General features: G+C 37.6%; 3 protein-coding genes and 1 pseudogene across 11 annotated transcripts in view; 2 read left to right on the top strand and 2 right to left on the bottom strand.

Annotated features, from left to right (window-relative positions):
• UBE2K (ubiquitin conjugating enzyme E2 K) overlaps nucleotides 1–7,794 on the top strand; it is a 65,928-nt gene extending 58,134 nt beyond the window's left edge. For 4 of the 6 annotated variants that reach the window (XM_044913003.1, XM_021701601.1, XM_044913001.1 and 1 more), the window contains 2 exons: nucleotides 2,884–3,012; nucleotides 3,339–7,794. In XM_044913003.1, the coding sequence (XP_044768938.1) occupies nucleotides 2,884–3,012; nucleotides 3,339–3,413 (204 nt within the window). In that variant the 3' untranslated portion in view covers nucleotides 3,414–7,794. The remainder of the gene's footprint in view (nucleotides 1–2,883; nucleotides 3,013–3,338) is intronic. The other 2 variants (XM_044912999.1, XM_044913000.1) reach the window with 2 other exon arrangements.
• A 29,092-nt stretch (nucleotides 7,795–36,886) lies between these two features.
• On the bottom strand, nucleotides 36,887–169,906 carry PDS5A (PDS5 cohesin associated factor A). Of its 3 annotated transcripts, none has more exons than XM_021701588.1 (33): nucleotides 169,667–169,748; nucleotides 168,850–169,027; nucleotides 126,217–126,420; nucleotides 125,034–125,120; nucleotides 124,450–124,547; nucleotides 119,674–119,800; nucleotides 117,707–117,787; nucleotides 115,783–115,923; nucleotides 112,699–112,814; nucleotides 110,249–110,343; nucleotides 109,201–109,346; nucleotides 106,712–106,863; nucleotides 105,060–105,173; nucleotides 102,441–102,522; nucleotides 101,054–101,102; nucleotides 100,680–100,819; nucleotides 93,198–93,313; nucleotides 84,701–84,806; nucleotides 82,769–82,929; nucleotides 78,898–79,021; nucleotides 77,920–78,078; nucleotides 75,413–75,481; nucleotides 74,125–74,261; nucleotides 71,241–71,364; nucleotides 70,749–70,953; nucleotides 70,115–70,229; nucleotides 58,684–58,816; nucleotides 57,991–58,110; nucleotides 56,167–56,229; nucleotides 55,290–55,435; nucleotides 53,776–53,884; nucleotides 49,896–50,248; nucleotides 36,887–40,280 (listed from the first exon to the last, which is right to left on the bottom strand). In XM_021701588.1, the coding sequence occupies exons 2-33, from the start codon at nucleotides 168,985–168,987 to the stop codon at nucleotides 40,277–40,279; spliced, it is 4,014 nt and encodes a 1,337-aa protein (XP_021557263.1). In that variant the 5' UTR covers nucleotides 168,988–169,027; nucleotides 169,667–169,748; the 3' UTR covers nucleotides 36,887–40,276. The 3 variants fall into 3 exon arrangements, with proteins under 3 accessions (XP_021557263.1, XP_021557264.1, XP_044768933.1); XM_021701589.2 differs by lacking the exon at nucleotides 169,667–169,748 and adding an exon at nucleotides 169,883–169,906 and having other exon boundaries at nucleotides 37,622–40,280; XM_044912998.1 differs by lacking the exons at nucleotides 36,887–40,280; nucleotides 169,667–169,748 and adding an exon at nucleotides 169,883–169,906 and having other exon boundaries at nucleotides 49,892–50,248.
• LOC110590758 lies at nucleotides 139,809–141,132 on the bottom strand (annotated as a pseudogene). Its single transcript, XR_002480972.2, has one exon. The product of XR_002480972.2 is annotated as a 60S ribosomal protein L4-like (transcript).
• LOC123324080 (formin-like protein 5) lies at nucleotides 169,512–170,651 on the top strand. Its single transcript, XM_044913105.1, has one exon. It carries the CDS (start codon nucleotides 169,512–169,514, stop codon nucleotides 170,649–170,651), a length of 1,140 nt encoding a protein of 379 aa, XP_044769040.1.
• The last annotated feature ends 87,593 nt before the right edge of the window (nucleotides 170,652–258,244 follow it).

Below are 258,244 nucleotides of genomic sequence, written 5' to 3'. Positions count from 1 at the left end.
GCCGACCTAGAATTTTTTTTCTTCTCTTGACTTCTGAGATACTACTCTCTTCTCATCTTGGTAGTTGTAGTTGTTCCTTCATAGGTTCCTACAATTATTTCTCTTCTTCCTCCTTTTAAACAGAGTTCCTTGGTTTAGACATTGTTTCTTTTATTTTCCATTACATATGGTCACTTGGATGATCGTATCCACACTGATACCACCTGTAAATTGAGAAAATGTTTAGGCTTGACCTCTCCCTGAGCCCAAGAGCCTATTCAGAACTGGATAGTTCTACGGGTGCCTGGGTGACTCAGTTGTTAAGCATGTGCCTTCGGCTCAGGTCATGATCCCAGGGTGCTAGGATCGAGCCCCACATGGGGCTCCCTGCTTGGCGAGAAGCCTGCTTCTCCCTCTCCCACTCCCCCTGCTTGTGTTCCTGCTCTCACTCTCTCTGTCAAATAAATAAATAAAAATCTTTAAAAAAAAAAAAAAAGAACTGGATAGTTCTTTATGAATGTTTCATGGATACCTCAGCACATTCCCATACTGAACATAGAATCTTAAATCCTATGAACTTGTCCATCCTTATATGATACCTTCATCAGCTTAAATATCCAAGCCACAGACTTGGAATTCTCTATGCCTCCTTTTCTCTTGGTGATTCCATTCCCAGTATCTCTGTCATACTTCTCTGATTTGCCTTAGTTCACATTTTAAAAAACTCAGGCACCTGGGTGGCTCAGTCGGTTAGGTGTCTCCCTTTGGCTTAGGTCATGATCTCAGGGTCCTGGGTTCGAGTCCCACAATGGGCTCTCTGCTCAGCGGGGAGTCTGCTTCTCCCTGTCACTCCGCCTCTGTACTCTCCCTCTCAAATAAATCTAAAAAAAAAAAAAAAAAAATTCTCAATTCAACTACTCTGATAGCTGTCCCTTCCTTGACCTCTTCCTCATCCCATCTTCTGCATTGATAACTGAACTTTTTAAAGTACAAATCTTACTTTACTTTACTACTAAAAAACCTATTAGAAGCTCTGCTATCGGGGGTGCCTGGGTGGCTCAGTCGTTAAGCGTTCTGCCTTCAGCTCAGGTTATGATCCTAGGGTCCTGGGATCGAGCCCCGCATCAGACTCCCTGCTCGGCGGGAAGCCTGCTTCTCCTTCTCCCACCCCCTCTGCTTGTGTTCCCTCTCCCGCTGTGTCTCTCTCTGTCAAATAAATAAATAAAATCTTTTTTTTTTTAAAAAAAAAAGGAAGCTCTGCTATCACCTACTTGGTAAATCCAGATTCTTTAGTTTATAGTCTTTCCATGATTTGAATTGTCTACAAACCCAGCTTCGTCTCCTAAATTTTTACTGTTTCTTGGACTCCTGCTTTTTCAAGATGTTCATTTCTGCCGGTCATTTCACTCAATCTGCCATGTTTCCTCTGCCTGGTTCCTCTTAGTAAACCTATTCCTTTCCCTTGAAAAGCTGTTCACTCCTTATTTTATGTATATCTTTGTTAATACATTCTACTGTTGTTTGTTTCAGAGTGCTTAGAATTAGGGTTTTACATGCTGTATGTATGTACTGTTGATTTGCTTTTGGTAGTCAGAAGCATGGCTTGAATCTCAGCTTTGATTTCCTGTGACGTTCTGAGCCTCAAAGGCTGAAGTTGGACTTACAGCTTTCCTCTAGCTCCTCAAAGAGTCCAGTAATTTGACTTACTTCCTCGTTAGGAATTAACAAGGTAGAAATTAGATTTATCATTTTAATATATAATAGAAGCTGATCAGTCTTAAAATATTCAGTACATGTAAAATACTTTTAAAAGAAATATTAAAGTGAATTGAACACTTATTTTAAATTTATACTTCATTTGTTAAGTAATATTGGTTCCAGAGTATTTAAGAATGAATTTATTACCTCTTTCTAATGAGAATGGGAAGTCTTACCTTTTAAAAGTACTATGAGTTCATAAACATCTCAAAAGATGCTGTAAGTTAAGACTGCATATTGAGGGATGCCTGGGTGGCTCAGTCGATTAAGTGTCTACCTTCGGCTCAGGTCATGATCCCAGCGTCCCGGGATCGAGCCCTGTTTCGGGCTCCCTGCTTGGTGAGCCTGCTTCTCCCTCTCCCTGCAGCTCTCCCTACTTGTGCGCTCTCTCTCTGACAAAAAAATAAATAAAATCTTTAAAAAAAAAAAAAAAAAAAAAGACTGCATGTTGAGTCAGTGGAGCATGTGACTCTTGATCTCAGGGTTGTAAGTTTGAGCCCCATGATGGGTGTAGAGATTACTTAAAAATCTTTTTTTTTCCTTTAAGTAGGCTCCATGCCCAACATGGGGCCTGAACTCAAAACACCGAGAACAAGAGTTGCATGCTCTACCAACTGAGCGAGCCAGGTGCCCCCCAAATAAAATCTTTTGAAAAAAGGCTTTGCACATGGTATTTTCTTAAATCATTGTATACGAATATACCGTTCTAGCAAAGCAGCAAAGTCTAGTTGTATTTTTTTCTGAGCTGTGGTTAATACAAAAGTCCGTCACATTTGTTAGTTAATGTCCATACAATTTTAGAAGCAAACAATTCTGTTTGGTTGTATAATGTTTGACACTTTGCAGTGTTCAGAAACATGTCTGTACCTCACTTCAATTAGTATTAGTTTTCTGTTACTTATATCTATTGAAATTGGAGATTAAAGTTGATAAATATAATTGGTCTTTTTTTTTTGGTAAACACTTGTGAATCACAGCTTCAGGTCGGACCTTTTTTCTTGAGTGACCTAGTATGCAGCAGAAAGTTGAATCAATTACATTTTAAATGTAAATTACTTTTACTTAGAAAAAGCCAGTTCTTAGGTAATTAAATATTGAATACTGTGACTGTATTGTCATGTCATTCAATTTGTTTCTTCATTATAGTACAAACAAAATCCTGAAATGTTCAAACAGACAGCTCGACTTTGGGCACATGTGTATGCTGGAGCACCAGTTTCTAGTCCAGAATACACCAAAAAAATAGAAAACCTATGTGCTATGGGCTTTGATAGGGTAAGTACCAAAGGCTTGCTTATTTTGATATATTGGTTGAGTTATATTATTGCTGCAGATCCTTGGCTGACAAAAGTGGCTCAAAGATACTCTAAATCTAGTTTTTATAAACTTTCTTATGTTATTACAATCAGTGATTCTTTTCTTTTCCTTTTGCTAATTCCCCCCAGTCATTGGTTTAGAAGCTTTTTATGCACTACAAATACAAGGCAACTTAAAAAAACAAGAAAACAAGGTGTGCTTTCGCAATATAAAGATAGTGCGTGATTCAGTATTTTAAAAATATTTTGAGATTTGATTTTTTTGTCCCCTTTTCTTCTCTACAGAATGCGGTAATAGTGGCCTTGTCTTCAAAATCATGGGATGTAGAGACTGCAACAGAATTGCTTCTGAGTAACTGAGGCATAGAAAAAGAGCTGCTGATATAAGTCAAGCTTGCCCCTTCTTGAGGAGCATCAACATCTGTTATTTTTAGGATTCTGCATAGATTTCTTTTAAACTGGCATTCTTGCCTAATGATGTTATCTAGGCAACATTGGAGACTGAAAAAAATCCCTGCTCTGTAAATAAAGCTAATTAAACGTCTGTGTAAATTTAAAAAGGGGAAATACTTTAATTTTTTTTCTTAATAGTGTAAAAATTCTTTGAGCTAAGCTAAAACTATGGAAAAAACATGCTACTTTAGTGTTTAGCAGTGTACCAAGACTAGCAAGAGTTTGCTTCAGGATTTTGTTGAATAATTAAGATAATATTTTGAGTGTGTCAGGGCCATTCAAATTGTTGGTGTTGCATCACAGCTACCTTAACTGTTTTTAACATGGATCCTCTGTGCCTGTGAATTTACTTGCATGCTTGTACTTGACTTCTTAGGATGGGTAGCTGAAAAGACCACCATTTTAAGCATTTGAGAATTCTTAAATATGAGATTTATCCAGAATTGAAGATGGTGACCTATTCAGAGCCTTTTTGTCCTTGTCAACAGACTGGGACACCATATCTATTTTTCCCCCTCTTGCCACACACAGCTAATATTCTAATAGTAAATTTCTCTATATTTGGTGGAGAAAAATGCCGAGGGGCAGTATCCCTTGCTCCATTTTTAGGTCGTCCATTTGGAATGTTTTGTTACAGTTCTTCACTCTTAAAACTTTCCTATGTGAGTAATAATGTAAAAATGGAGCTGCCAATTTTGTTCCTCTTGCAAAAACAGTAAATACTTAATGTTGTAGTATTCCCAAGATTTAATGAAGGAACCCAACTTAGTTTTTCAGTGAATTTGACATCTATTTTTAAACTGATGAAATTTTCTTTGCGAACTTGCAAGGATGCAATCAACTGTTGGCAGTTTTTTAGCCTAATTTTGGCTTTATAGAGATTGCTTTATCAGGTACTTTACAAGTCACTCTTGCTTGCATTTGCCCCTGTTGACACATGAAAGCTGTGTGGTGTTTTACTGTACATACTTCAGATACACTTAGGAATAGAAGTGTGTTATAAATCTAGCTTTCTTTATGATGTTTCTGATGAGAATTGAAAACTTTACCTTTTCTTGTACATAGTCAGACTTTCTATTCGTATTAAAGTTACATTTCATTCTAAGTTCAAAAGTTTGAAAATTATTAGTTTTGCAAGCTCAAACACTAATGTGACCATTTTATGAAGGCTGAAATGGATTTATGCAGGCAGTTCTATACATAGAAACAATTCTTATTAAATTTTCAGGACCAATGCAAATAACAATGTAATGGAATGAGAATGAATTAAAGTAAGGCTGTATATTGAAAGTCATATTATAAAAGGTTTGCTTTCTTCAAGTGTTATTTATCCTAAATTATAATCATTAAGTGTTTGGAAAATAGTTTTGAACCATAAATTCAGCATAATTTCATTTGACTTCTCAATAATCTTAGAAGCAATAAAAGAACCATTATTAAATATATTGTAATGTTAAAGATGTGAAGGTTCTTCCAAAAACTTGTAAGGCTTTCCTAATTAATAGTAAGCTCTTGTAGTTGATATTATTGCATACTAAACACAAGTTGCTATGTTTTTTCCCCCTATATGTTTGCTTAAGCATAAATTTCTTTATACAATCACCTCCTTTAATTGTTATAGTTTAGTTACTTTCTAAAGATGCCAAAGGAAACAAGATTTTTCTTTATTTATTTTAAATAGCTAAAACCTTGTACTTTTCTTTATATTTTGAAGTAAGGTTGGGATTGTGTGAAATGTGGACAGTTTTGTTCCACCGTTGGTTAGAATTAATTTTTTTTTTTAGTGGAGGGTTGGCTTGGTAATATTTGGATTATTTTCAGTATCAAACACATCTACCCAATTTACTATTTGCCTGTATTATCAGGGTATATTTAATTGTCCTGTGGTTAGACAAAAGAGAGAATGAACTCAGAGGTTACTAAGGTCAAACATTACATACTTAGCTCTTGGAGGCAGCTGTACCTTTATACCTTGCCTTTGATTTTTAAGCACATAACCCCATAGGTAATCTCATCCAACTGTAATTCAATATCCTCAGTGCCCAGGAAATTGAAGAGTACAATATTTGGTAAAAGAGGTTTTCCATAATGCATTTTTCATTTCAAAAATATATTTACCTCATTTACATTAAATGTGATAATCCCTCTTTCCTTTCTGGTGCATTTCCCACTGTCCTTCTGTTTCTTGTTTTTCACTTCTCTACAGATAAATGTAGTTTTCCCAAACATAAAAATTAAGGCAATTGCTTTTTTTCCTCTGGTCTTACGGGTTTGGGAAACGGACACTAAAACTGCAGGTCTAGAGAAAAGGTACCCTGGTGGAAATTATTTTTATAATTCTCAATTTTGTGTGATTCATCAGTTGTAAAAGCCTCAAAAATTATGGTTAAATATATATATATATTTAATACATATATATATATATTTTAAATATCTCATTTAGGGCAGGCAGATTTGCTAGAGGTTGCTGATATTCCAGTAGGTTTTTATTATAATTGGGTCTATTTCCTGGGTATGTGCCCAACTTTTAAAAGGACAAATACTTAGCTGTATAGTAGTATTTCACTACAGATTACTGAATGAATGAATAGCAGTTTGTCCCCCAAGTAAGTATACAGTAGGTAGTATATCAATATTTGAGAACTTTGTACTAAATTAGATTCTCTGCGTTGGCTCCCTCAAATATTTGGAATTGTGACTGTGGTTTACTTAAACACGTAATACATTCAAGTATATATATGTTTGGATTCTGGGTATTTTGCTTTTGAGGAGAGTAATCTATGAAAGACTGACTTCTTTTTTCTTTTTGGAAGTATTTCACATTTGTGATTGTTGGTGGCGCTTAAAACTATGCAAAAATAATTTTTTAAAGTATAAGAAAGAATTGGCAGTTAAAGTGGATGGATATTGCTTATTTATGCGCTGCAGAATGCAGCATATTGTGTTACTGCTTAGGCTGTTTATTAAGTTTATCGATGTGAAAAGCAGATCTTGGCTATAAGTGTATGCCTGATTTGAGCTTTTAAAACTCTGCAGTTAGGGTATGATAATGTTTCCACAGTACTTGTAGCAACACAGGAAATAAAGCATTTTTGTTGTTGTTTTAAATTTAAGATGGATTCGGGCAGGGAAGGGTTGGAGCCAGGTATATAGTTCCTTGTACATAGATGGAAACAATGTTTGGATATGATAAAGGAAGCTGTCTGTTTACAGTTAACTTTATTTCATGGACTTTTACAAAATGATGTTGTATTAATCACTTTTTCTAGTTCAAGAAATTTCAATTCCAGGGTACAAACCATTGGTTTAAAAAACTTGCATTTCCATTCCTTTAGTACCAGTTTAAAATAAATGCTTAAGATCAGCTGTTTGCTATCACTGGGGAAGAAGGCAACTTGAAGTATTTACTGATAAATAACCTTTTTCCCAAATGTTACTTTTCTGCAGTGTCTATCATATAATGTCACATGTTCTGTTTGCACTGTTGCAATATGGATCAAAAATCTTGTGGCATAGGGATAGGGGAATGTTAGTCTCTCCCTTGTCCTGTTTGTTCTGTTACTGCTTTATTGGACTGATCTACCCTCATAAGCCTGTGATCATCACCTAAATGTAAGTTGTGAATGTGTCACCTTTTGCTTGGTTATTTCAACCACGCTGCTATATATATAATCAGGTGTGGCACAGTTTATCAGTTTGGTTCTAGGGGGTGAGTGAATACAAATCATTGCACTGTGCTGTTAAACGATCCTTGTGTGCTTGCTGTTACCTACTTTTTACAGGCATCATAATAAAAGCTAGACTATTTCTTTGGGGGGAAAGAGACTTATTTAATGTAATTTAAAGACTTTTCCAATAGAAAATGAAATACTATTGAAAATAATCTATTTTTTAGCTTTCAGCAATTGATGGTGCTTTGTTGTGGTGTCTGCTGGAAGTCTACTGCCATTATAGGGATTCTCATTAACCTCACTGAGAAAGAACCTTGCTTGTTAGCTTCTCTAGATCTCTATTCTAAACAATCTGTTAGTGATGATAAATTCTGTAGGAGGGTCTATTCTGAGCCATTAACTTCCTGTAAGGGGAAAATGGGAGGGTTACCAGAAAGACCATTGAAGCAGGGTGGGCTATGGGTGGAGGGTTGGGTATTTGTCTTGAGAATTAAAAACTACGAAACACTTTTGTACACAACTGATTTTTTAAAAAATAAACACATTTTTAAAGATGTTGAATTTTTTTTCCCCCCCTTACTAGGAATTCTTAAAAATAAATGCATGCATGTTTTCCCCTGAAAATGGTTTATATCTTCTTTCTGGGTACTCATCTAGGCAGGCGGTTAAACTTCCACATTACTTTGAGCAAGAAAAAGAAGCAAGTAGGTCTGTCTCCTAGACAAGGTTCATAGTAATGAGCATATGATGATAAATGGGATAAATTATATTAGATCTTTGAATTTTAAAATGTGTCGAAACTTTTAATTAAAGTTATTTATTTGAAAATAGAACATTATTTGGCTAGGTCCTAATCCAAAATTTAGAGTAATCCAGAGTGAATTGGTACTGAAGGTAATGTTTATTCTGTTTTCATCTGTGCACACAAATAGTTCTGGAAAGGAGGGTGCTTGTTCCCATGGAAAAGACTCTTGAATTGTTTCAGAAAGTCCTGGGTTACTATCCTTGGATTATCCCCTGCCTCTAATACTGATAACTAAAAGAGGCTATATTGGTTAGGGTTTGTACTAGTTTTTTTACATGGCAAAACTGATTGTTACTTTATGTCTCTAGGGCATTCATAACCAGCTTTCAGCAGACCTATGACTTTTCTGTAGCCTGGAGATGGAATTGCTCCTGACTGGAATACCAGTATGAAGTGCTCTTTTCATGGAGCAAGCTGGATCTTTACATATTAAATCAAGAATAACAGATGGACTTCAAGTGAGCTCTCATACCAACCCCTAGCAAAGGATGGTCAGATTTTTAGGGTAGTAAACACTTGGTATAAGTTTTGTTTCAGTCATCAAAGAATTAAAGATTTTCAGTGAAATAACATGAATTCTCTAATATCTCTTAGGAGTATGTCCTACAGTAATATACTATCCATGCATTCATGTTGTAATGTTCATTTTACCCCATTTTAGTAAAAAGACATTAAAGCACAACTGTATTCTAATCTCCCTATTGTAAAGTACCTTTTAATAAGATACAGAACCAAAATCAAAAAGGCCAAGCTGTTTAAATACTCAGTGTACAATATTTATAGAGCCTTTTATTAATACAGGTAAAATAAGACAAATACTAGAAAACTTGGACATTGGAGAAACCCAAAGTATATTTTATTTCTTACGGAGTTAATATACCTAATACTCTGTTTCTCATTTATGGCGTAAAAGCTTTGCTGCATGTACAGATTATGCCTAACTTGATTTAAGGGCAACTAGTAGTGCCTTTTCTTCACTCACACAACTCACATACAGCTTTTTAATTATTGTATTTATTCCTCAGTTCATTTTTAATACGCGAAGTACATATATTCCTTTTTGTGCACATTATTATTTGCATTATATTGTTAGATGAATGACCTTGTGTCCTGAGCAATATTGAGGAACAAGAGTAATGGCATTGACATTGCACTGGTATCTTCTAACCATATTTATAGAATTCTATAATTTTAAGGGAAAAGGGGAAGCTTCCAGGCTTGCTCTTTTTTTTTAATATAGAAAACTAAATGACTTGGATACCTAGAGTTACAGGGTTTTTGTTGTAGAAACCCCACCATATTGTTAATTTATATGTGCCTACTAAACTTGGTAGCGTTTTAAGACATTTTAATGCTATTCTTGTTTTCCTTAAAACTAGGAAATATGAAGGGATCATTTGCAAGCATGAAAAGGAAAACCAGTTCAGGTGGGAGTAAGGTCTTCAAGGAAAGTGTACCCAAACCAGTCAAATCAATGGTATGAATTGAACAGAATGTTTTGGTAAACTAGCTTCAACTGTATTTAAGGTTCCATGACTTCTGTTGAAGTTGCTTTACATGCACCAAACATACTATTTTCTGTTTTTGTAATAATAGAATAAATAGCAGTGTTCTTGGTTTATGGAGCCCATAGAAGATGATCTTTTAAACCACAAAATCTAATTGGCCCTAAAGACCATTTTATTCCATTTGTTTTAATATTTTTATTGTAATATTTTATTCCACTACAGATACTTCAGTTCGTAATTGAATAATGTCACACTTCTGTTTCTATGAGAGAGGTGTAGCTCATTTCACGTTAACCTAAGATGTCATGACCTTAAGGTAAAATCAAAAGGCAAAATTTTTATAAAGGAACAAATGTGGGGCACCTAGCTGGTTCAGTAGGTAGAGTATGTGACTCTTGATCTTGGGGTTGTGAGTTCAAGCCCCACATTGGACATAGAGTTTACTTAGGAAAAAAAAAAAAAAAAACGAATTCAGGATGATAGTCTGCTGAGGTGATTATTAGCATGGTTGATTTTCCTTTAAAAAATATGTTTTCCAAATGATAAACATGCATTTTTAACAACGAGAAGTAGTGAAGAGTTCATAATGGGAAATCTATAATCCTCTTCCTACCTGTAGTACTAATCCATTGAGAAAGTAGCTTTTAAATGTTTCTGGTTTTCCTTTTTAGGTTACCTAACACCTATATTAATTACATTTCTATTCTATCAATTATACATAGTATCTCTTCACTTCCTATTTTTGTCCCTAATCTTCATTTAGTACAGATAGTCCCTGACTTTCAGTGGTTTAATTTAGTTTTTTTGTTGTTGTTGTTACTTTATGATGGTGCAAAAGCAATTTGCATTCTTTAGAAACCATACTTAAAATTTTGAATTACTATCTTTTTCTGGCTTAGTAGTTTGCAGTATGATAGTTTCTTGTGATGCTGGGCAGTAGGAGTGAGCTGCAGCTCCCGGTTAGCCACGTGATACGAGGTTAAATAATGATAGAACGATTCTGTACACATACAGCCATCCTGTTTTTCACTTTCAATACAGTATTCAATAAATTACATGATACATTCAGGACTTTATTACAAAATAGGCTTTGTGTTAGATGATTTTACCCAACTGTATGCTAATGTGTTTTGAGCACGTTTAAAATAGGCCTAACTGGGGCACCTGGAGGGTGGCTCAGTTGATTAAGCATCTGCCTTCAACTCAAGTTGTGATCTTGGGGTTCTGGGATCAAGCCCCGCCTCAGGCTCCCTGCTCAGTGGGGAGTCTGCTTCTCCCTCTCCCTCTGCCCCTGCTTGTGTTCCCTCTCTCGCTGTGTCTCTGTCAAAGAAATAAATCTTTTAAAAAAAAAGATCAGTACAGGGAGAAGAAAATCTGAAAATACAACTACCTTCAAAGACAAGATAAGTTCTTGCGTCCATGAGGAAAGTACAGAATACTTTATAAAATAGATTTTGTAAATTACTACAACAAAATTTAATTAAAACATTTGAAGTTTAAGAAGTACAACAAAGGGGCGCCTGGGTGGCTTAGTCTCTTAAACATCCAACTCTTGATTTCAGCTCAGCTCGTGGTCTCAGGGTCATGAGATCAAGCCCCTTATCAGGCCTCTCTGCCTTTCCCTCTGCCCCTCCCCTGGCTCTCATGCATGCTCTCTCTCTCTCTCTAATAAATTTTTTAAAAAAGAAAATAGGTAAAATAAAAATTTTAAAATACAAAATGTTTAAAATTACAGGATCACTTCAGAAGGTCCAACATCTAATAGGAACTTTTTTTTTTTTTAAGATTTTTTGTTTATTTATTTGACAGCGCACAAGCAGGGGCAGCAGCAGGCAGAGGGAGAGAGAGAAGCAGGCTCCCTGCTGAGCAGGGAGCCCGATGCAGGGCTCGATCCCAGGACCCTGGGATCATGACCCAAGCCGAAGGCATTTGCCCCAGGCTCCCCTAATAGGAACTTGTTTAAAAAAGATTCTTTATTTTAGAGAGAGATAGTACGAGCTGGGGAAGAGGAAGAGATAATCTGACTCTGCACAGAGCCCGACACAGGGCTCAATCTCACGACCCTGAGATCATGACCTGAGCTAAAATCGAAGAGTTGGTTGCTTAACTGACTGAGCCCCCCAGGCACCCCTAATAGGAACTTAAAGAAAATGGAATGAGGCAAAGTATTAAAATAATCAGGGACATTTCAGGACACTGTATTGTGAGGGAACCTATTGAGCACCCAACACAGTGGGAAAAGACCCACAGCGAGGCATGTTTTGTTTCAGAACATTAGGAAAATGGGAAAGAGGCCCCTTTAATGAAGGGGGGGATAAGAATGTCCTCAAGTGGAATTTTTTTTTTTTTTTTAAGATTTTGTTTATTTATTTGAGAGAATGAGAGCATGAGAGGGAAGAGGGTCAGAGGGAGAAGCAGACCCCCTGCTGAGCAGTGAGCCGATGTGGGACTCGATCCCGGGACTCCAGGATCATGACCTGAGCCGAAGGCAGTCGCTTAACCAACTGCCACCCAGGCGCCCCTCAAGTGGAATTCTTAATCTCAGGGAAAAAACTGAGGGTTGCTGGAGTGGTGGGGGGTGGGAGGTATGGCGTGGCTGGGTGATAGACATTGGGGAGGGTATGTACTATGATGAGCGCTGTGAATTGTTTAAGACTGATGAGCCACAGACCTTTACCTCTGAAACAAATACATTATATGTTTAAAAAAAAAAGTAGGAAGGGAAAAATGAAGGGGAAATCAGAGTGGGAGACGAACCATGAGAGACTATGGACTCTCAGAAACAAACTGAGGGTTCTAGAGGGGAGGGGAGTGGGGGGATGGGTTAGCCTGGTGATGGGTATTAAAAAGGGCACGTATTGAATGGAGCACTGGGTGTTATGCGCAAACAATGAATCGTGGAACACTACATCAAAAACTAATGATGTGTGGTGATTAACATAACAATAAAATAAAATTTAAAAAGAATGTCCTCAAGTTTCTCAACAGTGATATGGGAAGCTAGGACAATGAAGCAGTGATTGAGAAGTTTTGAGTGAAAAATTATTTCTAAATTCTGTTCCCAGGTGAGGTGTCAGTGTAGGCTAAAGATAGTTTTGGGCACCTGGGTGGCTCAGGTGGTTAAGCAACTGCCTTTAGCTCAGGTCATGATCCTGGAGTCCCGGGATCAAGTCCCACATCGGGCTCCCTGCTCAGCGGGGAGTCTGCTTCTCCCTCTGGCCCTCCCCCTCTTGTGCTCTCTCTCTCAAATAAAATCTTAAAAAAAAAAAAAAGATAGTTTCATATATTCAAGTCTCAAAACATTTTTGTCTTTTATTGTCTTTTTCTTGGGAAGCACCTGAATGATGCACTCACCAAAATGGAGGAATAAGCCGTGCAAAAGAGACATGAGATACAATATAGGAGCTGGTTGTTTCTGGAATGAGTGAAGAGAAATCCAGAATGCCAGTTGTGAAGCAGGCTTGAACAGCCATTCCAATACATAGAGGACCCACCAGAAGGATGAAATAGTCTGGAGAAGATCAACAAAATGAAAGGAACTGATAGATTATCTAATATATTTTACCATACGTGAAATTACATTGGAATTAATTAGAGTGCAAGGAAAAAATTGACAATAGTAGGTGTACAGAAAGCTAATAAAAAAAAAAGATGTGGGGCGCTGCGGTGGCTCAGTCGGTTAAGCGGCTGACTCTTGATTTCGGCTCAGATCATGATCTCAGTGTCCTGGGATTGGGCCCCAAGTTGAGCTCAGTGCTCAGCGGGGAGTCTGCTTCAGAATTCTCCCTCTCCCTCTGCTGCTGCCCTTGATTGCTCACGCGCTCTCGCTCCCTTTCTAAAATAAATCTTAAAAAAGAAAAAAGATGTAATTGTTCTAGGAAAACAACGATGTAAAAAAAGAAGCATTCAAAGCATGGTCATTTAGCAATCAATAACCATATAGTCATAATGTAAACTATTTTACCAGACTTGCCAAATACTAAAACATGAAGAATGGAAGGGGGATGGATGATCTAAGAGAGCTAAGAACTTGTCTACCTTTAAAGTATGTTTTAAATCAATGAATAAAAATATAGTCATGTAAGCATATTATTTTGAAAATGTTTGCCTTTAAATGAAATTATATGCTGTGTGTGTCAAGATATGCTGTCTATGTGTGTTTTTAACAGACTTGGTGACATGTAATTCCCATACCATATCATTTGCCCATTTAAAATGTACAGTTCAGGGGTCCCTGGGTGGCTCGGTTGGGCATCTGCCTTTGGCTCAGGTCATGATCCCGGGGTCCTCAGATTGAGCCCTGTGTCGGCTCCCTGCTCCATGGGGGGGGGCCTGCTTCCCCCTCTCCTGCCTGCTGCTCCCCCTGCTTGTGCACTCTCTCTGTGTCAAATAAATGAATCTTTAAAAAAAATAAAATATAAAAAAATATATATACACAGTTCAAGGATGCCTGGGTGGCTCGGTCCGTTAAGCTTCTGCCTTTGGCTCAGGCCATGATCCCTGGTGTCCTGGGATTGAGGACTGCATTGAGCAGGGAGCCTGCTTCTCCCTCTCCCTCTGCCACTCCCCCTGCTTGTTGTCTCTTGCTCTCTCTCTGTCAAATAAATAAAATCTTTAAAATGTACAGTTCAGTGGCTTTTAGTATATTCACAGAGTTGTGCATCTGTTAGCTCGATTTTAGTCATTTTCATTACTCCAAAACTGCAGCCTTTACTAGTAGTTATTTAAAAATAATCCTTTAGTAATAGCTGACTTAAAATCTATATGTACTACTTTGATAAAATGAAAAATGCCATATTGAATCACTTTGTATGCATTTCAGATTATTTCCTTAATTAAGGACAATCTGCAGGAGCACCTGGTTGGCTCAGTGAGGCATGTGACTCTTCATCTCGGGGTTATGCGTTTGATCCCCATATTGGGTGTAAAGATTACCTAAAAAATAAAAAAGGGACTCCTGGGTGGCACAGTTGGTTGAAGATCAGACTCTTGGTTTCAGATCAAGTTGTGATCTCAGGGTCATGAGATTGAGCCTCGTGTCAGGCTCCACACTCAACAGAGAGTCGGCTTGGGACACTCTCCCTCCCTCTGCCCCTCCTTCCCCATGCTCACTTGTGCTCTCTCTCTCACTGAAATAAATCTTTAAATAAAAATAAATTTTAAAAAGGACAATCTGTAGGGGTTTGCTTTATTGCTAAAATACTTTCCTACGATGTACTAATTAATATTACCACTAACATACATGAAAGGGTCACCCCACTCTTTCTGAAATGTAAGTATTCATTTAAAAAATACTGCTGTTGGGCTCTCTGCTCAGCAGGGAGCCTGCTTTTCCCTCTCCCTCTGCCTGCCTCTGTCAAATAAAATCTTTAAAAAAAATACTGCGAGGGTGCCTGGGTGGCTCAGTTGGTGAAGCGACTGCCTTCGGCTCAGGTCATGATCCCGGAGTCCCGGGATCGAGTCCCACATCAGGCTCCCTGCTCGGCGGGGAGTCTGCTTCTCCCTCTAACCCTACCCCCTCTTGCGCTCTCTCTCTCACTCTCTCTCTCTCTAATAAATAAAAAAAAATAAAATACTGCGAAGGTGCAAGTAATGTGGGTTTGTTTTTTAAGATATAATGTGATTGGTTGTCATTTCAAGGGTTAATTTGCATTGGTATTCCTCTCTGTTCAGGTCCCTTGTTCACTTGAATTTTGCAGTCTTAAGTGTTTCTTAAGAAATTAGAATAATCTTAGCTTTTTTTTAAAGATTTTATTTTTATCTATTTGACAGAGAGGGACACAGCGAGAGAGGGAACACAAGCAGGGGGAGTGGGAGAGGGAGAAGCAGGCTTCCTGTGGAGCAGGGAGCCCGATGCGGGGCTCGATGTGGGGCTCGATGTGGGGCTCTATCCCAGGACGCCGGGATCACGACCTGAGCCGAAGGCAGACACTTAACGACTGAGCCACCCAGGCACCCCTTAGCATTGTTTTTCAAAGCAGAATGTGAATTAATACTGGGTTTTTACTTTATATCAGATGGCCTTTTATTTAACTTTTTAAAGATTTTATTTATTTGTCAGAGAGCACAAGCAGGGGGAGTGGCAGGCAGAGGGAGAAACAGCCTCCCTGTTGAGCAAGGAGCCTGATGTAGGACTCAATCCCAGGATCCTGGATCATGACCTGAGCCGAAGGCAGATGCTTAATAACTGAGCCACCCAGGCGTCCCCAGGTGGCATTTTAGATATTATGTATTATCTCACTTAATACTTCAAAACAAATAGAGTACTTTTTTTTTTTTTTTAAGATTTTATTTATTTATTAGAGAGAGAATGAGAGACAGCATGAGAGGGAGGAGGGTCAGAGGGAGAAGCAGACTCCCTGCCGAGCAGGGACCCCGATGCGGGACTCGATCCGGGGACTCAAGGATCATGACCTGAGCCGAAGGCAGTCGTTTAACCAACTGAGCCACCCAGGCGCCCCCAAATAGAGTACTTTTTAAATTCTATTTATTTTACACTGAAGAAAAAGGATGAGCAGCTGACCAGGACTCAATGAACAGTAACCCAACTAAATCAGATATCAAACTTAGACCTATGTTCCTATTTTATCATCCTGTTAAGAGACACCTTAGATGGGGCACCTGGGTGGCTCAGTTGTTAAGTGTTTGCCTTCAGCTCAGGTCATGATCCCAGGGTCCTGGGATCCAGCCCCACATCAGGCTCCCTGCTCAGCAGGAAGCCTGCTTCTCCCTCTCCCACTCACCCTGCTTGTGTTTCCCCTCTCTCGCTGTGTCTCTCTCTCAAATAAATGAATAAAATCTTAAAAAAAAAATGACACCTTATTTTCAAAACTACATTAAATATCTGATTTCTCTTTTTAGCATTTCAGTGCTGACTTCTGATTAAAGCTAAAATGGATTGGCATATTTATCCTTCATTTCTAAAAGATCACATTTAAAGGAGTACAAGGGGGGTGCCTGGGTGGCTCAGTCGGTTAAGTCGTCTGCCTTCAGCTCAGGTCATGATGCCAGAGTCCTGGGATCAAGCCCCACGTCAGGCTCTCTGCTCAGCAGGAAGTCTGTTTCTCCCTCTTATCCTCTCCCTCTCTCTCTATCAAATAAATAAAGTCTTTAAAAAAAATAAAGGAATACAAGGTAATTATACATATAAGCTGACAACAATGAAGAAAATAGGATAGACTCAACAGTGGATAAAGCAAAATCCTGCAAAGTATTATCCAGTGGGTGTGAAGTAATGCTACATATGGTAAAAGCCACAGCTTAGCTAGAATGCAGAGAGCTTTGAATGGTGGAAAAGGATAGGCCTTGAAGAACCTAGGTATTGTGTGAAGATATAAGTTGGATAAGAAGCTTAAAATGGGAATTAAATGAAAATGAGGATATATAACTCTTAATCCCCACCCTGCATGATTATCTTTTTTATTTTTTTAAGATTTTATTTATTTGTCTCAGAGACTACAAGCACAAGCAGGGCGATCGGCAGGCAGAGGGAAAAGCAGGCTCCCCACTGAGCAAGGAACCCGACATGGGACTTGATCTCAGGACCCTGGGATCATGACCCGAGCTGAATGCAGACACTTAACTGAGCCACCCAAGCGTCCCAATTATCTTTTTTTTTTTTAGTTTAAACTTTAGTTAACAGATTCTTTTTTTTTAAAAAAAAGATTTTATTTATTTGAGACGAAGCACAGAGAGAGAATAAGAGAGAAGCAGACTCGCTCCTGAGCAGAGAGCCTGATGTGGGGTTTAATCCCAAGACCCCAAGATCATGACCTGAGCTGAAGGCAGACAATCAACTGTCTGAACCACCCAGGTGCCCCCTGAACAATTATCTTAAAGGAAAACCCTGACAGTCAATAACTATAGTAACAGTACTCTTAATCGTCTTTCAGTGCCTCACTACCAGCCATATGCAGAAAACTAAGATAAAGATTAGAGAAAAGTCTTCAACATGAAAGAGAAACCAATGTGAAAAAGAAAAAAGAAATCAACCTGGAAGAAATAACATAGGGAACAGAACAGTAGTTAAAACAATTCTAGTTAAGAATTCATTGCACCCATCCAAAAAGAGCAGGATGCTATGAAAAAGGAACTTAGAATAACAAAGAGCTCTTAAAAATTTTAATGCTTACATAGTTAAAGAGAAAAAAGTAAATTTGATTTTTCCCCAGTTTTAAGGGCCACCAAAGCATTCCTTGTAATACTGGTAAGACCACCACCATCTGTCACCCACTTTATCACAACAAACTGCCTAAGAAACTGATCCCAATAAGGAAGGTATAATCATAACTGATTACCCAACCTCTAAAACTTTTCAAGGTTTAATCCCATCTTGCTTTTCGTCTTGGTTTACCCCATTCACTCAGTTCAAGACTTTTTTTTTTAAGATTTTATTTATTTATCTGACAGAGAGAGGGAACATAAGCAGTGGGAGTGGGAGAGGGAGGAGCAGGCTCCCCACTGAGCAAGGAGCCTAATGTGGGGCTTGATCCCAGAACCCTGGATCATGACCTGAGCCAAAGGCAGATGCTTAACCAGCTGAGCCACCCAGGCATCCTCAGTTCAAGACTCTTAAAGTTATTTGATGACACCTAGACTTTATACCCTATAAAGCTATTGCCTGATCTGATCCAATCTTATTAACTGGCCCTCTCCACTTCCTTCCACCATGCCCTAATTCATAGAATTCTCAGGAGCAAAATTGAATCTTGAATACTTCCTGAAACCCTGTTTTCTCTGGAGTCTCCTCAATTGGTGGTTATACTTTAAAAAAAAAAAAATTTTTTTTATTTTTTTTTAAGTAGGCTGTACACCCAACATGGAACTTGAACTCATCACCCCAGATCAAGAGTTGTGTGCTCAAAAAAAAAAAAAAAAAAGAATTGCGTGCTCTACTGACTGAGCCAGCCAGGCACCATCTGGACCTAGGATATTCTTTTTTGGAAGATTTTTAGGTACAAATTTGATGTCTTTAGTGGATATAGAACAATTCAGATTGTCTCTTCTTGAGTGAGTTTTGTTGTTTTCAAGGAAGGAAGTGGTCCATTTCATCAAAGATGTTGAATTTATGGGTATAGAGATTTCTGTAGTATTCCCTTATTGTTCTTTTAATGTCTGTGGAATTTCTAGTGATATCTCCTGTTTCGTTGCTGATATTGGTAATTTCTATCTTCTCCATTTTTTTCTTAGTCATTTGGGCTAGAGCTTTATCAATCTTATTGCTTTATGAAACCAGCTTTAGGTTTCATTTATTTTTTTGGTTTTTTTATTTTCACTTTCATTACTCTCCCTTTAATCTTTATTATTTACTTCTGTTTGTTTTGGGTTTAGTTTGCTTATTTTTCTTAAGGTGGAGGCTTAAGTTACTGATTTTAGATCTTTTTTTTTTCTTTTTTTTTAAAGATTTTATTTATTTATTCATGACAGACAGAGAGAGAGAGAGAGAGGCAGAGGGAGAAGCAGGCTCCCAAGGAGCAAGGAGCCCAATGCGGGACTCGATCCCAGGACCCTGAGATCATGACCTGAGCCGAAGGCAGACGCTTAACCATCTGAGCCACCCAGGCGCCCTCTTTTTTTTCTTAATATAAACATTTAGTGCTGTAAGTTTTTCTCTAAGCACTGCTTTAGATGTAGCTCACAAATTTTACTGTGTTGTATTTTCATTTCCTTTCAGACTAAATTGTTTTTTTAAGTTCTCTTGAGACTTCCTCTTTGATCTAAGGACTAGATAGTTTATTGTTTAATTCCAAATATTTGGGAATTTTCTAAATATTTCTGTTGATTTCCAATTTAGTTCTGTTATAGTCTGAGAACATATATTTTCGGATTTTTGTTGCTTAAATTTGTTAAGATTTGCCGTATGGCCCAGAACATGGTCCATGTTGGGAAGTTGTATTGAAGTTCAGTTATTTTAGGTGCTTGTACATTTAGGATTATCCTTTGTTGGAGAATTGACATCTGTCATTTTCTAATATCCCTCTTTGTCTCTGATAGTATTCTTAGTTCTTAAGTCTTTTTATCTGAGATTAATTAAATACTCCAGCTTTCTTTTGGCTAGTGTTTGCATGATATAGCTCTCTCTATCCTTTTACTTTTATTTATTTATTTATTTTTAAAGATTTTATTTATTTGACAGAGAGAGACACAGTGAGAGAGGAAGCACAAGCAGGGGGAGTGGGAGAGGGAGAAGCAGACTTCCCACGGAGCAGGGAGCCTGATGGGGGGCTCGATCCCAGGACCCAGGGATCATGACCTGAGCTGAAGGCAGATGCTTCACCAACTGAGCCACCCAGGCGCCCCTATCCTTTTACTTTTAACATGTCTATCTCTTTATATTTAAAGTGGATTTCTTATAATTAGCATATATAGAGTTGGATCTTGCTTTTTAATCCACTCTAACAATCTATTTTTTAGTTTTTTACAGTAATCTCTACACTCACTGTGGCACTTGAACCCACAACTCCAGAATCAAGAGTTCATACTCCCCTGACTGAGCCAGCCAGGCGCTGCCACCCCCCACCCTTTTTTAAAGATTTTATTTACAATCTCTGTCTTTTAATTTGTATGTTTAGACCATTTATATCTAAAGCGATCATTGATATGGTTGATTTAAAATTCCCAGTAGCTGTTTTTAATTTCACAACCCAAATTCCTGAAGGTGAGGCATGTATACTTGTTATTCACCTTCCTCTTTACCCAACTTAGTTTCCATGGGCCATCATCATAATTATCTCTTGTCCCTTGCTTCCTTGCAAAATCTCATGTGTCTGCCTACTCAACTCCTATAACTTCACAGCAGAAATAACTGGAGAAAAACACACACAGTTAAGCTGAATGTTCTCACTGTGAGCTGGTCACCGCTATTTTCAAGCATGCTTTTAGCACTTAGCTTCAATCTTTTATCTCCCCAATCATTTCAATCTTCTATTCTCTGAGGTGACTGTTGTACAACTTACTTGCCTCCAATCTCCATCAGCTACTTCTAATTCTTCATAGCTAATGAACTAATTTTTTATATTACTGAGAGATAGAAGCAAGGAGCACTGCATCTTTTCATCATCAAATGTATCTGCCCACCTGCTTATATACTTACAAACTCATAATATACATATGTACTTGCAAACTCTTAATATCTCCATGTTAAAGAGAAAAAGGAAAGCTTTATAGGCTCCATACCCCATCTGGTCCAGGATTTGAACTCATGTAGGCCATCTCCATGCGTTTAACCACTGTGCAGGACATTTCAAACTTAGGTTTAAAAAAACCAAAATCTGGGGTGCCTGGGTGACTCAGTCGTTAAACATCTGCCTTCAGCTCGGGTCATGATCCCAGGGTCCTGGGATCGAGCCCCACATTAGGCTCCCTGCTCAGCGGGAGCACTCACCCTGCTTGTGTTCCCTCTCTCGCTGTGTCTCTCTCTGTCAAATAAATAAAAAATCTTAAAAATAAATAAATAAATAAAATCTTTCTTTAAAAAATCTTTTTTCCCTCTACCTCCATCCAAATCTGCTGCTTCCTCCATCTTTCCTTAGGCATTTGAAAGGTACCATTATTTATCCAGTTACTCAAGCCAGCCCCCTCCACCCCAGTCACCCTTCACTCTTTTCTCTGCCTTATGGCCTATATTCATTAGCAACTCTTACTATGTCAGCCTTTAAGTATGCAGCTGACCTTTGAACAGCACAGCTTTGAACTGTATGAGTCCACTCTGTGGATTTTTTTTTTCCAAAGACTACAAGGGCTGTAAATATATATTTTTAAATTTTTTTCAAAGATTTTATTTATTTATTAGAGAGCACAAGCAGGGGGAGGAGGGGCAGAGGGAGACGGAGAAGCAAACTCCCCACTGAACAGAGAGCCCCATGTGGGATTTATCACCAGGGGCTAATCATGAAGGTGTGGGTAAGAGTGCAGGGACACCTCCAGGAAGAGTGCAGAAGCACAGGGCTGAGTAGTGCTTCTCAAACTCTCAATTTTTTTTTTTAAGACTTTATTTATTTATTTGTCAGAGAGAGGGAGGGAGGGAGAGAGCACAAGCAAGGAGAGTGGCAGGCAGAGGGAGAAGCAGGCTCCCTGCTGAGCAAGGAGCTTGATGCAGGACTGGATCCCAGGACCCTGGGATTATGACCTGAGCTGAAGGGAGATGCTTAACCAACTGAGCCACCCTTAACCAACTAAGTGCCAAGTCCCTGAATATATTTTACGATTTTCTAAACATTATTTTTTCTATGTTACAGGAATACAGGTTATAATACATATAACATACAAAATATGTGTTAGTCAACTGTTTATGTCATCTGTAAGGCTTCTGGTCAGCAGTAGGCTATTAGAAGTTAAGCTGCGGAAGTCAAAAATTATCTGTGAATTTTCAACTGCCCAGGGGTTTGGTGCCTCTAACCTCCACATCGTTCAAGCATCAACTGTATTCTGATTCTGATTTCCACTTACCGCTATCACTACCTCCCTAACAAGCCACTATCACATTTGCTTTGACTATTAAACATCCTCCCTCCTTCCACTCTTGAGCTTCTATAGTCCATCTGCCACATAGCAGCCAGAATGTTTTTTTTTTTAAGTGGTACTTCCAGCTCAAAATGACTTCTAACTAAATTTAGAATAAAATCCATGTTCCTTATCATGGCCACAATACTCTATGTTACCTTACTACCTGTCCTGCTCCTAACCATTCCTCCAGCTTTATCCTTTTCTTCTCTCCCTTGCTCACCCTCCATTAGATGTACTAGCCTCATGGTATTTGTCAAACACACCAGGCTTCTTAAAACCTCAGGTCCTTTGAATAGCCTGTTCTATCTGACTGGAATGCTCTTCTCCCAGATCCTCACGTATCTTGCTCAATCATTTAATTCATGTTATCGTTCAAATGTCAGACCTTTCCTGACCATCCTAATTAAAAACTTCTGCCTCCATTCACCTGGCCCTCTACTTGTTCATTTTTTTTATGACACTTACTATTAACCTACTTTTTAAAATTTTGTCCAACATGAGGATTGAGATTTGTTTCAATCATTACTTTATCTGCAATGCCCAGAACATTGCCTGGAACATAAAAAAATATAGTAAGTCAGTCATCAGTAAATATTTGTTGAGCAAATGAATGAATAGAAGGGTAATTAATAAAGTAGATGTCTCAGTGGGGGTAAAAAAGGCAGAAAATAGAAGCAAGAATATGAGGAATGTACTGGATCAACTCAGAACATTCAGCAACCGATCCTGGTAAGAGAACAAACTCTATCAAAAGAGATTTTTTTAGGGGCGCCTGGGTGGCTCAGTCATTAAGCGTCTGCCTTCGGCTCAGGTCGTGATCCCGGGGTCCTGGGATCGAGCCCCGCATCGGGCTCCCTGCTCGGCGGGAAGCCTGCTTCTTCCTCTCCCACTCCCCCTGCTTGTGTTCCCTCTCGCTGTGTCTCTCTCTCTGTTGAATAAATAAAGAAAATCTTTAAAAAAAAAAAAAAAAAAAAAAAAAAAAAAAAAAAAAGAGATTTTTTTAAATGTGGTATTATATTACCAAATAAATAGTACAAGAACATCTCAGAGCTGAAGGACACAAATTTCCTGATTGAAAGATTCACCAGCTCAGTGCTATCAATGGAAAAAGACAAGGATCTTTGTAAAATTTTAGAGCACTGGGCAGGAGCAAAGATCCTAAATGTCCTTGAAAGAAGAGAGCAAGAATCAATAGCATTAGATTTCTTAAAAACTCATTGTATTCTGGAAGACAGTGTAACAGTATTTAAATGCTGATAAAAAATTTTTTTCCATTTAAATTTTTATCAGTTCTTTATTAGGATGGAATAAAACCTTTTGTTTTTACAAGAAAAGATTCAGAAATACTATTTATACACACCATTGTAAGAAATTGCTTGTAGATATTCTGCTGTAGGAAAATGGAGTATATCAAGAAATAAAGATACTTTGAGTCAAAGAAATGGTATCTAATCCAGAGGAGCAATATACGAAGAACCCATTAACAAAGCACAAAGCCCGCAGCTTTATTGGAGCAGGACAGGGGCTTTGGGTGGAAGGACTCTTAGAAAAGAGGATTTGGGGGCGCCTGGGTGGCTCAGTTGGTTAGGCGACTGCCTTCGGCTCAGGTCATGATCCTGGAGTCCCTGGATCGAGTCCCGCATCGGGCTCCCTGCTCAGCGGGGAGTCTGCTTCTCCCTCTGACCCTCCCCCCTCTCATGTGCTCTCTCTCTCAGTCTCTCTCTCTCTCAAATAAATAATAAATAAAATCTTTAAAGAGCAAAGATCCTAAAAAAAAAGAAAAGAGGATTTGGTAAAATACTTGATATGGAAACAGATTGCCTTATTGCATAACCTCATTTATTCTTACCAGGTGAGTGGGGCCCTTGCAGTTGTACAGTTCATGTCCTACGTGGATGAAGCAACTGGAAATGCACAAGAGAAAGACCATTGTAAACTTTAGAACAAGATCCTATAATAATAGGAATAGCTAACTTTTTTTTACACTGTATACTAAGTGCCAGTAATTGTTCTGAGTACTTTTACATGCAGTAACTCATTTCATTTGATTTTACAATTGTGTAGATCCTGTCCTCATTTTACAGATGAGGAAATGGGCAGAAAGATTAAATAATTTGCTCAAAGTTAACACAGCTAGAAAGTGCCATATCCAGAGTTTGAACTCCAGTATGGCTGCAGAGCTGGTACTCCTGACTAATATTCTGTATGTCCTCTCAAGAGGAGAAGTATAATTAAAATGCATATCTAGCTCTTTATGAGCCAAACACTTGCAAGGCAATAAATACTTGATAATCAGCTTAACCAAATGTAGTGATAAATTTGTATTGCAAGTTGGGGGGGAACTCTAAAAACGCCAGATTTTCATCTTTTAGAGCACATTGTAGTTATATGCAGAATTTATATAGTAAGAAACAGTATTCAAAGCATATTATTTAAAAATATGACAACTCCTGGGGCTCCTGGGTGGCTCAGTAGGTTAAGCGTTCCTGACTCTTGATTTCGGCTCAGGTCATAATCTCAGGGTTGTGAGATTGAGCCCCAAATTGGGCCTACTTAAGATCCTCTCTCTCCCTCTGCCCCTCCCCCACCCACACATGCAAGCATTCTCTCTCAATAAATAAAAATAAAATAAAATAAAAATATGGCAACTCAGTGAAGAAACAGTTAAGAGAACTTGTCTCTCAAGAGTAGGCCAGAGACTGGAAAAGGCTGGGCAGAAGAGATATTTTCATTATAAGCCTATTCTTTCTTTAACCACCACTTTATTCTTTGCATAAAAATCAAAGTGTTTTTTTTTTAAGATTTTATTTACTTATTTGAGAGAGAGAGAGAGAGAGAGAGCACAAGAGGGGGGAGCGGGAGAGGGAGAAGCAGACTCCCCGCTGAGCAGGTAGCCCGATGCGGGACTCGATCCTGGGACTACAGAATCATGACCTGAGCCGAAGGCAGTCGCTTAACCAACTGAGCCACCCAGGCGCCCCCAAATCAAAGTTTTTTTTAAAGATTTTTATTTATTTGTCAGAGAGAGCACAAGCTGGGGGAGTGGCAGGTGCCCCGCTGAGCAAGGAGCCAGAAGCGGGACTCAATCCCAGGACCCTGGGACCATGACCTGAGCAGAAGGCAGACACTTAACTGACTGAGCCACCTAGATGTCTCCAAAATAAAAGTTTATATTAGAAGGTCTTTCATTTTCTCCCTATAGTAATTTTTCTCTAGTACACATTGTGCTTCCTGCCTCTTTATGTTTAAAATTACTGTTGCTTCTTTTGCATATGATTCTCTTCTATTTCAATAAATTGAAATCTTATCCTTCAAATGTACCCTCAAATGCTGCCACCTCCATGAACCTTCCCAAATCTCTTATGGAACTTTTTAAGTTCCACTGCATATGTACATTCTACCTTATATTCTTGCTGTTTTTTTCCCCTGGTTGATTGTAAACTCCTTAAACAATCTTGGTGCTCAATAAATGTCACATGTGCACTGAAAAAATATCAAAAGCAGGGGAAATGGGACTAAGAAGGGCCCTATCAGCAACATTAATGGCATCAGAATGATGGAGCAGATGAGAGCTAGTCATTGCATATTGGCAATAGTTTCAGCATTTTGTTAGTTTTCTTCCAGTATCTGAGCAGTTTTGACAAACTGATGGAATTAACAATCAGCTTAGAAGTTAGAGAATGGTGAGCTAAAATAGAGAAGTTTGGCTATTAAAAAGGGAACTAAAATAATTACCAAGTATTGTCAGGTGAGGGTTTGCTTTCTAAGGCGAGAAAAACTTGTGCCTGTGCACATTTTGTGACAAAAGGAGAAAAGTCACTGGGGAGAGAGAAATTAAAGATGCTGGGAAGATGGAAAATGATCTCTTGATGAGAAAAGGATACAGAACAATATGGATTCTATAATCAAGAAGTATATAAAGGGGTGCCTGACTGTCTCAGTTCATGGAGCATGTGACTCTTGATCTTAGGATTGTTGAGTTTGAGCCCCACATTGGGTGTAGAGATTACTTAAAATCTTTAGGGGCGCCTAGGTGGCTCAGTCGTTAAGCATCCTAAGATTCTGGGATCAAGCTCTGCATCGGCAGGGAGCCTACTTCTCCCTCTCCCTCTGCTGCTCCCCCTGCTTGTGCTCTCTGGTTCTCTCTCAAATAAATAAAGATCTTTAAAAAATAAGTAAAATCTTTTTTTTTTTAAAGATTTTATTTATTCATTTGATAGAGATACAGAGAGAGAGGGAACACAAGCGGGGGAACGGGAGAGGGAGAAGGCTTCCTGCTGAACAGGGAGCCGGATGCGGGACTCGATCCCAGCACCCTGGGATCGTGACCTGAGCCGAAGGCAGACGCTTAACGACTGAGCCACCCAGGCGCCCCAATAAATAAAATCTTTAAAAAATATATACTATATATATTAAGTTATATATATATATATAAATTGATATAAAATGCTGTTTGATGTGTTGTAACTATTTTGAAGGAATTCTTGTCTGAAGTATAGATGGCTACAAATATACCCTGTCAGTAGGAGGAACCATAGAGATCTTTGAGGAAGATCTCATTTTGCTGGTGAGAAATTCAAGCTGAATTGTGATTTGCCTAAGGTCGTTTACACATTGTTAATGAATCATGTAGCTGGGATTTGTAGTTTCCAAATCTATATTCTCCCTATTTCCTTACCCAGTCTGAAATACCTGTCTCCCTCCTGATGAAATCCTATTTAACTAAATGTCAGTTTTCTGAAACGTTTTTACGTTTCTTTAAACTCCCTCTCAGGCACAGTAAATTTTTTCTAGACTCTATTTTTTTGTGTAAACTTTTATTATAGCACACATCACACTGCATTAACACAATTTATTTTCATGTCAGTCATTTCCACTTTAAGGGTTGGAATCATGTCTTCTTTACTTTTATCCCTAGCGCAAGACTGGCAGAGAACTGGTGCTCAGCCATGTCTTCAGATTGGAATTCTTGTTATGAATCATTTTGATCTGTGGAAATTGTCCCACGGATGCTATTTATAAACCATGCCAAAGATATCCAGGCAATTTATGCTTGTGGACAAAATTTTGAAGCATAAGGCATCTAAATAGCAAACAGAAATGTGAGGTGTCTCAAGCCCCCAAGGACTTGGATAATTCTAGTGATCAGAATTTTAGGCCTCTGTGAAAAGCAAGTGAAGGGCTATTCTCAGAAATGAGTTGGAAAAAAAGGAAAGTGAAATTGAGTGTAACAAAGCTCTGTTTATAAGGGTTGTATATTGTATTTTTCTTTTAAGGGTCTATTCCTACTTTTCCTTCTCCCCATATTTCTTATCTGTACCTTTACAAGTACCAAAAAAGACTTGCGGCAAGTTTTAAGAGCAAGTAAAATAATTGTATTAGGTCCAAGGAAAAGAAGACTATGCAAGCACAAAATTATTATACATCCTAAGTGCTTGTGTCCTCTTAAAGGGACCAAATCAAATACCATTAGTACTGTGTCCTGGCCTAAGTCTAAGTTTAACTCTTCTTTAAATATTTGATAGGTTTCACCTATGAATCTTTCTGGTCCTGGATTTTGTTTGGAAGTTTTTGATTACTGATTCAATTTCATTGCTGGTAATCAGTCTGGTCAAATTTTCTACTTCTTGGTTAAGTTTTGGTAGGTTATGTGTTTCTAGGAATTTATTCATTGCTTCTAGGTTGTCCAGTTTGTTGGCATATAATTTTTTTTTTAAAGATTTTATTTATTTATTTGAGAGAGAGAATGAGATAGAGAGAGAGAGCATGAGAGGGGTGAGGGTCAGAGGGAGAAGCAGACTCCCCGCCGAGCAGGGAGTCTACTTTTCCCCTTCCCCTCTGCTTGTGCTCTCTCTCAAATAAATAAAATCTTAAAAAAATAATATTCTCTTATAATCATTTGTATTTCTGTAGAGTTGGTTATTTTTCCTCTTTCATTTCTGATTTTGTTTGAGTCCTCTCTCTCTCTTTTTGTTGTTGTTACTGTTGTGTGTTTCTGTTTTTATGAGTCTGGCTAAGAGTTAATCACTTTTGTTGATTTTTTTTTTAAGATTTATTTATTTTAGAGAGTATGAGTGGGGGAGGGGTGGAGGGAGAGGGAGAGAAGTATACTTTCTACTGGTTTGGGGTTTTGTTTATTCTTTTCTAGCTCCTTTAGGTGTAAGGTTAGGTTACTTATTTAATTTTTTGCTTGTTTTTTGGGTTTTTTTTTGCTTCTTAAGGTAGGCCTGTAATGCTATAAATTTCCTTCCCTCTTAGAACAGCTCTTGCTGCATCCCAAGGATTTTGGACTGTTTCATTTTCATTTGTCTCCATATGTATTTTTTAATTTCCTCTTTGATTTCTTGGTTGACCCATTCATTGTTTACTAGCATGTTATTTAACCTCCATGTCTGTGTTTTTTCCAGATTTTTTTCTTGTGATAGATTTCTAGTTTCATAGCTTTATGGACAGAAAAGACGCATGGTATGACTTCAGTCTTTTTTAATTTGTTGAGACTTCTTTTGTGGCCCCACGTGTGATCTGTTCTGGAGAATGTTTCACGTATACTTGAAAAGAATGTGTATTGTGGGGTGCCTGGGTAGCTCAGGTGGTTAGGTGTCTGTTTTCAGCTCAGGTCATGATCCCAGAGTCCCAGGATCGAGTCCCACATCAGGCTCTCTGCTCAGCGGGGAGTCTGCTTCATCCTCTGACCCTCCCCCATCTCATGCTTTCTCTCACTCTCTCTCTCAAATAAATATATTTTTTAAAAAAAGAATGTGTACTGTGCTGCCAATGTGTCTATCAAAGCCACTGTTTCCTTGTTGATTATCTGTTTGGATGATATATCCATTGATGTAAGTGGGGTGTTAAAGCCCCCTACTATTATTGTATTACTATTGATAACTTTTTTATGTTTGTTATTAGCCACTTTATGTATTTGGGTATATAAATACTTATAATTGCTATATCTTCTTGTATTGTTCTTATGATTATATAGTGTTCTTCCTGTCTCTTGTTCTTTTCACTTCCGTTTGCATGATAAATGCTTTTCCATCCCCTCGATTTCAACCTGCATGTGTCTTTAGGTCTGGGATGAGTCACACTCAACCAACTAAGTCACCCAGGTGCCCCAAGTGTCTTGTTCTTTTATCCATTCCATCACCCTATGTCTTTTGATTGGAGCATTTAGTCCATTTACATTCAAAGTAATTATTGATAGATATGTATTTATTGCCATTTTGTTATTTGTTTTATGGTTGTTTTTGTAGTGTTTGTACCGTTCTCTTGCTCTCTCATGGCTTGCTGGCTTTCTTTAATGATATAGTTGGATTCCTTTCTTTTTATTTTTGCATATCTATTATTCATTTTTTATTTGTGGCTACCAATAGGTTTATATATAATACCTTATGCATCTAGCAGTCTGTATTAAGTTGATGGTTGCTTAAGTTTGAACCCATTCTAAAAGCACTAAATTTGTACTCCTCTTCCTTCCACCATGTTTTAGGTAAAATTGTCATGCTTTATATCCTATTATTTTGTGAACCTCTTGACTGATTTTTATAGAGATAGTTAATTTTATTGCTTTTGTGCTTCCTACTTTTCTTTCTCCTGCTTTGTTTCTTTTCCACTCAAAGAGTCCCCTTTAACATTTCCTGTAGGCCTGGTTTAGTGGTGATGAATACCTTTAACTTTTGTTTGTGTGGAACTTTTTTTTAAGTTTTTTTTTTTTTTTAATTTTTAAGTAATCTCCATACCCAACATGGGGCTTGCACTTACAACCCTGAGATCAAGAGTCACATACTACCAATTTAGCCAGCCAGGTGCCTCTGGGAAGCCCTTTATATCTCCTTTTATTTATTTTTATTTTTTTAAACACTTTATCTATTCAGTAGAGTCAGAGAGAGAGAGAGAGAGGCAGAGGGAGAAACAGGCTCCCAAGGAGCAGGGAGCCCGATGCGGGACCTGATCCCAGAACCCCGGGACCACTACCCAAGCCAAAGGCAGACGCCCAACCATCTGAGCCACCCAGGCACCCCTCTCCTTTTGTTTTGAATGATACCTTTGCTGGATTGAGTATTCTTGGTTGCATGTTGTTTTCTTTCAGCACCTCGAATATATCATGCCACTATTCTCTGGCCTGCAAAGTTTATGCTGAAAAATCAGCTGATAGCCTTACGGGGTTTCCCTTGTATGTATCTGTTTTCTTTTTTTCTTGCAGCTTTTAAAATTCTCTATCACTGCTTTATGTCATTTCAGTTCCTATGTATCTTGGTGTGGACCTCCTTGGGTTGATTTTGTTGGGGCTCTGTGTGCCTTCTGGATCCATATTTCTGTTTCCTTCATTTGGGAAGTTTTCAGCTATTATTTATTCCTTCAAGTAAATTTTCTGCACCCCTCTTCTCTCTCTCCTTCTTCTGGGATCCCTATAATGTGCATGTTATTATGCTTGATGGTGTTGCTGAATTTCCTGAATACATTTTCATTTTTTATTATTATTTTTTCTCTCTCCTATTTAACTCGATTGCTTTCCGTTATTCTGTCCTCCAGGTTGTTGATCTGTTCTTCTGCTTCCTGTAGTCTATTTATCCCCTCTGGTGTATTTTTGATGATTCTTTTTTTTTTTTAATTTCAGAGATAGAGAGCGTGCATAAGCATGAGTGGGGGGAGGGAGAGAGGGAGAAGAAGACTCCCTCTTGAGCAGAGAACCCCATGTGGGGCTTGATCCCAGGACCCTGGGATCATGACCTGAGCCAAAGGCAGATGCTTAACTGAATAAATCCCCCCTTTTTATTTTACATTTTTCTTTTCTTTCTTTCTTTTTTTAAAAGTAATTTCTATACCCAGGAGGGGGGATCAAACTCACGACCCTGAGATCAAGAGTCATATGCTCTACCAACTGAGCCAGACAGGTGCCCTCTAGGGTATTTTAAATTTTAGTTATTGAGTTCTTCATCTCTGATTTTTTTTTCATGTTTTCTCTTTGTTGATGATCTCACTGAGGTCCTCCACTTTTTTTTTTTTCCCTGTACAGTGAGTATCTTTATGAGCATTTCTTTAAATTATTTGTTAGGTATATTACTTATCTCCATTTCATTTAGCTCTTGCTGTGATTTTGTCCTGTTCTTTCATTTGGGACATATTCCTCTGCCTCCTCACTTTGTCTAACTCTTTGTTTCTGTGTGTTTGGAAAGTCAGATACATCTCCTGCTCTTGAAACTAGTGGCCTTATGAAGAGAGATCCTCTAGTGCCCTGCAGTGCATTGTCTCTTGTTCACCAGAATCTGGTGCTTCAAGGATGTCTCCTATGTGTGTTGCATGCATCCTACTATTGGGGCTGCACTGCATTTGCCTTAAGCCAGATTGTCTGCAATGTCTCTCTTGGCTTATTGTGGGCAGGGTTTGGTCCCTCTGTTGTTAGTGACTTGAGTTGAATCAGATCAGGCAGTTTCCAGAGCTGCAGTAGCACTAAACTGCAGGGAACTCTTCCTCTGTTGTCCCTTGAGAAGCTTTTGTTGGTGGGTGGCGCACGCAGTCACAGAACAGATGTTTGCTCCCAGCCCACTGCTGTGGCCACAGTATGACTGGTATGGGTGATTATCTTCCCCTCTCCCCGGGAAGAGAGTCACTTTGGAGTGGTCTTGGTCTCTGTTGGGGCTGCTTGCACATTGCCAGGCTTGTGGGACCACTTTGGATGGATAACTGCCAACGGCACATTGGGGGAGAAGATTGGCAGGAGAATGTGGGGGCGGGACATATGGTGTCTGCAGGGTACACATCCACAGGAGAGCATGGGTTGGGATGTGCTGTTAACAAGCTAGGTGGAGAGTGTTCATGCTGTGCTGGTTCCTATGGTGTCCATGTATCTAGGCTGGGGGGTGTGAGAGGGAAATGGCACCTGCCAGCTATGTTGTTCTTGGAGAAATCTCCCAAAGATCCCTGTTCCTCCAGCACTTGCTATGAGATTAGTAGATAAATCTTCCCGTATACCTCAGGCATTTCTCAAACTGCTGCTGCTTTGCTGTATCTCAGTGGGGCTGTTTGTTGTGCTGTCTCTTCAAGGATGAGGACTCAGTTTCCTTTCACTTTCCTGTTTCTCCCAGAGCCAAACCCAGTGATTTTAAAGTTCCAGGTGTTAAGCCCCACTGATTGTAAGAACTTGAAGTTAGGCCCCTCTGTTTTTCAAAGCCAAATGTTATAGAGATTCATCTTCCAAGTGTGGGTTTCTTGTGCATGGCGTGCCTGATGTGGTGGGGTCTTCTCCACTCCACTCTCCATGTTCTTGGAGTCCTCCCTCCCACAGACAGGCCTGTGGGTCCATTTGCTCCTGACTCTGTCTCCAGCACCCCCATTCTCTTTGGTGTGGCCTCTTATCTACATTTAGCTGTGTAGAATGTGTTCTGTCAGTCTTCAGGTCATTTTCTGGGTTATTTACACTGATGTGGGTGTTATCTAGGTGTATCTGTGGGATGAGGTGAGCTTAGGATCCTCATACTCTGCCTTCTTCCCTGAAGTTCTCTCACAATTTCTGTTTATTGAGCCTTAAGTTCTTCAAATTTATTAATAGGATTGTCAAAATCTTTTTATATTGTTCAAAAAAGACCATACCCAGATTTGTCATCTACCCTCACTCATAGTTAAGCAAAGAACCCTATTTATTTTAATTTTGAAAAGTATTGCATGAATCAAGAGATCAACAAATTATAGGAAAAGTCTGAAGCATAAGTTTACATGTGTCAGAATTTCATAAAAGTCTCGTGTCACAATATATTCCAGAGATTGCAATATTGTTAGTGTTTTTGCTTTTCAGGATTGATTCTAGCAATTCTAATAGAGAACAATTCAAACACAAAAACTCCAAGTTGTTATAGAGAATGACGAGGCTGATATAACCGAGGTACAGTTTCTTTATTTGATTATTTTGAATCTAGGAGCTTCTGTCTTCTGCCTAGAAGGTGAAGAAAGCTGTAAAGAGGGTGATTACTGCTAATCCGCAAAGTCATTTTCTTGAACCCATCAGAGAAGTAAAGTAACCAGATGGCCTGAAATTTAAACAAAGGTGCCTCAGACACAAGGGGTTTTCATCTACACATGGGTGCTTTCACGTGTCATTCATCAACATTCACAGGGATCGTTGGGCACAGGTGGAGGCCAGAGACAAGCCTTTCTTGGTGGTGCAGGCCTGGGAAGGTGAGCACCTGCTGCTGTGTCAAAGTAACCAAGCCCTGCCTGGACTCTTTCCCTGTGTAACAAAACTCATAGTTGCTGGGAAAGGAAAGTGACTCTTCACCTCTGAGTATAGGTGTAGATCAGATAAGGTTGGGGAAAGAAAAAGATCCCTGTCCCATGGGGAAGGAGCAGAAAACCATCCTGGAACCAGACTTTTAGAGGCTCCTACTGCTGGGAGAGGTCAGAATCACAGAGGAAGCCCCATCTCTTGGAATGTTTTTTACCAGGGGATCCGTTTTCTGGCGAGGCCTCTCTTCCTGGATTGCAGCTGGCCATCTTCTCTCACAGCCTTTCCTCCGTGTGCACAGCTGGAGAGAGTACACAAGTGAGTTCTCTGATGTCTCATAAGGACAGGAACTCCTAAGAGAAGGAACTGATCAGTCACTGTGAATATGGTGGCCTCTTGTTTACACATAGTGTCTTGTATCTTTGGTTAATAAAGTCAGTTGTGGCCATGACCACAGTGGAGAAAATGGTTTCCAGACCTGCCTAACTGAGAACCAGATTGACTCCAGCAAGTAACCCTGTGAGGAGTGGAACTCACTGATGAGAAGGGTGCTTTTTTTTCTTTTTTTAAGATTTTATTTATTTATTTGACAGGGACACAGTGAGAGAGGGAACACAAGCAGGGGGAGTGGGGGAGGGAGAAGCAGGCTTCCTGCTGAGCAGGGAGCCTAATGGGGGGCTCAATCCCAGGACCCTGGGATTGTGACCTGAGTCAAAGGCAGACACTTAACGACTGAGCCACCCAGGTGCCCCGAGAAGGGTGCTTTGCCTGCAAATTCAGTTATTGTTAATAATGGTGCTTTTGACATGATGTGGATTTGACAGTCCGGTTACTTAAGTGGATGCTGCATTGTTTTGCATAGTTAAAGATTTTTTTGAAGAGGTCTCATTTATCAATTTTTTTTTTCTTTTTCTTTTAAGTAATCTCTATTCCCAACGTGGGGCTTGAACTTAAGACCCGGAGATCAAGAGTCGCATGTTCTACGAACTGAGCCAGCCAGGTGTCCCATGTCTCATTTATCTTAAACTTTATTGAGGTATAACTTACCATAAAATATAATTCAGTGGTTTTTAGTAAATTTATTGAGTTGTGCGACAATCACTGCAATCCAGTTTTAGAACATTTCCATCACTCTGGTAAGATCCCATGAGCCCATTTGCAGTTAATCCCTGCTCTTAGCCCTGGCCAACCACTATTCTACTTTATATCTGTATAGATTTTGCTTCTCTGGATATTTTATATACATAGAAGCATAGTAATTTTTTGTGTCTGGCTTTTTTCACTTAGCATAATGTTTCTGGGATTTATCTATGTTGTAGCATGATTAGTATTTCCCTCCTTTTTATTGCTTAGGATTCCATTGTATATACACATCACCACCTCATTGCTGTCTCATTGCTGCCGTGAAGTACTGAACCCAAGCTTTCCAGGGTTCCTGCCTGAATTCACTGAGCAAATGTCTTCTTTGCATCTTGGCAACCCATACTCTCAATGATTCAGCTTTCCTAGGGGCAGAGATTCTAGTTGCAATGCCAGCCCTTTCTGAGCCTCTTTGCTCAACTGTTATTGTTGAAAAATATTGATCACAAGCAGGGATATTAAAATGGACATGAACTCAGGCAGAAATCTTTCTAATCTGTTCCTTCCCACATTCAGAATCTTATTCTCCCCAAAGCCAAATAGCAATGAAGGCCATGTTTGCACAATGGCTTTCTTCTTGTCTCTACTAAGTATTACGGCATATTCATAACTCCTTCATCCTTCCATAGGAATTGTAATATTTAGGTAGTTCTCACCCTCAAAACACAATGCCAAAATTATCAGTAAGATAGAAATGCATTAGTGAAGATCAGGTCTTTGGGCAACAAACACTTTGCTATTTATGTTGCTATTGTCACAAAAAAGGTGGAACCAGCAGGAGATTGGAGATGATGTAATATTTGGTTTATAAAATATTTGTGAAAGTTTCCCTCTGAATCAGCTTTGGAGACTGAGATCTGCTTGACTGTCATGGCATGGTGGATGCCTTGTGATCAATAGAAGATCCTAGTTGTGCGAATGTGTGGAGAGAGAGAAGAGCAATGGGATCTGTCTAGTTTTGATCCCAGTGAGCTCTGACTTCTAAAAAGAGGCAGGCCCTTCTGTTCATAATTCTAAGATTCCATGGGCAGACCAAGCTGGGCCTGTTCTACATAGGACATTTAAAAGAACCTCTGTAAAATGGTTACAAGTTAGATGGCTTTAGGGGTACCAGCCTTCTGCCTTTCAGTTCTTAGCCTGAGGTAGGTTGCAAAGGGGCAGGTTCCTCTTGTGTTCTGAAGCTGGCCTATCTCTGGAAGGTACACTCCATTATAAGTTAGGTGAAACCAGATGGCAAAACCGCCAAACCTTTTAGAGGAAAATGGTCTCAGGCACTTCTTTGGGTTGAGGATGTATGGCCATCAGGGTGAGTCTCTTCTAAAAACGCTGAGAACAAAACTAAAAGAGGTGCTTCAAGGGGGGACACTGCCTGGGTCTCCACCAGAATTTGCTTTTTGGAGAAGCACGGTAAGGTGCTGCGGTTACAGAGAGTTTGTCCAAAGAAGCCACAGGAATTGTCAGCACACCCAAATTTGTGCTTGGGAAGGGAGTGCACTGAGAACAGCAGGTGAGCAAGGTTTCGGGGCTGGGACCTGGTCTTGCAGTTTACAGAGGGAGTAATGCTTCACACATGGGAAGTGCCCAGTGTTTGTACTGCTCAACTAGCAGGCTTCTTTCTGGTCCTTCCCCTGCTAGAGTTTGCCCTTCCTTATGGTCACCTTTGCCCAGGGGGTCCTCAACCTGAAGAGCCACCTCCTGCATCAGATCCAGCTCATTGTGAGGCAGAGGCTTGCTCAGCCCAGTCCTTTTTTAGGAACCTGCATCTCCTCTCAGAGTTGCATTTCTTTATATAGAAAAGGTAGGTTTTGTTTCTACAGCATCTATCGGGGCTCTGAAGTCCAGACAAAGATAACCTGAAACAGTCATAGCTGTCTGTGTTGTACCATTTGCTTTATATTGCTAGTCCTTCTAAGGCCCCAAACTAGTGTTTTCACTGTCAGCCCCTGGCATTGTGCCTAGTCTGTACAGATTAAATAAATAAATACCTGTAATGAGGAAAATCGCTCGCTACTCCTTACCCTTCAGTTTTTACTGGCTTCCATAGACTTGGACCTTGCTCCTTACATGGATTAATGACCTCTAATTGAATTACTTTCCAAGCTTCTCGCAGAATTTGATACAGTGCTATTTCCTAAAAGGAATGGATTTTATTCAGAATGGTCTTTACTAGAGAACAGGAGTAACTAGAGAACGAAGGGAAGGAAAGTGCCTTTAGTTGGCAATCAAGATCGAAAAATGTTATTTGAGAAATACCCCAAAATGGAAATCCTGATTACCAAGCCTGACACAGATTCCTTAGAAATGGGACCCACGTGTTCTTGTTGGCCTTTCATCTTTTTAAATTTATTTGAGAGAGAGAGAAGAGAGAGAGAGGGAGTGCGCACAAGCAGAGGGAGCGGGAGCAGGGTCCCCACTGAGCAGAGCCCGATGTGGGGCTCAATCCCAGGACCCCAAGATCATGACCTGAGCTGAAGTCAGATGCTTAACTGACTAAGCCACCCAGGCATCCCCATTGGCCTTTCAAGTAAGACACAAAATGAAGTAAAGAAGGTTTATTACTCTTATGGAAGTGAAAAATTAGAGCTCTGGTTTACAGGCTGAGGAGGTATGTGATTATGCACATTCATTTCCATTGTTCTACACTGTTGCTGGCTTACGGGACCAACTTTTACTTCTTGTGAGCATGCCATCATTATTATTGAGGCAGGCTGCAAAGCTTGTCGTCAGACTGTTAGAGACTTGCTGGTCTCCAGTGGTTTCTATGAACAGTTTATCCATGTGAATAGTGAAGGCAGAAAAGTCTTGACAATACAAATATCAAGGTGTTGAATGATAATCCCATTGAGGGTAAAATACAGAACCAGGCAGGATAGCTAGCTTTATTTCTCATTCTGCTCATTTCTTATTCCGGATAACATGCAATTTACTTGCTTTCATCAGTTTTTAAACTAAATGTGCATGTCCAAAATTTGCAATAAATAGATGCATCATAGTATAAATGAAAGGCCACTTTTAGTTCTTGGGTTAAAAAGCAACTTCTAAAGTTTCCCAAATGTCTATCAGAATTTATCATCTATTATGTTCTCCCTGTCACTGTAGGTCAGATCAGAGTACATAGCCAGGAAATTTGAAGGTTTGATTTTTTCATTTATGATTACATTTGATTTCTTATAAGGACATGCAGACTCCAGAATCCAAACAGAAAATATGCAAATATGTTATCAGCTTGTGACATACATGAATATTCAGGGTTCCACACTACTATATAATGCTGCATTTCTTGGTTTTATTTGAAACAATGCATATTTTTAGCATTTTATGGTAGGATTTTACACTCATTTACACAAATTACAAGGTTCTGCTTCAAGTCTTTAAAAAATTTTTTTAAAAATTCAGCCCATGTGCAGCACAAGAATATGCAAAACTACTTTACATTATACACACTTTTTATCAAAGGAGATACAAAATTCTGGCTTGTAGTTTTAGACAAATACAAGAAGCTTCAAACTAGACACAAAGGGTTAACATTAATTCTCAAATATAAGTCTGCACTTTGTGTTGTATTTCTCTGAGATGTGAATATCAAATTCCTAAGGGATTTAACTTTTTCCTTTTTGCAAAGGAAAACTGACAAATGTCCCTTAAGTCCCTCCCCATCATCTCAATCTTTTTATCCTCCTACTCTCCCTTCCCTTAGTGCTAGATGCTTGCATCATATTATGAAACCAGGGGGGCCATTTACATACACCTGCGGACCAGATCCTTTTAGCTAAACTCCACTCCTGCAAAAAATCGACGCAGCCACAAACAGATGCAAATGGTTCTGCTACATTGTTATAAATATGACTTAACACTAGGTAATCTAGTCAGCTGTGATGCTGAGTAATCAAAAGGAGTTGAAAAAGATCCCTACTAGTGTGCTTTTTATTGGTGACAGATCGGTGGCCTTAAGAATCAAGTTGTCTGATGCTAAGAGCACTTTAAAAGCTTTCTAAATATACATGTCCACTGTTTGCTTGAGGAACTTCTCTGATGCTTATGCATAGATACTCTTTTTCAGCATGTTGGAGGCAGTATTTTATACTTCTAAAGGGTAATGAAGAGGCAATAAGAAGAGTGAGGGCTTTTCCTGCCCTTTTAAAAGGTATTGTTTTCTATCACTTGTATCCACTGTTCCCTAACCATCACCCGATACCTAAATGTGTGTACATGCATATTTGAAAGAATTACCCATCTTTCACTGAGTCAATACACAGCCAACTCTTGATTATCTATAAGTGACATTTACTACTAGCAAATTTCACATTTCACATTAATCATTCTTTTTTGACATAGCTCACATTCGCTGTTTTACATCCCTTGCAGACTACAGCCTCTCAAGACCAACTTCTAATGCAAGTGTCATTTGTGTTTTCTGACCCTCACTAGGAATGTGCAAGGCAACTGAGTGAGCACATTCAGTTAGGGCTTCGGGAAAGAGCCTCAAGTACAGAATGGGAGCAGCTACAACTCTGAGCATAAAGAAGGACAAATTTCAAGTTCCTCCTGAAATAGCTCTTGCAATATACTTGGTTTCATTAAGTTTGTGATTTAAATTGTGACTGCAAAACTCAAAACCTGAGGCATAGCCACTATTTTATATAGATAATGGAGAGTTGGTTGTAATTATGTTGTTTCTTTATGACTTTATTAGCCCTTTCACATAAAAAGAAACTCACAAGAAAACATAATATGATAAAGAGATTAAAAAAGACTACCATATGACATCTAAAAGCATTTATTTTATGCAAAAAACTTAAATATGATTATGTGTACACAGAGTGCACACATTACCTATGCTGAACAATGCCAAGAAACAATATATTGATGCAACAGTTGTTTTCTAAAATAAACATAAAAACTGAGCCCAGACAGGCAGACAAAAGCAAATACTTATTTCCCAACAGCACAATGCTGAAGATTGATAGCAATCCTAAACACCTCCAACTTCCTTACAAAGCTGCCGAAGTCCAACTATTTAAAAAAATTGACTTTTTCTTTACATCAATAATAAAAATCTGGTGACAAACATTATAAAACCAAATGCTGGGCAGTCTTTACTCCTTTAAAATTCCAAATATTCCAACATAATCACAGGAGTAAAAACCATTTTAAAGTGATATGCTTTATGAAACAAACAACAATATGTACATTTATTGCAAATTATATTAAGCTAAAATGGAGGGGAAATCAAAATATGAAGTGATATGAAATCAATAATAATTTTATTTTCTCACTCTGATAAAAATCAGAAAGCAACATTTATAAAATTGCCACCACATCACTTTTCATAGCAGGGAACTGAAATCTGTACATCTCATTTTTGCAGAAAAGTAGGCAGGCAGAAAGAATTATACATAAAAGTTTCCAAAAGGAAAAACAAAGAAATATTTAATCTGATCTCTTCTAAAAAATTAATTCAGTAGACTTTTATTTATTTTTTTCTGTGTAACATGGGAATTCCTGGCTCTAAAATTGATGAATTTTCAGTGTCAGTGTAAGGACATCCTGTTACTTTCTTTAAAATAAAAACTGCAGCATGGAAATTAATGGTGTATTATGCCTTTGAACTCCAGATATGCAGGAACTGGAACCAAGTGTTAAGCAATTTGCTTAATTATTGACTTTTCGTAAGAAAAGTCTAGGGGGGAGGGTAGAATAGAGTTGCTTTTAGCTTCTCTCTCAAGAGTTTCTGCTGTACATTTCCATCAAAGGACTTGTGGTCATGTAAAAGGAAGTAATAGTTTCTTTCAGTTTTCAAGGCAGAAAGTGTGTTCTGAAGTTAACTTCATTTTCTGTTCAGGGACATTTGAATCCAAGTTTTTGCAGAAGCTGGAGCCTGCTTCTGTTTGGCTTTCATTTTCTCCCTTTGCAAATGAGTTTTCTTTTTACCTTGGGGAGGGAAGTAGAAGAAAGAAAAGTTAGAAAAGACGTAAACACACCATACCAGAATTATTTCATTTCTATAGTTATTATCTAAAAATCTCAAAATTATTTTCCCATTTTTCACCTGAGACCTTGTTTTAAGGAATCTTTCTCTAAACTATATAAATACACACAGACAAAAAAAGAAATACAAATCTTGCGCCCCAAATATAACTTGTAACTCAGAAACTCTGGGAACCAGTTATCTGTGTTTTAACAAGCCCTCCATGTGATTTTTTTTTTTTTAAAGGTTTTATTTATTTGACAGAGAGAGACATAGTGAGAGAGGGAACACAAGCAGGGGGAGTGGGAGAGGGAGAAGCAGGCTTCCCACGGAGCAGGGAGCCCGATGTGGGGCTCGATCCCAGGACTCTGGGATCATGACCTGAGCCGAAGGCAGACGCTTAACGACTGAGCCACCCAGGCGCCCCGATTTTTTTAATTTTTTAATTTATTTTTTAAAGATTTTATTTATTTATTTGAGACAGAGAGAATGAGAGACAGAGAGCATGAGAGGGAGGAGGGTCAGAGGGAGAAGCAGACTCCCTGCCGAGCAGGGAGCCCGATGCGGGACTCGATCCAGGGACTCCAGGATCATGACCTGAGCCGAAGGCAGTCGCTTAACCAACTGAGCCACCCAGGCGCCCGCCGATTTTTTTTTTTTTAAAAGATTTTATTTATTTGAGAGAGAGAGCATATGAGAGGGGGAGGGCCAGAGGGAGAAGCAGACTCCCCGCTGAGCAGGGAGCCCAATGTGGGACTCGATCCTGGGACTCCAGGATCATGACCTGAGCCGAAGGCAATCGCTTAACCAACTGAGCCACCCAGGCGCCCCCTCCATGTGATTTTGAAGCATATACAAGTTTGCAAGCCAGTGGCTTGGACCAAGTTATAATGCATAGTTTCTTCTACAAATAAAAAGGTATTGGAAAAAAAGAATAATGGAGGGAATATACAAGTTATATTAATTGTATTTTCTGAAAATTATCAAGGACACTACTCCCAATCCATTGATGTTATTAGTATGATGGTAGTAAGTTCATAACTTCTATAAGCCATATTTGAGACTTAGACATAAGATAAATATTTTCTCTTTTTGCTTAATGTAATATACATCACTGTTTTTAAACTATTATTCATTATATACTCACTCTTCAAGTATGGAAATGGCTATAAGATATTGATACAATTTATAAAAAATTGAAATAACATGTCTACCTTGAACATAAAAAAACTAACCAATGAAGTAGTTTTTATTTTCAACCATTAGGTGCTGCTACCCAATGGCAGATTTGCTTACAATAATAAAACAATAAAAGCTACTCATTTGAAATAACTGTAATTTGTCATTAGTATTACTTCAAAATAGTATTACCAAAAAAAGTTACTGGGCATTTATTTATAAGCAGCAAAAGAAGTTCTGGCTTCCAAACTGGGTAAACACATACATCTTATTTTTTTTCAAATATTTTATTTTATTTGAGATAGAGCATGGAGACCGATGTGGGGCTCGATCCCAGGACCCTGGGACCATGATCTGAAGCAAAGTCAGACACTCAACCAACAGCCACCCAGGGGCCCCAAACACCTACATTTTAGTATCCAAAAAAAAACCCAAACCCAAAAAACAAAAAAAAACCAAGGAGGAAAATTTAGCTTAATTCTGTTAAAGAGGTTAGAGGAATCAAATCCCCACTGGTCCCATTTCCCTAGTAAAGAGAGAGAGTCTGATTTTTGGAAGCATGAGCATGGGGGATATGGTCTCTCTTCTCTCACCTAACTCCTCTTTGGGAGGAGGAAGAACCCATCTAATTTTAATAGGTGAGGGGCGAGGGGTGGGAGGAACTAATAAGCATGCTGGGCTTGTCCTCTCCTGGATTTGTTTTCTTTTGCCTCCAAAAGGGGCATTTAGGTCAGCCTGTGGTGGTTCAATTTAGAGGCAAGGCATTAGTAGCCACCTGGCCTGTCAATTTCCACATCTTGCATCAGCCATATCAGTATTAAAACTGGGTCTCCTTCGCAACAATTCCAAACTTGGGAGAAAGATAAGGGAGTTGTTTACTTGTATTCCACTACATGTACATTTTATTAAGATGACAATGCTTAGGGCGCCTGGGTGGCTCAGTTGGTTAAGCGACTGCCTTTGGCTCAGGTCGTGATCCTGGAGTCCTGGGATCGAGTCCCACATCGGGCTCCCTGCTCAGCAGGGAGTCTGCTTCTCCCTCTGACCCTCCCCCCTCCCATGCTCGCTCTATCTCATTCTCTCTCTCAAATAAATAAATAAAATCTTTAAAAAAAAAAAGATGACAATGCTTAAAAAACAAGCTAAGTGATTAAGATTCTTACGGAGACTTAATTTGTTATAATATATAAAAAAGATTTAATAATGTGATATCGAAGAATCCCCTAGAAGCTGCCTGCTTCAACTTCAGGAAGCTTCCCTTTACCAGCTCTGAGTCCTCAGTATCTTCCTGGCTGCTCTCACAGACTTTTAAATGATCCAGATCACTGGAAGAATTTCATGGACTTGATTCCATGTCCCAAAGTGAACTGTCATCACATCCAAGCACCTGGTTTCTAAGAAATGTCATACTATTTTGATAAAAATTCACCTGTTACTGAAAAAGTATTCATATCAAAGTAATACATGGTTGCATAATAAATGAGGATACATACTTAGGGATTACTATGATTTTAAGATGTGAACCCAGGCAGTGACAGGAAACTTTCTCAATATACAAATTAGTACAGGAAGTAGGAAATTCTTCGCTTAAAAAAAAAAAAAATTCCAAGAGTCTTGAACACTTCCACACTAAGCATGCTAAGCAAAACATATTCATCCAAAGATGGGAAAACTGTAGTCTGTTTTCCTATAGGTAATTTCTTTATATTTAGTTTCCCCAGAAGTCCCAAATTTAAGGACTGTTTCTCCCCTGGTGTTTCCTGGTAGTCTCTTCCTTGTGGAAGCATTTAGCCTTAAAAGTGTAAGCAAAACATACCGAAGAATCAGCAGACCTATAAAAATACATTTTCAATGCAAAATGTTTGGAATTGTTTGCCATCTCAAAAAAGCAAAGGAAAAACAAGTAAACTAAATAATTGAAATGATGATCTACCCTTTACCCAAAACTCAGAAAGCCAACATTAATTGTCCAGTTGTCAGATACTGTTTCCTGACCATAATACACAAATGGCTAATTATTATAAATGTATAGGGTAAATTCCAGGAATTTTCTCAAAAGAAGTAACAATTTCAAATATAGCCCAAAATACAGACAGGAACATTTACTGGAATAAACGTGCGTGCGCGCGCACACACATACACAACACACACACAAATAGCTGAGGGAATAATACATTTACTAGAAAAATCCAAGGGGATCTAAAAATTTTATAGTTAAATTTACAAGTTAAAATGCTCAGCATCAACTCTCAGATTAAGAAGTAAAATCTAGGGGCGCCTGGGTGGCTCAGTCGTTAAGGGTCTGCCTTCGGCTCGGGTCATGATTCCAGGGTCCTGGGATCGAGCCCTGAATCAGGCTCCACAGGAAGCTTCTCCCTTTCCCACTCCCCCTGCTGTGTTCCTGCTCTCGCTGTGTCTCTCTCTGTCAAATAAATAAATACAATCTTAAAAAAAAAAAAAGGTAAAATCTATGCCAGTAAATTTTTATACATATTATCTATGTTTTGGATAAAGTATCCATCCTTGAATTAGTAAATAGATTCTACAAGCAGGAATCATGCTAAAAGTTATTTACCTAATGCTCTCAGTAAGAGGACCTAGTAAGAGGAATTCTAGAGGGTTAGCACCTGCCACACATTATAAGTGCTGATTGTAGCATTAGAATAGCTCTAGAGGCTACCATTTATCAAGAGTCCTACCTAATAGTGCTGAAGGATTAAACAAGGTAGCAGAGACTGTGGTTGGCATATACTAGGGTCCCCAAAATGGTTTTCATTAATAAAATATAATCACACAATGATCACAATACAAATACCAAACAATAAGATTGGGCGAGTTTTCTAGAGATGGTACTAGCACAACGTGTAGACTGGCGATCAAATGGCATACGTGGAGTGAAGAAGATTAGGGTAATGTCATGGGTAGAGGGTCTTTTCGGATGTTACTGTGGAAACCTGTGACCAGAGCAGGAACGGATCATCTGGCAAGTGAGAAATTAAGCAAGTGAAAGGTATGAAGAATAATGCAAGGTTAAGGAAGAGACTGAAGTGGCATCTGAAGTTAGAGAGCAGGGCCATAGAGAAGCACTAGGGTACTTAATTATCAAAGTCTTGCATTCCAGCTTCAAGTCCAGGGGCAAACTACTTTAGTGCAGCAATTCAGATCTCACTCCACAATGCAAGGCCTCTAGGCGAGGCTTTGGAGGCTATGAGTCTCCAGGGCAATAAGCAAGCTGACCATCACCCTGGGGTCATCCTTCTCACAGATTTAGTGTTTGATGGCTCTCATGTTTGGCAATCCTATTTCTTCTTTTAGTAATTAGCTGGCTGAAATTTTAATGACAACCTTAACAGGATGATTCAAGGTGTTGGATTAGCTCTATATTGAGAACTGTAATCATGTGGCTTTAATCTCTATGTGATCCTCACCAGGTCTCAGGAAAATATAGGTGGGATATCAAATCAATCACAGGTAATACCTGTAGTTAATGGAAGTATGCTTATTTTTATTTATTTTTAAGTAAACTCTATGCCCAACATGGGGCTTGAACTCACGACCCCGAGATCAAGAGTGGCATGCTCTACCAACTGAGCCAGCCAGGTGCCCCAATGAGAAGTAGGTTTAGAATCTTGTAGGAAGGTGGAAGCTACAGTCCCACTATGAAATAAAAATAAAGCCGGTAACTTCAGGATTTTGACCATTTAACATTTCTCCTTAAGTTGAAATAGTTAAAATATCAGCAAAATCACAAATAAGGAACTTTTGGTGTGTCTATTACATCGTTTGGTAGTAACTACACATTATCTTTTACATCATTACACAATATCTTTTACATCTTAAGAGGAAAAACAAATAGAGTTCTGAATGTTCACAGTTTAAAAATGTTTCAGGGGCGCCTGGGTGGCTCAGACGGTTAAGCGTCTGCCTTCGGCTCAGGTCATGATCTCAGGGTCCTGGGATCGAGCCCCGCATCGGGCTCCCTGCTCAGTGGGGAGCCTGCTTCTCCCTCTGTCTCTACCTGCTGCTTCCTCTGCTTGTGCTCTCTCTCTCAAAAATAAATTAAAAAAATTAAAAGGGCGCCTGGGGGGCTCAATCGTTAAGCGTCTGCCTTCGGCTCAGGTCATGATCCCAGGGTCCTGGGATCGAGTCCCACATCGGGCTCCCTGCTCGGCGGGAAGCCTGCTTCTCCCTCTCCCACACCCCCTGCTTGTGTTCCTGCTCTTGCTATCTCTCTGTCAAATAAATAAATAAATAAAAATCTTTAAAAAAAAAATGTTTCAAAATACTGCATAAATTACAGGAGGAACCACCACACTGAGGTGCTTACTAAAGGATTCTCCTGGATTCCAAGTCTTGCTCTGCATGGCACTGGCCAGGTGCCTGGAGACACTCTGTTCAAGTCTCCTTACCTCTAACATAGGGTTGTACTTAATTCATGTTGACTTTTGGCAAGACAAATATATGTTTAACAACCTTTCCCTATTATTACTATTATTTCTATTAATAAATATGCCAAGCCACCCCAAATATTATTCTACCTAATTTTCATCAGTCTGACAATGTTCTTGGCATGAGGTGCCTCTTTTACTTCAAGTGTGCCACCTTCAAGAATCTCTGATCTATTGCTTGGTTTATTCCTCTCTGACGCTAACATGCAGGGGCTTTTGTTTGCATGTACTGTGAAAGAGGTTAAAAAGAGGACTACAGTTGGTCTGTTTGGCTTAACCTGTGGTTATCTTGAACAGATGTTTCTTTGCTTTTTTTTTAGATTTTATTTTTATTGTTTTTTTCCTAAGATTTTATTTTTATTTGAGAGAGAGACAGAGAGAGAGAAAAAGGCAGAGGGAAAGGGGGAAGCAGACTCCCCACTGAGCAGGGAGCCCGATGAGGGCTCGATCCAGGGTCAGATGCTTAACTGGCTGAGCCACCCAGGTGCCCCAACCTGTGGTTATTTTAAATAAAATAGCTTTAGGGGCGCCTGGCTGGCTCAGATGGAAGAGCATGCGACTCTTGATCTCAGGGTCTTGAGTTCGAGCCCCACAATGGCTGCAGAGATTACTTAAATAAACTTAAATATAACTAACTAAATAAACGAGCTTTTTACATAAGAGTTATAAAAATCAACAATGCAAATGTACTCCATTATGGAAACTATTACACATATGAACTACATTAGCTATTTAAGATATACAAGAAAATAAAAAATACAAGTATTTTCAAAGTACTCTCTGTTATACCAGTTTTGTGCGCATGTGTAGTGCCTTAGAATTAAGACTTAATTTTAGGGGCGCCTGGGTGGCTCAGTTGTTAAGTCGTCTGCCTTTGGCTCAGGTCTTGATCCCAGGGTCCTGGGATCGAGCCCTGCATCGGGCTCCTGCTCAACGGGAAGCCTGCTCCTCCCTCTCCTGCTCCCCCTGCTTGTGTTCCCTCTCTCGCTGTCTCTCTGTCAAATAAATAAATATTAAAAAAAAAAACCAGACTAATTTTACCTTAAAATACAATATAGCATGGCAGTTACAAACTCTGGAGGACACTGCTTGGGTTTAATCCTGGCCCCACTATATAAGCAGAGACCAAAAGCTACATGGGGCCCCTATACCTGGGTTTCCTCCTCTTTGTAAGCTGGGAATAATGGTAGAACTTACCACAAAGAGGTGTTTTGAGGATTTAATAGGTTAACAAAGAGCTTAAAATTGAGCCTGGCTCATAATCAGTACTATATTAGTGTTAGAGATCATTATTCCTATGTAGCACTTTTTTTGTTGTAGTAAAATTTGTATGACCTAACATTTACCATTTTAACCATTTTTAAGTACATGGTAGCATTAAGTACATTCACAATGTTGTACAATCAAGGCCATCCATTTCTAGAATGTTTTCATCTTCCCCAAATGAAACTCTGTACACCCACTAAACACTAAAGCCTACTCCCTCTTCGTCCTGGTAACCACCATTCCACTTTTGGTCTATACGAACGTAATGGCTCTAGGTGCCTCATCTAAATGGAATCATACGGTATTTGTCCTTTGGGGTATGGCTCATTTCAATTAGCATAATGTCCTTAAGGTCCATCCATGTTGTAGCATGTGTCGGAATTTCATTCTGTTTTATGCAGTAATTACCAAAAAAGTCCTATACTTTTACTGTTATCAACTAATGCGAAAGTTTTCTGGTTTCTTCTGGAGGTGACAAGCTAGGGAAATAAACTCTTTGAGGGCAAGAACCTTTTTACTTTGGATACATTTGTATTGCCAACACCCAGCATGATGCCTAGCACTCTTATCAGTTGAGTATTTGTTAAAAGAACGAACGACAAGTACTAGCAGCAATACTGGTGTGCCTATAAGGCATTCAACTCTATGCAAGAGGGGATCATGAGCAGTACAGTCTGTGGAGTAAGTGAGCTTTCACTCAACAGTTCCTCAGGATTCCAAGCTTAAGTCATAATGCTAGAATGTAAAGGCAGAGTTGTAGATTAGGTTTAGGAAAAGATAAAAGGAAGCTTGGGAGAGAGTTTCAGAATGTACTTCTATATTTTGTTAAATTAGTAGCAGACAGTTCAATCACAAGTTTCTGAAACATGTGTGCAAAATATTTGATCTATTCTACACAGTTAACACAGTACAGAGTTGTCAAGAACATCTAATTTAACCACCTAGTTTCACTGAGAATATAAAACCATCACAGAACTCTGTTTTGGCTAACACACTGCCCCCCGTGACCTAACAGCCAGCATACTTGAGACTTCTAAGGTGTTTTTCACTCAAGACATTTTTAGATTTTCAAGAAGGCTCAATGCTATTCTTAACCAGTCTCTGGCACCGAAGCCGCTTCTGTTGGTTTGATGGTGTTGGGGCACATGGTGCAGCAAAAGCAGAGCAGGGGGCTTTACCAGGCGCTAATCAGAGACAAGGTCTGGTGGCTCAAGTGGCCTGTGTGTGATGATCAGTACTAATGGAACACCTAGAATAGAATTTTAGAAACCCTTCAGAAAATTCTGGCCACCTCGAAGGAAAGTGTTCAACTTTTGTGTAACTGAAAAGTGTATTAAGGGGTAGAGACTCTAGAATTCAAAACAATGGCTATAACAATGACTGAGCATTTATTCTGTGAAAGGCACTTGGTTAAGTGCTTTATATTTATTGATCCATTTAATTCTTAGGACAGTCCTTTGAAGAAGGTATTATTATGCTGTCTTACTGAAGACAAAGAGGGGGCTGAGGTTAAATATGATCTAGATCTAGATCTGAGGAGAAAAATAATGAATTTGCCCCAATAGCTTTCATTATTACACTTACTACACATAAAACTAGAAGTGAGTAGGAGAAACACCCATTACTTAGATCAGGTTTGGGCCTGAATCTGCTCCCATGAGATGTCACGTAAAAGGTAGCTTGAGACACTTAAAATATAAGAAGATTTAACATGAATGGTAATTTTAAAAATGTACTTGTTAACACAAGGCAACACTATACTTTATAAAAATACTGAAGCACGATGGTAGGATCATCCTGAGATGATCAAAACCGTCTCTTTCCTACAAGGAATTCAGATGCTTACAGTCTAATTCAAGGGGAGATGAGTTAGGTACAGACATACAAAGAAAAAAGAAGGGGGTAGGGCTAAATTCTAACTGTAGGCCAGGTCTCAAAGGAGCCAACTTCTAGATCTCCAGCTGGAACACCACCATTACAGGGTAGAGAAGCTGAAGTCCCAGCCCAAGAATGATCAAAGATGAGCAGCTCTGAGGTAGTTTCACTGGAGAGTGGGGGGAAGAGGTAAGTTGTTGGCTTATATTAAAATTAACTCAAACAAGAGGAATTCAAGAGCAGGATATACCTGTTTGTGTGTCATGACTTGAGACACCCTGCCCCTTTTAAAGATTTTATTTATTTACTGACAGAGAGCAAGAGCGCACAAGCAGGGGGAGCAGCAGAGGGAGAGGGAGAAGCAGGCTCCCCACTGAGCAGGGAGCCCGATGCAGGGCTCGATCCCAGGACCCTGGGATCATGATCTGAGCTGAAGGCAGATTCTTAACTGACTGAGCCACCCAGGCACCCCATTCTGAGACCTTTTTACCCAAAAGGTAGCCCTTTAAATTAAGTAAAGCCCATGTAACCATGTGAAGGATACCAAGCAAAATTTAATATTGTCCTTGCTAGTAAGCAGAAATACAAAACATGATATCCCAATTAAAAATTAACCAAAAGAAACAAGATCACTCTTCAAATTGGCATCCTGGAGGTTATGAGATCAAAACAAATGCCATTATAACCTACTCAGGAAAACCAAGGGCAGTTTTCAGTCCCAAATGCCTAGGTGTTTGGGGGTGACCGGCACATACTAAGAATAAAACAAAATGTCTAAGTTCACAGTCCAGAAAGAAAGGTGTCCATTACCTTTGTAAGTCAATCTGTCTTTCTGCTGGTGCTGCCTTTTTGGCTCCATCTTGCAGTTTGGGCGCTTTGGCGTTACCTGCTTCCAGACCCCCAGGGCTTTCCTGACTGACCGCAGCTCTCTTTCTTCCCTTGCCCAGAGGTTTGTTTATGTCATCAGTTTTGGTTGCATTGCCCTGAGATTCAGACTTGGGTCGGCGCCCTCTCCTGGGTTTTGAAGGGGCAGGTGGTCCTGATTCGTCTACTTTCTCATCTGTTTTTTGTTGGATGTTCTCTGCACCAGCTGCTGCTACACTTCTTTTCTTTCCTCGGTCACTGCTGATGTTGCCCTGGGTAGTCTGATCAGAATTGATCTCCTAAAAGAGCACAAAACAATTCTATAAACATAAATTCCTTATATATCAATGATCTGTACTGGAAAGAAGCATTTTGAAAGTATTTTCGAGGAGCTGGAATTCCAAGTCTTCTAATGAACTCCTTGAGGGTAAGGACCTGAGAGCAGGGCCTGCCATGGGGCTTGGCATATATAATCTATGCCATAAATGCTTATTAAAATGCACAGGTGGTATAAATAGAGAAAATCTACTCAGTTTTGCTTTCACACTCATTCTAAATGAAAAGGTCCTTTTAATCGATGGTATGCTCTAAATTTATCACTTTTTAAAAAAGGGGAGCATGCTTGCATAATTGAATATGCTCTTTATCTATGATGCTCCTTTGACTATAATAATTTCTGTAATTCTATGACATAAGGTTCTTCAATTTCTCACTCCCTTCATACATTCTAATTTTTGTCACTTTTTGCTGCAATCATTAACCTTCTACTTTTTTTCTGAACATTTTTTTCTTTTAGTTTACCAAATATATGTGTTAAGTCACCTAAAATGTTCAAATAAAATCCCATTTTAATATACCATATAATGGACTTTAATAGTTTTTAGAGTCGAAAGTGACCTTATACAGAGGATATTTAGGAGTCATAATTTTAACTGATAAAATTTGAATTGATTAAAGGAAGACAAAGGAGCACTATCATTGTCCAAAAAATCAGTTAATCTTTTCAATTAACTAATTTTCATTTCCCCCAGAAAATCTTTTCAGAATGACTGGGTAAAAAATATTTATAAATCTTTCATGATTCAAGAAAATTTACTTAAATGAAAACTCATGAAAATAGTAATTTAAGTGAAAAAATTCACAAATCAGTGTTCCACCTTGCTGGGTAGCAATGTCAAGTGTTCCACTTTTTCAAGGAAGCAATATGGAAATATCTAAAATCTGCAATACATTTTACTCTTTGACTCAGCAATCCCACTACTAGAAAGTAAGCCCATAGAAATAAAAAATCACCAGTAAATGTTTGATGCACATTTAAGTTTTTAATGCAACATTGTTTGTAGTGGCAAAAAAGGGGAAGGGAAATATTTATGTATATACACAGGTGAAAATGTAAGACAAGAAAAAAATTAATACAGATTACTTTTTTTTTTTAAGGTTTTATTTATTTGACAGAGAGAGACACAGCAAGAGCAGGAACACAAGCAGGGGGAGTGGGAGAGGGAGAAGCAGGCTTCCCGCTAAGCAGGGAGCCTGATGCGGGGCTCGATCCCAGGACCCTGGGATCACGACCTGAACAAAAGGCAGACGCTTAACGACTGAGCCACTCTGGCGCCCCGATACAGATTACTTTTTAAAAGGAACAAAGGCTGCAATAAAAATCATGCTCATGACTGTATTTACACACTTATGAATATTATGTACATGTGCACATGTTTAAAGAACTCATTAAAAGACAAATGAAAGAGGAAACCCATTGGTCAGCCACAGGTATGAAGAAAAAGAAGCCTCCTTCAGGCCAACACTGGTAACATTGCCTGCCTGAATCCATGGGCTATGTCTTGCTTCTTTTAACCACCTCCCTTACTCATCCTTCATATTACAGTTTGATTTCCCTCACAGAGTAAATAACAGGAGAGAATGTCCTGATTTTTTTTTTTTTAAGAGATGGGGAGGGGCAGTAGAAAAGGGAGAGAGAGAATCTTAAGCAGGTTCCACACCCAGCACAGAGCTTGATGTGGGGCTCAACAGCACAACCCCAAGATCCTGAGCTGAGCTGAAATCAAGTTGGACACTTAACTGACTGAGCCACTCAGGCGCCCCAAGAATGTCCTGATCTGTAAACACCCATATCTGATTTGCTGGATAATTTTTATACACATAATCAACTGGTTTACGCATTAATCTCTTTGAAAAATTTGTCAGCAAGAAACATTCTCTTCGATCTTTATCTTCTTTTAGTATACCAACAAGATAGTTTTTTGAGCCTAGCAGACTTTGGAAAGAAATGACGACAACTTATGGGAGACCTGACTGGGAAGTGATTAAGTTTTGTCAAAATACAACCCCTGTGTGTTCAAGGCTATAGCGAATTTGTTAAAACATTCTTAGGAGGGGCGCCTGGGTGGCTCAGTCGGTTTAAGCGTCTGCCTTTGGCTCAGGTCATGATCCCAGGGTCCCTGCTCACTGGGGAGCCTGCTTCTCCCTCTGCCCCTCACCCTGCTCGTGCTTGCTCTTTCTCTCAAATAAATGAACGGAATCTTTAAGGGGAAAAAAAAAAAAATTCTTAAAAAAATTTCTTTGGAAGTGTGAAAAAGTTAAAATAAGGGTTTGGAACACTATTATAGATTAATCATAAAGTAACATTTTGGCTTCTCAAAAATTACAATTTAAATATCACATTTATCTTTCCTATTATTAAAGTATAATTGACATATAACATCAATTTATATCTTACACAGAATTTTATATCACAGGCTAGAAAAGTTATAGATAGTTGTTTGTGCCAGAAAAAACTTTTTATCCCTGTACCAGCTCTTCCTACACATTTAAGTACGTTTAAACGAATGTCTGTGGCAATATGCATTTTTGTATGTAAGTCTGTTTACGTCAAAATGTTTAATTCTATACAAGAACCCTACAATATTCAAGTCTATTGGTTTCCGAATTTCAAGAGTTTTGACAGTGAGAGGCTCCCTGTTACCTGAATCTACTGACATACTGAACTTCAGATAACAAACAGCAAGAGGATGAATAGTAAGAGACTGATCTAAAAATGTATCACCATCTATTCAGTTTGAATTCAGATAATGAGTTTGCATAGTTCAGCTATTGTGGAATAACTGTATAGTCTTGTATTTTATGTATCCGAGGGTGATTCCTAAAACATTTGATGAATACTATAAATATATGGTGGGCAATACAAAGATAAATATGTTGAGAATATGATTCTGTAGGAAAAGAAGTAATAGTTATTTCCATACCATTGCTACTGAGGTAAGTTACCGGTCTCATTCTATAGTTTAATGAAGCTCAGGGACACACAGCCAATGAGTGGCAGAGCCAGGATTCAGACTCAGGTCTGATTCTTACCAGTGTTTCTCTCCTGCCACAAAATTGTTAAAATTGGGTGCCATAATTATAAGGTCAACAATAAAGAATGTAGCCGTTAAACAGAAACTCAAATACATTTTAAAAGGTTAACTCATAAATTTAACTTTTAAAAAATATAACCAAAAAAACAGTGTATGTATCTCTTATAGGAGTCAATAAACTTGAAAGTAAGATCTCAAAAACTCTCAATTCCTAGTCTTTCAAGTTTTGGGAGTAGTAGTGTGGGAGAAGGACACTACTAAAGGTGGCTACATCAACTCTTGAAATGGGTGGATGTAGGCAGTGGAAGCATGGTAAGTATAGTGAGAGGTGGTACACACAAATGTAGAGTATGTAGTATATATTAACTTGTCAAGTGGGGGTTTCTTAACATCTACCATGAAACTGTAATAATCTCCGGGAGAATTCCATTTGTTAAATTTTAAAAATTTACCTTATTCTTTACTGGGTCAATATTCTTTACAGGTGTGACAGAAATAATCCTCACAGGGTTCTCTTCATTTTCACTAACTCCAGTTTCTACTGCCTCTGAACTCTGTTCCCTGTTGAAGAAAAATAAACCGAAGCTTCTTTATTTCACCACATGGACAGATAGCCTACCCTTTCACTAACCAATAAGGAAACAGAAGCTTACGCTAGTTTCGAAGCCCAGCCAACTGAAGCAACATTAGCAAGATTCAGATCTTCTGTGGTTATAAGACCACTGCTGTATTATATCATGTTACTCATTCCCTTTAACCTTACTAATGTAAGACACAAATGACTGCCTAAAACCGCCAGACAGAAAGATTAGCTGTCTAGAAACAAAATCATACAACTATTTTAAGACTTTCTCTTAGGGGTAGGAAACCCTAACACAAAGTAAAAATACAGTGATAGATGTATTATAGATAGTGTATAGTACAGTTGTCTCTAGTCTGTGTGTGTTTTTTTTAAGATTTTAAGTAATCTCTACGCCCAACATGGAACTCAAACTCAAAACCCCGAGGATCAAGAGTCGCATGCTCCTCTGACTGAGCCAGCCAGGTGCCCCTCCAGTCTGTGTTCTTAATGCTCTGCAAGGGAGGGGGCTGGAAGAAGAGGCCACAGGGGAGATGTTTGAGACTCACCATTTCTGTAAACCACAGATGTTCCATGTTAATTTATTTTATATTTTGGGGTTCTACTGCTAAGAATGTGTTTAAAACAACATAAATTGAGTTTATACTTAAAATTTCATGAGTAAGAATAAAATCTTTAAAAGCTTCAAATTCTAGTGTTGATAAGAGTAGGGTTAGGTGGAAATTTTTATGCAGTGGCTAACATGGTAAAGACATGTTAAAATAAACATGGAATATTCTTATAAGTAGAAATGTTATAATAATGTCATCTTAACTCATGCTATACTAATTTGAGTTAAACATTAAAAAGCACATAAATTCGATTTAAGAGTTCTATATTCATAGTTTTCCTAAGTGTTCATTTTTCTTATATAAACATTTCCATGAAAATTAGTTATAATATATTAGATATTTTAAAATTTGGGGCGCCTGGGTGGCTCAGTCGGTTAAGCGTCTGCCTTCGGCTCAGGTCATGATTCTGGGGATCGAGTCCCGCATCGGGTTCCCAGCTCAGTGTGGAGTCTGCTTCTTCCTCTACCCTTCCCCCCTTGAGATCTCTCTCTCACACTTGTCTCTCTCTCTCTCTCAAATAAAATCTTAAGAAAAAAAAAAAACTCTTAAATTTGTTCCATTTTAGTTTTTTACATACTTAGAATGTTATATGGGTTCAAAATGTAATTGTGCACTCTTAATTTCCATCATTAATTTTACTAAAACTCAGTGCTATTATTTTATGCCAAAATGTTTCCTAAAGTCTATGTTTGTGATCTAGTGCTTTAGGTAAAAATTAAAAGATGAACCAAGTAGTGAATGACAGTAACAAAAACAAATGGAGAAAAAAAATTGCCTTGATCGATTTCCGGTTGAAGGGTTCAGCTCTGAATTTACATTAATATTGCTTCCAGTCTCAGCTCCAGTGCTTCTAACATACGGTTTCCTTCCCGTTGCTGATAAAGGCTTGTTTACTGCACCTAGTACTCCAGCAGGTTTTGGCTAAAAATTACATATGCATATTATTTTATACCTTACTGTAAGGAATTCACATAAATTTAGACACATGTAAAAGATACTGTTTAGCCTAAGCCAAGGAATTGTTACTTTAGAAAGTTAAATTCTAAACTTATTAGAAATGATAATTTTGCACAATTGGGTTTGTCTGAATACAATTACAAGTCACAAGTTATTACCTCTACTTAAAAATAACTAGGCAGTATTTATTTCTTATTGGTCAATCAAAATAAAAAGTGCCCCTGAAACACACAGCAAAAATATATAAGATATAATAAAATGTCTTATAAACTATTAAATGTATATAATAGTTTAGACACTGTTTTTAACAAAAATTAAATTTCTTTTGCTCTTTTAGCTGTCATGTTACTTTTATGGAATATAAGTTATCTAGCTCATTAATACTTTAAAATTATTTCTTTTTTAAAATCTTCATATCTAAATTTATTATACCATTTTTCAAGAAAATCTGCTTTGTGTATTATGAGTAACTTGAAGCCTACTAGTACTGATGAGAACACATGGTCGTAATTCAAGAGTTGCTTATGGTAGAAAAAAGCCTGAGTGAACAAATGCTTTAGATGCTACAATCCACAATATGGTCCTTAAGAATCAGGAACTATAAAATCCATGGGGCTTTTAAAAGTTATTTCTAAGTACATCAGAAGTAATGTACACATGAGATAAAGATTTCCAAATTATCTAGTACACAATACCTTTCCTGTTAACAGAAGTACTCTAGTCTCTTCTGAAATATAACTTTTGTCATTACAGAAATCCTACAAAACAAACAAACAAACAAACAAGTGAACATGTGTATTTTTATTGTCCAAATACGACTTTGCAGGCACTGTGCCTTATGATAACAATTACATTTGGGCCAGCATACATATTAATTCCTCAAATAAAGCATATTTAATGAACTATGTCATTAAGTCTAGCTTTAACTCAATGGCACATAAGACTTGGCAAATATCAGAGTTCAATTACTTAAATCACATTTTAAATAAAACACATTCCTATTTTTTTCATATAATTCAGGGCAAATAGTCTCCAGATTATTCTCTATTGTAAAATTTACTTCATCTGGGATCCCAAATCATCCAAAATGGTACAGTACATATATTAAGCACTTAATATTCACTAAAATAACTTCACACTTGATCTCAAGAAAATTACCCTCATTGAAAAAAAAAATTGTCAGTTTAATTAAAAATATTGTTTCTTAGAACCGTAAAAAGACTGTCCAAATCAAATTTACATTTGGCATGTAAATACACTGCCAAAATATAATTGAGTTATAATGTTCTTTGGCGGCAGTGATGTTTACTAGTTAATAAATGAATTAAACCTAATGTGGACATTGATGGTACCTTCTTGAAAGTTTTATCTATATGAAACTTAAGAATCCTTTGATGCTTCTGTTAAATACCCGGGAATAGCACACATATAAACCACAATGGTGTCACATAACTAAAGTGATTCACTATGACCAAGAAGTTTATTAATTTTTTAAGTGATCTCACTTACGTTCTTCTGTAAAATACTCTAAGGGAGGATTACCCTGAATATTCTGAAGCATATCTTAAGGTTTGAAAATGTATAAAAACTTTTAAATGATGTATTTTTTCCAATTAAAAATACTTAGTACTCTGGGGGCACCTGGCTGGCTCAGTTGGTAGAGCATGTGACTCTTGACCCCAGAGTCCTGAGTTCAAGCCCCACGCTGGGTGTGGAGCCTACTTAATTAAAAAAAAAAAATTAGGATTCTGTTTTCGAAACAAAGCACAGGAGGGTTAAACTTCCAAATACTTCCTTAAAGCAGTAAATAAGTAGAAAACTTTTTTCTAAAAAAAGTTTTTAAATTCTGATTAGTTGGAAAAACAAAGAGCTTTAGTTAGCTGGAAAATTTACTTAGATGGAAAACTTAATTTGCTGATAGCACAACAAATGATGTATTATTACTACCATTTACTGAATGCTTATGTGACAAACTCTTATAAAATTATAGACAAGTATTAATAATTGTTCATAGGTATTATCACCTGCATTTTAGAGAGACAGAAATTGAGGCTTAGAAGAGTTAACTGTCTAAAGTCCCTGAACTTAGAAGCTGCTGATTAGAATACATCATTCGCCGAGACCCAATTCTGTTAATTCTAACATTTTATTTCATTTATATTTATATTTACACTGTACCAAACATTTTATTTCTTGCCTGATAAAATACAGTGTTTTAATAAAGTGAGATTTAAGCAATTTAAGAAATCTGAAAACTCCTCTTAAATACTAGAAATATCCAGAAGGAATAGCTCATGCAAGAATATCACCATAAAGCTTGATTTGCATTCTCCTACTCTGTAAGGTGAGAATGATATTTGTTCAGGGCTTTGGAAGACAATCTCCCATTCCTTGATATAAATACAAAGAGCTATTTCTTACTCTGTAGTCAAGACAATCCACTATTTGCCACTAGGGTTGATGGTAACTGAAATTTAGGTTAGTTTAGTGTGGTGGAACAATGAAGAGGAAAAAATTACCTTTTCAGGTTGTGTAAAAAATTTCAGTGGAAGGACTGGATCCTTCGGTGAATCTGCATTGCACAAAGCACTTTTACTATTTATAACACACAGAGCCACATCACATACTGTATAAAGTTTCTAGGGAGGAAAGAGAGAAAGATCATATATAACTTTCAGTAGCACAAAATAACCTCAAGTACCAATTCTACCCAATGTATAAAATGAAATGAAAAGAGGGATATGTGGATATTATTTATTCCTTGAACATTTCACATTTGTGTTTGCATTTCTTCTTATGTAGCCTCCTGGTAAAAACAACAAACAAACAAAATAACCCTTTACCTAATTAACATGAATGCCGAGTATGCATTAAAGACAAATAAACCAAACCAAATCAAGGGAAACATACAAAAAGGAGTATCTACTTGTCTGTGACTTATTAAAGATTTGTAAGACAGCAGAGTAGTAAATTTTATTAGTTCTTATCCCCCTGCTCTGTAGAAATTTTAATGTCCTTTTCAGGGTAATAAACATTCCTCCAATAATAGAATTCAATTATAATAAAATACAATAAAACTGACCATAAATATGTATTTTTATGAACATTCTGTAATCTAATTTATTATATAATAGGAAAAACAAGTAGGACAAGGACTGTAATATTTTTTCCTGTAATTATCTTAATATACGCTGGCCTAACACATATCTTACTTCATTTGTCTTGGATTCATCTGGAGACTGGGCATCTTTTGTTAACTTGATGTTCTCTGCCATCTTCTTCATAAAGGCATGGCTATTGTTTTCATTCTTTGTCATTAAAACTTCAAGCATGAACCATAGGCACCTAAATGATAAACATATTCGCCTATTAAAAGAGACTAAAAGTAGGTGCTTTGCTTAATGGATTAGACATCTTATTGGGAAGGTCTGTTGTCTGGATATAACAAAGTAAGAGTGAAATATAAACTAAACCATAAAATATTAAAAATGAAAACATAGCTTAATACAAGGAAGTCTGACAGTTTCATGAGGCATGTAAAGATTCATTCTGTAGGTATTCAAGAGACATTTAGATGATTTGACATGTATCACTGCCCAGCAATGATGAGGAAACCAGCAGGCAGCAGTCTTTCTTCTTTTGACTATTTGCAAACTATGCAGGTCTAGTATTTGCATGGAATTCTGCTGTGACATGACTCCAAATCGCATGTGCACAGTAACCGGTCATTCAGCTAAGCAGTCACAACTCAAACTATTTTTGCTTTTCCACTTATACTGTATACTCATTTAATACATAAAGTATCTGAAGGGAATACCTGAATTTCTAAAGTAAAAGTGAATCCCAAATCAGGATGAACATCAGAATCCTTGAGGAACCTAAATCAACAAATCTAGGGTAAGGCCTGTTTGTAGTAAGTTCTCAGGATGATTCTCAGGCAGCCATGGGACTTACTGATTTACTGCATCAATAGGGGAAGAAATAATTTGATGATAATGTATGCGTACTTCTTTGCCTATATTCTATGTAAATGTTTTGAGGGACTACTGTAAGGGGGAAATTTAGCACTAGGTTAATGGAGTTCATTTTTAGTAGACCTGTTTTATTTTATTTTATTTTTTTTAATTATTTATTTATTTATTTATTTATTAGAGAGTGAGCAGGAGAGAAACAGCATGAGAGGGGAGAGGGTCAGAGGGAGAAGCAGGCTCCCCGCTGAGCCGGGAGCCCGATGTGGGACTCGATCCCAGGACCCTGGGATCATGACCTGAGCTGAAGGCAGTCGCTTAACCAACTGAGCCACCCAGGCGCCCAGTAGACCTGTTTTAAAAGAACTATTAAAGTGAGTCCTTCAGGCTGAAATAAAAGGACACCAGACTGTAACTTAAAACCATAAGAAGAAATAAAGAACACTAGCAAATAGTAAAGGGTAACCACATAATATAAAAGCCAGCATTACTGTACTTTCAATTTTAACTATTTTTACATAAAGACTTTAAAGGCAAATGCGTAATAATTACATCTATGTAAATGGAAATAATGTAAAAAGATATAATTTCTATCACAATATCAATACTAAAGGGAGAGGGGTAGAGTTGTATAGGACAAAGTGTTTGTATACTATTGAAACTAAGCTGCTATTATTTAGTCTAGGTTGTTACGAGTATTAGTTGTAATCTCTAAGAAAATAACTAAAAATACACAGAAAAGGGAATCAAAAAGGTTCACTACAAAAAACAAGTAAATACAAAAAATGAAGGAAATTAAGTAACAACATATATAAGACAGAGAAAACAAATAGCTATATGGCAGAAATAACTCTTCACTGGTAATTACTTCAAATGAAAATAGATTAAAAGCCCCCAATTAAAAGGCACAGATCAGAATGGGAAAAGAGGACAGGAAAAAAAAAAAAGATCCACCTATGTCTGTCTACAAGAGATTCACTTTGGTGTAAAACCACAAAGCATCTTAAAGTAAAAGGATAAAAAAATATACAAATATTTCATGCAAATGATAACCAAAAGAGAGCTGGTAGCTATTTTATGATCAGACAAAATAGATTTAAGGTAAAAAAAAGATTGTAAGAGACCCAGAAGTACTACACTGATACAAGGTTCAGTTCAGCAAGAAGATACTATTATCATAAAGCCATACAAACCTAACAGAGCCCCAAAAGTACATGAAGCAAAAATTGACAGAATTGAAGAGAAATAGAGGATTCTGCAGTAATAATCAGACATTTGAATACCTTATTTTCTTTTTATTTTTTTAAAGATGTAGGTATTTATTTCAGAGAGAGAAAGACAGAAAGCGTGAGAGTAAGCACAAATGGGGGGAGGGGCAGAGGGAGAGATCTTCAAGCAGACTCCCCGCTGAGCGTGGAGCCTGATGCAGGGATTGATTCCACAACCCTGAGATGATGACCTGGGCCAAAACCAAGAGTTGGACGCTTAACCAACTAAGCCACCCAGGCACCCCTTCAATACCTTATTTTCAGTAATGGATAGAAAAGCCAGACAGAAGATCAGTAAGAAACCGAGAACTTGGTCTGATTCAAGATGGTGATGTAGTAAGACCCCAAGCTCACCTTCTCTCAGGAATATGCCATATCTACAGCTACATATGGAACCAATTTCCTCTTAAAAAACCTAAACGCTGACTGAGTGATGACTACACATTAGGCAAACAAGAAAAAAAAACACATCAAAGTGGGTAGGAGAGGCTGGGACACAATCTCACCATGAACCCCACCCCAGGTGCTGTGACCCACAACTGGGAGGAAACTCAAAATACCTGGAGCTTTTTCCTGAGGAGTGAAAGGTTCAAACCCCACATTGGTCACCCCAACTTCTAAGACAGGAACTTCAGAGATGAATCCCCGAAATGTCCCACAGTGGGACCCACAAGTCTAGCAATCTGAGAAATGCCTCTTAAAGGGTTTGTGTGCTGGAACTGACCTGCCCCAGGGCCCAGCTCAGAAGCAGCTTAAATTTAGTGAAAAACGTTAACCTGCTTAAAGCCTTCACCTGAGGGGCAGGCATCTAATTCAACTTACACATCTAGGAGCCTGCTGGAACACTCTCCAGGGATGGAGACTGGGGAGTGCCATCTTTGCATTCTCCCTTTGCTGTGCTCCAGAGGATGAGTAGCTCCCAGAAGGGAACCTTTACACATGTCTGGTGCCCTGATTTTTGTGGGTGCTGCCCAGAGGGACATCTCTTGAACACCTGGCTCTGGAGAACAGAGGAGCTTGTGTTTCTGGTCACATGGGAATGTAATGATCACCTAGAAAGGAATTCAGAACCCTTCCTGGTGCCCCAGTTTTTGTGACTGCCGCCAAGGGACACTTCTACATCACCTGACACTCATGGCCAGTGGGGCGTATGTTCCTGGATCCCAAAGGACTGTAACTAATGCACAAAGAATGCCTAAAGAGCTACCAGCTACCACCCCTCCCGGGCACAGCAAGAGGCAATCGACCCAGGACCCTGGTTTTTCTGTCAAGTAGGCCTATTAGCTAATCATCATAACTGTGGCCTGAGGTGCAGGTTTCTAATTAAAACAATCATCTAGAGGCTGACTGAAATCCTTCCCAGAGACCTCGGAGAACAGGTGCTGTCTTCATGCTCACCCTCTGCCATGCTCCGAGTGCCAGTTCTCCTGGAAGGGAGCTTTGAGTCCAGTGCCTGATGCTCAGGGGGCACCCCTTAATCACCTGGCTGTGGTGGCTGGAGGGGCTTGCATTCCAGGGTCCCAAGGGACTGTGGTAATCGGAGGGACAGTTGTTGGCAGGCTACCACCCTCAGGGCACTGCACAAACAGCGGACTGAGGCATCCCTTCAGTTTTTCCTGTCAATAGGCCACTTCATCCTGGAGCTTTGGACTAAGGGCAGGACTTAGCTTTGACACGCATTTAGTGGCCTGTGGTGCTTCCTCAAGGAACAAAGGCCATAGATGCCACCTGGTGCTCTCAGTCTTTCTCCAGCTTGTTCGTGTCTCCCAGAAAGGAACTCATATACTCATTTGGAACCCCAGTTTTTGTGAATGCCACCTAGCAGACATCCCTCAGGATACCTGGCTCTGGTGGTCAGTGAGGCTTCTGCTCCTGGCCCCTGAGGATTGTATATATCTGCATACTTTTAAAAGCAGCTGCCTGAAGGTTTGGTTTCCAGTCAGTCTGAATTTAGGTGCAGAGATCCTCCATTAGAGGACACTGACAGCTCTTGGCACATCCTTAACTACTGGGAGCTATTAAAAATATAACAGGTTGCTTGGATAAACTCAAAGTTTTGAGAGATGACCAAGAGCTGGGTAATGCTGAATGAAAAGGTTCAACTCCTCCCCAAGGTCACCTTCAAGACTAGAAAAGATGGGTGTTTCATCTCCTGTACAGAAACCAATTCAGAGGGTCAAGCAAAAGGAAGAAACAGAAGAATATGTTACAAATGAAAGAATAATATAACACCTCATAAAAAAGCCTTAATGAAAGGAAGGTAAGTAAATTTATTAAGAGTTCAAAGTAATGGTCATAAAATGCTCACCAAACTGGGGAGGAGACTGGATGAACAGAGTGAGAACTTCAACAGGGATGAAATTTAACAAAGTACCAAACAGAAATCACAAAGCTGAAGAATAATGGAACTGAAAATTTCAACACAATAAAGGGGTTCAAAAGCAGACTAGATATGAAACAGAAAATAAGGATCAGTCAGCCTCAATAAAAGCAGCAAAAAGAAAAATAATGAAATAAAAAGTGAAAATAGCTTCAGGAAATTAAAGGATATCAAATGGACTAATATTTGAATTGTAGAGCTTCCAGAAGAGGAAAAAAGAAAAGAGGCAGAAATCTTATTTGAAGAAATATGGCTGAAAACTTCCTGAACATAGGGACGGAAACAGACACCAGATCCAGGAAGCCCAGAGAGATCCAAAAATACGAACCCAAAGAGACCTACACCAAGACACATTACAATTAAAACGTCAAAAGTCAAAGACAGGAAGTGAGTATTATAAGCAACAAGAGAAAAAAAAAGTTACATATAAGGGAATCCCCATAAGACTATCTAACAGATTGTTCAGCACAAACTTTGCAGGCCAAGAGGGAGTGGCACAATATATTCAAAATGCTGGGGAAAAAAACAAAAAACAAAAAAAACCAAGAATATTTTACCTGCCAAGATTATCTTTCAGAATGGAAGGAGAGAGAAAGAGTTTTTCAGAAAAGTAAAAGCTAAAGGAGTTCATCACCACTAAAATGGTTGTCAAAGAGATGTCAAAGGGACTTCTTTAAGCAGAAAAGAAAGGGCCCTAATTAGTAAAAACAACACATGTGAAATAGTATCACTGGAAAGGTAAATATATAATATGGTGAAGGTAGTGAATTACTTATAAAGCTAGTATGAAGGTTAAAAGACAAAAATAGTAAAAATAACTATGATTCAATAATTAGTTAAGGGATATACAAGATAAAAAGATTCAAAATATAACATCAAAAACATAAAATGTGGGGAGCAGAGTTAAAACGCTGAGATTTAGGGGCACCTGGGTGGCTCAGTCCAGTTAAGTGTCTGCCTTCGGCTCAGGTCATGATCCCCAAGTCCCAGGATGAAGCCCCATATTGGGCTCCCTGCTCAGCGGGGAGTCTGCTTCTCCCTCCCCCTGCTCCTTCTCTCGTCCACTCTCAAATAAATAACATCTTTAAAAAAATAAAATAAGGGGCGCCTGGGTGGCTCAGTCGTTAAGCGTCTGCCTTCGGCTCAGGTCACGATCCCAGGGTCCTGGGATCGAGCCCCACATCGGGCTCCCTGCTCGGCGGGAAGCCTGCTTCTCCCTCTCCCACTCCCCCTGCTTGTGTTCCCTCTCTCGCTGTGTCTCTCTCTGTCTAATAAATAAATAAAATCTTTAAAAAAAATTAAAAAAAAATAAAAATAAAATAAAAAATAGCATGTCATAATTTTTAAAAAAAATGTTGAGATTTAGGGGTGCCTGGGTGGCACAGTCGTTAAATGTCTGCCTTCGGCTCAGGTCATGATACCAGGGATCTAGGATCGAGCCCCACATTGGGCTCCCTGCTCTGTGGGAAGCCTGCTTTCCCTCTCCCACGCCCCCTGCTTGTGTTCCCAAAAAAGTTGAGATTTAGAATGGGATCAAACTTAAGTTATCGACTTAAAACAGACTGCTATAAGTTGTTATATGATATGTAAGCATCATGGTTATCATGAAATAAAAACCTATATTAAATACTCAAAAGATAAAGAGGAAGGAATATAAGCATACCACTAAAGAAAGTCATTAAACCACATAAAAAGTAAGCAAGAGAAGAAAGGAACAGGGAAGAACTACAAAAACAGCCACAAAACAATTAACAAAATGGCAAGCACATACCTATTAATAATTACCTTGAATGTAAATGGATTAAATTCTCTAATCAAAAAACACAGAATGGCTGGATGGATTTAAAAAAACAAGACTCATCTATATGCTGCCTACAAGAGACACACCCAGTGAAAGTGAAGAGATGGAAAAAGATATTACATGCAAGTGGAAACCAAAATAAAGCTTTAGTAGATACACTTGTATCAAAATACACTTTTTTTTAAAAAAAAGACTTTATTTGAGAGAAAGAATGAGAGAGAGTGAGAGAGCATGAGTGGGGGAGCATCAGAGGGAGAATCAGACTCCCCACTAAGCAGGGAGCCTGATGAGGGACTCGATCCTGGGACTCCAGGATCATGACGTGAGCTGAAGGCAGTTGCTTAACCAACTGAGCCACCCAGGTGCCCAGATAAAATACATTTTAAAACAACGACTGTAATAATACACAAAAAAGATGTTACATAATAAGAAAGGGGTCAACAAAGTAGTAGATACAACCTTTGTAAATATTTATGCACTCAACATAGGAGCACCTAAATATATAAAGCAAATATTAACAGACCTAAAAGGAGAAATACAATAGTATTTATATAATTATTATAATTTACGATATATGGGGACTCTAATACCCCAATTAGTTCAATGAACAAATCATCCACAGAAAAACTAAGAAGAAAACATTGGTCTTAAACGACATATTAGACCACATGGACTTAACAGATATTTACAGAACACTCCATACAAAAACAACAAATACACATTTTTCTTAAGTGCACATGGAACATTTTCCAAGACAGATCATATGTTAGGCCATAAAACAAGTCTTAATATATTTAAGACTGAAATAACATCAAGCATCTTTTCTGACTATAATGGTATGAAATCAGAAATTACACAAAGAACAATGAAAAATTAGCAAGTATGTAGAAATTCAACAACATGCTACTGAACAATCAATGGGTTAAAGGATAAATCAAAAGAGAAATAAAGGATATATCTAGAGACAAACAAAAATGGAAATGTAACATACCAAAATTTATGGGATATAGCAAAAGCATCAAACATGGTAAGTTCTAACAGTGAAGGTCATAGTGATAAATGCCTATCATCTCCGGAAACAAAGTAATTTTACACCACACAGAACTAGGAGAAAAAAGGAATAAATGAAGCCCAAAGTTAGCAGAAGTTAGGAAATAAAATTTAGAGCAGAAATAAGTGAAATAGACTAAAATGGCAATAGGAAAAAATACTGATGAGACTAAGAGCTGTTTTTTTGAAAAGATAAAACTGACAAACCTTTAGCTACTAGAATGACCAAGAAAAAAGGACTCAAAAATCAGAAATGAAAGAGGTTATGACTAATACCACAGAAATACAAAGGATCATAACAGAATGCTATGAAAAATTATATGCTAACAAACTGAACAACTGAGAAGAAAGGAATAAATTCCTAGAAATATACAACCTACCAAGATTAGATCACAGAGAAATAGAAAATCTGAAAGACCAATTACTAGTAAGGAGATTGAATTAATAACTGAAAACCACCCAACAAACAAAAGTCTAGGACCATATGGCTTCCCTGGTGAATTCTACCAACATTCAAGGAAGAATTAATACTGATTCTTCTCAAATTCATCCAGAAAAGAGGAGACTTCCAAAATCATTTTACAAGGCCAGCACTACCCTGATACCAAAACCAGACAAGGATGCCACAAAAAAGAAAAACTACAGGCCAATATCTCTGATGAACATAGATGCAAAAATCCTCAAAAGAATGTTAGCGAACTGAGTTCAACAATACATTAATGAAAGGATCATATACCATGACTGAGTGGAATTTATTCCAGGGAGGGAAGCATGGTTCAGCATCCACAAATGAATCAATGTGGTATACCACATTAATAAAATGAAGGATGAAAATCATGATCATCTCAACAGATGCAGAAAAAGTAAATGACAAAATTCAACATCCATTTACGATAAAAACTCTCAATGAAGTGGGTATAGAGGGAACATACAAGACAAGGATGTCCACTCTTCACCACTTTTTTTTTTTTTTTTTAAAGATTTTATTTATTTGACAGAGAGAGACACAGCGAGAGAGGAACACAAGCAGGGGGAGTGGGAGAGGGAGAAGCAGGCTTCCCGCCGAGCAGGGAGCCCGATGCGGGGCCCGATCCCAGGGCCCTGGGATCATGACCTGAGCCGAAGGCAGACGCCCAACGACTGAGCCATCCAGGCACCCCAACTCTTCACCACTTTTATTCAACAAAGTATTGGAAGTCCTAGCCAGAACAATTAGGCAAGAAAAAGAAATAAAAGACATCCAAACTGGAAAGGAAGAAGTAAAACTGTCACTAGTTGCAGATGAGATATTATACACAAAAAATCCGAAAGACTCCATCAAAAAACTGTTAGAATAAACAAATCCAATACAGTGGCAGAGTACAAAATCAATACACAAAAATCTGTTGTATATTTTACACTAATAATTATCAGAAAGAGAAATTATTAAAACATTCCCATTTATAAGTGCATCAAAAAGAAGAACACCTAGGGATATACTTAGCCAAGGAGGTGAAAGATTTATATATCAAAAACCATAAGACATTAATGAAAGATATTGAAAACTCACAAATAAATAGAAAGATACTCCATGTTCATGGACTGGAAGAATACTGTTAAAAGGTCCATACTATTTCAAAGCAACCTACAGATTCAATGCAATCCTTATCAATGGCATTTTCATAGAACTAGAAGAAATAATTCTAAAATTTATATGAAACCATGAAAGACTTTGAATACCAAAGCAAATAGTGACACAATAAGTTAATAATTACCACAAAGTTAAAAATCAGTTTGAAAAACATATTATTTAACACTTCAAATTACATGCTAATTAAAATTGTTTAAAGATCCTAAAAAATGTTGCATGCTAGACAGAACAAAAAAACATGTGCCAGTGATTTCAATTCTAACTCCAATTACTTCCTGTACGTCAGTACTCTTCTTCCCACATCATAGTTAACTCTCTTAAGTCTAATCCTTCTTCCACATCACTGCTTTGCAACTGAAATATGCTAAAACGTCCTTTAACATAGACCTTGTGTTTTATTTTACGGAAGTGCTTTCTGGGAAACGCCAAACTAAAAGTTTTTGAAGAAAAAAAATTGTAAATACAAATGTAAACATTTACAAGATAAACAAAAATAAGAATTGGAAGACATTTTGGGAATTAATTATTTTATCTCTTGCATTTTATGGGTAAGGCAATTGAGGGCCAGAGAAGTAAAGTTTTTCATTATGCAGCTGGGACTAGAACCTAATTATGTGGCTTCTTAAAGTATAGATCAACTAAAAGCCCTAAAAAAATTTTTTTTTAAATGTAGACTTATTTGCAAGCATTTGAAATAGAAAGGAAAGACAGTATTACTGGAATGATGTATTGGAAGCAACAACAATGAAATGACAAGCCTTCAAAATATAAGGAGCTCAACAGCTCAATGCTTAATGGTAATGTTGGACAAGATATATCTCTTCCAATTACGATACTGACATATTTTCAGTGATGAAAGCTGTAGGAGGTAGAGATAAATGTTGATTGCAATCTTAAATTAGATCAGGAACAAGGTTTAATGTCACATATACAAAAATCGTAATACCTTTATTTATTTATTTTTTTTTTAAAGATTTTATTTATTTATTTGAGAGAGAGAGCAAGCGAGCAAGGGCACAGAGGGAGAGTGAGAGCAAGAAACAGACTCGCCGCTGAGCAGGGAGCCTGATGTGGGGTTCGATCCCAGGACGGATCACAACCTGAGCCAAAGGCAGAAGTTTAACCAACTTAGCCACCCAGGCGCCCTCATGATAATTTTAAATACAAGTTGAAGGTACCAATTTAAGACTGCAAAGCAAAATCATAATAACAGGACAGAAAGTAAATACTGCTTTAAAGTTTCTTGGAGGTCAGAGGCAAGGCAATCAATGTGGTTGCCATTGGCCATTGGGCGTAACTGTCCCACCTCGTCTCCCTCAGTGCAACCCATCGGCTCTAAAGCAAATCTGAGTAATGAAGAAAACCTGAAATTGTTTGGGGAATGCAACAATCCAAATGACTATGGGCACAATTATAAAGACTGATCCTGTTACAGGAATGGTTATGAATTTGACCGACCTCAGAGAGTACATGGAGGAGGCAGTTATGAGTGCCCTTGATCATAAGAATCTGGATCTGGATGTGTCACACTTTGCAGATGTTGTAAGCACAACAGAAAATATAGCTGTATGTATCTGGGAAAACCTCCAGAAATTTCTTTCTCTGGGAGTTCTTTTATAAAGTAAAAGTATATGAAACTGACAATACTGTTGTCGTCTATAAAGGAAAATTGCTTTTAGGGGTTAATACTGCAGAAAGATTAATTTCTTTCAAAGGTCTTTATACCCTTGGACTATTAAGAAGTCATCACATAATTGTTACACCTCCACACTGTGTTCTGGAGTGCCTGATTTATTGAAATCATTGTGTAAGACCTACTGTGAATTCAAATCTATTTTAAAACCAAACTTGTAAAAAACATCCTGTGTACCATTTAGAGTCTTTTATCTGTAGATTAAAAATCAGTTCATTTTCAGTAAAATGTTGTGTAGAATTTAAAAGCAAAATAAATCAATTTTTTCCCATTAAAAAAAAAAAGTTTCCTGGAGGTCATCTGTAGACAAACCTAGGCTGCTTCTCACTCTTTCACCCTGTATCATACACAAGAAGTACCAGTTATTCAGCAAGTGTTTTTTAATTGCTTACTTGCCTGTCTTTCCACTAGATACAAATCTCTCTGTGACTGGTGTAACAAGCCTAATTTTGTACTACCATAATCCTGCCACAGAATATTTCACGTGTACATGCATATTTTTAAGGCATCTTTTGAGTATGAAAGTAAAGTTTAGTTTCAAGAAGAGAAATTTTTACTACATGGCTTTCTAAATTATCGAACTAAAGTAACTGAAACCCATCTTAATACAAATACTCAAAATAAGATAAAAACGAAAACAACCAAACCAACCTGTTTCAAAAACTCAGTTAATTGCAAACAGGAAACAAAAGAATCAAAAAGAACTTGACAGATGGGAAAAATTTTGTAAGATGAAATTTATAATAAAGGCACAAAGAAGTTTTTATTCTAATGGGAATAGTAACAGGAAAAAATTTATCATCTTTTCAGTAAGTAAAAAATTTTAAAAATCTTGAAAATCAACATGACTTACTCTTTAATATCACGAAGCTGATCAACATCTTGTGATCTTGTAAAATCTGGATCATGGGCTAGTAGGTGAATCATATATGGAACTACATATTCAGGCAACAGTGATAATAATTTCTCTAAAGTGAAAACATTATTATTAACAATAGTAATAATAGCTTTTATAAAATCCCTCTCTAGTTTTGCATTCTAACCACTTCAGTTTCCATATTTTTTCTCAGTTATTTTAAAATTACAGGCAACATGCTATCTAGATGATAGTGAAATACATTTCAATGTTGAAAGCTACTAAAGCCAAAAGAATAATTTGAGATTATACAGTGAGTCTTTGGTAGAGCTGGGAAAATAATTCTTTACTCTCTGACATATGAGCAGTGTGTTTAAATCAAGTCACACTGCTGATCCCATAAGAAAAATACAATTCCTCCAAACAGTTTTATACATTATAAATAGCACTTAGAAACCAGGATTTTAGATGTTAAGTATATCCTAACTATAGCAACAGAACTCTATAAAAATTAAAAATTGTAGTGTTTTTATAAATATACTACAATGGAAATATAGGAAATAAAACCCCCCTATAAATTGATACACTCACAAGATACATTTGCACACTTGGAGCTTTCAAAATTACTTACCAGTAGCCATGGGGTTCTGTTTAATGTATTCCCTGCGTATACTGATATTTTTTAGTAAACACTGTCGTGCATGTGCTCTTCTCTCCTTCACAGGATCTTTGGCACACAAGGCAAAGATCGCCATATACTCCAATGGGAGTAGTAACTTCACGAGAGCCTTATGCAACTTCTGAGCAAATATCTGCCTTACTTGGTAGCACTCATCCTACAGCAGCAGAAAACCAAAAATACTTAAATGTTAGTACTTTTAAAACCATGACAAAATAACCCAGTTAAGAAAAAAACTGGGAAACATTTACTAAAGAGCAGTTTGTCCCAAAAGTCTTCATTTTAAAAAAACGATTATATTGGGGAATAAATAACAATACTTAAACGATATTTAGTTAGAATAGTTACAATACCAATTCCTTTTGTGCACACAGTAAATGGATCTGTATTCACAGAAAGTAAATGTATTTAACTTTGATTGACAAAAATAAGAGGATTACTTACATTAATAACGAGTGCACAGAGCTGAAACTGTTCTGGGGTTATAATTTCATGGTAACAAGGTTCCTGAGCAAGCTTCATTATGGCACTACCAGCAGCTAATCGCAAGCGAGACATATCAGATTTACTATAAACAAACAAAAAAAGAAATAAACATTTCCTATAACCATTATCATTCATAACAATGCTTTGATCCCTTTTTGGGTGTTAAGGTCTTTAGCATAATTTATGCTTAAAATAACATCATGTACAAATCTGGGAAAGCTACTGAGTCCTTGAACTCAACACAGGGGAAAAAGGCTCAAATCATTGTGACTAATGATAAATTTATCTGCCTTCATTTTTAGTTATGTTCTAGTGTAGGTCCTCTACCACAGCCAAGCAGCTCTACTTATGATCACAACTACGGTAACTGCAATGCCAAGAAGAACCATTTACATCAGGAATGGTATTCCTCATTTTAAGAGGAATACACATTCGTTGTAAAAAACTTGATTAAATCACCTATCATATTAAATGTTTCCTACAGTTTTTAAATGCATGTACATACATACACACATGTAATAAAAATCTAGCCTAAGCCTACGACTGATGAAATGGAGGGGCTAGCAATGGGGAGCTGATTTATACCACAGAAGGGGATGTATCAGACAAATATCTAAGAGGAAAGGATATGGAAATGAGAGCCAGTGTCTATCTGGGCACCTACTCTCTGGGGCAGACTTCCTTTTGTAGCCAAAAAACCCCCCCAGGAGGTCCAGTCCTTCCACCCCCGCCCAATAGTTTTTTACTCCCTAACTGGTAAAATGGGACAATGAATGAGATGAAAGGACAGTGAGTGTTATTTCAACTTCTATGTTAAACACAGCATGGTTATGACATTTTAAAGACTTCAGGAAACGTGGAAAGCTGGCTGAGTCCATCATTAGCATACAAGAGGAGACAACATGGCGCTCCTGGACTACAGGATTATCAGAGTGAACACTGGTATTTTTTTTTTTTAAAGATTTTATTTATTTATTTGACAGAGAGAGACACAGTGAGAGCAGGATCACAAGCAGGGGGAGTGGGAGAGGGAGAAACAGGCTTCCTGCAGAGCAGGGAGCCCGATGCGGGGCTCGATCCCAGGACCCTGGGATCATGACCTGAGCCAAAGGCAGACGCTTAACAACTGAGCCATCCAGGTGCCCCAAACACTGGTATTCTTGAGGGAACTTCAAATGGCTTCTGAGACAAATGATTCAGGAATTAAAAAAAAAAAATAGCTACCATCTGGGTGCTTAAGCCTGTGCTAGGCTGTGCAAACACTATCTAATTTTCACTCTGTAAGTGAGCAAATTGAGGCTTAGAAAAGTGATTTGTAGAAGTTCACACACTTGGTAAATGGAGTGGAGAGTTGTAGAAGTTTCTGATTCTAGAGCTCAAGCTAAACCATGGCATATATAATACCTAATTAAGATTTGCCTAATATTTCATGACATGTGTGTTCCACAATTAACCATTCCCTTATTTTCTGTGATTAAAAATGCTGCAAAGAACATGTTTGTATGTATGTTTTTGTATGATTCTTTTATTATTTCATGAGTGTAAAAATAGAGTCAAAAGGGTAACATTTATAAGGATCTAGACACAAAATGCCAAACTGTCCTGCCAAGACTGTGCCAGTTTATATTAATAGGAGTAATGAGGGGACCCATTTCCCTGAACCCATGAAACAGTGATTACTTTAAAAAATATTTTTGCTGATTTGATAGTCAAGCGGTATCACTAAGTTTAAACTGTATTTATTGTATTTAGTGATGTTAAACATTTTTAAAAAGGTAAACTGATAATTCATAGTCTTCATCTCTATTGAGGATTCCGCCTATTTATCACGGCTTTATAAGAGCTCATTATTAAGCCTTTGCCACAGTTTCCCCAAATGTAAAACTTATTATCCCTAACTCAGCTCTAATCTTCTAATCTGTTCCTACAATACCCTTGGCTTATTCTATGATAAAGACAATTTTCCATGGTTTTCTTCAGTTTATCAAAGCATTCAGCATCTTTACCGTAATTTGCTCATTTCCTAATCTCCTCCATTAAAATGCACATTCCTTGGAAGGAGAGATTTTATACCTTTAAAAAAAAGCACAGCAGTACCTAGGATGACAGTACTCAATAAATAATGAATGCATAAATGAATAGTTAAATTTGTCCTGTAGTAACACATTTTAAAGTAGGAATGCATCACAAGGAGAATTCTGTAGTTTTATCTGTTGGTATTCCTGGACCCTAGTAAATCAAGAATTTGAAACAAACAAGGGTCATGAAAAATTTGCTTTTATTTTCATCTTAAAATGAACAGAAAGAAATGGTGATTTCACAACACAGTGAAAATGTGCAGAAATGGAAACAATTTGGTTTTTTGCATTCACAGAACCTTGTTTTAATCTTCTGCAAACCACCAGGAGGGCTGTGACTTTTCCTCCTTTGAACCCCTCCACTGAAGCTTGTATTCTTTTCGTGGTATCCAGTCACCCACCTTGTCCAATCACTATACTACAGGGTAAAAGGTAGGAACTGAATCTTATCTGTTTTTGCTGCAATGCTTTTCATGGTGTTTTGCAAAGTGTAGTATTTCAACAGATATTTGCTTAAGTGAACCAAAAATGTTGAAGCCAACTGTAACATATAGTGATTATGACTAAACATTCACTGGAAAAAGTTTGGTCTTTAGAAAAGAAACATTCCATCATTGAGTTGAAAACCCCAAGTGAGTACATTAGATCTGATCCCAAAGCATATGGTGCAATTACAACATGCAATATTAATTAGGTAAATAATTCCTACGTAAGTTCTACCAATATTTTGAGCTGTAAAAACTGGAAAGGAAGAAAGATCTCACCTGATCCTCTTTTGCTCTGTCAGGTCACCCTCACTAACCAACATCGCTGATAATAATCGAAGAGTTGAATTGGCAGATTTAGACTGGTTGTTTTTCATACCCAACAGCCACCTTACCAGAAGTTTAATTGCCTGTACCTATAAAATATTAACATGCTAAAAAAAAAGGAACTTAAAATTCCAATTAAAGGGAAGATTAATTTATGTCAATTAGATTAGTGAGGTTGCTTAACTGCTGGTGGACATGTTTTATTAAACAAGTCTGTAGGATAGTAACAATAACAGTAAGAATATTTATTGTTTAATCGATAATAGGCACTTTTCCCAGAGCTGTACATGTATTAACTTATTTGATGTTCCAAACAAGCCTACAAGGGAGGTGTTTTTATTTCCAATAGATAAGGCAGCAGAGACACATTACTATGCTAGATAACTTGCTCAAAGTCTGGCTCCTGAACCCAGGCTTTTTGCAGTTGCCCAAAATTTTCAAATTATTTGAAAATATATCGTTTAAAAATAACTATTTAAACTATACCTATTACAGTGATTAAAATGAGCTATTTAGATAGACTTTAATATTTTTATAGTACTGCAAAAACTACTTTGAAGAAACCACTAAGTTTGATTCTGTCTGACTATCCTGATTAAAAAAACTAGGAGATTCCATAATTATTTGTGGTCATAATTTCTTGGAGGTTTATACTCAAAAGATTGCTACTCAATACATGTGAAAGAACTAGCTAAAGGATCTAGGTGTTATTTACGATATTTATTGACAATCTGGAAAAAAGAATTGATGGAACAGACTAGGAAGCTATACAAGGTGAAACAGATTATCAAGGAAGATGGTAACAAAACAAGTCTTGTCTTCAACCCCAATACTACCACTTTAAAAATTAGTTTTACTGAGAGACATTTTGTACCTATCAAAAGTTACCAATTCGATGACAGCTATCTGTTTTTGCCAAGTTAATATTCATATTTTTGTAGAGAGTGGTAGTTAGGCTAGACCTGAGATGCTTCTGAGCATCGACATCCTACAAACAATTTCTGTGTAAAACAGCCTCACTGAAATTATTTTAGCAGGCATGAAGTTCTACAGAAGATGCTGACATATCTATATATAAATAACTCAATGAGGACTATAATTTCTTTGAGAGAAACAACTTTTGATTTAAAAATAAAGTACCTCATTTAAAAATACTATTAGCTGTCAGATTAAAGAAAAAGGGTGTCTATGAATGTTCATTATTTCAACACAAAAGTTATCAAGGCCTACACAAATTTACCTTTGCTAGTACTTCAGGGGAAACCTCTTCATCTGGAGACCATAATTTTCCATTCTTCTCACCTGTTGACTATAGACAATTGAATATATTTAACTCTTAGAAAGATTTTTTAAAGTTTCCTTCATTAAGTTTTTCATGCTGAACAATGCAGTGCTCTAGGAAACCTATAGGAAAGTCACCAGAGCTTGAAAAAGAACAAAGCTGGAGGACTTGAACTTCTTGATTTCAAAACTTACTACAAATTTATAGTAATCAAGACAAAATGGATGGCACTGACATGTATAGGCATATAGACCAATGGAATGAAATAGAGAACCCAGAAAACCCTCACATATATGGTCAACTGATTTTTAACAAGGTTGCTAAGGCCAATTACTTCAAACAAATGGTGCTGGAAAAACTAGATATCCACAAGCAAAAAAAAGATGAACTGTTACCTTACATCATATACAAAAATTAACTCAAAAAAAATAAATCAAAGATCTTAATTTAAGAGCTAAAACTATTAAAACTCTTAAAAGAAGATACAGGGGAATATCTTCATCATCTTTGATTTGGCAAATATCTGACAAGGGTTTAATACTCAGTATATATAAAGAATTCTTACAACTCAGCAACAATAAACACCCCAATTAAAAGTGTGCAAAGGACTTTGAATGTCCAAGAAGATACACAAATGGCCAAAAGCATATGGGAAAAAAAAAAAAACCCTTCACACTGTTAGTCATTAGAGAAACACAAACCAAAACCACAAGATACTACTTCACATCCACTAGAATGGCCATTGTCAAAAACACAGAAAAGAGGAAGCATTGGCAAAGATGTGACAAAAACTGGAAGGCTTGTGCATTGATGTTAGGAATGCAAAAATGGTACAGCCACTGTGGAAAACAGTGGGGTGGTCCCTCAAAAAGTACAACATAGAATGACCATGTGACCTAGCAATTCCACTCCGAGGTACAGATCGAAAAGATTTGAAAACAGAGTCACAAATGTCCACATCAGCATTATTCACAAAAGTTAAAAGGTGGGAAAAAACACAACTGTCCATTAACAGATGAATAAAAAAAATGTAGGCTACAGATACAACATTATTCTGGCATTAACTGAATTAACTTCTGATACATAACACAAATGAACTTTGAAGTCATTATGCTAAGTGAAATATGCCAGGAACAAAAGGACAAATATTGTATGATAAGAGGTATCTAGAAGAGGCAAATGCAAAGTCAGAACAAAGTACAACAGAGGTGTTACCAAAGGCTGTGGGAAGGAAGCAGTGGGAGTTATTGGTTAATGAATGCAGAGTTTCTGAGATTAAAATGTTCTGAAAATCGTGGTGACAGTTACACAAAAAATGTGGGTACATATTTTAGGTGGTACTTTGGGTCATTTTGGAGAGTTGTTTGGCTTTCCTGGGTATTTCCTATGTATACAGGAGGCATACATGGTATAAAACCTCTTTTTATTTTTTAAAAAACCAAATCAAACAAAAACACCCACCCAACAACAAAAACAAGAATGTTGGTGTATGTAAGTGACAGACACTTAAAAATGGCAAAAATGCCATTTATATTAGGCATATTTTACCACACAAACAGCAACAAAAAAGAGCCATTGTGAACTACAATCTAGTCAATCTAAGAGGGGTCTTAAATTTCACATTTGTTGCCATTCATATCTATCAGTAGTGCAAAGAACAGCCTGAATGTGTTGAGTGGGAAATGACACTTTGGCCATGCTCTTCCATTCTTGTCTATTACATCCAAATGGGGGAAGGGAAAGAGGATGGAATGCACTGGCAAATGTCTTTCTTTTTAAGTTTAGGTATCGAAGGTTCCAAAGACTATTGGATCATGTGGAAGGAATAGGTAAGCTGGATAAATTAGCACTTCACTGAAAGTCATCCACAATGATCCAGCAGGTAAAACAGATTTGTCTTCATTCAACAACTTTTTAATTTAGATCTACTTGGTAAAGTAGTGATTCTTAATCAGAGGTGTGTTTCAGGAATCACCTGGCGTGCCTTTTCAAGCTATATATTCCCAGGCTCCAGCCCAGAGTTAATAAATTAGCATGTATGCACATACACGTGTGTGTACCCACCCCACACACTTCAATAACTAAAATGTGCATCTAGTGCCAAAAATGCAATGTAATTATATTTCAAAACACTAGTTAAATACAAATCCACTCATATTTTTAACAACATCTGATAAAATTCTAGCACTCCAGTAAATTGTCCTTCAAATGTTAGGATAATAGCATTTGACTTATATTTTTTACTTCATGATTCATCCATCTCATGTTCTCATTTTTTCTTTCTTAAATGTTAAGTTCTGGTAATAGCTACATAAAGTCAGGATGTCATTTGGAAATTTAAGTAAATAAGGAGGGAAAACACAATAATTTAAAAGGAAAATTAAACAGAGAAGCAGAAATGTTTCTGTGATAAAGATGTAAATAGTTTTAGTCTTATTCTAAATTTAATTAAATTAGAAACTTACCCTGTCATTCATTAGCAGATCTTTCACAATAAAATTTGCTACTACAGATTTCATTGGGGAAGCAAATTGATCTGGTGCTAACATAGAAATGTGGCCCAATGAAACTAATGGAGTTATAAGTTGTTCTGGTACATCAGCATTCAGACTCCTACTGAGTGGCTATAAAAATAAAACAGTCAAAATTACCAGTTTTGTTTTATAAATATCTAGACATTCTATGGAAACAGTAAATGTTCCTGACCCTCCTGAGTTTGTTGTGCCCAAACAAAGCTGTGCTAATATGATCAAAAATAGCTTCAGCCATATTAGATACTCAATTTTTATTTCAACTACTGAAATTCAGTAAGATTGAAAGAATCCAGGGAAAAAAAAAAAAAAGCACACATAAAAGGCAGAAGTAAAAACAAGAACATTTCTGCATCATCAAATCAGCATTATTTTCAAGCCATCTACAATAATAGGCTTGTTATGTTGGTGGACTTCTTACCCTATGGGGACATTTTAAAGACCATGGACCATAAATAAGTGTTCACTGGGTTCTGCTGATACTATATCCAATTTATAATAATAGGAGTACCTTTCCAACAGTGGAAATCAGGTCAAGGATCACACATAAGAAAAGGCAAACAGGACTAATTTTCAGGTAGGGTTTTCAGGTACTTTAAACTGGGTAGTTCAAAGTTACTTTCTGAGGATACATACCACAGAGCCAATAAAGCTAAAACTAAGTAAAATGTTCTAACACAAACACACAAAATATTCTTCTGTATGTAGGATTTGAACATATAATGTGAACTAAAGGCTATGAATACAGTGCTAAAAAAAAGAGAGCCCCTGCTCCCATAGAATTTATATACGAGGGTGAGACTAAAAAATAGCCAAAAAAAAATCTACCTTCTATCTTCATCAAACCACACAGCATAAAAATAAAAATCAACATAAACGCATCCATAAACGCATCCTATATATTATATATACCTCAAAAATCTGTGCAAGCTGGACTTCTTTATTTGTGAATATGGCATGTATACAGTGAACAGCCTGTTTTGCTTGGTGTGGAGTACCTCTCTTTGCTTTCTGATGTAAAATGGGAATTAAGGTCCTGTAAAAAATAATATCATAGTTTAAAAAAAAGCCCATATACCACAAGTAGTTCTTTTGGTTGTCTCCTCTACCTACTTTCCCATAACTGTTTGGATGTATGCTGGTAGAGAAGCCTCTCATTATTTTTTTTAAGTTTATTTAAGTAATCTCTACACCCAATGTGGGGCTCGAACTCTCATGACGCTGATATCAAGAGTTCGCGTGCCGCACCGACTGAGCCAGCTGGGCACCCCGAGGAGACTCCCTTAAAAATTACCTCATCTATAGAAAGATTTAAAGCTCTTTATCTGTCCTCAACTATAATCCAAGAAATACAATGTCTCAAGAAAAACTACTTCTGGGGGCACCTGGGTGGCTCAGTCGTTAAGCATCTGCCTTCGGCTCAGGTCATGATCCCAGGGTCCTGGGATCGAGCCCTGCATTGGGCTCCGGGCTTGGCAGAGAACCTGCTTCTCCCTCTCCCACTCCCCCTGCTTGTGTTCCCTCTCTCGCGGTCTCTCTCTGTCACATAAATAAATAAAGAAAGAAAGAAAAAAGAAAAAAAGGAAAAGGCTACTTCGGGAGACAATTTCTGTTTTAAAGCCACCTCATGAATATGGAGAAATAAACAAGCCACCCTTAATTTATAATCTAAAACTTGGCCTTTTGCTACTTTTTTTCCATGACTGCTTTAAAATAACTGAAGGGGATTGTGAAAGGGAAATGGAAAATTAGGAATATGTACTTAGAAGATAGATATAAGAGTATGGCATGGGGCAAGTTTTATTAAAAAGTTGAGATGATACCAGTGAAACAAAGTATGCAAGGATACAGACATATATTGGTAGAGGAGTAATAAAAGCATCTAACGATTATTGAGTACTTGTGCCAAGCACCTTTCTAAGTGTTTTTACATGGATTAAGTCAATTAATCCTCACAGTCACACAAAGAGGACTGTTATATTAAACAGATAAGAAAACTAAAGGACAAAAATATTATTTATTTAAGCTTCTTAAGCTGACAGAGCTAGTATTTGGTGAGGTTGGGATGTGAAGATATGTTCCAAGATCCCTGCACTTAACCTCCAAATTGACACTGAAGATCAAAGTAAAACAATCTTTCCTTAGGACAATATGTACTTTATTGTCCTACATTACAGTCTTAAGCATTAAATGTTGATGATATGGGAAACACTGTACGAAGAAAACAGCATGTGTGTATCAACCTATAAAAGAACAGGTATATACATCAAGTAGATAAAATACTCTTAAAAATTACGAAGTGTTGATAGTGACTCTTTTTCTCCTTTAAATGTCCTAAAGTTTCAGCTTTTTACAATGAACATACACATATTTTTTTTAATCAGAAGAAAATCTATTTAAGCAAAAAAATTTAAGGAAAAATAGCTGTCATTCATTTACTGCAGTAGTCCTATTTTATAGATTATAAAGTAAGTTGTGTCAAATACAATGGTGAAAAAGGGTCCTCTCATGAAAACAGGAGGCTAGACATTAAGAGCAAGTACCCCAGATTCCAGGTCATGCATCTCAACCAAAAAACTGGAACATATGCTAGTCAGCATAAAGTGGATTTGACATTTCTGAGTATGCCACATTTCTTTGTACGCAGGTTTAAAATGGTAAGCTAGGGATTTCTATGCCCAAGCAGCCTCCTTAACTGAGCACTCTTTCTCTCACAAACTCATTTACCAGTAACAGTTCTTTTTTTTTTTTTTTTAAGATTTTATTTATTTATTTGAGAGAGAGAATGAGAGACAGAGAGCACGAGAGGGAAGAGGGTCAGAGGGAGAAGCAGACCCCCCGCTGAGCAGGGAGCCCGATGCAGGACTCGATCCCGGGACTCCAGGATCATGACCTGAGCCGAAGGCAGTCGCTTAACCAACTGAACCACCCAGGCGCCCTACCAGTAACAGTTCTTATAAATAACACAAGTAACAAGGGAGACGCAGCATTGATCAAATTGTTGTTAAACATATTATTAATTCTTCTCAGTCTAATGAAATGACAACACATAAATCAACTTTAACCTTTTTCCTTGTTATTCCAGTGTGCTATAATCTAATGATGCCATCAAGGTTATTGTTGAGGCCTGCACTGTTGTGCTTCTCTGCTTTTCAATGATTCTCTCCTTCCTTCCTAATTAGTCTTTTTTTTTTTAAGATTAAAAAAATTTTTTTTTTTAATGAGAGAGAGAGCACAAGCAGGGGGAGTGGCAGGGAGAGGGAGAGGGAGAAGCAGGCTTCCCGCTGAGCAGGGAGCCCGATGTGGGGCTCGATCCCAGGACCCCGGGGATCATGACCTGAGCCGAAGGCAGACGCTTAACCGACTGAGCCACCCAGGCATCCTTTTCTAATTAGTCTTAAGAGGTTTTGGGGTGCCTGGGTTGCTCAGTCGGTTAAATGTCTGCTTTTGGCTCAGGGATGGAGCCCTGAGCTGGGCTCTCTGCTCAGCAAAAGCCTGCTTCTCCCTCTCCCTGCTGCTCTGCCTACTTGTGCTCTGTGTCAAATAAATAAATAAAATCTTAAAAAAAAAAAAAAAAAGAATAAGAGGTTTTATTCCTTGTGTCCAAAAATTAACAATTCCATCTATCCCCATTTTTCCACTGCTTCATTTTGGATAGAATTCCTTTAAGAATAAATCCTTTACCTTAAAAAAGGTTCTCCTACCTTGAAAAACTCACCAGAAACTTTATCCTACTGTGTCAATGGTTTTTTTTCAATGTACAAATATAAAGATTATTCTCTCTCGACTATAAACTCCTTGAGAACAGGGACTGACTGTAGTAATTCTTTATTATTAGCCAGTACATGAGAATGAAGAGAATGTACAATAAACATTGACTTATTTCTCAAATTAAACTATTAGCTCACAAATTTAATAAAAACTAGGAGTCAGGAGTTCTCTTATCCTATTATTACCCGGTAAGGAAAAACTGGTTTGATTTGGATATATCTAAAACTATTTGCATATACCCTGAACATGTGATTCAACAGCTATCAGCAACGTGTTTTTCTTCCAAAAGACATCTCCCACATCTTTTGTCTAAATATAAACTCTCAGCACAAATTTGATCCTAAGGCAACCTCTTTAAGATGCCAAAGTAAAAATATCAACATGTATTTCATTCTTATGGTGAAAGGGGAAAGGTAATCTTGAGAGAGAGATCAAAATTATCAAAGCACCACTGCCAACAACCAACCAACTAATAAGATACGCTATTAAGCACACTACTTGATTATCCCATTCTTTGGTGAGACATGAATGTGGCAGCTATTGAATTTAAACCAGCTGAGAAAAAAAAAATGAACATACTTAGATAACGAAGATATATTAACCATAAATTTGAAATTCTGTGAAAACTCTTGATTATTAATATTAATATTTAAAATCTTGTTATAAACAAAGTTTCAGTTTGTTCTTTTAATGGTGGAGGAGAATGAGGCAGAGTAAAGATAAAACAAAGGATACAGAAAAGTAGCTTTTTTTTCCTTTTTTTTTAAGTAGGCTCCACGCCCCACATGGGACTTGAACTCATGACCCTGAGATCAAGAGCTGGATGCTCTACAGACTGAGTCACCCAGTTGCCCCCAGACAAGTAGCTTCTAAGTAAAAATTCTCTTTCCTCACTCCTATCTTCCTCCATGAAAGGGAAAATGGACTGTATGGCTCCCACACTTAAAAAACTTTTGTGTTAAAACAACAACAAAAACCACTTTGTGTTTACCATGAGAAAAAATATACTCACGATCGTATCTGGGGTAGGTCTGTTTCTATTTTGTGGCCTGTATTTCTAAAAATTTGTATAGCAGCTTCTGCTACCTTGTCATCTTCCATTCTGAGGCACTGTAACAGGGACTCATATGTCTCTGCAGAGTGGAACGAGGTAGGATGTGTGAAAGACAGAACCTGGAGGAATAGATACAGCTTTAGAAGTATAGACAATGGTTTTAATCCATTAAAAGATAATTATATTTTCTACTAAATACAATTCAAAATATTGGGCTGCATATGCTAGCTATACAGAATGAAGATTTTATTTCATAGCCTCCTTTGCAATTTGTTGCATTTAATCAGACATTAGCAGAAATATCGTGCATTAGATTCCTTAAGAGAGTTGATTTATAGCCCTTGCCCTATTTTCTTCTTCACCTCTTAGTCTATCCTGATACTGGGAATGCAGAAAACGTGGCTCCTTTTTTATGGACTGTGATATTGTGAAGTGAACTAAATGTTAACACAGCCTTATTTCGCTGGCAAAAAGATACTCTATAAGGGATATTTTAAGTGGAATCCATCACAAAAAGTGCACTGGGTGTAGCTATAAACAAGCCATAACTGTGAACTTTTATCATGATTACAAACATAAATAATTATTCCCTTACTTATGCCTACATAAGTCCCAGTCTATCCCAAAGGAATGTACAGCAAGTTAGACATAACATGTCTACAAAGTTTACTTTCTATGAAGTGGGAACAATTTAGTTAGCATAATATCAGTAATAAGGGCTAAGTGGAGAAGTGAGGGGCAGGGGATGGAGTATGTAGTCTTCATTAACTTATTCAATAAGCATTTATTTACTGGGTTATAAAGTAAAGAGATTGTCTCATTTGGTTAGGTTCTTGTTGATATTTAGATAATACATTGACATGTTAAATAAGTTGATAATATAAAACCTTATTAAGTTTTACTTACAGAAAAAAGGAGAATCAAATTTGAAAAACTGAAAAAACCTATTTAAAATGTTTATCTTAAGGATGATTTCACTCTTAAAACTACTTAAAAATATAACCTCATTATTAAAAATATAATTAGAATCTTTCTTACGAAGCATATCAATTATTTCCATGAAATTATATTTAAGACCATTCTAGTACAATCCCATCACTGTTTTCTTTCTCACGTCCACTGCATTGATTTGTCTCTTCTCCCTTAGTTTATATATTGTAATGATCTAAACATTTTTTGCCTTCAATTTCCTCTCCTCTTTACTCCATCTGATGAAAGCTCTGTCAAGTGCTGTTATCATATTAAAAGCCAGAATGAAAGACCCCGATAATACCTTTCTGCTCCAACAGCATTCCACAATCTAAAACCAATTTTGTCTCCCATTATTCCCCAAAGCAGTCCTTTTCTCTGGTTAGGCTAGACTCCAACAATTCCTAAAATATGCCAAGAATTATCTTCTTTGATGATGCTGTGTTTCCCCTAGATTAAGTCATATCTTATCCATAAAGTCTTGTCTAACCTGGCTCTTAACTAATTGCTCTATTCTCTGAATTCTTTGGCATAAGAATATAAATATGATTAGCAATTGTTTAAAAATTCCCTGATCAGACAGATGCTATTATTATGTAATTCCTGTGAGCAATCCTACTGCTCCAGATGAAAGGTAAGACTAGATCATTTAGAACATACTGGTACAAGCACATATTATTAAATACAGGCGTGCAAATGATGAAACCGCAAACCCCCAAAACATTATTATTTTATAATGTAAAACAATTACATTATTGTAATGTAAAAACACACATTATTTTTATAAACTGTGATTTCTACCACAAATGTTTAATCTTTCAAATACTTTCCAGTGAAATAAAGTCCAACTCTTGCATATCCTTATGGGAGTTCAAATTAAAACTGTGGAAATGCATGGAGACAAAATTATCTCAAAAGTACCTTAAGAAGTTCAAGTCCTGAACGAATAGCTGTATCTGGACTTACACCCTCCTCTTCATCATCTGCTGTCCCCTCTATTGATTTATTCATCAGTTTTACCAGTGCACTATTAAAACGAGAAAATCTCAATTAGTAACCTTACTAGATTAGTAACTGTATCCTAATTGCACTGTGGCAGAACACATACAGAATCTAAACATCAGATACAAATATGTTCATGGAGAAAAAACTTTTTTTAAACTTTGCTCCTTATTTGAAAGCTGAGATATTTTTTAGTTTATCTCCCTATACCACCGACCAAACTCCATGTGTAACTCTACTGAAAAACAACAAAACTAAAATTAAACGACACATACTGGAAATATAATTTACTATTGATTTCTATGTATAAAGATATCATTTACAATCTTAGGAAAAACAAGAGGGCAGCTGCTAAATGGACAAAGGGCAATTCACTCAAAGCAAAAAGCTAATAGTTAACAAAAACATGGACAAAGATGTTTAAATTAATCCCTGATAATTAATTTACTGAATCAGTAATTACATTCCTAGAAATTCATAGCAAAGCAGTTCATCAAAAGCATGTTATATTCATAAATAGATTCATCAATTAAAAACCCGCTTAATTACAAAAATACAGATTCTAAGGGACACATGCACCCTGATGTTTATAAGCAGCCTTATCAACAAGAGCCAAACTGTGGAGAGAGCCCAAATGTCCATTGACTGATGAACGGATAAAGAAGAGGTGGTACATATATACAATAGAATATTACTCAGCCATCAAAAAGAATGAAATCTTGCCATTTGTAATGATGTGGACAGAACTAGAGTGTATTATAAGTGAAATAAATCAGTCAGAGAATGACAAATACCGTGATTTCACTCATATATAGAATTTAAGAAACAAAACAAACATATGGGAAAGGAAAAGAAAGAAAGAAAAGAAAAAGAGAGAGGGAAACAAACCGTAAGAGACTCTTAACAATAAAGAACAAACTGAGGGCTGATGAGGGAGGGGGATGGGGGATGGGCTAGATAGGTGATGGGTATTAAGGAGGGCACTTACTGTGATGAACACCAGATGCTGTATATGAATCACTAAATTCTACTTCTGAAACCAATACTGTACTGTATGTTAACTAGAATTTAAATATTTAAAAAACCATTTAATTGTCCAACATTATGGAATTAATTTTTCAAACATACCTAACCACCACAAAATGGAGTATTACTTGGTCAATAAAAATCAGTCTATGTAGCAAGATGATACTATTTTAAGTAAAAACAGATGTGATTTTTGGTTTTGAGACTGCTTCCTCATCAGTAAACTGAAGATAATACTACCTTATTTTGAGGGACATTAAATTATTACAGCAAATGGCCTAGTATATAGCAAATATTTAACAAATGAAAGCTAATGATAAATTTTAGGTGAAAATTTTTCCTTTGGAAAAATATGCATATTTTAAATTATTAAAAAAATTTTAAGTACAAAATATATAAGATGCACATATGCATCTTCTATATAATTTAAACCACTTTTAGTACTTTTCTTTCTAACAACACAATAATTTAAAAACCTTAGTATCTTTAATTGATTTAAAAAAACAACTTTTTTTTTTTGAGAAAACAAATTAGGGGTGTGTGTAAACAGTAGCCTGAAATATAATTTATATATCATATAATTCACATATTTAAAATGTGTAATTCAATGGTTTTTAGTGTAGATTCACAGGGCTGTAAAACCATTACCACAATCTAATTTTAGATTTCTCCCCATCCCCAAAAAGACCCCTTTCCAAGTCACTGCTATTCACTTGCACCTCCTCTAGCCCTAGTAATCTATTAATCTACTTTCTCCTGTTATAGATTTCCCTATTCTGAATATTTCATATAAATAAAATCATACAATACATGGCCTTCTGTGACTCCTTTCACTTAGCAAACTGTTCTTAAGGTTCATCCATGTTGTAGTATGCATCAGTATTTCATTCACTTTAATCCTGAATAACCTTCCAGTATATAAGACAATTTATCCATTCATCAACTGACAGACATTTGGGTTGTTTCTACTTTTTTGGCTATTATGAATAATGTTGCTATAAACATTCATATACAGGTATGGACATATATTTTCATTTCTCTTGGACATGTATTTAGGAGTGGAATTGTGGGTTGCTATAGTAACTCTCTCTGTTTTAACTTTTTGAGGAACTGCCAAACTGTTTTCCAAAGCAGCTCCATCATTTTACATTCCCACTGGCAATACAGGAGGGTAACAATTTTTTTGCGTCTTCTCCAACTCATCTGTCTTTTTGATTATAGCCATACATGTGCGCGACACACACACACACACACACACACTAACATTCCCATCTCCTCACAAAAAATTGCCTTATGTCCCCTGTGTCGTCAATCTCCTTTTTCCATGCTGGCAATCACTGATCTGGTTTCTGTCACTACAATTTTACCATTTCTAGAATTTCATATATTTTGTGTCTGACATTTTTTAAGTGACATAATTCTTTTGAGATTCCTCCATGTTGTTGAGTAGAATCAGTAGTTTATTCCTTTCTACTGCTGAAAAGTATATATTGTATGGATATATCACAGTATGATTACCCAATTATCAATAGATGGACGTTAGGGTATTTCTAGCTTAAAGATATAAATAAAGCTGCTATAAGCAATTAAATATACATCTTTATGGCAATTTATGTTTTTTTTTTTTCTTGTAGGCAATATGTAGTATTGGGATTCCTGAGTTGTATGGTAATATTATATGTCTACTTAATGTTATAACAAACTGTCTCCTACAGCATCAACACTTGGTATGGACAGAATCTTTAATTTTAGCCAAATGATTGTGCAGTGGTATTTCTCATTGTAATGTGAATTTATATTTCCCTAATGAGTAATAATGTTCATTGTCTTTTCCTGTGCTTATTTTCTATTTGCATATCTTACTTGGTAAAGTCTGTTCAAATCTTCTGTTCATTTTTATACTTTGTCTTACTGAGTAGTAACAATACTTTTTATATTCTGGATATAATCTTTTATCAGGTATATGCTTTGCAAGTCTTTTCTCCCAGTCTGTAGCTTGACTTTTCTTTCTCATAATGGTGTCTTGCAAAAAGGAAAAATTATTTAATTTTCTTTCATTGTTTGTGCTTTTTATGTCCCATTTAAGATATTTTGCTCACCCCATATTTTGTTTTAGAAGTTTCAGCTCTGACATTATATATTTTTTAAAAAGTTATTTTCAATTTGAGAAAAATATTCTGAATTAAGCTTTCTATTAGGAGGAAATCCTATAAAATGATACATTAATTTAACAAGATTATAAATGTGTTTGAAAAAATTTATAAATGTATCTAATTATTTGCAAGAGGTCATCCATACATTTACTTAATAAGTATTTAATGACTACCTATTATGTACGAAGTCTTAAGGTCTGTCCTGAAAGTATAGTGCAAAACAAGACAGACATAATCTTTTTCATTTATAATGTGGGTACATCACCATTATGAGTCGAGCTATAAGAAAAAGACCCAAGTCTTGAAACCAGGATTGTAGTCCTTCCTCTTATAAAAGTACTTTCATTTCTAAATGAGAGAAATAATACATACACCATATACTTCACAGGGGTATCATGCAGCAAAAGATTATTACCAATTCAAGTACATGTTGAAAACTGCTTGGGAAGTCTTCTATGTGTCTCTTTCTCTTCCATGCTGTGTAACAATGGATACAAATCTTCACCATTCTATCTCAGGTCTAAATCCTTCCACTGAGCAGACTACCTACTTTACTTTTAACCTAATAGAGAATAATGGAGGCCTTGAGTGAAAACTAATGTTCTATACCCTACCTTCTAACTTGCTCTCATTTGTATCTATTATTTTTTCATGTCATAGGGGAAGATTTCCTTCTTTCTATTCCTCTTCTTTAGGGATGTTGCACTATCTTAATTCTATTCCCCTTCTCCCATCTTCAACCTCTCTTCTTTTCTATTAGTACCCCTCAAAGGTATTTCAATATTCAAAATTCCTTCATTAAAAACAACAGAAGACCCTTCTTCAAGTTTACTCTCTTCCCATCATCTCATTTTTCTCCTTTACTTTTTATAGCTAAACTGTCCACAGTGGCTGTCCCACATCTCAATTTATCTCCTAAAGCAGAGTTTCAAAGTGTGACAAGGTATTTATCCCCTTTGATTTTCTCATACCCAAAGGTTGCTGAGTGGAACCTACTGGGATCCTGTTGAGCTAGGCCAGTCACCTCTGGGCTTGGGCAGTCTTCTCTGCTCAAATATTATAATTTTCTCTGTGTATCATGATGTGTATTTGAGAAGGACTATCCTAAGCTCTTCTCAATAGTTGGGTCATGTGGGTTTGCCCTTGCTATCCCAAAGAAACTATTCTGGCCATTGTGATGTTTCTCCCTTTTCTAAGTCCAATGGATGCTTTTTACTATCCATTTTCCTTCTGGGTAGCATCTGACCCCCCACTTTTTAGTCCCTCTTTTCTGTTATCACTCTTTCCCGATTTTCCTTCCACTTTTGACCATGTCTCCCTAAAAAAATTTTTTTAACTGAAGAATTGTCATATGATATTATGTTAGTTTCAGGTATAGAGCATAGTGATTTGGTATTTATAAACATTATGAAATGGTCACCACAATAAGTCTAGTTACTATCTGTCACCATACCACATTGTTAGAATTTTTAAGAATTCAATGAATTCCTTATCTTCTGGCAGCCTCTTAATTTTCCTTAGGATTCAGTCCTCACCCTTTTCTTTTTAAATTTTACCCTCTCCCCGAGGTTTCAACCATTATTATAATCATTACTTCACTTTCGACCACTATCTAAAGACAAGTAACTAACTGAAACATGCATATGTGTATTTGTATAAACACAAGTCTGGAGAAAATATACTAAAGAAAAATTGGTTATATTTAGGATGATTTTCTACTATCCTCATTCCTTTCTTCCAAAATCCTTCATTATGGTTAAAGTACATGCAATTTTCTAACTACTTCTTGATTCCTTCTGCCTTTGTTTTGTCTTTTTTTTTTTTTTTAAAGATTTTATTTATTTATTTGACAGAGACAGAGATAGCGAGAGCAGAACACAAGCAGGGGGAGTGGGAGAGGGACAAACAGGCTTCCTGCCAGGCAGGGTGCCTGATGTGGGACTCGATCCCAGGACCCTGGGACCATGACCCAAGCCGAAGGCAGACGCTTAACGACTGAGCCACCCAGGCGCCCTGTTTTGTCTATCTTTTCTTCCTAGAATAGCTACTAACAATTCCAGTTGTTATTGTAATGTATTCTTTTTTTTTTTTTTTAAAGATTTTATTTATTTATTTGAGAGAGAGAATGAGAGACAGAGAGCATGAGAGGGAGGAGGGTCAGAGGGAGAAGCAGACTCCCTGCCGAGCAGGGAGCCCGATGCGGGACTCGATCCCGGGACTCCAGGATCATGACCTGAGCCGAAGGCAGCCGCTTAACCAACTGAGCCACCCAGGCGCCCTGTAATGTATTATTCTTATTTTAAACATAAGGACATTAAAGCTCAGAGCAGCTTAAATAATTTACCCCAGGACACAGGGCTAGTGGCCTGGGCTGCTCTCCCCCTGCAGTCTTCACCTGGCCACCCTCCATAATTCCTACTCATCTTCCATTACCCATTTATGTGTGATCTATTTCAGAGCCTTCCCTAACAACAAATCCATCCCACACAATTTGGGTTATATAACGAACCTTCTCCAGTTACCCAATGTATTTTACAAACTGCTCCATTAAATGTATGTTACATGAATAAACCCTCTATGTGTAATTTAATAGTCCATGAAGAGGTGATTATACAGAAAGAATATTATATGACATACATATTTCTCATTAAAATTAATAAATTGGAATTTTGCATATAATTAGTCTCTCAGAAACCCTAACCATAGGTTCATTTCTCTGAGCCTTAACACCTATGATGTTACTGAAAAAATTGAGTTTTTGGTCTTTTAGACTGGAGATCAACCACTAGCTTATATAATTTACTAAAGTAATGAAACCCTATGAAGCTTCATGGAAACAAACAGCAAATGCCATTATATGTCTCTTTCAAAGTCAATATGCAAAGGCAAGAGTACTACTACATGTACTATATCCTTGATTTACCTCATTAGAATTAAATGGCATAGAGCAAAGGACACTGACATCAAAAATAATAAATCTGGTGGGAATATAAATGATATGGCCACTGTGGAAAACAGTATGGAGGTTCCTCAAAAAATTAAATATAGAAACACCATATGATCCAATAATTAAACTACTGCATATTTACCCAAAGAAAATGAAAACACTAATTTGAAAAGATATATGCACCCCTTTGTTTACTGCAGCATTATTTATAACAGTCAAGACATAGAAACAACCTAAGTGTCCACTGATAGATGAATGGATAAAGAAGATGCAGTACACACATACACACGAATATTATGCAGCCATAAAAAGGGATGAACTCTTGTCATTTGCAACAACATGACGGACCTACAGGGTATTACGCTAAGTGAAATAAGTCGGACTGAGAAAGACAAATGCCATATGATTTACTCATATGTGGAATCTAAAAAAAATGAATAAACAAACAAAAAGCAGAATCAGACCTATAGATACAGAGAACTGATGGTTGCCAGAGGGAAGAGGGATGGAGGGATAGGCAAAATGAATGAAGAGGAGTGGGAGATACTGGCTTCTAGTTATGGAATAAGTCATGGGAATAAAAGGTACAGCATAGGGAATATAGTTCATGATATTGTAATATCACTGTATGGTGACACATGGGAGCTATATTTGTGGTGAGCCACAGCATTAGAGATGTTGAATCACTATGTTGTATACCTGAAATTAATGTAACATTGTGTGTGAAGTATACACAAATAAAAAGAATTAAAAATTACTGCCATCCTTTGGAAAAATCAATCAATCAATCTATGGTTTTTGCCATTACCCAGCTGTGAACAAACCATTTACTCTTTGAAAACCTTAGTTTTCTTATTTGCAAATAAGGAAATTAAAGAAAAAGGAATTCTTAGTCAAAAAGGAAAAAGACAAACATCGCTGTTATTAGCTGAATTGCATACCCCAAATTCATATGTTGAAGTCTAACCAGTACGTGATGCGACTGTACTTGAAATGAGGGCCTTAAAGGAGATAATTAAGGTAAAATGAGGTGAAATGTGTGGGACATTATCCAATATGACTATTGTCCTTATATGAAGAGAAGATTAGGACACAGATAATGTGAGACCTTGTGAAGAGACAGCGAGAAGGAGGCCGTCTGCAAGTCAAGTAGAGAGGCTTCGGAAGAAATCAAACTTGCTGACACCTCTATCTTGGACTTCTAGCCTCCAAAACTGTGAGAAAATTAATTTCTGTTGTTTAAGTCACCCAGTCTGTGGTATTTTGTTATGGCAGCCCTAGAAAATCAATACAACTGGCATTTCAATACAACCAAAGCAGTAGTTCACATATGGTGAAGTAACTAGCTAGAACCAGCTCTCCTAATCCAAGGCTGTTTAAAAAGAGAACCAATAAAACCAAACCAAAACGAGAGAGAGAACCAGTAAGTGCTATGTAATAACCCAATATGAAAAGGAAGACATATAGCTTATCTACTATACCAGGCTACTTAGTTTTATGTGTTCTGATTCTCACAATCATCCAACAGGGAGATATGACACATATACTGAAGTTAAAAATAAAATGAAAAACTCAGATAAATTACTGGGCTTCTTTCAAAGCCACAAAACTGGTACGTAGTAGACACAGGTTGTGAAACCAGATTAGTCTAAGGGCAACTTGTGCTCTTTTCAAAATACTATTCTGTTTTCACATATCTCAAGTAAACAGTGATATATACTAAAGGAATGTTGTGTGGCCATCAAAATGGTTAAGATAACTCAAAAACTGATTGATAGCCTATAGATGTAAAATTTTCTTCTTTCTCCATTCTTAATATTCTTTTTTTTTTTTAAAGATTTTATTTATTTATTTGAGAGAGAGAGAATGAGAGAGAGAGAACACCTGAGAGGAGATAGGGTCAGAGGATGAAGCAGACTCCTGCCGAGCAGGAAGCCCGAGGCGGGACTCGATCCAGGGACTCCAGGATCATGACCTGAGCCCAAGGCAGTCGCTTAACCAACTGAGCCACCCAGGCACCCTCCATTCTTAATATTCTTAATTTCTTTAATGAGCACATATAGGCTAAAGATAAAACACAAGAGCCCTTAAAAAAATAAAAAGCACTGAAGTAAGCCAAAGACTAGAAAACAAGCAGGCCCTTCTTTCAACTTCAATGATACATCCTTCTGCCATTAAAAAGGTATACAGGGAACCTTTTTAGGTTTTCTTAGGGACCCAGAATTTAAACTTACAGCACTGTTGTTTCAGATTATATTCTATTTTTCAGTGAATATATTTCCTAGCTTACCTTATGGCTTCTGAATCAATGTGCACAGGTGCAATTCTTTCCAACAGAAATTTGACCATCTCTAGAAAAGGATTCGTTGGCTGCTTAGGATTTGCAAGTTTTCGAGCTATTTCTCTCTACAGAAAGGAAAGATTTTACCGTAAGTATGATTTACTTTCATATTTTTCAAAATAAAAATAATTATACGTATCAAAAGCATTTAAAGATTCAAAACCAGCAGAATCTGCTTTAGACCTGACTAAATTTCTGCTTTAGATCCTGACTAAAATTGTATACTCATTAAGTAATCAAAACAAAATCTGGACTGTGGGGAACAGAAAGGGGATGACACAGTATAATTTATGCCTTCTGTCTCGTATTTCTCCCATGAAGTTATTAGTAAACAATCTTTTTTAATGCTCTACTTCCAAAAAGTTAAAAATTTAAACTTTCATGGGTATGTCTTAGTTTATTTCAAAATTTATTTCAAACTAATAACATAATGTTTATTAGTTTATTTCATAATAATGTCATAATATTTTGTTTTATTTCAGTTAGTGATTTGTTTTTTTAAAGAGGGGAAGATTCGTAAGTATGTAATTATAAAGTTTTTTTTAGTTCTGGAAGAACATAGCTGATTTCAAACACAGTTGTACTACATCAAATATCTCCTACAAGGAAAACACATTATTGATGGAATTTCTAAAGAACATATTAGGACTTAATGATTATAGAACCTAATTCTCCCAAAGAAAAGGTTAAATTTACAAAATGCTGGGCATTAGGGAAAGAAGTTTAATAACAATGCTTTTAATTGAATATCTGTGATGAGTAAATGTAAATCTTGGCTGATAAGATAAAGCACATTAAAAGTGCTTTCCAAAGTATAAAGCAATAACAAATAAGAGTCATTTTATGTACTCTTTCCATAAAAAAAAGAAAAAAAAATTATATGTTCAGAGGGACAAGGGAAAAAGGAAAAAATTTCTACTGTAGTTTCAGTGACATCCTGACACATATTAATTATAAAACCAATATTAAATTAGATACCATCCATGTCTGTTAATAGAGTGTAAGTCTCAGGAAAACTTCTTAGTCATTAAGAGATGCCTGATTTATTTTGCAAGCTGTAATTAACTGAGCAAAATTTTTAGCATTTGAGAAAATAAAAGTATTTTAGTCAGTGCTCAGTCCTTACATACTTTGCTCTAACCAATAGATATACATTTTAAATCTGAATTTAAGTATGTTACTGTCTTTTGAAATCAAATCTATTTTGTGCAGGTCTCCCCAAAAGGGGATTTTTCTATCCCTAGTATAAAATTTAGTTGCTTTAACCTAAGATAAAGTCAGTGATCATTTATTAACAAATAAATCTATTGGAAAATTGCTAGACAAACTATACAGTCAGTACTTTGGAACAGATTACTAAAAGAGGAAAAACTAGGCATTAGGAGAGACAGTTACAGTAGAAAAAAATAAAGGAAATGTTAAAGGGAAAAAAATTCAAAATTATCTAATCAGTAATAACAATATAAAATACACCTATGTACATAAACAATAACACTAGACACAATGAACTTTTATTTTAAAGTAGGCTCCATGCCCATCGTGGAGCCCAACATGGGGCTTGAACTCATGACCCTGAGATCAAGACCTGAACTGAGATCAAGAGTCAGATGCTTATGCAATTGAACCACCCAGGCGCCCAACACAATTAACTTTTAAAACCTGACGTTTTTGTATTCCAATATAACCTTACATTTAGGTAATCCCTCGTAACAATATTTTATGTATGCAATATCTAGGTACTCTCTCATAACAACTACATGTGATAAGATTCTTAAGTGATACTGGGGATTAGCAGCAAGCCAAATTAGTTTGTGACAACAAAAACCAACTAATTAGTTTGTAGCAACAAGTCAACAGTTTCCTTATTTTTTTACACAAGAAAAAAAAAATACCCACACATACTTCCAATGCATAAACAAGAAATTTTATAACTGAAAAGTAGGTGACAAAGCTTCAAACAGAAGTAATCATTTGTAATCCTTTTAGGAAACGACAGCAGAAAGAAAAAAGAAAATTCTTTCTGCATCCCTGACAGTATTTCCAAAATTTCTCATCAACTATGGTAACACTGTAGATTCATACTACTACTGATATTTACTAATTACATAAATTGTTTAGTATATTAAGCACCCTTATGGAGTATCAAGGAAATAAAGAAATAGTCCCTATTTTTTTTTTTAAAGATTTTATTTGAGGGGCACCTGGGTGGCTCTTTGTTAAGCATCTGCCTTCGGCTCAGGTCATGATCCCAGGGTTCTGGGATTGAGCCCTGCATCAGGCTGCCTGCTCTGCGGGAAGCCTGCTTCTCCCTCTCCCTCTCCACTCCCCCCTACGTGGGGTCCCCCCTCTCTCGCTGTGTCTGTCAAATAAATAAAATCTAAAAAAAAAAGATTTTATTTGAGAACGCATGCGTGTGAGAACAAGTGGGGGGAGGGGCAGGGAGATAAGCAGACTCCCCACTGAGCAAGGAGCTAAAGGTAGGGCTCTATCCCAGGACTCTGAGATTATGACCTGAGCCGAAGCTTAACCGGCTGAGCCACCCAGGTGCCCCAATCCCTATTTTAACATGCTTATAATTTATTAATTTTGTTATTACAAAAATAAATAGCTTAAAAATTCTGCATCTATATATCCTTTGCTCTTCATACATTTTTTCCTTTCTCATTTTGACAATAAAAACATTTGTTAAAAAAAATAGTATTCTTTCACATACAGTGTTCCCTCTCATATACTTCTGTTGTTTTCCTAATCAAAATGTCTCCTAAGAGGATTTAACATTATCAATATTTTTTGTAGCTGGAAACAGTAAACTAGATAAAACAATTTCTCACAAGAAGCAGTTTCTAAAGGTTTAACTTTCATGTTACAGTGATCTGTTGTTTTTGGTTCGTGTGTGTGTGTGTGTGGTGGGTTTCCCCCACCAATAAGCAATTCTCTGGACACCAGGAGGATGTTACAATTCAGCTCAATTCTGACACTGTCTACCCCGAGGTAGCATCAGTTCCCACAGGTTAAGAGTTCAGTCTTAAGAGACTGTTTCCCCCCAAACCTCCAGACATCAGTTGTAAGCCCAGGTTGTTACCTATACTCCTGACCAACCGCCTGTAAATCTAGATTCCCACGACCCCCTCCTTCCTTGGGTCTGATGAACTTGCTAGAGCAACTCACAGAATTCAGAGCAAAATTTACTTACCAGATTACTGGTTTATTATAAAAGGATACAGATCTAAGAACAGCCAGATGGAAGAGATACATAGGGCAAGGTATGTGGCAAGGACAGGGAACTCCCATTCCCTCTGTGAGCCTGCCCCCTCACCCCAAATCTCCACATGTCCACCGACCCGGAAGCCTCTCTGAATCTTGTCTTTTTTAAGTCTTTAATGGAGGCTTCATTACATGGGTTTGATGATCAAATCATTGGCAACTGGTGACTGAACTCAATTTCCAGCCCCTCTCCCCTTCTCTGATGTCAGAGGGTAGGACTGACAGTTCCAATCCACTAATCATGTGACTGGCTACACAGGGAACCACTCCCCACCCTTAGCTGAGCTCCCAAAGGCACCTCATTAACATAACAAAAGACACCGTTGCAGCTCTCAGCACTTAGGATGAGTTTTAGTCCTGTGCCAGAAATGGGGGACAAAGACCCAATATATATTTCTTACTATAAATCACATCACATCTTGTATCATTCTCACTGAACCATAGAAAGGTTAAATGAAAAGAAAACAGGAAACACTTGATGACTGTTACTAAATAGCATAACATAAGTTAGCATCTCTCTCCCCTTTCGTTCTTTTCTTCCCTACCTCCTCCAGGAACTATACCTATGCTAATATATATGAACCAGCCTTAAATTTCAGACTTCTAAACACAACTGCTGCGAGGCCACACATCGTTATCTTCTCCTACCCTTCAAACATCTTCTCTGATAACCAATCACTCAAACTAGAAATACAGGAGTCATTTTTGATGTAGTGGTCTAATCCATACTCATCCTTTAAGATTCGATTCAGGAATCCCTTATTCTAGAATAAGCTATTCCCATTTCCACCCCTGCCTGGGACGGCTACTGTTCCTTTGTGTTACCAAAGTGCATGATTCTATCAGAATACTTACCACCCTGTATTCTCTATTGAGATATTTGCCTGCCTCTGTCATCTAAACTGCAACCCCAGTGAGAGACCATGTATAATACATTTACTAAATTACGCAGTGAACTATAACGGTGTAGACTTGATCAAGGGACAACCCAAAGTTTGGCCTTCAGAAGATACAATGCATATTCAGATAATCTTGTAGGGAAGGGTTTTTTAAGGTGTGGTCCATGGACGACTTGTATCATAATCACTTTGAGACTGTTAAAAAGATGGAGATTAAGGATCCCTCTCTACTTATTTTAAAAATTCCTAGTGTTTGTCATAAATATGTAACACCATAAGAATTACTTTTCATTCACATCTTATAGGGCAGTGCAAGGGGTCTTGTATTAGGTCATATATAAAATTTCATCTTATCTTATTCTAACATATTATGAGGTTGATAATATTTATAGATGAAGAAAAGGAAGCTCAGAAATATTGAGTAACTAACAGTCACAATGGCAATAAATGGTCTAGCTGAAATTCAAACCTAGGACACTCTCAAATGCTCAATTAATAAGCTTCCTTTCCAGGAATTTAGGTCATAGGGAGGTGTTAGAGCAAAAAATAGCAAGCAGAGCTCATGCTATGGCAAATATGTGATCCTTCTCTAGGACCAAGGTGTGGAAACTCAAAACCTGAAGTCCAAAGGAAAAGCAAATCTATTCGGCACATATCATAACAGACTGCTCATCCTCTCTTACTATAGCATCATGTATATATGTATTAATCCACAGTATGTGTCTATTGTAATTCCTTGCTCAAAGTATTTGATCTCCATTCCGACAAATTCTGGTACTGAGTAATGCTCACCTCTTGAGAAGAAGTGACTGTCATTTAGAAAAAAAGGAAGTGGTAGTATATACACATTAGCAGGGGACAGAGAGGGACTCTCAGAGAAAGAATGAAAGCTACATAGAGGGACAGAAACTAAATTTTATGTTTGTATACTTCTTTATTCTTTTCTTCAACTTCAGAATGAAACTGTCAGGAAAAGAGGAATGTGATACTAGAGGGTATATATAACTAGTACCAGCAGTCCTTGCGGAGAAAGACAAAATGATATAGATATTCTGGAAAACAGCAAAAACTCTTCTAACAGTGGTCATTTTCCAGAGTGTTTAAAGGGTATTATAAATCCTATTTTATACTCAAGAATACACAGATATGTTAAATAATGTGCTCAGAATACACAATGTTAATGTAAAAGCCAGAAATTACTGTGAAACTTCCACCAAATAAACTAAAAAACATGAATAGCAGAAATTTTTTCTTCTAGAAAAGAATTCTATTAGCTATTCTGTGGACCATTACTTAAAATATCTTCAGAATAACTTCCCCCCCCCCCAAAAAAAGTATCATTACCATGCTCTTTCCAGTGCAACTGTGGTCCTCATCTCTACTTTCTTGGTTGCTAAAATCAGGAGTGCTGATTGGCTGCACTGCATGGCTGTGGTATTCATCCTGAGATATTTTGGTTACAAACATCTGTTTTGCATATACTTTTTGGATTTGGAAACTCTTAGATATTTATGGTCTGACAAATATTAGGAATTCATGTTATTGCCATTTTCCCAAACTCACGCTCAATTTCTGTTTTCTCAGACCAAAAACACCACTTGATTGTTCTTTCTCAAGGTCATTTGTTGAGCAGTACTCAGTTTGTACTGGATCTTCCTACAAACAATGGAATATATACAAAAAACACTACTGAGGACCTATGAGATCTAGACTCTACCTGCAGCTCAGCCACTATCACCAGCTATAAAATACTGGACGAGAAACCTTAAAATCCAATGTCTTTATTTGTAAAATGAAGTGGTTAAAACAACTCTTTTTTTTTAAAGATTTTATTTATTTGAGAGAGCGAGAGCGAGTGAGCAAGCACACGCATGTAAGCCAGGGGAGGCACAGAGGGAGGGGGGGGGGGGGAGAGAGAGAGAGAGAAAGAGAAAGAGAATCCCAAGGGGACTCTGTACTGAGCGCTGAGCCCGACATGGGGCTCCATCTCATGACTCTGAGATCATGACCTGGGCCGAAATCAAGAGTTGGACGTTTAACTGACTGAGCCAGACAAGTGCCCCTACACCAACTATTTCTAAGGTCTTCTCAAAATATTTCATTCTATGACCCAATTATATTAGTAGAGACCCTGTAGGACACAGTACTCTGGAACTAGAATCCTAAATGCCAAAGACATAAATGCAACCTTTAACTGTTTTCAGCAAACCACCCAGCACTTGGCATATCCTCATCCCTAGACCCAAGAGAAGAGTCCACTGTTCTCTTCCCTAAATTAGCTTCCCCTCTTCTCTTCCTAATCCTTTTTTTTTAAATCCACTTAGAGACCTAATATCCCTAGAATGAGTAAAAAAAATACCTATTCCATGCTCTCAGACGACTTCGTATATACATCTATTATAGTCCTCACCCCTTTAACACACAAATAATTATTGCACTCTAATTCTTTTTAGAACAAAGTTAGACATAAATATCTGAAATAATTTTCCTTTCTCTTATTCAGCTCTGTAAGCCTGGTCACAAACATAATGGTTGTAACATACGTAATACCATAGAAATACAATTTATTTAAATCCTAAAGGTCAGTGCTGGGCCAGGTATTAGGATATATATACACAGATACACACACAAAATCTTCTAACAATCCTATGAGTTTTTTAATGTTTATAGATGAGAAAAATGAGGCTACAAAATATTGAAGAAAAAGGTCACACTGGTAGTAAATGGTATAGCTGAAATTCAAACACAAAACTCTCATAAAATGCTGTATAAATGAATGGATGAAGTTTTCCTTCCTGATATTTTCAATGAATACTGGTTTTCTATAAAATAAAGAATCCAGGAATAGAATGAAGACAAAAGCCTAAATAGGAATTACCTTATCTATAAATGCATATATGGCAATGTAACTGTTGCTAATTTATTGACAAGGGTTATTTCCATGCTAATACATGAGTGAAGAAAATGCATACACACATAAGCATTTAGAAAATTCTATTTACTTAACAAACGTCTACTAAATACAAAGCATACTGTTTTGCTCAATTCCTAGGACCAAACTCCCTGGCTTAGTTCTCTAGTGTTTTTCCTGGAATTTGGTTAAACAGTGGTAAGAGAGCTAAGCTGACCACAGATATACTCCTGGGTAATTTAGAGTTCACAATATTGTTAAATTAACACAAATAATTTATGTAAAGCAGACTTTAATGAAATATAAATTTCAACAAGCGAAGCTAAAAGAACACATGTAGAAGTATAATTTACTAACCACACAAACATCTGCCTGTTTGCATGAACAGGTTGGGCTGATTAATAACTCCAGCTGAGACCGCAATTTCTCATCATCACCGAGAACCTGGTTAAATTTCTTCACAAAATCTTGTGCTTTCCCAGGGTCAGGCAAATTCTCTATAAAATTGAAAGAGAATCAGTATTATAAAATAAAAACTACTATACTAAACTAAAAGCAAGTGGTCTTAAAAATTATGCTGAGCTATCAAAAAACAATCAGCCTAACTGGTTCTTAGAAATAAAATTAAGAGGATTATTTTCTCTTACTTAGTATTAAATTGATAGTCCCATTATGTAAATTGTCTGTTTTGATGTTTATTATATACATATGGAGTGAATAAACAAACTCACTTGCTATGGTCATCAGTTTTCCAAACATGGCAGAACAGTTAGCCTCTGACTGAAATTTAAAACAAAAACAGAAGTCATATTTGCTACCAAATTTCTGTAAGAAAATCCAATTACACATTTTTAAAGAAAAAAACAAAACAAAACAAAACAAAAAACACCACACACTAAAAAAAAACAACAAAAAAACAAAACAAAACAAACCAAAAAACACCACACACTAGCCACCAGAAAATCTACGCCCCAAGTTGGTAACAAAGAATTGTGGAGTAGCAACAACTACTAAGTTAGGACAAACAGAAGGAAAGGTGATGTCAAAAAGAGGTTTTTAAAAATTAAAAAGGAGTAACATAACTTCCATAGGGAAAACATCTTGCCAGAAGACTGAACTGAAGATAACTGAAACAATTATGGTCATCAAAACTACTGTGAAGCGATACATCAAAGAAAATTAACTAAAAATGTGACGAGTAGAAAAAAATTTCTTCCTGAAGAGTTCTATTAACTATTTTGTGGCCTATTACTTAAATAACCTCAGAATACCACCTGCCTCCCAAAAAGTAATTCTGTATAGTCCAGCACAATAAAGTTATTACCTTATTACTAAATTTGTACGAAATTTGAATAATTTGGATCAGAAATTGGTAAACTATGGTCCTATAGACCATCTGTTATTGTTCAAGTTTTGCGGAAACACAGTTACATTTGTTCACTTACATATTGTCTATGACTGCTTTTGCAATTTTATAAAGGCAGAGTTGAGGAGTTCACCAGACTTTATGGCTGGTAAAGCCCAAGTTTTTACAATCTGATCATTTACAAAAAATTTTGCCAACCCTTGCTTTAGCATCAATAGACCCTTGAAGGGTCTCTGTCTATAATTTCCTAGTTAAGAACACTTATTCTAGTAGCAAACACACTTAGAAGTATATTAAGAAATTATTCAAGTTTCTTTCCCCCCCCATCTTCCAGAAGACACTGGGCAAAATTTTTTTGTTAATTTGACTTTGCCATATTTATAGAACTGGTACCTAAATTTGATAGTGACTACACTGAAGGACCCAAAATCATGGAGTAAAAAAAAATCATGATTTCTCATAAAATTTTATCTGATGTTTAATTCTAATTATTTGAAAACTGATGAACCATGTATAAATTCTTAGTATCTGAAATGATAAACTAGAAATTACCATTTCTTTGTTCATACTAGAAAATAAGATTTTGTTATATTCATTTACAGTTAAAATTTAGCTTGGAAAACTAGAGAAATTATGTGTAACCGACATTTGGAAAACACTTGAAAGTTTTTACTTGCTTCATTATATGTAATTACAGAAAAACTGAATAATGACCATAACAAACTATTAATTTAAACAAATCATGAACCTACTGTAGGTTGCTTGTGCAAATCCAATAGTTCTCGTACATGACTTCTAAGCATGTTCTGACACTTCCACATTTCATTGAGAGCTCTGTTAAGTTATAAATATGAAAAAAATATGTAATATAACAATCTGGTAATTATTCAACTTTACTACTTTTCTTGTTGCATGGGATAGATACACTATGCTTCTACATCTACCTAAAATTTTAAGCACCAGCACTTATTTATAGGATTAAGACAGGTTAGCTTAAAATAGTATATAAAAAACTTCTTATGAGAGAAAATATTTGAGAAGTTTAGAAGGATGAATAGGATCTTTCTAGGTAAATGGGGACTGAAAGACATTTTTTTTTAAAAAGATTTTATTTGAGAGAGAGAGAGAGAAAGAAAGCTTGAGCATGAGCTGGGGGGAGGGGCAGAGAGGGAGAAGTAGACTCCCTGCTGGGCGGGGAGCCAAATGTGGGGCTTGAACCCAGGACCCTGAGATCATGACCTGAGCCAAGGGGAGACGCTTAACGGACTGAGCCACCCAGGCGCCTGGGGACTGAAAGACATTCTAAGCAGGGGAAACTAGAATGTTCCGGTACCAAAAAAAAAAGATAAAATGTCATCAAAATGCCTGGGATAGGTAACTTAAACGTTTTTTTACAGATTTGGAGCACAGAGTGTGAATGGAGTAGCATCAGGAAGCTGGAACATACTGCAGAAAAGGATCAGATCATAAAGGCATTTTCATGGCAGGCTAAGAGGTATTCATGAAGGGCCGTAGAAATAACCTTAGAAATGATGTAGATTCAAGACACCAAATTTAACTTGAGTGTGTTTATTATTCTACACTTCTTTCTCTCCATGAAAGCAGATTTTCTTCTCTCACAAACCCAGTCCATAATTCCAGGTGCCCAGAGGGATCTCTGAGACATTAGTCTACGTTGGAGTATTATTTGCCAATATTTTGAAATATAAAGAGACCAAAACCTTAGGCTAGGGATTTACTACGTAGGGTGAGCATTAGGAATTACCTGAAAATTAAAAAAAAAAAATGATGGCTAATGCCTCCTAATATAATACACTAAGGATACAACGTTACCTCTGTAGAATTTCTGCTGAAAATGCATAATCCCAATCTAATGAGGAAACACTGGATGAACCCCAATTGAGGAAATATTCTACAAAATTGGACTGGACCATGCAATACTCTTCCCCAACCATCAAAGTTGTAAGAGACAAAGACTGAGGAATGGCTCCAAATTAAGAAACTAGAGACATATGACAATGTAATATACAATCTATAATCCCAGAAAAGAAAAAAAAACCCATAAAGCACATTATTGGAACAACTGAGGAAACTTAAATACACATTAGACAATAATATTGTATCAATGTTAAATCTCTTGATTTTGATAACAGTACTCTGGTCATATAAGAGAATATCCTTGTTCTTAGGGAATATACACTGAAATATTTAGGGGTAAAGGGATCTAATGTCTGCAAATTACTCTCAAATGGTTCAGAAGAAAATATTTATGTAGGGATAAAGAAAAAGTATATGCAAATGGCAAAGTGATAAAGCAAATGATGAATCTAGGTAAAATGCTTTGTACTATTTCCGCAACTTCTCTGTAAGTTTGAAATTATATGGAAGTTAAAAAACAAATACATAAAATATAATATACACACAATATAGTAATACACACACACACACAAGCTGAGGTTCTTTTCAGAAGAATCAAAATTCTTAGTGACGAGACGTGTTTACTTTTTTTTTTTTTAAGATTTTATTTATTTATTTGACAGAGAGATAGAAGAGCACAAGCAGAGGGAATGGCAGAGGGAGAGGGAGAAGCAGACCTCCCGCTGAGCAGGGAGCCCGATGCGGGACTCAATCCCAGGACTCTGGGATCATGACCCGAGCCGAAGGCAGACGCTTAACCATCTGAGCCACCCAGGCGCCCACGTGTTTACTTTTTTAAAAAGCTTTATTACAGTGGAGTGACCACACATCCTAGTTGGCCTGGGACAGTTAAAGTTTATGCCAATTGCCTAATCAAAAATATTAATAGTGCCTTTCTGTTTCAAAAATAACCCGGTTCGAACAACCAATCACATGGTCATTCTACACAGAGTGATCTCAATATACTTTCCTGATTAAGAAGCAGTATTTAGTTCTTAGGATTAGTATTGTAAAGCTCCAATAGTGTAATTTAGATCCCTGTGAACAGGTAGACAAAAGTAATTTTGACATGGGGATTTCTTTGAATCCCTGAAACTGTATTATTGACTCAGTTGCCAAATATGTCTATGCATATAGGATTATTTTTTGCTTTTAATTTATCTAAACTTACAAATTTTTCTGTATAAACATTTATCTTTCTTTCTTCCTTGAGAGAGCATGTGTGAGTGCGGGGGGGGAAGAGGGGGACAAAGGGAGAGAATCTTAATCAAGCTCCATGCCCAGCCTGTGGCAAAATCTGAACCAAAATCAGGAGTCAGACCCTACTGACTGAGCCACCCAGGCGCCCCTGAGGTTTTTGATTCAACTAGAAGAAGCAACAACCCTATCAACAATTAGATAAGGTAATTTTATAAAATCTTTAACTCCAAACAATCATTTAAAAAGTAACTTACTTGACAGCATTTGGATCCAAACTAGCATATAAGTAATACAAGCATTTCATTCTCTCTTCTGTTTCCAGGTTGTGGGGGACAAGATACTGTGCAAAGATTTTCTCTACCAACAGTCTATGAAACAAAAAAATCCCAGTTACAATTATTCTTTTATTTTCAGAAGCAATAGCCCTTTTATATTTTAACCATCTCATGCAAAGATACCAGACCTATGTGTGTAAATACAATGGAAAAGATTAGTAGGTGACTGGTGCCTTTCCTTGGAGTATGATTTTTATTTGATTGCTGTTGGTTTTGTTTTGTTTTGTTTTTGAGTAATCTCTGCGCCCAATGTGGGGCTCGAACTCATGAAATCACGAGTTGCGTGCTCTACTGACTGAGACAGGCAGGCACCCTGGAATATAGTTATTTTAAAATTTAGAGCTGTGGTTGCTATTTGTGGCTTTACTTTCTGTCAGTATGGAATATTTGTTCTAAAAGGGTTATACGTTATCCTTAAACACAGGGTGCTAGGCTGTTCCAGCTATTCTTCATCAGTCCTGAGGTATAGGAAATTACTTAACACTACATATAAAGCTACGATCAAGAACAGCTAATTCTCAGAAAAACAAAACAAAAAACTCAAATCCAAAACCAAAAAAACCCCAACACACACACACACACACACAAAAACATTGACTTCCTCCAATTACAATCCAACTCCTTTCCCATGTCGTCATTTAATAAAATCAGGGGGATCTTCCTTAGTATTACTTCCCGAAAATTTAGCTTTTCCTGTGCACATCTGATCTCTCTTCTCTCCACAGTTTAAATTCCTTAACGATACTGGAATAACCTTCTTGCTAAGCTTATATTTATTATTCAGAACCATCAGAATAAGACAATACAAGAAATCCTCATTAATCAATGAAATACACAGCCAGTGATGCTGAAGTAATCAGTCTAATTCTATCAAACATTGCAAAGTACTTTGCAAAAACCAAAATCATTACTATAACCCAATATAGAATTACAAGTAACATTCAAAAAATGATAACAATGTAAGTCCTTAACACAAGAAAAAAAATTTTGTAACTAAATATGGGGATGGATGTTAAGTTGACATACTGTGGTGATCTTTTTCCAATATATACAAATATAGAATCATTATGTTATACACCTGAAATTAATGTTATGTGTCGAGTATACCTCAATAAAAAAACACCGTAGTACTTCCTCTATTGATACTTACAGTGTTGCAAAAAAGTAAAAATAATAACTAGCAGTTACTGAATAGTCCCATATTGACAGGCATTGGGTTAGGGAGCTTTACGTTCATTTTTTATTTAATCCACATGACCATCTTGCATTGAAAGCTTTATTATTACTTTTTAGATAAAACCCAAGGTGCACAGAAGTCAGTTGTGCAGAAGCACACATCTAATAAGGGGCAGAATGAACATTTGGTCTCTGGTCTGACTCCAAAGTCCATACCTACTTCACTAATGATGCTACCTGACAATTTGTGTCAGAGTCTTATTTAAACATAGAATGTATAAATATGCAGAAAGTGACTTCCAAATTTAGAAATTAAAAAATTAAAAAGTATATTATATGTCAAAAAGTTAAAAGCACTTTTATATTCAACCATTCTACCAACATGTCAGACTCACTTGTCATCGATGCTATTCTGATAATAAATATGCAAAAGCTTGTCTTTTATCCAGCTGACTTTCTCTGCAGCTTCCTTTCCCGCTTCACCATGAAGGCAGTATTTCTTATAAAGCTGAGCCAGACCCATCATAGCTTCTTTTCTTACTCGCCACTAAAAAGTATAAAGTTTACTGAATGAGTGAGATACCAAACTTTAGTATACTAATCTGCAAAAACTGGCATTTCTTCACTAGGTTTTACAATCATATGTACATAAGCTGGCATAGTATTTATTTTCCTAAGAAGCAACAAGTTGCTTTACCAACAATTTTGAATACATATATATTTATAAATCAGACTATTTTAAAAATTGTTGAATGCAAATACTATTAAATCACCTACCAATTTTTTATTTCACTCACAGCCAAGCAATCGGTAGTAAATCTTACAGATGATTTCATTAGATTCTGTCTAAAAAAATTTGCCCAAGTTTTAAAAGTGATAAAAGGTAAAAGAGAAAGTGTGATTTACTCTGCAACCAAAAGCCCTATCATCTGGAATATTTTATCCTAATTACATTCCTTTTGATATTAACTCAGAATAAAAACAAAATTTAGTATCAAGATCCCAGAATTACGAAGTTGGAAAGAACCTTAGTGATCATTTTAAGTGAACTTCCTTACTTTATAGATTAAAAGGGCAAATGATTTACCTAGCCACATACTAGTTAGTGGAAGAAGACTCTTTGGGACTTCCAGAGACTGGAACAGTTTGCTAGGAGGAAAGAAAGGTGGCAGGAAGAAGGTCGATAAAAAAGGAGACTATAAAAACCTACAGTTAGAACCATGACAGTGAGAGGTAATAAAAAAAAAGATATTTGTCTCAATAACAAATCAGAGCATACGATCTTTGGTTTATTTACATTAATATTTCTTTATAATCTTTTGTATAATTTCTTCATTTTTAGGCTATTTAGATGGAATGAAACTTTGTTCCCATATAACAGGTAACAGATGCCTTTGACATTTCTCACATGAAACCAAAGACTGTAAGCAGTGAAATCTAAGATTAAGTCCTGTCCCCACATTTTATAGGGGAGAAAACAAATTTTAGAAAGGCTATACACAAGGTCATCTAATTTACTGCACCAAAATCCGGGTCCTAAAAAATATCCAGTAGATGCTATTTTGACCATATCATGCAGCCTCAGGAAGATTCATTTATTCAACTCCTTCAGAAACTACAAACAAACATTAGTAGAAGCAGGAGTGAAAAGTTTCTAAAAGGAGGAAATAACAAAATTGGTAATACCTTAAATTGAGTGTGTGTATGGAGGTGGGGGCGGGCGGGGAGAGAGTTACCAGCTAACCACTAGGTAGAGCATCATTTCATTTAAATTAAAGCCAAGAGGAAAAACTTGTTCAAAGTTATAATCACTGATACAGTTGGACATGTTAAACAGTGCCCACATGACATATTTGCCTCCTCTAACAAAATATTTAAAAAGAACTTAAAGAATACCTCTTGCTGTATTTTATAACCAAGAAATATAATTTTACTCTGAAACTATTGCTAAAGGACACTGCTTTTTTTTTTTTTTTTTTTACGATTTATTTATTTGTCAGAGAGAGTGAGCGTGCACAAGCAGGGGGAGCGGCAGGCAGAGGGAGAGAAGCAGGCTCCCCGCCGAGCAGGTAGCCCAATGCGGGGCTTGATCCCAGGACCCTGGGATCACGACCTGAGCCGAAGGCAGACGCTTAACCGACTGAGCCATCCAGGAGCGCCAACGACACTGGTTTTATGAGGACAGTGTGTTTTCAACCATGCCTCAAATAAAACAGCACACTGCAAAGGTAACTTTTGTTAAAGATGTTAATAAGATGTCTAATCAGCCTGCCTTGCATGTCTGTCTCTTGCTTACAGTTGACCCTATACTTATAGCAACAGCTTTTGTTGTTCTTAGTACTACTCTTCCTTATCAAACCATGTTTTTAATTGTGACCACAGACAGGAAATCACACAAAAAGGTATCTGAACATACAACTATCACTTCAGCCCTTAGCTTGGTACAGCACTATAGAAGTATCACTTTCATATAAAGTATGATATTCTTTTAGTCCAATGACAGATCCAGCTAAGTTTATACAACATGGTCACTTCTGAAAATGTTAACTATAAGAAAAAAACATAGGTGATCACTCACTATTCTTTTGAAACTAGTAAGTGAAAAGGTAAAATAAAACTTTAGAAATAATTTCTATTGTCTTTAGCAAACACTTTATTTTTTAAAGATTTTATTTATTTGAGAGAGAGCGAGAGAGGGTGAGAAACAGCATGAGAGGGGAGAGGGTCAGAGGGGGAAGCAGGCTCGATGCAGGACTCGATCCCAGAACTCCGGGATCATGACTGAGCTGAAGGTGGTCGCTTAACCAACTAAGCCACCCAGGCGCCCCTAGCAAACACTTTAAATATAGTAAATTACAAAAGAATAAAATTCCTCAGATTTTACCCGTTTATCCAGTGTTCTTTCTCTTACAAAGCCCAGTAGCTGATCATTTACTAAGGCAAGGTCTCTTTTGGCAGCTGTTATTATAGTAACAATGACGTCATGACGAATAGCCTCTTCGGGATCATGTGATCTAACTTTCAAATATTCTGTAATAAGAGAAAAAAACTAAAGCTAAATGTTAGCTATGTTATTTGTCATGTTCAGAATGACAGAAAAGACTAATGCTTTAGGCTTCTATCCATACTGAAACAATGTTTGTAAAATGTGGCATGAATTAAAATCATTTTATTTTTGAGGTGGTAATACCCTATAGAATCACAAAATAAACTATACCACGCTATTTATTACTGGAGTCACATCTTAATAAATAATGTATTTTACCTCAACTGTTCTGGATAAGTCAAATCACAACAAAATATCTGATCTGTATATTCAGAACTTAAGTTATAATACAAATTAAAAGAATTAAAAGAAAAACAGTAAAAATGCTTACAGCAAGTTTGCTGACAGGTATAGTTCTGTACATTACACAATATAAAATACAGAATAACATTCTATGACCTCTAAAAAAGATTCCTAAATAATTACAATACAAACAAAACCAAAACAAAAAAATGTTTCTTTTTTGGTAAACAGCATTTTGATAAAAGCATTTATTTGCCAATACCAAATAAGCAGGTTCAAACGTTTTATGTTCAAGTGAAGAATGAGAAATTCTAGTCTACTCCAGGAGATACTTACTTTCCGGGTTATTATTAGATTATGTTACTATATTTAATTATCACATAGGTATAATGATTTGTGCCCAAACCCAATGTCTACTTCCTCAAACTCTGATTTCCAAAAAATTCTAAAAGATTACAGTATGAAGTTTTCAAGTGTAATTTTATTGTATAAACATGAAATCATTTATCAGTCCAGGACTGATAAAAATCTGAAATAGTGCCAGAGTTAAAACTTATTCAGATACTAAATTTAAGGTCAAAGGCCACATCTAAAATATATTTGTGTGGTTACTCTCATATTTATAATAAATCAGCCAGCTTACCTGTGAGATCCTTTGCTAAATCTGGGTGATTCATTAAACAGTGACTGGCAAATTTCACACTTTCTAATCTCACAGGAACGTGAATGTCATTAAATCTACATGGAAAAGGTTGCTAAAGATTAGTTGTAAGGCAAAATAATTATTTTCAAATAAGGTATATCTACAGTAGATAAGTGCCTATAAACAACAGTTACTGATTAAAAAGTGTGTTATTTTATAATGACAATATGTTCTTAAGGGAGAATATAAAAAGATAATGTAGTTCCAAAAAACATTTTTGAAAACAGAATGTTTACCATGCTAATAAAACAAACAAAAGTATAAACATATCCCCAACCCAAACTACATACTTTGTAGAGTCCCAAATTTAAGAGCCTAATTATGACACAAAACAAAAAATAAATATTTGAAACCTCCAAAATCTACTTGAAAAAAGTTTATGGGGGAAAATACTAGAGGAATAAGAGGTAGAGAGCAAATCATATGAGAGGCAGATCCAGAAGTTCAAAGGTAAGTTCATAAAATGCATGTTATGAAACTGCTTACAACGAAAAAGTTTCGTTTCCTGGGACGAACTTGTATTAAAGTACTCTTTTAAAGCTTGAGTATATTGTAAAAATGCAATAAATATGGAACACCACATGTAGACCCAAAACTTCACATAATAAAGGTAAACTTAACAACTCTCAAATTTAAAATTTATTATGGGCAATTTAAGAAACATTTGTTAATTATAAATAATGTTTTTAAATAGCAAGAAATATTTTTATTTGTAAAGTAATCTCATAAAATAACCAATTAAAAGTTATATAATAAATGTCTTTTTTAAAAAAGATTTTATTTATTTATTTGAGTGAGAGAGAGCACAAGCAGGGGAAGGGCAGAAGCAGACTCCCTGCTGAGCAGGGAGCACTATGCTCCAGGATCCCAGAATCATGACCTGCGCTGAAGGCAGATGCTTAACTGACTGAGCCACCCAGGTGCCCCAATAAATGTCTTAATAAATAAAAATAAAATAGTTAATAAATAAAAATTAAATCTTACTTTTTTCTTACTTTCTTATATAAAGATTAAAATTACAATAATTTACTTTAATAAATCTTGCATTTAGGATTTATAAATTTTCTAATTGCCAGAGAAAAATGAAAACATTACAAAGTATCAAAATACTTATTGCTAAATAATTAAAGAAAATAATACAGTAAAACAGATACACTGGTAATTTATCTTTGTTTCAATGAATTGGAGACTGATTAGAAATAGCAGTGAATGTAAAATTATGACTATAAGAAGCCTCTTTCAGTTGATTTAGTTTTTACAAGCAATCACAAGGACAGAATCACTCCTCTTGCTTATTGACAAGTATAGTTGCTTCATTCCAAGTTCTCATAAAATCAAGTTTTAATTATCCAAAATAGTCAGCATTTACAGATCTTCAGAATGGCCTGTTCTGAGCAAATTAACACTGTCAGTGTCAGAGATTTTTCAAATATTAAAATATAACTGACAAGGGGCGCCTGGGTGGCTCAGTCGTTGAGTGTCTGCCTTCGGCTCAGGTCATGATCCCAGGGTCCTGGGATCGAGCCCCGCATCAGGCTCCCTGCTCAGTTGGGAGCCTGCTTCTCCCTCTCCCACTCCCCCTGCTTGTGTTCCCTCTCTTGCTGTGTCTCTCTCTGTCAAATAAATAAATAAAATCTTTAAAAAAAAAAATTACTGACAAATCTAACTTGGGATTATTATAATGAATTTACTTTAAGAAAATTTCTAGGCCCACCTTCTGACTCAAGTGAATTAAACAATGATAAATCTAAAAGTTCTCCAGAATACTAACAGTAAAAACTGACTTTTCATGGTTTGAAGCAAGAAATGTGTAAATGGAATTCAAGAGGGAATTTGATAAATTTCATAGATTTTTCAACCTTACCATCAAGTTGAATAGATCCTAATAATTCTAAGTTTTTGAGAAGGAACATTAAAAGTTATCTGAATGAAGAGCAATGTTATTTTCAATTTCAAAATCATACCATAATACCAAATTAATTCATAACATACATCATTCAATTAGATAAGCTACAGACCTAAACAATAAACACTAGTAAATGAATATACTGCTGGACTGAAGAATGGCATGGACTGGATCATTATGTCTTCAGTCTCATGATTTAAAAATCTTAAGATGGAACATTCTCAGATGTTGCCTATCTATTTATTCTAATGACATAATTGTAGCACAGAAAGATTAAAAAGTGTTATGTGGTAAATAATAAGCATTCTTCATAAAAAATCTGATCTACAATTTATTCTCCAAGAAAGACAGCAACACAGATACTAAAAAAAAAAAACCACGTATCAATTAAAGTTTTGATACGTGTGGTTTTAATCAAATGGACCATACTGACTGGCCTCCAAAACATAAAAGTTAGAATCCATAGGATTGTATGTTCTCTTACCGTCCAAGAAAACACTGCCAAAGAGGACGATTCTGTGTTGCCAAATCAGAATCTTTAGAACCAAATAATTTAGCTAAAAGTCGAACAACAGCTAATCGCTCTTCTCCATCATTGCTCTAAGGAAAAAGAGAAAATAAATGGAGCCACAGTTTATTCATCAGATTACAGAAAACAACATGAATCATTCCTGAGAAGCTATAGTTTCATATTTCTACTTATAATGATGAGAACTTTAAAATATCATATGCTCTCATTTATTATGTGGAAATTGATGTGATTCCATGTCAGACTGTCTGTTTCTTTGTTCTTATTTCACACCCCCTCCAACTGCTAATTTATGCCTCCTTCACTGCTTGTTTGCAATCTACGCCCAGACATTGTAGAAATACGAAGATAATCATTCAATTCTAACATCCCCTAAGAGCTTAGAAAAAATTCTGTGAAGGGCAAAGCTGCAAATAATTCCCACCCTAATAAATTTTCTTTTCTTTCCTTCTCTCTCTTTTTTTTAAGTAGACTCCACACCCATTGTGGAGCCCAATGTGGGGCCTGAATTCACAACCCTGAGATCAAGAGTGCTTAACCAACTGAGCCCCCCATCCTAGTAAGTTTTCTTATAAGAAATCTTTCCTGCCATTTGAGGCTCCAACATAAAATCATATCATTTAAGGTTTTGACATATGAAATTTTAACCAAGGATCCATCCCTCTGGGGCACCTGCCTTCGGCTCGGGTCATGGTCTCAGGGTCGTGGGATCAAGCCCCACATCAGGCTCCCCGCTGAGCCAGGAGTCCGATGTGGGGCTCGATCCCAGGACCCTGGGATCATGACCTGAGCCGAAGGCAGATGCTTAACCATCTGCGCTACCCAGGCGCCCCTGGGAAAACTCATCCTAATAGAAGAACAAGAATGTTAAGATCTAAAAGGTCAGCTAAACTGAACATTACAAAAAAATCAAAACTTAGTTTGAAGTTTTTTTTTTTTTGATAAAGGCCTCCAATTTTCTTATCCTGAATCAATATATGCTATGAATTCTGTTTCAGTTTCACTAGTGATGTCACATCTTACTATAAATTAAGTTATTCTGAAACCATGTGGTGTGTGAAACTTTAAAAATCACATATTCACTAGGAAAATAAAGGGAGTAACAAAAAGCAATTGCTAATTTTTTTCAAGCATTCATATACAACGTGTGTCTAGAGTAATACCAGAAATCCAATAAAGAAATATTCATGGAAAAAGACAGCAAGTTAAAAAAATAAGGTATATGGGATATAGTCTTTGTTATGAATATCTTATCTTTCAGGAATAGGGGTTTTGTGGGTAAAACAGGCACACTTATCAAAGACGTAAAAAAGAAAACTGTATCAAGCTTTAACATTTGTAATTACAAAAATGATTTTCTTTGATAAAGTTTTTCTCCAGCAATGCAGATTAGGACCTTTTAGTAAGTCCAATCAACTAACCAACATGATTTATTTTTTTAAAGAAAAATCAGTCTATCACTTAAATGTCAAAAACTAAAATAAGTGGAAGTTTTATTCTACTTGTGACTACTTCAGTGGTTTAGTGATTATTTCAAATGATGTGACATTTTATATCTATATTTTTAACTACTGAAACTGAGTGAAAACTCACCCTCCTACCTTTTTAAAATTTAAAATATATTCCTTGAGTGAGGCTGGAATATGATTATAGTGATGGTAAATTGATTTTGGTGCAAAAATCATTTGGTGTCTCTGAGGTCGTGTCTCCCTCAGTCCACATATAGAAACCTAGAAATCTAGTTCTCAATTCCTTCCCACCATCTATCATGGCAATCTTATTTAAGGATTGAAGAGGCGTGACTTTTCATATTCAGACTCTATGAAGAGATTGAGAGAAAATATTTTAATGCCTTACACCTAGAAATAATTTGGTATGGAAACATCTTTAGGCTGTTGTTAAAATAAACTCTTAATATTAAAAAATAAAACAAAACCTTGTTCTCTGTATTTTTCATATAACAGACTTTCTTAGAAGCTTAGTATAATGTCCTTTTATACTATAAATGACAAATATTTATAATAAAGACAATATGGACAATTCTTTAATTTTTTTGGAGAGGGAGGGAAGGGGAGAAGGAGAGAGAGAATCTTAAGTAGGTTCCATGCCCAGCACTTGTGGGGGGGGGTGAAAAGCAGACTCCCCACTTAGTAGTGGAGCCTGATGGGGCTTAATCTCACAACCCTGAGATCATGACCTGAGCTGAAAGCAGGAGTTGGATGCTTAACACCAAATGAGTCATACAGGTGCCCCCAATATGGACAATTCTTAACCATCATGTATATAAATGTTCAAAGAGTGTGAAGATTGGAGTTCTAATCTCAAGTCTGTTTTAACTGTGCAACTGGGCAAAAAATATTTCATCTTAAATTTTTCATCTCAAAAATCAAAACTATAATGTTGGTCCTAACTATACCACAGTTTAAGGATCAAATAAGATACTCGATATAAAAAGCCTTTCACAAAGTCGAGAATATTAAGCAAATGTAAGCTGTTATCTCACATAGTTCAACTGGGATAGGGGATCGAGTGTCAAGTTTTTCATATTTTTTGAGGAGTTATGAATCCCTTGCTTAGTTGGCTATAAAAAATAAGATATGCCCTAAGTCATACAGTAAAATTTGTGTCCTTGATCTATACTATGGAAGGTTCATATAGTTATAATCAAGACCCTTTAAGCACTCAGTTTGAAATCTTTTGATGTTCTAAAGTATATCTACCTAATAATAAATACTATTTAATAAGTATGTATTATAAGGGATAATATCATTCTTCATATCTATTATTTGTGTCATTGTGTTTATCAGATATTTAACAACTAGGAGAGTTATAATTTTCCCATGTAATTCTCCTATTACACCCAGATGAGAGAGACTGTTTTACTGAAATGATTAAAAATGTATACCTTAACTAAATGTAAGAAGATACATTGAACTCACATTTTCTTTTAAAGAGTAAAACAATATTTATCTTTTACGAAGTTATATATAAATTTTTCTCTTAAAGCCTAAAGAGCTTAAAAATTATAGTCAGTCCTACCTTTAGTTTGAATTCAAGCTGCGGCATGACAGATAATAATAAATGAGGATCTATTGCAAAAAGTTCCTGAATCAGATCAAATACATGTTCTGACAAATCACTTACTGATGATCTTCCCAGCACCAGGACTTGATTGAAAAACTAAAGGAGATATTAAACAAAAATAAAATATCCATTTCACTTAAAAACTTGGACAGATTTTTTTTTATAAACGTGTCTAAAAAAAGATATACTTAGGCATTACATATACAACTGAAGGGGATGAAACAAAACATATTTCGATTACTAATATATGATAGAACAGTCACTAAAACAGAATAAACCTCTAAATATCTAATTATGAAAGTTTTCCAAATTAAGATAGTATTTCTAGGAATCTTCCATAAAAACAAAACAACTTTGATAGTTTATGTAATTCATTATAAAGAATTTTATAGAGAAATTTCCTTATAATAGAGAAATTTTAAAATCTCAATCTTTTATTTTCTGCCTTTTATTTATGTCTGACTAATTTTGCCATGAGTTTAGTAATAAAGAGTACTTAAAGGTGGGGGCTTTTTTTTTAATACCCAAAGTCAAATATATTTTGACTCAGAGTATCAAGAGGGAAAAAAAGTGATGATAAAAAAGCTAACTGGTAATTTAAAAGAATGCTAGAAAGAAACAAAGAGAATATCAAAAGCACAAATTAAAAGACACCTCCATTCCCTGCCAATACACAGACACACATAGGAAAAAAATATTAAATTTAAAAATGCTAAGGAGGCAGTTGCACATAACTGATGTAAGTATCTATTTTTGGTAGTATCATCAAACAATATATTTCCTTTGAAGAACAACATACATTAAAAGTTAGAAAATATTCATACTTATTATGGAGACCGTGGAAAAATAAAGTTTTAACAAGATTAAAAAATACACATATACAAAAATGATTACACATAGAACACTAATTCTGGAAGGATATATTGAAAGTCTATTGGTAATGGTTATTTCTGAGAACTGAGAATAGGGTATTCAGAGTTGAAGAGAGACACTTTTCACTATATATTTTTTTGTGAAAAGAAACTTTTCTTTTACCATGTTTAAATATTAATTTAGTAATATAAATAATACTAATAATTCATGCCATTAATATACTCTCACTTGGGTTTTTATATGTGGAAAATAATTCAACAATAGATAAATGCTACACTCAAGATGGTAACTATTAAAGGAAAACACTGAAAATATCTAAATGCAAGATAATAAGGAAATGGTTAGATAAATTATGGATATATATCAATTCAAAGAAACATTTACGGTCATTTATAAAGAAATAATTTCAAAATATAGAAATATACAGACAATTTAAAGTTTTATATAGAGTATGTAAAAAAAACAGGTGTGAGTGTGAGCAAATGTGCAATAATGGAATGAACAGATATATTAGGAAGAATTATAAATTATTTTTGATTCTAGATTATTTTATTGATTTTAAGTTAAAAAAACTTCAATAAAGTAAAAAAAAGTATTTTTATTAATATACAACAGCTAAAGAGAGAAACAAAAGAGTTCAGAGGAATGACCTAGGAAAATAAAGGTAAAGAAGAAAAGAGAAAGTCAAAGAGATCAGCATACTCAGGAGATAAAAAGATAAATTTAAATACAAAGGCAGTGAAAGAGGGGTGGGAGTTGTAGACAAGTTTCTATAAAATATCCTATATCTTATGCCATTTAAAAATAATGTCAAAGCTTATATAATTATTCTTATATAATACTGCACTTGGTCACATCTGGATACATCAGTTCTTTTATGTATTTGTTTTAAAGAGATGAAACTGTTTATAGGCTAAACAAAACTATATGTGAAAGGTCTCAATAAATTAATACAATGGATTAAGAATTATACAATTATGGAAAAAATATAAACAGAAATACATACATTGGCAATGCACGCCTCAATAGTTTGGACTGTCCTTTTCAATAAGACTTTTGCAAGGTCAAAGGACTGTTTATTTAAGTTCTGGAACACAATAAAAATATGCCAAGTTACAAATGAATTCATGAAATTTATGAGATAGAGCCATGATAACACTATAATCTTCAAATCTCCGAACTATAAAGCAAAAAATATCACTGAACCCCATTCAAGGTTTTGCCTAATATTCTCTAGTCAAGTGGTCTTAAATGCAGAAGTTGCAAATAGCACTATAAATCAAAAACTAAAATATATTAGACAGCCAAAAGCCAAACCCCTTATTTTGTTTAGTTTTATTAAACTGAAAACAGACCTAAGGCTTTTTGGGTTTGTTAACTAATTTGAACTGCCAATTATACCCCTGTATCCTAAATGAATACACACACACACACACACACACACATCCTGTGTCATCCACCATCCTGAGTACTTCATTGTCTAATCAATGTGTGATCTAAGAAAGAGTACACCTGGAAAGTGTTCCAAGAAAAATACTTGGTCAATTAGATAGTTCTGAAACACTGAATACTGTGTTTGCTTCTCAAGATTCCCAGTGTCACTATAACAAATTAAAGGGTCTGAAAAAGGCCACAGAAAAGACATATTCAATTTTTAAAGACTTATTTGGAAATGGATTTCTTACCTATCAGCATCTCTAAACTTTGAAGTTTTGGACCAAACTGAGATTCATTCACCATCATCTCGCACCTCTCCCAAAAAGACACTAGGAAACCCTATACTCTAAGTGAGGAATAACAAACTTTTTATGTGAAGAGCCAGATGGAAATATTTTAGGCTTTTTGAGTCATACAGTTACTGCTCCAACTACACAATTCTGCTGTTGAGTGTGAAACAGCCACAGACAAAATGAAAATCAATAAGAATGGCTGTATTCAAAAAAACTTTATTTACATAAATAGGTAGTGAACTAGATTTGGTCCACAAGCCATAGCTTCTTGACCCTTGCTCTAAGATTTTATTCCACTGGCAAAAGGAAAGATTAACTCAAAATTAAGGCAACCTTTCTACTTCCTAAAACGGTATATAAATTTCCTAATCATAAAAATACTAACTAGAATATAAACACCAAATATGCTATCTAATTCCTCCTTGGTTTTCCCCTCTTATTTTGCCTGACATGTACTCCCCACCTTTGCCATACTTTCAAAATTTTGGCAAATTACAGATTCTTTTGAATTAATAAAATGCAAATAATATTTGGAGGCAGAAGAAGAACTTCTAATTAACTGCATTATTAGGTAAGTGTAATTAGATACACCGTTCATCTAACATCTGATCACTGAACCATTAGAGGAAAAGAGCAGGAGGGTAAGTATCAACAGTAAGGTATGACTGAGTACGTAGAGCTTGTGGAAAGCTAAGTCCTTCAGTTTCTTAGGAAGAAGTAGCAGAAAGAAAGAGAAAAAGGAAACAGGGAGAAATATATAGCTGTGAATCATCTCTTTCCCCTTAACATTAACCATATAGTTCCTGCTTCTGCCCAAATCTTTTTCTGAAAATGCCCAAGAAAAATGGATTCTGAGAAGAAATACAATTCCTATGTCCCACATCTGTGTTACAAAGAAGGAAATACATTTTCCTTCCCCGCCCCCAAAAAAACCCAAAACAAAAAACAAACACCTAACTAAGACAGTACTCTTTCTAATTCCCACATTACATGTAAGTGGTAAAGGTGAAAGATTTTTGTGTTCCAGAAAATAGGAAGCACTACACTGAATGAAAATCTTCTACAATACATATTAATCAATAAATCTTCTAAAAATAATAATTTTAAGACTGATGTGTGTTACACTATTTTATTGGGGCTAGAAAATGATAGTGGGAATAATTATGTGAAATTACAAATTATTTTTTGTATGTGTAGTACTATCTTTAAACATTAACCCTTAATATCTTCATATTATACAGACCTTATGTGCAGGAATGAGGTTAATAAGAATGGAGTCTAATAATTCTTGAGTAACTCCATCACCTTCCATGATGATAGAACTCATCAAGTCTAGCATGTGCATTTGTACCTTCTTATTGTGGCTATTGCTTAAAAAAAAACAAAGAAGAAAAAAATCAGGCTTACAAAAAGAAAATTATACTTCCCAGTTTAAAACAACTATCTCAGATAAAGGAATTTTTACTTGAAGAATCCATACCAATTAATAGCAAAGAAATTTTGACTGCTCTATTTACTTTCTCGCTCTGCTGACTGTAACAACAGCTGTAAGGTATTGTTGTAAAGTATTTTACAAAACCAAAGACTTTTAAAATGAATTAAGTCACTACACAATTAGGATTCACACTGAGTTAAATTCAACCAAACAAAAACATCAACTTTAAAGAAAGGACATCTTTGCTTATATGTCCCCAGATTTCAAAAGGTGATAAAATTTTAATTAAGAAAACAACAAAAAAGTACAAGATAATGATAATAGTTTTTCATCCTTTTTTTTCTTTTAGATCTTAATACATTCCCCAAAATAAAACTATAAACACCAAAAAGCCCTCAACCAATACAAGTAATTTTTGCTATATTTGTCACTAGCGATTTTAGTTCACCAATACTGAAAATCAAAAGTCTGATAAAATTTTTATCAGAATTTATGACTAGAAGGTTCTGAAAATGCCATTTGGGTATCTCACAAAGAATTTCAAACAAAATGAAAAGTCCACAAGGTATAAAGCCTAGAATCAGCTTTAGTCCTACTTCCTTAGCCAAGCCAGTGAAGAAGAGTCAACTGTAGACCTCCTCAATAAATATGTCTCTACTGCTGATCCAGTACTTACCTAAAAAGACTGGCTATAAAACTGTTATAACTAGTAGAACATCTAGGCTTCTCTCCTTCTGACTGCATCTTTTTTTTTTTTTTTTTAAGATTTTATTTATTTGACAGAGAGAGAGAGAGAGACAGCTAGAGAGGGAATACAAGCAGGGAGAGTGGGAGAGGGAGAAGCAGGCTTCCCGCCAGGCAGGGAGCCCGATGCAGGGCTCGATCCCAGGACGCTGGGATCATGACCTGAGCCGAAGGCAGACGCTGAACGACTGAGCCACCCAGGCACCCCTCCTTCTGACTGCATCTTAACTAAAGACTTGAAATGTCCATTTTCACATTTATCAGATATATATATTTAAAGACAAATCAAGAGAAATGATACAATTTAATTATACAGATATAGGGATGTAGAAAAGTTTAAATCAAGACAAAATTTTAACATCATTTACGTATCTCTGAATTTTTAAAAAACCTGAAATAATGTATAAGAAACCTACTGAGCACTTGATGGTAAAATGCAAAGATGAAAGTTCCTTAAGTTGGTGGAAAAATTCTCACATTAGATACACTGTTTCCCACAACTTTTAGAAAGATACCCCTATTGCATGCCCTCTTCCAAATATCCTGTTTACTATGGGCCAAGATCATGAAGGATCAACTCTATAGTATTAGGGGGAATGTGTGTAAGGGTTAAAAAATAGAAATATTCAGCTTGATGCAAAAAAAACTGAAGAGAGTATTTAACTCTCAGACCCAAATATACTTGGGGATAGGAAAGAACAAAGTGAAAAGATACAAAAACAGGCAAAATGATTTCCACAGGTTCTAGTCAAGATACAGTAACTGGGATAGGACTCACCCTCCTACCTAAAACAACTAAAAGACTGAACAAAATATATGAAACGACAGTTTTCAGACACTGAACATCATGCACATGTTGCTGAGAGAGGGAAACATTTTCCAGGCTGCAGTGTGGGGAGGGAAGATACTGACAGAGCCTAGTGGTCTTCCTAAGTCTGGAAAGACTAGAGTTTGCAGGGCAGAATATCAGAGGGGAGAGACCTATTCAGAGAGCAGGCTTGTAAAGGTATCCCTGAGTCTTCAAGTGCTTGCTTACTGATCAGCACATGCATGTGAGGAAATGTCTTGAGTCTGGGGAAGGCACCACCTGAAAGGAGCAGAGGGAATAATTCCTGGAATTTACAAAGGTCTTAGATGTTCCAACCAAAGTGGAAAAATCTCACAATTCACAGGGCATCCTGTAATCAGAATGGTAAACTCACATATCCAAACTCAATGAGCCCCAAGCACAAGAAAAAGAAAACTCCATCATGGTACATCATAATCAAATTGTTTAAAACCAGTAATGAAGAGAAAATCTTAAAAGTGGGTAGAGAAAAAAGACACCTTATGTACAGAGGAACACAGATTAAAAATGACAAAAACTTTTCATTAGAAACAATGAAAACCAGAAGAAGATGGAGCAACATCTTTAAAAGTACTGAAAGAGGGGGGGGGAAAAAAAAAGTCTATCAACCTAGAACTTTTACCATGAAAATAACTTTCAAAAATGAAAGTGAAATAAAGACATTTTCAGACACATAAAACCAAAAGAATTCTATAAGCACCAGACTTAAACTATAGAAATGTTAAAGGAAGTCCTTCAGACTGAAGAAAAATAATACCACATAGAAATCTGCATCGACACAAAGAAATGAAGAACACCAGACAAATGGTAAATGTGTCAGTAACGAACTCCTCTTTCGAAAGGCAAGTCTTTTATTTTTTTATTTGTTTGAGAGAAAGAGAGCGAGCGAGAGCACAAACAGGGGGAGGGGCAGAAGGAGAGGGAGAGAATCCTCAAGCTGACTCTCTGCTGAGCAGGGAGCTTGACGCAGGGCTTGATCCCAGGACCCCAAGATCATGACCTGAGCCAAAATCAAGAGCTGGCCACTCAACTGACTGAGCCATGCTGGGGCCCCCAAAAGGCAAGTCTTTTATTTACTCATAGCTCACTGTGAATTAATTAGATAATTAGGTCAACAATAAACTTAGATCTTTAGGTTCAGGAAATAAAAATATTAATGGATCAAGGAAAGGTATGTGTATGTACAAGTAATTGTGAGAGGAAAGAAGTATAATGGCAGTGGACTTAAGTGGACAGTTAAGGTCAACAAGAGGAGCAGAATGATGACAATTTCAAGAGTTTTAAAATTTTGCTGGCGATTTTAAAAGAAAAAGTTGCAAAAATGTGACAGAATACAAAAAATGGCCACAAATTGTTCTCATCTCTATATTTATATGCCTTTAAAATGCTGTTCCTCCTTGAAGATATGGAGTCTATCTAACCAATCTCCGAATCTGGGCTTGACTATGTGCCTTCCTTGGCCAATGAAACTTAAGTAAACATGAAGTGAGCAGAGGTTTAAAAAGTGCCTGTGAGGTAAAGCATGCTCTTTCTTGCTACTTTTGAAATCAGCATTTGAAGAGGCCTGGGCTAGCCAGCTGGATGATGAGAGTGTGAGAGAGAGACACACACATGACCTAGTTGTCCTATTACCTCAGCCAACTGCCAGATGTCCTGCCAAGTGACTGCAAATACAGGATTGAGTCCAGCCCAGACAAAAAGAACTGCTAAACAGAATCATGAGTTAAATAAAATGGGGTCTATTTTAAGCCAGCAAGTTTGGGGTTGTTTTGTCATGCAGCAAAGGCTAACTAACACAAAAGGTAAAGTTTGTATATTTTATCATTTTTTTACAGGCCTTCAGTTAGTTGCCAAAGGAAGCTTTTTCTCATGCAGTCTCTTTATAAGCTTCTATTTCTACACCAGTACAGTCCATTTCTTTCCTGTTTATTCCAGTTAAATTCTATTCCTACCATTCTAAGGAAACAGAAAGCATGACAGCATAGTATTCATAAAAAAAAAAATCTACAAAAAACTCTAGAAATGTGCTATCCAATATGGAAGCCATTAACCAATAGCCACTTTGCCACTGAACACTTGTAGTATGGACAGAGCCACAAGTTGAAATAATAATGCTTTTGTGGGTGCCTGGGTGGCTCAGTCAGTTAAGCGCTGGTCTCTTGATTTTGGCTCAGGTCATGATCTCAGGGTCATGAGACTGAGCCCCACATCAGGCTCCGAGCTCAGCGGGGGAGTGTGCTTGAGATTCTCTCTCTCCCTCTGCCCTTCCCCCTGCTCACGCATGCATGCCCATGCTCTCTCTCTCTCTTTAAAATAAATAAGTTATGCTTTTGAATATCTGGGATAAAGTATATTATCGAAATAAATTTCATTTGTTTCTTTTTAACCTTTCTTAATGTGGTTACTAGAAAATTTAAAATTTATGTGAGATATATCATGTTTGTATATAGTGCAATGCTGTAGAACAATCTCATGATAATGCTTGGTTTACTAAACAAAAGACCCAAAGAGAATAAAACATTGAACTGAAATCAGAGTTTAGGTTCTCCTGTTCAGTGATTTGTCCTTGGGCAAGCCACCACCCTCCCTTTCCCTATTTCTATAAAGAAAGAGCAATGATTAAGGTGTTTTTCTAGCTTGAAAATGAGAAGTCAGTGTGCTTAACCACTGAGGTACTATGATTTTCAGCACTCACTAATGGTACTTACAATACTTATAATTTCCATTTCATAATTTAATATTTCATTACATAAGGCCTCACACGATTTGCTTTATAAGAGTCAAACAATGTAATTGATACCTAACCTAAAATAGTAGTATAAAAGGAAAGGCAGCTTTTAGACAACAGATTTGCTTATTTTCCTCATGTCAAGTCTTCTAAGGAAAACATTTCATTATAAATCTAAAAGATCATAGTTACAGGCACAGTACACCATACTTCACTATGCACAGCAAGGAAAGAGACAAACAGAAATGCTTAAAAAATAACTTACTTGATCACTGAGAAGAGAGTCCTAAAAAGCTGAATAAAAATTTCATTGCAATCTTCCAATTCGAAGCAGATGTTATATGATTTAACCCAAGCTAAGTTCTTAAATAAATAAATAAAATGATTATTTACATTTGCACAGAATAGTTACACAAAAGCAAATTCATTATTATAATTTAATTTTTAGAATTATGAATCTATATTAAGGCTTATAAAGGTCCAACTATATAAAATTAAAGTTGTTAAAGTTGTCATATACTGTGACCTTTAAAAAGACATATATCTGTTGGCATTAACCTACTCTAATGGAAAAATACTAAAATTGTTAGAGATTAATAGACTTATATACATACTAAATATAAGGAACAGTGAAAATTAATTCAACTTAACCCCTCTTCAGATTAGAAAAGAATAAAAACAGAAAGATGAAAATAGTTTCATATAATAGGTTTTCCAGTGGAATGTAGTCTTAAAAAAGACATTTTATTAAGTGGGATTTGTAGGAAACGAAAAAATTCATTTTACATTATAAAGTTACTGTAAGGAATTTTCTATTACACAGTGTGATATTTATTAAATTTTTTTTACCTCTAATAAATAAAAGTATCTATTAAACTGTGGACTCTTTGTATCCTCCAAACCTTTTAATTGTCTGGTAATAAACAAAAATATGTCCTGTTAAAAAAAAATGATAAAATTAATTTAGATACAAATACTTATCATTCTTTTAAATACATTAATAATAGTCTGTATACATATTCTCCACTACATATGATAAAAGAAAATTCTCCTTAGCCAAATGACTTGGGACTGGCTTAGTCTGTTATTCCAAATAATGAGAACAGAGCAAATTATATAAAATTTTATCTTTTAGAAATGATAATAAAAATTATTATTGGCATAAATCTTTAGGCTTTCTCATTCTCGGAGAACTGTAAGTTCTATATCTTGTTGCCTTTTCTGCTACTACAGAACTTCCACTTTACTATCTTCATATTGCATCATGGCAAAGAATTATCTTCATTTTAAGGACCTGGACAAGAGTCTTTCCATTACTATTTCCTACATGAAAATAGTAATTTTCAGTATCTAGTTTGAATTTGATGTGTGACTACAAACTTGTGTGGAACAAAAACAATAATAGACTGGCTCAAGGGTTGTACTTTTCATGACAATAGTGTGCCATTTCTTAATAAGCTTTTTTTAGAAGTTTTAACCCAAAATAGAATCAATAAGCAAAAAAATGACTTTAGGACAACTGAAAAGAAAGCAGTTCAAAATATTAAAATTTGCCAGGAATAAAATTATTCAGAATATGAAGTCAGCTCAAGAGATCAACTCAAAAGAGTTCCTCATACATTTTAAACAAAGGCAGAAACTTCCAAGATAAGCATAATATAATTTTGCATGTAATGTGCAGGGGGAAATAATCATTTGAATATGTAAATTCTGTCACACTATTGTTTTATAAAGTGTCACTAATCCACTATTTATCCCTTCAATTCAGCCACCGAGGCTTAGTGATGGGTTATCATGAAGGTTACATATGAGCAGACAGGGACTAGTTTGATCTACACCTTTCAATGCCTCAATAAAAATACCAGTCATTTTTGTGGATATGCAATGAATTTTAACTGAATGAATAATTCATCTGTTTTACAACTTATAATCTTCTTATGATGACAGGTGTAATAATAAAAGCTACGTTCCTAAAGGTAAGCTAAACTATAAACTACAAAAGTAAACTAAATTCTGTAAAGATTATATTTACCTTAAGTTTATCATGGGAAGTATATGGAGCTTCTGGGGCATAGATTCGAAAAATGTCGGCCAAACAACATGCTACAAGGAGACGCACATCTTTATTGGGATTCCTGAGGAAAAATTCAGATGCAAGATGCAAGGCTAGTGGGAGATACTGCTGTTTTTCGTCTTCTGAGTCCTGATCCATATCCATAAAAGTTTTTACTACCATCTGTAAAAATACATAAAAAGAAAAAAATACTCAACTCCTGATATTTAGAAATTAATAGAAGACATATATTTTTAAAAACTCATGTCCATTACAACACAAACTAGTAATTAGATACTATCAGAGGATTCACAATCAATTTGTGTAAATCTACATTTAAGACTCTAATCATTTTAGGTAAAATTTAGCCCAGGTAAAAAAGTTCTTAGCCTCATACATATGACCAAATTCATTTGATATTTTGCAACATCATCAATTATGTTTCTTTTATATTTTATTATCAAAGCTGCCTTGATTTAGGCTCTTTCAAACTGCTCTCATTTCACACTTTAGTAGGTTTTGCATTTCACAAAAGAAAACCATGCTTAAGCATTTTTATGTAGTTGTACTTCGGATTAAAAGCTATTTTTATAAAATAACCTCTGTTGTTATTTATAATTACAAAATTAACAAATGTACATTTTAGAATCACTCTAAAACAAAAAAGTCCATGCTCATGAATTTGAAGAATATTGTTAAAATGTCCGTATTACCCAAAGCAATCTACAGATTCAATGCAATCCCCATCAAAATACCAATAGTATTTTTTCACAGAACTACAACAAAGAATCCTAAAATTTGTATGGAACCACAAAAGACCCCGTATTGTCAAAGCAATTTTAAGAAGAACAAAGCTGGAGATACCACAATTCCAGATTTCAAGGTATACTACAAAGCTGCAATAATCAAAACTGCACAGGTGACTAGGGGATGGGCAAAGTAAGTGAAGGCGAATTTTAAGTACAGGCTTCCACTTATGGAATGAATAAGTCATGGGGATGAAAGGAATATAGAGTCAGTGGTATCCTAATGGTATTTTATGGTGAGAGATGGTAGCTACACTTGTGGTGAGCACAGCATAATGTACACAGTTGTGGAATCACTGCATACTATACACATGAAACTAATGTAACACTGTGTGTCAACTATACTTCAATAAAAAGAAAAAAAGAATAAAAAACAAAAAAACAAAAACACAACAACAGTATGGTACTAGCACAAAACAGATAGCCCAGAAATAAACCCCGGCTTATATGGTCAATTAATGTACCACAAAGGAGGCAAGAATATATAATGGAGAAATGACAGTCTCTTCAATAAATGGTGCTGGGGAAACTGGACAGCTACATGCAAAAGAATAAAACTGGACCACTTTCTTACACCAAACACAAAAATAAAATGGATTAAAGACCTAAATGTAATACCTGAAACCATGAAGCTCCTAAAGGAAAACACATGCAGTAATCTTTTGGACATCGACCTTAAGTAATATTTTTCTGGATCTGTCTCCACAGGCAAGGGAAACAAAAGCAAAAATAAACTCCTGGGACTACATCAAACTAAAAAGCTTTTGCACAGGAAAAAAAAACCATCAATAAAGCAAAAAGGCAACCTACTGAACAGAAGATATTTGCAAATGATGTATCTGATAAAGGGATAATATCCGAAATATATAAAGAACCCATGCAACTCAACACCAAAAAAACCAAATAATCCAACTTAAAAAAATGGGCAGAGGACCTGAATAGACATTTTCCCAAAGATATACAGATGGCCAAGAGACACATGAAAACATGCTAAACTAATCACTAATCACCAGGAAAATGCAAATGCAAACAACAATGCAGTATCACCTCATGCCAGTCAGAATGGCTAGTATCAAAAATACAAGAATTAAGAAGTATTGGAAAGGATGTGGAGAAAAGGAGACCCTCATGCACTGTTGGTGGAGAATATAAATGGGTGCAGCCACTGTGGAAAATAGTACTGAGGTTTCTCAAGAAATTAAAAATAGAAATACTATATGCCCTAGTAATTCCACTTTTGGATATTTACCTGAAGAAAATTAAAAAAAAAAAAAATTAAAAAACATACATGCACCCCTATGTTTATTGCAGCATTATTTACAATAGCCAAGATACGGAAGCCACCTAAATGTCCACCAATAGAGAAGAGGATAAAGGTCACACACACACACACACACACACACACACACACACACACACACACTCATACTCACACACTAGAATATTAACCATAAAAAAGAATGAAATCTTGTCATTCGTAGTAACATGGATGAACCTACAGGGTATTATGTTAGATGAAATAAATCATACAGAAGATGACTTTATCATAGGTATTGAATTTTATCATTTTTCTGTGCATGCTAAGGTGATCATATTTTCCTCCTAACTGAGTAAATCTCACTGACTGGTCTTCTAATTTTAATCCAAGTTTCCATTCCTAAAATCTAATTCTAGTCCAAGTTTCCATTTTAAAATAACACCAACTAGGTCATAACACTTGTATACTGCTAGGTTTGAGATGCTATTACTTCAATTTTTGCATTTATATTCACGAAAGAAATTGACCTAAAACAGAGATTTCTTTAAGACAACTTTGTCCATTTTATTTTTTTAAAGATTTTTTATTTACTCTTTTTTAGAGAGAGTGTGTGTGAGAAGGGGAAGGGCTAAGGGAGAGGGAGAGAATCTCAAGCAGACTCTGTACTGAGAGTGGAGCCCACCATGGGGCTCAATCCCATGACCGCAAGATCATGACCTGAGCTGAAACCAAGAGTTGGATGCTTAACCACCTGAACCATCCAAGCACCCCCAACCTTGTCCATTTTAGAAATGAGGTTATACTGGCTTAAAACAAATTGGTAAGTGATCCCTTTTTTCCTATTACATGGAAAGTTTATAGTAATGCTGGTTTTATCTTTCTTCCTTAGATATTTAGTGAAATTCAACTGATCAAAGAGCCATAATGGAATTTAGAAAATATTCTGAACTGAATGACAATGAAAACTATCAATACTTGCGGGATGCAGTTAAAGTTGTACTTGTAGGAAATTTACAGCCTTAAACGTATAAGCTACAAAAGAAGGAAGAATGAAAAATCAGTGATCTACATTTCCATCTCAGTTAGAAAAATAGCAAATTAAATAGAAAGGAGGTAGAATCAAAGGGGGGAAATTAAAACAGACATCAATGAATTGAAAAACAAACACACAAAAGAGAAAAACCAAACAATGCCAAATGTTGACTGCTGAAATGACTAATAGAATTGACTCTATATAGAATTGTCTCTATAAGAATAAATCAAGGAGGGCGCCTGGGTGGCTCAGTTGGTTAAGCGACTGCCTTCGGCTCAGGTCATGATCCTGGAGTCCCGGGATCGAGTCCCGCATCGGGCTCCCTGCTCGGCGGGGAGTCTGCTTCTCCCTCTCCCACTCCCCGTTTGTGTTCCCTCTCTCGCTGTGTCTTTCTCTGTCAAATAAATAAATAAAATCTTAAAAAAAAAAAAAAAGAATAAATCAAGGAGAGAGAGAGAAGGCATAAATTACCAGTATCAGAAATTAAAAAGAGGACATGTATTATTCACCCGATAAACACTTACTACTACACTGGATAATACTACTACTACTCTGGAGGGGGCTGTCACACAAAATACACTATCTGAATAATTCTCTCTCTCTGAAAAGAAACTGAATCTGAAATTAAAAACCCTCCCACAAAAAAAATCTCCAATGTTAAATGGCTTCACTGGTGAAAAGTCCCAAATCAAGACAACTATGTATAGATAGATATAGTACTAGCACTCTAATCAAAATACCAACCCTCTCCTGCCATTCTGTTACAGCTTTGTATCTTGGTTTGGTTATGCAGTTACTAGTCAGTGACAGCCTACTTACTGTTTAAGTACAAACATCCCTTGGAGATGTTAAGCCTTATTTCTTGGGTTATCTGTTGACATTTTAGTACAGATTGTTATCTAGTTGGAATTAGTAACAGAAGATAAACACCTGAAGTTTAGGAATTCTTAGAGAAATAAAGAGCACCAAATGGGAGTTGTGAAGGGATTAAAGATAATCCTAACATTAACTTCAAGTAGGACTAGCCAGCCACCTGAAATCATCTGATTAGGATCCCTCCTACATAATTCATCTAACCTCAACCAACAAAATAATCAAAATTTGTATTTATGGATGAGTAAACTAAGGAACAGTTTAAATCCTCATGCAAGTTGACAAAAGCCAAAGGAGAGAACATGCAAACCAGAGATATTTGGCCTTTATCTTGAAGGCAAGAACCACTGACGTGTTTTGAACAGCAGCATAATATGGTTAGATTTGCATTTCATGAAAATACCTTTTTATTTATGAGGTAGCCACTAAATGAATGTCTCACTCACAAGGTTGATGAATCCATCAAAGCTAACTCAGCCAAACTTTGAAGTCATCAGAGACATCTTACAAAGTATTCTGAAGCAATCTCAGCAAGTTGAGTGGGAGGCAAGAGATAAAGTAAAAAGGGCAAACTGTATTCCTAAATGCCATTAAGAATTACTATATAGGAAATGCGAGTCATCAAAAAATATGTCAGTAGAAAAGCATATGTATTTGTCATCTATTGCTATGTGACAAAATACCCCCAAACTCTGTACCTTAAAACAATAAACATTTATTTGTCAGACAGTTTCTGTGGAGGCAGAATTGGAGTGTGACTCAGCCTGATGGTTTTGCTTGGACTCTCTAATGAAACCGTCATCAGTTAAAGCTATAATCATCTGCAGGTCTGATGGGCCTACCAGATGTGCTATGAAGGTCGCTCATTCACATGGCTGGTAAGCTGGCACTGGCTTTTGGCAAAAGGCATCAGTTCCTCTCTAGAGGTGCTCTCTGGACAGCTGCCTGAGTGTCCTAATGGTGGCTGGCTTTCTCCCAGTGAGTATCCAAGAGCGCCAAGTCATAAATGGCAATCTTTTATGACCTAAACTTCAAAAACATACACTGCCACTTCCACAACAGCCTATTAGTTACTCAGGACAGCACTATTCAGTTGGAATATAAGGAAATGGGGATCATTCAGGGCCATCTTGGAGGCTAACTACCATATTATGGCTCATAATATTTACATCTTGTTTAGTCCTCTCATAAAGACTCTGGGTTTGGTCATGTGACTTATTTTGACCAATGGGACATTAGCAAGCATAATGCAAGGAGAGGTCTGATAACCAGGTGCATATAGAGGCTGGAATGCTCCCTACTGGAACCCAGCTACCACACTGTTAGAAGACCGGACTATCCAAGAAAGAAGAGACCATAGATAGAACCCTGGAAAATGAGACAACACACAAAGGCAGACTACATAGTGAGCCCAAAGCCCTAGCTGAGCTCCCAACCAAATTTAGCTTGTAAGAGTAACCCCGGCTAACACCACATGGAGCAGTCATATCATAGAACTGTGAGAAATAATAATTTTAACTCATTAGGTTTTGTTTTACTACACAGTAACGATTAACTGAAACCACATCCATTCTGCAGTTTTTAAAATATGCCTTTCTGTACTGCAGAGGCAGGAAAGCTAAAAACTATATATCCTAGGTCACCTTACAATAAGGGTTACAGTTGTAATCTAGTTTAGCCAATCAAAAGCACTTATTCATGATTTGGAAAGTGGAAGTGTGGAAGAGGCTGTGTTGCTATTGCTTCTATTTTTTTGGCTGGCAACTCTGGAGCGAAGGCATTTTGTGGTGTGTGGCAGCATCAGCATTAAGCTTTGTGACAACAGACAGGAAGGATTCATCCATTTTGTGCTGGTACTGATCTATTAGGTGTGTGAGGCTCTGGAGCAATCATTATGGCAATGGTTTACTCATGACAATGTTTCCGAGAGGTGGGTATTATTATCATCTAAGTTTATGGATAAGGAAAGTTGTGCACTTGTAGGTAGTTTGCCCTAGGTCACAGAGTCCCAGAACAAGATCAATACTAGCACGGAAGGGAGGGAAGAAAAGAAAATATTAGAGGGTACCACATATGATAAGGGTGTAATTTAGCTGAAATTTGGTTTCAGATAAATATCACATACATGGCTGTTTGAACTGGGGAGCAAAATGTAAAGTGTATTTCTTAACATGGGTTGTGGTTAAAAAAAAAAAATCTTTGAAAGCTATGAGAGTGCTTATTATATTAGTTCCTCACCAGTATCTTATATCCTTTTTATTTATTTATTATTATTTTTTAAAGATTTTATTTATTTATTTGACAGAGAAAGAGATAGCAAGAGCAGGAACACTAGCAGGGGGAGTGGGAGAGAGAGAAGCAGGCTTACTGGAGCGCCTGGGTGGCTCAGTCGTTAAGTGTCTGCCTTCGGCTCAGGTCAAGATCCCAGGGTCCTGGGATCGAGCCCCGCATTGGGCTCCCTGCTCAGCAGGAAGCCTGCTTTTCCCTCTCTCCCACTCCCCCTGCTTGTGTTCCCTCTCTCGCTGTGTCTCTCTCTGTCAAATAAATAAATAAAATCTTGCCTGATGTGCGGCTCAATCCCAGGACCCTGGGATCATGACCTGAGCCGAAGGCAGATGCTTAACGACTAAGCCACCCAGGTGCCCTGATTTATTTATTTTTTAAAAAGATTTTACTTATTTATTTGACAGAGAGAGCACAAGTAGGCAGAGCGGCAGGCAGAGGGAGAGGGAGAAGCAGGCCCCCCGTCAAGCAAGGAGCCCAACTCGGGGCTCGATCCCAGGACCCTGGGATCACGACCCAAGCCGAAGGGAGATGCCCAACTGACTGTGCCACCCAGGTGCCCCTCTTAGATCCTTTTTAGAGTAACATATGATTTCACTTATATAAGGTACCCAGAGTAGTCACAAATTTATAGAGACAGAAAGTAGAACAGTGATTACCAGTGATTAACAAAGAGGAGGGAATGAGGACTTAGAATTTAATGAGGACTTAGCATTTAATGGGTACAGAGTTTCAGTTAGGGATGATGTAAAAGTTCTGGAGATGGATTGTGCTGATGGTTGCACAATGTGAATGTACTTAATACCACTCTACTGTACACTTAAAAATGGTAAATTTTATGTTATGTATATTTTACCACAATTTAAAAATTCAGTACAAATGACTTCTAAAACTGGGGAGACATTTTTCTTAGCTACACGTTAATTAATGTTACAACCAGGTGAAATAAACACAAATATATCAAAACATGTAAACAAAACAAAAACAAATAAATAAAGTTCAGGATGAAATAATAATAGTGTAATAAAAAAATAAAAACACAAAAGAACATCTGATCCTTGGGAATCAGCTAGTTTGGTTTTCAAAACTTTCAGAAAGGAATGCTATTACATACACTGTCACAAAATTTAGCCAAGTATAGCATGAATGACCTAACCTGGCAAAAACACAGATGAGGATGACTATACATCACTGTCCCTATGAGCCCAAATACAAACATCAAGAATGGAATCTTAAAGAAGTGAATACTGTATTTTTGTTATAAATGGCTTTGTGCTCATATAGGACATGGGAGTAGGCAGAGAGGAAAAGAGTAAAAGTAGAAAAAGGTAACATCTGGAGAATACAGGAGGCTCTTTTTACTATTCTTGCAGCTTTTCTAAGTCTGAAATCATATCAAACTAAAAAACTAAAATTAAAAAATGAATGTATTTACCACAAAATACAAGATAAACATACATATATTAATAGTTGAAATGAAAGTTTCACCAAACTTGTCTTAAAAAAAAAGTTTCTGGGGCGCCTGGGTGGCTCAGTTGGTTAAGCGACTGCCTTCGGCTCAGGTCATGATCCTGGAGTCCCGGGATCGAGTCCCACATCGGGCTCCCTGCTCGGCAGGGAGTCTGCTTCTCCCTGAGCCTCCCCCTCTCATGCTCTCTCTCTCTCTCTCTCATTCTCTCTCTCAAATAAATAAATAAAATCTTAAAAAAAAAAAAAGTTTCTGATTTTAATAGAACATATTTACCATGGCATCATTGGCCTGATATACAGATGTTACAGATTTGGGAATATAATGACACAAAGTATTCTAATTCTACTTTAAAACCTTAAAATAATAAATTGAATTACAGGTTTCTTTCACCTAAGTTTTGTAAGGAAAATAATTTGTTAACATCTGTATCCTCAATGATTAGAACAGTGACTGACATAAAGTGGATGGGCATACACTTTTTTTTTAAAAAACATTAGAATTCACAAAATGCCTCTTTAACATCTACTCTGATTACATATACATATACATATGAGTGTTTTATACACATGAACATTATGACCCATGATATATACTCCTATCATTCTGGCATAAAACTTACTCAGTTCTAGATAATCAGTTAGTAAATATATATCTGTTTGCTAGAAATTTATTTAGAATTTTTAAGTAAATATAATCCTAAACATGCATCTATATAGCAGGGGTCACAACTGGAGGGGAGTGACATGGAAATAAGGACTGGGGAGAAATGAAGAACACATGCCCCAATTAAAGACAGATCTAAGCTTTAGTTAATTACTGCCAGGTGACAATGCAGTGAAATACTGCAAAATCATCCAGGTGATCAGGACACAACAAAATTTTAAGTGAAATCATCTGATTTGAGAATTTAAGCAGCTCCAAAACATTCATACTATTGCAAAGGAAAAGCAAAACATGTCTACATGCTCTATGTGGTCCTCAAATCAACAATTTACAAATTGTTGGAAATATTTTAAAGGAAAAATGTCAATACAGCCATCTTTTCAGATAAATAAATTATTCTGAAAAGTTGTTTTCCCTCTTCTTTTGTACTTATAGAGAAATACGAGTCTTTAAACAGGTGTAAAAAAACTATGAAATATCCAATAAATGGAATATCACTAAAATTTACATAATTTTTAAAATAGTAGTAAAAATTTAGTAACACACGCTCCTCAACCATTCCACAGAAAATATCATTAAATTAAAATTTTCCACTTCCAGAAAGTAATGGTAAAGACAGACCACTATCTATCTATCTATCTATCTATCTATCATCTATCTATCTATCTTATTTATTTGACAGAGAGAGAGAGAGAGCATGAACAGGGCGGAGCAGTAAGCAGAGGGAGAAGGAGAAGCAGGCCCTTGATGAGCAAGGAGCCTGATGCGTGGGGCTCAATCCCAGGACCCGTGACGGTTAACTGACTGAGCTACCCAGGCACCCCAAGACAGACTACTTTAGAACTTACCAAAAAAAAAAATTAATTAATTAATTCCCAGTGGAATAAAAATTGAAATTGGGGAGGGAAATCTAAGAAACTTAAAAAAATAAATAAATAAAGGAGAACTGGGGCACCTGGGTGGCTCAGTTGGTTAAGCAACCGACTCTTAATTTCAGCTCAGATCATAATCGCAGGGTCGTGGGATCAAGCCCTGCATCTGGCTCCATGCTCAGCGAGGAGTCTGAGATTCTCTCCTTCTCCCTCTACCTGTCTCCCTGCCTGCATGCACTCTCTCTCTTTCTAAATAAATAAAATCTTAAAAAAAAAGAATGTATTTATCATTCAATAGGATTTCTTAAGACACAAAAAGTACTAACAAAAATTGATTCTATGAAACTAAAATTAAAGTGTTATTTATTGAAAGGCATCACTAAAAAGTTTTTTAAAAGACATGCTACCAAATGAAAGCAGGTATTTGTGACAGGCATAACGAACAAAGAACCAGTCTTGTACATGTAAAGAATTTCTAGAATTCAACCAGAAAAAGAAAATGCAAATTATATGTCTATAATTTATTCTGAGTTAATTTCTGTATGTGTTGCGAGTTTCAGGTAAAGGTGTTCAGGCACCATTTGTATAAAAGACTATTCTTTCTCCATTAATTGTCTTGGCATCTTTGTTGAAAATAAAACTGACTGTAATGTGTAGGTCTATTTCTGGACTCTCTATTATGTTCCATTGCTCTATTTATCTATCATTTTAATAATACCACATAGTTTTGATTACTGTAGCTTCACATTAAGTTTTGAAATCAGGTAGGTGTATGAGTCCTCTAACACAGTATAAAAACAGGAGAAAGATATGAACAGACACTTTACAAAAAAAAAAAAATTATACACTGGTGGTAAGAATATAAAATGGTATAACCACTTTGGAAAACTGGCCATTTTTCATGAAGTTAAAGATACACCTAAAATCCAAGCCAAAAATTCCACCCTTAAGTATTTATGAAAACAAATGTTCACACAAATACAAGGTTCATAAAAGCTTTACTCAGAACGCCCTAAATTGTAATAACTATCTATTGACAGGTAAATGAATAAATCCATTGTGGTATACACATATAAAAAACTACTAATAACAATAAAAAGAACGTCATTTAGGCAACACCATAAATAAATCTCAAAAATATGCTAAGCCAAAAAAGCCAGACACAAATGGGGAGTAGAGTGGATTAAAAAGGACTGGGGGAAACATTTGGGGGTGACACATATGTTCATTATCTTGATTGTGATGACAGTTTCAAGGCTGTATACATGTATGTTAAAACTTGTCAAACTTACGTCCTGAGAGCCATTCTCTGACACCAACTAAGTGTACTACATTTCAATTCAGTTCTGACAGTAACTACCAGGAATTAGCACAAACCCTACAAGTTAGAGGACAAAATTCTTCTCAACACTGCCCCGCCCCCCCTTCAGATGCCACCCTACAAGCCCTGGAGGCCACCCATATTTCTGACAAACCAGCTGTATCTTTGGGACTTCCTACAACACCCTCAGGTTCAATAATTTGCCAGAACAACTCACAGAACTCACCTAAAGCACGATACTTATAATTACAGCTTTACTATAAAGGATGCAACTCAGGAAAGCCAAATGGAAAAAACACTTGGGGATGAAAGAGGGGGACAAAGAGCTTTCATGCCCTCTTCTGGTGGAATCCAACACAACACTCTCCCAGGACACCAATGTGTTCACCAACCAGTGAACTCTGAACCTTGGTATCCAGGTTTATTGGGGTTTTAATATAGGATTAATTATCGTATGACTGAACTCAATCTCTAGCCTCCCACCTCTTCCAGGTCAGGTGGCAAAGTTCCAACTCTCTAACCCATGCTTGGACTTTCTGATGACCCTCTAAGAGTCTAGGGGCAGGCCAAGAGTTGCCCAATTAGCATAACAAAGACACTCCTCGGACTCAGGATATTCCAAGGGTTTTTGAATCTCTATGCTAAGAACCGGTAACAAAGACTAGATATATTACTATTTCGTATTGCATAGTTTAGTATGTGCAACCTATTATATTTCTCAATTATGAAGTCAATACAGCTTTTTAAGATTTTATTTATTTGACACAGAGAGAGAGGGAGGGAGAAAGCAAGCACAAGCAGGGGGAGTGGCAGAAGGAGAGGGAGAAGGCTCCCCGCTGAGCAGGGAGCCCAGTGTCGGGCTCCTTCCCAGAACCCTGGCAGACACTTAACCAAATGGGCCACCCAGGTGCCCCTACAGCTGGTTTATTATTATTTATTTATTTATTTTATTATTTTTTAAAGATTTTATTTATTTGACAGAGACACAGCGAGAGAAGGAACACAAGCAGGGGGAGTGGGAGAGGGAGAAGCAGGCTTCCCATGGAGCAGGGAGCCCAATGCGTGGCTCCATCCTAGGACCCTGGGATCATGACCTGAGCCAGAGGCAGATGCTTAACGACTGAGCCACCCAGGTGCCCCTACAGTTGGTTTTTTAAAGTCACTACCTTGGGGAAGAGTAAAGTAAAAGATCTTTTTAAGTTTCCTCACTGGTAAAAATTAAATCAACTTTTTAGAAGTCCAACAAAGAAAATGAGAGTTCTCATTCGCTGTTAACTGAAATGTAAATTGTTACAACTACTTTGGTGTTTTCAGTGAAGTAGAAGATATGCACACCCAATGACTCAACAATTTCACTTATGTGTATATCTATGCCCTAAAGCAGGTTGTACATATACACAGAATACGTATACAAGTATATTCACAGCAATGTTGTTCGTAAATGCCAAAAAAAAAACTAGAAATCAAATGTCAACAGAAGACTGGATAAGTAGTACAACAGAGTACTATTCAGCAATAAAAATAATTGAAAAACAGATATAAGTAATAACATGGATGAAGCTCAAACATAATACTGAATAAGATGTATATCACAAGGAATCATATGATGTGATTCCATTCACATAAAATTCAAAAACTAAAACCAGAAAAAAAACCAAACTATATTTTTAGAGATGCATACATAGACAATGACATTATAAGCAAACTAAGAAGACTGCATTGATTCCACTGCTTATAGAAGTTTGGGTGTGTTGATATTTTCTTTCTCTCTCTCTCCCCCTCTCTCTCTTCCTCGCTCCCTCCCTCTCTCTTTTAAGTAGCCTCCACGCCCAACATCGAGCCCAATGCAGAACCTGAACTCACGACTCTAAGATCAAGACCTGAGCTGATAGCAAGAGTTGGACACTTAACTGACTGAGCCAACCAGGCACCCCGATACACTATTTCTTTATTCACATGTTCACTTTATAGTTACTTATTCAACTACAGTTTATGTATTTTTGTAAGCTATATTTCAAACATAAGAGACACACCATAACATACGTATATGCTTTTAGTAAAACAGTTAATAGCTATTTTTAATTACAGTAATAATAAATTTTTAAGTGTGCTAACCATCATGTGATTTTGAAAAATATTCTATATTTTAGGAATACATTTTGAAATAATAATGAAATGATATAATGCTCGAGAGGTTTGCTTCAGGAGTTTATTATTCTATTTTGCCCATTTTTGGTTTTGAATGATTTAATAAAAAGTTACAAAGCTTTAAAAATAATATTACATGTACCACAAGAATCTCAGATTTCCTTTAAAGCAACTAATCCAATCATCTTTTAGATAATATAAGGACTTCAAAAATTTCAACTCCATTAAAAATGAGAGGAAGAAGTGGGAGAAGGGGAGAGGAAGAATAATATAGAGGAAGAAATGCAGACCTAGAGATATTAACTAAAAAAATGTAATGAATTAATGGCAGTTCTAGGACTAAAAACTAAAACCTGCACCTCAAGATTAGTAATCTAATACTTTCCTGAACACCATTTAACTCTCATATGTCAGGGCTTTAAGTTTACAACCTATTTTTTTTTTCATTTTACTTATTACTCTCTGTCTTTTCTGCACTAGGACTTTTAAATTCTGCAAAGGCAATAAGAATGTATTCATTTGTGTGGTCCAGAATCTATAAAACTATACTGATACACAGCACTCTATTTGTTGAATTATGAATGAAACCATTAGTTCAGACAATCTCTATATGTACACTAAATTTTTAAACAACAACAAAAACATCCATCTTTCAGGGGTGAAAACATGTGAGCTTGGGAGTTAAATAAAACTTACGATTTTTATATCAAAATGGTGGCTCACTCACTAAGTGTATACACGGACTGCTAGATTAGAGTGAGTACTGAGCTGTTTGCTAGCATGTACTCCTTTCCACTTTCATATAATTACTTGTAACATAAATCCTTTTTTTTTTTCTTTTCTCCACTGGCTTTGATCAGGTCTTTATTCAAAATTAGCTGTCCAAAATGATTTGACTTTTATAGAATAAACCTAAGTTTTTAGGCAGCAGGCTTCTCCGCAGTGGGTTTCTTTTCTGCAGGCTTCTTGTCAGCTGCTGGTTTCTTGGTAGCTGCAGCCTTTTTCCCCACCACAGGTTTCTTCTGCTTTTTCACACCAACAGCCTTCTTTCCTTTCTTCCCTACCACAGGCTTCTTGCCTGGAACCCCCTTCTCATCTGATTTGGCTTCTAAGGCTGCTGCTGCCTTATCCATTTGGAGTTTGTGATTCTTGGCCTGGTGAAGAATGGTATTCCGGTGCATGGTCTTTGCATATGGGTTTAGCTTCAACATGATTATCAGGTTCTTCAGTGGATTCTTCTTCAGGATTCTGCGATGAATCTTCTTGCGTGGTGCTCGGAGGGCTCTTTGGATCTCTGGACTTTTCAAGATTCTTCTAAGGTCTGTATTAAGTATGCATGGTAAGGTTGTAGTTACTCTTGAGGGAGGCAGCCTTAAGCCAAGTGCCATACAGATCGTCCAACTTGCGGAAAGCACTTTCAGTCCAAATGCAAAAATGTCCCACATGCCCACCAGGAGCAAGTTTCAAAATGTTCAGTTTGCTTACATTAAGTAAAGTAATTCCAGGGATGTTTCTGAAGGCCTTGATGATACCGCTGTCTTCATTGTAGAAGTCTCTTGAGCTGAATACAACGGTTTCTCATTTTGCCCTTGCCAGCTCTCATTCGCGGAGAGGCATAGACCTTTTTGGTATCAGTCCAGGCTTTAAGTTTCTTAAGAAGGTAAAGAGCCTCCTTGGTCTTCTTGTAGCCTTCAACTTTATCTTCAACCACCAAAGGAAGATCAGGAATTTCCTCAATACGATGACCTTCAGCCATGACCAGTCCTAGTAAGGCTGAGGCAGCCAGGGCAGAGCAGATGGCATATCACTTCTGTGTTGTGTTCACTGCACGATGCCAACAGTGCCAGGTTTTGGTTGGTGCAAACATGCAGCCCCCATGACACATATTTCCAAAAGCACCCTGGCCAGAACGGTGAGTCCCTTTGCCTCAAACTCTGGGAATTCAAGCCACAGCTCTGCCAGTACCCCAAGACTCAGCACTGGTTTGATGACCTGCTAATTCACTGACAGCATATGGCTGTCTGTTGTTTTTGCGCAAGTTGGTGTGAACAAAGTTCACGATATCAGATCGAATGGAAGCCTTGAACACAGCAGGCAATGTAACATTTTTGCCACATGATTCCCCCTTTTCGGAGTACACAGATATCAATGGACGAGCACATGCCATCGTGGGGAGAGGAGAGGGCCCGTAACATAAATCCTTCTATCTAATATACATTTGGGGTGAAACCTGAGAGAATCAGGTGAGGCAGGAGTACAGTTAATGCATAAACCATTAGAACTACAAAAATAAAGTCTATCTAATACACATTCTGATTTGGGAGTTAAACAGATTAGAGCAACTTTTAGGCCTAATGCTCAAAGTTCAAGTGACATACTGACCAAATTTATCACATTATTATGTCTTTTCATTGCACCTAGATTTTAAATGTCTTTCAAGAAACAGTATTCTTAAGAGCCCTGACTGAGTATCTCAAAAGTGAGTTACCTTAATACTGAATACAGTTTATACAACTAACATTCCTTCTTACACCATAGCTTGTTTTACTTTAATTCTCAAAATCAAACTCAATGCTTCTAAATTGTTCTTAAAACATCTATTTTAATGTTACCACAATTCAAATAATGGTTCCCACTGACCAATATCTTCTGACATTTAAAGCATCATAATTTATACTCTTATCTTACTCTTATGTATGAATATATATGTGTATATATAAACATGTATAAATTTGTAAATATAAAATGTTATATTGATTTCAATCTACACTCTAGTCAAACTATATTCATTATCTTCCAAAAACATCCCAAGCATCTTTTTTTTTTTTTTTTAAGATTTTATTATTTGAGAGAGAGAGAATGAGAGACAGAGAGCACAAGAGGGAAGAGGGCAGAGGGAGAAGCAGACCCCCTGCTGAGCAGGGAGCCCGATGTGGGACTCGATCCCGGGACTCCAGGATCATGACCTGAGCTGAAGGCAGTCGCTTAACCAACTGAGCCACCCAGGCGCCCTCAAGCATCTTTTTATTTTTAATTTTATTTATTTGAGAAAGAAAGAGAGAGCATGCACACATGCAAGTGCTTGGGTGGAGGGGAGAGGGGGAAAGAATCTGAAGTAGACTCCACACTGAGTGCAAAGCCTGACCTGGGCTTGATCTCACCACCATGAGAACATGACCTGAGCTGAAACCAAGAGATGGATGCTTAACCAACAGAGCCATCCAGGTGTCCCATCCTAAGCATCTTAGGCTTTGCGCAGAAAAAAGAAAGAGCTCAGAGCGCAACACTTACTGAAGAAATATATGAATATGCCCTAGAACTGCTTCTACCCCTAACTATACTCCTCACTCAAAATACTTTTTTAAGATTTTATGTATTTATTTGACAGAGCGAGAGATAGAGAGCGCACAAGCAGGGGGCGTGGGAGAGGGAGAAGCAGGCTCCCCGCTGAGCAGGGAGCACGATGCATGACTCAATCCCAGGACCCTGGGATCATGACCTGGGCCAAATGCAGACGCTTAACTGACTCAGCCACCCAGGCAGCCCCCAAATACACTCTTGATTAAAATATTAATTAACTTAAAGTTTCTGCCCAAATTCTACTTCCTCTTTTATTTTGGAGAGAGGGAGAGAGAGCACGCACACAAGTGGGCGGAGGAGAGGCAGAGGGAGAGAGAAAATCTTAAGAAAGCTCTACGCCCAGCATGGAGCCCCACACAGGGCTCAATCTCATGACTCTTAGATCATGACCTGAGCCAAAATCAAGAGTTGGATGCTTATCCCACGGAGCCACCCAGATACCCCTCTACTTCCTCTTCTTGAAGCCCATTTGACCACCATAGTCTGAATGGATCGCGGACTCCTTTGAACTGAAAACAGAGTACCAATTACAAAGCAATTATATTATAGTGTCACCTTGCTGTACTTATTAATGTAAAAATCATGTATCCTCAAAATTTTGATCTCTAAGGGCTAGGTGCCATGTTTTACATATTCTACACTGGTCTTGTAAAGTAAGACAGAACTGCCTATTTCCTGAAGGAATGAAATGTACTAATATACTTTTTGACGTGCTCTAGACTTAAGTGGTGGACCAAGTCTGCGAATGTTAATCTCTTATTTGTCAATAACTATGCAATCAATATACACTTCAAGACTAAGTGCTAATATTAAGACAAAACAAAACATTAAAAATAGGACTACCATGATTCAGCAATTCCACTTCTGGATATTTACCTGAAGAAAACAAAAACACTAACTTTAAGAGGTATCTACAACTTCATGTTCACTGCAGCATTATTTACAACACCCAAGATATGGAAACAACTTAAGTGTCCATAGAAGAATGGATAAAGAAATTGTGTTTTTTAAACACACACACACATTCTCTCTCACACCAGAATATTATTCAGCTATAAAAAGGAGTGAAATCTTGCCATTTTCAACAACATGGATGAACCTCGGAGGCCTTATGCTAAGTAAAATAAGCGAGAGAAAGACAAATACCGTATTATCTCTCTTATATGTGGGATCTTAAAAAAAAACAAAACAAAAACAAAATATCAAAGGTGGGGGGTGGGGGGTGAGGGGTGGGAGAAATGGGTGAAGTGTTTATTTTTTTAGTTTAAGTTGAATAATTTCTAATTAAAAAAGAAGAAAAGAAAGAAACCCTGCACCTGGGCAAGAGGGAAAAAAACCCCACAACAAACAACAACAAAGCATCAATATAGCTATTTCATTCAATTTCAACAAATTAAGTTATTCTCCGGGGAAAAACTCAATAAGCCGTTTTACTAACAAGCCAATAGAGATTAAATTTGTTTTGTTACTAAAATATTTAGTTGATGTTCGTATTCTTTAACGAGACGTTATAATTTCATACCTAAATTGAGTGGTATAGAAAAGTTAGATGCTACACATACCACTACCCTCTTCCTGAACTCCAAACCCAAATTTATTCTAAAGGCCCATTCTATTAGTCCCAAGCCATTTAATAATTTATATACTATAAAACTACACTTTCAATGACTCCTGAAAAGTTTCTTAACTAGAGGAAATGTTTTACGACATTTGTTTCCACTTTTAAGGTAATCCAGTACTAACAGAGTTCTAAAAATAACCTGGATACTGACTGTAACAGAGACAGTCATCACAGAAGCTATTTTAGCTTCAAGGGCAATTTATAAGGTCCTAAAATATGAATAACTTTAAAGCCTGAGAGGTTCACACCTGTACTGAGGCTTAAGAGGTTTTCACTTTTGTTTTAACATATCTTAGATGTTCTTGGGGTAGTGAGGTTGAAGGATAAAATGAGTGAAGGCAACATTATACAAACCAATTAATTATCCTACAGTTTGACCCTCATAATAGAAAAAATTCTCAATGAAAGCATATTTTTGTAGGTAAAGTATCTGTAATAGTACTAATAGCTATCATTTATTGAGTTTTTGCTATGTGCGGGCATATTTCAAATAATTTAAATGTACTATTAACTCCTCTAATACAATGATTACTTATGGGAGGGCATTATTATTAAATTCCTCATTTAACAGATGAGGAAACTGAGGCTAAGTAACTTGCTCAAGAGTAAAAAAATTCAAATCCAGGCAGTGTGGCTTATCACTCTCATGTCCTTCTTACCACTCAACCTATACATTATATATAGTATAGTATGGTATAGTACAGTAGGACAAGTGGTTGTCCAAAATGACTACAGAGAAATAAAATACCTACATATACAGTATACTATAGAAACTATATTGTTATAGTGCTATAAATACTACATGGTTATGTTCCCAAGCCAACTCAAAAAGCCTATTTTTCTCACAATGTAGCTAGGTGAAGACTATAGTAGAGAATTTAGATGGGAGGAGATGGCAGCTTAATGAATACCATTAATATATTAATTTAACTTCAAGTTTTCTAGCTTTCCTTTTCCTAAAGGTGGATTATTTGCCCTTCTCCTAAAATGATCAATCATTATTCAAGATCTTTCTATTCAAAAATGCAATGAGGGGACACCTGGGTGGCTCAGTTGGTTAAATGTCTGCCTTGGACTCAGGTCATGATCCAAGGGTCCTGGGATCGAGTCCCGCACTGGGCTCCGCACTCAACAGGGAATCTGCTTCTCCCTCTGCCTGCCGCTCCCCCTGCCTGTGTGTGCGCTCACGTGCGCTCTCTGACCAAAAAAAAAATCTTAAAAAAAAAAAAAATGCAATGAAAAGTAGCTGGCTTATCTTAGGGTTAAGTGGATTAAAATTTGGAAAGGAGAAGAAAAACGAGATTTAAGCAGACAAGTATATATATGTGGGAAAAAACAGATGGAATTAATTATGGTACACACAGTGACAGCCAGGGGATAAGCAATATTAAGTACAGGGAAATTCTTGCTAGGGGCAAGATGAAAAGGGAATGGTGGGGAAGGGTAGACAGTGGTAGGGAAGCTGAACTGGGCAAAGGCTGCCAGAAAATACTTCTGCCCAAAAGAACTTGATGACTGCTACAGAAAGGGAAAATCAAAAGCTGGATCTTTGAAAAGATCAACAAAATGGACAAACCTTTAGCTAGACAGACCAAGAAAAAAGAGAGAAGACTCAAGTGACTGGAATTAAAAATGAAAGAGGGGATATTACAATTGATCATACCAAAATAAAAAGGATTATAAAGGAATACTATGAAGAACTGTATGCTAATAAATTAGACAACTTAGATGAAAGGCATAAATTCCTAGAAAAACACAAACACCTCAAGAAAAAATAGGAAATCTGAATAAATCTATAACAAATGAAGAGATTGAATTAGCAATCAAAAATACAAAGAAAAGCCCAGGCCCAGATGGCTTTACTGCTAAATTCTACTGAACATTTAAATAATTAATACTAATTTTCCTCAAACTCTACCAAAAAATAAAAGATGATGAAACACTTCCAACTCATTTTATGAGGTCAATATTAACCTAATTCCAAAACTAGACAAACATATCACAAGAAAACTATAGACCAATCTCTTAAAAAATATGGATGCAAAAATCTTCAACAAAATACCAACAAACAAAATTCAGCAACATAAAAAGGATTACACATTATGATCAAGTGGGATTTATGCCAGGAATACAAGGTTGATATTTCACTTGAAAATCAATTAATGTCGGGGTGCCTGGGTGGCTCAGTCATTAAAAGCCTGCCTTCAGCTCAGGTCATGATCCCAGGGTCCTGGGATCGAGCCCCGCATCGGGCTCCCTGCTCGGTGGGAAGCCTGCTTCTCCCTCTCCCACTCCCCCTGCTTGTGTTCCCTCTCTCGCTGTGTCTCTCTCTGTCAAATAAATAAAATCTTAAAAAAAAATATTATGGATAAATAAATTTTGGTATATTCATACAATGAAAAAGAATTACTGTACCCCATAACAATAAGGTTGAATTTCAGACAAGGATGTTTTAGTAAAATGGCCAGACATAAATGAGTATGTACTACATGATTCTATTTGTACTAAGTTTGGTGGCAAAACTTCTGATAGAGATCAGAAGAGTGTCTATCTCTGGGGAGGAAACTAAGTCAGCCTGCTGGGTGCCAAAAGTGTTCTGCATCTTGATCTAGATTATGATTGTGTGTAAATACATATATAAAAATTAACAGAATGTTACACTATGGTTTATAGAGAGAATACAAGAGAGTGGAAAAATATCTTTAAAGCACTGGAACTGTCCACCCAGAATTTTGTATGCAAAAAGTAATATCCTTCAAAAATGAAGGTAAATTAGTCATTTTCAAACAAATAAAAACTACATAAAATTACCTCAGCAAGTCCTCACTAAAATATACACTTAAGGGAGGTTCCTCAAACTGAAGGGTATTATCATCAAGTGGAAAATCCAATATTTGGGAGGGAATGAAAAACAACAAGAAATGGTAAAAGTGCACAAACATAAAAGACTATTTCCCTTGCAACTTTGTTTAATGTGTGGTTTATAAATATATCTGTGGGGGTGCCTGGGTGGCTCAGTCGTTAAGTGTCTGCCTTCGGCTCAGGTCATGAGCCCAGGGTCCTGGGATCAAGCCCCGCATCGGGCTCCCTGCTCGGCGGGAGGCCTGCTTCTCCCTCTCCCACGCCCCCTGCTTGTGTTCCCTCACTCGCTGTGTTTCTCTCTGTCAAATAAATAAATAAATAAAACCTTAAAAAAAAAAAATATATATATATATATATATATATCTGTGGTATAAAGAGAGGGGGATAAATGGACCCATATTGATAAAAGATTACATTTTACATGAATTAGTATAAAAATGAAAGTCTAAGACTGTAAAAATTAAAGATGTGTATTTCAATCTCTGTGCAACCAGACATAGACACACAGAACAAAAAAGTATGCCTATAAAGCCAATAGATAATTAAACTGGAATTCTAAAAAACAGCATATTAAAAGACAGGAAAGAAGAGAAAAACAAACAGGTGAGACAAATAGAAAAAGTACAAAATGGTAGACATATACATCCAACCACATCAATTAAATGTGATTACTCCAATTTATGCAAAAATTGCTAAAATGGATAAAAACAGTATTAAAAACTTAAAAAGCATGACCCAGCTATATGCTGGATGCATGTTAAATATAAAGACACACTGGTTAAAAGAAAAATGTGGAAAAATATATAATGCAGACAAAAACTATAAAAAGGATGGAGTTTAGACATCAAGAACTTATTAGGAAGATGTAACAATCATAAATGCAACGATATGTGCCTTACAACAATTATAAAATAAATGAAAGAATAATCAACAGAATTAAGGGAGAAATATACAATTCCACAATCACAGAGATTTTATCACTCTTTCTCAGCAACAGAACCAGGTCAAAACTTTTAAAAATCAGTGAAGACTTCGATGATGAGTAACAATCTCAATCCCGACAAAATGGACACTAAATGACCTTATAGAACACTGCGTCCATCCAACAAATACACATTCTTTCCAGGTGCACATGATATGCCTGCCAAGAGAGGCCATATGCTAAGCCAAAAAAACAAAAATTTCAACAGATTTCAAAAGACTATAATCTTATAGAATATGTTTTCTGATCACAGGATTAAATTAGAAATCATTGACAATCAGATATTTATAAATACTTCAAGTATTTGGAAATTAAATCACACATTTCTGAAGGAGTCATAGGTCAAAGAAAAAAATCACAAAGAAATGAAAAAACATTTCTAACTAAATGGTAATGAAAACATCAAAACTAGTGAGATGCAATTAAAAGTATTTTGAAAGAAATGCATAGCTTTAAAAAGCTTATGTTAGGACAGTGGTTCTCAACCAAGGTGGTTTTGCCCCCCCAGGGGACATTTGGCAGTATCTGGAAACATTTTTAGATGTCATTACTGGGAGGAAGGGGCCTGCAACTGGCATCTAGTGGGTCCATTTGCAGGATGCTGCTAAACATCCTACAATGCACAAGACAGCCCTCCAAGACAAAGAATTACCTGGTCTAAACTGTCAAGAGTGCAGAGGTTGAGAAAATTCTGTATATGAAATAGAAAAAAGAACAAATCAATAGAAAATAAACAAGCAATTGAAAAAATGAGCAAAACCAAAAGTGAGATCTTTGAAGAGTAACAGAATTGACAAACCTCTTGCCAAACATACCACAGATCCTATAGACATTAAAAGGATAATATTATAAATATCTACTTCATGTGGATAAAAAACTTAGAAGAAATGGACAAATTCCTTTAAAATACATTGCTGGTGAACCTGTAAAATAGTACAACCACTCTGGGAAAAAGACTAGCAGTTGCCTCCTAAATTAAACATAACCTGGGGTGCCTGGGTGGCTCAATCAGTTAAGCGTCTGCCTTCAGCTCAGGTCATGATCCTGGCGTCCCAGGATCAAGCCCCACATCAGGCTCCCTGCTCAGCAGGGAGGCTGCTTCTCCCTCTGCCCCTCACCCACTCCGGCTCTCACTCTCTTTCTCACTCTCTCTCTTGCTCTTTTAAGATTTTAAAATCTTAAATCTTAAAAAAAATAAACATAAGCTATCTTATGATCCAATGACTGCCCTCCTAGGTACTTACCCAATATAAATAAAAGCATATGTCCAAAAGAAGACTTGTACAGGAATGTGTATAACACCTTCATAATAGCCTAAAGCATAAACAGTCCAAATTTCCATTAATACAAGAATGGTAACACAAATTGGGATATTCATACAATGGAATAATATGGAGCCATGAAAAGGTACAAACTAATGATACAGGCAACAACAAGGATGAATCTCAAAAGCATTATGATGTATGATAGAGGACTTCACAAGAGTAAATACATACTGTATAGTTCTAGTTTATGAAGTTTTAGAAGAGGCAAAACTAATCTAGGTTTAAAAAATTTTAAGTGTAATTACCACCATGGGGGTGGTAGAGGGGCAGAGATTACCTAAAGGGAACATGAGGGAACTTTCTGGGGTGATGGTAATGTTCTATATCATGATAAGAGTTTGGGTTATAGGGGTGCCTCAGTGGCTCAGTTGTTAAGCGTCTGCCTTCGGCTCAGGTCATGATCTCAGGGTCCTGGGATTGAGCCCCACATCAGGCTCCCTGCTCGGTGGGAAGTCTGCTTCTCCCTCTCCCACTCCCCCTGCTTGTGTTCCCTCTCTCGCTGTGTCTCTCTCTGTCAAATAAATAAATAAAATCTTAAATAAAAAAAAAAAGTTTGGGTTATACATGAATAAGCATTGGTTAAAACTCATCAAATAGTAAGCTATATATATTACCCTCCCACACAGAAAAACTATAATGTGAATTCAAATTAATGATATCCGTGATAAAGTGTTTAGAGGTAAAGTATACTGATGAATGCAACTCACCTTGAAATACATTTAAAAAAAGATGGACAGAATAGATGTATTCATACACACATATACACACACGAAAAGCAAAATATAGCAAATCCAGTTCAACCAGTTAAGAATTTATTCAATCTCTCACACTAACAACCTGACAAAAGAAGAGATATGTTTACTTCTGTGCATAATTATTATTTACCTCAGTCTATTATTTTATAATGTCCAGCATTCAATCAAAAACAGGAGGGGAATAGGGGAGACAGACCCATTGTCAAGAGATAAATAAGTCAACAGAAGCATACCCAGAAATGGCCCAAATGCTTAAGCTATCAGACAGGTACTTTAAAATAATTAAAATTAATATGTTCAAAGATATAGTAGAAAAGGCAGACACACGCATTAACAATGGGGAATTTCAGCATGTAAACAAAAGCTGTAACAAACTGCTGAATATTATCAAACAGACTGGAGGTGCAATAGGGAAAGAAAAAAATGGGGAAGAAATATTTGAAGAAACAATGGTTGAATATTTTTCAATAATAAGGAAAGATAAACTATATATCTAAGAAACTCAGAGAACCCTAAACCTGATATATACAAAGAAATGCACAAAAGACACTTAATAGTCAGAAAAAGGAAAAAAATCAGCAGCCCTTTTACTAAGTGATAGGGCAATTTGCTATTTGAAATGCTTTATTTAATCACCATCGTATATTTCAAGCATTGACAATTTGCAAATAACTGAAGTGAAGTGATAAGTAATAAAGCCACATAAACATTTCACTTTTGATGAAAATCAAAAGTGAAGGCCCACAGGGGGAAAAAAAGAATCATAACACATTTGTAAATAAGAATGATTAGTTTTGGAATGCCACACACTATTGAAAATGCATAACAGTTCAATGCTTCCTGACCCTTCTATTTTGGAAAAGTACAACTCTCATTAGTAAAATATATATGGACTACCAATTTAACTTGAATTATTTTAAAACTCCAACATGCTATATTTGCAGCTGTCAGCTCAAATTAGGAAGACTAGGATGGAATGAGATTTCATTTGGAAACCCAGAATGTCTGCTTTCATAAGTAAATAACCCCATCAAATGACCCTGTGAGCTAATTACATTTGAGGATAATTTTTGTTAAATTAAATTTGTATAACTACTAGTAAAACCATATAACAAACATGTAGATTGGGGCGCCTGGGTAGCTCAGTTGGTTAAGCATCCAACTCTTAATTTCGGCTTATGATGGCTCAGGTCACGATCTCAGGGTTGTGAGATTCAGCCCCATGTCAGGCTCTGTGCTGGGCATGGAGCCTGCTTAAGATTCTCTCTCTCCCTCTGCCCCTCCTCTCCCTCTAAAAAAAATGTAGATTAATAGAGTTCTAAATAACAGACTGCCATTGGATAATGTAAAAGATGTCATGGTATACATAGTTGCATGCCTTCCAAATAAATTTAAATGTCTTCAGGATAGAGCGAAGTTTAAAATAATTAGGGAGGGAAGTTTGTTTCTGGGCACAATTTAAACAATGTAAAAATCCTATAACGAATTTAAAAAATCTTTTTTAGATGAAATTTTTGAGAATAGTTAATATGAAATTTAGCAATAAGGAAAGTAAAACATGTTTCTGGGGTTCTCAGTGTATATTCTCTGTATCAAGAATACCAGAGGGGCTTACTGAAAATGCAGGGGAAAAAACGCAGAAAACTGAGCCCACTCCTAAACTACTAAATTGGGGATAGAGGGGTGGGAGATTACCAAGTATCTAATTTTTTTTTTTTAATCGGGTATCTAATTCTTAAAAGCACCAGGTGATATTTAAAAACTCTAAAAATCTGAGAACCACTAATCTAGATTAAAGCATGCTGAGTATGTCCAAAATTTAAAATCTTCTTTTTAAAACCAACACTTAAAGCTCCACTTTGGCCAAATAAGAAAAGTCAAAATTAGAAATATTAAGAGGACAATACATTCAACTTAGATAAAAAATATAAGTAATACGTAAATAATAAACATTTGAGATTTTCCACAGTAAAAAATATATAGGAAGGGAGGAGGGATATATAGGCAGAGCAGAGACAACTTTTAGGGCACTGAAAATACTCTAAATGTTATTATAAAGATGGATATATGTCAATATACATTTGCCTGGACCCAAAGAATGTGCAACACCAAGAATAAACCTAAGGTAAACTATGGACGTTGGGTGATTATGTATCAACATAGGTTCATTTTTGGTAAGAAACGTACCATTCTGTTGAGTGATACTGATAATGGGGGAGGCCATGCATGTGTGGGGAAGGAGGTATATGGGAAATCTCTATACCTTCCCTTCAATTTTGTTCTGAAACAAAAATTGCTCTAAAAATAAATTCTTAAAAAAAAAAAGAATATGGACTTTGGGTGATGATGATGTGTTAATGTCCACGGAATGTAACAAACATACTACTCTGGTGCTGGATGTAATGGTGGCAGGGAGAGGGGAGACAGGAAGTTGATGGGAATTGTGTACTTTCTACTTAATTTTGCTAAGAACTAAAATTGCTCTAAAAAATAGCATCTGTTAAAAAAAACATTAAGTGAATACTAAACAAAAATGTATAGAAAAATATAAAGGACAAGTGAAACAGTGTATTATAATCTAAAAAATCTGGTAAAATATCAACTAAAGGACGAGAAATGAATATAATAGACAAAATTACATAACATTACTTCCAAGAGATCTAAAATCAATTTCATCTTATTACTGCCTGATGATTTTTACCACTTTTTTCAAAACTAGGTATATGCTTCAAGAAGAAAACCATTTCTAAACTTCTGCCAAAAACAAACTAGTCTTCTTACACATGCTGACTCAGTCCTTAAACATTTTTATTCAAGGATTTTCTTTTTGTGTAATGAAAAATTTACCTCTACTTATTTTATAATGGCTAGATGAAGGATATTCAAACATTTGAAATTATAGGACAATTATACATGTCCAATTAAATACAAGTTTAATTTTCAAGTATTAAACTTAACAATTTGGCATCAGTTTATTAACATTTACTTAAATTCCTAACACAGAAATCCTAAAAAATTTTGGAAAAAAATTTTGGAGGGGCGCCTGGGTGGCTCAGTCGTTAAGCGTCTGCCTTCGGCTCAGGTCATGATCCCGGGGTCCTGGGATTGAGGCCCACATCAGGCTCCCTGCTCGGTGGGAATCCTGCTTCTCCCTCTCCCACTCCCCCTGCTTGTGTTCCTTCTCTCGCTGTGTCTCTGTCAAATAAATAAATAAAATCTTAAAAAAAAAATTTTTTTTTGGAAAAAATGTGATAAAAATCCAATTCATATGATAGTCTAGTACATAAAATTCTAGTAACCACTCTTTTTTTTTTTTTTAAGATTTTATTTATTTATTTGAGAGAGAGAATGAGAGAGAGAGAGCACATGAGAGGGGGGAGGGTCAGAGGGAGAAGCAGACTCCCCGCTGAGCAGGGAGCCCGATGCGGGACTCGATCCCAGGACTCCAGGATCATGACCTGAGCCGAAGGCAGTCGCTTAACCAACTGAGCCACCCAGGCGCCCTAGTAACCACTCTTTTAAAATTTTACTCAGCCACAGTCTTCACACCTAGTGTCATAGGAGTAACTCTCACCAACTAACAGATCTATTTAGACAGTATCAATTAGAAATAGATTACTGTTCAACCAAAGATGCTATCTGGTCTGGAAAGGAGGACAAAAAGACCACAAATCAGCCACAAAGGTGGTATTCACGTGTAAAATTAACTGCTTGAACAGTTAGCTTTGTTAATCACGCAAAACTATGACTTAGACACGAGACTCCTCAGCACAAATGTGAGTTGTTTTTTTTTTTTAACTCAAATTCCTTTCTTTGGCATTTAAGAAATTTAACCATTTCAAGAGGTACCTTCCTCTTTTTTTTCTCTCAACTACTCTCTTATGATGCATTAGCTCTAGCAAAACTGTTCTACTAATTTTCTTCAAACACACCAAGCATGCTTCTGCCACTCAGTTTTTGTCCCCGCTATTTGTCTGGAATGTGTTACCACCTATTTGTCTACCACAGTCTGAGCCTTCAAATTCCAGTCCAACTGTCACCTTCTCCACGAAACTTTTCTTGACGATCAAAATTCATAGTATTTCTTTATCCAAAGAAACAAACGCAATCCTAGCACAATCCTAGCATGCAATCCTAGTAACTGGCATTTAATTTGTAAGTTATATATGATAATCTCAAATATTGTTTCTTCATATAAATGGAAATCCATTCCAGTGTTATTCTAGTATAAACCTACTTTCCCCAATGGACTAATACTTTTTAAGGGCTGGTTTTAACAGCACCAATCACAGTACTCCTACCTTGGTAGGAAGTTTTGAATGTTTGATCTTAATAATTTTATTTATTTTTTAAAGTTTTTTTTTAAAAGATTTTATTTATTTATTTGAGAGAGAGAGAATGAGAGAGAGCACATGAGAGGGGTTAGGGTCAGAGGGAGAAGCAGACTCCCTGCCGAGCAGGGAGCCCGATGGCGGGACTTGATCCAGGGACTCCAGGATCATGACCTGAGCCGAAGGCAGTCGCTTAACCAACTGAGCCACCCAGGCGCCCTGATCTTAATAATTTTAAAACATGAAAAAAAAACATATTATAGCAGTTCCCAACTTTTAAAATACCACATCATACGGGCGTCTGGCTGGCTGAGTCTGTAGAGCAGGTGACTTTTGATCATGCAGTTGTGAGTTCAAGCCCCACATGGTGTATAGAGATTACTTATTAAAAAAAATAAAGTAAAAATAAACTAAAAAAATATCACATCATACACACAAAAAAAAGATAAAATATTTGTAACCTCCAAATATGGAGTCCCTCAGACTCCTATATTTAGGCACACCTGTAACTGTATGGAAGTACACTAGTTGGGAAGCTCTGCATTAATGTAAAAAACCAAATGCCAACAGCAAGGGCAAGAAGATTAGTAAATTCCTTTGTTATTTTTGTATTCAGCTTTCTATTATAAACATTATCTAGAAACCTCTTGATTTGTAGTCTTCAGCAAATAAAAACTTGTTAAGCTTTTATATAATGTATAAACTCTACTCATTTTATCTAAGTGGGGAATTCAAATGGACATAATTCCATGTGCCAACAACCTCAGCCTAGTGCTTAACTTAAAACATTAATTCTGAAAATAGAAGCTAATAGAAACAAAATTCATTAATGACCTTAAAACCTGTTCTCCTACTGTGAGAACTCATCAGTTTTTTCCTTGGATGTCTACAGATTTCTGATAGGAAAAATAAATCATGGTATTGGCATTCTACATATCAATGTCGCTTATTTCATATAGGATTTTTAACATGCCTTCACCTAATTTCTATTTAATTCAAGGTGTTGAATTAAGACCTAAGTGAGACTTGATTTCAACACCATCTTTGTTACTAACATTTTGTCCCCACCACCTCATTTCTTTAAACAAACTAAAAAAACCTAGAAACTAAAACAGTCACTCAATTCCCTTTGAGTTTTTAAAGATATCTAAATAGGGTTCTTACCCCTCTGAACCTCAATATGATACGTAAGTTTAATCATTCCCATAAAGAACTCTTGTTGCCAGGAGTTAATAAAATGGCTTTTTTGCAACATATTAATTTGCCAATTTGCTAATTTAAAAGCAAGCATTACGGGATGCCTGGGTGGCTCAGTCGGTTAAACATCTGCCTTTGGCTCAGGTTGTGATCCTGGGGTCCTGGAATCGAGTCCTGCATTGGGCTCCTCCTTGCCCAGTGGGGAGCCAGCTTCTCCCTCTGCCTGCTGCTCCCTCTGCTTATATGCTCTCTCTCTCTCTCTGACAAATAAATAAATAAAATCTTAAAAAAAAAAAAAATAGGCATTACTTTAAATAAATAAATGTAGGCATTACTTGAGAATACATAATGAGAGCCTGGGCATTCTTATACTAGCTGATAGAAGTCCAAAATGGTACAACCCCTATGGAGGAGAATTCGACCACCCCCAAAAAAAAAAAAAAAAAAAAAAACCCAATGCATACATATATATCTGTACCTATGTATCTATAGATCTATATAGATACAGATATATATAGATAGCTCATAAATTTACCTTTTTTTTTTATAAAGATTTTATTTATTCATTTGAGAGAGAATGAGATAGAGAGAGCATGAGAGGGGGGAGGGTCAGAGGGAGAAGCAGACTCCCTGCCGAGCAGGGAGCCCAATGCGGGACTCGATCCCGGGACTCCAGGATCATGACCTGAGCCGAAGGCAGTCGCTTAACCAACTGAGCCACCCAGGTGCCCCATAAATTTACCCTTTGACCCAACAATTCCACTCCTAGAAATTTGCCCTGAAGATACACTTCTACAAGTACAAAACACGTGAAACAAGGTTATTGACATTAGCATTATTTGTAATACCAAAATATCAGAAACAATCAGACTAGCTGAATAAACTATGGCACATCTACACATACAGTACTAAAACACCACAAAAAAGAATTAAAAAAAGATTTCCAGATACGGAAATTTCCAAGTGAAACTGGAGTGACTTCCAAAATATACTAAGTGAAAAAAAAGCAAAGTACAAAAGAGTACATATAGTCTACATTTTTAAAAAAAATATTTTTTTTATTTACTTGAGAGAGAGAATGAGCGGGGTGAGGGGCAGGGGGGAGAGAGAGAGAGAGAGAAAGAAGCAGACTCCCTCCTGAGCAGCAAGCCTGAGGCGGGGCTCAATCCCAGGACCCGGAGATCATGACCTGAGCTGGAGGCAGATGCTTAACGGACTGAGCCACCCAGGCACCCCAGTAGTCTACACTTTGAGTAAAAAGGGAGACAACACAGAAAGCACTGACCAAGAACTAATGAAAATGACAAGAGTTATTTATTTTTATTATAAGAAAGTATATGCCTGTACGAGTGGGGGAAGGAGCAGAGGAAGAGAGATCCTCCAGCAGGCTCCCTGATAAGCATGGAGCTGGACACAGATGGACGGGGGCGGGGTACGGGTGGCAGCCTCCCAGGGCCCTGAGATCATGACCTGATAGCCTGAGCCGAAATCAAGAGTTGGTCACTCAACCAATTGAGCCACCCAGGCACCCTGAAAATGATTACCTATAGTGGGTGGTTGCATGGAAAGGATAAGGATGGGAGTAAGGCTTCTGAAAAGTATAAGTTTTTATATAGTACTGACTTTTGAACCATGTAAAATTAAATAAAAAGAATGAAGTAATCCCTAAAATTAAATACTCCAATTCAACAACAACAGAAAAACCAAACCAATTAAAAAATGGGCCAAGGACCTGAATAGACATTTCTCCAAAGAAGATACACAAATAGCCAACAAGCATGAAAAGATGCTAAACATCACTCATCAGGGAACTACAAATCAAAACTACAATGAGACATCATCCCACATCTGTTAAATATAGCCACTATCAAAAACACAGAAGGGGTGCCTGGGTGGCTCAGTCGGTTGGGCGTCTGCCTTTGGCTCGGGTTGTGATCCCAAGGTCCTGGGATCAAGCCCCACATTGGGCTCCTTGCTCAGCAGGGAGCTTGCTTCTCCCCTGTCTGCTGTTCCCCCTGCTTCTGCTTGCTCTCTCCCTCTCTGTCAGAGAAATAAATAAAATCTTAAAAAACAAACAAACAAAAAAACCACCAAAAATAATAAGCACTGGTGAGGATCTGGAGAAATTGGAATCCTTGTGCACTTCTGGTGCAGCTGCTATGGCAACAGTAATTTTCTAATTTTCAAAAAAATTAGAAATGGAACCATCATATGATCCAGCAGTATATATTCTGGGTATACACGCAAAAGAATTGAAAACAGGATCTCAAAGAGATACCCAGGTTCAATGCAGTATTCTTCACAATAGCCAAGAAGGAGAAGCAACCTAAATGTCCATCAACAGATTACTGTATAAAGAAAATGGTATATACGCACAACGTATTATACAGCCTTTAAAAAGAAGAAAATCCTGTCATATGCTACAACACGGATAAGACTTGAGGACATTTTGCTAAGTGGAATAAGCCAGTCACAAAAAGATGCTATGTGATTCCACTTATATGAGGTATCTAAAGTAATCAAACCCCTAGAAACAGAAAATAGGATGGCGGTTGCCAGGGGCTGGGCGGGGCGGGGGGGGGGGGGGGAAGGAGGGAGTTATTCACAGGATACAGAGTTTCAGTTCTGAAAGATGAAAAAGTTATAGAGGTTTGTTGTATTAACAATGTGTACATATGTGGAAGGGGCAGAGGGAGGCTCACAAAGAAACAAGGCACATAGTTGACAGTGCTGTACTGTAGACTTAAAAATGGTTAAGATGGTAAATTTTATGTTGTGTGTTTTTAGCACAATAAAAAAAAAGCAAGAATCACATTGATCAGTGGAAATAAAAAGTATTGTGTGTATAAAAATTGAATACAAACAGAAAGAAAAAAAACAACTGTATATAAAATTGATAATGTAATCACTTGGACAAAAGAATTCAAATTCAAGTAACTAACAAATACAGTACTCTATACAACCTTAGGGGTACAACAAAACTGCAAAAAATCTTCCAAGGGATACTGGTATAGTATTGAATTTTGTCTGAGTTTACAGCAGGGTAGTACAAGGAAATAAATTTATCAAAGTTAAGGGAAAACAGGATTTATACTGTAGAAGAAGGATGATACAAATATGGAATGGAGGAAGTTTAGGAAAAACTGTGGGGCTGTTTTTGTTTTGTTTTGTTTTTTTTAAGTAACCTCTGCCCCCAACATGGGGCTTGAACTCACAACCCCGAGATTAAGAGTCACATGCATAGGGTGCCTGGGTGGCTCAGTCAGCTCCGGGTCCTGGGATCCAGCCTCACATTGGGCTCCATGCTCAGCGCAGAGTTGGCTTGTCCCTCTCCCTCTGCTCCCCCGACCCTGCTCTCTCTCTAAAGTAAATAAATAAAATCTTAAAAAAAGGATCTGCATGCTCTACTGCCTGAGCCAGCCAGGCGTCCCTGTGGTGTTGGATTTTAACTGACCAGAATGAACTCATAATTTAAAGTATGTATATTTCCTAGCTCTACACACTGATAGGGCCTGAAAAATTACATCCTACTACCTATGTGAACCCAATGCCCATGCCCAGACCTTGGTTTATAAACACCACTCTCTAACTAAAATGGAAATAGGACCCTGTGGAAAAAATGACCTATCCAAATCTGGGGCAAGAAAGCACAAGGTGAACGTGTTGCACCAGAAAACAAAGAAGTGCTCAAAGACTCAGAGACAGGGCGCCTGGGTGGCTCAGTTGGTTAGGCGACTGCCTTCGGCTCAGGTCATGATCCTGGAGTCCCTGGATCGAGTCCCGCATCGGGCTCCCTGCTCTGCAGGGAGTCTGCTTCTGCCTCTGACCCTCCCCCCTCTCATGTGCTTGCTCTCTCTCATTCTCTCTCTCTCAAATAAATAATAAAATCTTTAAAAAAAAAAAAAAAAAAAATAAAATAACAAAAAAAAAAAAAAAAAAAAAGACTCAGAGACATCAAAAAGATACTAGATGTTTCAAAAGGACACCAAAGCCAGCATGCTCATTTTGGGATAATTTGACTCTCAAAGGGAATAAAGACAGTAGACTATAATGCACTGAATGAAGAACCCATGAATAATTTTTTTAAAAAGGGGAGCAGGTGGGGTGCCTGGGTGGCTCAGATGGTTAAGCATCTGCCTTCGGTTTGGGTCATGATCTCCAGGTCCTGGGATTGAGCCCCACGTTGGGCTCCCGGCTGGCTCAGCGGGGAGCCTGCTTCTCCCTCTCCCTCTGCCTCTCCCCCTGCTTGTGTGCTCTATTTCCCTCTCTCAAATGAATAAATAAAATCTTAAAAAGGGGTGGGTAGGAGGGGGAAGGCTCTTTTCTACAGAGGAAGGCCAGCTAACACATGTAGAAGGAATGATAGAATTTAAAAAAGGCAACATTTTATAATCACCAAAGTGGATACTAAAACAGTTAAGTAAAAATTGTTAGAAAACAAATTATTCTTACAAACTGTCACTTTAAATATTACTTAGTAATTGCAAAGCTGGGAAAGGTATATTTACAATGGAAAGAGTTGACCAATTGTAACCAAGTGATCAAACTTAGCATAACCAACAGGACAAAATGACATTCTGTGCCTCCTGAGATGCAAAGGAAACTAACTATACATCACCACTTGCATGGTAAAGTACACACCAAAAAAAGTTCAACCTAAGCACAAGGAAATGAGAAAGACAGATTATGGCACTCCTATGAGACCAATGCTTCAAAAATGTCACATCATGAATGACTCCCCCCCCCAACAACGGTGACAGAACCTTTTTTTTTTTTTTTAAGATTTTATTTATTTGACAGAGAGACACAGCGAGAGAGGGAACACAAGCAGGGGGAGTGGGAGAGGGAGAAGCAGGCTTCCCGCTGAGCAGGAAGCCCAACACTGGGCTCGATCCCAGGACCTGGGATCATGACCCGAGCTGAAGACAGACGCTTAATGACTGAGCTACCCAGGCACCCCAGAACTTTCTAAATTAAAAAGGAGACTAAAAAGGGGCGCCTGGGTGGCTCAGTCAGTTAAGCCTCCAACTCCTGATTTCAGCTCAGGTCATGATCTCAGGGTTCTGAGATGGAGCCCTGCATCAGGCTCCACGTTCAGCAGGGACTCTGCTTGAGATTCTCTTTCCCTCTCCTTCTGACCCCCTCCCCTGCGCACACGTGCTCTCTCTCTAAAACAAATAAAAATCTTTAAAAAAGGAGACTAGGGGAGCCTGGATGGCTCAGTTGTTAAGCGTCTGCCTTCAGCTTGGGTCATGATCCCAGGGTCCTGGGATTGAGCCCCACATCGGGTTCCCTGCTCCTTGGGAAGCCTGCTTCTCCCTCTTGCACTCCCCCTGCTTGTGTTCCCTCTCTTGCTGTGTCTCTCTGTCAAATAAATAAAATCTTTAAATAAATAAATAAAATAAATTAAAAAAGGAGACTAAAGAGACATGACATATGCAAATGATCCTATACTGAAACTTGGATAGAGGAAAAAATCCAATTTTTAAAAAGTCATTTTTAACTGATGGTTGCCAGAAGGGAGGGGCTGGGGTAAATGCAAAATGAGTGAGGGGGGCATGTGAGGTAGAGGATTCTAATCATGGAATGAAAAAGTCACAGGGATAAAAGGTACAACATAGGCAATATAGTCACTGATATTTTAATACCATTGTATGATAACAGATGTAACATACAGACCTATGCAATCACTATGTTGCATACCTGAAACTAATATAACACTGTGTGTCAACTGTATGTCAATAAAAAAACTTAAAAATTAAAAAATAAAAAAATTAACAGTCATTTTTAGGACAACTGGGAGAACTTTATTATGGACAGTATAACAGATAACACTGTACCAATGTTAAGTTTGGAGTGTGATAACAATCACTCTTCTAAGAACACCGAAGCATTCACAGGGAGAATGTCGTGATGTCTGTAGGTACAAAAAAGTGTATCATGTCTGGGCGTCTGGGTGGCTCAGTTGGTTAAGCGACTGCCTTCGGCTCAGGTCATGGTCCTGGAGTCCGAGGATCGAGTTCCGCATCGGGCTCCCTACTCGGCAGGGAGTCTGCTTCTCCCTCTGACCCTAACCCCTCTCATGTGCTCTCTCTCATTCTCTCTCTCTCAAATAAATAAATAAAATCTTTAAAAAATAAATAAATAAATAAATAAATAAATAAAATGTTTAAAAAAAAAAAGTGTATCATGTCTGTCTCCCTCTGTGTGTGTATGGAGAAACAAAAGCAAACAAAGGTGACAAAATGTTAACAACTGGTAAACCTAAGTGAAGGGATATAGGTGCTGAAGGTACAATTTTTCCATCTTTTCCAAAGGTCTGAAATGTCTCAAAATAAAAAGTTGAGGTAATTCTTAAAAAGGAGGAGGGAGTGGAAAAAACATCATAATTAGCCAGCAATACTCTCCAGTAAAAATTCAAATAATAAAAGAAACAGGATTCTAAGATCAAATCATGAGATTCCCACATAATTTCTCCCTACCTAGCCCATAAAAAAATTCCTACGAATTTTTCTTACAGTATTTAAAATAAATTTCACAAATCTTTATTTATTTAAAATAAATTTCACGAATTTTTCTTACAGTATTTAAAATAAATTTCACAAGTTGGCTGCAAATATATACTATTATTTTTGAAATTAAGTGTTTTTCGAATTTATGAATACCGCTACAAAGTCTACAGTTAGTATACTCTGACTTGTCAAAAGAGCTCCTGTGATAGATTAAAGATGGCTACAAATTCTTTCTTTCTTCTTCCATTGAGAAGTAGAGTCATTTTTTTCTCCCCTTGAATGTAGATTGGGCCATGAGTACTTTAACCAATAGAGTAAGATAGATGTGACATTGCCAATTCTGAACCAAGCCTTTAAAAAGTACTGGCAAGTTCCTCCATGGTGTCTTAGAGCCTGAGTCCAACTACCCTGAGAGAGAGACCATGTAGAGAAGCCCCAAGATTACATCACAGATAGGAAAAAGGCCCAGCTGAGTTCAACCTTACAGCTGTTCCTACCAAAGCACAAAGTGTTTGAGAGAAACCAGTGTGGACTTTCTAGACCAGTTTAGACACCAGCTGAATAACTGAATGAGCACAGTAAGGAACATGGAGAAGAATACTCAAGTCAAGCCAAGCCTGCCCAAATTCCTGATTCACAAAATTGTGAGATAAAGAAGGAAAGTGGCAGGGCGCCTGGGTGGCTCAGTTGGTTAAGCGACTGCCTTCGGCTCAGGTCATGATCCTGGAGTCCTGGGATCGAGTCCCGCATCGGGTTCCCTGCTCAGCAGGGAGTCTGCTTCTCCCTCTGACCCTCCCCCCTCTCATGTGCTCTCTCTCTCCTCTCATCCTCTCTCTCAAATAAATAAATAAAATCTTTAAAAAAAAAAAGGAAAGTGGCAGATGTCAAAGGTAGAAGCAACCCAGACGTCCATTGACAAATGAATATAGTTCGGAATTAGGATGTGGTGGCTTGACTTAAGGTAGGGCATCTCTCTTTTCTCACCAAATGTAGGTTGTGAGGGGAAGAATAGATTAGGGGCAGGAAGGCCATGAATTCTTTCCGTTCCTTTCCTCCAGGTGGATCCCAGAAATACCTACTTTGGTTATAATTATTTTCACTTCCATAAAAGATTTTTAATTTATCCCTAAATGCCACATAGGATGCTAATTTTACATATAATTCAGTATTAACTTAGAGTCTAAAATCTGTTTGCATATTTTATTTTAATATTTGTATTAAATCTTCTTTGCAGAAGATGCTGCTAGGAAATTAAAAAATTAAATAGGCAGGATTTCTTAAAATGAAGCCCTATAATATAGCCAATATGTATTTGGGAAGTAATGCTAACTGTAGCACAGTTCTTATTTTAGACTTGCATTTGTGTAGAGGAACTGTTCTGCTCATTTGTTGGTATGTAACAAACTACCCCAAGCCTAGTGGTTTAAAACAGCAGTGTTTTTTTTTAAATTTTATTATGGTAAAATATATATAACATAAATTTTGCCATTTTAATCTTTAAGATTTTATTCATTTATTTATCAGAGAGAGAGAGAGCGCACAGAAGCAGGGGGAGTGGCAGGCAGAGCAGGCAGAGGGAGAAGCAGACTCCCCGCTGAGCAGGGAGCCCGATGTGGGACTCGATCCCAAGACCCTGGGATCATGACCCGAGCCGAAGGCAGACGCTTAACCGACTGAGCCACCCAGGCGTCCCCATTTTAATCATTTTTAAGAGTAGTTTTGTGGTATCAAGTGCATTCACATTGTTGTGCAACCATCACTACCATTCATGTCCAAAACTTTTTCATATTTTCCAACTGAAACTTTGTACCCATTAAACAGTAACTCTTGGGGCACCTGGGTGGTTCAGTGGGTCAAGTGGTTAAGGGTCTGCCTCCAGCTCGGGTCATGATCTCAGGGTCTTGGGATCAAGCCTGGCATCACATCAGCCAGGCATTGCATTGCATCAGGCTCCCTGCTTAGCTGGAGTCTGCCTCTCCCTCTCTGTTGCCCTTCCCCCCGCTTGTGGGAGTGCTCTTTTTTTTTTCTCTCTCTCTTTCTCAAATGAATAAATGAAATCTTAAAAAAATGGTAACTCTTTCCCCCTTCCCCTAGCAGGGGCAACCACCTTTCTACTTTGTGTCTCTGAATTTAAATACTCTAAGAGCCTAATATAAGTAGAATCATAATAGTGTTTGTCCTTTTGTGACTGGCTTGTTTCACTTAGCATAATGTCTTCAAGGTTCACCCATATAGTATATGTCAGAATTTACTTTTTAGGGCTAGATAATATTTCACTGTGTATATATAAAGCATCTTTTATCCATTCTTTTATCCATTCATCCATTATATCAAACAAGCTATAGTACAGAAAGCAGAAGTGAGAGTGTGGGGCAGAGAGAATGGTTGACACAAAGAGAAAGGTGACAGAAAAATACAAAAAAAATACATAAATAACACCTGGTGGGAGAAAAATGGGGGACATATTCAGAACAATGAAACCTTGTTATTTAAGCTTTCCTAATTCTTAGCACCAAAGTAGTACGAATTTTTATTTGATTCTGTGACTGAATGAATACAGCAGATTTGGGTATGAAGTTAATAGCCAGAGAACTGTCTGGGGTACTGAACTCTGACACCAGGTAATAAGAAGTGGATATAAGAAACAATCTTGAGGGCCCCTGGCTGGCTCAGCTTGAGTGTGCAACTCCTGATCTCAGGGTGGTGAGTTCAAGCCGCAGGTTGGGTACAGACATTACTTAAATAAATAAATACTTAAATCTTCAACTGGTCCATCCCTCTCTCTAAAAATGAAGGCTTATAAGGACTTTCTACTTCCAAAATAGCAAGAAAGGAAGGAATAAAATGTGAGTAGCATGTAGTTCTATATTAATACATGATTTGAAACCGACGTGTATAACAAACTGTGGGCAGAAGCACTTAATGGAGCTATGTACAACAGTGTTTATAGGTGTATTTTGAATGTGTTATAAAAGTTATCAGACATGACTGCTACATTAGTTTCAGAATCCTTAACTATACAGAAAGAAGGCTATTTGTGAACTACAGATCTTGATGCTTAATGTAACACTGGTAGTAAACAATCTGCTGTCCTTTCAAACAGGTAACTTTTGTACGGCCTTTAACAGTTCTAAAATTAATATATAATTGTAGCTTATCTAAGTAACAAAACCATTTGTTTATTTATTTATTTTAAAAAGTAGGCTGCACACCCAACAGGGGGCCTGAACTCATGACACTGAAATCAAGAGTTGCATGCTCTACCAAATGAGCCAGCCAGGCAACCCTAAGCAACAAAACTGTTAGTGATAGTTTTCAGCTTTCTGTAACTAGGGTTGATCACAACATCTCAGACTCCGTTTCTTCATCTGGAAAATCAGAACAGAACCAAATAACCTCTAAACTACCTTTTGGTTCTAAAATTCTAAATATCCATGTTATCTCTCTGGTAGGCAATCTCAGGTAAAGACTTAGTTGCAATTCAAAATATTTTCAAATTATCCTTCATTTCAAAAATACAAATATTTCTCTAATCCACTATTATTATTTTTTTCTAATCCAATATTAATACAAAGTATTCATTTGTCCACTGACCAAATATTTGCTGGGCACCTAACTATGTGCCAGGCATTGGACTTGGTGCTGGCAGGGTACAAAAATAAACAAAAAGAGATTTGGTACCTGTATTCATGAACATATGCATAAGTGTAATATTCACATCTGTAATAAATGATATGCAGGAGCTAAAAGAACACATAATGGGGAATCTAAGAGACTTCCCTTAAGAAAAACAAATGAGTGACAAAAGAACAAATGAATGATGAAGTTGAGAAGAGTACACGTATGGGTTATGTAATGTGGAATCTGTCTAGGCAGAAATGAACATGGCATGTTCAAGGAACTGATCGAAGGCCAGTGTGACTGGACATAAGAATATGTAAAGTAATTCCTCGGAAATGGAAATTAAAACCTGTAATATATATACAAAAGTATACCTTAGCTATTCCAAAGACATACTCTAAGAACCATTTTCTTTTTTGAAGATTTTATTTATTTGACAGAGAGAGAGACAGCGAGAGAGGCAACACAAGCAGGAGGGAGTGGGAGAGGGAGAAGCAGGCTTCCCGCTGAGCAGGGAGCAGATGCGGGGCTCGATCCTAGGACCCTGGGAGCATGACCTGAGCTGAAGGCAGACGCTTAACGACTGAGCCACCCAGGTGCCCCTAAGAACCATTTTCAAGAAAGCTTCAAAGCATTACAATTGTTTCTAATGTTAAAAAAAAATGCTGTCCTATATCTCCTTGCAAAAGAACAAATGAATTCATTGATTCCCTTCTCTTTTCACTTTATCGTTTTCAATTGCATAATAAAAATACCTTCTTAGTTCTACTTAGATTCCTTTGAAGAAAATCAGCTATAAGAATGAAAATAGGGTGCCTGGGTGGCTCAGTTGGTTAAGTGACTGCCTTCGGCTCAGGTCATGATCCTGGAGTCCCGGGATCGAGTCCCGCATCGGGCTCCCTGCTCGGCAGGGAGTCTGCTTCTCCCTCTGACCCTCCTCCCTCTCATGCTGTCTCTCATTCTCTCTCTCGCAAATAAATAAAATCTTAAAAAAAAAAAAAAAAAAAAAACCCAATTTTTAAAAAAAAAAAAAAAAAAAAAAAAAAGAATGAAAATAAATATGATGCTATTGCCCTGGCTCTGCCACTAAGCCACTCTATGACTGATCTCAGTACATGTTACTTGGCCACTTTGGGCCTAAATTTTCTCATTTGTGAAATACAGGGAGTTCTAGAATTTCCTTTAAGATCCTTCTAACTCTAAAATTATGGTTCTATTGTAAAAATGTTTGTCCCATTCTTGAAAACTGAAGAGAATGGACCAAACATCTCTGAATTTCACTAAGATTTTACCTGCCTTTAAGCTCTGTTTGCATTTATACAGCATTTGAACATTGTTGCTATGTTATAATAAAAAAAACTACTGAATTTATAAAATTTGCTATAATTAAGGGCTTAATAAACACAAGAATTATCAAAAATAGTTAAACATTGTTAAAAATCTATGCTTCCAATGAGACAGTACTACTTTAACTAACCAGGGATCCCTAGAAAGCACAACGTCAAAACAGACTTAGAAAAACAAGGGGAAAAATCATAAGATTCTTGAGAAAAGCAAAATTTTAGCAGGACATTCAAACTGGTTAATATGTATGTCAATTTTAACTTCCAAAAGAATGCATAACAAATGATTTCCTAACCCAAAGCTCGTTCTAGACTTGGTTATATGTCCATTTATATAACAGTATTTCTCATAATCTATCTGCAAGTAGAAAAAGTACATATGGTCGTAACTTTTTAAACCAGATTATCCATCACTAGAATTCAAGATTTCAATACTCCTGATATGAAAATAAAAAATTAAAAATCTATAAATTGTTTACTTAACAGCTTTGTATTTCATAATTTTTCAGCATCTCCAAACATTCACTATAACCTTAAGAAGCATCAATTAAGCACCTCACCTCGTGTATAATCTTTAGTATCAAGTTTATTTTAATGGAAGGTATTGTGTCCTTTTCCTTCAAAAGAGGCAACAAATTGCAGAATCTCATTAGATTTTAAAAACTAAGGTAAAGGAATATTTAAATATTCATTAATCACTCACAACTTCATAAACATTTAGTAGGCACTATATTAAGCTCTAGAACAAAGGGGCAAGATCATTCCCTAAAGATACATTTCATCAAGTTGCCCAAGGTAGAAACACTGTCAACATTGTTTCTTCCCTCACCTCCCACCAAGTCTGATTGATTCTAACTCTGAAACATTTCTCGGTTCCTTCCCTACCTCTCTTCCCACTACCATTGCCTGGCTTCAATATTTCAACATCTTTCACCTACACTATTATCAGTTTCCTAGCTGGACTCCCTGCCTCAAGTCTTTTCCTTTCCTTGTTCCAATCTAGCCCTAGTTGTGACAAACAAAATATTTTCAGCACTGACAAATGTTCCCTGGGGGTCAAAGATGCCCTGGCTGAGGGGCACCTGGGTGGCTCAGTTGGTTCAGTGTTGAACTCTTGATCTCAGCTCAGGTCTTGATCTCAGGGTGGTGAGTTCAAGCCCGGCACTGGGCTCCACACTGGCCATGGAGCCTACTTTAAAAAAAAAGAAAAGAAAGAAAGAAAGAAAAAGAAAATGCCCTGGCTGAGAACCACTGCATCAAGTTGATCCCTTCACAAGAACAGCACTTATCTTGTAAGGCTGTGGGCACAATCTATGTCCATGCAACAGAAAGCAAAAATCTGACCAATATAAGCCTGAAACTTACAACCTTGATCTTAGGGTCACCATGGTTTCAATAAGCTAACTTTTTTAGAGCTAAAATATTCTCTCTTGAAAACCCCTTTGACCATGTGGACCTAAATCATCACCTTACTTCAAGTCTGAATTTTGAAGTCAGTACATTCTGTCAAAGTTTAACCATACTAAATTCATATTTAAGCTTCTGGATATTAGAAAATTGGGACAATTAAATAAAGTGCTTTGGTGATTAAATCGGTCTCCTCAGAAATTAATGGAAATAGGAACCCTCCTAGGCAAGCTATTGCCTACATTTAAGGTTGTAAGCTACTCTGAACAGTATTCTCATAAATATTTCTAGAAAAAAGTTCTAAAAAAGCACCTAAATTCTTATGCTTGAAAAAAACAGGCACACTCCTTTTAATTTCACATAATGATTATATCCCTACAGAACTATTTAAAGATACAGCCAAGAAAGAACAATACCTTTCAGAGAGGGTAAAAAAACGAGATGATACCTAAAAAAAACCCGGGTAGGTGAAACTGTAAAGGCCAGGCCTAGCAGTGCAGTAATACCACAGGAGAGCACCTCCTACCACAAACGTTCTGAAGAGTGAACCCTGTGTCCGGACGCTCACCTTCAGTCGCTTGATCATTTCATCCGTGGTGATCTTGTCGGTGATCTCCTTTACCCCGGGAGGGTAAGCGATCTTCCCGTCTGCACTCACGACGCCACAGAGGGCCGTGGCAGGCTTGGGCTGCGCGGTGAAGTCCATCCTGGGGGACAACTTTTCTTTCACAGTCCTCTACCGGCCTCTATCGGTCAGAAAACAAAAGTTCAGCGAGAAAAGGGAGACTTTGTAACCTCTTTTTTCATTTCAAAAATCTCTAATCTGCAAAGGGCCCTTTATCCGGGGAGGCCGGGGACTCGGCAGCGGCCCCGCCACTCGCCCCTCCCCGGGCCTAGACCCTGGTGGCCGCCCCGCCACCCGGACTCACGCGGGCCCCGCCAGTTGCGGGCCCACGGGGCTCTCCGGCACCAGCCGCCGCGGCCGCGGGAAGCGCCGAGCAGCGCCAGGAGTTTCCCATTCCGCCTTTCACAATGAAATCCACCCCCAAGCACCGAGGTCCGAAGTTTGGCAGCCTCCCGAGCCCGGCGAGGCCCTCACGGCCCCCGCTCGGTCGGAGAGAAGCCCCGAGTCCCCCGCCCGGCCAGTCCCCTCCGGGAAAGGAGACGCGAGGCCTATAGGGCTCGGCTTAGGCCGCAAAACTAGGGACCCAACCGGACCCACATGCAGCGATGGCTCCGGGAAACGAACGCCTTTGCCGGGCCGAGCTTCGGGACCCCAGGCGTCCCCGCCACGCTCCCGCCCCTCCCCTGTCCCGCGGGAGGGGAAAACAAGACGCCCTCCACCCCAAACCCCACGCCAGGAAGCGGCTGACGCGGCTCCGCACTTCACATTTTGTTCCTTCAACTTCAGCGGAGGGACCCTGGCGGCTTCTCTCGCCCCCCGACTGCTCGGCGCCGTCCGGCGCTGCCGAGGCCTTACTGGCACCCCCGGGCCGCCCCGCCGGGCCCCGGCCCCGCCCCCCCCCCCCCCGCCCCGGTCTCCCCTTCCGTCCCCTCCCTCCACCAACCGAGGGCGGGAGCCGAGCCACCGCCGCCTTTACCTCCTCCTCCTCATGCGGGCGGAAGGTGCATCGAGCGCCCGGGCCTCTGTCAGGTGGTTGCGCCGCCGCCCCTCGTCGGGCTGCACACAAAGCGGCTCCGCGGGTCCCGCCGCCGCCGCCGCCGCCCGCCCGGGAGCGGCGCTGGGGCTGGCGGTGCCGAGGAGGAGCAGCCGCCGCGGGGGGAGACGCGGGGCGAGTGTGCGCTGGGCGGGGAGACACTGCCGCTCTCCGTCTGGCCGAGGAAGAGCAGCCTCAGAGAAGGCACCTCCGGGAGCGTGTGCGCCCGTGTCCGCCCGGGACCCCCGCGGCCCGCCCGCCCACACCTCGCGCGGGCCGGCTCCGCCGACCCGGACCCGGACGCTCCTCGCAGCGGCGCGCGCCCGGCCGTCCGTGCCCCCGGGAGCCGGCTCTTCGCGCACACACCAGCCGGTCACGCGAGCGGTGCGAGAGCACGCGAGAGCAGGGCGCGCGCCTCGCTCCCTCCCCTTCCTCCGCCGGCCGTGCCTCCGCCTCCCTCGGGCCCGAGGCGGCAGCGCGCGAGGCGGACAGCGCCGCCACCCGGTTGGCGCCAAGACTTGCGCCTCTGGGAGGATTGGACCCAAAGGGCAAGCGAGGAGGGGCCCCTGTGGCGGGAAGAGAACCCGGTCCCAGAGGCCCTTGTGAGGGCACGCAGGACGAACTGAGCTTTACGTTATGCCGCGAAGATGAGTTCATGACTTTTGGGGTTCATCCTGAGAGACATGGACGGAACTGGTTGAAAGACGGTTAATTACTCGGTGAAAATGAACTGATTTCCTCCCCAGGAACAGAAGATATGCAAACTGAGGAAAAGTTTTACAACATGGCACAACGTGAGCTACTCATTCTTGTTCCTTCTGACAGCCACCAGAGTTTTTGCCTTCCCCTCTTTGCATTTCTAAAATTAATATTTTGAAAGATGAAAAATATGAAAACAGCTTTGAGTCGAGTGGTTCTCAAAGAATGGTCTGAAACGTAGGTTCCTGGGCTCCACTCCCAAACCTAGAGAATAAGGATCTCTGAGTGACACCCAGAAGTAAGCATGTTTACAAATTAGCTAGATGGTTCTTGTGAATATGGAAATAAAAATATTTCTTAAAAATATTTTAAATATACCCAGAATAACTTTTTCTTTCATCCAAAGGAAGACCCAATGCAGTGGGTTTGAGCAGTTTAATGTAAAAAAATAAATAAATTAAGCAAATGAACCTCAGGTGCACATGTATCAGAAGATGAAAAAAGAATACAATAATATGAAATAGCATTCAGCTTTTGAAACTGACCACTACCATAGTTTAAAATTATATTTGATTATTATTCTTGATGGATATCCATTGGTCTTTTCCACATCCTTTACTTGGTCTGAAAAATATTAAAGGTACTGTACTCGCTGAATTGTTTTTGTTTTTTTTTTAAAGATTTTATTTATTTATTTGACAGAGACAGAGACAGCGAGAGCAGAAACACAAGCAGGGGGAGTGGGAGAGGGAGAAGCAGGCCTCCCGCCGAGCAGGGAGCCCAATGTGGGACTGGATCCCAGGACCCTGGGGTCATGACCTGAGCCAAAGGCAGTCGCCCAACCAACTGAGCCACCCAGGCGCCCTCACTGAATTGTTTTTCAGGTATTACACAAGGGAGCAATCATCTTGGAATGGAACTGGCCATAGTTGCTCATTTGCTAGAACTGCCCAAAAGTCAGTGCTTTGTTTTTGGGCACTTGGAGTAGCCAACAATCCATGTAAGTTCATCTTCATCCAAACAATTAAACCGACCAAAACCTACTCTCTTTTAAGTGCTCCCTCTCAAGGTGGTTTTTTTTTTTTCTTCAAATCTGTCATATTTAAATAAGAAAAGAGTGGTGCTTTTTGTTTTCATTTTTTCTCTGAGTAATTTACCCATTATTAAATGGAGTTTTGTATATGCTCAGCAATTTTAATTTTACACAATTTATGACTTTGTTAATATTGTTTGACTTTATAAACACAAGATTAGTAAGCCCTAAGGATTACAACACACAAATAAATTGAACTTAGGGGCGCCTGGATGGCTCAGTTGGCTAAGGGACTGACTCTTGATTTCCGCTCAGGTCATGATCCCAGGGTTGTGAGATCAAGCCCCGTGTTGGGCTCTGCACTGGGCATGGAGACTGCTTAAGATTCTCCATTCTTTCTCTCTCCCTCTGCTCCCCTCCCCCCCCCAAATTAACTAATAAATAAATAAATAAATGGAATTTATACAATTCTAAAATTCAGGAATTCTGAAATCTCTGCTTTTAACCTCCTTTCTTAAACATTTGTTTCCACTTGCAGTAAATGAGAAGGGATACATTTATTTGTGCAATGATTATTTAGAGTGCCTGCTATGCAAGGCATTGTTTTGGGCACTTAGAAAAAAATTGGTAATGGAGAAGGGGACAGAAATCCCTGCCCACCCTGGTGGAACTTAATTTGGGGAGAGACAGACAAGAGAATAAATAAATTGCTATGGAGGAAAATGGAGTAGAAGAGGAATGCAGATCACATGTAGCCTTTTAGGCCCTTGGTCTTTGGAAGGACTTTGGCTTATACTATGACTGAGATGGGGGAATTATTGAAGTAGTTTAAACAGAGAAGTGACATGATACGATTTATGTTCCATGAGCCAGGAAACCTTGGGCAAATTACTTAGTCTTCCTGTGCCTTATTTTCCTTTCATCTGTAAAACAGGGATAATAGTTTCTATCTCTGAGGGTCATTATGAGGAATAAATAAGTTGACATTTGTAAAGTGCCTAAAATAGTAACTGGTACATACTAGGCTCTACATAAGTTTTATATATATATACATATATAAAATGAAAGAATCATTCTAGCTGCCGGGTTGAAAACAATGTAGAAGTACAAGTATAGAATTAGGGTAATCAAGTATAAAACAACTACAAAAATCCCAAGGAGAGATGGTGATAAGGACCAGGTAATAAAAGTGAAGATGATGAAAAATGTGATTATAAATGTGATTATAAAGTGGCTACTATGACCAGGGAGCTGAATTTTTAATTTAATTTAATTTTAAAATCTAGCCACATGTGGCTAGGTGACTATTATATTGGACAGTGCCATTCTAGAGTATAGGGTTTGGAGGAGTGATTGACAGAAGATGAGGTTAGAAGATAAACTGTGTTCATATTGAATGCTACAGATGTTGAGCAGGGTGATAGTTTAAAAGGATGAATTGGAGTAATAGACTGAAGCTGTGCATAGTGAAACTGGACTAAGGTAAAACTATAATCAAACATAAAAATGCACAAATATTTAAGATATTTAAATCAGTTTTTAAAATGTGTCTATTCTGTTTATCTGAAATTACTTATTTGCTCTTCAATTTGAAATGAACTAGCTAAATCTGTCCTGAGTATTTTTGCAAATTATACATATGAATCATCTGTGTACCTCTGGTCACAGAGAAATTAACCATCTGTCATAATCACTATGAAACTTGAAAAAAATGGTGCTTTATTTTAGTGTCTTTCCAGATACCACTGACATCTTGGCTTAGATTTGCTAAAATTGAAATATATTTAGGCGTACAATAATAATTTATCTGTACTGAACTAAATAAGTTTGACATGTTTCACTGATGACTGATAAAAACAAAAAATATGAAGTCTGAATCATTTTGGTCTAATATGACCAAGACGTTAATGATTAACTTGTTTGTCATAGTAATTTAAAGACTTTATTTGAATTCTAATATCTTAGTCTCCATGCACAATCTCTCTTCAGTTTAAACTGTGAAGGCTGACCTGCATCATCATTAGTTATATCAGCTTCCTTTTTTTTTTTTTTAAAGATTTTCTGTATTTATTTGAGAGAGAGAGAGAGAAAGAGAGCACAAGCTGGGGGAAGGGCAGAGGGAGAGGAAGAAACAGACTCCCCGCTGAACAGGGAGCCTGATGCAGGGCTCAATCCCAGGACCCTGGGATCATGACCTGAGCTGAAGGCAGATGCTTAACCGACTGAGCCACCCAGGTGCCCCATCAGCTTTCTTAAATTTGTTTAATCAAAATTAAGGATTATTTAACTAGCAGGGAAAAAAAAGTATGACTAAATATTTTCAAAATATGAAAGAAACTACAAGTATAAATAACACGAGTAAATCTTAGTGATGTAATATGATAACTTGTTTATAATGTTCAAAATCAAAGCTCAGGGTAGTGGTTAGCCCTGAAGTACAAAGGGAAGGAGGGTACACAGGGGGACAAGATGGGAGAATGAGTACACAGGTAGATATATTCCTATTAAAGCTTTAGTCTTCGGCAGAATGGTGGCTTCACATATGTTCAATAAAGGATAAGTGAATGAATGTATGAATGAATAAGAAGAGTCCATACACCAGTGAGGAATGTGTTTATAACCCAAGGTTGATGATTAAACCAATTCAGGGCATCTGAATTGCAGAAGAGAAAAAAAAATAAGATGACAAACTCAAGAAATTAGAAAAAATAATATTATAATTTAATATTTTTGGAAATTATATCCCCAAAGTCAAAGAAATTATGCCCCCGATAATTTTTTTCTAATAGTGGTGGTAAAATGAGAAATTATTTGGAGTTATATTTTCTCATATTGCTTCCTTCCTCAAACTGCTAGTGTTAGGACGATAAATGATTATAGGACTGAAAGAATTTTCATGGTAATTAAACTTTGAACAATCCCATTACAGTGTATTTTTATTATGAAGACTGGGATGCCAGACTCCTGTTGTTTTATATGATTAAAATAATTAAGGAAGTAAACTTATGACAAATGCTTCTTCACTACAGTAAAGGCAGAAGAGATTTATTTATCGAAACATATTAGAGAGGATAATAATTGCCTCCCCTCCTGCAAACTCTTTTAAGAGAGTGGTTCCTATCCCAGCCTTACATATTCTCTCTCTTTCTCTCTCTCACGTGTGTGTGCACATGCGCGCACACGCACACACACACACACACACACACACACACACACACACCTGACTGAGCCTACAGTGGCACCTGAACCAAGAAAATGCAGTCCATAAGCTGAGCTGAGCCAAACAAAATATCATGAGATAGGCTGTGAATGAAGACTCAGCAACAGATGAAATGTTTTTTTTTTTAAAGATTTTATTTATTTATTTGACAGAGAGATAGAGAGCACAAGTAGGCAGAGAGAGAGGGAGAAGCAGACTCTCCACTGAGCAGGGAGCCTGACGCGAGGCTCGATCCCGGGACCCTGGGATCATGACCTGAGCCAAAGGCAGCCGCTTAACTGACTGAGCCACCCAGGCACCCCAACAGATGGAATGTTTAGCTGAATTATATCAATGCAAAACAGTAACAGTCTTTATCTACATATGTGTAGGCTAAGGAAACCTGATGTGTCCTAATTTTTGTCCTGATTGTTCTGTCTTCCTTGGACTCCCCATAAGAATTGTTTCCTTACAGTAAAATCCCTTTCACCTGAGCTAATTTGAGTAAATTTCTGTTCACCACCAAATATGACTTGATTTAGAATTAACAATTGGACTTGATGAAATCGTAATCATGATCCATGAACCCAGCTTTACTGAGTCAAATAGTACCCCAAAGTCATGTCCACCTGGAACCTCAAAATGTGATCTTATCTGGAAGTAGTTCTTTGCAGGTGTAATTAGTTAAAATGAAGTCATGCTGGATTAGGGTGAGCCCTAAATCCAATGACCGGTATTTTTATAAGAAGATATGCAGGGAAGAAGGCCAGGTGACAATAGAGATTGGCATGATGTAGCTTCAAGCCAAGGAACGCCAGGGATGACCGGCAAGTACCAGAAGCAAGGAAAGAGGCAAGGAGGGGTTCTTCTCTTGAGCCTTCAGAGCGAATCTGGCCTTGCTGCCATCTTGATTTTGGGCTTCTGGCCTCCAGAACAGTAAGAGAATGAATTTCTGTTCTTTTAAGCCTTCAAGTTTGTGGTACTTTGTTACAATAGCTCTAGGAAACTATAACACCAGCCATGTGTAAAATTTATCTTAAAGTAGTTTGGTTAGTAGCTGTAAGAAAGCAAAAGCATTTTACTTCTGAGAGACAAATTTCATCACTCTCGTTTTTGGACCTAACCCTGTGCTTTTGAAAGAGACCTGTAGAATATTTATAAAGCTGTGACCAACAGTTTATCTTATTTCTACATTTTTTTTTTCAGTCGTACTAAGCTTGTGAGCCTCAATTTATCTCTAGAATCTGCGTTTTCATTTTTCCATTTTCTCACATTCTTAGGAAATAAAAACAATATGCAAGCAAATATTTAAGTAATTACACAACTACGATGGAGAAACTGTAAAAATGGAACTGTTCGTTGGCAACCAGCTTCACCAAGCTTTGGCTCAAAGTGTTCATTTGTCAGCTTATATGCAAAAGCCCAAAACTGGAATTTTGAAAGCAGTTTACAAATGAGAAGATATAATGTACTAAACGAGGTTGTATAAAATTGAACGGACCGAAGTCATAGTCAGCTTGTTTAATAATCAAATAATTCTTTTATGTTCACTTTATTAAGAATTTTTTATAAGTGCAATATTTTCTATGACTTATAACCATCAAGTGTCATTATAATAACTGTGGCAGACTGTAGGAATAAGTAGCTGAATTTCAAATTTCTGGTTTAACTGGAAATGTAACCACATTAGAACTGGTAGCCAGCACTATCTGACTTGTCCAAGGAATGTGCCAAGAATTTGCACAACTTTTGCCTTCTGAATCTTTTCAAGTAATTCCAGAAACTGAATAGTTCTTGGACTGTGGGCTACCTAGATAGATACTGTTTTGGAAAAACTCTTCGGAGTACAATTATGCATAGATTTATCCAGAGACTAAAGAAAATTAAGCAGGGAATCTGCAGAAAAGTTAATATGAGCTGTTTCACCTTTTTTTTTTCTTTTTTTTGTAGGCGTGGAGCCCAACACAGGGCTTGAACTCATGACCCTGGGATCAAGACCTGAGCTGAGATCAAGAGTAGAATACTTAACCAACTGAACCACCCAGGTGCCCCAAGAACTGTTTCACCTTCTAATCATACCTAAGATTTATCATGATTTTCAGGGGATAGGAAGTTTCCTGTTGATTGAATTCTTTGACAAATTGAAACTTAACCCGAAAATTCCTTTTCTGTCCACTCCATTGAAAATATTTCTAAAATATATCTGTTATCTTTTCAGTCTTTAGAAAGCACAGGATAGGGAACATAATGGGGAATCTTTGGTGTTTGAACATACCCCAAACGCCTCGGGGCTGTCAATCTGAAAGCCACTTTAAATTTCAAAACTGTAAGTATAGAATCAGTGATTGATTTGAGCCAAACACATACTGAGGCTAGAACTTTCCATGGAAGTTAGTTTCATCTCTATGTGTATTTTCAAAAATACAATGGGGAGAGGCCAGTTAAGAACCTTTGGGTTTTGATACATTAAACTACTTAGCACTTACTATCTGGCAGAAAAATGTTGAGGATGCAGAGGTGACAAGATATCCCTGAATTCAACAGGCAGTTTGAAGTTTTCTTGTGTTTTTATTACTATATTTTCATGTATTTGTGCTGTCTTAACTCTCTAATTTGGAAACCAGAAGTCTGGACAGAAGATAATGGACTTGGGATGGTGGGGAAATAAGAATTTTCTTAGGTGTAAGCAAGGAGAAAATGTTAGCCTTGGCTCTCTCTTGTTAATGAGGTTATGGGATATGCTTTTCTCTTTCTTCATACTTTCATGTACTTTCCAAACTTTCTGAAAAAAGTTTGTTCAGAAAAAAATGGTTCCAAGATATTTAAAATTGGAAAACAAATTTATTTTTTAAATGTTACGGACAAAATCTACATCTAATGAGATAAAATACCTAAAGTACTTAGCACAGTCCCTAGCACCTAGTAGGGGCTTAATAAATATCGGCTATAGTTGTTGATATTATTATCATTATTGCTGTTTGTTCTCTTTGGTTGCAAGGAACAAAGGAAATTAAAACTGGCTTTAGCAAGAGATAGATTGGTAGATATACTAGGTAATATCTCAGGGAACCCAAGAGCAAAAATTACAGCTATGCCTCAAGAAAGGAATGGAAGTAAGAACTGAAAAGCCATCAGGATGCAGTCTGCTTCCTTCTCAACACCTGCTTCATTCTTTGCTCTTTGAAGAGACCCCCTTCTTTGCTTTTCAGTTCACATAGCACGCAGAAGAGAACCACCCCTCATCTTCTTACTCTAGATCTCCTTCATCTTAGATCAGTCTAGACTAAACTAGAATTTCTTAGTCCAAATCCCAAATGCTAAAGACAACAGATTTAATTGTTTCCTTTTCCCATAGCATTTATCATCAAGTATATACTAAATAATTTATTTATTATGTTTATTGTTTATGATCTGTCTCTCCAGGTGCCCATGTGGCCTAATCAGTTGAGGCCAGATGGGCAGGATCGTGTCCAAAATGTACCTCTAGATGAGCCACTGCTAATGAATTGGGAGTCCAATAGCAATTTCTAGGGTTAAGGAAGGATTACTGGGTCATGGACCAGGGATATCCTCTAAAAGATCTCCACCAAAGTGTTTTTTCTCTCTTAAAGTAGTACCAAAGCAATGGTCTTTGTATTTACACACACACACACACACACAGAGTTCCCAATGTACCCACCAATGTGTAAAAAAAAATCTCCGTTAGCATTGAATTTAATTATTTAAATGTAATTTTTGACTTCTTTAATCTTAAAAATTGAATATATTATTCACATTTTAATAAATAATAATACATATTAGTAAGTTTAAAATTTATAACACAGTATCTTTTTTTTCCATAAAATGAAACAGAAAACTATTATTACAGGAAACTCCATTTCTGTACCTTGATCTGCATTCCTGTTTCTGTCATGGTTATTGTGGCTGGACATTCTTTTCCCCTCTGTATGCTGTTCCCTTACTGGGGCATAGCACATACCAGGGGGAACAGAAGGGCATTTGGCAATGTGCCTGAATGCCGAGGAAGGGACCAAGACCCTTTTAGAATATTAACACACTGGGGGAGGTCACTTTTGTAATGTGAAAAATCTGATGGTATGTACTCCACTAATAGGATCTGACACACCCCGGGTGTCATCTAAAGTAGAATAGAGCTCACAGCCTGTGCCAGAGGTGAAAAGAGATAGGATCCTGGGGAAAGCATACAAGTGTCATGGAGAGTAAAGAAAAGAAAGGGAAGGACCAAAGGTAGAAAAAAAAATCATCTCTTACTGTATATACCAAGGGTTCATTAATGAGTCAGATGTGTCAGTCCTGGCTGTCCTCTTATGATAAAGTTTCTCACCAGGAGCTCCTTCCACTTTCTTGCAAATAGGATTCCTTTAGCTTTTCCTACTAGTTGACTAGGTATCTCCACACACACACACATATATATATAGTGGACAAAACTTGGACTGAGGCTGGGAGCCCATCATCATCATCGTCTTACCTCTGTGTAATTCTTCATAGTTTAAAAAGTACTTTTACATCCAGTATATTGTTTAATGCTATCAACAACCCAGTGAGGTAGGCAGAGATGGATTTACCATGAAGCCAATGAAGTTCAAGTTTCAGCACCCTCTGGGAAGGATCTTCGCAGAGTCACACAGTTATAAGATTTTGTAAAATTAGGAAAATTTTCTTTTAAAGACTTTATTTATTTGTCACAGAGACAGAGACAGAGAGAACACAAGCAGGGGGAATGGCAGGCAGAGGGAGAAGCAGGCTCCCACTGAGCAGGGAGCCCGATGTGGGACTCAATCCCAGGACCCCGGGATCATGACCTGAGCTGAAGGCAGGCACTCAACTGACTGAGCCACCCAGGCACCCCAAATTCAGAAAATTTTTAACAGTAGATTAAGATTACTTTCACTCTCCACTCTGACTACCCTCCTTAGCACCTCCCTCATGTTGGGAGGCACTGGCATGTCCTTAGGCATTTTTGGAATCCAGCTGAGTTTGGATACATTTAGTTTGGATTTAGTGGAATGTAGTTATGCTGTTTGAAATCACTTTTGTGCTAAGTTATTGCCAGTTGTCTCAATGTAGGAATGGTTTCCAGGAACTCTTCTACTGCAAACTATGCAAATGAATGTTGACAATGCAGAGTATTTAAGGTTTGTCACTGCACAAGCCATCTTCAGATGCCTTGTAATCTTGTACCTCATACATGAAAGAAACTTGACGGGGATTTCCCAAATGTAACAACAATCCTAAAACTTTGTATGACATTACCAGAACAAGCTGTGGAGCCAAAATAAATCTTTTAAAACTAGCAATAGGAAAAAAAAAAACTTGAATAACCAAATTAGAGAGAAGGCGACATAACTTTCCATTCACTATATAGAAAATAATATTACAAACATGATGAGCATCAGGTGATGCAAGGAATTATTGAATCACTCTATTGTACACCTGAAACTAACACTAGATGTTAACTAACTGGAATTAAAATAAAAACTTTCTTAAAAAAGGAAATAATATTATAAAACCATTGTCATATAAAAAGATGATCAGGGCGCCTGGGTGGCTCAGTTGTTAAGCAACTACCTTCAGCTCAGGTCATGATCCCAGGGTCCTGGGATCGAGCCCTGCATCAGGCTCCCTGCTCCGTGGGAAGCCTGCGTCTCCCTCTGCTTGTGTTCCCTCTCTCGCTGTGTCTCTCTCCGTCAAATAAATAAATAAAATCTTGAAAAAAAAAAAAAAGTGATCAAAGATCACCAAGTTTTTGGAAAACGAGAATATGGAAATATGGAGATATTCATTCTTCTGGCTGTTTAATCCACAAATATTTATGATTTGCCTACTACATTTTCTTTTTTAAGATTGTATTTATTTGAAAGAGAGAGCGCGTGCATGAGTGGGGGAGGGGCAGGGGGAGAGGGAGAAGCAGACTCCCCTGCCCAGCAGGGAGTCCAACATAGGGCTCCTTCCCAGTACCCTGGGATCATGACCTGAGCCAAAGGCAGACGCTCAACTGACCCAGCCACCAGACACCCCTACATTTTCAAGAATGGTGATAGGGCCTGGGAATAGAACAGTGAACAGACATAAATAGTCCCTGACATTGAGATAGTCATAGTTGAAGGTGGAGAAACCCCCTAACAATAATATCATTAATTGTTTATTTATGATTAGGATAATTGTGGAAAAGAGAAGTACCAGATGTTCTGAAAGCTAATCTAAGTCTGGGTTTAGGGTAGTTTTCCTTGGGAAAAAAAAAAAAGAATATGTAAACTGTAGGATTTAGTTTGGATTTAGAGGAATGTATTTATGTAGTTACGTAGTTTGAAATCACTTTTTTTTTTTTTTCTGTTCTGTTCTTATTTTTTTTTTAATTTTTTTGAACTCACGTTTGCGCTAAGTTGTTGCCATTTGTCTCAGGGTAGGAATGGAAGACAGAATGTCTCAATGTAGGGGAAGACAGAATATCCTACTCAGGGGGAAGAATAGGAACAAGGACTCTGAGGTGGAAAGGTACAGTACTTGTTGACTTCAAAGAACTAAAAAATGCCGGTGTATCGAGCTTGTCATAAACAGTGGGGAAGGTGGTGAATGAATCCAACAGATTAGTTTGCCTGTTCTAAAACTTCAAATGAGTCAAATTTCAAGGATATAACATATATGCTTTCGTATAAGGCTTCTTTAACTCAGCATAATGTTTTTAAATTTAATCCATGCTGTCACATATATTTATAGGTATTTGTTGCTGAATTATTCTGTTACAAGGATATACTACAATTTATCCATTCACCTGTTGATAGACTGAGTTATTATAGGTTTCGGCCATTAAGAAGAGAGCTGCTCTGAACATTTTTGTATAAGAGACATGGTATTTTTAGTTCACTGTTTTTCCCACTTCACTGCAGTATAGACACAAGAATATGCTGTGTGTTGCACAAAAGTTTTTTTTTTTTTTTTTTAAGATTTTATTTATTTGAGGGCACCTGGGTGGCTCAGTTGGTTAAGCGACTGCCTTCGGCTCAGGTCATGATCCTGGAGTCCCGGGATCGAGTCCCGCATCGGGCTCCCTGCTCGGCAGGGAGTCTGCTTCTCCCTCTGACCCTCCTCCCTCTCATGCTCTCTGTCTCTCATTCTCTCTGTCTCAAATAAATAAATAAAATCTTTAAAAAAAAAAGATTTTATTTATTTGAGAGAGAGCAGGAGCAGTGGGGAGGAGCAAAGGGAGAGGGAGAAGCAGGCTCCACGCTGAGCAGGGAGCCCGATGTGGGACTCAATCCCAAGACCCTGGGATCATGACCTGAGCCGAAGGCAGATGAGCCACCCAGGCTCCCCTGCACAGAAGTTTTAATGAGAGTGCAAAGAACAGTTCAATACCTACTGTTCCCTTTTTTGACCTCATGAAGATACTTGGGTTCTAGAGTCTACAGATAAGAAGGTCTAGGTCAGGTAGTTCAATACGGACATGGCAGCAGCCTGGCCTGAGTTCTTCATTAACAACATCTGATCCATGAACCATATTTTGAGAGGGAAGATGTCCAGATAGGAAAATATTCTTGCCGATGCCTGAAGGGCGGGAACCTCTCTTGTCTACACACCCTCCAGTCTAAATAGGAATCTGTAACTACTGAAGAGACTCTTTATCCCCTGCCAACTGATTTAATCTTATTTCCCCTTGTCCCTTTCCTACTTCCCTTACAGGACTGACCTAATAGCAATGATCTGTAGCTCTAGCTTTTCTATATAACCCCATGGTACTTTCAGTGTATCTGCATATTCAGCAGTAGCAGTCCCAGCAATAAAACAATTCCTGTGCTGAGGCCTGCTATGGAAAGTCAACTGCCATTCCCTTGTGCTTCTCTGTCTGATTGCTCCAGTTTTAGTCACTGTATCTGTGACTTTAAATTGAAGTACAGGTGTGCCGGGGTGGCTCCATCGGTGAAGCCTCTGCCTACGGGCTCAGGTTGTGATCCCAGGGTCCTGGGAATCCCTGCTCTGCAGGGATTCTGTTTGTGCTCCTCCCCCAGCTCGCACACTCTCAAATAAATCTTAAAAAAAATAAATTGAAGTACAACACTATACAACCATAACAGTATTAAGAATATCCATTTTTGGTACTTTTGTATTTTGTATTTCTGTAGGTAGCAAACAAAGATGGCATTTTTGAAGCATTTTTTTTTCCTTTGAGAAGAAACTTCTCTTTCTCTCTCTCTCTTTTTTTTTTTTTAAGATTACTTATTTATTTATTTGACACAGAGAGAGCGAGCACATGCAGGGGGAGCTGCAGAGGGAGAGGGAGAAGCAGGCTCCCCGCTGAGCAGGGAACCCAATGTGGGACTCTATCCCAGGACCCAGGGATCATGACCTGAGCAGAAGGAAAGACGCTTTAACGATTGAGCCACCCAGGCGCCTCGAAACTTCTCTTTCTTGCAGGAATTTTCTTTCCAGAGAGGATTTCTATGCCCTTTTAATATTTTACATTCTTTTTGTTTCTGCTGGATTTCTACTATATTATATATATATATGTATATATATAATATATATATGTATATATATTATATATATTATACATATAATATATATATAATATATATATATTTTTTAGCTCAAAGTCAATACCCTACCCCAGCCTCCTAGATAATTCGTTGTTTTCACACGTTTAACTGGTGCTGCCTATCCCATCCCATCATCTTCTCTATTGTCTAGATTTCTCTCAAATGGATCTTTCTGTGCTACTGGCAAGGTTTTTCCTTTTAGCCTTTCCTCTTTAGCCTCTAACTACCCAATTGATATGTATGGTAAGTAATACAGAGAGCTTCTTTATCTGGCAATATTGTGAACTGATAACTGGGAAAACCTCCCTATAAAACATCTAGGAATGCTGGATAAAATATAACAAACATTCTTTTAAATGAAGAGCTAAGCTAGCAAGAAAGTAGGTGTAATAAACTTGTGTAATGGTCACAGATTCCTCCCATCCCTGTATGCAATGTGCCTTTGCAGACTTGCTGCTGCTTGTGTCAAGAGATGGAGTCTCCGGGACTACCCTTGAATTCTGACACCAGCTGGTGTGCGGCAATACAATTTTATTCTAACTTTAACTATTTAGAGTTGCTGTCAGAATCCACAGGTTAAAGGGCACAATCTCCAACAAGATTGCCCCACTTTCTAAAGTGCATGTCAGCTGCAAGTGGCGTCCTCCAGCCACCTGCTCTTGTGACCAACTAGCTACGAATCTGGGAGGGTTCCCACGACCCCCTCTCCCAACCAAGCATAGTAATTCATTAGTATGACTTCTAGAACTCAGGAGAGTGCTAGACTTACAAGAACTGTTCTGTTATAAAGGATACAAATGAAGAGACACATTAGTTCAGTTACAGTCATGGGTAACTGATACTGAAGAGCCAAAAACAAAGAAGGTAAAACCAGAGCAGTAGGCAAGTGAGCTCTCATTCAGGTACCCTTGGACCAAGGTTAGATGGGGTTTCCCTATCTTGATAACACTGGGGCTTACGGGGGTTTTTTGTTTTTCTTTTTGTTTTATTACGTTCAGTTAGCCACCATAGAGTACATCATTTGTTTTTGATGTAGTGTTCAATGATTCGCTAGTTGTATATAACACCCAGTGCTCATCACAACATGTGCCCCCCTTAATACCCATCACCCGGCTACCTTAGGTCTTAACAAGGCTGTGACATCTCATGAGGTAGGAAGCTGGAATAAAATCCCCTTATTGAAGTCAACACTTTGAAAGGCTACTCTAAGTGACAGGTGTACTAAGAAAAACTGCTTCCTGGAATAGGGAAAGGACAAGAAAGCTTATCTATGGGGGCCTGGGATCTAGACAGTAAAAAGGAAGTATTCTATTTGAATTTATAGCTACTAACCTAACCTGTCCACACTTAGATTTCGAGTTTGAATGTATATCATCGGTGTATTAGTGTCAGTCTGGGAACTCCCAGTTAGAATTTCACATAAAAAGTGGTCTGTGGGGGCGCCTGCGTGGCAATCAGCCAGGCGGCCAACTCTGTTTTGGCTCAGGTCAAGATTTTAGCAACCCCCCCCCCCCCCATCCGACTCTGCTCAGCACAGTCTGCTTCAGGATTCTCTTTCCCTCTGCCCCTTCCCCAGATCACTTGTGCATGCGCGTGCGCGCTCTCTCTCTCTCTCAAATAAATAAATAAATCTTAAAAAAAAATAGTGATCTGTGGATGACACAATCATCTGTATACAAAATCCTAAGGAATCTACAAAAAAGTCCTAGTTCTATAAGTGATTTCAAAAAATTTTCAGGATAGAAGGTCAATACACAAAAATCAGTTGTATTTCTTATTAGCAATGAACAATCGGAAATTAAAAAATTTAAACACCATTTACAATAGAACCAAAAAGCATGAGGGATGCCTGGGTGGCTCAGTCAGTTAATTATCTACCCTTGGCTCAGGTCACGATCCCAGGGTCCTGGGTTTGAGCCCGCATCAGGCTCCCTGCTCAGCAGGAAGCCTGCTTTTCCCTCTCCCTGCTGCTCCCCCTGCTTGTGCTTTCTCTCTCTCTGACAAATAAATAAATAAAATCTTAAAAAAAACAAAAACAAAAAGCATGAAATACTTAGGGATAAATTTAACGAAGTATGTTCAAGACCTATACACTGAAAATTTCAAAACTGTTCTGAGAAAAATTGACTACCTAAGTAAATAGAGATACTGCATTAATGGATCAGAAAACTCAATATTGTTAAGATGTTAATTCTCCCCAAATTGATCTATAGATTCAATGTAATACCAAGTAAAATCTCAGCAAACTTTTTGTATAAACTGACAAGCAGGTTTTAAAATTTATATAAGGGCGCCTGGGTGGCTCAGTTGGTTAAGCATGTGACTCTTGATCTCAGCTCAGGTCTTGATTTCAGGGTCGTGAGTTCAAGCCCCACATTGGCAGCCTATGTAAGAATTCTTTTCCCAACCCAACTTTGCTTTTAGAAAAATTTAGGTTTAGGTCTATGCTTCATTTCAAGTTAAAATTTTTGTATGATATGAGATAAGGATAAACCTTTATTTTTGCTTATGGATATCCAACTGTTCCAACACCATTTGTTGAAAAGATTATCCTGTCTCCCATTAAATTATCTTGGGACATTGACCATATATATGTGGGTCTATCCCTGGACTTTTATTCTGTTCTATTGATCTACATGTCAATCCTATGCCAATATCACACTCTCTTGATTACTATAGCTTTATAGTAAATCTTATAATCAGGTTGCATACATTCTTCCAATTTTGTTTTTTTTAATAAGATTGTTTTGGGCTATTCTGGGTCCTTTGCATTTTTATATAAATTTAATTTACTTATTTATTTAAGTAGGCTCCATGTCCATAGGCCACAGAAAGCACAACCCATGAAAGAAAAAAATTTTTTCATAAAAATTAAAATGATTACTCTTTGAAAAACACTTATGAAAATGAAAAGACAGACCACATACTGAGAGAAAATATTTGCAAAACATATCTGATAGAGAACTTGTATCTAGAATATATATATATATTTTTTAAAAGATTTTTATTTATTTATTTGACAGAGAGACAGCAAGAGAGGAAACACAAGCGGGGGGAGTGGGAGAGGGAGAAGCAGGCCTCCCACCTAGCAGTAAGCCCAATGCGGGGCTCGATCCCAAGACCCTGGGATCACGACCCGAGCTGAAGGCAGACGCTTAACGACTGAGCCACCCAGGTGCCCCTAGAATATATTTTTTTAAAAGATTTTATTTATTTATTTATTTTAGAGAGAGAGAACACATGAGTAGGGGGAGGAGCAGAGGGAGGGGGACAACCCAGAGACCACGACCCGAGCTGAAATCAAGAGTTGGACACTAAACTGACTGAGCCACCGAGGCACCTCTAGAATATTTTTAAAAAACTCTTACAACTCAATAAAAAGAAGACTAGCAGTGTGATTAAAAAAAGATAGGCAAAATGTGTGAACTGGCAGTTCATGAAAAAAATGTATATGATGACCAATACACATATGAAAATATGCTTAACATCATTAATCATTAGGGAAAAGCAAATTAAGATCTTTCATAATTTTTTTAAGAATTTTTTAATTTATTTGACAGAGAGAGAGACAGCGAGAGAGGGAACACAAGCAGGGGGAGTGGGAGACGGAGAAGCAGGCTTCCAGCAGAGCAGGGAGCCCGACGCGGGACTCGATCCCAGGACCCTGGGATCATGACCTGAGCTGAAGGCAGACGCTTAACGACTGAGCCACCCAGGCGCCCCTTTTTTTTAATAATTAAAATTTTTTTTTAATTTATTGCAAATTAAGATCTTAATGAGGTATCATTATACTAGATTGGCTAAAATTAAAGACTGATAATACCAAGTGATAGAATGTTGACCAACTGAACTCTGATATATTGCTGATGGGAGTGCCAATGCTCATATTGGAAAAACTTGGCAGTGTCCAAATAGCAACTTTGGAAAAGTTTGACAATTTCTTATAAAGGTAAACATATATTTAACATATAAGCCAGGAACCCCACTTCTAGGTGTTTATGCAAGAAAGGTGACAACAAAAGTCTATATAAACGCTTGTATACAAATATTCATAGCAGCTTTATTCATAGTAGTCAAACCTGAAAGGAACCTAAACATCCACTGATTGGTGAATAGTTAAATTAATTGTGGTATATCAATAAAATGAGTAAATCACTGATACACTAAACATAGAAGAATATCAGAAGAATTATGCCAAATGAAAGGATCAGAAACAAGACTACATATTGTATGATTCCATTTATATGAAATTCTATAGGAATCAAAAATGTAATGATATAAAGCAAATCAGTGATTGCCTGGGATGACAGAAGAGGATTAACTACAAGGAGGCACAAAGAAACTTTTTAGGATGATAGAAATATTCTATATCTTAATTACGGTTGCAGTTCCATGACTGTTTACATTTATCAAAACTCATTGAATTGCACACTTTAAGTTAGTGAATTTTATTGAATATAAATTATACCTCAGTAAAGCTGACCAAAAAAAAGTGGCTTGGTGTCAGTAAAAACTTCTCTGGAGAGACATACTCTTAACTCAGACTTCACAAGATTCCAGAAGATAAAGCCTAGCTGAACATGAAGTTACCAAACAGAAATTTCAAAACATAGAGGGAAACTCTAGCCTCCATCAATAAAGACACAATAATCAGCAAAATGAGGCACCCAAGGATGGCAGATACCTATTCAGTAGAGAGTATAAAATATAATTATTTAATATATACTTAATGATATATTCTTAAAATAAGTATATATTAAGACATACCTCAGAAGGAATTGAAAACTTCAGAACAAAAAACAGACATTGAAAAAAGACCAGAGCTTTGAAAACACTCTTTCCTCCAAGAAGGAGAAGAGAAATAGCATTTCTTCACAAATATAAATTCCAAAAAGGAAAATGTAATCGTTGAAATTTTTAAAATTATGGTTAGGCTTAACAGTTGATTAAAGTAGCTAAAGAGAGTGAAAGAATTGAAAAATTGATACGGGGAGAATACATAGAATATAGTATACAGAGATAAAGAAATGAAAAATATAGAAAGAGACATGGAGCAAGAAGATCTAATATATTCCTAATACTGATTCAGAAGCAGAGAATAGAATGAAATGGAATATCCAATGAGATAATGACTCAGAATTTTCCAAAATCAATGGATGACAGTGAACAAAGAGTAACATGGCTTAGAAGACCTCAAATGATAGCCCTTCTTAAGCTTTTTAATTTTTTTCTGTCATCACTCCTCTAACTTTACACTTCACTCATTTGCTAGGAGAAACAATACAAGAGGAAGAGCAGCTAGCTTGCTTGTGGAAATAGCAGAAGTTGTTTGTGTAATCCATTTCAAATCGATGTTTTTCCTTGCGCCCTGAACTTTGTGCATGCTGTTCCCTCTACCTAAAATATAATGTTTAGCTGCTGTGCCGTTACACATCAGGTCATATTTCGCCCCCCCCCCCACTATTCTGATTAAATAGCTGGAGTCTCCATTTTGTGGTTAAGGGACAGGTTATCTTCTTCCAAGAGTTTCTTTACTCATGATAAATCCACTAACCCCAGGCATTTACTCAGGCCTGTGATTAATGACCTCAAAGAAACCAGAGTCTGTTCCATTAGTGGGTCAGCTATGGCGAGTGGTCAGCCTGAGCCCTGAACTTGCTGAGGAACCTTGGGGACTGGAGCTCAAATGTCTACCTTTGAGACTGAGAGGACGCTGCTCCTGCCACAGCTCCCTCGTCTACCACCGTAGCAGGAGGACCCTGGAGGCTCAACACGGTGTTTGTCTGGGCCTGTGCCCAAGGACGTGTCACCACTACCTGTCCTCCCAGAACCTCAACAGTGGCTCTCCACAAACTCCCTACCCACTTCCTGTACCTCACACATACAAAGGTTGACAACAAAATGAGACGTCTCTTTGGCTTTTACCGTAGTTGACCCAAATCACCACAGACCCAGAATCCCAACACTTCGTTCTTCACATACACATGGAGCACAGAGCCAGCCCCTGTCCCCATGGCATGTCCCCAGGGCCAGGATTTTGGTCACCAAATCCAAATAATTCTACTTCCTTTTGTTTCCTTTTAATCTGTGCTCTGTTTTTCCTCCCTTCTGCAACCACCATGGCTCTGATCCTCAACATCTCTTATCCAGACTCCCACAATAGTCTAGTCTTCCAGCCCTCACTCATCATTCACACTGCCCTGCTTACCTGAATTCCTTTTAGCTGTCACCAGAGGGATCTTTCTACATTCAAATCTGATTATGGTCTCCTGATTCAAGTCACATATTATAGTGAGTTAGAGTCTGAGTTTTAAGGTCAGCAAACTCTGGTTCCATATTTTACTAGCTACTAAGCATTTTTGGCCTTTAGTTTCCTCTCCTAAAAAAGAGAGAAAATAATAGCATCTATCTCATAAGATTATTTTGAGGATTAAATTATATAATGTGTGTAAAGTTCCTGAAACAAGGCCTGGCATTAGTAAATACTGCATGTATTGGTATCTCATTTTCCTCCTTTCTTCTTCCTAATTACCTATGATTAAGTCTAAATATTTTGTGAATAAATGTGACGACAACATCCCTAGCTCTTAAAGTAGAGCTGGCTCTCTCACACATAGTTTACCTGTGAGTATTAAGCTCCTATCTCTGGTATTCACCCAGAACATTCTTGTTCTTGTTGTCCAAGCATTTTGATCATTTCGCTTTTTACTCTCCAAATTTATATCAGACTTCTGGATCTTTCTGAAACCTATTTGAAATCCTCTCATCACCCAGCTAGTCTCAGGCCAAATCCCACTTGATTTTAATTTCACATTCTTAGGTGGTTCTGGTGTAGTTGGCATTCTCATCAGTCGACCCCATCTGGGTATAATCTAGACCAAACTACTCCCCCTGCTCCTCACCCCCCATGTCTATACCCCCAGTTCCACTTCAGTTTTGGGGACTAGACATAAAGTCCTCTGGTACCCTTCCCTGCCTTCTTTGCCATTTTCCCTCTTCTTACTAGCCATCCGTCCTTTCTGGTATCTTTGTATGTTTACCTGTGCTGTTTTCTCTCTTGGCCACATGGGAAACTCTCAGACCTGTTTCCAGCAAATTTTCACTGGTAAAGCCTTGCTTGACTCTCCCCCTTTTTCCCCTCCCATGTCTGATTGAAGTGGGCCCCAGGTGGTGCCAGACATGTAGTTGGAGGTCAGTGAATATTTGTGGAAAGGCAGCCTGTGAAGGCTGGTCATTACTTTCAGATTCCTGGCCATGCCCTTCCACCCAGCTTCTCAGATCTTTAGTATTTTCTTTGATTTTGTGAACTACTCTGATACATTTCAGATAAATTTTTTTTTTTGCTTAAGTTAGTCAATATGTCGCTTACAATAATAGACTCCTAATTGATGCACACATACGTCGCTTTTACAATGAGAAAAAAATGTTTTTTACAATGGGAATATAAATAGATTTCAATTTAATCGGTTGTTCATTGGGCAGCTATTTTGAGTGAAGTGAGAATCTTCACATTCACCTATTATAGGAGAGTTGAAATTTGAAGAGGATTTTCAATAATGAAGTGGGAACATGAGAGATAGGAGGCAGAAAACTCTGGCCAAGACATGGGCAAAATGCACACAAGAAATGTCACATTAGGGGCCTCTTCAGAGAGTGCATCCAACTTAAGTTGAATTTAATCCCTCAATTGGCGTCTTTGGAGAGGTACCGCTCCCTGAATTTATGAGAAGTTAGGCACATTATCTTTAAAAATGGTACTCTGCACAAAAGGGCTTCTCAAAATATCCACTGAAAATTATACTTAAAAAAAAAAATCAAGTTGTATACAAAGAGTGAACTGAGAGATCCCTTCCTTGATTTGGCTCTGAAAGGAACATGAGATAGGGGAACAAAGATAAGACTTAAAAGAGGGGTGAGGGGGAAACTAGATAATCTGAAGAGGCATAGCACCTAAATATGTAAGGTGTAGATATATTCCTAGTTGTGCCTCCACCAGTGTGTGAGAAAGAATTAAATTCAATTAAGTTGTGGGGTGCCTGGCTAGCTTAGGCAGAAGAGCATGAAGCTCTTGATTTTGGGATTGTAGGTTGAAGTCCCACATTGGGTGTAGAGATTACTTTAAAATAAATAAATAAATTAATTAATTAATTAATTAATTAATTTAAAAAATCAATTTAGTTGTCCTTTACTAAGTTGTAAAAATCTTAGCAGTGTTACAGTTAGGCCTAGCTGCCATTAATGCTTGCTTTGGGGTCAAACATTGCTATTTCTGCTCTTGTAAAACTTGCCAACTATACTATAAGAAGCCTAGGGAGGTCATATTAGACGTCTCTCAGAAGTCTAGGGAGGTCATACAAGACCATGAGATGTTTCCTAGATCTTTGACAGATGACTCTTCTTCCTAATTCCTGCCCCAATTTTGTGTCATTCTAGGGCAGTTGTGCTCAGTTGAGGGTGCCCCTCAGAATTATTTAGAACTCTGTAAAAAAAAATATATGTTTATCCCCAGCACAGACCTACTAAATTAGAATGCCTGAGACTAGAGTTCCTTTTTGTTGTTTTCACTTGTTGGCTTTTAATTATTTTATGGAGATAAAGTTAGCATACAATGAAATGCATAGATCTTAAATGTTCAGTTCAATAAATTTTAACAATTACATACACTCAGTAACCACTATCCAAAACAAGCTATAGAACATTTCATTCATCCTCAAATTCCCTTATGTCCAGTCCAGTCTGCTCCAGCCTACCAGAGGCAACCACCCTTCTGATTTCTATCACTATAATTTAGTTATGAGATGCTAGGGTTTTTAGAAATACAGGTAAGTGGCATGAAGTATAGTTCATATACACATGAACCAACATGAATATATCTCAAAAACATTATAATAAGCACCCCCCAAATTGCAGAAAAATCCAAGACATTTGTTTCATTTATATAAATCATATACAGCTTAAAAGTAGGCAGAAACAATAACAATTATTCTTTAGAGTCATATATACATGTAGTAAAAATATAAAGATGTACATGGGAATGATAATCATTAATTTCAGGAGAGAGGTTGCCTTTTGTAGAGTGGAAAGAACTAAGAATAGGGAAGAATGCTCCGAGGGTTTTAACACTGTAATATTTTATTTCTTAAGCTGAGTAGGGGGACATGGTTTCTCTTTATATTATGATTTGTACCTTACTTTATGTCTGCAATATTTTATAATGAAATAATTAAAACTTCACAGAGGATTTTGATGTGCCTGCTCTTATAATCTCTAGACTCCAGGAATATTCAACATTTTAATAATTATATAAGTAAATATATTTCAAAGACTAGAATTAATTGTGCCATCTGTTCAAAGAGAACTTTTAAAAAATTTTTTATTTTAATTCCAGTTAGTTAACATAACCACTGATTGTTACATTAGTTTCAGGTGTGCAATATAGTAATTCAGCAATTCCATACATCACCCTGTGCTCATCATGACAAGTGCACTCCTTAATCCCCATCCCCTATTTCACCCATCCCCCCAACCCTCTTCCCCTGTGGTAACCATCAGTTTGTTCTCTATAAGTCTGTTTCTTTGTCTCTCTATTTTCCCCCTTTGCTTGTTTCTTAAATTCCAGGTATGAGTGAAATCAAATGGAATTTGTCTTTCTTTGACTGACTTATTTCACTTAGCATTGTACTCTCTAGCTCCATCCATGTCATGGCAAATGCCAAGATTTCATTCTTTTTTTTAATGGCTGAATAATATTCCATTATATTTATATACCACATCTTCATTATCCATTCATCTATTAATGGACATTAGGGCTGTGTCCATAATTTGGCTATTGTAAATAATGCTGCTATAAACAAAGGGGTGCATGTATTTCTTTGAATTAGTGTTTTTGTAATTTTTTTGGTAGGTACCAAGTAGTGTGATTACTGTATTGTAGGGTAGTTCTATTTTTAACTTTTTGAGAAACCACCATTCTGTTTTCCACAGTGGCTGCACCAGTTTGCATTCCCATCAATAGTGCATGAGGGTTCCTTTTCCTCAACATCTTCCCCAACACTTATTTCTTTAGTAAAAATTCTTCTTACATTGCTGCTTAGTCAAACTTAAGATGTGGTTTTAACCTCATGATCCAAAATGGCTGCTTAGCCTCCAATCATCATATCCTCATTCCAGCCAATAGAAAGGACAAAGGGGAGAAGTGCTTATTCCCTCCCTTCAAAGATACTTTGTAGATGTTGCACACATAACTTCTACTTTACATCTCATTGTCTCGAATTTAGAGATGACCACACCTAGTTATATGGGGATTTGGAAAATGTAGTCATTATTCTGGCTGGCCCCATGCCCAGATGAAAATCAGAGATTTTATTACTAAGAAAGAAGAAGTGATATTAGTGAATCAAATATATAAATCTTATTATTTTATTATACATTACTATGTTTATTATACTATACTATATATACTAAATTGCTTATTAATATTATATAGTATATATAGGGTGGGTATTACATGTATTATATTTTTAATTTTAATTGAATAGCAGGAAAAAGTACTATAAATGTTTATCTTTAAAACAAAGCTCATTCAGGGTCCTGTGGGTGGCTTAGTTTGTTAAGCATCTGCCTTTGGCTCAGGTCGTGGTCCCAGAGCCCCAGGATCAAGCCCCACATCAGGCTCCTTGCTCAGCGGGGAACCCTCTTCTCCCCCAGCCTGCTGCTCCCCCTGCTTGTGCTCTCTCTCTCTCATTCTCTCTCTCTGAAAAATAAATAAATAAAATCTTTAAAAAAAAAAAGCTTATTCAGGGTCACTTGGGTGGCTCAGTCAGTTAAGTGACAGACTTATGGTTTGGGAATCAGGTCATGATCTCAGGGTCATGAGATTGAGCCCCATGTTGGGCTCCTCGCTCACATTGGAGTCTGCTGGAGAGTCCACTGGAGATTCCCTCTCCCCATCCCAACCCCCTCTCACATGTGCACGCACTAAAAAAAAAAAAAAACAAAGCTTATTCATTATTTTCTTTGTAAAAGTCTTTCTTGTTTTCTACTGTGAGCACGGATTCTAGAGCAGAATGATAATGTTTAAATCATGGCTCCATAGTTTATTTGCTGTGGATGTATAACTTCTAACAAGTCACTTTTAGCCACGATTTCTTCATCTGTAAATGAGGATAGTTAACAGTACTGAACTTATGCGGTTGTTGAAAAGATGATATGTATTAATACACATATGCGCATACAACAATAAGTGCTCAGGAGCGCCTGGCTGGCTCAGTCAGTAGAGCATGTAACTCTTGATCTCGTGGTTGTAAGTTCAAGTCCCACATTGGATGTAGAGATTACTTAAAAAGTAAAATCCTAAAAAGACAGAAACAAAAACAAAAAACCAGTAAGTGCTCAATAAATGTTAACTATTATTATTGTTGAAACTCTTAGAATATTCAAAAAATTAGAAAGAGTAAGGAAAGGTAATCCATAATCCCACTTCCCCAAAACAACCAATATTAAAATGTTGATGTATTTACTTACAATCTTAAGTGCTATGGATATTTTACACAGTTGAAATACTTATGTCTATTATTCGTATCCTTCTTTAGTCAGAATCCACTCCCCTCCCTTCTCCATTCTGCTTTGTGTCCCTGGATGTGAACCAGTAAGTACTTCATCAATAGGTTTTATTGGGTTTTTCTATATGGATTTGGCCAATAGGGAACAGTGTATTTATTTCTATCTCCTTCTTTGAGGGATTGCTATGGGTTGGCTTTGTCCCTTTACTGAAGGTCCCAGCTCCTGTCAGAGCCTCTCTCTCTCTCTCCACGTAGCTACCCTTTCTGGGGTCTCTCTTTCAGGCCTGGGAATGATAGCCGTTGTTGACCCAAAGTCCTGCAGTAATCTTATTGATTTCTCTTAACCTTTTGTAAATAATCCCTTTATTAAATCCCCTCAAATTACCCAGTTTGAGTGTACTAAACTTTTCTTCTAGGACTTTGACTAAGACATAGGAGGATAAGAATCATTTCAGAAAGATTTTTTTGATAGCTGTAGAATATTCTATAGTGCCAATGTACCTTAACACTAATAGCAAAGTACTTAATATGCATGTCCAAAACCTTATAGACATTACTTTATTCATTCCTCAGCACCCCAGGGATTGGTATTTTACAGATGAGGAGACTGTGCCTCAGGGAAGTCTGAAAATTTACTTCCCTGAGGTCATAGGGCTGATAAGCAGCAAAGTTAGTCTTACTTCAGAATCTATATTCTTTGTACTAAACCCAGTGGTTCCAAAACCTGGCTAATTGTCAGAAGAATCTAAGGAATTTTTTTCCTGTGTCCATTCATAGAGAGCTTAATATTGTAGGTCCAGAGTGAGATCCAGAAATCTCTATTATTGAGAAAAGTTCCTTAGGGGATTCTGATAATCAGCTAGAGTTGGAAATAAATTATTTAATTTTAATATACTTATGTTTCCTTTTGTAGGATATTTGGATCATCTATACATTTTGTTATAAGAAGACTGCAGTAAATATGGTTATATGTAAAGCTTTGCCTGTATTTAGTATTGTTCACATAAGATAAGTCCCAGAAGAGTGATTAGTGAATCAATGATATAAATCTTATTAAGATTCTTGGGGCACCTGGGTGGCTCAGATGGTTAAGCATCTGCCTTTGGCTCAGGTCATGATCCTGGGGTCCTGGGATCAAGCCCCACATCAGGCTCCTGGCTCAGCGGGGAGCCTGCTTCTCCCTCTCCCTCTGCCTCTCCACCTGCTCATGCTCTCTCTCTCTCTGTATCTCTGTCAATTGAATAAATAAAACAAAAATCTTTAAATCTTTTTAAGATTCTTGAAATGTTTCATTCAAATATTTATTCATTCAGCTACTCAAATATTCACTTAAAGATTATGCATTCTTGGGGCACCTGGGGGGCTCAGTCAGTTAAGCATCTGCCTTCGGCTCAGGTCATGATCCCAGCAAAGGAGTCTGCTTCTCCCTCTCCCCCTGCCTGCCGCTCCCACCTTCTTGTGCTCTCTCTCTCTCTTGCTCACTCTCTCTCAAATAAATAAATAAAATCTTTTTTAAAAATTATGCATTCTTTCTACAAATATTTATTAGACATTTGTCATGCACCACGCACTGTGCTGACAGTTTGATATACCACAGTGAGCAAGACACACACTGGGGGAGATGGATATTAATAATTACATAAACAAAATACTTAAATTATAATTGTAATAGGGTCTCTGAAGAAAAAGTAAAGGGGAATATAACCCTGTTTGGAGATGATTAGTGAAGATATTGCTGAGGAAATTACATTTACTTATTTATTTATTTTAAAGATTTTATTTATTTGACAGACAGAGACACAGTGAGAGAGGGAACACAAGCAGGGGGAGTGGGAGAGGGAGACACAGGCTTCCCGCGGGGCAGGGAGCCCGATGTGGGGCTCGATCCCAGGACCCTGGGATCATGACCTGAGCCAAAGGCAGATGCTTAACGACTGAGCCACCCAGGCGCCCCAGGAAATTAACATTTAAATTGAGGTTTGACGAATGAGTAGAAAAGTTAACTATGCAAAGAGAAAGGAGAAGGCATTCTGGGCAGAGAAAAGTGACATATATGAAGGCTCAAACATGTAGGGGACCTTGGAAAGTTATGTAAAATTAGATTTATGTTATAAGATAGCTATGGATATACTGAGGTTTTGGAAATGTTAAGTTTTGAGATAACCAAATGTGGGACATCTTAGTGGAGATGTTGAAGCGAGAGTTAGAGATAAGGATCTGGAGCTCACAAGAGAAGTCTTTTGTAAAGAAATTAATTTGGTATTTGAAACCATGGAAATGGATGGAATGTACAGTGTAGAGGACAAATGTATAGAGGGTCAAGAAAAGAGGGCTAATGACTGAGCCTGGAGACTCCAATGTCGAGAGACTGGATAAAGAAGTTCCAAAGGAGGGGTGCCTGGGTGGCTCAGTCGGTTAGGCTTCAGCTCAGGTCATGACCTCTGGGTCCTGGGATCGAGCCCCACATTGGGCTCCCTGCTCAAGGGGGAGTCTGCTTCTCTCTCTCCTGCTCCCCCTGCTTGTGCTGTCTCTCTCTCTCTCTCAAATAAATAAATAAAATCTTTAAAAAAATGTGTGTACGTTCTAAATAAAAAAATAGATAAATAAAATCTTAAAAAAAGAAAGAAAAAGGGTAAAAGATGTGAAGAGACTTTTTTACCAAAGAAAATATACTATACTGATGCAAATGAGATGTTCAACTTCTCTAGCCATTAGTGAAATGAAAATTAAGGTGATAATGAGATAAAACTACGCATCTATTAGAAAAGACATAATAAACAAACAAAAAGTAGTGACAATAGCAAATGTTGGCGAGAATGTAGAGAAACTAGATTGCTCATACATTGCTTATGGAAATGTACAATGGTATACCCACACTGGAAAACAAATTTGGCAGTTTCTTAAAAACTAAACATACATTAATCACACAACTCAGTACTTGCATGCTAGGCATTTATCATGAAGAAATGAAAATTAATGTCCACATATCAACTGTACAGGAATGTTCATAGCAGCCTTATTTGTAATTGCCCTAACCTATAAATCACCAGAATGTCCCTCAATAGGTGAATGGTTAAATAAACTGTCATACATCCATACCATGGAATATTTAGCAATAAAAAGAAATAAACTGGTGATACATGTAACAACTTAGATGGATCCCAAGGGCATTATGATGAGTGAAAAAGCCAGTCCCAAAAGGGTACATGCTGCATGATTCCATTTATATAGCTTTCTACAACTGATAAAATTATAGAAATGGAAAATAAATTAGTGGTTATCAGAGTTTTTAGGGTGTGTATGTATGGCTATAAAGGGGTAGCACAGGGAGAATCTGTGGTAATGGAATAGTTCTGTATTTCAATTGCAGTGGTGGTTACATAATAAAATGGTATAAAACTATAAACACACATTGTACCAATGTCAGTTTTCTGGTTTTGATATTGCACTATAGTTATATAAAATGTAACTGTTGGGGGAAACTGGATGAAGCGTTCACAGGATCTCTCTGTACTGTCTTTATGACCTCCTGTGACTCTATAATTATTTCAAAACAAAAAAATTAAATATAACTATGCATAAGAAGCAAGTTTTTGAAGATATATTTATGTAAAATTTTAACCAAAAAAACCCATGGTCCATATTGTTTAGGGCTACATACATTTATACCTGCTTCAATGAAATTAAATTATTTATTTTATACTGCCGAAGGATCAAATATTAAAACTTTGTATAGTTAAACCTAACGGTAAAATTCAGATACATACGAAGATGGTAATGATATATATCAGTTTTAGAATAAAGACTGCCTCAGGGAAAGTACAGAAAAGAGATGGGAATGAAGCTTTTGGTGGATCCAAAAATTAGGAAAAAATGAGAAGTTTCCTTGCAAAGGGTAGTGTTGGGTTGGTAGATGAAAAGATGGAATTCAGATGCGGGGCTATTGTTTGCTTTGTTTTGTTTGTTTTGTTTTGTTTTGTTGTAAAAGACTGCAACTTACTTGGATGTTGAAGGAAAATATCCGGTACAGAGAAGTTGAAAATCCAGTAAGGGATGCCTAGCTGCTCAGTTGGTGGAGCATGCAACTCTTGATCTCAGGGTCGTGAGTTCAAGCCCCACACTGGGCATGGAGCCTACTTAAAAAAGAAAAGAAAAGAAAATCCAGTAAGAGATGGCAACTAGTCCAAATGTAAGGTGAAAAATCATCAAAGAGGGAATAATTGGACAGGTACTGGAAAGATTGAAGGTTATGCTTAATGCGTAGTAAAAGACTGAATGTACAAATGGACAATGGCCCAACCATATATGGCAATAGAATTCTGACCATAACCTCTGCAGCAATGGGCATGGAATGATCAGGACTTGGTCAATGACTGCTGGTCTCCCTATTAATTTATTTATTGGACCTCCCTTCCAACTCAGAACAAGAGAGAGCCACATGTGCTCCCTAAAGCAATCACATAAGATGTCTCATTTCTAGCTAGATGCCTCCAGCTTCCTCATGCCAACAACCACCAACCAGAGCATACCTGGAGCCTTTTTTTTTTTTTTTTACTATAAAGCTTTCTTGCTTGCCCTGGAGTCTCTGCCAAAAGCAAGTGATTGTGGCTGACTCCTTTGCAATAGCAAGCTCTGAAAAAATAGCCTCTGTTTGTTCTCATTTAGGTAACATTCCTTTATGTCCACAGTAGAAAGGTTGAATTCATGATTTTGAAGGTAGACTTCATGACCCTTCAAGTGAGAAGCTGAGGTAGATTGAATCTATTGAAAGATGACGATGTCAGGAAACTGCAAAGACAAATTTTGGATGGATTGTCTTCGTAGATAATAAACGCAGAAAATTGGCTGGGTTTTTGAGGATATGACTATGGCCGAAAGTACTGATGTCTTCAATAAATGAGGGAAAGTGGATGGGAAGTCAACAGTACCAAGAGATAGGCTGGGGTGGGGTGGAATAACACTGTTTTCAATACTGCCTTTAAGGTAGTCCTTCAAGTCTTCCCTTAAAGGAATGCCAGGTAGGCTGAGGACCAACACTGAAAAAGAGTAATGATCTCTGTCCTAATAGTGAGCGGGGGAAGCAGATATTAGAGTAAATGTGTTAACTGTCAGGGAACTATCATGGAAGCACCACAAGATAGAACCTAGTCAAGATTTTGAGGGCAGGAACTGTCAGAGATTTCCTGGAGGCAGTGATAATTCATACTGTGTCCTGAAGGATGAGCAGGAAAGCACAAGCATAGAGAGGGTTTCATTGCTCTGATTTTATTTCTGTACTGAGACTATACTGTCTTGATTACTATGGCTTTATGATAGGTCTTCAGAGGACAAGTTCTTCCATCTTACTCCTCTTCAGATTGTTTTGGTGCTTCTTAACCTTATTCTTTCTCATTTCAATTTTATTTATTTAATTTTAATTTATTTACTTGTTTGTTTGTTTTCAAGTAAGCTTACACCTAATGTGGGGCCTGAACTCACCACCCCAAGATCAAGAGTCACATGCTCTACTGACTGAGCCAGCCAGGTGCCCCATTTTTCATTTCGGTTTTAGAATACACTTGTCAAGTTTCATGAAAATCTGATAGAATTTAAACCTCTTTCTTCTTATTGAATTCTTATACATTCCTTAAGTGGCAGCTTTAAATTTTACCTTCCTCAAGAAGGCCTTACCTGCCTTCCTAGATAAAGTTAAATTTCCTTACTACGTATTTCCACAGCATCCTGTACTTCCCATTAATTAACACAAATCAGACTTATAATTCTTTACTCAAAGTCTGTCTCCTGGGCTGGAAAGTTCACAGGGACCACATCTGTCTAGTTCACCACAATATCCTCCAGCACACAGTCTAAAATAGTTCGTGCTTAAGCCACACTTTTAAAAATTTAAACTAAAAATGTAAATGGGTGTTAGTTGGTAGGGGGTGAAGGGCTGAGGTTGTGAGTCTTCAGCATGTAATATGTAAGGCAGGGATAATCAGTGGAGTGAGACCCCTGAGGAGGTTGAAGAATCATGGTAAAGAGATAGGGGAAGAGATGCCTTGTCTATTTCACAGGAGAAAGATCAAAGAATCGTTGGTTGGTGAGAGTTAACAGAGTTCTCTTCTATTACTATTATATTCTTCTTCTGTCATTATTTCTAATAACCTACTATTACTACTACTTCCTTTTCTTTCTAAAGTAAGAGATGAGGGGATTTGGTACTCATAAGGGAGAGGCAGCAAGATGGGAGATGGGAGAAGAGTGGGGGAGAGGGGTGAAGAATGGATGTGTGAACAGAATAGGGGAGCCAAAGAATCCCGGGGCAGGATTAAGGGCCTAGTGGATATTGGAGACCATGAATTCATACTGTTCCCAATCATATCAATCTGCACCGTATGGTTTTCTCCAGCTGTCCCTAGCAACACAGGTCCACCTACAGATGATATGAAATGTTGGATTGATCCAGGCTGGGATTTTTGCCAGACTGGTGCCAGTGAAGGACAATTAAACCAGTGAGTTCAAAATATTGGTCAAAAGTGGTTGATAAGAAGAAAGGGAGTCAGGGAGAGAGACAGACTATAGACTAAAAGGGCATTTTGGGCGCGCCTGGGTGGCTCAGTTGGTTAAGCGACTGCCTTCGGCTCAGGTCATGATCCTGGAGTCCCGGGATCGAGTCCCGCGTCGGGCTCCCTGCTCGGCGGGGGGTCTGCTTCTCCCTCTGATCTCTTCCCTCTCGTGCTCTTTGTCTCTCATTCTCTCTCTCTCAAATAAATAAATAAAATCTTTAAAAAAAATAAAAAAATAAAAGGGCATTTTGTCTGGTTTGTGACAGTTTTCTATTCCTGGTTTCCCAGCTATGTTTCCAACCCATGGGTTCAAGAGATTCCCCTGCATCACTATGGCGAATCTTCTTTTTTCACTGAAGGGAGTTGGAGGAGTTTCTGTTTCAAAATAGTCTTAACTAAGAAAATGTAATATAGACTCTTGTACTTCTCATACTGTGTTTTTGTGGTTTGGAGGTAACGTAGAGCCAAAGTTGATCAGTTTTTCAAGCATTTGGGGCATTTCTGTTGATCTCATCTAACAGCTCTATTGCATAAAGGGCTCAGAGTTCTGGCAGATGATTTTGGAGCCTCTGGGGCTTGGAGTCACCAGGAGAGCTTGCAGGGATCCTTGCCTCCTTGCCTCCTTGCCTAACTAATGCTATTCAGAAGCAGCCAGGACCTCATGCCTGGAGCTCCTGGGGTAGAAAGGCAGTTTCTTTGATTGGCTGCGGATCTTGTCCTGGGAAAAGAGGAAGGTGAGCCCTCTGTTCTTGGCTATAACCAAGATCTTTCCTGACTTGTTTCCTATTGCAAAGTGAATCACTCTTGAAGTAGGTCAGCAATGCCGCAGTCATCTGTCTCTTTCTAGGCTCTACCACTTCGAGATCATATCACTGACCCTTGTGTCTTTCTTCCCAAAGCCATCAGAGACAGGTTTACCAAAACATTTACCTCCTGTTTCCTACTTCATACAATGCTAAATACTAACAACGTGGGGCTCTGAGGCTGCCTGTTTTGGGATTTACTTGATTGACATCTCTATAAGGCATTTAGTTTTAGTTTCCCACAACAGTAACACACAAGCAACTTTCATTCTCCTTTTCTCAATTCCTCCTTTCAATTTAACAAGCTGCTCTCAAGGTAGGTTCTAAAATGAGTTCTTGGTATGCAGAAAATGTGGTAATGCTATTAATTTAAATTCCATCAAGTGATATGTCATAATTTATTTAACTATTCCCCTCTGGTTGGACATCTAGATTATTTTTGCTATTTGATTTTATAATTACCCACTGTAAAGGATATCTTTATGCATAAAAGTTTTTCTGTATTTAGGAAAATGTGGGATTCCTCCTTAACTTTCTAGAGTTTTCAGTACCACTAGCATGTAATAATTGTGTACTGCTGAGCCTGAAAGTGTAGAATAATGATATTTAACACCTGCCCCCTTTTTCCCCCCTCTGCTTAGTTTTCTTTGAATCTCTGACCTCTGTAAAATGCCAGTGAATTCCATTTTCCACACTATCATTGCCGTTTCTTCCCCATGTAGACCTCCCTCCTGGAGGTATTTGTCTTCCTACTTGGATCTGTACTGATTTCTTTCTAGACCTACTACACAGCAGTCATCTATGCACTCCCCAGTTTCCTGGATCTGATGACTTACTCTTTTGTCATTTACTCTCTTATTTTGCTGGAGTGTATCCTCTAATGTCATCATGCAAAGAAGTGTGCAAAGAAGATAAACATTGTGATACTATGCATGTCTAAATATATCAAAGTTAAAAACCATTTTTGAATTTTGAATTTTGAGGACAATGATCCTTGTCTTCTAGCATTCAGTGTTGTGGAAAAATTCAATATAATTCTAACTCTCAATCTTCTGTTTGTGGTATTTTTTTTTCTTCGAAACCTTCTAGAATCATCTCTTTTTCTGGTGTTCTGAAATTTCAAGTTGACATGTCTTAGTGTTGCTGTTTTTTAAATTTATTATCTTGAGCACTCAGTATGCTTTTTTAAATTGAGATACAACTGACACATTAGTTTTAGTTGTACAACATAACGATTCCATAATTGCATGTTCAATATGTGTTTTTATTTTTTATTTTTTTAGATTTTTATTTATTTATTTGAGAGAGAGAGAGCGTGAGAGAGAGTGAGAGTGAGAGCACATGAGCAGCAGGGAGGGGTAGAGGGAGAAGCAGACTCCCTGCTGAGCAGGAAGCCCCATGAGGGACTCAATCCCAGGTCGCTGGAATCATGACCTGAGCTGAATGTAGACATTTAACCGACTGAGCCACCCAGGTGCCCTCAATATGCACTTTTAAACTGGAGACTTGGCCTTTCTTTTTCTTTCTTTCTTCCTTTCTTCCTTTCTTCCTTTCCTTCCTTCCTTCCTTCCTTCCTTCCTTCCTTCCTTCCTTCCTTCCTTTCTTTCTTCCTTCCTTTCTCTCTTTCAGAGATTTATTTATTTGAGAGAGAGAGAGCATGAGCAGGAGGGGTAGAGGGAGAGGGAGAAAGAATCTCAAGCAGACTCCACGCTGAGCACAGAGCCTGCTGCGGGGCTCTATCTCACAACCCTCAGATCACGACCTGAGCCTAAACCAAGAGTTGAACGCTTAACCAACTGCGCCACCCAGGTGCCCCATTGACCTTTATTTCTGGGAAATATTCTTGTGCTATTTCCTTGATAATTTTGTTCCCAATGTCCTCTCGTTGGGGAACTCTTTTAGTTAGATGTTGAAACTCTCAGATTAATACTTTAATTTTGTTATCTTTTATATTTTACCCTCATTTTTAATTTCCAAAATCACCTTTTGTTTCTAATTTTTCTCCCTCTCCCCTTTCATTTCTCTCCTTTTCCTTACTTCTGAGAGAATTTCATTCTTATTTCATGGGATTAAAATCTTATCTCCCTGATAAAATTAATTTACTTTTTGAAATTTTCTTCTACCATCTGCATTATCTGTTTCCGCTGAGTTCTTTTTCTTCCCCTTCGGTTTATTTGTTTTGGCCTCTGTCTTTATTGTTGGAAGCTTTCCTCGAAGATCTGGTGATCCTTGGATGTTTGTTCAGGTTTTTAAATGAATCACTGCAAAGCTGATTGGAAACTCTGTGTGAGTGGGCAGGTCTTGTTAGCTTGTGGGCTTATTTTTAGATTGAGGAGGTAGTCAGCCAGCTTGTGGGTGTGGGTGTGGGTGTGGTCCCCCAAATGTCAGTATGGGTAGGCATTTTCTCTGTAGCAATTTAGTTTATCCGGAGAGAGCCTCTAATCTGCTGCCTGAGAAGGATAAGCCTGGCTGGTGGTGCTGTACCACAGGGTGAGGTAAGGGACTGAGGAGTCTCATGGTTCAGTAAGCAGTCTTTCATTAAAGCCTCACCCTGCCCTCTTCCTGCCTGGTGCTCCCCCAAAGCCTCTCAGGTTGTTTCTCCCCAGTAAAGTACTCGTGGGAGTTGGGGAGGGTGGGTGCCTGACTGATGGGAGTGGAGGAAGGCTTGTGGGGCTAACTGCTTCTTTTCAGACACCCCTCATTGCTTTCAGTGACCCATTCCTACCACTGCCTTCTAGGGGACAGGCTTCAGTTGCTAAGCCTTTCTGGAGTGAGTTGTCTTGCTTCTTAAGAGCATTCTCCAACAAAGTTTGGCCTTTTTCTGCTTTGCTAATTTATTTATTTTTAAAGTTTTTAATGGTTTTATTTATTTATTAGAGAAAGAAAGAGAGAGAGAAAACACGATTGGGGGAGGGGAGGGGTAGAGGGAGAGGGAGAAGCAGACTCCCAGCTGAGTAGGGAGCCCGACATGGGGGCTGAGCCACCCAGGTGCTCCAACCCCTCTGCGAATTTAGTTTCTGTTCCTCCACCTGCTTTTTGTCTTCATGTGCTGTGGGTTGGGGCTACAGATATTTCCTAGTCTTGTTGAAGATGGGGTTTGTGTTTCTGTTTCTCGTTCTGACTGTGTTTGGAGATTTTCAAAAAAAGAGGTTAGAAAGATCAATGCTCAGCCATCTTGATTCTGGAAATTATGGAGGTGACATCATCCTAGCATTTGCCTTGATCACCACTATCCAAACTTACTTGCAAAAAATACAAGTATTTTTTTTTTTTTTTTTTTTTAAAGATTTTATTTATTTATTTGAGACAGAGAGAATGAGAGACAGAGAGCATGAGAGGGAGGAGGGTCAGAGGGAGAAGCAGACTCCCCGCCGAGCAGGGAGCCCGATGCGGGACTCGATCCCGGGACTCCAGGATCATGACCTGAGCCGAAGGCAGTCGCTTAACCAACTGAGCCACCCAGGCGCCCAAAAATACAAGTATTTTGAAGGCAGATCTGTCTGCCTATACTCTTTGCTCAGTGGCAATGTCAAGTAGTGTTATGCCTAGTTATATTGGAACCTGAAACAAAAGAGAAAATTAGTAATACTGATCCTATCTTTTTTTTAAAGTTTTGATATTTTGGGGGTGCCTGGGTGGCTCAGTTGTTAAGCATCTGCCTTTGGCTCAGGTCATGATCCCAGGCCCCACGTTGGGCTCCCTGCTCAGCGGGGAACCTGCTTTTCCTTCTCCTGCTCCCCCTGTTTGTGCTCCCTCTCTGTCTCTCTCTCTGCCAAATAAATAAACAAAATCTTAAAAAAAAATAAAAACAAAGTTTTGATATTTTGTTCATTATGGGGGTGTTTGTACCAAATTTGTGTTTTAAAAATATTGCACTGAGGTATTATTTGTCTTGATTACTGAGTTTTTAAATTTTACACTCTACTTGAGTGACTTACTTGCTTCACTCTAATCCTGGTGGGGGGGGAGGGAAGTGCATCACATTCCTTTTTTTTTTTTTTTTTTTATATTTTACTTATTTGAGAGATAGAGTGAGCAAGCGAGCGAGAGAGAGAGAGCACACATGAGCAGGGGCAGAGGGAGAGGAGAAGCAGGCTCCCTTGCTGAGCAAGGATCCTGATGCAGGGCTGGATCCCAAGACCCTGGGATCATGACCTGAGCCGAAAGCAGACGCCTAACCGACTGAGCCACTCAGGCGCCCTGGGGTATCACATTCTTCATCAGCTGCTGTCCCCACCATAAACCACTACAAATAAACATAGAATCTAAGTAAAAGCAGCCTGTTTGCTATGCAAACTTTCAGCTTCAAGGAAAATCCCAGTCAACTTCCAACCCATTTGCCTTCCTTAGAGCTCCATAGTTACTCTTGAATTCTCTCCTTTGTTCATAGCAATGGTTGGTCTCTTCTAGAAAATATAGGGCTGTGTCAAAGTGAGTTCCTCCTAGTATAATTGAGGTATCCGAGTTTTACTGATAAATGTTGCAAAATGTAAAAGGACAGATGTGGCACTGCCATAATAATGAGGTCCACAGCTTTTTTTACTAAGATGCCATGACATCAACAGAATCAGAAGCATTTCTTCTATATTTTCTGGGTGTTTTTTGCTAAAAACCTTGAGATGAAATAAAAGAAGTAAAAATTCTTCGGGTATTTCTATACCCATTATTAAATATGGACAAGTGTCAGAAAAGGATCCTCCCTTCTTTTTTTTTTTTTTAAAGCTTTTATTTATTTTAATTTGAGATAGAGAGAGGGAACAAGCTGGGGGGGGGGAGGGGTAGAGGGAGAGAGAGAGAGGCAGAGAGAAAGAGAAGCAAACTCCCCACTGAGCAAGGAGCCCAGCTCGGGGCACGATCCCAGAACTCAAAGATCATGACCTGAGCCGTAGGCAGATGCTTAACCGACTGAGCCACCCAGGTGCCCCAGGATCCTCCCTTCTTAATTACAAGATTTTTGTTGGCTAAGTGGGAGATGGAGGAGGAAGGTGTTTTGGCTTTGGAGCACTATGATGCAATGAGAGTGAATTTTTTAATTCTTTTTTATTCTTGTTTTAATTAGCTGTGGTGATGTAGGCGAGTCTTTTAGACCACTGCGCATTGCCACGTGAAGAACAGTCATGTTAAAGGCATGGGGCAGACAAATTTTCCTTTCTCCCCTTTTATGTTCTTCGGCTGGTCTGATAATCAAATTGACATACGACAGATTAACAGGACAAAAAGAAGTTAAATTTCCTATATGCCAGAGCCCCAAAGATCTGAGACTCAAAGGCCTGTCAGGGAGTTGAGGCTTATATGCCATCCCCAGCTGAGGAATGGGATAGTGGCCTGGGGCTTCAAAGGGGAGGAGGGTAATTCACAGGACGATAAGAAAAGCCTGTTTTGTAATTAACTGTCGTCCTGCCACACAGGTAAGTCTTCTGGTAATAGCTCCCTTTCTGGACCAGGCCCCCTATCAAAATTCTTTTAGGTAGTTGAGGGGGGGGTAGAAGTTTGTCTTGGGTCTTGACTGACTTCAGCTCAAAATAATCCACATGCCAAAGTGGCACATTTTGGGGTGGCATATTCTGCTCCCCTTCAGTCCTGCCTTTGAAACTTCCCCAAGAAATTTCATAGTCTAGAAGTTGGATTGGTAGATTGTTCCATCTCATCGAACTAGTCTGTTCATCCTGAGGGTAGGTCACTTCACTTAGATAGTTGTGTCTCATTTCAGGAAGCAGAGATGTGGGGGGCTCCCAAAGTTAGACCTGTGGTTCAAACAATCAGGTATTTAATAGAAGACATTTCTGTGGAAACAAAAGAAAAACAATGGTTAGTAATTGGAGCAGATTATGATCTCAGAGTCTGGGTTCTGAAGGCAGCCAATTGAGAAGCTTACTAGATGTCTGGCTTGAAGCATCTTCAGATGGAGTATGGGCTGGCGGTGACTCTCCTGGTTTGTAGTTTGAATGCCTGTAGTGATCTCTCTGAGTAGCTGCACAGCAACAGACATGAAGACTGTCCATACATGAGGTGTTGTGGTGGTTTCTCTGAAGTTTATAACAGGTTGTTCAGCTTTAAATTACATGGCTTTGGGGAAAAGGTGGTTTTAGTTTTCAATGGTTCCCAATCAGAAGGATGAGAGGAAATTGAAAATGTTAGTTTGGAGATTTGTGGCCATATATTGGAGGAAACTAGAAGAGTTCAGGATCTAGTCCAGTGTATAGGTAGAAAACAAAACCTCAAAGACAATTAATAGCACTAGAATTTTATATCCACAAAGGTGTTTTACTGAAACATAATTTTTCTCTCTATAATCACTCCCACTTTTATCAAAGATAACCACAGTAAGACTAATTTGTTTGCAAATTAAGTCTAGTTTCAATAAACTTGGCCTGATTATTTATATAAGTGCAGCAAGAATAGTGATTTATCTTATAGGCTCTTTTTGCTGGAAATTTTCATATGGAATCTCAGATTGGACTTTTATTTATTTTTATTTGAGAGAGTGAGCGAGAGAGAGAGCACAAGAGAGAGTGAGCACAAGCTGGGGGAGAGGCAGAGGGAGAGGGAGAAGCAGGCTCCCCACTGAGCAGGGAGCCCAATGCGGGGCTCTATCCTAGGACCCTGGGATCATGACCCGAGCTGAAGGCAGACACTTAACTGACTGAGCCACCCAGGCGCCCCAGATTGGACTTTTAAAAGTCTCTTAAGGCTAGAAAGCCAAGCCACATACTCACCATCTGACTTCACCTGCAATACCTATGGATTTGAGTAAATTACTTTCTTTTCAAGGTCCCCAAAATATTCTGAGGTTTCTGAGACTGCCAGGAAGTGGCCTTCCTTACTCACCTGGTAAGGCTGTCAGGAACTCTGTAAGCAAGGTATCAGGCCAAGTTTTCCAAGGGGCTTTGTTGGCTCCATAAAGTCAACCTTAGTCCCTTAAAGCTGTCTGGTCATATCTGATTCCATGCACATTCTCAAAATAGACATTCCAGCCAAAGCCTTGGTAATATAAGCAATATTTCCATTTCTGTCCTGTAACAAGGACAACAGACTCTTACTGAATTTATGCAAGGAACTATATTGCCATGAAAAGAGGACTCAAGAGTTTCTGAGTTCTGGGGGATCAGCTAGGGAGAAAGGGTAAATGCTTCATCTTTGTTACAAAGGTATATTTACCAAACTGCTATAAGTCATAGATCGCTTAAGATTAAAGATTTCCTTAAATCTGGAAAAACAAGACATTAAGGAACCAGCAATGTTTCAAACAGAAAGTCATAAAAAAATTATAATCATCCTCCTTAGTTCATTCAGTGCCATTTAATTAATATTTGCTCTGCTTGGTCCAGGTTTTTCATTAGTTTTGGAAATTCTTATCCAATTCAGTTTATGATCAAAGAGTTATCAGAAACCTGTACTTGTCAAAGTTCTTTCCATGAATCTCCTTGAAGATGAAGAACTCGCAGGAACACTATTACAAAAGCATCAGAATAAAACAATTGTAAATGACAAAAGACCTAAAAATGGCCATGGTTAAAGATCTGATGAGATTTCATTATAATGCAATTGACAAGGAAATGTATTTATTTCTTTGATGTACATTTTAAGATAATAACTAGAATTATGATAACATTATACCAGAACATATCAGATTTCTAGGCATTTCATACAAGATCAGGAATGCTTATATTAATAACTTATATCCACGCAAATATAATCTAAGAAGATTTAGCATCAGTTTTTTGACAGTGCTTCCCATTAAATTTAACAAAACAGATAAGCCTAATTAGTGTAACATCTCTCTTTCTGTTAGGAGAGAAAACAAATCTTTGAGATGTTCCAGGAGCCCTTTGGAAAATCCTGAAGTTAGTTCAAGGTCAAAAAGACTTCATTTAGAATTTGATTTTCTGAAGTTTTTCAAAAATATCAAAAAGTTTTAGAACATTTCTTCAAGTAGGATCATAGATTACTATGAAATAATACTTTGTCACCCATTTAACCATAGTGACAAAGATTCTGCAGAGAAATACAAAAGAAAATTAAATAGTTGTTAAAAAAAAAGCTTAACTCTTTTTTATTTTATTTTATTTTTTTTTATTCTTATGTTAATCCCCATACATTACATCATTAGTTTTAGATGTAGTGTTCCATGATTCATCGTTTGTGCATAACACCCAGTGCTCCGTGCAGAATGTGCCCTCCTCAATACCCATCACCAGGCTAACCCATCCTCCCACCCCCCTCCCATCTAGAACCTTCAGTTTGTTTTTCAGAGTCCATCGTCTCTCATGGTTTGTCCCCCCCTTCATTCTTCCCCTCCTGCTACCTTCTTCTTCTTTTTCTTTTTTTTTTTTTTCTTAACATATATTGCATTATTTGTTTCAGAGGTACAGATCTGAGATTCAACAGTCTTGTACAATTCACAGCGCTTACCAGAGCACATACCCTCCCCAATGTCTATCACCCAGCCATCCCATCCCTCCCACCCCACCCCCCACTCCAGTAACCCTCAGTTTGTTTCCTGCGATTAAGAATTCCTCATATCAGTGAGGTCATATGATACATGTCTTTCTCTGTTTGACTTATTTCGCTCAACATAATACCCTCCAGTTCCATCCACGTCGTTGCAAATGGCAAGATCTCATTCCTTTTGATGGCTGCATAATATTCCATTGTATATATATACCACATCTTCTTTATCCATTCATCTGTCGATGGACATCTTGGCTCTTTCCACAGTTTGGCTATTGTGGACATTGAAAAGCTTAACTCTTTTAATAGAGAAGATTCAGCTTGCTTGCTTGCTTGCTTTTCTTTTTTCTTCTTCTTTCTTTTTTTTTTTTAAAGATTTTATTTATTTATTTGACAGAGAGAGACACAGCGAGAGAGGGAACACAAGCAGGGGGAGTAGGAGAGGGAGAAGCCGGCTTCCCGCTGAGCAGAGAGCCCGATGTGGGGCTCAATCCCAGGACCCTGGGATCATGCAGACGCTTAACCGACTGAGCCACCCAGGCACCCTCTTTTTTTTTTTTTAATAAGACTCTATTTTGGGGACACCTGGGTGGCTCAGTCAGTTAAGTGTCTGCCTTCAGCTCAGGTCATGACCACATGGATGGAATCCTGCATCAGGCTCCTTGATTAAAATGGAGCCTGCTTCTCCCTCTGCCTAACACTCCCCCTGCTTGTGCATGAGCTCTTTCTCTCTCTCTCTGACAAATAAATAAGTAAAATCTTTAAAAAAAAACAAGATTTTACTTTTAAGTAATCTCCACACCCAGTGTGGGGCTTGAATGTACAACCCCAAGATCAAGAGTTGCATGCTCTACTGACTGACCCAACCAGACACCCCAAGGTTCAGCTTTTCGAAGCAAAAATTGAATAAAGACAACATGAGAAATTATTTTGACAAAAAGAATCTTTGTTTTCTAGACAGATTATTTTAATATGTAAAGAAAAACATTTTATAATTTCCTATTAAGAGCAGGCCAATAGTCTAAGAAAATTGTCCTTTTAACAGAGAGAAAACTAAATTCTAATCTAGTACCAGCTTACTTTTCATATTGAAATTCATTCACTTAATTAAATTCATTTCAATCTTAGCCAGTCCTGGCCATGCATAAAATTTCTTTCTAAAGATTCCTTTTCCACAAACCTTCTACAATTTTTCAGATTTTATGTTTTTCCCTCTTTCCCATTTTGAAATTGCCATTCTCTCTTAGGACAAAATTACTTTCTTTTCTCTTAACAAAAATCCATTTCTCTTCCTCATACCTCTTTTATTGAAAACACACACACACACATACACACAGATACACACACATACACAAGAAAATGCACATTCTACTTTACTTGCATCCCTAGATATTTACCCTATTATTTCTAGGAAGTTTAATTACATATATTGGAAATTTTTTTACAAGAGGTAACATTTTAAAAATGTTTTAATTCCAGTATAGTTAACATTCAGCGTTATATTAGGTTCAGGTGTATAATATAGTGATTCAATAATTCTATATATTACTCAGTGCTCATCATAATAAGTGTACTCCTTAATCCAATCACCTATTTCACCCATCCCCCCACCGGCCTCCCCTCTGGTAACCAACAGTTTGTTCTCTATATTTAAGAGTCTGTTTTGGGGGCCCCTGGGTGGCACAGTTGGTTAAGTGTCCAACTCTTGGTTTTCACTCGATTCATGATCTCAAGGTCATGAGATTGGGCCACACATCGGGCTCCACACTCAACACAGAGTCTACTAAAATTTCTCCCTCCCTCTCCCTCTGCCTCTCCCCTCGCTTGCTGTCTCTCTAAAATAAATCTTTTTTAAAAAAGTCTTTTTTTTTAGTTTGTCTCTTTTTTTCTTTGTTCATTTGTTTCATTTCTTAAATTCCACATACGAGTGAAATAATGGTATTTGTCTCTCCATGTCATTGCAAATGGCAAGATTTCATTCTTTTCCATGGCTAATATTCCACTGTGTGTGTGTATGTATATATATAATCTCTTTTTTATCCATTCACCTATTGATGGACACGTGGGCTGCTTCCATATCCTGGCTATTGTAAATAATGCTGCTATAAACATAGGGATGCATGTATCTTTTCGAATTAGTGTTTTCATATTCTTTGTGTAAATACCCAGTAGTGGAATTACTGAATCATATGGTAGTTCTATCTTTAATTTTCTGAGAAACCACCATTCTGTTTTCCGCAATGGCTGCACCAGTTAGCATTCCCACCAACAGTGCATGAGTTTTCCTTTTTCTCATCCCTGCTAACACCTGTTACTTCTTGTATTTTTGATTTCAGCCATCCTGAGAGAATTGCAGTGATACCTCATTGTAGCTTTGATTTGCATTTCCCTGGTGATGAGTGATGTTGAGCATCTTTTCATTTATCTGTTGGCTATTTGTCTTCTTTGGAGAAATATTTGTTCATGTCTTCTGCCCATTTTTTAATTGGATTATTTTGGGGGGGGGGTGTTGAGTTGTATAAATTATTTATTTATTTTGCATACTAACCCTTCATCAGATACATCATTTGCAGATATCTTCTCCCATTCAGTAGGTTGTCCTTTAGTTTTGTTGATTGTTTCTTTTTGTTGTGCAGAGTTTTTATTTTGATGTCATCCCAATATTTTATTTTTGTTTTTATTTTTCTTTCCTCAGGAGACATATCTAGAAAAATGTTGCTTCAGCCGATGTCAGAGAAATTACTGCCTGTACTGTTTTCTAGGATTCTTGTAGTTTCAGGTCTCACATTAAGGTCCTTAATCCATTTTGAATTTATTTTTGTGTTTGGTGTAAGAAAGTGGTCCAGTTTCATTCTTTTGCATGCAGCTGCCCAGTTTTCTCAACACCATGTGTTAAAGAGACTGTCTTTTTTCCTATTGCATATTTTTGCCTTCTTTGTTAAAGATTAATTGACCATATATTCATGGGTTATTTCTGGGCTATTTTGTTCTATTGATTTATGTGTCTACTTTTGTGCCAGTATCATACTGTTTTGATTATTATAGCTTTGTAGTGTATCTTGAAATCTGGGATTGTGATACCTCCAGTTTTGTTTTTCTTTTTCAAGATTGATATGGCTATTCAGGGTCTTTTGTAGTTCCATACAAATTTTAGGATTGTTTGTTCTAGTTCTGTGAAAAATGCTATTGGTATTTTGATAGGGATTACATTAAACCTGTAGATTGTTCAATCCATGAGCATGGAATATCTTTCTATTTGTGTCATTTTTTTTTTAAGATTTTATTTATTTATTTGAGAGAGAGAGAATGAAAGAGAGAGAGAGCACATGAGAGGGGGAAGGGTCAGAGGGAGCAGCAGATTCCCTACTGAGCAGGGAGCCTGATGCGGGACTCGATCCAGGGACTCAGGATCATGACCTGAGCCGAAGGCAGTTGCTTAACCAACTGAGCCACCCAGGTGCCCTATTTGTGTCATTTTGAATTTCTTCAGTGTTTTGTAGTTTTCAGAGTACAGGTCTTTCACCTCTTTGTTTAAATTTATTCCTGGGTATTTTATTATTTTTAGATACAATTGTAAATGGGATTGTTTTCTTAATTTTCTTTCTGCTGCTTACTTATTAATATATAGAAATGCAACAGATTCTGTACATTGATTTTGTATCCTGCAACCTTACTGAATTTCTTTATCAGTTCTCATAGTTTTTGGGTGGAGTCTTCAGGGTTTTGTATATACAGTATCATGTCATCTGCAAATAGTGAACAGTTTTACTTCTTCCTTACCAATTTGGATAACTTTTTTTTTTTTCTTGTCTGATTGCTGTGGCTAGGACTTCCAGTACTATGTTGAATAAAAGGGGTGAGAGTGGACAGCCTCGTCTTGTTCCTGAACTTAGGGCAAAAGTTCTCAGTTGTTCACCTTTGAGTATGATGTTAGCTGTAGGTTTTTCATTTATGGCCTTTATTATGTTGAAGTATGTTCCTTCTAAACCTACTTTGTTGAAGGTTTTTATCATGAACGGATGAGGTACTTTGTAAAATGCTTTTTCTATATCAATTGAAATGATCATATATTTTTTATCCTTTCTCTTGTTGATGTGATGTATCACATTGATTGCAAATATTGAACCACACTTGCATCCCAGGAATAAATCCCATTTGATCATGGTGAATGATTTTTTTAATGTATTATTGATTCAGTTTGCTAATATTTTGTTGAGGATATTTGCATCTATGTTCATTAGAGATATTGGCCTGTAGTTCTCTTTTTTTGTAGTGTCTTGATCTTGTTTTGGTATCAGGGTAATGTTGGCTTCATAGAATGAATTTGGAAGCTTTCCTTCTTCTATTTTATGGAATAATTTGAGAAGAATAGCTTTAACTCTTATTATTTAAATGTTAGGTAGAATACATATATTAGAATTTTTTTAACCCTTAAAAACCTGCATTTTTAGTGAAAATAAAGAACTGAACAATTATGAACTGCCTTTTGTATTAGCATTCGGTGGCCTGGCAAATTTATGATTACTTTTTATAATTTTTGGAAACATATGCTTTCTCATAGTAAATCTCTCAGCATGGCACAAAACATGTTTATGAATACATCCAAATATCTTTAGTTCCTGTGTAAAAGGAAGCAAAAAGTGGGTAAACCTATGTTCAGTAATTAATATGTAAGTATTTTATCTTAGTTGGAAATGATCTGGATATTTAATGAATTTAACTCATTCTTTAACTTAACCTAGCAAAATTTAAGGCTTCAGGTTACCAAAAAGATTTGGGGGAAACTATTTAAAAATTTCACCTAAGGGGCACCTGAGTGGCTCAGTTGGTTGAGTGTCCAATTCTTGGTTTTGATTCAGGTCATGATCTTAGGGTCTTGGCATCAAGCCCTGTGTTGGCTCTGCACTGAGCATGGAGTCTGCTTGAGATTCTCTCCCTCTCCCTCTGCTCCTCCCTCCGCTCACAAGTGCAGGCGCGTGCTCGTGAGCACTCTCTCTCTCTAAAATAAATAAATAAATAAAATCTTTAAAAGAAGAAGTTCATCTAAAACTTTTTTATCCTACTTATATCTATTTAATTTACTTGTTCTTAACAATTATGCTTAGCCTATCCACACAAACTTCTTGAGATATTAGACAGTCAGCCATCACACCAACCTCTTTTTCTTGCAGACAAATTTTGTAAGAGCTAACATGAACTCATTTGATCTTTAGTAACCCTAGATAGAATAAAAGTATTATATTTAATGCAGCTAACCCTAAATATGTATCTATTTTAACTAAACCAAGCAACTTAAACTGGCTTCAGTATATTTTCCCAGATCATAAGAACCTGAAAAGCATTTGGGTTAATTTTTATTCTATTTCTGAAAATTTTTAGGAATACTTAATTTATATAAACAGATTTCTTTAAGCCAATTAAATGAGTTCTTTTACAGATTAATTTTAGTATACCATCTGGAGGTAGGAAAATGCCACATATTTATAACACATGTGTATATATAGACATACAAATAGACAGAAACAGAGATGTTATAGCTTCCGTTTTAAAATTACTGCCATGAATCAGGTACAATAATATAAAACTCACTAGTTATAAGAAGAGTTGGGTATAAGTCATATTTCTGGTAGATGGAATAAATTTATGCTACCTGCTCAGATGGTTAAAGCTTTTTTAAAACCAATATTTCTGGAGAAGACACTTAAAGCCTTTTTCATTTGTCTAAGTTTCAAATGAGCTTTCCCTCTTTCATTCTTCTTCTGATAAAAATTACTTCCCTCAAGTTTGTACTTTATAGAAATGGCCTAGATAAGTTAACATTTACATCACACAAAGACATAGAAAAAGAATACATGCTTCCCCAAGAAGGACTTAGGCTTTGTGAGGCCAGTATTTATAAACCTTTTGACATAAATTGGGGAGATTTGGAAATCCGTAAAAAGGAATAGGTAAATTTTGAACTGCTTCTAGAGAGGTATTTGTAGTTTCCCAAAGATTTGTAAGATAAGGACAGTTGCTCTCAATTCTTCAAAGAATTAGGTTGCAGCCTAAATGACATCCTAGGTCAATTCACCCATCCAACTAGTTATCTTTGATTTGCTTCACCATTCAACCTTGGACCACTTTACCTTAGGGGGAAAAGGCTCTACCATTGCGTCTGTCAGCCCCTGAACATCGATCTTCAGCTGATCGTTGTAGGAAGGCCTAGGAGAAATTCTGGTCATCTGCTTCCTCTGTCAATGGCAGCGGCGGCGGCGGCGTGGAGGGGTTCCTCAGGGAACTGTCTGGTTTGTTTTAACTACAGTATAACTATGGGTGGGAAGAACACCTCTTAGCAGATAATCAAGGTCCCTGTGAGTAGAGTTGTGAATGGCCACTGATCTTTCTAACTCTTCTCTAAATTCGGTAGGAACTTTTGAAAATGGAGATAAAGTGGGGCTTTATAATTTAAAAGATCTGATGCTGTCCAGAGGACATGGATTCTTTGTAGTGGGGGTCCAGGATACATCCACAAAGGACATTGCATAGGAAGGTCTGAAGCTGGCAGAACCAGATTACAGAGCACTGGAAAGTAGAAATTGTGAGAAACAGCAAAGTGAGCCCTGTCTCAGATGCTTCTACTAAATTCAATTTCTGGCTTTCAGCATTTACATGAGTACCTATATATACCCTGGGCCTGAAGATTAGGTTGAAGTGCTCTCTGCAAATCTTGTAGGGAGAGGGAAGTTAAAACAGGCAGATGGGGCCAGATTTTAAGAAGGGGAATTTACACTGGATGTGGACATTATTTTTTGTTCTAATTTCTGTTCTTTCATCTTGTTAAGGGAGTCTCTAAGCCTAGCTGTAATACTCCTTTGTGTTGTCTCTTTAATTTGGTCTTTCCATCAGTACTGATAATACAATTGTTTAGAATGAGAGCTCTCTAAAATTTTTTTCTTTCAAAAATAGCCAAGGGGAGCCTGGGTGGCTCAGTCCTTAGGCGTCTGCCTTCAGCTCAGGTCACGATCCCGGGGTCCTGGGATCAAGCCCTGCATTGGGCTCCCTGCTCAGAGGGAAGCCTGCTTCTCCCTCTCCCACTCCCCCTGCTTGTGTCCCCTCTCTCGCTGTGTCTCTCTCTGTCAAATAAATAAATAAAATCTTAAAAACAAACAAACACACAAACAAACAAAAACAAAAATAGCCAATTCAGAGGATTCATCATCTGGCCATTGACAAATAGAATCTTCATCTCAATAGTGACTTAAACCAATATGCCTTTTTACAGCTCAACCAAGAACGTAAGAGGCATTTCAAAGGGCAGTGCAAAAGATACAGCCCTCACAGGATCCAGAAAGTTCAGTCCCAGAGTTAGCCTAAGAAAGCGGAGGCATTCATTGTCACAGGTGGTAAGAATGGTAGAGTGAAAACAGTATCTCCGGTTTTCCACAAAAAACAGATACTGTTTTTCCACAAAAAACAGTATCATCCGGAGATGCCACTGGTCACAGACTTGCTATCTGTGACACAGGCAGATGCTACTGGAATGGGACTTTTCTAGCACTGCCAAGGCAATGAAGCTTGAGATGACAAAGGCGCCTTATGGACTAGACGCCTTATAACACAATCTTCTGAGAGCTGGCATAGTCGGACAAAGGGAATCCTGCCTCACACTGGACCCAATTCAGCTCAGGTCAGACCCAGTATGGTTTTTCATATTGGATCCACAGCCTATTTGGTTGTCTGCAAGATACATATTGGTACATGCATCCTGTAATTGTTGGAGACCAGACAGAATATTCTCATTCATCATAAAGCCAAGCTCTCAGGACATGGAACATGATGACAGAAACAAAAGAAAATAATGACCGTCTCTGGGAGGAAAGGGATCAATAGAAATCAAGATTACTCATACCAAATCTTTACCAGAGTCACTACACCCAAGGAACTTAGTTCACACAAGTATTTTCTCCTGCTAGTCTATGTTTAGAAAAAGAAAAGGACACCTGGCTGGCTCAGTTAGAGGGGCATGCGACTCTTGATCTCAGGGTTATGAGTTTGAGCCCCACGTTGCGTGTAGAGATTACTTAAAATAAAATCTTAAAAAAAAAAAAAGAAAGAAAGAAAAGGACTCTTGTCACTATTGATTCCAACAGATCCTTCAGGCAGAGATTTGGGAGACTGACATGTAAGGACTCTTACCTTCTGCTGGCTTTTTTCAGGGATCCTAGGATTTCTCAGTTGCAGCAGCCCCAGAGTGAGCAACGTCCAGCCGGTGGAAGTCCCTTCATGATTGCCAACTGTAAGAGTGGAAAAATTTCTCCTTCTTCTCTTTTAGGTTCTTCAGCTGGTCTGATAATCAAATTGACATAAGACAGATTAACAGGACAAAAAGAAGTTAAATTTTCTATGTGCCAGAGCCCCAAAGATCTGAGACTCAAGGGCCTGTCAGGGAGTTGAGGCTTACATGCCATCCTCAGCTGAGGAATGGGATAGTGGCCTGGGGCTTCAAAGGGGAGGAGGGTAATTCACAGGACGATAAGAGAAGCCTGTTTGGTAATTAACTGTCGTCCTCCAGACAGATAAGTCTTCCAGACAAAAAGTTGTCTCTGGTAATAGCTGTCTTTCTGGGCCAGGCCCCCTATGGAAATTCTTTTAGATAGTTAAGGGAGAGGTAGAAGTTTGTCTTGGGTCTTTTGGGTCTTGATTGACTTCAGCTCAAAATTACCCACATGACAAAGTGGCACATTCTGGGGTGGCATATTCTACTCTCCTTCAAAGGCTTTCTCAGTCCTTGTGTGCTTATAGGAAATTATAACCATTTTGGGGTGCTCTGTCTATAAGCCATAGAAGCACCATGGTTGAGGCAGTGGTTACCTCACCTTACTTGCCATATTACACCCTTGAGAAAGATCTAGAGAAGTGCTACTCAGAGTACAGTGTACACTGTGGGCTACAGTTCTTTTTTTTTTTTAATTTAAATTCAAATTAGTTAACATATAGTGTAGTATTGGTTTTAGGAGTAGAATTTAGTGATTCATCACTTACATATAACACCCAGTGCTCATCCCAACAAGTGCCCTCCTTGATACCCTTCACCCATTTAGCCCATCCCCCCACCCACCTCCCCTCCAGCAACCTGTTTGTTTTCTATATTTAAGAGTCTCGTATGGTTTACCTCCCTTAGAGTTAGTTCTTGAACTAGTATTACCTGTGTCCAGATAATCATAGAAATTGAGAACAAGCATTTAGAAACTTCTATAGCAGTTTGACAGAATAATGTGTCTGTTGAATTTAATAATAAAAATGTCAGCTTGTATTTTGCTGTCTGTTTTTTTTTAAAGATTTTCTTTATTTATTTGAGAGAGAGAGAGAGAGAGTGAAAGCAGCGAGAGGGGGAGGGGAAGGGAACACAGTGGGGGACAGAGGGAGAGGTAGAAGCAGATTCCCTGCTGAGCAAGGAGCCTGATGCAGGGTTCGATCCCAGGACCCCAGGATCATGACCTGAGCTGAAGGCAGATGCTTAACTGACTGAACCACCCAGGCTCCCCTGGAGAGAATTCTTAAGATTTAAAAAAGAGTCAAATTCTTCATGACACTGAATTTCCAGTGGTCTTGGATATGATATCAAAAGCACAGACAAAATGGCAAAAATAGACAAATGGGACTACATCAAACTAAAACTGTTGTGCATCAAAAGACAGAGTCAAAAGAGTGAAAAGGCAACCTACCAAATGGGAGATAATATTTGTAAATCATATATCTGAACTATCTGACCAGGGATTAATATCCTGAATATATAAAGAACTCCTACAACTCAACAACAAAAATATCAAATAACCCAATTAAAAAATGGGCAAAGGATTTGACTAGACATTTCTTCAAAGGTGATATACAAATGGCCAATACACATATGAAAAGATTATTGGCATCACTAATCATTAGGGAAAAGCAAATCAAAACCACATTGAGATATTACCTCACACCCATTAGGATGGTCACTATTAAAAAAAACCCCAAAAAACAAAAAAAAAAACCCCAGGAAATAACAAGTATTAGCAAGGACATGGAGAAAATGGAACCTGTTGGTGGGAGTGTAAAATGGTGCAACCGCTGTGGAAAACAGTATGATGCTTTCTCAGAAAATTAAAAATAGAACTACCATATAATCTAGCAATGCCACTTCTGGGTATACATCCAAAAGAATTGGATACAAGATCTCAAAGAGATATTTTTCACACCCATGTTCATTGCAACATTATTCACAATAACAGGGAAGTAGAAGAAGCCTAAATGTACATCAACAGATATATGTATAAAGAAAATGTGGTATAAATATATACATAGTGAAATACTGTTCAGTCTTAAAAAGGGAGGAAATCCTGTCACATGCTGGAACATGGATGAACCATGAAGACATTATGCTAAGTGAAATGAGCTAGTCACAAAAAGATAAATATTGTATGATTCTTTTTTTTTTTAAGATTTTATTTATTATTTGACAGAGAGGGAGAGAGCACAAGCAGGGGGAGCAGTAGAGGGAGAGGGAGAAGCAGACTCCCTGCTGAGCAGGGAGCTGGATGTGGGACTCGATTCCAGGACCCTGGGATCATGACCTGAGCCAAAGGCAGATGCTTCACCAACTGAGCCACCCAGGAACCACATGCTGTATGATTCTTTTTTTTTTTTTTTAAGATTTTATTTATTTATTTGACAGATACACAGTGAGAGAGAGAACACAAGCAGGGGCAGAGGGAGAGGGAGAAGCAGGCTTCCCGCGGAGCAGGGAGCCCGATGCGGGGCTCGATCCCAGGACCCCGGGATCATGACCTGAACCAAAGGCAGACGCTTAACGACTGAGCCACCCAGGCGCCCCTGCTGTATGATTCTTATACAAGATATCTGAAGTAGCCAAATTCATAGAAACAGAAGGCAAAAGGTGGTTACTAGGGCTGAGGGGAGGGGATGAGGGAAGTTGTTGTTTAATAGGTATAAAGCTGGCTTGTCTTTTATCTCCTTTATATTAGTTATTTTTGCTGCATAAAAAATTATCACAAACTTATAGTTTAAAACAACACACATTTATTATCTCACATTTTACATCAGTCAGGAGTCTGGCTTGGGTTCACTAGGTCCTCCGGTCAGGGTCTCACCAGGCAGAAATCAATGTGTTACATTGATACAATGGCTACAATCTCATCTGAGACTTAGGGTCCTGGGGACTTAGGGTCCTCTTTGAAGCTCACTGTGGCTGTCCATAGAATTTAGGTCCTTGTGGTTTGTGATTAAAGTTGCGTTTCTTGCTTGCTATTAACTGAGGACTGTTCTTATTTCCTAGAGGCTGCTCTCAGGTCCTTGCCACATGGCACCCTATCATAAAATGACAGTTTGCTTTTTCTTCAAGGGACCAGGAAAACAACCGTCTGACAGTTCACCTTCTTTTAAAGGGCTCACTTGATTAGGGCAGGCCCATCCAAGATAATCTCCTTTTTTATTAATTCAAAGTCCAATTTGGTTATCTAATCATAGGAATGATACTCCATCATATTCGCTGGGCTCACATATACAAGGCATATACATTAAAGGGCAGGAATCTTTGGGACAATCTTAGAAATCTTACCGAGGGTGCCTGGGTGGCTCAGTCGGTTAAGCGTCTGCTTTCAGCTCAGGTCATGATCCCAGAGTCCTGGGATCGAGCCCCACATCGGGCTCCCTGCTCAGCGGGGAGTCTGCTTCTCCCTCTCCTTCTGCCTGCCGCTCTGCCTACTTGTGCTCTCTATCTCTCTGTCAAATAAATAAATAAAATCTTTAAAAAAAAAAAAGAATTCTTACTGAAACTTCTTCCTTTTATTGAAAGTCATCAAATACCAAGCAGGACTTGTGGCATAAAATAACCTTGGAGTGGAGAAAAAAAAATTGTGTGATGATGTTTCTCTCTTTAATTGGACATAATGATAATAAGGTAGTTTATTCTCATTATTTATTCAAGTTTTGCTGGAGGAGAAATAAAAGGAAATAGGTTGGTTTGGCCCACTTAAAAATTAAGTAAGTGTTATGTTATTTATTTGTTCTCATTTCAAGTATTACATGTATTTTTAAATGTTTTCTATAAGCAGGGAAACACTTTTTAAACTTAAAAAATATTTTTTTGTTGGATTAGTTTATGATTTCACATATAAATAAACTATATCCTTCTCCATGTTTAGTTAATGATATTTCTGAAATATGACACATTGTTAAAATAATATTCTTTCCAGTATTTATTTATTTATAAAAGATTTAATTTATTTATTTGTCAGAATAAGAGAGAGGGAGCACAGGCAGGGGGAGCGGCAGGCAAAGGGAGAAGCAGGCTCCCTGCTAAGCAAGGAGCCCGATGTGGGACTCAATCCCAGGACTCTGGGATCATGACCCGAGCTGAAGGCAGACCCTTAACCGACTGAACCGCCCAGGCATCCCTCTTTCTCGTATTTAAACCATATTTTCTAACAAATAAAAATTGGTACTCAAAACAATTTATATCCTTTGCAGATATATTCTTTTTAGAAATATTCTTTTATTTCCAAAAGTCAGAAATTTATACATTTTAAGTTTTGTTAAAAGTACCAACTATATGAGAAAAATCCATCTCTAATGTTTCTTATTCTATAGTTGCAATGTGTCCTGCAAAATGTTACTATTTCAACATGATGGAAAAAATACTAAAATAAAGATGGGACTAGACTGGGAATTTTTAAAACCATTTTGTTTCAGAAATTTTATTTTAAAATGGATAAAGAAGTAAAGATTTAATGCCACAAAAGGCAATATGGAAAATTCAAAATTTTCCTTAAGCCTTTCATGGCACACGTTATGTCACATATATTTGAGAGAAACTTATAAAGTAATAATAATAGTAATGACCATGCAACACAATATTCTATTGGAAAGAGTATTGGCTTTTTAAGAAAAACCATGTTTTTTTGAAATATCATTCACATAACCATAAAATTCACCTATATCAAGTATACAATTAGTATAGTATAGTATATCCACAGAGTTGTGCAACCATCACCATAATCTAAGTTTGGAACATTTTCATGTTCTAAAAAAGAAACTCCTTTTTTAAAAAAAGTTTTATTTATTTAAGTAATCTCTACACCCCACCTAGGGCTCACGCTCATGACCCCAAGATTAAGAGTCACCTGCTATTCTGACTGAGCCAGGCAGGCTCAGTTTCAGGCTCAGTTTCTAAAAAAGAAACTCCTTACCCATTAACAGTCACTCCCTATTCCACCCTGCCTTAGTCCTAGGCAACCACTAATCTACATTCTGTCTCTACAGATATGCCTATCTATACTTTACATATAAATGGAATTATATAATATGTGGCCTTTTGTGTCTATCTTCTTTTACTTAGCATAATGTTTTCAAGGTTCATCTACGTTGTAGCATGAATCAATATTTCATTCCCTGTTATGGCCAGGTTTCGTGGTTCCATTGTACGGATTTACAAGATTTTATCTATCCATTCATTACTTGATGGACATTGGCTTATTTCCATTTTTTGTCTATTATTACTAATGCTGCTATGAATGTTCATGCATACATTTTTGAGAGGACAAATTGTGTTATCATTTCTCTTGGGTATATACCTGGGAGTGAAATTGCTGGATCATATGGTAACTCTATGTTCAACTTTTTGAGGAACTGCCAGATTATTTTATGAAGAACTGCACTATTTTACATTCGCAACAGCAATGTATTAGGGTTCCAATTTCCCTACATGCTTTCCAACACTTTTTATTGTCCATATTTTTTATTGTAGCCATCTTAGTGGGTATGGAGATTAATGGCTTTTAAGTCAATCAGAATAATATGTCCAGGGTACCTGGGTGGCTCAGTTGGTAGACTCTTGTTTGTTTGTTTGTTTGTTTAAACAATATGTCCAAAATGCAAATACAACCAACTCACTCCCATTCAATGGTCTCCATTATTTTTTCCAGAATAAATTACAAAGTTGTAATATAACATAGGTGGCCTTCCATGTTGCTATCCCTACCTCCCTATTTCTTTAGCCTACTGTTCTGCCTCTCCCCTTCTTTGCATTTTATACTCTGGCCATACTGAATTGCTTGAAGTTTTCTGCATGCACTTTGCTACCTCTAACCTCTGAAACTTTGTTTCTGCATTTCTCTCTGCCTCTATTCCCCGCCACTCAACTTTTCTTTGCCCAATTTATATACATGCTTTGAGACTCTACTCAGGTTTTCCTTTCTCATGAGCTCTTCTCTAAATTCCCAGATGTTATTACTTTTTTCTACTAGGTATTAACTTATTAATACAACTATCCTATGACACAGGAACTATTATTATCCTAATTTTATACATAAGGAAACTGTCCATTAGAAAGAATGAGAAACAGAGATGTTAAGTAACTTGCCAAAAGTTATACAGTAAGGGAGTGACACAGATCAAATTAAATTTCATTCTTCTAGGCTCTCATAGCAGCCTTGCACACATGGGTTCTTTATCTCATTACTTTTATATTATCTCCCTAATATGCCCTTAATTCAATCATTCATTCATTTAACTATTCATTCTCTAAGTATTTATTTATAGTTTAACATATGTCAGGCACTATGGCAGGTGCTAGGAACACAGTGTTGACAAGTTAGATTCTATATGGGACCTCACTGAACTTAGGGTGTAGTGGGGTATACAAATAATTTGATTAAATGGGTGTGTGCTATGGTAGCAAGTAGCAGGGAGACATAATCAGTAGTTAAGGAAGCCTGGAAAAATTATTTTGAACTGAGAAGGATAAGGATCATGAGAAGTTAGTGAGGTAAATATCTTATGATGTTTGGCTTAGAGATGATGGGTAGCATGTCATATTATATCTTTTTTAATCCCCCAAATTTAGTGGCCTAAGAAACAGATTAAACTATTATCTCCTCATAGTTTCTGTGGTCAGGAATTTGGAAGTGACTTAATTAGGTGGTTGTGGCTCAGGGTCTCTCACAAAGTTGTCATCAAGATATTGACTGGGGCTGCAGTCATCTGTACTTTTAACAAAGTTTGACTGGAAGATCTGTGAGATCCTCCACACAGCAATGGGCAGGAGCCTCAGTTCCTCACCACAAGGGTCTTTCTCCAGCGCTGCTTGAGTATCTTTGAAATATGACAACTTTCCCAAGAGCATGTGATCCTAGAGAGAGAACAAGGAGACCACAATGTCTTTCATGACTTAGTCTTGGAAGTCATGCAACATCACTTCTACAAACATTCTATTCATTAGAAGTGAGTCACTAAGTCTACCCCATATTTAAGGAGAAGAGAATTAGGTTACAACTATTTGAAAGGAGGAGTATCAAAGATTACATAAACATATTTTAAAACCTCCACACATGTTTGGGGAAATGACAAAAAAAAGTTTAGCATGGTTAGAATTAGAGTAAAAGGAGACTAATGATGGTTGAAGAGAAGACTAATGACCCATGACATTGGAAAAATGAGCTGGGCCCAGAGTTCTTATTGCTTTATTAATCTTAGTGATTTAGTTTTTATTTTAAGGGCAGTGGGAAGCCATTGAAGAGTTTTTGTTTGTTTAAACAGCTTTATTGAGATATAATTCATAAACCTTATAATTAGGAACACCTGGATGGCTCAGTCGGTTAGGCATCTGCCTTCGGCTCAGGTCATGATCCCAGGGTCCTGGGATCGAGCCCCTCATTGGGCTCCTTGCTCAGTGGGGAGCCTGCTTCTCCCTCTGCCTGCTGCTTCCCCTGCTTGTGCTCTCTCTCTCTCTGACAAATAGATAAAATAAAATATTTTTTTAAATCTTAAAAAAATAAACCACATAATTATTCATAAACCATATAAGTCATCCATTTAAAATGTTCAATTCAATGGCTTTTAGTATATTCACAGAATTGTGCATCTATCACCACAATCAAATTTAGGACATTTTCATTACTCCCAAAAGAAACCTGTACCCCTTAGTTGCTATCCTTCATCCCACCTGTCTCTATGCAACTGCTAATCTACTTTTTGTCTCTATAGATTTGCCTATTCTGGGAATCATATAATATGGAATCATATAATATGTGGTCCTTTGTGACTGGCTTCTTTCACTTACCATGATTTCAAGTTTCATCCATGTTGCACCATGTGTCAGTACTTCATTTCTTTTTATGGCTGAATAATACTCCATTGCTTGTATATAGCACATTTGGTCTATCAGTTGATAGACATTAGGGTTGTTTCCACTTTTGGGCTATTATGAATAATGTCGCTATAAGCATTCACATTCAAGATTTTGTGTGAACATGTTTTCATTCTCTTGGGTATATACCCAGGAGTGGAATTGCTGGGTCATATGATAACCATATGTTTAATTTTTTGAGAACCTGTAGACTGTTCTCCAATTAGGTGCATCATTTTACATTCCTGCTAGCAATGTATGAGGGTTTCCAATTTTGTGAATTCACATCCTTGCTAACACTTGTTATTGTTCATCTTTTTGATGACAGCCATCCTGGTGGGTGTGATGTGGCATCTCATTATATTTTTAATTTGCATTTCTGTTTTAAAATGTGGGTTTTGTTATTATTCAAGTATGGCAAGGTCAACAGACCAGATTGCCATTAAAAAGATAGCTGTCATACTCACAGATCACAAGAGAAGGGGTTGCACCAAGCCCTGCCTGAGGAAGCCAAAAGGGGAGGCACCGGGTTAGGTCAGGAGGAGGGTGGAATGTGGGCAAGAGCTTTTATTGTGGTTTCTATGGGAAGAACACAGGTGAGGCAGGTAAGCAGGGTTAGAATTGGCTAGGCTGAATAATTTCCACAGGCTCTGCAGTGGCGTAGGAGCTGCTCCTAGTTGCCTGGTACCTGGCCTTGGGGTAATTAGGGTAGGGAAATACTAGTCTGGAGTGTAAGAGCCTGATAAGGGAGTGGTTGGGGTATGGGCTCTGGATTGGTTGGTTTGCATATAAAAAGCATATGCAGGCAAGTCCCTTAACTATCTAAGGGTGGATAGCCCTGGGAGGGACAGGTGCTTCAGCATCAGCAAGACCCCCCAAAAATGTCAAAGCCTCAGAAACACATGGTTAATAAAATTCCACTGATGGCTAATGATGTTGAGTATCTTCTCATGTGCTTATTGGCCATTTGTGTATCTTCTTTGGAGAGGTGTCTGCTCAGATCCTTTGCCCATTTTTAAATTAGGTTATTTTTCTTTTTATTATTGAGTTGCAATAATTCTTTATACATACTAGCTACAGGTCCCTTATCTGATATATGATTTGCAAAAAAATTCTATTCTGTGGATTGTTTTTTCATTTTCTTGATGTTATCTTTTGAAGCACAAAAGGGAGAGGTTTTTTTTTTTTAGATTTTTAAAATTTTTATTTATTAATTTGAGAGAGAGAGAGAGAGCAAGAGCAAGGAGGAGAGGCAGAGGGAAAGGGAGAAGCAGACTCCCTGCTAAGCAGGGAGCCCGATGCAGGACTCGATCCCAGGACCCTGGGATCATGACCTGAGCCGAAGGCAGCCGCTTAACTGACTGAGCCACCCAGGCGCCCCTAAGGGCTTTTTTTTTTCTTTTTTTTTTTTTTTTAGGGAGAGTTTTAATAGGAAAGTGACCTAACCAGATTTACATTTTAGAAAGAATACTCTACAGGACAGCTAATTGTGTGTGGGTGAGCAAAGGGTGTAATACAGAAAAATCATGAAGGAAGCCCAGGAATCTTTGGCTTGGAAACTTTAGGACACATTGCAAGTGTAATTAAAGGAACACTAGAGATGGATTTTCCTCATTAGCTGGTACTTTAAACAAATTTAAATATATACATTTCTAACTTCTGGAGCTGAAAGAAATGCAATCTAAATGGAACATAAAAATAGTTAATTATTTTTTATTGAGAGAAACCAGGAGGTGATGTTTAGATGTAGGGAGTTCATTGCTACAAGAAAAATAAGTGTTTTCCTGGTCTGAAATAATTATAAAGGAAATTTCTATTTGATTTTAGACAAGTATGATTCAAATACTAGAAGGTGTGTCATTTTCAGCAATAAGTATCACATTTCAGAATTACTACTGAACAAAATATGAAACTCAATATGAAAAATGATTAATTCATTTATATCTGAAGTCTTAAACTAAATGAAGGGAAAGAGAGTGTTAAAAAGTGTCTGAGGGGACACATAGGTGGCTTAGTTGGCGAAGCATCTGCCTTTGGCTCAGGTCATGATCCTAGGATCCTGGGATTGAGTCCCGCGTTGGGCTTCCTGCTTAGGGAGCTTCTCCCTCTCCCTCTGCCTGCCGCTCCCCCTGCTTGTGCTCTCTCTCTCTCTCTGACAAACAAATGAATAAAATCTTTAAAAGAAAAAATAAAAAGTTTGAAAATAGGCTTATTAAAAAAAGAAAATAGGTTTATTGAGGAAAATCAGGTCTGATGACAGGTTAATAACTGAACATGTTATTTCTGAAGTTCCTCTGAGATATTCAAGTATGGATTGGCTCAAAGGCCTTTGGATATATGATTCTGGTGCCTGCTGGAAATATCTAAGTTGTAGTTCTAGATTTTGGAGTCATTTTCATACAGATGGTAACTAAAAAACATTGGCTATATTGAGATAATTCAGGGAACTGGACAGTAAGAATGGAAGGAGGTGCTGAAAAGAATCAGGGAAGCATCACCGTTGAAGGCATAAAAAGAGGAACTTGGAAAGAACAAGAGGATTAGCCAGAGACGTAGCAGGAAAATGGGGAGAGTGTCTACCCTAGGTGTCAAGGGAAGAGAGAGCTGGACAGTGTGAAATATTTTTTTGAGAGGTCAAGCAAAATTTTGTCTGCTGAATATAGGAATACAGAGATTAGAAGTGATCTTAGTAAGAGTAATTTTGGGGGAGCAGTAAAGATGGAAGTCTGTGCAATGAGTTCAAGAATGAATATAAGTGGAGAGAATGTAGATAGTGAATATAGAACTATTCAACTGCCTTCAGTCCTAAGGATTGTAGTGGAATGAGAATGTGGGATGAGAGAACAGTGTTTTTCATTTAGGAGAGGGCTTTGGTGTTTAAATGCTGATAAGAGGAAAGCATTAAAAAGATATTTAAAAATATATTTAGTGCCATTTTATTACTTGTTTTGTTGTTTTTGGAGATTTTCTCTGTTCCCTTCCTGTTTTTGTCACTTTTGGTCTTTCCTTTCTACTTAGAGTCCCTCCCCTTTACTATTTCTTACAGGGCTGGTTTAGTGATCATAAACTCCTTCAGTTTTTGTGTGTCTGGGAAAATCTTTCTCTCTTCTGAGTGGCAACGTACACCTGAAACTAATATTACTAAGTAATATGTTAACTAACTGGAATTTAAATAAAAACTTTAAAAAAGATGAAATCTACTTACACTTTAATAAACGAAGATGTTAGTTGAAAAAAGATACTAAAAATACAAGTGAACAGTATATGGACCAGATACTGTAAGACTAAAGACAAAAAAACCTACACAAATACTGTGCTGAGTAAATCTGTTTCTCACATTGGTATGAGTTAACATTTATAATTACTTTATGTGTATATTAGGATTGAACATATGAGTAAATATATTGTAGATAATGAGAGCCAGGTTTCTCATTATTGGAGGAAGAAGAAATTACAAATAAAGGAAGAGAAAAGGCTAGAATAAACTTTGTGATCTGGAATCAATGGTATCATAAAAAACTCATGGATAGGGCACCTGGGTGGCTCAGATGGTTAAGCATCTGCCTTCGGCTCAGGTCATGATCCCGGGGTCCTGGGATCGAGTCCCGCATTGGGCTCCCTGCTAGGCGGGGAGCCTGCTTCTCCCTCTGCCTCTGCCTCTCTCTCTCTCTCTGACTCTCATGAATAAATAAATAAAAAAAAAAAAAACTCATGGATATATATATATATATATAAATGGGTGTGCATAAGTGCATTAATATACATGCATGTAATTCCTTAGCTCTGTTCACTAAGAGGGCCTCTGTTCATTAAGATACCCTAGTAGCAATTAGCACATCTAGCACCCAGATTGGTTCCTAAATGCCATTCTTTAATAAAGGGAACCAGGGGGGCTCCTTGGAGAAGTTGTTGATTCCAAGAAGCCTGGAATAGCTTCTGGCACAAGAAAATAAGGAAGTGCTTTAAAAAGGAAGTGAACATGTCAAAAGGATACAGAAACTAGCCTGAAGGAGCTCCCAATGGCTGGAGTTGAACAATTTGAGAAACAAAACAATGATAATATTGAATTATAACCCATAGAATAAAATAAATATCCGTAAGTCCATACTGACATAAATATAATTATGCAAATAAGTTAGGGAGAAGGCATAACTATTCCTCACAGGAGAATTCCAATTTGTAAATGTAGAATGAATAAGGGAAATATACAATTTCTCTTAGGCAAACATAACAGTAATAATTGTTGCAGGCAAGATCCACTGATGCATGTTAGAATCAATGAGTAACATTTTGAGGAGAAAGAGGATTTTTGCATAGTCTCAAAGTACCTCAAGATTTTTATCGATACAAAGGAAAAAATAGTAATTTTACTACCTGGTAGATGTCAGCTTAACTAAGTGATCAAGATTAATACCATCAGTAGTAAGATGTATTGACATCATGTACCCCCTGATATGATGCATTGAGAACACAGTATCACTTCTAGGTATTTTTGCCAAAAATGTGTAACTTCAATCTAATTATTAGAAAATATCAGAGAAACCAAATTGATAGACATTCTACAAAACGACTGCCAATATTCATCAAAAGTGTCAAGGTCATGAAAGACAAGAAAAAATTGAGTAACTGTCATAGTCTGGAGGAGACAGAGGAAACCCAATAACTAAATACAGTATGGGATCCTGGATTGGATCCTGGGACAGAAAAAAAAAAAAAAACAAAGGCAAAAACCAGTAATATCTCAATGTCTATAGTTTAGTTAATGGTATTATAAGTTCACTTTCTGTTTTTGAACATCATACTATGGTTATCCAAATCGTGAATATTAGAAAAAGCTTGGGTGAAGGGTATACATGAACTCTGCACTATTTTTGTAATTTTTCTGTAAGTCTAAAACTATTTCAGAACAAAAAGTTAAAAAAAAAAAAAGAATAAAAGTGAGGGGTGGGATCTAGAGCACAGGGTAAAAAGTACTTCTGCTTAGGAGGAGGTATGCCTCTCCCATGGAACCAAGAGGGCTGGTGAAAAGCATGAGTGGTCATGGAGGTAGGTTTACTGAATTGATGTCAGGAAACTGGTGGAGTTCTTCAAGGAGAAACCAGGGCTGTCCCCTCAATGTCCACCACAGGGCTTGTCATAGAGTAGGGATACAACAAATGTTTATTGAACTGAACAGGCTTGGATTTGAGTCATGATTATATGATTTCTAGGTATGACCTTAGGCAAGTTCTTTACTCTCTGTGCCTCCATTTTCTCTGAAAATGGGGATTATAATCCCAGTTGTTGAGTTAGAAATTAATATATATTTACCAAAATCTATTTCCTTTTCTTCCTGGGCACACAGCTAGATAATGCTTCAGCCTCCAATTATGTTAGATACCTACTGACTCACACATCACTGGCTTTCAATATATATTTAATGAAAGATTATAACTATTGAAATGTTCCATTATAAACTTTGTTGTGGGGGCACCTGGGTGGCTCAGCCGGTTAAGGGTCTGCCATCAGCTCAGGTCATGATCTCAAGGTCCTGGGATCGAGCCCCGTGTAGGCTCCCTGCTCGCAGGGAAACTGCTTCTCCCTCTCCTCCCTGCTCGTGCTCTCTCTCACTCTCTCTCTCAAATAAATAAATAAAATCTTAAAAAAAAAAGTAAAAACCCAAACTTTGTTGTATTACCAGTTACTCTTTATCTTGATCCAAGATGGTATCTTGTCTGGCCATCGAGGTGGTAAAGGCCAAATGAAAATTTAATGGATAATTTGTTGTAAAGAATATGATTTTTTACACAGATCTAACTGATAATGATTAATTCTTCCCTAAGTATGAGCCATGGAAAAAAGCCATGTATTTTTAATCCTCTGACATTGGATAGAACTGGAAGGAAATAACAATTGTGGAAAAAATTTACAGAGTATTTCTTCCTTTTTTTTTCCTCACCACTCACCTAATTTGAGGACACACTTTTTTTTTAAAAGATTTTATTTATTTATTTGACAGAGCGAGACACAGCAAGAGAGGGAACACAAGCAGAGGGAGTGGGAGAGGGACAAGCAGGCTTCCCGCCAAGCAGGGAGCCCGAATGGGGGCTTGATCCCAGGACCCTGGGATCATGACCTGAGCCAAAGGCAGACACTTAAAGACTGAGCCAACCAGGCGCCCCTAGGACACAGTATTATTAGAAACAGTATGAAGGCAGAGGGGTATGTTGTGTTTAGAGAATGGGAAAAATGAATCGCAGCTAACAAAAACTTGCTGACCGCTGAGGTGGGGTCCTCTGGGGTTGTAATACCTTAGATTAAGCCATCAGTGGTTTAGATTTTGAACCTCGATTTTTCTGGTTCAGTTAACATGGTCACATCACTTAGATGAGTTAAACGAATCCACGGATTCTCATGCCAACCAATTTCTTGTGAGAATAATATGTAGATCAGAATGCTAATTTACTAATTTATGATGATACATGAAACCAAAGAGCAGATTGTATGTTTTATCAGCTGCTTGATGCACTTTCTTTGTAGGAAAATCTATATGGAAAGCCATATAGTTATAATCAGAAAGTTTTCTGATAAACAGGAATCTGGAGCAAGAAGAGTTAGATGTGTAATCTTAAAGGCCGGGATTATCACATTATGATAACTGAATACAACCATTTCAATGGTAAGGACAGACTTGCTAAGGGAGGGTTGCTTTTTCTCTACTGATATTTTTTTTTATTGTGGATTGAGCTAGGATGTATAACTCCTAGCTTCTCACTATCCCTTTACCCATCCCAGGGAAGAGAGAGTGATATCTGATTGGTAAATTTGGGAAGAATGACCTAGGCATCTTGCCTCATTTCCTCTCTTTGTCTTGAGTAAGGCTGCTCTCAGAGAGCACACACTTTTTTCAGGATTTAAGACTTACTCGGTTCAGTGTGTTGCCTAGGGCCAACTTCTCCACTGGACACAGTAGGACCAGTGTCTAGGGTCTAGCATACTTTCAGATGTCCCTAAAATGTTTTGCTTTAATTTAAAATTGGAAGGAAAAAAATGAACTTGTAGGTTAAAGAAAATTTCTTTTTAAAGATTTTATTTATTTATTTGAGAGAGAGAACGAGAGAGCACAAGCAGGGGGAGAGGCAGAAGGAGAGATAGAAGCAGCCTCACTGAGCAAGGAACCCGATGCGGGACTCGATCCCAGGACCCTGGGTCATGACCTGAGCCGAAGGCAGATGCTTCACTGACTGAGCCACCCAGAAGCATCTGCCTTTGGCTCAGGATCCCAGCGTCCTGGGATCGAGCCCTGCATTGAGCCCCACATCGAGTCCCGCATCGGGCTCCCTGCTCAGCGGGAAGCCTGCTTCTCCCTCTCCCACTCCCCCTGTTTGTGTTACCTCTCTCACTGTGTCTCTCTCTGTCAAATAAATAAATAAAATCTTAAAAAAAGTTTAAGGGGAAAATGTTTAATATATATATGTTAATATATATAACATATATATTAATTCAACATCTTCATTATCCATTCATCAGTCAATGGACACTTGGGCTGTTTCCATATCTTGGCTATTGTAAATAATGCTGCAGTAAACACAGGGGTGCATATATCCCTTTGAATTAGTGTTCTTGTATTCTTTGAGTAAATACCCAGTAGTGAGATTGCTAGATCATAAGGTATTTCTATTTTTAACTTTTTGAGGAACCTCCATACAGTTTTCCACAGTGGCTGCACCAGTTTTGCATTCCTACCAACAGTGCACAAGGTCTCCTTTTTCTCCACATCCTCGCCAACACCTATTGTTTCTTGTGTTGTTGATTTTAGCCATTCTGACAGGTGTGAGGTGATATTTCATTGTAATTTTGATTTGCATTTCTCTGATGATAAGTGATGATGAGTATCTTTTCATGTGTCTATTGGGCATTTGTATATCTTTGGAGAATGTCTGTTCATGTCTTCTGCCCATTTTTAATTGGATTATTTGTTTTTTGGGTGTTGAGTTTTAAAAGTTGTTTATGTATTTTGGATACTAGCGCTTTATCGGATAATGGCATTGCAAATATCTTCTCCCATTCTTTTTGATTGATTGTTTCCTTCACTGTGTAGAGCTTTTTATTTTATTTTATTTTATTTTGATGTAATCCCAATAGTTTATTTTTGCTTTTGTTTCCCTTGCCCCAGGAGACATATCTTGAAAGAAGTTGCTATGGCTGAAAGAAGTCAAAGAAGTTACTGCCTGTGTTCTCTTCCAGGATTTTTATGGTTTCAGGTCTCACATTTAGGTCCTTAATCCGTTCTGAATTTATTTTTGTGTCTGGTATAAGAAAGTGGTCCGGTTTCATTCTTCTGCTTGTTGCTGTCCAGTTTTCCCAACACCATTTGTTGAAGAGACTTTCTTTTTCCCATTGCCTTTTCTTTCCTGCTTTCTGGAAGATTAATTTACCATATAATTGTGGGTTTATTTCTGGATTTTCTGTTCTGTTTCATTGATCTATATGTCTGTTTATGTGCCAGTGCCATACTGCTTTGATTACTACAGCTAATATAACTTGAAGTCTAGAATTGTGATGCCTCCAGCTTTGCTTTTCTTTTTTAAGATTGCTTTGGCTATTTGTGATCTGTTGTGATTCCATACAAATTTTAGGATTGTTTGTTGTAGTTATGTGAAAAATGCTGTTGGTATTTTGATAGGGATTGCATTAAATGTATACATGGCTTAGGGAGGGTAGTATAGATATTTTAACAATACTTTTTCTTCCAATCCATGAGCATGGAATGTCTTTCCATTTCTTTGTGTTGTCTTGAATTTCTTTCATCAGTGTTTTATAGTTTTCAGAGTAGAGGTCTTTCACCTCTTTCGAACAGATTTTCTTGCAGCAACCCATCAAAACAATGAGAAATGTCTATGCTCTATCATGAACAAATGTTCAATGTAGGACATATTTTGAAACACCTATATCTATAGGGGACTCAAAGCAAAATCTGGAACTGTTTTACATGTTTAAAAAGCACTTATGGAGTGCCTGGGTGGCTCAATTGGTTAAGCGTCTGCCTTTGGCTCAGGTTATGATCCCAGGGTCTGGGGATCAAGCCCCACATCCAGCTCCCTGCTCAGTGGGGAGCCTGCTTTTACCTCCTCCTCTGTCCCCTCCCCCTGCTTGTGTGCACTCTCTCTCTCATGCTCTCTCTCAAGTAAATAATCTTTAAAAAAGAAAAACACTTATGGGGCACCTGGGCGGCTCAGTCGGTGAAGTGTCTGCCTTTGGCACAGGTCATAATCCCAGAGTCCTGGGATGGAGCCCCCGCCTTGGGCTCCCTGCTCAGCAGGGAATCTGCCTCTCCCTCTCCATCTGCATCTCCCCCAGCTCATGCTCTCTTTCGCTCTCTCTCGCTCTCAAATAAATAAAATCTTAAAAAAAAAAGCACTTATGTTAGGTGATACTATTATATTCAAAGAGCAAGTTGGAATTACAAATAACATTTTTCTAGGAAAATAATTATATTCTTAGTTTTTTTTCCTTACCTAGTTTACTTGATTAAAATTCTGTATGGGGTGCCTGAGTGACTCAGTTAAGTGTCTGACTCTTGGTTTTGGCTCAGGTCATGATCTCGCGTTCAGGGGATAGAGTCCTGCGCTGGGCTCTGTGTTCAGTGGGGAGTCAGCTTCAGATTCTCTCTCCCTTTCTCTCTGCTTCTCCCCGTTTGTGCATGCTCTCTCTCGCAAATAAATAAATAAATAAATAAAATCTTTAAACAACAACAACAACAAAAAACCCTATATATTTCTTTGAGTTTTATCTTTAAGGCAATTAAAATTTTAATTCTCAAAATGATTGAAGTTTTTAGTTAACTTCAATTTAAAATTCACTGATGATAGAACTAAAGCATTATTACTTACAAATGAATAAAAATAAGTTAGAGAACATATATAATCCTTTCAGTTCAGTTAGAGAGTAAACTAATATTTATCAAGCTCCTCACCCGATACGTATCAGGCATTTCCTTAGATATTTTCATCTATATTGTCTCATGTGATTCTTACAATGGTTCTCTAAAGTTAGCATTCTTATCCCTGCTTTACAATTGAGGAAACTGAGGCTAGGAATAACTAATTATCTTTACAGAGCTCATATATTAATGACATGGCAGAACTAAAAATGAGAACCCTACAACCATTTAAAAGCCAATATTATTTTCCATTTCACCATCCTACTCCCCTCAGTAAAAATGACAATGATGATCCTTTATATGTATATGTCTTAACTCAGAAAAATTGCCATAGTCTCCTTAAAGATGGGGGTTGTGTCTTTTACTTTTACAATATCCCTAAATTCTCAAGAAATATTAGTTGAAAAAATAATAGCTCCTGATATATATTTACATATTTATTTATTTATATAATATTTAAAGATTTTATTTATTTATTTGACAGAGAGAGAGACAGCGAGAGAGGGAATACAAGCAGGGGGAGTGGGAGAGGGAGAAGCAGACTCTCCACTGAGCAGGGAACCTGATGCAGGGGCTCCATCCCAGGACCCTGGGATCATGACCTGAGCCGAAGGCAGATGCTTAACGACTGAGCCACCTAGGCGCCCCACCTGATATTTAATGTTATTTAATTTTTCAGTGGGATTTCAATGATACAAATAAATTGTGTTCTTCTACCCCTTAGTGTATATATGCAATTATTCTGACTTACTTTACAGCTGATATAATTTCATCATCCTGTTTAAATTCACCTTATATAAGAGGTGTATAGGGGCACCTGGGTGGCTTAGTCAGTTAAGTGTCTGCCTTCGGCTCAGGTCATGATCCCAGGGTCCTGGGATGGAGCCCCCAGCCAGGTTCCCTGCTCAGTGGAGAGTCTGCTTCTCCCTCTCCCTCTCCTGCTCACGGGCACTCTCTCTGTCACTCTCTCTCTCTCACAAAAAAAAAAGGTGTATAAACACAAATGAAGCGTCTATGCTATAATTCTTGGAATGTGCATTACAATACCAGGCTCATACAAAATATATTTAACTTCATCTGTAGGCTATTTTAACTCTAGGAGTTGTTTTACAAATATTATTCTGGACCTTCTAGGACTTTCCCAAGTTCTTCCCATCTTTTCAATTCTGGGAAGGATGCTATAAAATAAATAGTACTATCCATAGATTTGAAAACATGTTAAAATAAATGGATACCACCTCCAGAAAGGTTTAGCCTCAAAGTGTTAAGTAGTCCTGGGTCTTGGAAATTTATATTTGAATATGCTCAAATAATTGCGCTGGGAATGGTGCTCTTCTTGCTCTGTTTCCTAATGCTTTTCCTTTCAAAATACAAATCAGCTTAAACCAAACCAACAAACTTGTCCTACAATCCTCAAACTCCATCCTAATAATTAGCAAAATTGAAGAAATCGTCTTTCAGAAATGCTATCACCAAACATTCACTGAGAAGTCTCAGCTCTTAGGCAGGATCAGAGAGGAAGGTCTATTAAGTGGAATGTGCTACTTGGCCCCAGGCCCAGTTTATATTTTCCATCAGCAAACACTACTTTTACTTAGGGTGAATTTCTTTTAGAATGCCTGTTGAGGTTGCCCTCTCTCAACTTGAAAGAGGTGAGGTTTTTTTGCGTGTGTTTCTTTTTGTTTTTTTAATTTTTAAATAGTACAATCAAATTTTGAGAACCCAAATGGATTTCATTATAGATAATGTCACATTTCATTTTAACAAGCATTTACAAAAAACCTACTAAATAGTTAAATTCTGTTGGACACCACTATTAGAAAACACCTCAAGTTAACCTAGGCCCAAAAAGGGCGGTTTATTTTAATAAAGGGAATGTTTTAAAGAAACCAAGGAGAGGCATGCAGCTAGCCCTGGGAAAGACTACAACCAAATCGTTGAGAGCCCAGATAGTATTTTCTTTCCATCTCTCAATCTGCTTTGTCTGCTTCATTCTTTCTGGGACAGATTCCTTTCCTCCCCAGGCTTCTTGCAGAATAGATCTGCCCCCAACTCCTGAGTTAACCCCGTACAGGCTTAGCTGCACAAAAAACTGTATCTCTCTAGAATATTTTATTCTTACTTAAATATTTTTAAAAAATATTACATAGATTCTTTTGTTTCAAAAAGGTACAGTGAAAAGTCTTTTCAGCCCTTTTCCTCTAGTTACCTATTTCTGTTTCTCCAAGGCAACCAATGGAACCAGTTTCTTCCAGCTCCTTCCAGACCTATTTAATGTATGTATGATAAAACACATTTATCTATCTTTCTGTCTATCTATCTAGGTATTCTTCTCTCCCCATTTTTTCCCACTAATGGCAGTATAACACATACACATTTTCACCGAACAGTTTATTCTGAAAAACGTACAGTTATCAGCATTTAGAGAATGCCATAGGATTCAGTGTTGTAATGTAACATATTTCACCAGTTCTCTATTGATAAACATCTAGGTTTCCCCCATTTTTTTGCTATTACAAATAATGTAGCAATAAAAACTGGAACACACACACATTTAAGAGTAATTTTTCTTTTTCTGTGAACAATCTTTTTCATGCTTTGTCTATTTTTTTCTATTTTATTGGTATTTTTCTTATTGATTTCTAGGTATTTATATATTAGAGAAATAAGTCATTTGTCTCTGATTTGAATTGCATTTTTTTCTTATCATTTGATTTTACTAATGATGCTTTTTGTCTTTGTCCTAATTCTAAAATTTCCCAGAAAGGGCTAACTGGATAAAGACACCTACTCTTGGTTAATTCACTGTGGCTGGGAGGTAGAGTCATTTTTTAAAAAAATCCTGGAGTGCACTTTATGGAATGGGGGTAAGTAAAACTAAGGGGAAATTGTGAGTGAGGAAGTACCCTAAAAGGGGTCCACTACATTTCAATGTGTAAAGAACTGGGGATACGTCTTCTTGCCTAGGGAAAGAGGGCTCACAGCTTAGCAAAGATACACAACGATAAATAGTCACCATAGCAATCGGGTAAGAGAGGATATATAAATTGCTGTGGGCATAGAGGAAGAAGCAGCTCATTATGTTTGGGGTATCTGGAAGAACTTTACGGGAGAAAAGGAATTTGAGCTGGGTTTGTAAAGACAGAAATAAGTGAAAATGAATGATTGCTGGCCAAGGGCTTAACATCATTCAAAGTAGGTTATATTGGGAGGTGTATGATGGTCACAAATGGAAGAGTAATGTGACTGACAGAAAGATGTCCCCAGGAATGGTTACGGGATGTAATATTTCCTTATTGGTAAATGATATAAAAGCTTAACACTCACATAAAGCTGGAGCTACCACAATATGCTTCTGGACTGAAGAGTGGCTTCCTGTAAAAATCCCCCACAAAGACAGAACTGTGGTTGCTATCATACCCACAGGATTCTCCCAGGCATGAGAAAGCTATCCTTGCCATTCTGCAGTTCTGGTTCTCCTAGGGTTTTTTTGTTTGTTTTTAACCCTCTCTTTGCCAATCCCATTTCTACCTTCCCTGTCAACTTCAGAGACTGCCTCATGCCTGCCTACTCACTTATGGAGAAATTGGGTAAAACGAGGATAGATTTCTCAAGGGCATTCCTCGGTGTTTCTAGGCTTGAGGGTCTATTTGAAGTCCATTTCTGTAGGATTAGTGGCAGGATTTGGACGCATGGGCTGAGGGGCTGGGATTTTATCTTCAACCATATAAATGAGTGTTTCTTCCCAAAACATGTTATAAAATTTTATGCCCTGAGATGCTCTCCATGGATAATGATTTTTGTCAAGTAAATTTGGAAATATGTAACACTATTCCTTTTATAATGTACAATGTCATATTAAAATCTCTGAGAATTTATTCAAAGGACAGAATGCAATGAGAAGCCTTCCAGTTTAAAAAAAAATGTATAATTTGCCCTTCATTTACATATTTTCTCACATAATGTTTCTTACAATTATGAGAAAAACTAAAATAGTGGGGAGCTGTGAAGTTTCTGAGACACAGGCAGGTTCAGTTTTTCATGAAGTTTACACTCAGCCTGCAATGGCCTTGTTCCCATTTTTTTGTTTCAGTTTGCTTATTTTTGTTATTTGTTTGCTTGCTTATTTTTTGGTATTGTTTTTTGGTTTCTCAATAGTAGGTTGACTTTTTTCTCCTCATTCTGCCCCCCACCCAGCTTTACTGAGGTACAATTGATAAAATTGTATATACTTATGTGTGTACAACGTGATTTAACATATACAGTGAAATGATTAACACATCCATCACCTTACATGGTTACCTCGTGGGTGCATGTGTGCATAGAATACTTAAGATCTATTCTCTTAGCAAATTTCAATTCTCAAAAGTTATCTTCTCTTGGTAGATGTTGTTTGTTAGTATTCTATTCCTTCCTTCAGGATATTTGTTTCCTCATTTAAAAATTTTTTAAACACCACTTTATTGCCTGCCTTTTATAGATAAATAATTGCACAAAAAATAATTTTTCTTCGTGATTGAGTCCACTAATAACTGCAAGTAATAACTACCTTCTATTGAGTCTTTACTTTTACATGGTTTCATTATTTTAATTAATCAGAAAGTGAATATAATGAATGCATTTGAGAGATGAGAGAATGAGTTTTAGAGGGCTTAAAGTAATTTTCCCAAAGTCACAGAGCTTGCAGCTCTTGTTGAGCGTGGTAAAGCAATCCTTTATGAAGTCCACTGATACTTATTTACTTTAGATAACAGCAATATTACCCACTATCCAGTTTCCACCAGATTTAAAGTTGAAAAACACAGGGGTTCCAGCATACATTGGTCCTACTTTCTTTTAATGAAGTTCTTTCAACAGTGCTATTCTAGGGGCACCTGGGTGGATCCGTGGTTCTGTCTGACTCTTGATCTTAGCTCAGGTCTTGATCTTGGGGTCTTGATCTTGGGGTTGTGAGTTCGGGTCCCGTGTTGGGCTCCACGCTGGATGTGGAGCCTACTTAACAACAACAACAACAACAACAAAACAATGCTATTCTAAGTTTAGTTGGGAATGAAAACAAGTATTTATCAGCTACGATGTAGAGGAGGAAAAAATCCTGAGACAGATTTTCTTTGATTTGCCACATGCTGTGTTATAGAGTAATGCTCACTCATTCTTTCATTCAGCAAATATCCATGGAGTGTTTTGTACAAGGCTCTGAGTTTGGCAGTGAGGAATAAAAGATTGAATGGGAAGTGGAAACTGTCTTCAAGGAATTGATGAACTACTAAAGGAAATTATAAATATGTAAATAATTATAATTAAGCAGAATGCTCTGAGTCAAAATCAAAGTATAGGAATGTGAAAGCAGAGATTAGTTTTGATTGGGAGGAAATCATACTTATGTTCTAAACATAAACATCAACAAGCAGGTTTAGTATTTAGCCATTAAATAGGCCAAAGATGGCTTTAGACAAATATAAAAGGTTTATTTATGATGCACTGGCCATTTTATAAAAATCCAAGACATTTTCTAAAACAGAAACTATTATTTCCTTAAAGGCCATCTTTCATATAAAGAAATGGCAGGGCTCATCTTATTTATAGTATTAGGTTATAGGCATTTTATCATTCTTCAGATTCATCTGGCATTTTAGAGAATTAAATATTTTAACTAATTAATTGTAATGTAACCAACTGGAAGATTACAGAGAGCAGAGTGTGATCAAGAGTAGCAATTTGGCATTTAAGGTACATCAAGATAATCATTCAAAGATTCTTAAATTTCTTTTTTTTTTAAAGATTTTATTTATTTATTTGACACAGAGAGACGCAGCAAGAGAGGGAACACAAGCAAGGGGGAGTGGGAGAGGGAATGGGAGAGGGAGAGTGGGAGAGGGAGAAGAGCAGGGAGCCCGATATGGGGCTTGATCCCAGGACCCTAGGATCATGACCTGAGCAGAAGGCAGACGCTTAACGACTGAGCCACCCAGGTGCCCCTTAAATTTCTTCTTTGAAATTAATATGATATTGAATGAGAATGAGCATGATAAACAATCTATTTATCCAATGTTTTAACCCAATGCTGATGTCTCATCTTTTGAAAGATGTGTTGTACTTTTCCTATTGGCTTAGAATTTAAACCAATAAGGAAGGAGAACATTTTTATAAATATTCACAAAGGAAAAGCTGGCATTGTGAATGTCGAGTAAAGATTGCTTTGTTCTTCATTTGAGTCTGACTTTCAGAATTTTGTAATAATGTAATATCAATATTTTTCTTTTATTGGTGTACTAAGCACTCGTTTTTTAAAAATTCAGGCTGGATGATGTCTTGGCTTCAAATATATTTTCCCAATGTTAAGAACACTTTATTTCTTATTGTTCTTAGAAGAAGTGATGAATCTTTAAAATGTTCAAAGGAAAATCAAGAATTTAAATGTATTTTTATTACCATGGTGAACATATTTCATACGAACAAAATTGATACTAATTTGCTAGATTTGTTTGAAGTTCATAATTACTAGGGTTCTTTCATTTCTAAAGTGGCATATATCACTGTTATTAGTCTCTTTTAATTGCTGTTCAGAGGCAGAGTTAATGTTAGGTTCTCAGCAATAGCTATTTATATCTTGATATTCTGTGTACTTTATTAAAATTTTTGTTTTGAAACTTAATAAAAACGTTAGTAAAGGTTTTTGTATTGTAATTTCTTAATATTGGGACTCAAGGATCTCTAATAATACAAAAAAATACAAAAGAAAAAAAACCCTTCTTTGTATTTTTGTGTATAGTTGGGTTTCATTAGAAAATTTACCATCCTGAGGTGTCTGCTTAAAAATTTCTGATTCTAAAAAAACCCCACTAGAATGTTTTCATTGAGTGTGAGTAGGTATTCCAGTTAGACCCAGATGAAGATAAAAATCCACTTGAACTTATTCCAAATTTCCACTCAGTTTAAAGCAATTACTACAACACGGACAGTCTGTCTTTTGGACGCAAAGAAATACTTTGTCAGGACGCTATTTTGTTTCTCTATGAAAAACAATGAAGGTGGAATAAGAAGTAATTGCAAAGGGAGTAGAACAGAGGAGAAAAAAAAAAAAAAAGGATCAGCAAGACCACCATCACCACCAGAAAGCAAGGGTGAAAAATTCGTGCACCTGAAAACATTGATTTCACGTCAGAACACAGAAAAAACCAACTAAAGAAAGCAGAGTTTAGGGGAAGAAACGGAGCAGGCGTAGGAGAAGGGCTAACAGTTAAGTGATCGCAAAAGGGAAGAAAACCTCGTTGCTTTTTCTTGGCATCTGAAAACCGAAGCTCTAACTGGAGGGCAGAGGTCAGTGCCTGCAGAACCGCATTGCAAACAAACCCACGGTTTGGTGCTTCCGCAAGCGTGGTCGGACCGACGTGGGCAGCGCTGGTTGGGAGCCGACAGTCTCCGTCCCGGCCGCGGCCGCCGTCAACTCCTTTGTCTCCCGCCGGCGAGGTGGCCGGCGCGCCCGGAAACCTCCGCGGGCAACGCCGCGCGCGCAACTGCCGGGTTCGCGCGCCCGTCGCCGTGGCCCTGCACGCCCCGAGTCTACAGCCCAGTGAGGGAATGCTGAGGCGGTCTAGCTCGCCCCGCCGTTCTTCCCAACTTGCCGCCGGGACCTGCGCACTGGCGGGCCCGCCCCGGCTCTTATTTCCTCCCACGCCTCGACCAGTCCTGAGTACGACCCTGTGTTTCTGTTTTGCTTTTTGGGTTGGGAGGGTGCAGAGGACTAGAAACAGCCGTGGTTTCCCGCGCCCTTTACTTCGGCAAAAATTTGGGGCCCCTTATTGATAACGTTCACGGGCTCGAAACAGCTCCCGCCTTCCCCGAAAACTCGACACACTGAAAAGGGCTTGCTCCTCCCTGTGGCCGCTCCACCAGGAAAGGGGGAAACAGGATTTCGGGGGAGCTTTTTGGCGGTGGTGGTGGTGGTGGTGGAGGGACGGGTCCGATGCGGGAGAATCGGCCAGGCCCGGACTCGCTCTCCTGAGAGAGCGGGAGAGGCGGGAGCGCCCGCGGGCCCAGTCTCCGGAGCCGGCCCCGCGGGGCGGGCCGACACGACATGGCGGAGCTCGGGGACGAACCAGAGGTCGCGGCGGGGAGCCGGCTGGTGTGGGGGAGGCGAAGGGCGGTGAGCCACCTGAACGACGTGGCAGCCATTCCCTACTTCCCGAGACCCCTCCCCATTCGGCCGCCCACCCGCCCTCTCGCGGCTGGCGGCGGCGAGGCTGCTCTTCCCGGGCCGGACAGAGAGCGGCAGTGTCTCCCCGCCCGGCACTCGCCGCGCGTGTCTCCCCCCCATAACCCCCCCCCCCCCTGCGCGGCCGCCGCTGCTCGCCAGCCCAGCGCCGCGCCGGAGAGCGCAGTGGCGGCGGCGGGAAAGGGCTGCGGACTCGCGGCGCCGCGTCGCGCACTCGACGACGCGGCCCCGGCCTCGACGCCCTCCACCCGCTCTCGGAGCAGGTAAAGGCAGCGGGTGGTAGGCGGGGCGGCGGGTCCGGGAGGGAAGGGATCCCGGGGCCCCGAGCCGAAGCGAAGGGCCTGAGGCAGCGGCGGGCGGCGCTACGACCGAAGCCCAAATCCCCGAACGTGGGGGCCGGCGCGGGCCGCTTCCAGTCCGGCCCGCGGGCCTGGCCGCCTGGACGGAAGGGAAGTGAGGCGTCGGTGAGAGGCGGGTCCTGGCGTGCCGCCCGAGGCCGGGCGAAGGCGGGGGCCGCGGCCGCTTTCCCGGCCTCCCAGTCCCGGGCGGGCCTCCAGGCCCCAGACACACCCCTCTCGACCCCCCGGAGCTGCTTCCCTGTCGGTTCCCGCCGGGACTTGACCTTGTGCCCCTCCGAGCACCTTCGGCGTTTCCCAGGCGGAGCCCTCTCGGAACTTCGGGCCACCCTCCCGAGCACGTAGTCCTAGCAAAGCCGTTTATTTACTCACTTCTTCATATCCAAACACAGCCTCTCACTCCACACGTTCCGATTTTGGATACTGTGGAGAGACATCCCGGGTCCCTGGTATTTGTGCCTCTTTGACCCTCGTCCGCAACCCCTCCCCCACCGCAACTTTGATCCTCTCTGGGACCTTGCTTGAACCCTTCTGTCATCCGGACCTTCTCCGAGATGTTCGTTTGGAAATCCGTCTTCGATAGAGTGAGTCATCTGACCGGGGGCACAGTTTATTCCTTAGGCTCTTTTGATTAAAACAGTCAACACTACCCACCCCCCGCTTCAGAGAGCTAGAGTAATAAAGTGTAGATGCCAGATCACGCTTGGTGTGGCTTATAAAGAATCTTCCTTTTCGCAACAGCCTTTAGAACTAGGAATCTGGTATTTGTGGCAGGGACAGGTTTGTACACATTCTCGCCATGCAGTGATTGTAATGTCTCCATAGCGCAGTTCCGACTTGAAGGCAGGATTGGCTGGTTTTTCTACTCAACATCTTTAAGCCAATCAAGAAGCGCTGCTTGCCTGGAGACTGGTTAACTCAGAAAAGGTGGGGATTGGTTGAGCGCAGAGAAGAAAATCCTGGTGATCAACCTGGTCTCTGGGAAAACAATGACTGATGTGCAGATGCCTCTCTTCTCTCACTTTTTTTTTTAATGTTATCTTTTCATCCCAGCATCAGCTTTTTCGTTCCGTTTTTATTATTTCTGTGGTTTTTCTTTCAAACACCCAGCTCTCTTCTGTAACTCGTTTGAACCATCTTTCAATTTTCAATGAAAGAATCCTTACACACTTTAAGAAATGTAAACGTCATGTGTTTTGATGCTCGGCTTGTTCAGTTTTCTAACACTGTTCGTTTTTAAAGGTCAGAATTTAAATCAATAATTTTTAGTTCCTATGCTAGATAGAGCCTTTATCATTTAAGTGGTTGTGCCAGAATAAGGGGGCTGCAGTGGTGGAGATGGTGGGAAGAATAGGGAAGAAATGGCTGCTTTTGTATGAGGAGCCTACAATTTAGTTCATGAAAAAAGACTAGTATATTAATGAAAAAAAAAAACAAAACAAAATCCCAGTGCAGAAACCCAGCATACAGTACTGACGAATGTCAGTTTGTGTACCTGTTGACTTTAATAGCTTTTAGGGGAAGAGTAAAGAGGACCAAGTGTTGGACTAAATAGAAAAAGTGGGCTTAAGTTATCAGAAGAATATTTTTCCTTTACTGAAGTGGGTGTAGTACCTTGTACACAGTAGAGGCTAAGTAAATATCAGTGTAGGTGCATATTTTTTTTAACAATATCTGAGGATTTTCCTTTTAAAATCTCCTTTTCTGTCTTCATGATTATCCATGGTTATGCTTGTCTTTTGATATGCAAAACAGTAACCATTTATTAGTCAATGTGAATTTTGGGAAACAGCTATCATCTTTGCCTTTCTTCCCTTCAGTTTTTTATATGCAAACTCACGTTGTCAGTCTTGTGAAGAATATGTCAGGCCAGATACTGAATCTTAATAGATCCCTATTAAATGCCTTTAGAAGTAGTTTTAGGAATTAAAGAAGAGATTGACATTTTATTTATTTATTTATTTATTTTTGAGATTGACATTTTAAAAAATATTTACCATGCCAGGCAGTGAATAAGTCAGAAGTAATTATCGGCCTAATCACCTTCATCCTTATAGTAATAAAAGTGGCTACCACATATCTGTTTATGTATGTGCATACATATATATATGTATATATGCATGTGTGTGTGTATGTATGTATGTATGCCAGGCACTGTTTTAAGCACTGTATATATGCTGCTGTATTTAATTTTCACAGTTCTATGAGATTTGCACTATTATTGGTACTGTTTCACAGATGAGGAGACAGACAATATGAGAAATGTGAAGAAAGTTGTCCCAATATAAGCCAGCTGGTATTTAGCAGAGCCAGGATTCAGTCAATTCTGGATCTTTGTGACCCAGAACCTTACTCTTAGCATATTCTTTTTGTGGCCCTCTGAAACAAAACCTTTGATATCAAGTAAATCATGACATTTCCAAATATCTACCATTTCTCCCATCAGTTGTAAGATGATTTTATGTACCTCTACAAAAACAAAAAAAACCAAAAAAGCAAAAAAACTCCAAGTAACTGTGATATGCCACTGATTTTAGGATGGTCCTTACTGCAGAAATGTAAAAATGTCTTAAAATTGATGAAATAAGGTATATTAGTTTGTCACATAAACATTTTTTCCTTCTACATTACAGTTCAATTTACTTATGTAAGATCATATACAGATTTTTTTTTTAAATCATATACAGATTTTAACATTACTCTGAATTTTGGTTTATTGAATTTACTTTTAAGTAAGTACCTTCCTACCCACTGTACTAAAGTTTTAAAATATGTCTAGGTGGGCAGACTGTTGGAAGAATCTCAGCCTTGTTCTCCAGAAACTATTTTAGTAGTACATCTAGATTCAGGTTAATTAATTTGTGCTATCCAAGCTCACATAACTTTGAAAATTGAAAAAAATCATTTCATTAATTTCCATGGAGGAAGAAACTAGCTATGCCAGCTAGGTTTTTATGACTATTAGTGGAATTAGTAGCAGGAAGAACCTACATGTTGCACTTGGCTGAGCACTGGCTCTGGGTCTATCAGTTCCGCTAAACCTCACTAGACTGATGGTGGACACTATTTTTCTAAACATGGATTGTTCATATCCTTTGATCATCTGTTACATCTCTTTCTCTTAAAATTTTGAGAATGGTCCAAATATATGGTTATTAGTGTCTTTTTTCTTGAAAATATTTTTCTCTAGCTTGCTGTTTTCCTTTTGGTTATTTTATTTGTCAGAAGTTTAAAATGTTCATACATGAATCCATCGTTCTTTTCCTTTGTCATTGCTTCATATTTCCAAATTAAAAAATTTCATTGTTCTACAGATGTGATAATCAGTTTTTTCTAATATTTCTAAGATTAACTTTGTAATCAGAATTTAGGATAAATTCTAAGCATAAATTTATAATTCTAAGGTGATACCACCTTAATTGTTTTACAAATTACTATTAAATCATTTTACCACTATTAAAAACTTTAATCTTCTTGTTTTGGAAAGCCTATCTCATTACATGTAAATTTTGAGGTATAGTTAGGACTTTTCCTGGACTCTTGATTTCTTATAATAGTTCCTCAATCTTTTATTGAATTTTTGTGACTGTACCATTTCATAATGCATAATATGCATTAGTTTGTTTTTCAGTGGGCTCCATGCTCAGCATGGAGCTCAGTGTGGGGCCTGAACTCACAACCCTGAGATCAAGACCTGAGCAGAGATCAGGACCTGAGCTGAGATCAAGAGTTGGTCGCTTAACAGACTGAGCTACCCAGGCACCCCTTCATAATATGCAGTAGTATTTAGGGGCACCTGGGTGGCTCAGTTGGTTAAGCGACTGCCTTCAGCTCAGGTCATGATCCTGGAGTCCCAGGATCGAGTCCCGCATCGGGCTCCCTGCTCGGCGGGGAGTCTGCTTCTCCCTCTGACCCTACCCCCCGTCATGTGCTCATTCACTCTCTCAAATAAATAAATAAAATCTTAAAAAAAAAAAAAAATATGCAGTAGTATTTAGTAGAGGGAATTTCCCCATGTTACTTTTTTTAAGAAAAACATTTTTATATATCTTCTATTCATTAAATTTAAGAGTTACTTTGGGAAACTGACATGAATGATATTTACTTTTTTTTTGTTCTGAAGCAGGGTATCTTTTTAATTAATTAATTAATTATTTAAAAGTGGAGCCCAATGTAGGGCTTGAACCCACAACCCTGAGATTGGACCTTTGCTGATATCAAGTCAGTTGCCTAACCAACTGAGCCACCCACACGCCCCAAAGCGGGGCATTTTTTTTTTTTTAATTTTGTGTTTGAATTTTATTTCTTCTGCCTGGAGTGTTTTACTGTTTTCTCTGTCCTCCTCCCCCTAACCTTTGAACCTTTGATATATTTCCAGTATACACTTAACTACTATGCTGAGCTCCTTCTTCCCTCCCTCTACTAACTGAGCTTCACTGAATCTTCCTTTTTTTCCCCTGCTAACACTGGTCCCAACCTAATTACTTTAGGTATGTAGGTATTAAATAAATATTGGCATGAATAGAAGAGATATTTTACTTTTAAAAATATTTCTCTGTTTACCATCTGTATTCTGGTAATTCTCTGTCTCCAACCTAAAGCTCTTTTCCTGATAAGTGGACTCATGTATCATCTATCTTCATGACATGTCCATTTGTATGCTACCATCAGTACTAAGCATATCCCAAACTATAGTCATTAACAACTTTCCGTCTCCCATCCTCAAACCAAAAATACAGAATAGACTGTTTCTTTTCGGTCTTCTTTCTAGGGGAAGATTAAATGAGATAATGTATGTGTGGTAAGAATTTAGTAAATAGTAGACATTGTGAATAATAACTTGGCAGAAACATGGGCTATTCCTTGTCCTCTCTTTTTGCTTTCACATTCTGATTGATCACTGAGCCCTGCTGGATTCTTTCTTCTTAATATTTCTTGACTCTGTGCCTTTTCCCTATCCCCAAGGCTACCATCCTGCTCAAGGTTAGCATCATCTCTCTCTTATCAATCCCCTCCTAAGTGGTTATCCCTGCTTCCAGTCTTGCCTTCCAATCCTTCCCCCCCTCCACCGCCATTTTAGCCAGAGTAATCTATCTGACACAGCTGAACATATAACTTCCCTGCTAAAAAACCTTTTTGTGACTTTTCATCATCTTTAGGATAAAGTCAACTTCTTAATTTGGCTTTCAGGATCCTCATGATCTGGTTTCTATTTACCTCTTCATCTTCATCCCTTCTCACTTTTTCCCTTTGCCTTCAATGTGCTAGTCATATTCAGTTACTGGCATTTCTTTCTTAAAATGCCAGGTTTGTTAAATCTAAGCCTGAGTACAGGAGCTTCCCTCTGTCTGGAATGCCTTCTCTGGTTCCCTGCTTCCCTCCCCTTTGGTTTTGTTATCTCATACTTGTCTTTCAGGTCTCAGTCAAGATGATACCTCTATGGGGAAGCTTTTTTTGATATCTCAAGGCCTGGTTTAATGTTTGTTCCATCTCTCTCTTTGTTTCCCTAGCCAACTCTGTATTATCACATTGTTATAGTTTGCTTATCTGTCATCTCACCATGTAGTGGTTAGGGTGTAGTGAAAGAAAGAGGTGAATTGACTATCTTAAAAAATGATGTGATTTGCATGGAGGGAATTAAGTAGTTATTTTGGGGTTTACCTAGTAGGGAAGGGAAGGAGACACTATATATGTTAGATGAAAATTTTCTTTTTTTTTTTTTGAAGATTTTATTTTTGCAAGAGAGAGGGAGATGGGGGTGTGGGGGCGGAGAGGCGAGTGCATGCACAGAAGGAGAAGTAGACTCCCCACAGAGCAGGGAGCCTGATGCTGGACTCCATCCCAGGACCCTTGGATCATGACCTGAGTTGAAAAAGAGGCTTAACTGACTGAATCACCCAGGCACCCCAGATGAAAGTTTTCTAAGTTAGGAAAGGCATACTAGGTAGGCCCTTTTATAGCATCAGTGAAATACATCTTTACATAAAATTTCCATATATTCAGTTTCTCTGTTTGTTAGGACTTTTTGGATTGCAAGTAACAGAGATACAGTTTGAAATAGCCTGTTTCAAGGGAAAAGTTACTGGCTTAATAACCATATAACAGAAATTGTATGGATAGAGATGGCCATAAAGGCTAAGGTAGGAACTTGCCCATAGGTAGGTCCTTCCTATACTTAAAATCTGTGCATACTGGTGCCGTTTTCCCATTGTGGATATGCTTCACATGGTGGGACCTGGTTCCTGCCAGCACAGGCTTATCTATTTAGAGCCTTATGTACAAGGTTTTAGGTAGATTTGGTCACATGTCCATCCCTTGACTGATTCCTGCAGCTGAGGAGATGAGGTGCTATGCTTAGTTTAGTTTAGATCATGTGATGTGCTCGTTTATGTGTCAGGGGTCTGTTTTCTAACAGACCAGGGGAGGAGAAGGAGTTCTGGGCGGACACAAAGAATATTCATTATAATTCTTAACCATTCTTCTGATTATAAATTTATTTTCTTAGGTACTTTATTTGTGAAAAAGAGATACTCAGTATTACGTACGTGAGTATTCCAGGTACTAAAGTGGAAAGTCTAATATTTTGTTTTTTTAAAAAATTATTTATTTATTCATGAGAAATAGAAGCAGAGGCAGAGGGAGAAGCAGGCTCCCCGTGGAGCAGGGAGCCAGATGCGGGGCTTGATCCCAGAACCTTGGGATCATGACCTGAGCCAAAGGCAGATGCTTAACCGACTGAGCCACCCAGGCACCCTGGGAAGTCTAATATTTTAAAGAACTAATTTGGCTTTTTGGTTTGTGCTGGCATGTAACAAATATTTATTGAGCTCTTGCTTGCTAAATAACACATTACCTGGGAGATGCTTATCAACTAGTGGTCTAAGCAAGTAAATACAGAGGTGCTAAGATAGAGGTATATCTAGGGTGCAGTGGGAGCTGTGTCTAAGTCAGACTTTAGGATAGCAGAAAAACCTTCTGAAGGAAAGTTAACTAAGCCAAGAAATATGGGTTGGGTGGAAAGGTGTAGAGGGACTTTTGGGCAGAACATTTGTGAAGCACAGAGATGTGAAATGTCCTACTTTGTGTGGGGAAACAAATAATTAGATACAGAAATAATAGAGAGTACCTGAGGAGGAATAGAGGAAGAGGAAGCTAGGGGTACATAAGAGATCAGATCATAGAAGTCCTTGAGTACTTTCCCTAGGAGTTGGAACTTGATCTTGAAAACTGTAGAGTCATTGAAGGATTTTAAGCTGGACTTCTCAGGCTTGAAGGGCCTATGTAATATCCAAGTGGCTATGACTGTTAGGCAGTTAAGTATATTGGAGTTTTGGAGAGAATTCTGGGCTGGAGTTGTAGTTACAGGTATTGAAACCATGGGTTTAGATGGGCCTAGAAAAAGCTGGTGGAGAAGGAAGTTGGAGACAGAATCCAGGGGAACCATGACATTGAAAAGACAGAGCAAAAGGGAAGAAATCAATGGAGACTGAGAAGGGGCAGCCAGAGAAAAACCAGTAGGGGGAAGATTGCTTTGGATTAAGACGTGAACAGGAAGTGGGAATTTGAAACAACAAATGTAAATTATTATTTTACAAAACAGTGTAGGGAATACTAGGAATTTGGTTAGTCTCAGTTAAGAAATCTCCTGATGCTTATCAACTCTGGGTGTATTGAGAAAATTAAATTCCTTCCTTCCTCCTTCCCTCCCTCCCTCCCTCCCTAAGATTTTATTTTTCTTAATGTCTACACCCAAAGTGGGGCTCGAACTCACAACCCTGAGATCAAGAGTCACATGCTCTACTGATTGAGCTAGCCAGGTGCCCCAAGAAAATCAAATTTCTAAACCATTTTTCCAGTGCAGGAATTTGAACTTTTAGACTTTTTAAAGGCAGAAAGGAGAGGATGGGGGCTTTTTGGTAGGTGATGGTTCATAGGAAAGAAGTGGTTGAGTAGGGGATGGATATAGTATATGTACAATCCTAGTAGATAGTATTTTGCATATAGTTTCTGGAGCTAAAGAGATCCAGGAGATCTATTCTATCACAGGACCCAAAGTTGATAATTGATTATGTAGTTGTAACTAACGTAATTCACTTCTCAGGATTTCTATTTGTGATTTTCTTTTCTGTTCTATTTCTGACTCTAACTCTCTTCATTAAAAGATTTTATTTATTTGTCAGGGAGAGACTGAGAGAGAGAGGTAGGCAGAGGGAGATGCAGGCTCCCTGCTGAGCAAGGAGCCCGATGTGGGACTTGATCCCAGGACCTCTGGGATCATGACCTGAGCTGAAGGCAGGCACTTAACTGACTGAGCCACCCAGGCATCCCTGACTCCAACTCTCTTCAGTGAACATTTTCTTTCCCTGCTAAATCACCTTCTCTTATTTTTTTCCCTTTGTAGTTTTAACCCCTTACAGGTTTTTTTTTTTTTTTTTAAAGATTTTATTTATTTATTTGACAGAGACACAGAGAGCGAGGGAACACAAGCAGGGGCAGTGAGAGAGGGAGAAGCAGGCTTCCCGCCGAGCAGGGAGCCCAATTCGGGGCTTGATCCCAGGACCCTGGGATCATGACCTGAGCCAAAGGCAGACACGCTTAACGACTAAGCCACCCAGGCACCTCCCTAAACCCCTTATAGTTTTATTAAAAAAATTGGTAAACATATAACATAAAATTTACTATCCTAACCATTTTTAGATGAACAGTACAGTAATGTTAACTATATGTGCATTGTTAATACAATAGATCTCTAGAATGTTTTCATCTTGTAGAACTGAAACTCTAGTCCCATCAAACAATTCTCCTTTTCTTCCTCTTCTCCAGTCCCTTGCAACCATCGTGCTACTTGCTGTTTCTAAGAGTTCGACTACTTTAGATACTTCATATAAGTGGAATCGTACAGTATTTGCATTTTTATGACTGGATTATTTCACTTAGCATAATGTCCTCAAGGCTTATCCATGTTGCAGCATATAACAGGATTGCCTTCCTTTTTTGAGGCTGCGTATTATTCCATCATGTGTGTTTGTGTGTACACCATGTATTCTTTATCCTTTTTTCTGTTAATGAACATTTATGTTGCATGGACATTTTTGGTTGCTTCCACTTCTTGGCTATTGTGAATAATGCTTTAATGAACATGATTGTGCAAATATTTCTTTGGGATCTTGTTTTCATTTCTTTTTGATATATACCCAAAAAGTGGGATTGATGGATCATAATCTATTTTTAATTTTGGAGGAACCTCCATATTGTTTTCCATAGCAGCTGCACATTTTATTTTTATTTTTAAAATTTTAAATCCAGTATAATTAACATCCAGTGTGAAATTAGTTTCAGGTATATAATATAGGACTCAGCAATTCTATATATTACTCAGCGGATGCACATTTTACATTCTCACCAGCAGTACACAAGGGTTTCAGTTTCTTCCCATCCTTACCAACACTTGTTCCTGCCCCCTTTTTTTTGGTGGTGGCCATCCTAACAGGTGTGAGGTGATATCTCATTATGGTTTTAATTAACATTTCCTGATGATTAGTGATGTTGAACATCTTTTCATATGCTTGTAGGTCATTTGTGTATCAATGGCCTATGGAGAAATGTCTGTTCAAGTCCTTTGCCCATTTTGAAAATTGAGGGTTTTTTTTGTTTGTTTTGTTGACTTGTAAGAGTTATTTATATATTTTGGATATTAACACCTTATCAGATATATGGTTTGCAAATATTTCTCCTATTCTGTAGATTGCCTTTTTGCTCTGTTGATTGTTTTCCTTTGCTGTGCAGAAGTTTTTTTTTTAAGTTTGATGTAGTCCTGTTTGTTTATTTTTGCTTTTGTTTCCTGTGCTTTGGTGCCATAACCAAGAAGTCATTGCCAGTCCAATGTTATGAAACTTTCTGCCATGTTTTCTTCTAAGAGTTTTATGGTTTCAGGTCTTATGTTGAGGTCTTTAATCCATTTTGAGTTAATTTTTGTATATGGTATCAGGTAAGGGTCCAGGTTCATTCTTTTGCATGTGGATATCCAGTTCTTCAAGCACCATTTGTTGAAAAGACTATCCTCTCCCCATTGTGTAGCCTTCGTATCCTTGTCAAAGATCACTTGACTGTAGGGGTACCTGGGTGGTGCAGTTAGTTGAGTGACTGACTCTTGGTTTTGGCTTAGGTCATGATCTCAGGATCATGAGATTGAGACCCACGTCAGGCTCCATGCTCAGTGTGGAGTCTGCTTGGGATTCTTTCTGTCTTCCTCTCCCTTCCCTTTTGCCCCTTCCCCCGCTTGTGCTCGCTCCCTCTCTCTGTCTCTGTCTCTCTCAAGTAAATAAAGATTACTTGACTGTGTATGTGAGGGTTTATTTCTGGGTTCTATATTCTATTGCAGCTGTTCTTCTGCTTCTTTATGCCAGTACTGTACAGTTTTGATTACTGTAGTTTTGTTAATATGTTTTGAAATCAGGAAGCCAATCAGGAAACAAAGACTTTAGCTTTGTTTTAATTTCTCAAGGTTGTTTGGCTATTCAGGGTCCTTTTCTTCTTCTTTTTTTTTTTTTTAAGAGTGTTTATTTGAGAGAGAGTGAAAGCGATCACAGAGGGAGAGGGATCATAGAGGGAGAGGGAGAAGCAGACTTGCCGCTGAGCAGATAGCTGTTGCGAGCGGATAGCCTGTTGCCCCAATTCAGGGTCCTTTTCTTCATTTAAAAAAATTAATTTTTTTAAAGTAGGCTCCACGCCGAATGTGGGGCTTAAACTCACAACCCTGAGATCAAGAGTCATATGGTCCACTGATTGAGCCAGCCAGGAAGGAGCCCCTCCTTCAGTTTTATCCTTTAAGATTTCTTCTTTCAGGGGCACCTGGGTGGCTCAGTCAGGTAAGTGTCTGCCTTTGGCTCACGTCATGATCCCAGAGTCCCCTGCAGGGGGGTGGGGAGTGGGGAGTCTGCTTCTCCTTCTGCCCCTCACCCCACTTTTGTGCTCTTTCTCTCTCTCTCTCTCAAATAAATAAATAAAATCTTAAGAAAAAAAGATTTCTTCTTTCATTTTCTTCCTTCCCTTTACTTATAGCATGATTGAATTTTTCTTCTCAGAACGCATATGGATAGATAACCAGATACAACCTTTACTCTGCTTTATGAAAACTTGGCATATTTGAATTAGAAGTTTCAAATTAAGTGTTGGTATTTGGATTAAAAAAGGATTTTACTTTGTAGACTAGACAAACAAGTTTACTTGAAGCATGGTACATTCTAAAAACTTTTACAAATGGAAAATACTTAAGCATATAGAAAAGTAGAATAGTATATTGAACCCACCTTCTAGATTCAAATAATTGTTAGTAATTTTGCCACATTTACTTTATATATCTGTGTATGTATGTATAAATTTCCTGCACCATTTAAAAGTAAATTAATGGTGGCAAGTGGAATTTGTTTTTTGGTTTTTCCTTTTCTTTTTTTTTTTTTTTAAGATTTTGTTTATTTGAGAGAGAAAGAGTGGGTGAGAGAGAGCACAAGCCAGAGGGAGAGGGAGAAACAGACTCCCCGCTGAGCAGGGAGCGCAATGTGGGGCTCAATCCCAGGACCCTGGGATCATGACCTGAGCTGAAGGCAGATGTTTAACCGACTGAACCACCCAGGAAAAGCCACCCATGGTTTTTCCTTTTTGAGTATTATACATTTATGTTATAGGTGATATATTTTGGACTTTGCTCAATTTTAAGGGTTTAGTTTGAAATTTGCTCTTTTAAAAAAATTATAAGAAGACATATTATCTTTAGCATATATCCCAGAAAAAAGATATTCTCCGATACAGCTGTAAAACCATGATTATTCCTAGCAAAATTATCATAATTCCCTAATATATAATACTCATACCATAGTCTTATTTCTCCAATTGTTCCTAAAACCTCTTTTATTGTTTTTTGGTTTTTTTTTAATTTAATTTTTTTAGGCAGAGAGAGGCAAAGGGAGAGGAAGAGAAAGCATCTTAAGCAGGCTCCATGCCCAGGCTGGAGTGTGACGTGGGGCTTGATCTCACAACCTGGAGAACATGAGCTGAACTAAAATCAAGAGTTGGATGATTAACTGACTGAGCCACTGAGGCACCCCTTTTATTGTTTTTTTTTTTTAATACCAAATTCAAATCAAGAGCTACCTATTGCATTTAGTTATCTCTTGAGTTTGTTTTTTTTTTAATAGAACTGCCTCTCTTACCTATCTCTTCACCACCCTCCCTCTCTTACTCCGTGATACAGATTTGTTAGCTCTGTTGAGAATGTCTGACATTTTTTGTATTGCTGATGGTTTACTCATGGTGTAGTAGAACTTTTTCCTCTATCCCCTATATTTTCTATAAACAGGGAGTTAGGGGCTGCCTAGGTGACTCAGTTAGTTAAGCTTTGGACTCTTGACTTGGGCTCAGGTCATGATCTCAGGGTTGTGAGATCAAGCCCCACGTTGGGCTCTGTGCCGAGCCTGGAGCCTGCTTAGAATTCTCTCTCCCTCTCCTTCTGTCTCCCCGCCGCCCCCCCCCCCATATTTAAACTTGGAGTTATATCTAAAGGTGTTTCAGATTCAGGTTAAAGATTTTTGGAAGACTACTAAATAAAAGTGATGCTCTGTATTCATATTGTTTCATATTAAGAGCACATAATGTTTAGTTGTCCCATCATTCTGATGCTGTGTTTCATCACCAGGCTGAGGTGGTGACAACCAGATCATTTTATTGAAAAGTTATCTTTTTCTTTTTGCATCTGTAAGTCATCTGTGGATGGCACTTTGGCTCCGGGTAAATCTCTATCAACCTGTT

Source organism: Neomonachus schauinslandi, chromosome 2, assembly GCF_002201575.2.
Source record: "Neomonachus schauinslandi chromosome 2, ASM220157v2, whole genome shotgun sequence".
Classification (NCBI taxonomy): domain Eukaryota; kingdom Metazoa; phylum Chordata; class Mammalia; order Carnivora; family Phocidae; genus Neomonachus; species Neomonachus schauinslandi.
Note: the sequence above shows the minus strand (reverse complement) of the source record. Positions and strands in the feature narration are given on the sequence as shown.

What these genes read in the sequence shown, in the direction of transcription:
- LOC123324080 (XM_044913105.1), top strand. Translation starts at nt 169,512, where the DNA reads ATGGCTCCGGGAAACGAACGCCTTTGCCGGGCCGAGCTTCGGGACCCC.
- PDS5A (XM_021701589.2), bottom strand. Translation starts at nt 168,987, where the DNA reads ATGGACTTCACCGCGCAGCCCAAGCCTGCCACGGCCCTCTGTGGCGTC. An exon ending in GATACTTTTATTTATTAGAG is followed by an intron (nt 124,548 to 125,033) that starts GTAAAAAAAATT and finishes TATTTATTTAAG; the next exon opens with AACTTAGCTTGGGTTAAATC. An exon ending in ATGAATCCAAGACAAATGAA is followed by an intron (nt 58,111 to 58,683) that starts GTAAGATATGTG and finishes TTTCCTCCCTAG; the next exon opens with AAACTTTATACAGTATGTGA.